A 282,411-nucleotide genomic window follows, 5' to 3' on the forward strand; every position below is an offset into this window, starting at 1 on the left:
GACCAAGAACCCAATAGCTAACAGATCTTCAGACTTTGTCTCCTAATATGGGAGAATTTGCCAGAAGGACAACCATCTCTACAGTACTCCACCAATCAGGCCTATCAATCAGGCCTTCATGTTAGAGCAGCATACTTTTACTGCAGTATCAGTATAAAATAAAAGTTTTAAGGCATTTGGTTCTCTGCTCTGATGAGACCAAATTCTAACTATTAGGCTGGAATGCCAAATGCTATGTCAGTGAAAACAAAGTACTGCTTATTACCTGACTAATACCATCCTTATGATGAAGAATGGTGGCGGCAGGATCATGGTATGGGGATGCTCCACATTGATAGGTATTGGGAGACTGGTCAAGAAGGAAGAAAAGGAAAAAATACAGAGAGGTCCTTGAATAACTTGATCCAGAACGCCTATGACGTTAAACTGTGGTGAAATATATCACAAACCGCAAAGATGCCTTAATGAGCTTATAAACCTGTTACTAACATAATTATAGCAGTAAGTGGTCTCATACACCACGAGCATTCAGTTCAGCACATCCAGTCAGCATTCAGGATTCAAACAATTCGTTTTTATAAGTAAGCAATCACATTTTATGTATACCGCAGGTATGACAAAACATTGCTTTTCACTGTTCTAAAGGCATTGATAACCAATTTTTTTCAAGGCATCTCTGGGGTTTTCAGAATATTTTCAAAATACCATGGCTGAGGAGCCTTACTATAGACTTCCCTTATAGGATTTCATAGGAAATATTAATAGATTCAGTTAAAAAATATAAACGTTTTCTTAATAGACAGTCGGTATGCTATGTCTAACATTATTAAATGTAATATATAAATATTAAGAATTTGATTGTTTCATGAAATGTTAATTTAACTTCAATAATGTTAATTAACATTCAATATTCAGTCAAGTCAATTCCAAATAATATAATTCAAGTTCAATTAATTATTTGAAGTATTATTAGAAATTATTAGAAATTCCGACATTGAAATCAAAAGAAAGTTAAGTTGTTTGGTGGAATGACTGCTTCCCAAGGGTTTCCCTTCGGCTTTTGATGACGTTTGCGGAAGTATACCGTTGATGTGGACAAAATGATCGGGGATCTCTTGATATTCGGGTAATGCCCGCCTGTTTATTATAAAACGTAAAGAACACTGGCTTTAGAAATGTTTTTAAACTAAAAAGCAATGTGTCGTAAAGTAATAATGGTATTTTGTATCAACCTGCTTGAGAGTTATTGTTGTTATTAGCATACATGCTAAGGTTAGCCACAATCCTGCTAACGTTACGCCCCTGTCGACGTTGTAAATAGCTAGTTTAACTTTTTTAGTTTTTAAGGATCTGGAACATTATTTCCATGATGAAATAGTAGAGAAGCAGAGTAGACAGACAGGTGGACAATGAGACATTTGGACGAGCCGTGGCTCCTAACCCATGGCCAGGGGTTGAGTGGTCCAGGTTCGGCAGGCTACCTTCTACTTCTGCCAGCTCACGTTAGTATAGCACTGCGGCCTAGTTTAGACATAACTACCCCAACTATATTTGTCGACTTGCTTAGTTACATATTTGCGGTTGAACTCCATATCATGTGTATATTTATGAGATTATATTCCTTTTCAGGACTCTACTTATGAATGCTTGTGCAGTGTTAAACTTCAAACTGTGAGTATGATACAGTTCTTTATATTGCTAGATGGGCCTGCAAAACACTTAAAAGACAATATTGTGTAATATATTAACCTCCCCTATAATGTATATGTATACTACATACTCATTCATGTTCCATTATCTTATATGCTCACCACCCATTGTTAACAATTGAATGCCAAATTTGTGTGAATTTGGTGTTATCTGTCATCCGTAAGCAGCGCCAAGTAAAGTTATAAGTATGTGTACATTAGGATTAAAGGTGTCTTATTCTGCTGGACCACGTTTTGTTTTGCTAGCTCATTAATACAAGACAAACACTGTCCTCAATTTCAGGAAGAGGAAGGAGTCACAAGGAGGATTTGGAGATGAACCTCGCGGGCCAACTACAGGTGTGTGAATATGATATATTAAAAAAAAAAGTAGTAACTGATTCTATGAAATTAAAAGGATGGACATTCAGGAGGTCTTCTTTGAGATTTCATTGTAAAATAAATTAGATTTACATTAAGTCTCCACCCCCCTGAGTTTATACTTGGTAGAGTCATCGTTGGTTGTAGACTAATCCTAAATGATGGAATAGGGGTCCTACAACTTTGCACACAGATCTGGCAGTAGTTGACAATTCTTATCTACGAGGCTGCTCAAGCAATCCTCAAGTCATAACACGTAGTTTCAGTTGGATCTAGTTTCGGTCTCTGACTCGACTTTCAAGGACATCTCGTTGTATTCCTTGGCCACTTCACTGTAGCTTTGGCTGTGTGCTGTGGGCCATTGTGGAATGCTGGGGACACTGTTGTCACACGCACAACCTTTCCACAGTCTTTTTAGTCTTCATCATACAACATCACTGCCATCGTCAAGGTGGTCTGCAAACAATAGTTTAGTGGTGCATGCCGCCACCTACAGTACAGGTGGTAAACCACATCTGCAATTATGTTACTTTTTTCTCCTTCAACTATTCATTTAGAATTGTTTATGCAGTGGAGACTTGTCCAGTTATATTTCAGCTTTGTATTTTCATACATAATTAATTTCATAATTATATATATTTTTAAATCCCCTTAAAAGTGTGAGGTATGGAGAAAAAAAACTAAATTAAATACATGACTCCTGAAGTTTTTCACATTTTGACACAACAAAACGTGCAAACCTCCAGTGTTTGTAGACTTTCTATAGGCACTGTAGAGCATAATCTTATGATGCAAGAAAGACTCTAAGCAGAGAAACCAATTTAGCATTAGTGAACCATTAAAATATATCTTGAATAAACTGTAGCCAGCTGTGGCGGATGTGGCTGAGCCTTCGAACTGGGTTGATGCATGACTGGTGCACTGCATTTCATGATGAACAGACAAGATTTCCCGATATCTGAAACTGCCATGGTGTATTTTTTTTTTTAGGTGACAACATCAGGGAGTTTCTCTTGAGTCTACGATACTTCCGGATTTTCATTGCCTTATGGAATGTCTTCATGATGTTTTGCATGATTCTGTAAGTATCTGCCATCATGTACGAACTAGAACAGACTACAGACTTACCAGTGCTGTCCCACTGATGTGGTTAATATGTGCCTCAGAAATTACACCACACTGACCCAACTGCAGATCTGTCTTTTCTCTTGCCTTTTGAAATGTTAGAACAAATTAAATGAACACAGCAAGTTCAGAAATGAGGTGGGCTATAAGATGTTCAGATCTGTAGTTTGTGAATAAATTGAGAAATGTTAAGGGAGATTCAGCAAAAGATACCTTCAACAAAGAGGGGGAAGCCAGGAAGGGAACAAGCAGCAGCTAAGAACATATAGAGAGAAAAAACATTCAAGCACAATATGTGATCTGCTTTTGGGAATAAGCTTTGGGATGTTTAGTGCCAGATAATTCTTCTCTAACGGTTAGTGAAAAGGTTACTTCAATGTTTGGTGTATTAAATGCCCGATCTATTACTTTTCACAGATTGTTTGGATCATGATCAATGTCATTGTTGGAGTGGACACCCCTGCGACAAAAAAAACAACATTTACATTTATTTTGAGATTCGGTTGCTGTTGTGTTGGATCCTGCAACCTTTGACCATTCTGTGTATTTACCTTGTATTATACTGTACATGTCAATATCTATAGCCTGGACTTTTTAGTAAAATATACAGAATATGAAAATACTACAACTATTACATGTTAAAATAAATGAGTTCTATTTGGATCACCTTGTTTATTCAACACAACTCTGTGAATATACAAGCACCCAAAGCCGCAACTGATTATTGGCTATTTTAGTCTCATGTTTCAGTTTGTTTTAACCATTTACTATGTATGTATTTAGGTTGCTAATCTGTTATTTATAGTCCCCGTTTCTTATCAAATTTGTGAATACAATGAGAATATATTGAAATCCACCACCATGAACTAATGTTGGTTTAACATGGGTCTTCTAATGTTATTAACAGTTACACATTATCACTACTTTTGTGTACTTTAATTTTATCACATGCCTATGGTGTGGTTTTGTAAAATAAACCTTTACTCTGAAATGCACTCAGTCTTTTCATACATACCATTTTAAAATATTCTCTCATCTGTTTCAGTGGTTCTCGATTAATGTATGCGTTGTTTGACACACACGACGTAAGCATTGAATACTATTTTCAAAACAGTTGCTATTAAGTGTTGATCAAGCAATAACAAAAATAAGGTTGGTTGTTTAACAATTTATAATTTAGGCTTCTCTGTTTGCTAAAGGTTCGATTTTAGAAACCTGCATGTTAAGGCTACTGTACGTGTACGGTGTACACCATGTAATTTGGAAAATGAAAATTCACACAAAGAATATGATAATTTTCAAAGCGCCACAGGCATGGCAGTGTACGTGGTGATGTCAACGTCTGACGTTTCTGTTACAGCATTTGTTTTACCCACCATGCATCAGGAGAGCGTTTCTCAACATCGGTGTTGATAGGAATTCCGAATCTTTTCGGTGAGCAGGCTCGGCTCATTTGGCTCCCGAACGGCTCTTCTTTTAAAATGCTTAAAAATGAATTCAGAACAATGAACAAAGTGCTTATCAATGTAAATGCAACGAAGTAGCCTGGAATTATATTAGAGGGTAAAAATAATCGTTGATGCTAAAAGGACGTCAGGTAATCATTGATCCTATTGAACGGCTCATGTACCAATGCGGTTCCCAACGTGCACCAAAAAGAGCCATTCGTTCGCGTACGACCCATCACTAAGTAGTAGAGAAATCAACCAATGAGAGAACCTGATGTTGAGAGAAAGACCACAGCGTACCGAAAAGGCAGTGGAACACCTGAGTATTGGGGAGATCCTCTATCTGGAGAGCGTTATTCCTTGCGATATACATGAATAAACCTTCATGGACTAACAATAAAGCTCCATAAATTATGGGGCCTTATTTACTCTCACATCTCCCGAAAGGCCTGTGAGTGTCTGCAACTTCAAGTCACCCACCCGTCTCTTCGGAGGATAGCGCTCCCCTGTCTACTGTTCCGCACCACTGCCAGGCAATGACAGCGGCCACCGCAACTCCGCAGCAGATGAGAGACCGGCTGATGCAGGCCATCGATGGCCAAAGCAATGTGAGTTAGCTAGATAACGTAATGTTCCCACTTTTTGCAAGTGTCTGTCTATCTTTCCCCTCTATTGTAGTGGACCCATACTGTATTGTGAAATCGTGTGGCAAACGCCGACAGTAAACATTAGCTACTTATCTGAGCCAGTAAGTGGTAACGTTAGCAATCTAGCCTCGCTAGCTCTCGTTAGCTAGCTCAGTAGCTGAAACAATTAGTTAATTAGCTGTGTAAGGTACTAACTAAACGCTAGTTACTCTGGACTTCGGTCATTGGTCTGTGCTAGTTAACTGAGTAGCTAGCTAGCAAAACTAACGGTACTTAGCGAGCTATGTGCCTGTCATTTAGCCAACTGCTAGGCAAGTTAGATGTAGTTAAGTGTATTGACATTCGAAGCTATGCTGTAAACGTAAGCTAGGTTTCTGTTGCGCACTAGCCTCCGACCTAAGTTAGTTGGGACTTTTCAGTCACAGTGCTTAACGGTGCATTTACTTTAGCTAGGCCCAAGCAGGCGGGCTATTTGGCAAATTAATCTGGTGTTGTTTACTAGACACTATCCGAACAACTAACATGTTAACTATAAATGACATTTTAATGACGATTTGACCCTCTTTACACTGCACGACCGTTATTCGAGTTTTTCAGAAATAAGACACCAAAGCATACACGCCAACAGTCACACTGTCCCAGCTAGTAACTACGTTACTGCTATATAGTTCAGTAAAAGACAATTTGACAAAGGTTTTCAGTAAAAAAAAAAAGCACAAGATATTGCATTCAGACATGCTTGAAGCAGTTTATAGTTTAGGTCTGGTATGGGTGTAATCAGTCACAATGGCCCAAATGCTTTGACCTTAATTATATGTGATTAACGAAGAAAGAAATGACTTCCCTGGAAAGAAATGACTGAGGTCACTGGAGTGTGGTTGGACTCCTGAATGGTCAAGACAGACACTGTCTTTCTAGTATGTTCATCTCTGCCTTACAACATCATTTGTTGATCCAATTATATAAAACGTTCTTCTTGTACCAATCCCCTTATTGTTTACTGTCACATTTGTTGGATAAACATAGTCAAGTTTAGTGGTCTGGGTTTAGCCAAAAAAATTACCGGTATGAGTTGAACAGTTTATATTTGCATGTATGTTTTCAGTTTTGTCATCTCAATCTCAACGGCTATCGGATTAGATGCCTTGTGGATACAACAGGTGCACATCTGAAAGTCCATTCAAATTAAAATGTATGCAGTGACACTCCACACCAGCAAGGGAAATAACAGAGTGCACTAGTCTGAACATCTGTGTTTGTTAATCAGCCAGAACAGTCGATTCCTTATCAATAATATTTGTGTACTACAAAGTTTACTACACTCCAGAGAATTCTGGATAGACAACTGGCTACTGACAGAATACTCATTGCATTGTACAAGTTGTAGCTGTGCCCTGTAGACTAATATTTTTGGGGAAATCTATGCAATGCTAGTAGGCCTAACCATCAACTACTTCTGTTTAGTTTTTTTAGTAGACGATCCTTTGTTAAATTTAGGTTAATTGTCAGGTACAGGGGGAACTACATAGAAGCAATCCAGCATAAGGCTCATTTTATATAACCAAGCTAAAAATATGGTAAGTCGTTCTACTGCCTGCAGACAACATGACTTGTTGGCAAATATTTTATTCATTTGATACAATCGGTACCCACAGGTCAGTGCCTGATTGTAGTCTATTAATCTGGGGAGTGTACATTAATGGTCAGCCACGGTTTTATTAAGGGTGTGAGTTTACACAATAAAGCGTTTAAAAGACTGTAACATCCTTAACGTGAAGGAAAAATACCAAACTTAAAAAATATATATATTTTCTTCCCAAAGTCAAAATAACAGTAATCACCACCTAATGTGTCCATGATTATAAAAAGACTCATCAATGTTGTAATGTCAGGAGGAGAATCAAGTTTTAGTAACCACCGTATGGTAGCTTCTTGATTTGTTAGAGCTACAAAACCAAGTGCAGTCTCCCAGCTTTAATCTGAGGGTATTCACATCCAAATTGGAGGAAGGGTTTAGGAATTACAGCTCTTTAATTAGTAGCCCCCTTTTTTTTCAAGGGACCAAAAGTAATTGGACATTTGACTCAAAAGCTATTTCATGGACAGGTGTGGACTATTCCTTCGTTATTTCTTCGTGAATTAAGAAGTTAAAAGGTCTGGTGTTGATACCAAGTGTGGCATTCACATTTGGGAACTGTTGCTGTGCCCTCACAGCATATCTCTCCAGCATATCATTATCCAGGTCTACCGTGAAGAGAAGACTTCATGATAGCAAATACAGAGGGTTCACTACAAGGTGCAAACCATTCATAAGCCTCAAGAATAGAAAGGACAGATTAGACTTTTCCAAAAAAACATCTTTAAAAAAAGCCAGCCCAGTTCTGGAACAGCATTCTTTGAACAGATGAAACTAAAATTGACCTGTACCAGAATGATGGGAACAAAAAAGTATGGAGAAGGCTTATGATCCGAAGCATATCACGTCTGAAAAAAACGGTGGAGGCAGTTTGATGACTTGGGCATTCATGGCTTCCAGTGGCACTGGGTCACTAGTGTTTATTAAAGATGTGACAAAAGACAGAAGCAGCAGGATAAATTCTGAAGTGTATAGGGATATATTGTCTGCTCAGATTCAGCCAGATTCAGCCAAATTCAGCGAAGTTGATTAGACGTCCCTTCACCTTACAGATGGACAATGACCAAATAACATACCGCGAAAGCAACCCAGGAGATTTTTAAAGCAAATGGTTGCAAATCCTAAACATTTCATATTATATATTTTTTTTCAACCCCTTGAATTAAAGCTGAAAGTCTGCACTTTTGCATCTCAGTTGTTTCATTTCAAATCCACTATGGTGGCGTACAGAGCCAAAATTAGGGAAATTGTGTCAGTGTCCAAATATTTCAGGACCTAACTGTATATGCTATGTTTGCTAATTGAGAATACAAAACTTTTAGCTAACTGCGTTTTCTACCCTCCCAACTCATTATTAGCTGTTTCTTTGTAGTTTTTTTAGCCTGTCCTCATTTAACTGAAATTAAAATTACATCTTCCATTGATTAGCCATTCAGAGGCTACAGCATGAATTTGTCTGTTTGGTGACATCACAACAACCTACACAGGACAAGTCACTAAACCGTTTATAAAAAACAAAACGATTACAAAAAAGCCTGTTTTAACGTTAATTGCATTTCACTATTTTTCACATCCCTAGCTGTCAATGGGAGTTTTTGAATCAAATCGTTCAAGGATTTGAATCTTCCACGTCACAATTAAATGTAATGGAGGTCGGCAGTAATGAGCAAAACTGTCTAATGTTGTTTGCCAAGGATTTTGGTTTTTTTGGGTGGGTGAAAATATACTAATTACCAGGAATTCAGTAAATAATTTGTTAGTTTGGTTTCGGCTCCCAATAATCAGCTGATGACTGAATCCAGATGCCTCCACCACCCATGTCTTAGAACCTTTACGGTAGTTAGGCATTATTAAGCTTAATAACCTACAATCTGACCCCGACTTGATTTGATTGATCTGTGAACTTGCAAATTGTTCTTTTATGCATAGTTTTAACATTGTTAATTGTTTACCTTTCAGCAGATCCGCAACATGGTGGCTGTAATGGAAGTAATTTCCTATTTGGAAAAATATCCCATTACCAAAGAAGCACTTGAGGTAGGTAGTACTGTGGACAAATAAGCACATGCCTCCACTCACTTTGACATATTTCAAAATGGTGGTTAGAGCCTAAAACAAAATTTTTCTTGTTCTTACTTAAAGGAAACACGCCTCGGAAAGCTGATCAACGATGTAAGAAAGAAGACAAAGGATGAGGATCTCGCCAAGCGCGCAAAGAAACTCCTTCGCACTTGGCAGAAGCTGATTGAGCCGGGTCAGGGTGAGGCACTGTCCAAGGGCCACGCGGGGCCAGCAGGCACTACTAACGGTGGTACGCATCCCTGCAGGAACGATGTCCCCCCTCCAGCCACCGTCCTCCCCTCAGGTAAAATGGTCCCCGAGCTCAAGAGTAGAAATGACTTCAACAACTGTTACTCGCCCAAAGCGGAAAAGTCGAGCAACCGGAAGCGCAAAGGGGAGCAAAGGGACGGACAGCAGATACCGGCAAAAATCTCAAAGACGACGGCTTATGAAAGAACACAAAAGTCACGGCCGCCGACCAATGGAATTGGGACCAGTCCAGAGGCTTTTACTGGCACATTTGACGCTCATCCGTATCCACAATCGGACAAGGATGGGGCTGAGAGTCTTGACGACAGGCTCAACAAAATCCCTGTCAACGCTGTTAAACCTCACCCGAGCTCCCCTGGACACGCCAAACCCCCTAGTACGTCTGCATTGCTCAAAACGGCCGTGTTGCAACAGCAGGCCAAAATGGACCTGGCTGCCTCAGGAGGGGGGCCGTATCAGCCCAGAAGTCCCCGCTGCAACTCGTATAGTCCCAGAAGTACCAAACAGGATGCAGTGGTTAAACTGTCTGCGCCTAAAGCAACAACTCTACTGAACCCTGCTCGGAGTCCCAGGGTTACGGGCAGCTCTGGCCTGGTGCCCCCTCCTCTCCCTTCACAACCTTCAACCCCACGTATCCAGGGTTCCCTCGCCATCGGGCCTCCATCTGCAGAGTCCGCCCTTGACCGGGACATACCGGCAGACGTGGACCAACGCCTTCAGCATGGTACCAGGAGACCTGATTTTCAGTGTGACTCTATGCACAACTCTGTGTCGATGTTGGCCCACGGTGAAGAGGTGAACGCGGAGGGTGACGGTGCCATAACTGGCACCGGGAGAAAGAGGAGGAGGAAATACAGGTCCAGAGACTATACTGTGAACTTGGGTGGGCTTCCGACGGACGAGAGCACAAAGCCATGCAGGTTAAAAGACCGCAGACTTACGTTTGACCCTGTAACAGGACAGATCAAACCCTCGACCCACAGAGAGTCTTACCCAGAACGGGATGCTATGGTGGTACCGGTCACCTCCGAGCCCCCTAGGACAGAGCTGCTTAAGCAGAACCAGTGTGCACAGAATCCCCCTGTGACTCCCAGTCCCTTCCAACAGACCAACTGGAAAGAGCTGTCAAGGAACGAAATCATCCAGTCGTACCTTAACCGTCAAAGCAATGTGCTCACGTCGTCCGGAGCGCAAACCTCGGGAGCACACTTCTTCATGTCCGAGTACTTGAAACATGAGGAACATCATATCAAAGAGGCCAGAAAAACACACGTGCTGGCACCAAATATCCCTGGCACAGACTTACCTGGGGTGAGTCGAGAAGTCACTAACAAGGACCTCGACAGAATGCACAAAGAGCACTGGCCTGGGGTGAACGGTTGCTATGACACCAAGGACAACTGGTATGATTGGACAGAGTGCATATCCTTGGACCCTCATGGGGATGAGAGCAATTTGAACATCCTGCCATATGTCTGCTTAGATTGAGAGTTTAACAAGCAGTGTTACTGAATTAAGAGGGGTAGATATTACCTTCTGTTGCTCGCTACTTGGCGGTTAGGTAAGTTTGGTGTGCAAAAGGGCCAGTGTCAGTAGAAGAGCCAAACATGCTCACTCCTTTTCAGAGTCGACATAAGAGGCCTTTCTGTTTGTGCTGCCCAACAAAAAGCAATCACTGATTAGTGTTTGATGGGAGGCAGCTTGGCTGTAGCATCAGTGGTGGTCCATGCATTGTCTGCCAAATGCAGAGTTAAGGAGCCCAGTAACTTAAAGTATGGAGCCTGTTAAGCAGGGACAAGCTGGCATAGAGAATTAAATGTGTGATTTATATAATGTATGCATTTAATTAATGACTAATTCTTATTTGATTAGTTATGTTTTTTTTTTTGTTTTTTAAGTCATTGTTCAGTCAGTTCTGCTTGTCAGATAAGGTAAAACAGAGTTTTGCATATTTTCTCACAGAAATGGTTTGTTAATGCAGTAGCAACATTCCATACCACCACACAACTGGAGTTGTTCTTGACAGAACACCAACTTATATACAGGGAAACAATCTGCAAAATGACACATTATGGAAATGTGCTAGTTAATAGCATTTTCTTTATCTTTGCCTTTTTTCCTCTCATTTCTAGGTTGTAAAATACAACATTGCAATTTTGTACTGTGAGGACAAACTTACAAATAAATTGTTTATATGCTGGAAATCTACTTGTTACCATTCCTTTAGATGTTGTTTGCATTATGGGAACCAATGGTTGTCCCTAAACGGAGCCTTAGTGAATGTACAGAAAGCCTGTGTTCAGTTGAATACAGAAGAGAATATATCTACTTATTTGCTACCTAATTCTCTTAGATGAACACGTTGATACAGAATGTGTTAATAAAAAAAAATGCAAATTGTGAGTGTTTCTCCCTTTTAGTGGAACTGTGCGCCTCGGGACGCCTATTGCAAATATATTCCTATTGAGACCGTATGTCTCAAATTAGCCTGCCTATACCTTACCTGTGCTTTAATATTGTTAAGGCACTGGTGAGGTGAAAAATGCTTAATTTCCCTCGTTTAAATCAAAGAGTCCCCTTTGCGAAATGCTATCTAAATGTTTACTTGAAAGCCTGATGCTACAGTTGCCATACCTCTATACCGGAGTCCAACAACTTCAAGCGTTTAACTGAGACACATTTCATAAATCATTCTGATTCTGATCAACGTTACCCTCGGATAAGCTAGTTGTAAGATCACCATTTTATATGAATGAAATCGTCTCAGATCTCCGCAAGTGCATCGTTTATAGAGCTACGGATCCGATTTGACATGGACCTTTCCAGAAATGCTTAGCTTAGTGGTGTGCCCCCCACGTCACCTTCTGTAACGTCAGCAAGAAAATACCTGGGTTCAAATAAAAGGTTGGTTCCAAGGAATAAACATGACCAGAGGTTGTGTACTTAGAAGTCTCTTGAATAGCCTATTAATTTAAACCTAGACTTATTCTTGCAGGCTGTAGTCATGCTGCGTCACGTGGTGTCTACGGTAATCATCAGTCCAAAAACTAAGGAGTGGAAAGTAAGGAATGTCACGATAAAAAGGGAAGTATTACAAAGAGCAACTTACATATGTTGCATCTTGGAAAATATTGATAATCTATTTCTTGCTAACGTAAGTCGTGGTAATTTGGGGTTTTTGAGCTTGCTCATAATTGTTGGCAATCGCTCATAATTGTTGGCAATCACTCCTTGAAGTAGTACACACTCAAAATGACCCACAATGCAATGCTCCTTCCATTAACAACATGAACACTGTCGTACGGTACGACTTAGTTTCATATCTTCTCAGGATATCTCTGTCAAAACCTAGCAAGAATAAGGCCATGACCTTGATTTCCATTCAAAATTAAAGTCCCCCAACGAACACGGTAAAACATTTGCATAAAAGGTTGAACTAACGTTTCCTCAAGACATTAAATCACTTTCATACCACAAATTAGAATATTATTGATGTTATAGCATTAGGAAAGATGATTACTAGATACATATTATTGTAACAACAATACAAGGAAAAAGATTAGTTATGCTACACATAATATTATTAATTATAATAGTTTTAACAATTATTAAATCAGTTGAAATAATCAACTGCAGAAAACATTTAAATCCATATTTCTTTCAGTTTTACATTAAACATACATATTGTACCCTCTATGTTATGGATCATTAAAGATGGGGCCTAGATTTCATGAACATTTTTTCCTTTCCATATCCATCAAGTATAAGATTGGAAAAGAGTGGCTGCAGTCACTCCTTTGGCATCCTTTAAAGAGTGGACAATTAGCATTGAGGAGGATTGTGATGTTCATCACACTACAAGTATTTCATATGGCAAGAGAAATTGTAAGCAGTGGTTTCAGTTTTCTGTAACCTCTCTGATGAAAGGTGACTGGAAGTGGTTCTAGAAACTGTTTGAATTGGGCAACATCAATCACTTTAATCTGTCTGAAAGCACTGGTCACATTAATGAAAGAAATGAATCTGTGTGAGCATATTTAAAGAAAACACCTGAAATCTACATTATATTTGGTTTGAGAATAGCACTATGCAGCCAACTTGGACAGCATTAGGACTGTACAGAATTCATTGTATGTTGTAAAAGGGGTGTCCGTTGAACTCAGAAGCACTTCTCCATTTCAAATTCACCAGGTACTACATGCATGTTCAACTCAATGGAACACCGTAAATAACAATATAATTCAGAACATTTAGTATGCAATTCAACCAATTTAACACTTTGTTTAAAGGGACTTCCAGTTGGAGATAAGACTGAGGGTGTATACTTAATTGTAAGTAATGCTTATTAACAAACAGTGGATTAGTAATCACTTTGGCACATATAGTATTTATTACATGCAGTTGACCATCTAAACTATCAACTGATAACACTTGTAATGTCCCATACCTAATATTTGAAATCTACGATTTACTGTGGCCTCCATAATTCAGTCAGTCAATCTGTTCGGTCACATCATTTGTTGCAGGCGTAAGAGAGCTGTCAATGTTTAGTCTTGATGCTTTCCATTTGGTCTCTGCTATTGGTGTGTCAATATGAGAACCAAAGATTGGTCAATGAAAATCTAGTAAGCCATTACGAGAGTGATGGCAAGAGGACTGTGTGAGGAGAAGAAAAATTACACAACAAACAGGGAATCGTGTACAGTCCATTACAAACTCAGACTGTAATTAAGCTGATATAAGGGGCACTAAGGGGGCATTGCTGGATCTAGAATGTATAAACGCATTTCAGTTGAATTGACCAACTCTTACTGAGATGTATGGTGAATTGTATAGGGAGTTGCGTACAGTCCACTACTGCTTGTGAGAAAATTAGCCACTCTTAACGGACAGTTAAATAAGTTGCAACGCTCCTCTGTCTGCACACTTGGTGGACTTTTTTAAAGATAGTTTAGAACCAAGAAGCAACAGCACTTGTCTCAAAGAAGAAACCCCAAGCCGCATATTTTGACAATTTTCAGTATGATAAATATTATTACATCATGTTGCAAATGGTGCACATTTTCCAAAACGTACTCCGCAATTACCTATTTATTATGTATAAAGGGACGTCACTCTTATTCTGGAGGCGTCCAAATAATCGGTGACCCGGAAGTAGTTAGCTTTTCTTGAGTGTTTCAGAGGTCTCCACGTCTCATTCACATTGCTTTCCTTAGAGCTAATGTTTCAGGCCTTGTTGCCAGACATACGCCGGTGACTCCAAACTGGGAAGATGGCTGCGGTGGAGCGTCCCCCAGTCAAGGAAGGGGTCCGGATAGCGTTACTCTGTTTCTGTTGGTATACGGTTAGTTCGGGAGGAAACGTCGTTAACAAAATTATTCTTAATGGATTCCCTTATCCTGTCACCGTTTCTCTCTTTCATATATTCTCAATCGTCGTCTTCCTACCACCGTTGTTGCGGGCATGGGGAGTCCCCAAAACAGAAGTACCAACTAAATACTATAAATGGTATATTCTTCCTTTAGCTTTTGGGAAATACTTCGCATCTGTATCGGCCCACTTCAGCATATGGAAGGTACCGGTTTCCTACGCACACACTGGTAAGCATTTCTCTGAATAGGGCTGGCTGGCTCAGATTCAATGCATGGCATTCAAACTATGTATGTTAGCTAGCAACAATCCTCAACGGGTATATTGTGCTAGACAATTCGTATGAACTTCAGGCGTTCTTCACATGGGCCTGTTGATGACATTACACACGGTTACCGAGTGTATTGCGTCTCTCCTTACTGCTAACTTAAACGAAGCAGGTTTGGATACCTTTTTGTTTGGGGGAGGGGCCCATCTAGCCAGTGACTCGATTAGAAACGTGTACTGTACACAGTTGTCTCATTCAGTGGCTGGTTATTGTGGTTGGACCGGAGATCAGTAATTTCATAAATGGTTAGACCTTTGAGCCTGGTATCGTTTTTTTATATTGTGCCCTGAGGAAAAACAAATAAGGATCTGTTCACAAGTTAAACTAAAGAAAACACGAATAATGTACTGTCCAAACATCTGTGTTATAATGGCCATCATACATTATAGGAGCCAATTTAATTAACCATTTCATGCATCAGTGTCTTGAATTTGTCTTCTGGTTTATTAACTATGTGAATATAAAGGTTTAAATGAAGTCCATGTTGACAATAACATTTTGATTGCTGGTTTCAATAGATGGTTGCCTTTTAATAAATCATATTCTTCTAAAATTATTTAGGATTTTTTCCCCAGGGCAACTCCTTTTTCAGTTTATTTATTGCCATCACCACAGAGGATGTTCTGTCAAATCAATGGGCACACAACAGGGCAGTCAAAGTGCAACGTACTTGTGCTCAGCGAGTGAGATGCCCCAGACAACCTTTAGCCAAAACCACTGGAGCTGTGACATGCCACTTGAGGGGTGTCCTTGGGGTTGTACAGCACAGCCAAGCCTACAACAGGGTGTGCGAAACTGAATATGTCCCTGAGTGCAACACATGCCTTGGTGTGCCCAGACCCTCATCTGGTGTGTTGTTGGAAATTTCAGTGTGGCAAGTATGTAGTTATGTCATCACACTTTTGGGGACTGGAAGCATGGGTGGAGGGCCTAGAGCACCATCCTGTCTTATCATCCACGAAAATAAGAATACAATGAGGTATTGCCTCATCCCTGCTTTTTGGGGATCCCCGGAGTGTTTTGTGCGAGTGACGCTGACTTTTGGGTGATTGGAATTTCACCCTAGTCCCTGCATATCATGCAGTTGACATCCACATTGGCTGGCTAAGCAGTAGACACCTCATTATGGGATGTAGCTCGCACGCTCGCGTAGTGTAGCTAACTCGTGTGACGAAAGGTGGGGGCTGATAACGCAGGTTCATTAATACCTGTAATACCTGTAGTGACGCAACGTTCCGGTGCCACGTTTTGTGTTGACATGAGGTGTGTCTGTGACACCAGACAAAATGAAACCTGACCTGTAGGCGTGTGGGCCCTTGCGTCATCAGTCCAGTGTACCTCAGAAGCTATATCCTTCCCCTCTGTGAACAATGGCGGTCCACCTTGGGCCCAGAGTTCTCAGCTCAGTCCCCGGGCAGGATCCTTTCATCCGTCTTCCAGTCTTACCCTCTTTTTGTTTCTTTTCGCCCCACAGTCAAAGCCACAATGCCAATATGGGTTGTGCTGCTGTCCAGGATTATCATGAAGGAGAAACAGACAACAAAAGTGAGTAACACTCCGACTGTGTATGTAGTTGGTTCCGGAAGCTTCGGTCCGAGTTGTGTTGATGTGTCACAACTTGAGTGTGTCTGTTGGCTGGTGTTCCTGTCGTCAGCCTTGTGCCTTTGTCTCCGGGTAGCAGGAAAACAGCCAAGCGTGTCTGTTAATATTTCAGGGGCTGTAGTGTGGCACACTGACCAAGCTGTGTAGCATACGCTGCATGTTGGTTTGCAATCATTTCAGCTATACATTTCTCCGGGATCAGAACACATTTCATTCAGGTTTTTCCCGGTGCCAACTTTCTCCTGGTCTTAGGTGTACATGTCTCTCATCCCCATCATTGGAGGAGTGCTTCTGGCCACCATGACCGAGTTGTCCTTTGACGTGTCTGGGTTAGTCAGCGCCCTGGCTGCCACACTCTGCTTCTCCCTGCAAAACATCTTCTCCAAAAAGGTACGTTCTAACCATCTGCACACGCTCCAAACTGACCGGCAGTCATTTACAGTTCATTTGGTGGATAGATATGCAAAGCAGAAGAGCACGTTTTGAATTTCTGAGGACCTGTGAGTGACCAGGTTGTAGAATGGGTTGTTACTCTGGCTGGTATTCCTTTTAATTGGGGGCTGTATTTTGTTGCCTAGGGTGGTCTGGCAGTCTAATCTTTTTATTTTATTTACCCCACTCACTCACTGTCACTAAAATGACCCCATAAAACATAGTTATAAATTACTGGTTTGCCCTTGTAGGAATGTAATCTGGTTCAGTCAAGACTGCAGTATTACAGTGTTGTTATAGTAGACGTCCATCATAATGCACATAGAATGACAACGCTGTCAAAGTCGAGGCCTGTACAGTGCATTGTGGACGTATTTGCGGCCTGTTCTCAGCGACGGCGTGTCTGAGGAGTGAAATGACCCTTGAGTGACCCTTTGTTTTCAGGTACTCCGGGACACCAGGATCCATCACCTGCGACTCCTCAACATCCTGGGCTTCAACGCCGTGTTCTTCATGGTGCCCACGTGGGTTCTGGTGGACCTCTCCTCCTTCTTGGTCGAGGGGGACTTTGTGAGTTTCCAAGGGCGTGGGTTATTTTTTTTAATGGCGCCGTTAAATCCCCTTCTGTTGGGAGTGAGTGATCGTTCTCTGCCCCCCCCTCAGACGGGCGTGTCGGAGTGGACCAGCACCATCCTCCTCCTGTTGGTCAGCGGCTTCTGTAACTTTGCCCAGAACGTCATCGCCTTCAGCGTCCTCAACCTGGTCAGCCCGCTGAGCTACGCAGTGGCCAACGCCACCAAGAGGATCATGGTCATCAGCATATCGCTCCTGATGTTGCGCAACCCTGTCAGCTCCACCAACATCATGGGCATGATGACCGCCATAGTTGGTGTCTTCCTGTACAACAAGGTGACCACCTCTGACCGCAGGCCGCTTCTGCTCTGCCCTTTTAGCTACTTCGCCGTTTTGCGTGTTCAGCGTGCGGCGCTGTTTGAGACGATTCCTCTTCTAAATCCTGTCCTCGTTAACGAGGTCCCGTTGGCTTAGAGAGGTCGCACGGATTGGGAAACACTTTAAGGCTGTTTGATTCATTTCGCCCTGGTAGAGTAGTCTTTTTCACTGGGTGAGATTTGACTTCATTTGATTGGTTAGTGTTTGGAAAGTCCTGTTTATTGCCGTATCACCATGGAAAAGTTGCTTACTGTTCAGAAGTCAGACATTTTTAAATCACTAGCGAATTCGATTTAGTTTAGCATTTGTATGTATCTGTATGTAGTACTATTTTACTTATTGTATTAAATACTAAACACCAAGCTACAATGCAAAGTTTTCACTTTTGTATACAAATTCTACCAGCTGACAATTTTGCTTCTGAGAGTGTGTTCGGAAGCAGAATGTTCATGTTCTTGTCTTTGACCTGCTACTGCCTGATGGTAGCGAGTCCTGCTAACTTGGATTTTAGCTATTGCTCGGAATTGGTAGTCTGGATTGGTAGTCTGGATTGGTAGTCTGGATTTTTGTGGCCAATGCATGTTTGTCTCATTGTGCTGGCATCAGAACAGGATTTGTAATGGTTGTTGGTTTAGGTCATTTGCCCGTGGCCTTATGGAGGGCTGTTTGGTAGTTCACAGTTGTATTGCATGGTATTTTGTGAATCCTGACATGATCTTCTGTGACATTACTGTATGTGCAGCAGTGGTAGAGATTAGCTTTCTCTCCCATGGGGGTGAACCTTAGCCGCGGAGGCCCCCCCTCCAACCACCCCCTATTGCAAAAGTAACCCTAACCCATGCAACCAGATTTCCCAACTAAAAGATAATGTAAATATTTAATACTATTCTCCCAAAAATGTACGTACGTTTCAGGTGCCAACAAAATGTATGTACATTATTAGGCTACAACAAAGCATACCTGCAGTTATAAAACTTTGCTGCTAGCTGATTTGGGACCTGGATCATAACTGTAATCCGTTTTCGCTATAAACTGTCAGTGTAACATCAGATCTATCAATTTTGCTTCTGTCGCTCCACAATTTTACTAAAGACGTTTCTCAAGGGCACATATCATTATATTTCATTTAAAAAATGTATTGCTTTTCTTTCCTTTGAGTGGCAGACATATCTACGTTCCATTTTTATGTTTTGTTACTTTATTTTATACTGTTCAGGTCCTTAGGAAACAAGCCTACAGAATCCAGCGTTATACCCAGGGATGCCAGATTAGCTGACAATTTAGGCCCAATCACCTTAACATAAAACCACACACTGTCATTAAAAATAGCACAATTAAGGGGGGAACTGTCCCATCTTGCTATGTTGGCTGCACTCCCACGGTCCCAGATTGGTCCATCATACAAATGCATTATGGAATCATACAAAATATTGATGTCAACTAAATAATATCTTAATATAATTATATTTTGCTTGATATAATACTTTCAACCATAAGATTAACTTCTTGGGGGCCACGCACCCATTAAAGCTCTGCGTCTGATGTGCCGATTTAACATGAACCGCTACTCTTCTCACCTAGCGGCTGTAACTGTATTCTAGTCTGGACTCGCTAGGTTTAAAAGACCCCATTTTTTTGCCATACTTTACTTTTAATATATAGCGTACTGCTTCAAGTCTACTGACCATAAACCACTGTCACAAACAGAACAAAATAAATTATGTTTTAATTGCTGTAACAAAGGGCTCAACTACAAAAGACTCTCAGCTTCTCTCTGCATGTAAAAAACATTTAGGGAAATATGTTAAACATTGACAATCACTCTGAAGTGAATGTGAACATAACTTCATCTGTAATGGCACTATCATACCCACTGAGCAAAATGCACACAACAGCAATATTTAACTTTGTGAACTCTGTGTGTAAATAATCTATATCAGCTTTAACTTGTGAGTGTAACGTCTAACTATTGCCTTTTGCCACCAACAGGCAAAATATGATGCCAACAAGGAAGCGAAGAAGAAACTGCTGCCCTCCTCCAAGCAGGACATGGTGTCTTTTGACAATTTGGGACTGGGCAAGGAACAGCCCAATGGCTCGGTGGCTCTCCCCCACGGTTCAGACATTCAGTACGGTCGAAGCAGCGTGCTTACCGACCACTTTCAGTACAGCCGGCAGGCCTACACAATGAACTACAGCTCCTCCGGCCCCCATTATGTGGTTTAGGCCCGGGGATGAGCGGCTCGGACATTTTCTGTCAATTTCCTGTAGCTTTCCTAAACTCCTCCGGCAGAACAGAAAGGCAAGTGCATCGCTAGAAGAGGGAAGTATCAATCATGGGCTGGTCAATGTTTTGTCCTGAACATGTTCTCTAACATTATCTTCGCCTTCTTGTGTTGTATTCCTTTTTTTGTATGAACAATTGAATGGTTTATTTCAGTATGTCTGTATTTGTCAGAGGTTTATGTCCACGTTGACCGTTAGAGGTCCAGCTTTGTGTCTCGGTCCCAAATGAGGGTCAATATCTAATTTCATAACTTGTATTGGTGTCGATCTTTCCAATTATTTGTGACTGCGACATACTATTGGGTCTACACAACGGATGGCTTGGACCGTAGATTTATCTGACAAATGGTGACACTGGACAGAACTGCCTGTGAGTTGTTTTTGTCTGCCTGCTGATGAAGGAATGTTGCTGTATTCCTTTTACTGTGGGAGCTTGCTAATGTGGGAATACTTGTTACTGTAGCTTCAACGGTCCAAATAAATAGAATATACTTTTTAGTGTACATATATCAAAGTACATCTTTTGCATAAATTATCATGCCCTCATGCCTTGTTAATCAGGTTTGTGTTGGTTAAACTGACAGACAGTTTTATCATTGAAGTTTTCAGAAAGTTTTTGTGTTTTGCCAAGTATGGCTGCATTTGACCGTCTACATGTGAAAAAGATTTGCCCAGAAGAGATCCTGGTTTCACTAAGTAGTTGTGGAGGCATGGCATGAACACACGGCTAAAGATACAAAATAGAATCACTCATTCTCTTTCTATATTTACATTTGTCATTTTAATCGATGGAATATCTGATTTTGGGTAGCTGTGTAACATGGGGGATGAGAGATTCTGTTAACTGTGTTGGACCGGGTTTTATGAGTCATAGCTCCTTTGATCAGGCACTGCGAAGAACTCTCCTTTTCTGTTCTCATCTCATTTTCTGTATTCAATCTTAAATCATCTTGTTGTGATCGAGGAACAGCAGTCCCCCCCTGCTTCGGAGTCATGCAGCCACAGGGAGCCTCAGACGTTTTTAAAGACAGATGTGGGGCACTTAAACTGGTTAAAGGAATGTTCCCCGGCGTGTTTTTCTGGACGCAGCGGGTGGTTAGCGGGATTGCGTTAATGGAAGAACATTAGCAAACGAAAAACACTTTGACGGGTGTGTGCGTTGTCTGTTCCCAGCCCCGCTGGTTTGTGCCTACAACAGCTGGTCCCGCCTGTCACAAGCAGCCATTTATCAGCCGTTGGAAAGGCAAAGGGCACCAGCTCTCAACCAATAACAGGACTAGTACACGGCCACAGTGGGCATAACACAGCAAAATGTGAAATTAGGCAGACACGCACACCTTTAGCAGGTGCAGACTAACTGCCTGTCGTGTGTGTCCTCGATCATACAGTGCCGGCTGTACAACACGAGTCACTGAACGTACCGGTCCTCAGTCTGTGTTTGCACTGGACACTTTCCATCTCCCGGGGGGAGGGGGGCGATTGCGTCCACTTGAGCCCCTCCCCAAGAGTTTCTGCCCCATGTGTTTGTTTTTGCTTGTTAATTTGCATCAATTGGAAAAATGGGGACACGTTGAGAAAAGGAAAATAAAAGGTTTGTTTTGTGAAATTAAGTTCTCTTGTGCCAAAACACTGGGAAAGGCCACCGCGGTGTCTTCGGGACTGTGGGGACTTGGTTCTTCCCCTGATATTCACCAGATAACACAACACATGAATCTGCCCTCAATCCGGAGATTCGTGTCCTCATTGTATTGTGTCCTGTTGTGTATGTTGTTTATCGCTGACAGACCCTTGTGAGTGAGTGAGTGAGTGGGGGGGGGGGTTACCTTGACAAATAAAGGTGATTCTGTTTATTCAATTATATTTGATAAGGCTTGTTATCGCTCTGCAGCCAGGGGTCATTGCGGGCGCCCACCATTAAACCCTTATAGGCTGTGGGTTGGAGCGGTAAATGCCCCAGAGCATTTCTGGGGCTGACAGAAATGCTCTTGTTTCATGTAGGAATGCCTACTTTTTAAAATTCCCTGTGCTGGGGTTGGGATGAGCTGAGATCAGGAAATCCACCCGAATGCTCTTTACAGATGTGTTGTTTTTTTAAACTACGGAGGAGTCATGTTTTGGAGGGGAAATAAACAAGCTTTTGAGCTCAACAGAATGCCTGCGGGAGCTGTTTTCACAGTCCTCAATGTTCTGAATGAGATCTGGACTGTGATTCTGAGGAAGAAAATGCTTGGAAGGTTCCTTTTAAGTTGTTCATAAATCAATACAATGTGTGTCAGAGATGGACTCGTGGGTGTGGGAATTTTTGTTACCATATATCCTCCAGCTCTAGACCAGCAATGTTACCCACCCCATTAACCTAAATGTTGTCTTTGTTGAATATAACATTTCTATTTATAGTTTACATTATTTTTGTTCCCCAGCACATTCAAGCATTTTAAAGTTGCTCTCGGGTCCCGATTGATCAGCCAGTTCAGTTTGCCAAGCACCTACCAAAAACGCAGTGTTCTGAAAAAAGTGAGCTCACCCTCTCCAGCACATCACATCCAATCACAAACACTCTTAGGTCCTGGTGGCAGATGGGCTTTTTTATTGGGGGGGGGGGGGTGCACTGCTGTTTCTTACAAATGGTTGTCCCTTCAACTGGCAGGATTGACGGTCATGTGACCAAAGTTGCGGTTGAAGTAAAAACATTTCCATACAGTAGGAAAGTGTGATCTAACTTCATTTAATGCATGTTCAACTCTATTGGACTGTGACAACATGCGAAGATTTGGGATATTATTATTATTTTTTTTTTGCTGATTAACAGAAATACCAATTATATAATTATTTACATTCTGACACAAGGTGCCAAATTAAAGGAGCTATCTAATTCAAGTGCAACACCATTTTTTGGGAGTGGGGGTTGGTCTTAAGTCCTGTTCATTCAGTAGCACAGAGTGGAATCTCGTGGATTATGTATATGTTCAAATGAATGTAAAGCCTAATAGGTGTGTGTACATTAAGCTAATGGGTAGCATTTTGAACATGAGAATTTTAGAGACTCAATTGCAGCATACGCTTGAAGGTCGTAGGTGGAACATGCGTTTGGGTGGCTGGGGGTATTGTTTTGTAAAAGGTTGTGTAAATTAAGTTTTCTTTGTCTACAGGATCTTTAAAAACTGAATTTTTACTGAACCAATGTTTATAGATTTTTATTTATGGTGTCTAGGTACTGAAAAGTGTACATAAATGCAAACGTGCAGTCTTGTCTGCTTACATTTAGAAAATACTATTTTTTAAATGTCAAAAAAATAAATGCATTGTGAAATTTATGTATTATATTTTTTCCTTTACATTGAGGGCAGGTTTCATGGGCACACATCCAGGCTAGTCTAGGATTAAAAAGCAAGCTCAGTGGAGGGATGGGTATTTGAAAATAGCTTGAATTAGGACAATATGACTTTGCAAGTGGAAATAACCACCACTTAGAGTATTTCTACGCCTATCCAATGCTTCCTGCACAATATGGGCAAGGAACATGCAAGTCAGAAGTTCACATGTGGAGATATTACCCTTGCATTCATCTGGCATATACATATGGCCTCCCTACAAGGGTACATTTGTAATACTCAGCATCTATGGAACACGTTGAAATCATGTGGCGCTGCACACTTGGTCCAGTTTGTCCTGATCCTATGTGCAACTGCCCATTTTATTTGCAAAAATGCTTGTTTTTTTTTGGGGGGGGGGGGGGGGGGGGGTGACTGAAATGAAGGAATGTCTTGTTTTAATAATAATGGCATTTTATTATGAGTTGCTATTTGTGCTTTGAGTTACTTTAATGAAATCGGAGCATTAAAAGGATGTTTATGGATTTGGTATAATTTCCTACTTGAACCGTGTCTGATTAATTAATGGATACCATTATTTTGTGTCTCTCTGTGCAGTTTGAAGAAAGTTTACAGGAGAATATGGTTAGCTTAGCACAATTGCTGGAAGTCTTTGTTGGGTACATTTAAGTCTTTGAAGGACTACTAGACCTCTTAAAAGATAAAATGTCAGCTCATGGGGTTAGCCTTGTTTCATGGTTAAGGGTACCACATATTTGGGCTTTTAATATTGTGCCTGTTCAGAAAATTTTACTTTTCTACCGAGGTGGTGAAATGTGTTACTAACGGACCCAGGAGTTGAAATGTAACATGTTAAGAAACAAAGAAAAATGTGGAAGGTTATACTCTGTAGAAATCTCTACAGAAATAATTCCATATATATGGAAAGTCCATTCAGTCTAATTTTACGGTAAATCTGCATGAGGAGTTACCAGTCAACAGAAAACCTACAGGAAACTAGTCACCTCACTGGGTTTGAGTCACATTTTCTCCCATGACCCCAATGACAAAGTTCAGAGGCTGGTTACGTTTTTATAATGTACATCCAGCACATTAAATATAAATTATATAAATATTGTCGATGCTATTATCTACATTTGCGCCATTACCCATGAGGGGTCTACTCTACAGTGTTTCTAAACAGGGGCTTTGTTTAACCAAGTAACGGACCATACGCTAAAGCAAAACCGTTATTCAAACCTCTCAGCTCATGGACACTCCTAACATATGACTTGGAAAGAGTGAATTTGTTAACAATATTTATGGCGCATGGGGTTATATACAATTTAAAAATGCACAACGCAATATTTATTGTTACTGTAGTACTCGTGAATGTCTGAGATTGCAGCAAATTATCAATCGTCAATGAAATCGATCGAACACGCTGGACACTGGGCCTTCCTGCCGGACAGTGAAGAGCTGCTTGGGCTGCTGCCAGCTTGTGAATGCATGGCTGCTTGTAATGTCCCCTTGGTAGCGGCAAGTCCTTGGTGATGATCTGACTGAGAACAAGGCGTCTTGCTTTTTCGACTGCTGTAAACACGTTTGGAGAATTTCCGAACCTTACGGAACAAAGTCCTTCTCAGGAGGATGTAGATCCAAGGGTCAAGGATGGCGTTGACCGCGGCAATCCGAATAGCCGCCAGATCTGCTTGGGAATTCTCTTTCTGTGTTATCTGGTTAGCAAATACGCGTACCTAAAACAAGATAAGAAATGTCAGGCTTAGGCTTACCGCTTCCCTTGCAAACTAAACGAAAATATCAAATAAAGACAAGACGCGTCTTACCACTAGCGGCGCGGAGCAACCTAACACCACAACCGAGGTCACCATGAGCACAGTCATCATTTGCGCTTCTACGTCCGAGGAAAGCGCAGTCCAACGCGCCCGTGTGCTGCCTCGTGTAACGGGATTTTGGACTTTCCTGCGGCGCATTATCAATAGTGTGCCACAAACTGCAAAGTTGAGGATTATCGTCATCAATATCAGCAGAAAACTCACACTGGCATATAAAAACGAATATGCGGCCGGCAAGAGCTCATTAGCCCTCCAGTTGATGAAACACCAGGTTTGGGAGGGTTGACACGTGCTTTCAGACATGCCCATCACCGGTAGACAGCAAAACACAATGTTGCTAAAATAAATACAAAACAAACACTTGCGAGCGAAATACTTGTCAATTCCACACCTTTGGTATGTGTAAGGGCAGCAAATAGCGAGGTAGCGCTCTCCAGACATCGCGAATATAATACTTAGTCCAGCCACTCCAAAGAACAGCAACAAAAAGGAATGGAATTCACAAAGATTACGGTCATCCAGCACATTTCTATCGAGGTAAGTTGCTATAGTGATTGGGCTGGCCAGGCATGTCCCAAGAAGATCCGTGACAGCCAAACCGCAAACTAAGGCGAAGAAGGCAGACGATTTGCGCCCTTGGTTAGATCCAGAAAGAGCTGCTATTGCCGTTATATTTCCTATCACCCCCCCAGCGAACATTAACACAGGTACAGCCATGGCTGCAGCTGACTTTTCAGACACATTGTGTGAAGGGAAATAACTCGTATCGTTCATGGTTTTCGCTAAAAATAAAAAAATAAAAAAAGGCTCTCCAAAGTGCAGAACGATCTTCCTTTTTAATTTTCCGAACTTCAGCAAAGTCTATTCAAATTCAAGTACATATTTCCAAATATGTAATGTTTTATGTTGTAAAATCCATATTGTGTGGTGACGCTCAATAAAATAAATGGCATGCAACCATCCCAACAGCTCGCTTATGGACACCTGAATATGAACTCTTGACGCACAGCAAGTTGGTCCAAATGTATCATACCCAGTAGGGCATCTGTGTTGATATTAACTTCTCTACAGCAAAATCCAGACGGCGGATGGAACGTATCGCAAGAACGAACCCCATCATTTATGCCCTATAAATTGTCGCCAACGTCACCAAGCGTGCGTAATCTCCGCTTGGAGGGGTGTGGGTCGAAAACCGACCCCTGCCAGAATCCTAACTCCCTTCGCGAGGAAGCGCACACTGTTCTACATTGCTGCGACTTAAACTAATATACACTAATATACTAGAAAGAATAAACTGCACACATCACGAATGGGAATGATTCCCCCCGAACAAACATCGATTTTATTCATTAAGAAATGCAGAAACCGTTGTAATTTTCACTGTTGTATTTAAGGTCACCAATAAAGTATTGATGCTACTTACATCAGTGAAAGCGCATTAACAACGGAGTGAAGAGCAACATCACGACAAGCAAGCAAGTCGCAGCAATGAGCAATAAAGTGTGCGCGTTCACGCGCGAGTGGGTACGATTCTCACCTGTTAGTGAGATAGTCGAGTGAAAGAAATCCTTCATACTTAACCGGAAATAGCATCATTAGGCTGTTGATATTTTGTACCCCAAATCAGATTTGGAACAAAACACTGAAAAAGCGTTATATAGGATTTTGTGTGACGGCAATTTAGCTCGTAAAAAAACGTCAGTGGAATTGTTTTCTTGGTTTTAACAATACCCTGTCATCACTTTCACGTTGTATAAATACCTTGAATTATAATAAACTATCCATTACAACCACAAACTCTATGTCACACGCAGCTTAGTTTGTCATGGTCATTCCCAAAGAACACGAACACCGTGTACACAAAGCACAGCTGCGCACCTCTACCAAATATGACTGTAAATGGTTGCGAAGTGACACCTATGATGGAAAGAGAAAACGTAAACGATGCCACTGCACTTAGTGGCGTCTCCCACCCCTCCATTACTGGACGGCTCCTCTTGTTTATAGATGGGGGCCCATGACAAAGGCGGAATGTCTTAAACACTTAGGACAGAACACAACAGCTCTGAGAGGGACAGCTTTCCTGGCGCACAACCGACTTTGTTTAATGACAACAAATCTACTCCTATATACAGTTTATATCAGAAATACACAGAACGAGCTGGCCTAGGCATATCACTCAACTCCTTTAGTACTGCTCACCCTACTGACAGGGCATGTTCAAGGACAAGCGATGGATGTGAATACTGGATGCAATAATGTGGGTCGATCTGAATCGTTCTCAGTCCTGATCTGCGTTAGGGCTGCAAGGCTGTTTGTAATTTTACTAAAGTTACCAATATCTTCAGTAATATCAATACTTCAATCAATCAATTAAAGGAAGGTTTTTAAAGCCCTCTTTACACCAGCAGTTGATGCAAGGTTCCTTTACAGATACCTAGCCTGAAACCCCAAAGAGCAACAATTCACAGTAAATATATGTCCATGTACAAAAACATGAGTAATTTATATGAGACGTTTTAAGTTTTATATAAATTACTCATGTTTTATATTAAAGTTTGCTTATAAACGTCAGTGTCGTATTGTCTAGGGATTTCTAGATAGATTACCGGTATGTGGTTCGATAGAAAATTAGCCAATGAAAAAAACATGATCAATATTAACCTCATTTTAAAATGCTTTTGAAAGAATTGACTTTCTCAACTGCCATCAATTTGAAACCAATACATTGACAATAAACACTAACTGACTGAATGAACATGTTAAAAATAAGTTAATATTGTTAGGGATTGATGAGCCTCTCAGTGAAAAGATTTCATGCTGAGACCCCCATCAAACACTAATTATACTCAACACTAATTCACTTGATAATTGTTTAGGCTATTCAGGATAATATTTTATCGATTTTACAGAAAGAATGTCTGTGTAAAAAACTTAGTTCATTATTTCATATTTTACCTGTAGTATTGGGCAACTTTAATCTATTATTGCTCAGAGAAAGATGTCTTACTGGCAAAGAAATGGTCTGGTCAAGTGAAAGGGAACTCTGGTCTGCTTATTGTCCCCTTCAGATGTCTCCCTCTGGGTCAAAAACCTGACCAAAGTTGCCCCCCCCCCCCCCCCCCCCCCCCCCACACACACACACAACTCCAAGAATTGTTTCAACTGTATCTTGGAGTGGGCTTTTTCTGCGCCTGTAATTTGTCACATCATCACACACAGCGTCTGTACCTGTACACGGGTTTGTTTTACGCTGTCAATGTGCGGTCGACAGGGGATCAAAACAGAAGTGAAGACTGACAACGCTGTCGCAGAAATTAAACCACTTTGCCAGCAAACCACAAGTGAATCACCAGTGTTTCACCAGTGTTTCACCAGTGGGAGCAGATTTCCCCCTATTGCTTCACCTCTTCGCCACTTCGCCACTTCCTCTCTGTAGGCTGGTTTAAGTGCGGTGCTTTGCAGATGGATTGTTTGGTCATTCGTTACCTGGGTGGCTGTGTATGGTATAGCATTGACATTTTTCGGTATTAGAACGTTAAAACAAAATGCCTGTCTGGACTGGATCTTGTAAAGACAACTTTTGACAGTGGTGGTCATCATATGTGTGTGGAAAAATGACGGATGTTAGTCCGGCATTTCCTCGGGTCGGTGAATTCAACACAGCTGAATTAAACACAGCCACGATCCTGACTACTTTCAGCTTGGGTTTCCCTATTTTGGTATTTTTCACATAGGTAATTGCAATTTTCCCAAAATGTTATCAAATTGCTTTATTCGCGGTGGGAGTGGGGGGGGGCTCAATGTCACCCTCTGATGCTGTAGTCACTCTAGCTTGACCCTGCCCCCCCTGAGTGCGAGAGTTGCACGCGTACGAAGAACAATAAATTCAAGACAGCCTTATCATTGATATTTACTCTTGTTCCCCTAATTAGATTACATTAGACTAGATTCAACTTTATTGTCATTGAACAAGTACAAGTACAGTACAACAAAATGCAGTTGGCATACCAGAAGTGTTACCTTATCAGACTATGTGTTACCTTATCAGACTATGTGTTACCTTATCAGACTATGTGTTACCTTATCAGACTATGTGTTACCTTATCAGACTATGTGTTACCTTATCAGACTGTGTTACCTTATCAGACTATGTGGTAACTTATCAGACTATGTGTTACCTTATCAGACTATGTGTTACCTTATCAGACTATGTGTTACCTTATCAGACTATGTGATAACTTATCAGACTATGCAAAGCAGTTTCAGAGTCCAGTAGTACAAGAGAGTAGTGCAACAAGGTCCCAGAGAGGCAGTACTAAGCGGTGGGTGGGTATCGTAAGTGATGGGTCACAGAGTTCAGCAGGTTTGCAGGAAATGGAAAGATACTGTTCCTGAGCCTGCTGGTGCAGTAACGAAGAGACCTGTACCGCCTGCCTGTTGGTAGGAGAACAAACAGTTTGTGGCATGGACGTGAAGGGTCCCTGATGATGCCACGCGCCTTATACAGACACCGCTTGTGCTGGAGGTCTACGATGGCTGGGAGATGCACCAGTGTTATGCTGGGTAGACAATAGTGATGATAGTGTTGGAACTGTTTGGGAACTGTGTTGGAACTGTGTTGGAACTGTGTACAGTAACTCAATTAATTGAGTTGTGCGTTGAGTTGCAAAGTTACATATCATCAGAATTACCAGAATCTTTGTTAAGTGTGGTCTTTAAAATTAATGTCAATCTGTTGATGCATAATTAAAAAATCAAGTAAAAATCAGGTGTAGTAATATTAACCTATTGGATACTAAAGTGATGGTAAAGGGATGCTAAAGTGATGGTAAAGGGATGCTGAAGTGATGGTAAAGGGATGCTGAAGTGATGGTAAAGGGATGCTGAAGTGATGGTAAAGGGATGCTGAAGTGATGGTAAAGGGATGCTGAAGTGATGGTAAAGGGATGCTGAAGTGATGGTAAAGGGATGCTGAAGTGATGGTAAAGGTATTCTAAACGAATTCCTGAGAATAAATCTTTCACCTTTGCAAAAAGCAGCATATGCAGAGTAACACACTATTAATTTTCTGACACATTATGCATTAACCTTGTCACCGGGCTAATAGTGCTGAGCGAGCTTTAAGAGGACAGGTATATAACAGATGAACATGTGAATGCCTTCATTGAGAAACATTCAGTGTTTGCTAGCCTTGCACAAGACTTGGCAGTAATTACCTAGAATCGCTCAGAGAAGCAGAAGTCATGCATTTCCTGAGGCATATTAAACATACCACCACACCCTTTAGAAGGGAAGCTGGTCTCTGAGTCCTAAATTCCAAGTAAAAGTTAGATTTTTACAGTCTTTGGTTTGGTTTGGCTAGGGATAGAAAAGCAGACCTTTCGATCTCATGTAGACACTAACCACAAGCCACCGACCTGGTTATTGAGAAATATTGGGATCGATCATATTAATCATTATGATGTCACATTTTGTGTATTAAAACACCCTTATTTGTGCATTTTGGTAAAATAAGTTGTACAGGTTCCATTTGAAGCCAAATGGGCTAATATTGATCTTATTGGGTTCTTCCCAGATCCAAGGAAATTCTCAGATTCTAAGGAAATTGCATTGTTACTGAATACAAGTGTAAAGCATGTGTATATCCTCTGGTCAACTCATTCACTCTGCCAGATACACTTCACTTTAAATTGGTTTCCAATGTTTGTTTGTTTTTCTCTTTAATTTTGGAGAGTTTTTCAAAAAGCACTAAGTAAACTCCATCTAAGCTTTCTTTAAACTTTAAGATTCAACAAACTGCCATTGCGTAATTAAATTTTTTTTTTTTTTCTTTTATTTTTTAAAATGGTTTTTGTCTTAAGACTTCCTGTACAACAAAAAGAAGATAAAAACTCCTCATGGGGTGACATTAATGATATCACTTGAAATTGCATGGTGTAGTACAGGAAGTGAGATTATTTTTAATACCCCATTTAGGGTTGCTTGGCGAAAATGTCCCTCTTCCATTTGGTAACACAGAATTTTAACTGGTTGCAATAAAATGTGCTTCAAAATGTGTTGAACAGTTCAAGGAAGGACACGTTAACAGATCTTCTTTTTGCTGAGCTGTCGCTATCTTGTTATTGAGGTCGAGGTGCCAAGCCAGAAGTGGAAAATGCTTCTCTGATTAAACATGACAATTCTAACCCTAAAAGAGCAAACTGAAGTTGTTATCAAAACATTCTGGGCCTCTAAATTATATACATCTATTGATTATTGTAGAATATAACTTATAAATGCCTAAAAAGCTGTTTTCTCCAAACAGAACCCAAAACGTCCACTTGTTGTACTCTACTTTTTGTGAATATGGGGTCAACTTCTGATTCCTGCTTTAACCAAACCCCTATTCTGATGTACCACCATAACTTTAGTTAATGCTATATATGCTACACGTCAGTATAATTGTCGCTGAATCTATTCCCCTGGGCTTTCAGCTGGCTACCTGTCAGTTTTAATCTATGTAACATGTGGTAAAATTGTCGCGTTGCTACACCAGTTTAGCATATCTTATCTTTTGGTTGTTTCTTTTTTATTATTGATATCATTATCACCTTGGATGGGAATCAACAGTAGCAACTCTGTCGACGAATTAGCATATTTTTATTTTTTTATGTAAGCTGATGTTAATATATCACTAGAGAGCCATTTCCTGACCTTTGTCTCCAAGACATTTCACGCGGCTCTGAGGCTCGAGATGAGGCAAAGAGCAGACAGGAGTGACATATTCAACAGGTGAGTTGTATGTCTTGCTCAAGGCTCGCACATGAAAGGGATTTGCATTGTTACATTATTCGTTAAAAAATGTGTGTGTAACATTTGTTAACGGCATGTAAAATAAATTTTGAATAAATATTTATTAGCAGAACTATACACTTTCTGCAGTGCAGGTTTTCCTCTGAAAATGCACCAGTGTGACCTATAAGCAGATTGAGCTTACCATGCTAGTGATGTCTCTATTCCCATTAGATTGGTAAACAGTAGCGAGCAGCACATCATTATGGAGACGGACCAAGAGTCTGGCAAGGCAGCTGCAAGCTGTCCAGCAGCGAGCCAAAATCCTCTCAAGACTGGCTGGCAGTCCTCCAGCAAGAGAGGTGAGCCTGGGTCCCATCTACAGTACCGCTGCCCAAATTAATGTATTGTTTACCCTGGAAAGTCATTTACCAGAGGAAATACTCTGTAAGTTGTTTTCTCAAAATAAATAAACTGCTGGTCTTTTGAGGGTCTCTATCTGGGGCACAGATAAAAATTGGCTCCAAACTAAATCCATGAGTTTGAGAAACTGACGCTCAACTTAAAATAAGGGCTGCAAAGTAACTTCAGATTTTTTAGTTCAATAACTGAAAAGTAACCTAGAATTTCCAGATTTTGCAGATATCCTGTTTTTAATACTCTCAGAGTCTGTGGGGAATAAATAACAGATAACCAAGAATCCTCCAATAACATGTATTTTCGGGGGAGGTTATGCTTTTATTGAAACCTTAGAGGAAGTGGGAAAGGCAGTGGAGGGAGTGTGCTGAAGAGAAATTCATTCCCAGCGTTTGTTGCTCATCTTTCCAAAGGGGTGCCAGTTATTCTGGGGGGCCCCATGGAGGCGTGTACTCTGGAGAGATTCTGCATGAATGAATAGATACCTTGCTGTGTTCTGTCTCCTCATCAAACATTATAGGAGAGGATTCAGTGCTGTTATCTTGGCAAGAGTATGGTCAACGGCGTAGGTTTGTACTGTATACTGGGGGGTCAGGGTCTACGCATCCCATGGAGGGTCACACTGACCTGTCTAGGGCATGGGGGGTGGGGGGTCATGAACCTCCGCCCCCCCCCCTAATTCTACACCCCTGTGTACCAGTATACTAAGAATTATATGGCGGGGTGAAACATTTGTGACAAGTTTATGTGAAAGTTTATCTTAGGACAGCTAGACAGGACAATCGTAGTGTGTATTACAGTAGAAGTACGAAATCTTTCCTCAAAGCAGAAGTTTTAAGCACAGTCAGTGCTAGTGAAGACTAAGCTATACTGGGACCCAGGGAATAAGACTGGGATGTCTTCTTTGAGATATTCTTTTAAGATGTATCTTTGATTGATGCTGTTACACATTTCTCTGAGGATTAAATGTTACATTTTCTAAATTACTGCATCATAAAAGATACTGTAAATGTACAATGTATCATCAGCAGTAACAGGGCTTAAATGTCTTACATAATTTCATTGATGCTGTTAAAAATCCAACCTTTGTCCAAAATCCACTCCAGCACCCATAAACAGAACTGCCATTCCAAGAAACATGATAATAAAACACTGATGGTCAGGCCACACGATTCAGCCCGTAACTCTCCGTTTGATGAGCCATGTTCCCTCAGCACCGACCGCAACACCGCGGATGTCTTGCTGGGTTGTCCCTTGACCATGTGGTCAGGTCGCCTCAGTCATGTCTAACATATTCCCAACGTTCTCAGGAACCTCTGTGACCAACCCGCCATGTGATGTGACTTGTCGTTTCCAAGGGGACGGGGTTCGCTACAAGGCCAAGTTGATTGGCATGGACTTCGTCCCAGTGGCCCAGGGAGAAAAGACATGCTTGGACTCCATGATGAAACTCAAGGTAGAGCAGCTTGTGGGAAAGTGTCCCCTCACCAAATTACTTCACTTGTCAAGATGAGGCCCCGTCTTGTAATGTTCGATGTGTCATGTGAATAGAATAACAGGCTGGGACCATATGGGTCAAGTTGTGTCTCAGACGTTTCCTAAAAAAGATTTTCATGTCATCCTTTGGAATGTGTCATGGGAGAACACTGCGAGTTTAGACTTAATAACTCAGATATAGAGAAACTGACTGAAGGAACTACCATGAATGACTCTGTACATGGAACATGCTCAGCTGAGTGTTTGGCTTATTCTCAGTTGTGGCGAGTGTGTGTGTGTGTGTGGGTGTGTGTGTGGGTGTGTGTGTGTGGGTGCGTGTCTGCACGTTGTACGAATTTAGCCTGTCATATAATGGTTAAGATATTAATAAAGTATCCGGTCGAGGCAAGGGAGAGATACATTCAATTATCTATTGAAAATCGCAGCCGTGTTGTCTCTTTAGTTGTTACCAGTATCATCTCAGCTCATCAGATCAATACTCTCACATTAAATACATGATAGGCGTGGCTCCCTAAAACAATGCATTCATTCTACAGCGCAGAGGGCCACTATCATGACAACCCTCGAGCACTGTAGCTGTTCACATGGTCACAAGCCTTGACAGAATGTGACTTCCTAAGATCGGGATTTCCTGACAACGTCCAAACCCAGAAGGAATCTTGTTCTTAACTTTTCTACATGAGATCAATTGTAAGAAAGCCCACATTAGGAGGATATTAATATCACGACACGGTCATGCGTGTGCTCGTGAACAGGGTCAGGAGGTGGCGGCCAGGAACCAGGGACGGCATAAGCAAAGGGTGTGGCTAAAGGTGACTGCTGCCGCGGTGACAATTTTGGACGAGAGGACCGGGGTAAGTCAGGGCTGCTATCGCAAGAACCTGTACGTTGTCATCCAGGCTGCCGTGTGTACAGTGAGGGGGAAAAGTATTTGATCCCCTGCTGATTTTGTAAGTTTGCCCACTGACAAAGAAAAGATCAGTCTATAATTTTAATGGTAGGTTTATTTGACAGAGACAGAACAAAATAAAATAAAAATCCAGAATAACGCATGTAATTTTTTTTTATAAATGTATTAGCATTTTAATGAGTGAAATTATTTGATCCCCTCTCAATCAGAAAGATTTCTGGCTCCCAGGTGTCTTTTATACAGGTAACGAGCTGAGATTAGGAGCACACTCTTAAAGGGAATGTTCCTAATCTCAGCTTGTTACCTGTATAAAAGACACCTGTCCACAGAAGCAATCAATCAATCAGATTCCAAACTCTCCACCATGGCCAAGACCAACTCGCCATGTTTGGAGGACACCATCCCCACCGTCAAACATGGAGGTGGAAACATTATGCTTTGGGGGTGTTTTTCTGCTAAGGGGACAGGACAACTTCACTGCATCAAAGGGACAATGGACAGGGCCATGTACAGTCAAATCTTGGGTGAGAACCTCTTTTCCTCAGCCAGGGCATTGAAAATGGGTCGTGGATGGATATTCCAGCATGCCAATGACCCAAAACATACGGCCAAGGCAACAAAATGTGGCTCAAGAAGACGCATAAGGTCCTAGAGTAGCCTAGCCAGTCTCAAGACCTTAATCCCATAGAAAATCTGTGGAGACGGCTGAAGGTTTGAGTTGCCAAACGTCAGCCTCGAAACCTTAATGACTTGGAAAAGATCTGCAAAGATCAAATGCAAATAAATGTATAACATTTTTGAAATTTTAGAAGTTTTTCTGGATTTTGTTTTTGTTATTCGGTCTGTCACTGTTCAAATAAACCTACCATTGTAATCATAGACTGATCATTTCTTTGTCAGTGGGCAAACGTACAAAATCAGCAGGGGATCAAATACTTTTTTCCCTCACTGTAGTTAAACATGCTTCAGCGTGGACTTTATCAGGTCAGACATCATATTGCAGCCACGGAAAACAAACCTAAATATCTTGCATCTTATGTTAGGTGATGATTCACTTCCTGTGTAAGAGATAAATATTTTAACTAGATAATTGAACATTTTGCTTGCATAAAAAAGCTTTTACAGGTTATGTTTGGTAAGATATTTTGTCGTATTTTAAAATTCAGATATCCGCTGGCCTCAAGATATTACCTCAAACGTGACACAATTCCCTCTCGTGGTTTTCCACTCACCGCAGAACTGTCATGGCTGCCTCACAGGGTCCCACAGATGATAGGATGGCTCTGACAGATGGGAACTTTCTGTCCAGGGCCAAGCCACATCTATCCAGATAAACTGAGAGGATGTAGGGGGACTTAAATGACTCTCTTGGTCAGGCCAATAATAAGCAGACCATAAATACGTATATCCTTTCAGATTATATTATTGAGAAATATGATTGTGGGAAGATATTTATATATATAATATCTGGATTATGGACTTAGTATGTATTACTTTAGCTAACTGGATGATGCTTTGGGCAACTTTATATTATTGAGAATTTTAAGATTGCTTTAAGGATCTTAAAGGAATTGATTATTTTTATTATTTCATACATCATGAAACGAAGGTCACGAGAGAAAACAGACTTTTGCTATTTTGCGGTTTCGGGGACGCTTCGGGAAGCTGTGATCCAGTGGAAACACTGCTGGTCCAGTGGAAACACTCCTGGTCCAGTGGAAATACTCCTGGTCCAGTGAAAACACTCCTGGTCCAGTGAAAAGACTACTGGCTCCATATAAATAATGCAGCTCCCTTTTGGAGACCAGCATTCAGTCTTCTTCCTACTCCCTTTCAACTTTGTCCCCCTTCACCTATCTTCCAGTCCTTCTAGACTGAGTCCTTCTAGACTCTCTGTTGAGGAAAGATGAAAAAACATGTGAGGTGAGTGACTCTTCACACTCCTTCATGAAAATGTAATAAATGCTTTTACTTTTAGGACAGCAGAGGGCGCTATGGGTAGACCAACCTCTGCCTCATTCACCATGTGGCCGCTGTCTGGTTCCCGACTACGTTATGTTTCCATTGCTTTCTGTCCGGTTGCTACATTTACTGTGCTCTCATTGTGTTCACCATACAGCTGGTGATACATTCCCATGAACCTGGGAACATACACTCCCTGACAAAGGACGAGTACGACCCTAGAGCCCTATCCTACATCTATAATGATGAAGGCACCCACGTTCTGTTCTACATCAAGATGGCCAATTTGGTAAGGGATCCAGAGAGGATTTTCTATTTGCAGCCAACGGATATCTTGTTAGTACACCATATCAATGCTAACGAGCACGCCTGCTTTCCATGGAACAGAACAGACCATAATTTAATAGTTTCAGAAGTTACAGATACTTTACGTTCAGAAGTGTATCTGATCTGCATAAACAGTGCCAGCAGTTATTCTTTTTCCGCCCACAACTCTGCGTGTAATCCAGTCTATAACTGACTCCTGTTTTCTTACGGAACAGGCAGACCCTGTTCTTGACGACATCAAAGAAGTCTGCCAAAGCTCAATAACACAAGGAGACCAAGTCACTGAGGTCAATAATTCATTAGCAGTAAGGATGAGACAAACAGTACAGCACTTCTTCACAATATTTTTCTTTGTATTGGCACTTCTGATGTTCAGGTGTATTGGGCATATACGTGGAGAGGTTATTACAGTCATGTGGTCTTTTGATAACAATCCCTTGCTTGTCAATATTCTTTTCTCTTAGAATTCTTCTGCCTTACTGCTATTTGATGAGAAGCTTGCTTCTCCTAAGGTGAGGCTTTTTATTGCAGATTAAAGAAATCCAGCTGCTTGTACATTTTCTCAACTGCCAACATGAGACAGAAATTATTTTCGGACACTGTTAACTTCTCTTTTTAAGGCCCTTGATGATATGGACCAGTTCAGTCCAATTCCTGCCTCTCCATCAGACCAACAACAGCAGGTGATGGACACATCCAAAATGAACTTCACAAGGATTTTTAAACGGAAGGCGTTTGCCAAACCAGCCAGTTGTCGACTTGCTGCCGGGGTCAAACTTTGAGCAACCATGACAGAATGTGTGTCTCCCTGTGCTTTGTGCCCACAGATCTCATCCAAGGATGAGCTGAGGGACATATTCTCCGTCAGCAGTCAAAATCCTTGCATGAATCAACAAGGTGTGCACCATTGAAATAATAAAAGTCCAATATCGTTGACATTGTGACGTAGTCTCATTTAAACTTTTGACTCAGGAATAATTTAGGTCAAGCATTTATCTAGACCGCCTTCACCGATAGCACAACATTAGACTCTAATTCTATTTTTCACATCTGGGAAGTGGTGTTAGCACTGTTAGCACTGTTAGCACTGTTAGCAATGCTAGGAGTCTGTTCTGACACTTCTAACAGACCTGCTGATTTCCTCAAGGACCTCCACTGTTTCCGACAAAGACCTCCACTGTTTCCCACAAGGACCTCCACTGTTTCCCTCAAGGACTTCCACTGTTTCCATCAGCTCCTCAGAAATTCCCCACCCTACCTGGTCTGCCAGTCGCTGTGACACCATTCACCTCACTCGTCTCCGTACCGTGGGTCCAGCAGGGGCCCCGGCCAACCCTCTTGCCCAGTTCCAATGGCCCCTGGGGGGGCCCAGCCGTCTGGCTTTCCCAGCCTGGTATGACGGGATGGACCAGTGGAGCGGGTGGCATGATGCCGAATGGAGTCCCTCCAATGGGAGTAATCTCCCAACCTGGGAGGTTGTGGGGACAGAACACACTGAGCTCTCCCATCTCTTCTGCCCCCACCTACACATCCTATGCTACAGAGCGACACCAGCAGCCAGTCTCTCCAACCAGCTACATGTCCTATGGGACAGAGGGACACCAGCAGCCAGTCTCTCCAACCAGCTACATGTCCTATGGGACAGAGGGACACCAGCAGCCAGTCTCTCCAACCAGCTACATGTCCTATGGGACAGAGGGACACCAGCAGCCAGTCTCTCCAACCAGCTACATGTCCGATGGGACAGAGGGACACCAGCAGCCAGTCTCTCCAACTAGCTACAGCAAGCCAGCCGAAAGATAAACAAGGCTGTGTCAATTAAGTGTTGTTTGTTGTCTTCATGTCTGTATGCTTGACATTGTTTTCCATTACCAGTGCATTTGCCTAATAACGTGTAGGTGAAAATCTTTTAATGAAGTACAGTTTCACATTATGATTAATTATATTGCTGTTAATTTGTGAATTTCAGCGTAAAGCTGTTTTAGTAGTCTTTACTATTGGTTGAGACTGAACCATTTGTCTGAATAAGTAAGTTAAGTTAGTATTTCCAATCAACGGATGTAGTCAGTGAGACATCTTACAGTGTCTGGTTTGTTTTCAAAGTAAAAGAATGAAAAATCTGAAAAACACAACTTGAAATATATTTTGTCTATTTAAGCAAGATTAACTGGTTGTTTTTTTTTGAGTTCCAAAAGGGATTTCCATGCATGCTACAAATCTTACAAATAAGGTTGAGTCTTAAATAATGCTTGTGTAATTAAAAATCCTGTAAAAAAGTGTAATAAACATACACATTTCTCATCATAATTTTGGATCAAATGGGTGTTGTTGATGATCACATTTTCAAATGTTTTGCAAAAAAAAACCTGTAATTGCATAATCTATCACATAATCTGTGGCTGAGTGGCTAAGATTGTGGACCAAAACCAAACTAAAGTGGTTATTATTCATATTTATGTGGATAAAGGTTTGTTGCAGAAATGATTGGTGGCAGTGAGTGTACGTTTTGAAGGGTGAGGGTGTGTAATTAAAATGATTAAATTCCCGCGTATGTCGATTGGTTATCATTGATACACAACTCTTCTAGTAGACTTTCTGTCACCTACCACCCATTTCCTGATTTTACATTGGGGAAATTCATTGAGTAACAGACAGTTCAGAGTTGTGCAGCATCTTTGAATGGCACCCAAAAAACAATTTGAGCATGGACAACATTATCATCTAATTTAAACAGACTTTACATGGAAAGAGATGGTAAGGAATAATTTAATGTTGATTTTACCACACGGACAAACATGAACAGTAGTAAAACATTTGAATAGCATTTAAGGTTATGACAGAGATTTAAGTAATAGAGAGAATTCATTGTATTTCTTTCGTGTATTTTGTCTTTTCCTGTAACTCCGTTTTTCAGTCGTTGGTTTAATTCATCCACTTCTTCAAATAACTGCCTGAAATTTGGTTTCAATGTTTCACTAAACCACAGGTTTAACCTTTAATAAGGTTCTACAGAACATCCTGGGGTGTGACTATATCACTTATAATCTAATTGAATGAGATTGAGTCTTCACTTGATTCATTCTATTTTTCTCTGTTTTACACAGGAATATTAAAACATCTCACAATCAAACAGTTTTTACATTAAATGTTGCAGTGTGTTAAGAGAATTAAGCTAGATCAACAAAATGCTCTATGCTGTGAGGTTACTGTTTGTATGTGAAATGTATAATTTGAGTTTTTAAGATGGTGGTTCAGACAGAGATGATAGGAACCATTGATCATTGTTGTCCTCTGTTAATTATTAGCACACACACACACAACGGATCTATTCATTTTCCCTTCTATTAAATTAGATATTTGGTTAACCTGTTTATGTATTATTCGGTTTCCTTTTGCCTTCAACATTCCTATGCTGTCCACCAACTGGATGTCAGTAATGTGTGAGCTCTACCAGACAAGTTGGAAAATGTTCTATAGGAAATAAGAATTTCAACAGGGCGTGCAATCCTGTTTTGCGCAAGCAGGTGCTCGAGAACAGTGCTTGATTGTCTGTTGTGGTACAGGCATAGGCCTTTCTTATTTCCTCTGCATGTGACAACAAAAAGATGTTTAGCAAGGCATGAACCTCATTGGTCAACTTCAGACTGCGACTTCCATTTCTATGGCAACTACAGCAGAATTATAGAGGAGGTATAGGTGTGTGGTTGGTTACTTCCTCCTACGCACGAGGGTTTAATTTTTTAACCCTTAAATCAGCAGATATCTTGGCTCCTGAAGTCATTATAGAATTTGTTAAATTCCCCCAGGTTCCCCGTGAACAAAACCATTATACCCAAAACTTTTAACAAATCCATCTTTAGATGAGTGAGGAAAGGAGGCGTTCAATTTACCCTTCTGTTCCTTCCTTTTCAACTTTTTTTGTAAAGAAAAGGATGCAGTGGTCTCTCTTAAATTTTTCTGGAGATGTAAATGTGTTTAAAGGGGTAGGAGCAGGAGGGGAAAGGGGGGACAAGTCCCCCCAGGATTAAAAGTGGGTAAATTAATTCTGCCTTAATAATAAGAACACTTGAAAAATACAAAATGTGCCCCTCCATATCAAACTCCTGCGCCCCTGTATTTTAAACAGGTACATGTCCAGCAATGTACTTGGTGTCCTAATTTTTTAAAGGAAAGCAATTTTCCTTCTCATTAAAATAACATCAAATAGATCAGGAATACAGAGTTAGATATTGTTAATGTTGTAAATGACTATTGTAGCTGATTTTCAACGGAATATCTACATCATCAGGAACCATCGCTCCTCTGTTCCAATGGCACGTTGTGTTTGCTAATCCAAGTTAATCATTTTAAAAGGCTAATTGATCATTAGAAAACCCTTTTGATATTATGTTTTCAGCACAGCTGAAAACTGTTGTGCCGATTAAAGAAGCAATAAAACTGTCCTTCTTTAGACTAGTTCAGTATCTTCATTATCAGCGATTGTGGATTTGATAACAAGCTCAAAGAGTTTTTCTGAAACTCGTTAGCCTAATCTTGTTGAGAAATCAAGGCTGTACCATGTGAGATTTTGCCAAGAATCTGAAGATCTGGTACAACAATATGTAGTACTCCCTTCACAAACACAAACTGTCTCTGACCAGAATAGAAAGAGACATGAGATGCCCTGGTGCACAACTGAACAGGAGGACATAATGGGCCTCTGTACGCCCATGTAGATATTCCATTAAAAATCTGCCCTTTCAAGCTACAACTGACACAAGGCAGAACCGTGGACCCAAATGTGGTCACGGAGGCAGAATAGGTTCAGAATAACACATTTATTCACAGGACCAGGGAAAAGCAGTCTCGTAGTGGGTGGGTATGTGAAGGTTGGCAACAGAGCAGACGGGTCAAGGAACACTGGGGCTGACAGGCTCCCTGGTCCGGGTCAAACAGGCAGCTAACCAAACAGGGAAGACAGAAACACGACCCGGGTAACAGGGGATCCACTTGAAACTAAGAACGCTGGAAACGGCTGTACAGGACAAGACGATCTGGCACCTGCTAGGACAGAGAACAGGGGGTTAAATACGCAGAGGGATAATGGATAACCAGGAACACCTGGTGGGGGGGACGGAGACATGACAACAGGTGAAACACATCAGGGTGTGACAACAACAGTCATTTACAAAATGATCAATGTCTACACTGTATTTCTGATCCATTTCATATTATTTTCATGTGCTTTTCTTTTCGAAAAACAAGGATCTTTCTAAGTGACCCCAAACCTTTGAACGGCAGTGTACTCTTTGCGCATTACCCCGTGCGTTTCTCAGATAGGTAATGCAGTATTGTCTGCATTGAAACCTACACTGGATAAGTGGGCCATGCCCTCATTTTCGGAATATCTACATGATCCCTGTCTCTGCGGCAGTTGGGCCCGCTTGTGACAGGGCTGCACCTGACACATTTCTCAGAGGGACGTGTTGAAATGTCTCAGTGTGTCTCAGAGAAAAGAACTAAATAAATAGCTTTCACTTGTGTCCCACGTTACTTCATGTTGTTCCATGCCAGTCCTGTATTGTGTAACTTAGTGGCGGTAATCATGCAAGCATCAGGAACCTCCAGTATTTTGATGTGTGCATCCTCTCATTTGATGTGTGCATTCTCTCACTATATCTCAGTGTGTATGTGGTAAGAAATACATGTGTGTGTGTGTGTTTGTGTGGGTGCCTGGTTTGTTTTTTGCAAGCCTGCTAACTTCCTGTTTGAGCAGCCTGATTCTCACCTTGCTACATCTTTGTCAGGAGGAGAGTGTGGATGTTCGTGCACTGAGGGCCAAGTTTCATGCCAAGGTTGACTTGTCTAGTAGCCGAGACAGCACTTCTCCGATATCTCCACTGCCTGGGTTTGGTGTTACCGTAAATGGAGGGCTCCAACACAAACGGATGCCTATCGCTCCCATGCCACCACTTCCTGGATCAAGCTCTTCCCCGGACCTTCAGAGACTAGCCCAACGACCTGTAAGGGCCGAACTGGAGGGGATGATCGCCAGCCCTAGGCCTCCTCCATTGCACCACCCCTACGGAGCCACCAAGGAGCTGCCCAGACCCCCACACCACCCCTCGGAACCAGAGAGGTCGGGCAAGGCCAGAGTCACGGGAGAGCTCCTGCAGAACATGATGCTGAAGCATAAAGCAGGGCCATCCACCCCTACCAAGCTGACACCTCACCACTTGCCTAGCCAGAGGAGTCTAATGGAGGTGACCCCCCTGAGAAGAGCCCTTCCCCCTGAGGGCCCGCGACCCATAAAGCCCAAACGGCCTCCGCACGTTAACCTGCAGGCCCATAAGAGAAACCCCAGAGCACCACCCCTTACAGAGCGGCCAAAGTTAAGGAAGACTGAAGGTGAGCGGCTGGATTTTCTCGAAAGAAAGCGAGTTCATTTGCTTCCTGTCAATGTCAAATATGCAGAGTTTCCTGTCAGGTGACTAATCACCAAGTTTTTATCTCCATTGCCCAAGAGGAAATATAATCCTATACTCTTATTTTATGTTGATTACAGTGGTTTTACAGTAGTGAGGGCATGGAGTATTATTATTTCTCATATTTGTCCCTATAGAAGAGCCCACATCCCTGGTGCTTCAAGTCCCATGCTCTTCCCAACATCAATTGAAGTAATGGACGCATTGGAGTTTGTTTGAATAAAAATCTCAATATTCTGAAATCAACTCCATATTTGGTTTGATGTAACTTTATGCTCATAGGCCCAGGTTATCTTCCATTGATTTTCAAAAAGCAGTGGCTAAAGTTGAAGTTCAAAATGGCTCCCCATTCACTGAAGCACTGCTAAAGTGCAAAAGCGCATTGCTAAAGGGAGCTGGAGGTTGTCATGGGGACGCCACCGGTAACCTATACTGACAGCGACCTCCGTAAGTTATACCTCCGTATAATTGTATGCATAGTAAACCCACAGGTTGCTATTTCATGCTGTCATAAAATGTACAGTTGTGAACCCGCCACTGAAATGCATCGCGATAGATTTGGGGTTCCCCAGTTATGAATATTCACTATGGCAGAACCTTTATTTTTCCGGTACACTTGAACAATCCCGCAAAGTTTTATCAAGTGCCTTACTGATGCGAGTCCTACAATCTGGCGACGAAGACTTCGCATGTACCCAACAACGCTTCCCCGGGAACTGCACGCTTACAGTCCAACAATAAGGAAAGACACAATTCCATGTTTCGGCGTTATTCTTAAACACGTCGCTCTCGAAAAAGTTAATAATAAAAAAAGTAATATTTTATTAATTTTTTACTTTGCGTTGTATTACACCATCTTTCGAATGTATCGGTGCAGTTCACCTGTAGACAAACCTTGCCTGTTGTTTCTGTACCCAGGTGGCAGTAGTCTGTCTCTCCCCGGACTAACCAGTCACTCAGTCCCTGCAAGACCCCCAGGCAAGCCCAGCAGCCTACCGCGACAGCCTACCCCTGTGTGAGTGGATAAATGGTCAAGGGTTTAGTGTTGGAGGTTGAGTGTTAAAGTGAGAGTGTGAACAAAGACAGGGACATTTACGTGCTACCATTATGCGCATCTTACAGTAATGTGTGCATTCATTTTCACAGTTCTTAGTCTTTTTCAACTTCATTCTTATGTTGTTGTGTTTTTGTACATAATTGAGCAGTCTGTACGTAACTCGATGTACATGAACACTAAAAAAGCTTTTTTTTTCTATTTATTTCTACATTTTACCTATATTTGTCCTTCTGATTCCTTTTCTCTCATTAGACATTTCGAGGAAGACTATGACGACATAGATGTGAAACCACCCCCCCCACCCCCAAAACACCCTGGGAGCTGGGACAAAAGTGGTATGATCCGTGTAACTCCTATTTAATCGTGAATTACGCAAAAGAGATCAGTCCTGGGATTAGTGAACTATTTGAAATGTACGTTGTTAAGCAGCTAGGTAGTGTTTATTGGTAATTACTGTTACCACATAACGGCTAACAACGGCACACTACTATTTTTGCTAAAGGTGAAATGTAATGTTTTCTGGTATTTTTTCCGTCAAATTTGTCAAATTCAAAAAAGAAATGTTTACAAATAAACCTATTTTTCTTTCAACATATGATCTAAACATGATCTTTCTTTGTGATTTTTCTCATATGGTAATTTGCATTGCCATAATTTACAACAAAAAAGTTTAGTATGGTTTACAACTTATTCAAAGTATCATTAGCTGGATTGGAGTACATACGCATACTGTATCTCAGTCTGTCATGCTGTAATGCATGTATTAAACATGTGTATATGTATGTCATCAGTGGTTTCTTTTGCACTATTTGTAATATTTCACCCACAGACAGCCTGAATGATAATAGCTCTTCACAAATAGATGAGGTGAGAACATTACTTTTTCCCCATTCTAGGTTCACCATCAGTGAGCATTTATGCAAAACACAATATTGTTAATTACAAACATGTATTTCATAACATTTACCCTGCATATATTTTCTTATTCCTGGCTGCAGGGAAGCGATGAAAGTGAAATCTATGATATGATCGATGAGTAAGTATAATGAAGAAACATTTTGATTCCCTGCAAACATACATGAAGGTCTGTAAGTGAATTGCATTCATAAATGTTTATGAAAGTGACAACTCAATACCAATAAAATGGTTGCATATCTCTTCAAATATTCTATCTATATAGACAAGATAACTATCCACTCCAAATAATTTTACTGACCACACAACATCTCAGTTTTGTTCTTACATTTCAGAAGCAATGGACAGGAACAAGGAAGGAAAAGTTCAGATAAGAATAAAACAAAAGAGTTGAAGCGGCAACAGGAGCAAGAGAGGAGAGAAGAGAAGGAACGGCAGGAAAAGGAAAACAAATACAGAAAGAAATTTAAGGTGAGGCATTACATTTCCATGTGCTTGTTACTCCAAACCTAGAAATACCCCAAAACAGTTCCATCTATGTGTCGCCGTGCTGAGAGATTTCAGAACACAGTTCAGAATTTTGGAAAGTTCTTGAAGCACACCTCTGTGAACTTTTCCCCCCATACGTTTTAGCTAAATAATGAAATAATGTAGTGAAACATCAACACGCATAACATAATTCTCCTTGACCTCTGAATGTATTTCTGCCCCCCCTCAGCTGGGACCAGGAAAGATAGAGATGCATCACACAGCCAGGGTTCGGCATGACTGGCAAGGGGGAAAGAACGATCTTAGTGTTCGACAGGGTGAAACTGTGGAGATCATCCGGGTCAAGAACAATCCGGGGGGAATGTGGCTAGCCCGCAACGCGTCCGGTCATTGTGAGTTAACCACTGTCCAGTTGGTCACAGAACTACAGTTGTGCATTTGTTCCAGAATGGGTACTAGTTCTATAACTGCATTGTCAATGTGACATTGAAAACCACAATAATGTTTGGTACCTGAAAAAGGACCAAAAGCCAGCACTGAAGTGTACATTTGCAGACGGCTACATCATTAACACATGTGTGGATGTGGACTACGAGGAAGTGAAACGTAAACTAAAACTGACCAGGGCATCTGAACCCATACCACCACCTCTACCGCCTCCGCCTCCACCTCCACCTCCTGAAGACAATGACATCTACTATGATGTGGAATCATCAGATAACATAAACAGGTACTTCGGCTCTCATGGAACTACACAGAAATAAAAAATTGCTTTCACTTGGTTTGTAATTCAAGCCTGAATGCAAGTGATTCAATGACTGATCGATACTGTTTGTATCCGTTTCTATCAGCGGCAGGACTCTGGACGATGGTAAGTGGGGCTGCGAATTACTGTGTCTAATTAAAGGGGTCATGGGTATGAGGTTTTTTTCAGGACTACTAGCATAAATGACCAGAAGACATCTGCACTGAATGCTTTAAGTTAACGTTTTGAAGCATTTCTATGAACCTTTTCAGAGTGCCTAAGATATTCCCCGTCTAAACTACAGCTCTGGAAAAAATGAAGAGATCATTGCACCAAAAAAATTGAAAAGGAAAGTTATGAATGAACAGAAGTGTTCAATTTGCAGTGGTCTCTTAATTTTAACCCTTCTGTTCCTCACTCGAAACCTTCCTTTTCTACTTTTTTGGAAAGGAAAGAAAAAGATGCAGTGGTCTCTTAATTTTAACCCTTCTGTTCCTCACTCGAAACCTTCCTTTTCTACTTTTTTGGAAAGGAAAGAAAAAGATGCAGTGGTCTCTTAATTTTCTCCGGAGCTGTATCTTGCCAGTCCTTCCATCAGTTAGCATTGATGTGTAGTCTCCTCATATTGGCTTTAGACACTCGTATAACTATCCCCTCCACCTTAAACCACCCTGAACTAGCTAATTCTATTCCTTTCTCGTTTGGTAAGAGAAGAGAAGGTGTGTTATTGTTTACATTTAGTCATATAAACATGAAAGGCCGGATTCTACACAGGGCCCCTTAAGTACTTCATGTCGTATGTCTGTGTTCATATTAAATGTACACTGCATCTCATGTTCTTTATCTATCTGTCAATCTGTATATTTCCCTCTCTGCCTCTCTTTATCTACCCCGCCCCCACCTCTCTATCTACCTATCTATTTATCTATATATCTATTTATCTACCTATCTATTTATCTATCTATCTTTTTATCTATCTATCTCTCCAAACACAGATGACTATGATGATGTCCAAGATTTCCCTCCTCCACCTCCTGAAATTAGGTATACATCATGTATCATACCTTTAAATGTAATTTGGTTACAGCTTTTATATTACACAAGATGCCTTTCTGTTCTTTTAATAGTGCCGTGTGGTTTCGATAGGTTGCTAAATGTGGCTAAATGTTGCATTTATAAATGGAAACCTTATTTCTTCTTCTCTTGCATGTAGAATGTATTGCACTAGAGTAGCCGCTTATGAAAATTCATAAGGAAGTGTAAATAAGAAACTTGCCTACTGACAGAGAACAAAAGCAGGTTTGTTTGATCACACAAGAAATGGACTTGTTAATGTTGCAGTCTAGATCCAAAGCTTAAAAAGAAGCTGGAAAAAGATGAACAGGAATTCAGAAAAAAGTTCAAGGTAAATCTTAGTTTTGCTGTTGCTGCATGTATTTATTTTTTTACAATATATCCGAACACGTTTCCACATGTTTCACCCACAAACGACTAAAACATGTAATAACCTGAGTTATGAAAAGAAAGAAAACTTGACTTTTGTTTTGTCAGTTTGAGGGGCCCATCATTGTGTTACACATCATGATGGCTGATGCAACCATCAAGAAGGCCGGGGGAAAGGATCTACCAGTGGATCAAGGAGAGATCTTGGAGGTCATTGAACTCACAAACAACAAGAAAGCCCTGTGTCGAAACAAGCTGGGAAAATGTATGTCATGGCATCGCCCTCTTGTGATAAGACCCTGAACACGTCAGTCTAACATCAGATTAGGCTTCTGGGAAATACAGGGCCGGTTTCGCAGAGACAGATTAAGCCTAGTCTAGGACTCAAAAAATGTGTTCAAAAGAAAACGCCATTGAGCTTGTTGTTTTAGCCCTAAACTAGGCTTAATCTGTGCCTGCGAAACCGGCCCATAGTGAATGTTTATTGGAGTGTGAGCCTGCTGCCTAATTAGTTACAGAAAATGTCCTGTTTTCTTTATCAGCATGAGTGCCATTGTATTAAATACTTTTCTTTCTCATAGATGGATATGTACCCCGGAAGGTTCTTCTTCCTGCGTAGGTTTCTAATTTATTTATTTAACTCAAATATTAGTAAAATATGGATCAATAAGAGCTAATGTTCCTGGTATTCAATCACTGATCTTATATGTTCTTGGCTGCAACTGCCTGTGTCTTAAAGTTCTTGTTCATCTGGTTTTCAATGTGTTTTTTTTTTCAGGGAAGGGGATGACATTTATGACGATATTGATCATAACGGTATGTCATTTTTAATTAATGGTGCAGTAAATATAATGTATCTCTATAAGCTACTGTAACAAATGCATCCTATGAAGTGCGAAGACCTTTTTTGACATTCTCTCTCCTCACAGAAATCAATGACAATGTCTATGATGATACGATCCACTGAAGACCTTTTCCTTTCTGTATCATAGATACTGGGCCGACAATTTAATGCATGTCTTCCATGGAGACACAAACACATTCACATAATTGACAGACAGACACTGGCACACACAAATATCCTAAGAACTTAAAAACGTATTGCACGATTGTTGTTTGCTCCAATTTGCTTGTAGAAACTATTTAATACACTATTATTGGTTCATGACTTGGCTTTTGGAGATTAGTGTAAGAAATAAATACTTTTTTTTTTTTTACATTTGTGTGTGTGTGTGTGTGTGTGTGTGTGTTATTTAAATATGGCGTGGAAGAGCTGGTGAAATTGAGATGTCATTTAAAAAAGAAAGTGCACCACAAATTTGACGCATATGTGAAAACACAAATAATACTTATTATAGCAACACAGCAAGTACAGCAACGAAGAGATGTGGAACTTTACCTCTAAAGTATGGTTTTGTAGCATTTACTGTCATGCCACAAAGTTGCTCACCCATTGGCCCGTTTATTTACTATACTAACAACTGAACAGGTCTCTGTCCCAATGCGTCTCACAGTCATAACGCAACACGACATGACAGAGACCAACTATGAGCGCTTCTATCACATCATGGTTAATATATTTGTGCTCCACAATATACGTCATATATCTTGACAAACAACAGTATAATGTAGGATAATTAACAATAATGTATAAAGATTGAATGCTGATGCGGTTAGTTGAGATCCAATAGCTGAAGGGAAATGCAGGTACCTGTAAAATACTTCCCACATCATCCCCCTTAATGAAGTCAATTTTCAAACTAATTAACCATAAAACCAACTATACGTATGAATAGTTTCTGCCTTGTTTCTAACGAGCCTAGATGCAATCCATCCATATAGTTTTATAAATGTTTTGATTGTAATTGTAATTTTTGCGTATTTATATCACCCTCCTAAATTTTAAACAGATTTAGTCCCTGCCCCGTAACTGTTCCTTACATTAGTCATTAGTATAGTCAAAGTCAACAGTCTCTAGAAAATTCGATATGTTAAATTATCGTGTGATTTATCAATGTGAACATTTTATTTCCTAAAGATATGACTTCGACAAAATAACTTGATCTTTCAATATGGGATCTATTACTACTGCCTGGATAATACAGCAAGCAACACTTCCCGTTCGAAGTACAACCTAACATTTACGTTTTAGTCCATGTCCACAGGTTAAAGATCTCAATTGAACTGTAGACTATAGGACACCGGTATATTTCACCCAACTCCGTGTGTATCGTCATACCGAAAACACCTTAACGCTGAAGAAAATGCCGTCTTGCACGTACACTCACAGATCGTTGTTACTTTGATCCTGCGAGACATCAACCTGCTGGCCAGTCCATTCGTTGGTGAAAGCTGGGCACTCATTACTTGCAGACCCCATCGCTGTGTGCACACAATGCAAAATTCCTTAGAGTCGCTCGTGAACGTGCTGGAGTCCTATAGGGGAAGAGATAAAGTGGTGAGTATTGCAATAACTAAAGTGTTTTAGTGTGATTGAACATGCGTGTAATACTATTGTATGACAATTCCTCCTAAATAATGTCCCTGTCTGCATATTTCTGGTCAGATACGGACGATGTGCTACGGGTCTCAGCTGGTTGGTGGAGTTCTTTCTGAGAAGCTAGCCTCGTCATCCTCCACAGAGCTTGGGAAGAGACTCCTGCTATATTCTGCACAGCTGAGCCACTGCCGAACTGTACTTAGACTCTTCGACGATCTCTCCATGCTGACTTATTCACAGAGCTACGGCCTCGGCGCAGGGGTGAGCGAAGGCCTTTCTCTCATTACTTGAAGTGCAAATTTTCTTTACTTCTATGTCCAGAAATTTGAAGTATCATAACCAACGGCGCCTGTCTTGAGATGTGGCAATAACATCTTGGCTTGTCCATGAAATCACAATTAAAACCAACAAGATGATTTGGGGACAGGTAATTTGTGTAGATAATCATTGTGTATATATTTTTTAAAAGCGCCTAAACCACTGCCTGCATTTGCACACAACATGGTCCTCAGTTAAGTTTACTCAGCCTTACGTGAGTGTGGTTTTTCGCCCTTTTCTCTGACCTTTGCCTCCAACCCTCCCCATCAGGAAGAAGATTCTCCACTGCGTTGGATGTCCGTGCTGAACAACGCGGCTGACCAGCTGTATTACCCCTGTGAACACATAGCGTGGGCTGCCGATGCCCAGATCATCAGCACCAACTCTGACAAGTGGTGGCTACTGAGTGGCGTACTCTGGGGCTTGTCTCTGATTTTAGGTGTTCTAAGGTGAAACAGTACTTCTAAGCTTCAGAACAGTTGACAAATCTGAGGTCCTCTCCAGATAGTGAACTTTTCCGGTGCTGCTTAACTGTTTGTTGGGTATGAAAACTGTTTGCACAATACTTGTTTGCTTGTTCCCGGGCTGTACCCCATCTAGAGTGCATTTTGCGGGAAAGAGAGTTGGCGGATGGATGGGATTACGTTAGATTAATTAATGTGGCCTACATTCACATTTAAACATGGGGCTTTTTTTTATGTGGCCTTATTGCTTTGTTTAGGATTTGAAACACTCTCTGGTAGTAGGAAAGCCTTGAGAATGGCTACAAGCCAGATTCACTGACTATACGCATTGTCTGTTGTAGGTCTCTGAGGGTTATCGTGCTGCTGAGAAAGAAGTTAAGGAAGTTAAGTCAAGGCAGCAGTAGGTGAGTCTGGTCAATACTGTGGCACTGGTCTTGTCATGTCGTAATAAGTGTGTCAGTAGGTACCTTTGTTTTCCTTTGCGTGGTGCCAAGAACGGGCAGGGGTTGCTACTTTCTAGACCATTCCCTTGGTCCTGAAGTGAAATTTGACCCTACTCGTGCTACTCGCCTTGCAAAACAAACACTATTCTGGAATCTTGCTCTTCCAATACACGTTCTTCATATTAATTGGGAGGACCTTTCAGGTAAGGCTACTTGATATGTGTCACTTAAAGCCAATGACTGTACAAATGTATAAGATATTTGTCTCTCTTCAGTGAAGGATCGGTTGCTGGCAGGTCTCAGCTCCAAAGACAGGTGCGAGGGGAGGTCCTCAATATTCTCAGCAGCCTGGCGGACTTAAGTAACGCAGTTCATTGGATGCCCCCTGGTTTTCTCTGGGCAGGACGCTTTCCCAATTGGCTTGTGGGACTCATGGGCACTACGTCCTCCCTGATTGGCTTGATCCAGATGGGTGCCAGTCAAGCCATCAGTGCATAGTCTTATGTCTCTGACAAATGGAATCTTTTGACTAACTTACTTTGATTACCGAATCACCATTAGAGTGGACGGCATGATTTGTTTTATAGATCACCAGGAAAATGGGTAACAAAAACAGTGCCGATCCAGTTTTTGAGTGACAATGTTTTTGCCCAATGTCTTTTCATTAACAAATTAAAACATAGGCATGGCGCATCGCGGAGTGGCATAATGGATTGTATGTAAACCGGTTACCGACGTGATTAAAAAGTTATGTTAATTATAATTTTGATTAGAAACCAGGTGGTTTGAATCCTTAATACTGATTGGCTTACATCTGTGGTACATGAGATCCTATTACACGGGTATAACAAAACCTCTTTGGCTAGGCACTTTGTTCTGACCCGCCACATGGCATTGTGCTGTTAGACATGGTGTATTGGCCGTTATTGCCCTAAGCTTGTGGAGATTCAATGTTGTTCCAGGGCTATGAGTAAAACATGAGATGCTCCGTCAGCCTGTTGTGGCATGTTCAGAAGGCCTATAATTTTTCTTGCTATGCACTCTAATGCTCTCTCATTATTCTCAGAATTTCTGACATAAACCCAAGGAGTGGGTGAAAGTATACACATATAAAAGGTTAAATTCAGGCTATTTCTTTGGATAATTCTACTTGTTTTGTTATTGCCGTATCATTAAATGTTTTGTATTTTGTTACTTGGGATATATAATTTTTTTGTCAAATATAAACATAATTTTGGCTAAGAATAACAAAAACCCTTTCAAAGCATTTATTTAGATTTTTTTGAATTACATTTAATAAACTTGAGCACAAAAGTTATGTGGGTCCTGTTTTAAATGCATATTTCAACTGGTGTTACTGGTGTATACTTACTGAAACAGACTGGAAATACACTGCTCAAAAAATGAAGGGAACAGGTAATCATCACAGTATAACACCAAGTAAATTAAACTTCAGGAATATCAATCTGTCCGGTTAGGAAGCATAAGCGACTGAATCAATGTCACCTGTTTTGTTGCAAATGAAAGTGACAACAGGTGCACTGGAGAGGCAACAGCAAGAAAACCCCCAAACAGGAAATGGTTTTGCAGGTGGTGGCCACAGATAATTGCTCTCTCCTTATCCTTCCTGACTGATTATTCCGTACTCTTGTGTTTTACTAGTGGCCTTGTCACTACTGGAAGCATGAGGCAGTAACTGCAGCCCATTTAGGTTGCACAGGCAGTCCAGCTCCTCCAGGATGGCACATCCATATGTGCCGTCGCAAGAAAGGTTTGCTGTGTCTCCCAGTACAGTCTCAAGAGCATGGAGAAGATACCAGGAGACAGGGCTGTTATACAAGGAGAGCTGGACAGGGCCGTAGAAGGGCATCAACCCAGCAGCAGGACCAATATCTGTTCCTTTGTGCTGGGAGGAAGCACTGTCAGAGCCCTACAAAATGACCTCCAGTGGGCTACTAGTGTGCATGTTTTTCTTTTCAGGAACATACTACATGAGGGCCCGACGCCCTCTAGTGGGACCTGTGCTCAAAGCCCAGCACTGTGCAGCTCCATTGGCATTCACCAGAGTACACAGAATTGGCACCACTGGTGTCTCGTTCTCTTCACAGATGAGAGCGGGTTCACACTGAGCACATTTGACAGATGTAAAAGTGTCTGGAGACACAGTGGTGAACGTTATGCTGCCTGCAACATCATCCAGCATGACCGATTTGGCGGTGGGTCAGTAATGGTCTTGGGAGGCAAATACTTAGAGGGTCCCACAGTCCTCCACGTACTAGCCAACGGTACCCTGACTGCTGTTAGGTACCGGGATGAAATCCTTAGATTTCAGACCTTACACTGGTGCAGTGGGCCCTGGGTTCCTCCTGGTGCAGGACAATGCCTGGCCTCATGTGGCCAGAGTGTAGTCGGTTCCAGGATGAAATTGACTGGCTCTCAAGTTCCCCAGACCTGAGTCCGATTGAGAACCTCTGGGACTTTATGTTATGGTGCATCCAATGCCATCAAGTAGCACCACAGACTGTCCAGGAGCTCACTGATGCCCTGATCCAGGTCTGGGAGGAGATCCCCCAGGACACCATCCACAGTCTCATCAGGTGCATACCCAGACATTGTGGGGAGTGCATACAGGCACGTGGGGGCCATACACACTACTGAGTCTTCTTATGAGTTGAAATTCACACAAGTTGGAACAGCCTGTAATTTCAATTGTTCACTTAGATTTTTGGTGTTAGTTTGAATCCAGCCCTCAATCAGTTGGTGATTTTGGTCTCCATTGACACGTTTTATTCTCAATAAATTACACACTGTACAGTAAAGATGTTGAGCTTTAATGTATTTAGTTCATCTAGATCCAGTGTGTGATTTAAGTGTTCCCTTCATTTTTTTGAGCAGTGTATTTTCATTGAATTCGAAGTGTCAGTGGTCAATGTGTCAAGTATGAATAATTTTTTATTTACTATGCCGTCATTTAACAAGGTATCTCAATTAAGAACAAATTTATTTACAGAACATAACGGGGACGAAGGAGCAATTAGGATTATATTTTGCTCAGAACGACCCTGGTGGTTTAGGGAGTTGAACCAGAGACCATTCAGACACTAGTCAGATGCCCTAACCGCTACACCCCCTCTGATGTTACTTTCATGTTAATGATTTTCCTAGAATAAAACAGGCTAAAGACTTAACGTCCGATATTTTAAAATGTCATATTACAAGCTATTTCTGTTGAATTCAGTTCAGTTTGACAATCGATTGAACATGACTTGAAACCGTCGTACGCATGCGCATTACATGAACATAGTTCACTCCAGGGCAGGGGGGTTAGCAGTAGCAGCAGAGCATAAACAAGACAACCAAAACCGCAAAAGTGACACGGCAACTGTGTAGCAGGGATTGATTATCTAACACGCTTTTATGTATCATACACGATATCAGCGATCAATGAACAGACTCAGCATTTTACTAACAGCTAACGTTACGTTGTTGACTTTTCTGTTTTATAGCAGTGACATTTAAACCACGTCAACTTAAACCGTGGCGGTGAAGTTCCAGCACAGCAGTTGCCGTCGAATGGGTGAGCATCGAAAACATGCAAATACGCTATCAAAGTGCCCTTAAGCCAACCGGATGATAGGCTACTTTAGTTTATTGTCTGTACATTTTGTGAATTGCAGAACTCTGGCTAAGCAAAAACAAGCCAACTAACGTTACAGTACTGCTAACGTGAAATGCTATGGCTCGATACCAACAAGCAAATTAGTTTTGACGATCGAGCCTGGCTACCACAATGAAGAACTGATAGTTGTGATTTCCCTGGCAGCACCATAGGATCATTTGAGAGGTTTTCAGTGCAATTAACCAGAGGGTTGGTGTCTTGTGTGCAAGTGTGGAGTATTACTGTGCTAAAACCCCTGATCATTTCTGTGTGTACACTAATGCTATTGCTAAAACTTTTTTGTATTGTTTATCGTTTTATTTTTATAAGAAAATTGTTCACATACAGTAGCTTACTTCGATTGTACCACAGTTCTATATTGTTAGTCTTATTGCTGAAAAGGGACATGGTGATGAGTGACACATGATCACATGTACTTTGAGGCAATAAACACTGCATTCTTGATGGACATAAGCCCGCAATTAGAGAAAAGAGGGCACTCATTTTCCCTTATGCAGGAGAAGCATGCTGTGAAAGTTATTTTGGTGAATGCAATATACATAAATTATTGCACAGAGAGGTTATTATAGATTAGGCTACCTAATGTCCTTGAATTGTCTACTTTCTCAGTGACAAAGAACCCAAACTTTGGACCTGTATAAACAGTCAACCTTTGGCGAACATCCCCAGATGGCTGTGTGACAGCAGTGTCTATCATTCCTGATTGGTGATGTAGTGCATAAGACCCGTGCTCCAGTCTACAAAATGGAGACTGACAATTGCCCTGCTGTACAAGAGAAACCAACAGTTTCTTCATGTTATGGTCAACAGAAACACACTGCTTGTGTTAAACGTGCTGTAGTTGAGCCAGACTGTCGAAGGGAGACCCAAACGTCTGCCTTCGAGGCCACTGAATCAGAAGACCTGGACTCGTTTCACCTAATAGAGCCCCCACCTCTGGACTGGAGGTCAGACGACTCTAGTGATGTGGGGTCAGTGGAGGAGTTGGATGACTCCATCTCCCACCCCACCCCAGGTCCTGAATACAGTCTCTGTGAGGCTTTACTTTCACGGGAAACCCTGGGTGAGTGCCTGCTTCCCTTGGACACCGGTGACCCTCAAGCTTCTCCTGTCGTAGTCATCCAGGAGGATCTAATTGACCGTCTGGCTACGGCTGGAACGCCACCCGAACAGGTCCTGGGTCCTAGTGAAGATGAAGAAGGGGTGCCGGGGAACGAGGCTGAGGCCTGGAGGCCGGGGAACGAGGCTGAGGCCTGGAGGCCGGGGAACGAGGCTGAGGCCTGGAGGCCGGGGAACGAGGCTGAGGCCTGGAGGCCGGGGAACGAGGCTGAGGCCTGGAGGCCGGGGAACAAGGCTGAGGCCTGGAGGCCGGGGAACGAGGCTGAGGTCTGGAGGCCGGGGAACGAGGCTGAGGCCTGGAGGCCGGGTGACGAAGACCACACTCGGATCCACCACCTGCTGAATCGACTGCAGGTCGTTGAGAAAAGCCCGATCCTGAGCGACTCCACCTCTGACCTTACGCCACCACAGTCGGACGTCTTGGAACCCTCTGATGCTGAAGGCTCGTCTCTTCTGACTGAAAGGAACCCGCTGCTTCCGGAACCGAGCCAGGCATCAGGGCTTCTGTTCTCTGAAAGCCACCAGAGAGACCTGTTAGGTCTGCTGGAGTGCACGGAGATGAGGTCTCCCCGTCCCAGCCCCTCCCTCACCCAGACTCCTCCGTTCAGGAGAGGGGACATGGATGCGGTGGTGTCGGTCTCCTACAACCGGGAGGACGGAGAGCGGTTCTGGGACCACTTTGGGAATGGTGGGCGACCGCAAGACAGGGCAGAGTCCATGGACTCTTTCCTGGAGGACGAGATCCCGGAGCCTGTGTGGATGAAGTTAGGGGAGGACGCCCCAGAGGAGGTGGATGATGCAGAGAACATTGAGCAGGCAGGTTTGGTTAGTTGTTAATTAGTATATATGGTCATTGTTATTCATAGATATTATTTTGCTGATGCTTGGTTTGAAAAATCTGTGTATTTTAGTCAGTTCAATAGTCTTTTACTTCTTTGTTTACAGGGCCCGGATGCCCGCCCAGCCTATAAAGATGGTAAGCTAATCTTAGGCCCGTAAGTATCGGCACAGTGAAGAAGTATTTTCTGTTCTGTTGACTCTATACATCCAAAGTTTGAATTTGAAATCAAATAATATGAGGTTAAAGAATTGATTCTCAGCATTTATTTGTGGGTATCTGTCCACATACTGGTTTCAACAAGGATAAAGTGTTCATTGTCCTGATTACCCGCAGAGGACACTGTGCTAATGTGTTTTAATTGTTGTTTGGTGTCTAAAGAATATTAATATGTTTCTGAGATACTTTGTTTTGCTGTCAGTTCCTGGCCCCTGTGACCCGGAGGACCTTTTGGATGGGGTCATATTTGGAGCTAAGTACCTGGGCTCCACCCAGCTCAAGTCTGACAAGAACCCTTCTACAAATGCCCGCATGAAACAGGCACAAGAGGCTGTGGACAGGATCAAAGTGAGTTCAGACAACTTTGCCAACTGTGGGTGATCTGCTGTAGATGGTGACATCAGAGCTCCAGGCAGAGTTTCATCTGACAGCTGGTCTTCTCTCCCGCCAGGCCCCTGAGGGAGAGTCCCAGCCAATGACAGAGGTGGATCTCTTCATCTCCACTCAGCGTATCAAAGTGCTCAGTGCAGACAACCAGGTGTGCACAGGCTACCGTTCACATGATCAGTTGAGCGTGGCGTGCTTTGAATGGATGCTGAAGTAGTTGAGGGTCGGGCCTTGAATAGCACGCTCTCTAATTCGGAGAGGACTGTACAGTCGACTGGTCGAGGGATACTCAAAGTGGGTCAGTTTGTTAACTGGCCTGCTTTTGCATGGCTGGCTGCCCCATGATATATAAAGTGGGTGATGTTACACTAGCCTGGCCATCTTTGACGTTAGGCATATAGGGAATGGATCTAAAAGTGTGTGTGTGTGTGTGTGTGTGTGTGTGTGTGTGTGTGTGTGTGTGTGTGTGTGTGTGTGTGTGTGTGTGTGTGTGTGTGTGTGTGTGTGTGTGTGTGTGTGTGTGTGTGTGTGTGTGTGTGTGTGTGTGTGTGTGTGTGTGTGTATATGTAATGTGTATGTATGTGTATATATACAATGGGGAGAACAAGTATTTGATACACTGCCGATTTTGCAGGTTTTCCTACTTACAAAGCATGTAGATGTCTGTCATTTTTATCATAGGTACACATCAACTGTGAGAGACGGAATCTAAAACAAAAAGTAAATAATTAATTAGCATTTTATTGCATGACATAAGTATTTGATACATCAGAAAAGCAGAATATTTGGTACAGAAACTTTTGTTTGCAATTATCAAACACTTCTCCCCACTGTGTATATATAATTTAACAGTACACGTTTCTACATATTTATGACTCGGCTCCTCCTTCAGGAGGCCATGATGGACCATCCTCTCCAGATGATCTCCTACATTGCAGACATTGGTAACATCGTGGTGCTGATGGCTCGCCGGAAGCCACCAGGAGGGCGTAAGGGCCAGGAGGGGGACCCCGCCGGAGCCAACTCCCCTGGACCACAGAAGAAGTGCTGCATGATCTGCCATGTCTTCAACTCAGACGACGTGAGTCGGACAAGTGGGAACCAAAACAATGCAGTGACCAACAGTGTTCCGTGTCGATTCTTCAAAACAGACGGCCGCTCAGATTAGACTTGAACTGTGAATTGTTTGGGTTAACGGTACTTGCCGAAGCGACTACATAGCCAAAATTTGTTGAATACAAACACAGCGGCCGGCAGGAGATGCAAATCAACAGGAACCGTTAAGTTCAATATTTTTCTGGTCAGGTGTGCTATTATGATAGAGGTAAACCATCGAAAACAATGTGCCATGTCGTGGTTTGCCTCTGCTTCTTTTGGCTTCTTGAGGAACAGGTATAAACTAAATGACTGGGACTTGCCTGAACACGCCTACTGACTCTCGGTGTCTCTGCATGCAGGCCCAGGTGATCGCCCAGGCTATTGGCCAGGCCTTTGGGGTGGCCTACCAGCAGTTCCTCCATGTCAACGGCATCAAGGCCAGTGAGCTGAGGCCCAGCGAGTACAGTGACTACCTGGGGACACAGGAGCTCTTCAACGGAGACCTGGTGCACTTTTCAGATTCGGATAACATCAGAGAGGTACATGGTACAGTGGATGTAAAAAGTCTACACACCCCTGTTAAAATGCCAGGTTTCTGTGATGTGAAAGAATGAGACAAAGATGAATCGTGTCAGAACTTTTTCCCACTTTTAATATGACCGATAATGTGAACAATTCAATTGAAAAACAAACTGAGGGGGATAAATAAATAAAAAAACTCAGAATAACCTGGTGTGCACACCCTTAAACTAATACTTTTTTGAAGCACCTTTTGATTATATTACTTTTATATCCACTGTAACTCAGAATTTCCACGCTTGTGTCTTTATAACCAGCCAAGAACAGATGTTTCACCTTGTCGGCTTGATGATTTGATGTAGCAACCTTTGGGCCTACCACGCATATTTTAACCACCGAGATATTTTCTGTCCTTTGCCTCTCGGTGGCTCTCGGTGTCCAGGTGTGTATCTCCAAGGCTCCAGGGGAGATTGTGGGTATGGCGGTGGTGGAGTCGGGCTGGGGCTCCATCCTGCCGACCGTGGTTGTGGCCAACCTTCTGCACGGTGGCCCTGCGGAGCGCTGCGGGGCCCTTAGCATTGGTGACCGCGTCATGTCCGTCAATGGCACCAGCCTTGTGGGCCTTCCGATAGCCAGCTGCCAGAGCATCATACGGGTAAGAGAGTCCGGTGTCCTGCTTCTGCGTTTTCCGCCTCAGCGTTGGGTGTGTCACGTGTTCTAGCCAAACGCACACGTACAAACTCTACACCTAACTCAGAGAAGGCGTTTCGTCTTGTAAAAAAAAAAAGTACAGGAATGCAGTTAGATGGGTGAATGAATACTGGCAAAGGCATGCTTGTGAATATTTGCTGGCAGACTCCTCACCAATATTTATTTTCATCTTTTTTTGTTTTTATTGTAGGACTTGAAAAACCAAGCAGAGGTGAAACTCAGCATCGTCCATTGCCCTCCCGTTACCATGGCTATAATCAAGCGGCCAGACCCCAAGTTTCAGTTGGGCTTCAGTGTGGAGGATGGCATTGTAAGGAGTAGTTTGTTTATGATTTTAAAATAACTCTGTATTGATAGAGTATGCCCAAACTGGATAGAACCTCATTTACGTTATTATGCTTTATTTTTGTTAATATTTATTTAGCTCAGGTCCCGTCCGGTCAGTAGTCAGTTGTAAGCTTCATAGGCAAATGTCATATCTCACCACAAACATGGTCTTGAAAGAGGATACAGAAAAAGTCCATGTTAGCCACACTAAAAATTATTAGTTGCTTTCACAGCTTCAGTTTCCAGCTTTCACTCCCTTTTAGGAAAGTGTAATGTTTTTGCAGGTAAGACCAAATCTTCTGTTCTCTTGATTTGCTGTAGAATCACCCTGATCGTCATCAGACGTGTGAGGGTGCCCTTCCTCATTCAGCCATGTGACTTCCTGATTGGAAGAAAAGGGCAGAAAAAAAGCTTCTGTATTTTTTTTTTTTTAGATATCTCGATGAGCCATAACATTATGACCACCTGCCTAATAATGTGTAGGTCCTCTTTTTGCCGCCAAAACAGCACTGATCGGTCGTGGCATGGACTCCATTAGACCTCTGAAGATGTGCTGTGGTATCTGGAACCAAGACATTAGCAGTAGATCCTTTATGTCCTGTAAATTGCGAGGTGGGGCCTCCATGGATCGGACTTGTTTGTCCAGCACATCCCACAGATGCTCGGTTGGATTGAGATCTGGGGAATTTGGAGGCCATGTCTACACCTTGAACTCGTTGTGTTCCTCAAAACATTCTTTGCTTTGTGGCAGGGTGTATTATCCTACTGAAAGAAGCCAATGCCATCAGAGAATACCGTTGCCATGAAAGGGTGCACATGGTCTGCATCAATGCTCATGTAGGTGGTTCATGTCAAACCGGGAACTCCCCACAAGGGCTGCAGTTTTGGAGATGCTTTGACCCAGTCGTCTAGCCATCACAATTTGGTCTAGCCTTGTCAAAGTCGTTCAGATCCTTACGCTTGCCCATTTTTCCTGCTTCTAACACTTAAACTTTGAGGACAAAATGTTCCCTTGCTGCCTAATATATCCCATCCACTGACAGGTGCCATGATAACGAGATCATCAGTGTTATTCAGTTCACCTGTCAGTGGTCATAATGTTATGGCTGATGGGTGTATCAGTGTTATTCACTTCACCTGTCAGTGGTCATAATGTTATGGCTGATGGGTGTATCAGTGTTATTCACTTCACCTGTCAGTGGTCATAATGTTATGGCTGATGGGTGTATCAGTGTTATTCACTTCACCTGGCAGTGGTCATAATGTTATGGCTGATGGGTGTATCAGTGTTATTCACTTCACCTGGCAGTGGTCATAATGTTATGGCTGATGGGTGTATCAGTGTTATTCACTTCACCTGTCAGTGGTCATAATGTTATGGCTGATGGGTGTATCAGTGTTATTCACTTCACCTGTCAGTGGTCATAATGTTATGGCTGATGGGTGTAGCAGTGTTATTCACTACACTTGTCAGTGGTGATAATGTTATGGCTGATCGGTGTATATATTATATTTTCTTCCAACCTGGAAGTCACATTGGTGAATGTGAGGACACCCTCACTCAACCGATCTATATAGTACTGTGCAAAAGTCTTAGGCACGTGAAAGTTGAACTAAAACCATTTGTTCGGGTAGCAGTATATTTTTCTAAGCACTTACTACCCTAATAAATGGCTTTAGATCTCCAGGTATCTAAGACGCAACACTCTCCAACTATAATGAGCATGAATGTGCATGGAAACTGGCCAAAACAACCCTATTTAAATGTTGAATATATTAAAACGTGCTCTCCTGATCTGGACATAATAGCCCATGAATAGCCCATGAGAACCTGAGATATGTGTGGAGTTTCTTGTCAGGATGTATTAAAGCACATGGATGTGGGTGTTGTGGTCCATCCACCACCACTAATGTGGCACATGCAAGCAACTAAGATGCCAGACAGGCCCAGGAATGGACCCTTGGATCAAAGTGGGTGGTTTGGACCGACGTCCCTTTTTGCCCTGAGCAGATCTGCAGTCTGATGCGTGGAGGCATTGCGGAGCGAGGAGGCATCCGGGTTGGGCACCGCATCATTGAAATCAACGGGCAGAGTGTGGTGGCCACTCCCCACGAGAAGATCATCCACATTTTGACTAACGCAGTTGGAGAGGTAGGAGAGGAGTTCAGCCTCGTCTCAGAAGCACTAAGATTTCACCCTGACTTTTGATTGCATGTGTCCCACTTTGTTTCAAGGAAATTACCTGACTAGTAGGGATTGGCAAAAGGAACATCCGCAATGTCCAACGTGTCTTTTTTGTCTTTCCGAACAGATTCACCTGAAGACCATGCCAGCCTCTACATATCGCCTCCTAACGGGACAAGAAGCGCCAGTATTTCTCTGAGAACGGGATGTAATTATGCTGCTGCTTCGGCAAGCGAGGAAGAATACAGTTGTGAATCTGTGTGCATGCAAACTCACAGCCTCAAATTGGACTTTTTATATATGCAATTGTACTGTACCATAAGGCCTTTGATACGTCTCTGAACAAGTTGGGGATGGTCCGCCTAAAGAAAAATTTTCAACGTATGTCGGAATAATACAGCATATTTTAAGAAAGTTATATTGTTAATGAAACAGCTTATATATTTATGTTTTAAATGAAATGGTATATGCTGTAGGAAAAGTGAGGATATTTCATGACTAAACTAATTATTTCTGAACAAGAAAAGGCATGAGCTATTAAGTCTTCCGCTCTATTTAGTTGCCGACGTGGGTCAGGTGAACTTGGGTACGGTCGGTAGTGAAGCCCCCCTTCTGTGCTTCCTGTCTCTGAACGATGTAATTTAGTAACATGCCCACCATCAGGCGACTACTACATCAGTGTTATTTTGGTATCATCCATACGGTTTACTAAAATTCTGACATATTCTGTTGTGCCATTCTCTTGTACTCATTTCAGTGCCTGTACGAATTCTGAAACTTAGTTATTTGCACAATCTAAGGTTGCTGCCGACGTTCGAGGCATATTTTTAATGAATGCCGTTTCGGATGTTTATTAAATTGATCAAACTTCAGGAGCTGCCTTTGTTTTGGATCGTTTTTTATTACCTAATCACATGTGCCTAATACATTGTGTTGTGGATTATGTTGCCGAACGTATTACGTTTTTCTCGTAGTCAACCTTGTGCAACACTGTCATAAGTCTGCTCCTGGCCAATTGCCTCCTTTGTGTGCCAAGATATAGGTAGAATTGCGGGTGTTATAACCAATGAAATTGGAAACCGGTCTTTGTGACCGCTTTCATAATCTTCTATTAGCCAATCAACATCGTGCAGTGGGCGGGTAGTTGTAGATGTAGTCTCCGATTACAAACACTTGTATAGGAGAGTTTATGCCGATGAATGACGGAAGAGACTTCTCTGGGACGTCTACACTGAAGAAAAGGAATATTGTCATTCATGCAGAATGTAAGTAAACCAATAAGGAATTTTCAGGCCTGTACGGTTATTCCTCCAAGATACAAAATTAACATTTATCTGTAATGCTGCGTATGATGATTACTGTGATGTTAAACACTTTAGCATGCGCATCACTGGGTCATGAATGGTCCATGTTCATCTCAAATACACTTGAGGAGCTGTTACAACCTGTGCAACCTTCTATTATTTAGTTGTATTATTATGCCTCTGCTTTTATGGTTTGGTTTAATAAGATATTTACATATATTTAGCTCCATAGTTGTATGGCTTGTGTAACAATTTTAACGACTTGTTTGAAGGCATTGTACGGGTATAAACGTTTTTTTAAGCATTAAATTCTGATTTGATAAAGACAGTGTTTTATTTGTGTACATTAATTTTAAGAATTAATAATGTGTTATGATTTGTTTCTAGAGTCTTATAGCTTGCTTCCTGTTTTGACATGCTGTTATACATATTCTTTCTCCGCTGTTGACCCGACATTGTCTGAATTGTTATGACTGCTGTCAACTCTTGGCTATAAACATGGTCATTAAAATCAAAAGATTGTATTATTTATTTTAGGCGTCATTGTTAATATACTCTGTGGGTGTTATACCAGGTTAGGTTTGGGTAGATATGTTGGTCTTTACCCACCTGGATCTTCAACTCAATTGTGTTCCATTGAGTCATTGCATAACTGACTCTAGCCTCACCTTGTGATCTGGTGCGTGTAAAGAGAGGTTTAGAGAAAAAGAAAATCCTTATACATGCAATGTGATGTCGTATTTATTCATTTGCTCGTCATGGTAACGAGCATGTTATAGCGATTTACTACAGATTAATATATTGTTGTAAAAAATTTTATACTCGTAGAAATACACAAGTGTATGACTCAAGTGCTGTTTATAGACAATATTGGACGTGGAAATATTCAAAAGACACTTGCTGAGCAAAAGTTGATATGGAAATCACAAAATCTTGTGAACCAGTTAAGGTAATGAGGATTGCAGGATGATCCCCTGAGCGTATCAACGTTGTCTTCTCCGTGACAATGGTGTTTATGCGATTCTTTACGTTTAGATGTTGCGTTTTGGATAACATCAAAATACGACATTTCCAACCCTATCTGGACTGCAAATGTGTTTTAAAAGAGCTTCTCTGGATTAAGCTGGCCTGTCGTGATCCATCAGGCTCTTTAGACTCCCTGTGAAGTAGGACTTATGGACGGTGTGCTCCCATTTGCACCTGATTTAGCCATGCAGTGTGTAAATACGAAATCAATTGACATCACAAATGTTCCTGTTTTTCTGCCTGTTAGAAATCTGTTGATGACACCACAGCTGTCTAGTTCATTATCTTCTGACTCTTTTCTCCGTCATGTTTTGTTCCTATAGTGCTGAACTATGGCTTAATAGCACCTTGCAGCGCAACATGGGGATTGGGACTCAGCTCTTGCTTCTTCTCTGGAAGAACATCACTTACCGCAGGAGGAACAAGGTTAATAATGAGCACTCCTGAGACAGATCCCTGATTCAGTAATTTAGTTTCAACAGACTTCAGCCGGCTATCAATCAATCCAATGTATTTTATGAAGCCCGATGTACATCAGCAATTGTCTCAAAGTGACAGCCAGTCTAAAACCCCAAAGCGCAAGCAACAACAGGGTTGATGCACAGTGATTAGGAAGAACTGGAAGTGCCAAAACTTAGGAAGGAACCTAGAGAGGAACCAGACTCTGAGGGGTGACCAGTCCTCTTCTGGCTCTGAACATTTTGAGAGTAAAAATTGTAGTAATTAATAAATGCATGTGGGCTGTGTCCAGAGTCTGTAAAACATAATCCAGGATAGAAGCATGACCAGATGGACAAGGACCGGGACAGCAATGGGTCTTTGGGCCTGGTAGTCCTGAAGTGTGGTCCAAAGGCTTATGTCCTCCTAAAATAAAGCCAGAGCAGGACACCAGGGAAATTAAGTGAATGTGTACCTTAGATTTAAAAAGGAGAACTGACCCTACTCCCCCGGCACAATAATATAGCAGCGTAAAAACCTTGGTGCCGAGACAGGGGGGTCCAGTGACCCTATGGCCCTATCCAAGGGTAACCCAGGACAGGGACCAACAGGCAGGAAAGTCACTCCACCCACTTTGGCATCATTGGGCCATGTTCAGGGGTGTAACAGTAGATGGCCGGCGTCACAAAATCATAACGTATGCTTCTGAGGTCCTTACTGAACATATTCTCTCATCAGAAATGATATTGATATGGAAACTGCAGCCTAATGAGTGAATCGAGCCATTATGAACCAAAACGTCAAAGTCAGATTGGAAAGGCAGTGGTAGCTACTAGCCACTGTTACCCTAACATGTTTGGTGATGAAGGTGTGTTCTCAATCCTATCTCCTCCAGATCCAGTTGATTATTGAACTGGTCTGGCCTCTGTTTCTGTTCCTCATCCTCATCGCAGTTCGTCGCTCTCATCCTCCTTACAAGCAGAGCCAATGTGAGTCCCCATCAGTCAGTCTACTCTCGCATAAAGTGCTTCTTGAGTTTAAGTTGCCTACTAGCTTTGCTGTAACTGGTTAAATGCTGCTGCTTCAATGAAGTGTGTTCATTAGGTGAGATTGATTCTGACTGCCACGCAGGATTTGATGAACTTGTTATGGTCTGGATTGTCCATATCTGAAGTTCCCTTGCATATGTTTTTTTTATCGTTCTTTAAGTCACTAAATTCACTTTGTGTGTATTTCATTAAACAAAATGTTTGTGTGTGTGTGTCATTCCAGGTCATTTCCCCAACAAGGCACTTCCCTCAGCAGGCACTGTACCTTGGGTTCAGGGGATTATCTGCAATATCAACAACCCCTGCTTCCAAGGCCCCACTCCGGGGGAAACCCCAGGGCGGGTGGGCAACTTTGACAACTCCATGTGGGTATACTGCAGAAGGAGGGAGTGGGTGTGGCCGAATAACCTAATTGACTGATGGTGAACATCAGGGCTTTGAGCCAGGTTTGTTTCAGTGTGTTTCCAACAAAGTGTTACAAGTACATGATTTTATATACTTCACCCTTGTAGACTCTCTCGACTCCTAGTGGACGCCCAGTCAATCCTGTCCTACAGTGGCAACCAGACTGCCTTCTCCGGCTTCCAGGACCTTCTTGATACAATACAGAGACTTGGAGAGAGACCAGGCGCATGGCCAAGTATGTGGTTGTCTATTCAGCATGTCCCTATATAGCAGGGGGTTGGGACAGTTAGGTTTGGTAGGTCAGTTACCTGTTTATTTAGCATATTTAATCTAGATGAAAGGAGAACGTCTCATCAAAAAACTGACTTGGCATGCACTTCCTTTGGGATGATAATGTATGCCGCGTTTATGTGAGATGGTGAACAATGGACCAGAGTGTTGCAGTCTGATGATCTTCTTTTGTGGTTTGTCTCATGTCAATGTAAATAGCGTCAGGAATGTCTGTTGGTTAGCCTGTCTCTCTGTTATCAGTTGCTGTCCTGATTTGTCTTTTTCTTGTGTGTTATATCGCAGATCTTCCTGTGATTGAATACCTCAGGGCCAATCAGACATTCTCCAACTTCCTCTTGACCAATGGCAGCCTGTCTCCCTCTGCGCTAGACCAGCTGTTGAGGGCCCGTCTGAACTTTCAGGTGGTAAGCACCGCGACAAGCCCCTTTATGCCACCGCCATCAACCACCAACACACAGATTCACAGTCGGACTAAAAGCACCCGAAGTTAGTGGGAAAGCTGGGTACACGTCCTGGTTTAACTGTGTGTTTTTGCACATTGAAATCCCCAATTGAATCAGCTGTGCACTTGAACATCACCTGGCAGCAGACATCATTACAGCCGTGAACCTAAAGTACATAATCTTCTGTGTCTTTGGGGATGTTCTTGACCCCGTGGGACCCTAGGTTTCTCTGGCAGGCACTGGGAGTATGCTGAAGGACATTGTGTGCAATGCCACTGTGCTGAGCCGGTTCCTCACCGTGGAACGAGGCGACTCTATGGAGGATCTACAGAACCAGCTCTGTGCCATCCCGGCCGGCACCCTGCTCCAAGCAGAGCAGCTCTTCCTCTCCCAGCTGGACTTCAGCAAGTTCTTCACGGTCAGTTTTTCAGTGGCTTTTCATGTTATTGTGTATCCTTACGAAATGCTGTGGGCAGGGACTTGATGCATGCAAGAAAGCCCTTGAACATGACACTGTTGAAGCGGTACTGTAACATAGAGCAGGCAAATATTCCTCCCAGTCAATGTAAAATACAGATATAGTTATAAGAAATGTCTACATTAAGTTACATTTGTGCTCATAAGTTTGCAAACCTGGCAGAAATTGTAAAATATTGGCACTGATTTTGAAAATATGACTGATCATGCAATAAATATTTTATTCAAGGAAAGTGATAATATGAAGCCATTTATTATCACGTAGTTGTTTGGCTCCTTTTTAATTCATAATGATAACAGACATTTTACATACCCTTGAATGTTTGGCCTTGTTACGCACAAGGTGACACACACAGGTGAAAATGGCAATTAAGTGTGAATTTCCCACACTTGAGGCTTTAAATTGTAATTGGTGTCTGTGTATAAATAGTAAATGAGTTTGTTGGCTCTCACGTGGATGCAGCAGGCTAGATACTGAGCCATGGGGAGCAGAAAAGAACTGTCAAAAGACCTGCATAACAAGGTAATGGAACTTTAGATGGAAAAGGATATGAAAAAATATACCCTAAGCCTTGCAAATGCCAGTCAGTACTGTTCAATCACTTATTACGAAGTGGAAAATTCGGGGATCTCGTGATACCAAGCCAAGGGGAGATAGACCAAGAAAGATTTCAGCCAAAACTGCCAGAAGAATTGTTGGGGATACAAAGAAAAACCCACATGTAACCTCAGGAGAAATACAAGCTGCTCTGGTAAAAGAACGTGTGGTTGTTTCAAGGAGCACGATACGACCTTGAACAAAGATGAGCTGCGTGGTCGATTTGCCAGAAAGAAGCCTTTAATGGGCCAGTGCCACAAAAAAGCCCAGTTCCAAAATGCCCGACAACACCTTGACACGCCTCACAGCTTCTGGCACACTGTAATTTGGAGTGACGAGACCAAAATAGAGCTTTATTCTACATTCCTCCCTCAGAGAGAAAGACTCCTGGCCAACGCCGGTGACCTCCGAGTCATCAGTCAGTCGGTCACCTCCGTGTCCAAAGAGTTGGCCGTGCTCATGGATGATGTAAGTTGGCTGTTTCCATGTTGTTTTTGTGTCATTTTTCCCCCTTTATGATGCTCACACGCTGTTAGCAGCAAGTTACAAGACGCTGTGGCAGTACACAATTCAATGCAATGCATGTTATCGTTATTACTCAATTATTACTTGATGATCTTCTCTGACATTGCTTTCACACAAACAAGGAATCCCATAATTTCAATGTCCATGGCGCAGGAAAGTCTTAGAATCTTTCTCGGACTTAGTGATTAGCTTCTTCTATCGTTAGATGGTTTAAGCATGAATAAGTACTTTCATTGCTTTCCTCTCTCCTTTCCTCTCTCCTTTTCCTCCCTCTCTGCTACGTTCTCTCTCTATTCCTCCTCTTTCTCCTTTCTCATCGTCTTTCTCATCCTTCTCACTTCCCTCTCTCTTTTTCCTTCTAGCTGTCGTCTCTCTCCAGCTTCGCAGAGCTGAACGCTGAGCTGCGGCTGCTCTCACCGGAGAACCGCTCGGCGCCGCCTCAGGAGAGCTTCAGGGCCTTCTCACGGATCATGTGTGGGCACCCTGAGGTGGGCGGGGAGAGGATCCCATCGTTGAACTGGTACGAGGACAACGACCTTAAATCCTTCCTGGGCAAGAACGGGACGGAGGACACCGACATGGACAAGGACAACGTCACCAGTGAGTTCAGAGTTCACCATTCTACATTTACTTGGGTCAGTGTTTGTGCTAGCATTAGCCAATACGAATTGCTCGCTAGACAAGCTACAGCGGCTATAGATCATTAAACTGGTGTTGGTTTACCTCTTTTGCGGAATGTGGAAACGGTGTATTGTGTTGTCTTTAAAACATGTTATGAGCCTATTTATTAGAATGTCTTGTGGCCGGGTTTCTCCCAGGCCCGTACTGTAAATCCTTGGTCCGGAGCCTGGAGTCCAACCCCCTGTCACGCATCGTGTGGCGAGGGATCAAGCCCCTGTTCACGGGCAAGCTGCTCTACACCCCTGACACCCCCGCCGTACGCGACGTCATGAAGGAGGTACACCAGGCCCCGTTGTTTTTTAAGGCACACTGCTTTATTAGGCCCCTCATCAGGCTGCAGAGCCTCCTCTTCGACACCTCAGGCATGTTTTACCTTCTGTCCTACCAAACACAAAGCACTGCCAAGGTCAGTAAATGCAGCCTTTCCCTGTACTGTCCACAACCCCCTGGCGCCACTTGTAGGTGAACAAGACCTTCCAGGACCTGCAGATCTTAGAGGACCTGAACGGTGCCTGGGCGGAGCTGGGACCTCGTGTCAAGACCTACATGGAGAGCAGTGTGGAGATACAGCTGCTGCAGGTGCTGAAGGGGTTATTAATATACATTACCAAAGAAATCTGAGAACCTTCCCCATGAGCACACAGATACTAGCTATGACATGGCGTGTGTTGGTATACGTGACATGTTATATGTTGTGTTTGTGTGCTGTCTGCCGTGTACTGTACATGTGATTAAGTGCCAAGTAGTCCATCCCACATGATCTCACCAGGACTTCTAGGAATTACAGCCTCCCCAGGGAGAGTGTTACTATTTCTGGTTGGCTTTTGCCATTCCAGTCCTCTTCAGTTGGCACCGTTGGCCAACCGTGTCTCTTCCTCTGTGGAACAGGATCTGCTTAGGCGTCCAGAGGTGGCTGTGTTGGTCAACCTGCAGCTGGAGAACACTTCCTGGACGGCCAAGCGCATTGCCCACTTCCTGTCCACGCCCAACGGACCTAGGAAAGAAGGAGCACCCCCGACCTGGCTGGATGTGTACAGCGACTTCAACAACAGCATCACAACCCTGGCCCAAGTCACCCAGGTATGGACCTGTCCTCCAACACACAGTTTTTTTGTTTTAACCCCCTGGAAGTAATGTTCTGATTATGTGGACCTCCCTGTTTGATTAGCGATCACAAAAGAACTCCGGGCACCCAAATGTTTGAGGAAAAACAGTGTAATAAGTTGCTGTACCACAGATTTAGTCGGGTTTGGTATTGTGTGTGTGTGTGTTAGATTCACTAGTCTCTTGTGCTGTAAACACACTACTCATGGCCTTGTATCGTCTCAGTGCTTCTCCTTGAACAAGCTGGAGGGAGTCGCCACTGAGGGACAGATGATTGACCGGGCTTTGGAGCTGCTGGAGCAGAGGGAGTTCTGGGCTGGGATCGTCTTCCTCCTGCCCAACACCTCCTCGTCTAGCCTGCCTCCGCACGTCACCTACAAGATACGCATGGACATTGACGATGTGGCTCGCACCAACAAGATCAAGGACAGGTACGCTCACCTGAGGTGTTCCGCATGGCCAGTGATATGGTTTGGACTCTGAGTCGAGGCTCGAATTAGCCAGTACTTTGGGTCCGGATTATGATTGATCCAAGTCTAGGGGGATTTTAGTGGTTTTTACCGTACTTACAGACCACTTTTTAAAAAGCTCTGTTGCCCTCTGCCTGAAAGTTGTCGTTTATCTTAACACATTTTTCGGGCAAATTTTTTTTTTTTTACATTAAATGTCAGGACACCTGCATGGGGTTTTCGAAAGGACAGCAAATGCAGTTTCTGATGGGAATGTTTTTCCCTTCAGGTTCTGGGACCCGGGCCCGGCAGCGGACCCCTTCAGTGACATGCGCTACATCCGGGGCGGCTTCGTATACGTCCAGGACCTGGTGGAGCGGGCCGTAGCCCGTGTGCTGAGCGGCGTCCAGCCGACCACCGGCGTCTACATACAGCAGATGCCCTACCCCTGCTATGTGGATGACGTGTGAGTACCAGCGGGACGTGGCGTGTTGACGCCTGGCCTGGATGTTCACGCGGATCACATCCAAAAGAGCGGTCATGTACCACGTCATCTAAGGCCATGTCACCTCACACATCTCGACTGTCCCGCCTCCAGGTTCCTGCGTGTGCTGAATCGCTCGCTGCCCCTGTTCATGACGCTGGCGTGGATCTATTCGGTGGCCATGATCATCAAAGGCATGGTGTACGAGAAGGAGGCCCGGCTCAAGGAGACCATGAGGATCATGGGTCTGGGCACGGGCCAGCTGTGGTTCAGCTGGTTCCTCAGCAGTCTGGTGCCCTTCCTCATCAGCGCCTGGCTCCTCATCGCTCTGCTCAAGGTAGATGTTTGTGATGGCAACTCCATCTACAGAGACAGAATTCTCTTGGCACAATTAGCCGTTTATCTACGTAACTTGAGAGTCATCAGTATTTATTAAGAGTCTGCATATTCATGCTAGGAAACAACATGTTCCTTTATCCCTTCCTGCCCCCTGTTGTGTGTCCTCTATCCTGTCCTAAAACTCATCGATCTGCACCTACCCCCGTCCTGAAAAAAGGTTTACGTTTACCTCATTCTTCCTTTCCCACATTTACAGCACAACCCACATTCTTCCTTTTGTTACTCACAGGGACTCAGTACCATTTCATGAACTCGATATTTAAAGCAGTAATTCTTTTTACACATTTATAGAATCCAAAAATAAAACAGTTCAGGAAATTTGGCCAGGCTTATAGTGCTAACTGCTTCGTAGCCTTGGATGAATGACTGGTGTCGTGGCCCTACATGGCACTGCACTGTTTCAGCTGTTGCAGTATGGACCCATTTGAATGTAACACGCACCTTAAGAGTCTTATTCGGTGAGACATTCTGGAGGTGGATCCCTGTGGTCTCACCATTTTGCTCTTCCTGTGTGGTCTTGGCGTCCGGTTTCATCAGTGGGGGGACATCCTGCCCTACAGCAACCCAGCGGTGGTCTTCTTTTTCCTTACGGCCTTCGCAACAGCCACCATCATGCAGTGTTTCCTCATCAGCACCTTCTTCTCCCGGGCTAACCTGGCGGCCGCCTGCGGAGGCCTCATCTACTTTGCCCTCTACCTGCCCTATGTGTTGTGTGTGGCCTGGAGAGACCACCTCACTACCAGTCACCGCGTCTTAGCCGTGAGTCCTCATAACACACATTCTTCTCTCCACACACTGGATCATAGCCGTGAGTCCTCATAACACACATTCTTCTCTCCACACACTGGATCATAGCCGTGAGTCCTCATAACGCACATTCTTCTCTCCACACACTGGATCATAGCAGTGAGTCCTCATAACACACATTCTTCTCTCCACACACTGGATCATAGCCGTGAGTCCTCATAACGCACATTCTTCTCTCCACACACTGGATCATAGCCGTGAGTCCTCATAACGCACATTCTTCTCTCCACACACTGGATCATTGCCGTGAGTCCTCATAACGCACATTCTTCTCTCCACACACTGGATCATAGCCGTGAGTCCTCATAACGCACATTCTTCTCTCCACACACTGGATCATAGCTGTGAGTCCTCATAACGCACATTCTTCTCTCCACACACTGGATCATAGCCGTGAGTCCTCATAACGCACATTCTTCTCTCCACACACTGGATCATAGCTGTGAGTCCTCATAACACACATTCTTCTCTCCACACACTGCATCCTCAATTACACCACTGTCTGATATTACTACAGTACTACAGTTAGTTCTCATCTCTGTCCCCACAGAGCCTGTTCTCTCCTGTGGCCTTTGGCTTTGGCTGTGAGTATTTCTCCCAGTTTGAGGAGCAAGGAGTTGGTATCCAGTGGTTCAACCTGCGCTCCAGTCCCAGGGAGGGAGACACCTACAGTTTCACCACGTCTATAGTTATGCTGTACGTCGATGCTTTTGTCTATGCTGTGGCCGCCTGGTACATTGAAGCCGTATTCCCAGGTGAGAAAATCCCCTGTGGCAGACTGACGAGTTAAAACCGCACTCCTACTGCTATGACTAAACACACGTTGTGTGGATCTTCTGTCCAGGGCAGTATGGGGTACCCAGGCCGTGGAATTTTGTGTTCTCTTTAAACTTCTGGGGAGGAATCCCTCTAGAAGCCGGCATGCCCATTCCTCCTGCTCCCACAGGACAGGAAGATGGTAACCCACGCTACAAATAACATAAAACATTTGAATTTGAACACTGGTTTTTGGAGATTCATTTCTCCCGAACCTCTGTCCTGTCTCAGATCGTATTGAAGCCGAACCCACTCATCTCGTACTGGGCGTGGCCATCCGCAACCTCGTCAAAATCTACAAGAAAGGCGCAAAGCTGGCAGTCAACCACCTCAACCTAAAGTTCTACGAAGGCCAGATCACTTCTTTTCTGGGACACAACGGAGCTGGCAAAACCACTACCTTGTAAGGGCTGCGCTTGAACAAAACATTAAATCACATTTAACTTAGTGTTACAAATGGCAACATCCGCTAACACCACCATGTCAACCTGAACCTACTCTCCAGAAAAATACGGTGCAGTCCAAAATGTTAGCTGTTTTGGCTCTGTTATCCAGGACTTTGAAATGAAACGTTGATAATGGGATTTCCGCACAGACTATCAGCTAAACCCTTTAGAAATAAAAGCATGTACATGTCCATGTTGAATGACCAAAAAATGCTCACCACAATGAAAACACCCCATAAAGAACTGTCAGCCACATCAGGAGCGTGAACCTGACTAATGGAAATAGGAACGTTTGGAGAAAATAATGTAACTGGTTTATCAACTGATCTGTGAAACATGGTGTAGGGGGTGTTGTGTTTTGGCCATGTACAGTATAGCTTAAATCTGGCTCTGGAACAGCAGTGGTGTGACCGCTGATGGCAGACAAAATCTGAAGTTCCCCAACACCTTGTCTGCTCAGATCCAGTCAAATACCTCAAAACTCATTGGACTGAACTTCAATTGACAGCAGGACAATGATCTAAACTGTACTGCTAAATCTAACAAGGATCCCAGTTTTTGGGCCCAAAACTGGGATTTTCTTGACTGAATAACCTGTCTGAAGGCAGAAATGCCCAAAACACTCTGGAACTGTAAATTATTTCAGGCCTGGCAAAGCATCACCGGGGAAGACTTTGTAGCTTCTGTCTGGAGATGTCTACAGGTCACTGACCTCAGGATGTCTTTGAATGCAAAAGATTTCCAACCAAGTACTAAATATGATGACTATGTTAATGATCATTCTGTCCTCTAATATGGGGGGTCTATATATAAAAATGGCCATAATTCCTACACAGTTTATGTTAGGAACTGTCCTGAAATTAAAGTTGAAAGCCTGCGCTTTAACATCTTAGTCATACATTCTTTGCAAATCCTGTGGGCTGGAGGCTCTTGTGCTTATTGATGACTGTTTCAGGAAAAGGAGTGAGCCTATTTCATGTGTTTACCCCACTGATCTCAGGGCTTCATGCACAGCTCTGTTGTTTCCATTGCCAGGTCTATCCTGACGGGTCTGTTCCCCCCCACGGCTGGAACCGTGTACATTAAGGGCATGGACATCCGCTATGACATGGACACCATCAGGAAGACTCTGGGAGTGTGTCCTCAGCACAATGTGCTCTTTGACATGTGAGCCTTTTTCCTCTGATCTCCGTCTGTCTCTTCAATGTATGCCGTGATGTCTCCTGCATTTCATGTGTTTTAGTGCATGGGATTAATAACATTGTGATAATGACATATGAGGCACCTGTTTTGGATGTTTTCAAATTAATAAATGTATTAGTTGATGGTGAAGGGAATGACTAAATCACGCCGTCAAAAAGCGGACGGACTAACGTGGACCAAGATGAATAATATCTTGTGGAATCAAGATACCAAAAGGCCTCCTTCACCAAATCTCGTGCCCATCAGGCTCCATCTTAAAATCGGGACCCAGACGTCCTTCTGAAGTAGCCTGATGTCAGTCACCTCTCTGACTCTGACCTCCTTCTGAAGTAGTCTGATGTCAGTCACCTCTCTGACTCTGACCTCCTTCTGAAGTAGCCTGATGTCAGTCACCTCTCTGACTCTGACCTCCTTCTGAAGTAGCCTGATGTCACCTCTCTGACTCTGACCTCGTTCTGAAGTAGCCTGATGTCAGTCACCTCTCTGACTCTGACCTCGTTCTGAAGTAGCCTGATGTCAGTCACCTCTCTGACTCTGACCTCGTTCTGAAGTAGCCTGATGTCAGTCACCTCTCTGACTCTGACCTCCTTCTGAAGTAGCCTGATGTCAGTCACCTCTCTGACTCTGACCTCCTTCTGAAGTAGCCTGATGTCAGTCACCTCTCTGACTCTGACCTCCTTCTGAAGTAGCCTGATGTCAGTCACCTCTCTGACTCTGACCTCCTTCTGAAGTAGCCTGATGTCAGTCACCTCTCTGACTCTGACCTCCTTCTGAAGTAGCCTGATGTCAGTCACCTCTCTGACTCTGACCTCCTTCTGAAGTAGCCTGATGTCAGTCACCTCTCTGACTCTGACCTCCTTCTGAAGTAGCCTGATGTCAGTCACCTCTCTGACTCTGACCTCCTTCTGAAGTAGCCTGATGTCAGTCACCTCTCTGACTCTGACCTCCTTCTGAAGTAGCCTGATGTCAGTCACCTCTCTGACTCTGACCTCCTTCTGAAGTAGCCTGATGTCAGTCACCTCTCTGACTCTGACCTCCTTCTGAAGTAGCCTGATGTCAGTCACCTCTCTGACTCTGACCTCCTTCTGAAGTAGCCTGATGTCAGTCACCTCTCTGACTCTGACCTCGTTCTGAAGTAGCCTGATGTCAGTCACCTCTCTGACTCTGACCTCCTTCTGAAGTAGCCTGATGTCAGTCACCTCTCTGACTCTGACCTCCTTCTGAAGTAGCCTGATGTCAGTCACCTCTCTGACTCTGACCTCATTCTCTGTTCAGTTTGACCGTGGAGGAACACGTGTGGTTCTATGGTCGTCTGAAGGGCCTGTCGAGCGAGGAGGTGAAGAAGGAGCTGGACGTGCTCCTCCAGGATGTCGGTCTGCTGCACAAACGACATGAGCAGACCAAGAACCTGTCTGGTACGTTTCTTTGACGGATGACGGTCGGCTGTTTATCTCACAACAACATTCAACAGCAGCTACATGTGGAGTAACACGAACCTTTATTCCGGGAGCTCTCATCTCTCTCTCATTTCTCTCTCATCTCTGTCTCTTTCCATCCCCCCTCCCTCTTTCTCTCGGTCTCCTTTGACAGGTGGCATGCAGAGGAAGTTGTCCGTGGCCATAGCGTTTGTGGGCGGTTCTAAGGTGGTGATCCTGGACGAGCCCACAGCCGGGGTGGACCCCTACTCCCGTCGGGGCATCTGGGACCTGCTGCTCAAGTACCGCAAAGGTCCCCGCTGAGCTCCGTGGTGGCGACGTCATCCGTAAACGCGTCAGGTCGGATGTGGTTGAATATAATGGTTCTCTGTGTCCCTCCATCAGATCGCACCATCATCCTCTCCACCCACTACATGGGTGAGGCTGACCTCCTGGGAGATCGCATCGCCATCATCTCCCAGGGGAAGCTGTGCTGCTGTGGCTCGCCCCTCTTCCTCAAGGCCCGGCTGGGGACGGGATACTACCTCACCGTGGTCAAGAAGGAGGGTCTGGAGGGTCGGACCCCCGCTAGTGCCAGCGCCACCAAGCTCCCCGCTGTCGCCAAGGTGATTCTACAGAGATGTGTCTCTGATCAGAGGGGGGAATGTGGGCCCCATTGACTATTTTGACTATCGCGATAGGGCGGGGTATGCTGGAGGTACCCATTTGCTGATTGGTTCTCCTTCTGCATTGCAGGACAGTGACTCCTCCATGAGTGACGACACAGGACTGGGCAGTGACATCAGCGGCCCAGGTGGGGTCACTGCGAGGCATTCTGTTAGCGGACTCCGCGTCGTCATGGCAGACGGCTAACAGTTCCTCCCCGTTCCTCCTCAGACCTGGCCGCTTTGTTGGCCCTGGCGCAGCGCCATGTTCCCGGGGCGCGGCTGGTGGAGGATGTTGGGCGCGAGGCAGTCATCAACCTGCCCCACAAGTCGGCAGAGGACAGCAGCCTGGCCGTCTTCCTCAACGAGCTGGACCACAGGAAGGCTGATCTGGGCATCACCAGCTACGGCTTGTCAGACACCACACTGGAGGAGGTGAGGAGCGGACACACACACACACGCACACACCTTAAGTAAGGGATACCAAGTGTATTAAATGCAGGTGCTTCCACATTGGTGTGGTTTCTGAGGTAATTTAGCTTTCAACATCCCATCATGCTTAGGGTGTTGTATAATATTCCTGGGCAGGACCAGGTGCCCAATATTTTGGCCATGATGACTAGAAGATGAGATCTTGGATCTTGGCGCTTCAGTGACAGAGATATCTGAATGAACAGTGGCTAATAATGTTGACATGGAAGTCTGGGGAAAAGACACCAGCCAGGGGCAAGTGTAGCTAAAAGCGACCACGATTCCCTTGCATTGGTATTGAAGGTGTGAGTGGGACATTTCACCGACAAAACACACCATTAGTAAATTCACGGAGGAGGATACGATGCCCATTGGTTCAGCGCACAATGTCACCTACGGCTTCAACCTCAAAGTTTAACAGAAGTTTTAATTTCAACTGTTCCACCAAGGGGGTTCCACATTTGACTTGATGCACGTGTTCGATTAATTTAATCGAATATTTGTATGAACATCTGTATGAACACACAAACACAGTACAAAGGCCAGGGAAAAGGGTGGACATCGAAACAGACATGCTATCAAACAGATTAACGGAGCAACGCGCGCCTTGGCATTCACACACTCGCACACAATTACACACTCTTACCCACATTTAGGGCTTAAAAATAGGCTTCACCTTGGAAGTTGCTCTTAAGCCACAGGTGTGAAACGGCCAATCCATCTGCTGGATAAATTAAATTGACTTGGGATTTTGTGTCACTAATCCACACCAAGTATTGTTATATTATGATACTTAACAACACTTAACGAACTATTAACATCCCCCAGATGGTTGTTTCCAGTCTCATTTTATTTAGATAATAAGACAAAACCACAACTCTGCCGGACACAGGAACAACCACTGCTGAGCGACCATGCAGGGAGGTCGTAGGTCAGAGAAGCCACCTAGAGGCAGAGGCTAACCATGAATGAGCCAAGGAGTACCACAGATCGGATGGAACAAACAGTCTGTATGTTAGCTGTTGTCTGGGTACTCCACAAAGCAGGGCTGTTATTTGGAAGAGTGGTGTGGAAAAGGTTCTGGCTGAAAATCGGTCACTTTAAATTAGAGAAAACGGAAGACAAAGGCAATCGGTTCTCTGAATGCTTTACCGTGGACATCACCGTCCCGTCTGTAAAGAATGGTGGTGTCAGCATCCTGGTTTAGGACCTGATTTTCACCGGGGGGAGCTGGAAAACGTTTGTTCCATAAACATTGTTTCATATCCAATTGAATCTGTGGCAAGACTTTGTTAAGAAGAATGGGCCAAAATAGCAGGAAACAGATGTGCAAAGCTAGTAGCAACTGCACTTGCTGCCGAAGGTGGTCCTATCAAGTATTGAGTCAGAGGGGATGAATAATTATCCATAAATTTAAATGTTAGTGTTTTTATGTCAAATAATCTGTTTCACATTAAATCATGGTGCACCTTCAGAGTATTGAATTTTTGCAGCTTCTACTCTTAAATCGTTAGATTTTGTAAAGTATCTAGCCAAACATTTAGCCAAATGTTAGATCTTTTACACCACTTTTCATGTACAGGCACGATCCTTCATAAAAAGTTTCAGGTCAAAGATGAATAAAATGTACAAATAAAATAGATAAATCACTCGTTCTAAACCGTAATAATGTCAACACTTAACTGACCTGTACTTCAAAGTTGTCCATTAAACCTCTGGTTGTACGTTGAACCCCAGCTTTAACAAGATCAACTCGGTTTTACCCAAAATAGTATATTTGCAGAGTAAGTGTCCCAGTAATGTGCTTTAGTCAGACAGCTTACCTTGATTAAAAGAACTTAACCCAGTAGGTCAGCACATGGCAGATCCTTTCTCTCCCCTGAACTCTGCACGCATTGTTATTTTCATGTTTTATTCCAGACTAAGCTATTTAAAGCTGGGATCCTTCAATGTTTTGGTAAATAACTGAGGCATGGGTTAGCAGAAATGTCCCTTATCTCAAATTCATAGACAAAAGCCATGAAAGCAAACAAGGCCTCACAGTACAACATGTAAACATTGGATTTAAAGCAATGTCTGTTTTTCATTTGAGTTCAACAAGGTGAAATTTGGGGGTTCAGATTGGGTACGACAAAAAAAAATAATAATACGACATTATAAACAGTACACAATGACATGGTGTTGATGTTCTCTATTAGTTAAAGGAAACGGACATGTATTTCCTTGACACAAACATACAAGTCTGGAAATACAAAGGTTGTTGAACCTGTTGTTGTTCCTGTAGATCTTTCTGAGAGTGGCTGAGGAGACAGGGGTAGACATGGACTCAGAGGGGAGCCTGGGACAGCCTCACAATCCCCAGCATCAGGGTGAAGGACCGAGAACACCTGGAGAGCCACCTGAGCATCCAGGTAAATACACAGACATACAGTGGGGAGAACAAGTATTTGATACACTGCCGATTTTGCAGGTTTTCCCACTTACAAAGCATGTAGAGGTCTGTAATTTTTATCATAGGTACACATCAACTGTGAGAGACGGAATCTAAAAATCCAGAAAATCATTAATTTGCATTTTATTGCATGACATAAGTATTTGATCACCTACCAACCAGTAAGAATTCCAGCTCTCACTGACCTGTTAGTTTTTCTTTAAGAAGCCCTCCTGTTCTCCACTCATTACCTGTATTAACTGCACCTGTTTTAACTCATTACCTGTATAAAAGACACCTGTCCACACACTCAATCAAACACTCCAACCTCTCCACAAAAGACCAGAGAGTTGTGTAAGGATATCAGGGATAAAATTGTAGACCTGCACAAGGCTGGGGTGGGCTACAGGACAATAGGCAATCAGCTTGGTGAGAAGGCAACAACTGTTGGCGCAATTATTAGAAAATGGAAGAAGTTCAAGATGACTGTCAATCTCCCTCGGTCTGGGACTCCATGCAATATCTCACCTCGTGGGGCATCAATGATCATGAGGAAGGTGAGGGATCAGCCCAGAACTACACGGCAGGACCTGGTCAATAACCTGAAGAGAGCTGGGACCACAGTCTCAAAGAAAACCATTAGTAACACAGTACGCCGTCTTGGATTCAAATCCTGCAGCGCACGCAATGTCCCCTTGCTCAAGCCAGCGCATGTCCAGGCCCGTCTGAAGTTTGCCAGTGACCATCTGGATGATCCAGAGAAGGAATGGGAGAAGGTCATGTGGTCTGATGAGACAAAAATAGAGTTTTTTGGTCTAAACTCCACTCGCCGTGTTTGGAAGAAGAAGAAGGATGAGTACAACCCCAAGAACACCATCCCAAACGTGAAGCATGGAGGTGGAAACATCATTCTTTGGGGATGCTTTTCTGCAAAGGGGACAGGATGACTGCACCGTATTGAGGGGAGGATGGATGGGGCCATGTATCGTGAGATCTTGGCCAACAACCTCCTTCCTTCAGTAAGAACATTGAAGATGGGTCATGGCTGGGTCTTCCAGCATGACAACGACCCGAAACACACAGCCAGGGCAACTAAGAAGTGGCTCCGTAAGAAGCATCTCAAGGACCTGGAGTGGCCTAGCCAGTCTCCAGACCTGAACCCAATTGAAAATCTTTGGAGGGAGCCGAAAGTCCGTATTGCCCAGCGACAGCCCCGAAACCTGAAGGATCTGGAGAAGGTCTGTATGGAGGAGTGGGCCAAAATCCCTGCTGCAGTGTGTGCAAACCTGGTCAAGAACTACAGGAAACGTATGATCTCTGTAATTGCAAACAAAGGTTTCTGTACCAAATATTAAGTTCTGCTTTTCTGATGTATCAAATACTTATGTCATGCAATTAAATGCAAATGAATTACTTAAAAATCATACAATGTGATTTTCTGGATTTTTGTTTTAGATTCCATCACTCACAGTTGAAGAGTACCTAAGATAAAAATTACGGAAAAACTGCAAAATCGGCAGTGTATCAAATACTTGTTCTCCCCACTGTACACACTCAGGTTTCATCTTCAGTCCTTCTGGGGACCAGAAAATAATCCCCTATCTTCTAAACCTTAATTGTAAAACTTTAATTAACCTAGCCTTAAACCAAACCCTGCAATCTCAATTCTAACACTAACCACCATTGTCAGTTTTACCCTAGACCTAACTGCCAAGACGATTATAGTGTTTTCCCTATTGGGGATAAAATTCCTTGTGGCGACCAATTTGTCAGGTTCCAAATGTTACTATATTTGTGGGGTCCCTACATGTGTAGGAAAACACAACACACATTTCTGACTGTCTCTTTGTTTGCACTGCTGCCAGGAAGGAAACACAAGACAGGTAGCTGGTCGGCTTTGTGTGCCTTTAAGTACTCTTTCAAAAGCACTGCTCTCTACCCTAACACTATCTATCCTAACACTATCTACCCTAACACTATCTACCCTAACACTATCTATCCTAACACTATCTACCCTAACACTATCTATCCTAACACTATCTATCCTAACACTATCTACCCTAACACTATCTATCCTAACACTATCTATCCTAACACTATCTACCCTAACACTATCTATCCTAACACTATTTACCTTAACACTATGTACCTTAACACTCTACCCTAACACTATTTACCCTAACACTATTTACCTTAAAACTCTATCCTAACACTATCTACCCTACACTCTATCCTAACACTATCTACCCTAAAATTATCTACCCTAACATTATCTATCCTAACACTATTTACCTTAACACTCTACCCTAACATTATCTACCCTAACATTATCCATGCTAACACTATCTACATTAACGCTATCTATGGTAACACCTACCCATAACAAAAACTGCAGTTGCTGCACAGTGAACAACACGTTTCTCTCTCCCGCCTCCTGGATTGTTCCTACGTGCAGAACCTCAGGAGACAGACCTGCTGAGTGGGGAAGGCCATGGTGGAGTCCCTCTGACTGGATGGGGCCTGACCTGGCAACAGCTCCGGGCACTCTTCATCAAGAGGTGGCTGTACGCCATCCGCAGTCGCAGGGGCTTATTCGCCCAGGTACAGGCTCACTAAAGTGACTGTATTCTCAAGCAGTCGACTTCACTGAATTACCGGCCTGATATGAATAGGTATTCAAGCAAGTGAAGAGAACTAGAGATACGGGTGACGGGACAGGTGACATGGACTCATTGTGTTTCAGATTGTGCTGCCTGCCGTGTTTGTGTTGATCGCTCTGCTCTTCAGCCTCATTGTCCCTCCGTTTGGGAAGTACCCCTCCCTCCAGCTGCAGCCCTGGATGTACGGCGAACAGTACACCTTCTTCAGGTAGGACCTACAGATCTTGACACGCCTTGAGCAAACAGTAAACCTTCTTCAGGTAGGACCTACAGATCTTGACACGCCTTGAGAAAACAGTACACCTTCTTCAGGTAGGACCTATAGATCTTGACACACCTTGAGCGAACAGTAAACCTTCTTCAGGTAGGACCTACAGATCTCGACACGTCTTGAGCGAACAGTAAACCTTCGTCTAGAACAGCAATTACCAGATGATCGTTCTGGTAAATATTTGGACTGAGATTTACCTTGTCGCGGCTGTTCATCGTTAGACCGACCTGTCACACTATGCTCCGCCTTTGTCTTGGTTGGTCTTCCTGTGTTGAACTGGTCTGTTCTGTCCCCAGTAATGACGCGCCTGAGGACCAAGTCATCCAGAATCTACTGGAGGCGCTTCTCCAGCGGCCTGGCTTTGGGACAAAATGCATGGAGAACAGCACGTAAGCCGCTTCCTTTAGTCTGTTCGCCTGTAGCAACGCTGATCAAATGCTGCATTATCTGGCATGACCAGCTGTAACCCAGAAAATTAGATTGAACATAATGGTAATAATATAGGCCTGTTAACTGTGTCTTTTATCTGAACTGTTTTGGGGGGGTGGGGGGGGCTTGTGGCCAGCTAAATACCAACCTGCCACCTTTGTGCCCTGCAGGGATCCCCAGTGTTTGCAAGAGGAACAAGGCACTTTCATGAGGCCCCAAGTTCCCCACTCTGAGTGGAAGATCTTCAACCAGGGGAACTGGACTGCGGACCGGCCTTCTCTTGATTGTGCGTGCAGCTCTGAGGAGGTCCGCAGGATGCTCCCAGAATGCCCTGCAGGGGCTGGTGGCATCCCCCCTCCACAGGTCAGTACCAGAGAAAATACTGCTACTTCTCAGTAGTTCAGTATTATATATTAGAATTAGTGCAATGCACTGTTGTGATACTGTGTGCATACTAGTTATAGCTAAGATGACAGACCTTACGTTTTTGTTTTTTGTTCTCCGTTACTTAATGGGTTAAATAAATGTCAAATACATGAATCTCCACGTGCTGGAGAAATGGCCATCATTTATAAAGATTAGAAAACATAACAGTAAAGCACTCAGGTAAATGTGAAAGTCACCCAGTAAAATACCCCTGAGTCAAAAGTCTAAAAGTATCTATCTTTTGGAAGTATACTTAAATGCTATAAATAAAATATTGACAGCCAGGGTCACCCTGCAACACTCAGACATCACAAAGAAACTATTTGTGAGTCGCCTTCTCTGTCTCAGTCAGGCATATGTAGTGTCTCAACACGTACTTTTTAGTCTATTGGAAAATATAAAAATGGTATAATATAACTACTGAAGTACAGATAGGTCCCACAAAATATGTAAGTAATATATCAAAGTACAAGTTCTTTACACTATTTACACAACTGTTGCTTTGCATACAGTAGCCAATTATTATGTTCCACAGATCAAGAGATCGACAGGAGATATCTTGCAGAATCTGACTGGTCGCAATATCTCAGACTACCTGGTGAAGACCTACCCTCAGACCATGAAGAAAAGGTCACTTATACCACTCACTTAATCATCTGTGATGACGTCTTTGATTTAATCTGGGGGTTTTTACCTCACAAACCTCTCACTCATCTTTACACCTCGATTACAATTTCAGCCTAACGTCCGCCACCAAGAAGTGGATCAACGAATTCAGGTTGGTGGAGTGTGATGGTCATTACATCATTTACTTAAAGCCCTAATTCCGTTTAGCCCAAAACTAAGATCTTGCATAATTTGGTCATCTTGCATTATTGCTACATCCTTAATACACCACTGTCTCCTCTAATGTAAATGTGATCATGTTTTCCCTTGTAGATATGGGGGCTTCTCCCTTGGAGCCAGAGGCTCTCAGAGTGTTCCACAGACCAGCCGAATGGAGGACGTCGTCATGACAATACGGTCACGATACAACGTGGCACAGGTAGTAGTTACCACGTCTTTCACACCCCCGAGGCCAGTTTTCCTCTGCGCGTTATGTGGTCTTTAATGTCCGGCATTTGTGTCACACAGAACAGCTCATTGGATCAGCTCCTGGGTCGGCTTCCGGAGTTTCTGAGTGGATTGAACAGTAAGAACAATGTTAAGGTAAGGCGTGAATGAGCTTGTGTGTGTGTGTGTGGGGGCGTTGGACCGCGGTGTGACGTTTTACAGTGACCAAGTTCTCTCTGTGCCCTGCCAGGTATGGTACAACAACAAAGGCTGGCACGCCATGGCATCGTTTGTGAATGTCATGAACAACGGCCTTCTACGTGCCAGCCTGCCCCCAGGGACGGAGAGATTGAGACACGGGATAACCGCCTACAACCACCCCCTCAACCTCACCAAGGAACAGCTCACCGAAATGGCCATGTGAGCTCTGTTCCTATCCAACCAGGGCGCTCTTTTATCAGTATTGTGTAGGAACGATACTGAATGCGTGCTCACAAACGGAATATAGAAAGGTTGTACATATAGAAAATGTGATTTATCAAACAAGGATATCACTGTTGATTAATGCTAATTGTTTTAGCCTCAGTGCTTGTGCTACTTGGATATTTGTATTTTTCATTATCCCCTAACTACCTGTATATGGTCAAAACTATCCCTTTAAGCTGGTGGGAAACATACAGTGCTGAAGCATGAAATTCAACGATAAGAAAATTATTTCTCATGGAAGTATGCTGTAGGTGCCATGGAGTAACATGTTGAATGCATAATTATTAATTTAATAGCATTTATACTAATAGAAATTAAAGGATCACTATTGTGGAATGAATTAAGGCAAGACAGGTGCTTGTTGGAAAAACTAAACAAGTGAAGCCGTAACACAGTAAAACGTTCAGAACTTCAAAGAATCCAAGGCACTTTCTCATGTGACACTCTAAACAATTTCATAATGTTTTACTCTGGTATGACTTTATTTGATTAGCTTGAATTTCACCATCATGCTATGCAGAATTTGGTCTGTTGCTGTCTTAATGTCGTCCTTGCCGGTCTGTTTTCAGGATGACAACTTCGGTGGATGTACTGGTGTCCATCTGTGTGATGTTTGCCATGTCCTTTGTTCCGGCCAGCTTCGTGCTGTTTCTGATAGAGGAGAGGGTCAGCAAGGCCAAGCACCTTCAGTTTGTCAGCGGCGTCAGGCCCATCCTCTACTGGCTGGCTAACTTCACCTGGGACATGGTCAGTCGCCCACCAGCCCGACAGGCTTCACTGACTCCTGGTGCTGAACAAACCAGAGTCACTGGTTACCTGGAGTTTTAGCTCAAATAGAAACACTCCGTTATCCAGGACTGACTATCAAGCCACAAAGGGAGGGAGATGATTCACTGCAACATGTTCATTCCCCTACCCTGATAGTGAAAAGTGTTGTTCCCATTCTTGATTCTAGAGTAATTTCATGTTTTAGCGGACACTCTTATCCAGGGTGACTTAAAAGAACGATTTTGGCTAATTATCTGGCTTCCTGTTTCCTCCCAGCTGAACTACACAGTCCCAGCCGTCATGGTGGTCCTCATCTTCATTGGCTTCCAGCAGCAGTCCTATGTGTCCGAATCCAACCTCCCCGCTCTGGTTCTGCTGCTCCTGCTTTATGGGTGAGGGCCACGGACTCGGGTGGTTCCTCTCATATGTTGTGTGCGCTTTATTACATGTCATTAGGTAGATAAGCGATTAGCGAAATAGTCCTGAACGATCTCACCTGTGAACAATCCGCTCAACGACAGTATGTTCGCCTGCAGGGTCATGTCAGTGTTTTCATTTTGTCGATGTGTGGCATTACAACCCAAACCCTGTGTAACTGACTTTAGAATTCCCCTTTTGTCCATTTCAGTTGGTCTGTCACGCCTCTGATGTACCCAGCCTCCTTCCTGTTCAGCGTACCCAGTACCGCTTACGTGGTCCTCACATCAGTCAACCTCTTCATCGGGATTAATGGCAGCATCGCCACTTTTGTCTTGGAGCTGTTTGTGGATCCGGTGGGTCATGTGGCGTTACATCAGGGCCTCTGATTAGTCTCGGCACTGTTAGTCTCGGCTCATCTTTTTCAATGGGATAACCGTACACATCTTTGAGTGTATTTTTGTTGAGTTGGGTAATGGATACAGTGCTGTAAGAAAGTAAGTAAATTAGAAGATGTGATGCTGTGAGGAAGTAAATGCAGGCCCTGAAAAGGTTTGTCTTTGACACACACTGCCAGGAGGGAGTATTCAGACAGCTTCACTTCCTCTAAAGTTGTGAAGTGACAAAGCAAATACTTGTTTTTAGAAATATGTGCCAATTTATTGAGCTCGGGTGCATCCTGTGTTCTTCGATGTCCCTGGACATTGACTGGAGTCTACCTGTGGCAAATTCAATTGATTGATTGGACAGGATTTCTAAACCTAATTGTTTATCAAGCTATTATTATATAACCGGATGGCAGACAGACATTCTGCTGTCATTGGGATATTGGCCTACCTAATAGCATAGTATCGATATTTCAAGGTTGGTTGTTTTCACAACATTGTTATTTCTTGCCTATTATGACCCGATGCTGGTGAAGTGCTGCTGAAGTGGTGTTGGAGGCCACTCTTCCCTCTGGTCCAATGACCAGATCCAAAGCCCCATGGCAGTTATGAGGACATCGTCTTTCATTGGGTTCCGTCTTTTGGATGATTATACCTGCGTTGTATTATTTTCTAAAGCTATAGTGGGGGTAGAGGGCTCTCTAGGAATTAACTTAAATATGAGGATAGGGCTGTAGTAGTCTGACCCGATGCCCTACCACACAACTACGGCAAAGGGTTTTCCTTTAGTGCCTTTTTGAATGAGGTGACCTTACAAATCAGTTGAACAAACCATAGAGATTGGAGAGTGAATTTGTTTGTTCTAACTACAGTATCCTCTCTGCTTTTCAGCACTTGAACGGCATCAACAAGATCCTGAAGAAAGTCTTCCTGATCTTTCCCCACTTCTGTCTGGGCCGAGGTCTTATCGACATGGCCAAGAACCAGGCTATGTCGGACGCTTTTCAGAGACTGGGTATGACACAACTTTTTGTACGTTTGGCACAAAATCAGTGGCAGGAAAGTCATTATCTTTTGATTTATACTCACGCTTATTGACCCACACAAACCAAATCTGAGTTTCTTTGACCTTCGTAAGTGCAGACGCCGCAGCTTGTAGTCAGTTTGAGCCCCTCGTGGCGACATGTCATGGCCTTCGTGTTGGTGTCCTTGTCCTCAGGCGCCAAGCAGACCCTGGACCCCCTGAAATGGGACTTTGTGGGGAAGAACCTGTTTGCCATGGCAGTGGAGGGCGTTGTGTTCTTTCTCTTCACCATACTGCTACAGTACAAGTTCTTCATTAATTGCAGGTAGGTGCTGTACTCTCTTCTCTAACAACGTCGTGGATGTCATATCCTGGCTTTCCATTCATACGTCCCTGGGATAGGGGTACAATATTGGCACCATCATATTTTGGCAGAGCTTTCTCTCCCGTATGTCACCATATACACACCATGTGCCGACTTGTTACATCTTGCAGTTCAAATTTAAGCTACACTGTGCACACAGTCTCTATCCAGAAATTGGCTTGGCTTTGGCAATGTGAAAGGGGCAGTATGTACAATTTATTTGACTGTGCTACTCACATAAATAGAAGCGAAAATGACCAGTAGACACATGGAGTCAATTGTAATGATTCACATTATATTTTTCTGCAGATTTGATCCAAGTGCCTGAGATATTCCCCATTTAAACTCTCTCGCTGGTCTATATATTAGTTTGCACTTGACTTGTGATGGTACTATACCAGTCAGTACTACCCTGGACTAGCTGGTACTATACCAGTCTCGTTCAGTGCCCCTTTAACATGCTGTATCTGTATGTTCCTCCAGCACAAAAAAGCCAAAAAGCCAGAATAGGATTTCAAATAGAATGTCATTTTGTTTTTAGGGGCTCGTTTTATCATGTTGTTCTGCTCATGTGTTGGTTCTTTCAGGCCCTGCTCTGAGCCTGGGCTGCTGCCTCTTGGTCCAGAGGACGAGGACATCGCTAAGGAGAGAGAGAGGCTAAAGAGCGGGCGAGCCCAAGCTGATATACTCACCATGATTGACCTGAGCAAGGCAAGTAAGACGCCCTTTGGACTTGGCCACCTCTGGTATACTGTAGGTGTAAATGTATGAGGTTTCATCTTTAAGGGGTCTTTGTGTAGGTGTAAATGTATGAGGTTTCATCTTTAAGGGGTCTTTGTGTAGGTGTAAATGAATGGGATTTCATCTTTAAGGGGACTTTGTGTAGGTGTAAATTAATGGGATTTCATCTTTAAGCGGTCTTTGTGTAGGTGTAAATTAATGGGATTTAATCTTTAAGCGGTCTTTGTGTAGGTGTAAATTAATGGGATTTCATCTTTAAGCGGTCTTTGTGTAGGTTTAAATGAATGGGATTTCATCTTTAAGGGGACTTTGTGTAGGTTTAAATGAATGGGATTTCATCTTTAAGGGGACTTTGTGTAGGTTTAAATGAATGGGATTTCATCTTTAAGGGGACTTTGTGTAGGTGTAAATTAATGGGATTTCATCTTTAAGCGGTCTTTGTGTAGGTGTAAATGAATGGGATTTCATCTTTAAGCGGTCTTTGTGTAGGTTTAAATGAATGGGATTTCATCTTTAAGGGGACTTTGTGTAGGTTTAAATGAATGGGATTTCATCTTTAAGGGGACTTTGTGTAGGTGTAAATTAATGGGGTTTCATCTTTAAGCGGTCTTTGTGTAGGTGTAAATGAATGGAGTTTCATCTTTAAGCGGTCTTTGTGCAGGTGTACAAAGCGGGCAAGAAGCCAGCAGTGGATCGTCTGTGTTTGGGAATCCCACGTGGAGAGGTGAGAAACTGTTTCTGTCAGACACAAATCTACCACAGAGTGTTTACAGGACATAGTCAGGACATAGTCAGGACATAGTCAGAGCACTGTTATTATTACCATGGGGGTAACTCAGTGTGACCGGGTGGTTTCCTGTGCCTCAGTGTTTTGGGCTGCTGGGTGTGAACGGGGCCGGCAAAACCTCCACGTTTCGCATGCTGACTGGAGACACCACTGTCAGCTATGGAGAAGCCTTCCTTAGTCATCACAGGTAAGACCAGTCAGGAGCTCACCATCAAGTCAAAGTACAGAAACATAACTTGATGTACACAAAGTATAGAAATCATTTTCTCACATTTATTTTATCCTTAAAAATGCAGTCTGTGACTCTGAGAAAAACACTAATACAAAACCTTATATATCGGGCTGGTGGTTAAATATGTTGTTTGTAAGTGCCTGATCACTATAACGTCGTTCATTATGCCCGTACTCCGATGTGATCCGTAGTGTTCTGACGGAGATGGACCAGGTCCACCAGCTGATGGGCTACTGCCCTCAATTCGATGCCATCTGTGACCTGCTGACGGGCAGGGAGCATCTGGAGTTCTACGCCAGGCTCCGAGGGGTGCCGGAGGAGTCTGTGTCCAAGGTGCACAACCACACGTGCGCACGTATAAAACAAGCAGTCACGCGCGCACACGTGACACGACCTGACCACACACTAGGTGTGAATAAGGTGTCTGTAAACCCATTTTGCCTCGTGTGTCAGGTGGCTCGGTGGGGGGTGAGGACGCTCGGGCTGACCCAGTACGCAGAGCGAGAGGCCGGGGCCTACAGTGGTGGCAACAAACGCAAACTCTCCACCGCCATTGCGCTTATCGGAGCGCCGCCTGTTATATTCCTGGTATTTGAGTGAAAAAAAAGGAGTGGAGTGGATTTTTGATGTACCGTTTGAGACAGCTCCGTTCTTAGCCCTCACCTTAACGCATACGTTCACAGGATGAGCCCACCACTGGCATGGACCCCAAGGCCAAGAGATTTCTGTGGAACTGTATCCTGACTGTAATCAAAGATGGACGGGCTGTTGTTCTCACATCCCACAGGTAGAGGGCCAGCTACTCACACTCTCAAACCAAATTCAAATGTTAATTCAGATTCCACCTTGGATTGGAGTTTTTAAATGGAACTGATCCCAACCCTGCATCTGATGTATTCTTTGTCTATTGCAGACGACGTGACGATATCAATGCCTAATTTGATGAAATGGAATTGTTGTCAAAGGTCAAATAAAATGACCTAAGACTGTATTTGTGGTGCTACTGATCCGAACACTTTCTGCTGTGTGTATGAACAGTATGGAGGAATGTGAAGCTCTCTGCACCCGATTGGCCATCATGGTGAACGGCAGGTTCCAGTGTCTGGGCTCTGTTCAGCACATCAAAAACAGGTGAACGTTTGCTGCTGATTTCACTAATAATAATGTATTAGTGCAAACATTTTTTTATTCATTTTATTTTCAATGGTGCCCTGTATTACAAACGTTCCAATAAAATGTACAAAACAACAACACAGAATAGCAAAAACAATTCACTTTAAAATGTTCACCCGACAACTGTTTAAAATGTGAAATGGATTACAGTGGTCTTCAACCTCAGATCATCCTGAATAGAATTCCAAGCCAGGGAGGTGTGGCAGGTAAACGATACCTCCGGTACAAGCCAGTACTGTGACGGTGTCTGGTAGTTGCTATGTCTCAATCTAATTGTCACTGTGAGATAGACAGGAGGTTTCTGGAGGTCAACGAATCCCACCAGCAGTAGTGTATAAATTACAGTGGTGTGTGCAAAAACTTTCAAACGCAGCGCTCCATGGTAGACTGAATTATGACTTTTTAAGACAGAAGCTGAAGCGTGCATATACACTGGATATAAAAAGTCTACACACCCCTTTGCAAATGCCAGGTTCTTGTGATGTAAAAAGAATGAGACAAAGATAAATCATGTCAGAATTTTTCCACCTTTAATGTGACCTATAACATGAATAATTGAATTGAAAAACAGACTGAAATCTTTGAAGGGGAAACATTTAAAATCAAAAGCTCACAATAACCTGGTTGCATAAGTGTACACACCCTTAAACTAATACTTTGTTGAAGCATCTTTTGATTTTATTACAGCACTCAGTCTTTTTGGGTAGGAGTCTATTAGCATGGCACATCTTGACGTGGCAATATTTGCCCACTGTTCTTTACAAAAGCGCTCCAAATCTGTCAGATTGCGAGGACATCTCCTGTGCACAGCCCTCTTCAGATCACCCCACAGATGTTCAATTGGATTCAGGTCTGGGCTCTGGCTGGGCCATTCCAAAACGTTAATCTTCTTCTGGTGAAGACATGCTTTTGTGGATTTGGATGTGTGCTTTGGGTCGTTGTCGTGCTGGAAGGTGAACGTCCTCTTTATCTTCAGCTTTCTAATGGAAGCCTGAAGGTTTTGTGCCAAAATTAAATGGTATTTGGAACTGTTCATAATTCCCTCCACCCTGACTAAGGCCCTGGTTCCAGCTGAAGAAAAACAGCCCCAAAGCTTTATGCTGCCACCACCAGGCTTCACTGTGGGTATGGTGTTCATTGAGTGATGTGCAGTGTTGTTTTTGCACCAAACATACCTTTTGGAATTTTGGCCAAAAAGTTCAACCTTAATTTCATCAGACCATAACACATTTTCCCATGTGCTTTTGGGGGACTTGATGTTTGTTTTTGCAAACTTCAGCCGGGCTTGGATGTTTTTCTTTGTAAGAAAAGCCTTCCGTCTTGCCACTCTACCCCATAGCCCATTCATATGAAGAATACGGGAGATTGTTGTCACATGTAGCACACAGCCAGTAATTCCTGCAGTTCCTGTAATGCTGCTGTAGACTTCTTGGAAGCCTCCCTGGTCAGTTTTCTTCTCGTCTTTTCATCACTTTTCAAGGGATGTCCAGTTCTTGTTAATGTCTCTATTGTGCCAAGTGTTATCCACTTGATGATGACTATCTTCATTGTGTTCCATGGTATATCTAATGCTTTGGAAATTATTTTGTACCCTTCTCCTGACTAATATCTTTCAACAACGAGATCCCTCTGATGCTTTGGAAGCTCTCTGCGGACCATAGCTTTTGCTCTGAGATGCAACTAAGAAAATCCTACTAGAACAGCTGAACTTTATTTGTGATTATTCAGAGACACTTTAAATGATAGCAGGTGTGTAATGTCTTCTATTTAACATGGGTTTTAATGTGATTGGTTAATTCTGAACACAGCCACATCCCCAGTTATAAGAGGGTGTGCACACTTATGCAACCAGGTTATGGTAAGGTTTTCATTTTTCCCCCTCAAAGATTTCTGTTTGTTTTTCAATTGAATTGTTCACATTATAGGTCACATTAAAAGTGGAAAAAGTTCTGACATGATTTATCAGACAAGCTTTGTTTCAGTAGCGAAAACCAATTCTGATTTGTTACCAACTCATTGATATGGGTGTTATCGTCTGACCAAATTCCAAGGTGTTTGTACGAGGGTACGCTTTCCAAAACCATATCACTGTCTAGGTTTGTAATTTTAAAATGATTCAAGCCTATGCTTCTAACTCTGGAAAAAAACTTGTACTTCCTTTTTTTTGCAGTTAAAACTAAACAAAAATCTATAAGTAAAAGTCGTAAGTCACAGAGCAAGTGTAAAAATGCTTGTGCAAGAGATGACGCAGCTGTATACAAAACTGTGTCATCAGCATAAAACAGCAAATTACAGTTTCTGATAGAGTTACAAACATCATATATTTATTGTTTACCATATATGGTAAACAATAAAGGTCCCAAAGTCGAACCCTGGGGAACTCTTTATTGGACTGCAGTGAATGCAGATTCACACCCATCTGTGACAATTGCTTAAGTTCTGTCACTGTGGTAGTTTTTAAACCACCATCTTTTTTCCTGGGTTTCCATTTACTCCTCAGGTTTGGGGACGGCTACACCATCGTCCTCCGTCTGGCGGGGTCCAATCCACCCAACACCCCTGAGAACCCGTGCCCAGTAGACTCCTATATTAAGAGCTCCTTCCCCGGCATTGAACTGATGGAGAGGCACCAGAACGTTCTGCAGTACCAGCTGCCCACCGGTGCCTGCTCTTTGGCGCGGGTCTTTGACGTGCTGTCCAGCAACCATGAGGAGCTGGGCATCACTGACTACTCTGTGTCACAGACTACCCTGGACCAGGTAGAGGCTTGGTTATTTGGTCATAAGGGAAGGTCATGGGGACTAGTAAAGACACCTAACGCGATGTGATTTAGCACAGGGACTAGTAAAGACACCTAACGTGATGTGATTTAGCACAGGGACTAGTAAAGACTAAATGTGATGTGATTAACTGCAGGTGTTTGTCAACATTACCCCCTCAGTCTGCTGCAGGTGTTTGTTAAAATTGCCCCCTCAGTTACCTGCAGGTGTTTTTCAACATTACCCCCTCAGTCCGCTGCAGGTGTTTGTCAACATTACCCCTTCTACCCCCTGCAGGTGTTTGTCAACATTACCCCTTCTACCCCCTGCAGGTGTTTGTCAACATTACCCCTTCTACCCCCTGCAGGTGTTTGTCAACATTACCCCTTCTACCCCCTGCAGGTGTTTGTAAACATTACCCCTTCTACCCCCTGCAGGTGTTTGTCAACATTACCCCTTCTGTCCCTTGCAGGTGTTTGTGAACTTTGCAAAGGAGCAGAGCGACGATGACCATCTGAGAGAAGTAACAATCAATGGTGAGACACCACCAGCTCAGGCCAGCAGTGCCGCCCAAACACCCAGGTCTCCTCGGTCTGGCCAGTCCTCAGACAGAAAACCAAAAGGGACCAAACCAAATGGAGTCATGGACAGTGGCATGGCGATGACAAGCAGGCCACAGCAAAAGGAAGAAAAACCACAGCTAAGCCAGAAGCCCCAGTCGAGCAGAGGATCGAGTCGCGGAGAAGGCAGAGTGGAGTCGAGTATCAGGGAGACAGGAAAAGGAGCGTCGATAAGCAGTAGTAGTTTAAGTAGGGAATCTGAAGCCAAAAAATCCAAGGGATCAGGGGACACCTCAGCCAATAAGGATCTGACCCAACTGTTCCTAGTGGGTGGAAATGCACAACGCAGCAATGTGTGACGTTATGGAGGCACAGGTGGACAGGCTGGCACCTCTGTGTGGTCCAGGGGTATCTATCCACTGACGCTTACTCTGAAGTCTAGGTTTTGTGCCTTGTTCATTCTCCCTCACACCTATACTGTAGTGATCCAGTACCTCCAATTGTATTTATGTCTAATTACTTACGGGCACTTTAAGGGTCAGGTCTATCACTCGTTATTTGCTTTTTGTTTGGCATTTCAATATGCAAGTGTTGAAGTATTTATTGTTATTCTCTGAGAATGTTAAGTGTTTCGCAAGCGAACAACTGAAGCGCATTACCATCAGGGGTCAAACAAATGTTTAGTATCTTAGCATTTGTGTTCTGCCTGAAGTACTTTAACTGAAATGCTGCACACCACATGTCCAACGATTGTTACATTATTTCTGAATATGATTGGACAACACAATCATCAGTCATCACAATCTTTCCACATTCTCATGTTTTGCGCCAGGACGAAACAACACTCAGTTGTCTAGTCTCTTATATTTTGTTTTACACTCAAAACATGGTATATTTACACTGGCAGAATGTTGAGTACATTTAACAGACTGTGTACTAGACTGGAAACACTGCCTTGATAAGATCAACTGCTATTTTTGTATATTGTTTTTGTTCTGTTTTTACTTCTTTTCATCAAATACTGTATGTAACTTGGAGCAAAAAGATTTAGCTTTATACCCAAAGCAGTTTTCTGCTGTACAGTACTGTACTGCACTTGGAAGTATTGGAGAGATTGTTACTGATAGGAATGTGTACAATATATCTATACAACTGAATGTATGGTCTAATGATGCTATTATGCTTGAATATTAATACTTAAAAATGTGTATGGTTATTTATGTGTACATACAACTGGATGTATATACAAAACAAATATATAATAAACATTTAAATCGGAATACATTAATAGTATTGTGTTTCCTGCTCACTGTCATAACTCCTGTGAAAGGGCAAACCTTGGATTACTGCTATAACTTTTTTTCCCCTTGTGAGCAAAGTGTCACCAACATTAATGACCGAAGGGGAACACTTCCTATGTGAAAACAGAATCGTACTCATTCCAACACATACATAATTACTTCACATCGCCGTCTTCGCTGTGGGGTTAGAACCGCACCCGACTCACGGTTTTCAAAGTGAGAAGGGTCCTAAATTGTGCATGTTGCTTGTAATAACCTAACTACATCAGTTTGTTTGGCGATAAAGGGAGTTATTTAACCTGTCCCGGTGATTGGGTAGACCTTGTTCCCTATTCTAGCAGACGGGCAAAGTCTGCCATAATTCGTAGGATTCAGAATTTTTACATGGAAAATGTATTGATTTTGATAGAAATGCTTTATCTGCATTCAAAAATATAAACTTCTCTGAAAATTCACAAATATATTTGATGTAAAGTAGATACAGTCTAGGTCAATGGAAGATCCACCGCTTATTTGTTTTAAGACCGGCACTCCTCTCTCTAGCTACGGCCAGATGACGTGACCGCCGTGGTTTTAACAATAGAACTGTCTCAGTGGCAGGCTAGCAAGTGCTAGCTGAACGTATTCGTTTATCGTACCAGAGACCTTTTCGTTTTTGTGTTAACCCCCGAAACTATCCGTTTGTTTTGCTGGCGTAAGATGGTTGTTTTGTCAAATGATAATGAGGAGCAGGATGTTATGTGAGTGGAAATCGCTTAAAAATGCAATGATCTCAATGGGAACGCTCGAGAGCCGAATTACAGTAGCTTGCTAGTTTGGTTTTCAATCATATTACACATTTTATAAATTACTACAGTGTACGATTGTCGTAAATAAAAAGCTATTAACCATGATACATTTGGCCTGTTAATTTACGGATGTATTTGTTTACATTTATGCTATCAACGTGCTAACAAAATGGCTTGTAACTAACTAGCTAGCTACTGTTCTGTTACCTTACTTGCAAGCTGGTAGAGTTAACACACCTGTCCTGTATAGTTAACTAGATATTACCGTACATTGACTAAATATAAATGGCTGCTATTCGTTAACTACTGTCGCTAGGAATTTGCAATACTGGTTTGGTTGCCAGCTAGATTTGTATACAGTAGTACAGCAGTACTGTACCCCTCTATGGCTCTGCCTTAATACCTACTGTAGCTTTTTGTAGCGATTGTGTTCTCTAACTCTGACAATACCTCTTAATTCAGACTGTACACCTATGGATAATTTTCCTTATGTAAACGACAGGTAATGTGTTATCACAAATCTACTGAGTTTCAATGATCAGTTCTGTATATTCGTTTATGTGCTTTTTTGTCATTAGATCTGCGGTCACTGCATTTAATAGGGTTCGGAACGTTTAGACGGCATCGGAAAATGCTGTGTAGAAAAACATGCCTCCTACATGTAGCTTAATATATATTTATTAGGAGTCAGATGTCTTCAACACTTGAACATGTTTTACTCAGTCTCCGGCAAACACAATCATTGCCACTCCTTGTTTTTAGCAAGACATCTAGAGTGGAATGTAACCTGAAGAGACTTACTCAGGTTAACTGAATCTGAACGTGGCCCTAGTCTAAAAGAAGCAACCGTGTACATGGACTATTCAGTGTCTCAGAAATCTGAACCGACTGACCCATTTCTTATGCTGATGAGTCACCTAGAGCTGGCCTATTATTGGTTGATCAGTTTAGTTACAGGGAAGGCCTATTTTACAGCCATTCAACCCTTGCTTGCTACCAATTAAAAATTCCATAATATCAGAGGTAAAATCTGAATGCATCAGTCAACACAAATGGAACTGTCACAATTCCTGCTTTCTATGTCTCCCAGCCTGATAGAGGAGCGCAAATGCACCTCTCTGCCTAACTCCCCAGCAAAACGTGCTTCTCCAACCAAGAAGAAGCATTTCTTTATCAACCAGGCCATACGTAACTCTGACATCACACCCAGAGCCAAAGGCAAGAAAAGCCAAAGACGTCAGGAGAACAGTAAGTTGTCATTTCTTTTTTTTTTGTCTGCTGCATGTTAAGTTGCCACAGATTGGCGATGCATGTTCAGCAAAGATTCTCAATAGCCACGATAACTTTATTGCAGTTGGTCTGAACGCATGCATCGTTTATAGCCATAAGCCAAGTCATGCAGCATTTTATCAAAATTTTTCCTGTCTGAAAAAGCACGCTACCTTGCCAATCTTCTTGAAAAAGATGAGTGTTCCAAAAATGAGGCAGAGGTATACAGCGATCCTGCCCTCCCTTCAGTCTTCACAGAGGCCTGCACTAATGGCCACTATGTGGAGGTACGCCTGTACTGGTTTCAACATCTTCACAAGACTTGATTGCTTTTTACAACTGCTAAACCTAGTTACATTTGACCACTACTAAACCTAGTTACATTTGACCACTACTAAACCTAGTTACATGTCACCACTACTTAACCTAATTACATTTGACCGCTGCTACACTTAATTACATTTGACAAGTACTGCACCTAACAAAATGTTCTCTTCAAATGTGTCTCTTCCAGCAATGGAATGACTTCATGAACCGCTCTGGAGAGGAGCAGGAGAAGCTGCTTGCCCTTCTGGAAGAGGAGGCCAAGAGGACCAGCTCCAATAAGCTCTCCAAAGACCAGAGAGAGGGTGAGAGCCATGGTGCCCGCCACACGCCCAGACACACTGCCCTTCAAGCGAAGTAGCGTAGTGTTCTGCTGTTGAAGGTTCACTTCCAGTTGTAGGTTTGGTTTGATTTGTTTCATCCCTGCAGATTAGTAAACAACGTTGTTTTTCATTACATGGCAGAAAGGCGTGAACACACTTACTATCAGCAGTTTTAGGATTTGCAAAATGGAACTGAACAAATTTTTCTGCTCTTCAGTGAATCCAGCCTTCACTGCCCAAGACTGCTTCCAGAGAATTGATCGAAGACTGCGCGCCACGCTCAAGCGCAAACAAGTTCCCATTGTTGAGTGTTCATTTTTCACTGATGTTTTTTAGCTCGTTTAACGCATCATGGTTTAGTTTGATATCTGCACGTTGTTAGCTGTGCCGGCAGACCATGTCGTCATTGACCTTTACTGTTCCTGGTCCATCTCCCCTTCATTTGTTTAGGGGACACTTGAGGTGCTTGAAGGGAACCTTCTCAGTTTCTTTGGTGCTCAGCCTCACTCTGTCTACACCACCAACCTCGCAAGCAGGTGCTTTTAGTTCTTTATTATTTTAGAGGTGTTCCTAAAACATTTCAGAAGCCCATTTGGCCTGATAGACTATGTGAAATAATCTATATCCAATTTACAGATTTTCAGATTAATTAACTGGATGTTACTGATTTGTGTTTCCTAATTAGCTTTGAGAGGCTATTGCTTCATGCGGTCTGCCAGTACATGGACCTCATTTCAGCAAGTGAGTAGTAGAATGACCATGAAACATACCTTCTTTTGTTGTTCTTTATGACTGTTAAAGTGACACTCACACTTTAGCGGTGCTCATTGTCAAGACATTCATACTTAGCATATTTCCCCAATATTCTGAATAACAGCGACAAAATCAGGGACGTACAACCAAGGTAAGTATTGAGGGGGAAACAATGTTTTCTGTCAACTGTGTTACAGGCTCTGACTGTAATGGTGCTCGCCAGACTGCAGTGGTGAACAAACAGGAGGGCTTGTTCCACCCTCCAAACCCCATGCTCTCTGTCTACCTGGAGCAAATGAGCTAAGAGATGGTTACGCTGCCCACTCTTTCATGCAGAGCAGCTTTGACTTACTTATGTGGGTTTATCAATTATGAAATGCTCATGTGAACCTGCCAGAACATCTCAATTGGGTTAAGGTATATTCATTTACTTTGCCAGTCCTATATGTAATTTATTTTTGCCATTCAGTTTTGGATTTGCTTGTGTATTTATGCTATGTATCTATTGCTGCATGACCTAGATGCTTATCTCACGGATGGATGTGCTATATATCTATACATCTTTTTTTTCATCTAGTTCCCTTTTTGCTGTCCAGTCCCTCCATATTTATGCGTACTAAATGAATGGGCACAAGGGTGACGGGGCAGGAATCAGAATGGAATTAGGCCAGAAAGAGGATGTGCAGCTCAATCTGAACTGATTAAACTGCAAGATGAAAAGAAGCTGCCTCAGGGCTTAGACCAGGTTTAAAACCCAGGACAAAACTGTGGGGCACAGAACACAACTATGATCATTTGTCAATGTAAATGGCTTCAAATATAAATGGTGGAAAAAAAAACATTTGTGCACAATACATTGTTGCAAAACAAAAAAAAATGGGAATGTATCCATAAAGAAATTGGATTTCACATTTTTTATTTAGATTGAGCTTTTCAATTGTTTTGTCAAAGTTTACCATTTGGCAGCGTTTAAATGCACAGTTTGTGTGATTAATTTTCCACATTTTATTTTTAAGAATTGTCCTTGAGGTCTACATTTGTATTCACCGGTTGTTTACATTGTTTACCAAATTATGTCGGTTTGCCTTCTGACAATGAAACATGGGTCAGCTTAAAAAAAAAATTCAGCCTGTTGACTTCATACATTAACTGCCATTTGTTTATAAATGTCTATTCAAATAGTACTGTTATTTACAGCACTTGTGATTTACTATAACATTACCTTATTACATGACTGCAGTCCTCCTTTGTGCTGTCTCAGGCACACTTTTTATTAGCATAGCCCACCCCCTCCCTCTTTTGTGCTGTCTCAGGCACACTTTTTATTATCATAACCCACCCCCTCCCTCCTTTCTGCTGTCTCAGGCACACTTTTTATTAGCATAACCCACCCCCTCCCTCCTTTGACTAGCAGTTATGCCTTAAACATGCAGGTAATAGGTCATCACAAATTTGAGTATGTATTTATACTAATTAATTTTTTATTACATTTCCAGGTTATTTATCCATAACTTTATTTCTACGATGGAAAAAAAATGGTATGAAGTGATTTGACATACAAGTGCGTGTCTGTGGATTACCAAAGTTTGTTACGTGTGTGAGTTGACATTGGTTTCTCAGGCTTTCATCCTCTCACTATGAATGTGTTTTTTTAAATTAGTTCCACAGTGTAATGTATGGACACTCAAACATGCAGTAGTTTAAACATTATACAACCAACAGCGGTCTAACATAGGTGGTGCTGCCATTTCTACTTCACTTTGTCACGTCTTGGTTATGTAGGATTTCTGTAAATTTGAAGCTACAACATGTAACTCAACTCATGTTTGTGTGTCGACAATACAGGGAAACGTCTGTTGGAATATAATTATTTCAAAGCTTTATACATTGACTTCATTGGATGTTTCCTTCAATACATTTTTCATGCAAGAATGTATATTTTAGGTAATGTCAATACATAATATTTATATAATTAACCTAGTCAACAATGGTAATAAAATGTAGTTTCACTTGTGAATGTGCACATTTTGTCTGTTTCCAGGCAATTGTTTGTTATCCTTACAGAAAGTGCCACAAGCCATGTCTGAAGAGACTCATTTTAATAAATGTTAATTGAAGTGTTCAATGATGATGTGACTCCCTGACTTTAAAACAAATTGACATTTTTATCAGTAATTGCCTAATGAAATGGCTATCTGTGTAATCTTCAGATCCCTTTAAGGTAAGAACTGTTTTGGCACACAGAGTAGCCAGATATAAACTCACCTAAAGGATTATTAGGAACACCATACTAATACTGTGTTTGACCCCCTTTCGCCTTCAGAACTGCCTTAATTCTACGTGGCATCAATTCAACAAAATGCTGAAAGCATTCTTTAGAAATGTTGGCCCATATTGAGAGGATAGCATCTTGCAATTGATGGAGATTTGTGGGATGCACATTGCTTTTTTTTTTTGTTGGGAGTATCCTTTTGCTTGAAACTGAGGGATTCTTCTTCATGGAAGAAATTTCAAAGGGTATTGGAAATTAGGCCGGTGAGTTGAGACAATTTTCTATTGACTAACTGATTAGAGCCACAGGTGCAAATTCATTGTTTAAAAACACCTCTGCCTTCGCTTCCCTAGTCGACTAAATGCACTGGTTTCCAGTTAGTCTAGAGTAACCAGTCTGTCAGAGGAGTTTAGGAGGGTATTGCTATACAATAGTGTTTTAGAATCTACTGTATATATCTCACAATCAAATAAGACATTCATGATTGCAGAATGTAATAAAGCATCAAATGTGGGGAAATATCCAGATCATCACATAACAATGAAAAGGGCTGTCAATCTCTTTCCTAATTTTAGTTTAAAAAAGTGTATATATACATATATATAAGAACAGATAACAGGCATATAGGGCAAACATTTTTGTTAACTTTTTTAACCAATTATAAACTTGAAATTAGTCAATAAATAGATGGATACAACTAAAATTCTGCTGCAACAACCATCTTAAAAGTAGGCTTTCAGTGTGTAACGTATTTTACGGGCAGAAAGAAACAAACATAAGAATTATTTTTTTTTATTACAACGTATGTTTTAGACTGGAAACACAGTAACAAATGGACGGAAGTTTAACATGGTAAATGTCACTAGATAATATGATTTCATTTGTTTTGCAAGATTTTCAACAGGTTCCGCTTCAGTACTTCGGTTTTCAGTCAATAGCATGCACTAAGAAGAGGTTTCTTGGAGGGACATTTAGGGATTCTTAATAACTTTGAAACTCTGGGGGTACCCCTGTAAGTTCTTTCAAGAACCCTTTATAAGAGTTCCTTAAAGAACCCCTTTCTAGGTCAGATTTTTTAGCTGGTATATGTATGCCTCCTTTGACATTTGTATGGAAGAACGCGAAGGGATTACCCCGCAGTTTCCAAGTAAAGGATTCCCCCGCAGTTTCCAAGTGAAAGATTCTGCAATAACCTTTTCCTCTTACGTATAAGTGGAGATTATTCAGTCTGTCCACTAGATGGAACCCTGGTGTTAGTAATGCGTCAATGTGCGCTAACAAACTGTAGCTTTCAGTAAACTTTAATTTCAGTTAGTTTTCTGTGACTTTTTTTTGCAAAATAGGCTATTTTTCATGTTGGTTAGAATAAAATTAGTTTTCAATTAAAATACTACAAACGTTGCCAGATTTTGTTTTTATCAACGTCAGTAGTGAGGTAAAAAAGCATGTGACATGATAAAAAATAAAAGAAGTTATCAAAACCTAATGCAACTTAAAGCACAAAAAAAAATTCTAGCTGCATCAATACTGACCTTTGCTGCGTAACTGTAATTCAAATATTACGTACTTGGACAAATAACACATATTTTGCTTGTAATTGCTGTGCATTATTATTAATCATCCTTATAAGTTGTAAATTATTAAATAATGGCAACAAAAATTTTAGAGGCAGTTCCAAATTGACTGTTGGTTGGAGCGGTTACCTGCTGGTCTAAAGTAGGTAAGAGCTGTCTTAACTTCTCTGCATTTGGAGAGTTGTTTTAAAAAAAAATCTTGTTTACATTTGCTTTACAATATAATTATTTTTCTTACAATATAATTTACATCACAAAGCTTTCACAATATATATATTTTTTGTTTAGCTTAAAATGTTGATTAACAATTATGTACACATGTATCGCAGCAATGCGCACACGGCAATATAGGCTACTCGCAAGTGTTCCAAAATGCAACAGGTGGGGTAGTATACTGTTTTCACAGTACACTGCACATGAGCGGTTTCATGTGACTGAGATGAACATAACTGTTAGAAATGTAGAATAAGGGCTTGATGATCTAATGATAAAACTACCATGAGAAGGAAAACAAAGTAGACATTACCCATAAAATTTGATAAAACAATCCTGAGTGTGTGTGTGTGTGTGTTTTATACAGTCATTGCAATTTAGGACTGCTTCTGTTTTCGACAGTTGAAATGCACTTTGGGACAATTCTGGGACGTTGATTAGAAAAGGTCTCAATCCCAAGAGTTAGCGTATTGTCTGGAAAATAACTTCGTTATCCGCAGTGTGAAACGTTATTTGCGGTAGTGTGCACAAAACACATGAAAACCCTACTGGTTATAAAAACTAATACCAAAAGTACAAATCATGGTTGTCAATTGACATTTTTATTGGGGTGCTGATAAAACCAACCGGGATATTGAAATGTGTCATCGGTATGCAACACGTTGATAGTTGGGTTTGTTGACAAAGAAACCAGAATGTGTTCCATATATAAGACACAAATGCATAAAACATTTTAAAGGTAAAATTGACTGCGGCCAGCTCTGATCGCAGTGTAATGAGTCAAATAGTGTTTGTAAATTCAAATCATGCGAAAGAAGGGTGTGCAATGTTTTTCCCAGTAAGATGGGAGGGTCAAGTTAAAATATATTTAACGTTGGGGGGGGGGGGGTGCCCCCATATATCTGGCCTTTAAATAACTGCCGACATTTGATGAAGGGAAATGTATATGTGATAATTAGGAAGTGTGCCTTGTCAATTCTTTCAGTTTACGTTGAGTGCTATGCATTAAGTCTACAGTACCGCAGACTACTGGCTCCCATCAACCAACAGAAGGGTTGAAAGAGATCGTTGCCGGCTGGGGAACGTCGCCAAAAGCTTAACATGGGGTAGGTAGTCTTCATTATAATGTCAAGGGATAATCTGCAACCATGACTACGTCGAGGCATGCTTACACAATTGTCAACTATAGAACACACTCACCCGTTTGAACATCTCTTACAAATGTACAACATGAGACGTATAAACCCTGTTCACAAATGCCATTAATTTTCCCCACATCGACTGTAAATAATATTTACATTTTACGACATACCCTTTGTATTGGGGTAGGTTGGCCCCCTCTGATTCAGAGGTTTGGAATTTGCATCTGATTGCTGTTTGTCAACCAATGATTTGACTCTACGACCGTGCGCACGCCTTAGATTAGGCAAATATACAACGTAACCTCTGAATCAAGCCATACCTTGTAATCGAAAAAGATGTATGCGACGGAATAGAAACATCACAATCAAGGGATATCTGTATGCTACTATATATATCATATAATACACAGAATCGATAACCACTAGAACGCTTTGGATTCAGGGGAAATCAGGAATGTTTCTTCCGGTTCACAAGAGTGCAAAAACAGAACGGAAGCTGATTTGGTAAGTTTAAAAAAATCTTATTGTGGTTCACACATTAGATTTGATTAAGAAATATACACATAAGCTTCGGTCTTATTCTGCCTAATGTTATTTTATATGTTCCTTTGATAAGATGACGTTTATGATTTAACTTGTCTAATCGGATATAGCCCAATATAGACCCATACGGCCATGTGTGCTGTACTGGCGATATGCCACGTAATTATATCGTTATCATATATAAGCTTTAATTAGGCTTTGTGGAACCAAACAGTGGCCAATATGTTTCTGTAAAGAATTTTATCCCACGAGTTAGTTTTGTAGCATTTATATATTGGATTATAAATTTCATATATAATATTCCTTCCAACAAAAAAGTTTTGTTATCGCAGCTTAAGGTGCTTTGTTATCTGTTGGGCACATTTGCTGTGCGAATGGGGAAGTTGCGAACAGCTGTATTTAGATTTGACTAAAGCCATGTAAAATAAAATCCTAACAGTCATTTAATTTATCTTGCTTGTTGTGTTGATGGTCGACTTTTAAGACAATAGCGTTTATTTTTTACAATAGCCTATATTTAAGTTAGGAACGCTATCCGGTAGCCACAACTCGGCAGAATTTCTTCTTTAGGACGCTTATATTGATCATTTATACACTAATGTATTTGTTTGCTTAAAAAACTTTAAAGTTATGAATAGAAACAATAGAAGTGTTATAAAATTGCTTGATAAAATCAACTGGTCCATTTTCAACAATGTTTTTCTTAGCCTTTGAATTTACTTTTTGTAAGTATATGAATAAGTTGCAACGTTGACAATGTAGTCTAACATTTAAATAATGAAAACACGTCTTGTGGAATTTTAATAAAGGCATAGCCTAAATACAATGTCTGTCAATCATAATGCATAATTCTTTATTTATTAATCAGTGTAGTATATCCACATATATAGTATGTCTATATTCGTTTGGACTGCCCAACCCAGCCCAATTTGAATTTGTGGAGTTTGGGAATAGGAGGAGCTTCTTAAGTGAGATGTGCTCAAAAAGAAGGGTTGGGTCAGACCATTCAGAGGGGATTGAAGTCTGGAATTTAACGTCATGCTGGTGGCTTGTGTCTACGGTTCCAATTTGGTAATACGTAGATTTTTTGACCGTAAAGATTTTAAGAATGCTTCTACGCAAATCTCTTTTCAGTGTTGGACAATGTCCCCGGGGTGAACTTTAAGCGTGGCATTTGTGATTTAATTGGAGATGACATACCAGGGTTGTACTAAGGAAGAAATTCACTCTTAGAAAACAAGTTTCATGTGGGTTTGGAATGTCACCATATGAGAGAATTTTTGGTTTGGTTCTTGTTAGAATCATTTTGGATTCCATCCAGAACCCTCTGTGGAAATGGATTATAGATGAACCTAATCCTAACTTTAAATCTAACAATTAACTCCTATTTTTAACCCAAAACCTGGTGTTAACCCTGAACTTAACCACAAGCTAAAATGACTGTTTTCGCAAGTGAGGTCTGGCAAAATGTTTTTGACAGATTTGCCTGGGGTTTCTATACTTTGGAGAAATAAGTGCGTTAATATAGTTACACACACACACACACACACACACAATGTTGATGTTTATTTCAATAATTTCCTATTATTTTTGATGTCATATTAACCTGGCAAATAACAATATATATATATATTTTTTTTTCTACTTGTTTTCTCTGCACTTATTACTTGCTCTCTGTCGACCACATGTGAAATCACTAAACCATAGTGGGTCACTTTGTCCGGTCCGTGTCTATGTGTCACAGCACACACATCATTGTTCCAAAGGAGGTCCGTTCTCTCCATTTGCCTGCCATTCGGCCTCTTTAAGAAAACGGGATTTGCTCAGTGATTGGACCTTTGTGGCTTAGAAACGTATGGTAGGCGATCAAGTCCAGGTTATAAAGGCCGGATGTCCTTGCATAGTGGAGTGTAATGAATAACATGGCCTGTTGAGGCAAAGTTGAACTTACTGCTGTCTACTGTTGTCAAGTTGATGTTAAATTATGTTTGTAATTCGCACACATTTGCTTTTGTAACTCCATCAAAGTATGAACTGAAATAGTGAGTTGGAAACAGATGTAGTGACAATGAAATGCACCTAATGATTTGTGCATAGTCTCTACAGAGGGTGGCTTTTTCTAGGAAGTCCGCTGATCATGGAAAATATTCCTTGTCCCTTCCTTAATTTCTCTATTTTTTTGTTTGGAAAATAATATTGGATACCTTGACTCTGGAGTAAAGATTTCATTCCTTTCAAGCAGGCTCAACGGACCTGATGAGAGATTGCTGTTTGACAAGAGAGCTTGAGAAGAATTTTCTCAGGGATTCCTATACAAGACCAGTTGCATAACAGTGCAATTCATCACACTTCACCCTTTTTTTTTTTTTAAAGACATTACGTTTTCGTAATTTTAATGATTTGTTGGGGGGGGGCAATTTGTGCCCCCTCAGTTATGTTTCTCCATATACCTAGCCGATCGTATGAGTTTGACCCAGTCAAGCGTATATACGTTTCTAAATGTATTTGTTGGGGGGGGGTGTGTGCTCACAGTGATTGGACATGCATGGGGCGTGTACAAAATGTCGTCCTGGCGCCGTCCCTGAGTAAAATAGAGGAGAGCAATCTGAAATAACATTAAATGGAATTGAATCCATGCTACAGTGGTACATGTGCATCGGATTTAGCAACCTGGACCACAGGACCAGCTTATGCCACCTCATTCACTGTTTCCACGGAAATTATGTGTGTACCTTATTCAGAATTTGTCTTCAGAGGTTTCATGAAAAAGTAGTGAAACAGGGGGAATTTGTAGAACACTGACATCTTTTTCCATGTCATTACAATACCAAAACACATTTTTAACTGAACGGTTCATCCAATAGGCCTAGTTCTCTGCGATAGTGTTCTGCAGCATCACCTGGATTTTCCCATCAAAGGTTTGTGTTTCAGTAAGAATTTAAATTTCTGAATATGGATCAGTTCATGTGTGTTTAAGCTATTGTGACAATGATTAGTATGAGAATGATATAAAAAATGTTTTTTGTGAGGGTCTCCTTCTCCGTGTCCAGTGTAACTACACCGTCACTGGTTTGCATTGACTTCATGTCTTACATCACAAAGTATGGCAGTACTTTAACTTAGTCATTTTTGCTGATTATATAAGTGAGTGAAATGCTCGTAACAGGCCACTGGCCTGGGGTACTTGTTAGAAAATCAGAATAATAAGGATAAAGGTTCTTCCTTCAGATGCTGGAGGTTTGAACTCTTGAATGCATTATTTGTAGTGATCATAGTAAATGTGTTACTATGACCTTTCAATTATGCTGACACCTGTTGTTTACTACTATGGCTTGCTCAGTGACCACACAAACCAGTGTGGGACTTATTCCTGCGACTTCACCACAGTCCTGTAGTTTCCCTGCCATTTAAACGGGGTGTGCACTGTGGTGAGTTGGCTCGATATTAGCTGTTCCTTTGCCAAAACCCACATTTCTCAGTGCCTTGCTGGTACACTGCCAGTTTGTGGTTCTCCTGCCAAAAAAAGGAGAGAAGTAAAATCAGCACCTAATCATTTGGAGACGAGCCATGGGGGGAATCCTGTCTGTTTGATAATGACGTACTGTATGTGTAATCGAGCTTTAGTAAGGTAGAAAGATCCCTGTCGTCTGTCCACCACTAAGACCAAGCCTAACTTTATTAACAAATGTAAGGGGGAAAAAAACAAGTATGAAGTGAAATGTGAACAAATCACCTTTACATGGCCTAGCATTAACAATATATTGCGTTGACAACTGCCGTTTTGTCGGTCATCAGGTCTATACTTGCGTATGTCTGCCTGGATACCAACACGAAGAGACCTTCACATAGGCACGTGCCCGGCAGTGGGTTTATTTGTGTTTGATATTTACAGCCCTTGGCACATATGTCTGCTGAATGAGGAAGTTGGCAGCTTAAGGCTAATGAAATCAAGACAGCCATACTGTAGCACTCCATTGGTCTGACTAGGCTCCTGTGTTTGTGGCGTGTTCTACATACACAGGCACACCAGCAGCCCACATATGTGTCACTTCTTTCACCACACTAGATCAGTGCCAAGAGCTGTTCTCTTTCTATCTGCGTCTTTGTTATCCGCACAATAGATGTGCTGTACCAGATTACAATACAAAGGCATGGCCTGACTGCAAGTTTATGAACCAACAAGTTAATCCAGTTTGGGGCATGTACTGGATGTGTTTCAATGAAGATGTACCTCAGATACCTAAGTCTCGCCTGCCCATCACAGTGAGACAATTGTGCGGGTGAATTAGCTGGAAACTTAAATGGCCATTTAAAGGAAATGATGACATTAAACGTGATCGATGTTAACCGTGCAAATGGGGACCTTTGATCAATGGATGATGGGCATTGACAGTGAAAGGCAGATATCCGCCAGAGACAGCAAACAAAAGAATTGAATCGACCGGCAGAATTTAATTTAAGCGGTCATATAATGTCCATGCGTTTTGTTCAGCCCTGTAGCTGAGTAGACTCAGAGTTGCAACCGCGCTGCAAGGTTCTGCCGTTTGTTACCAGGGAAATATTCTGAGGCCACTATTGATCAAGAAGCCAGAGTGGTGGTATCAGAACCTTGATGTGCACACTAATAAAGCTGGAACTGATGCTGCTGCAGTAGAGACAACCTATCAAACTGAATTAGTTACCTCTGCTTTTATCACATTGATGGCTTTCCACTTGCATCAGCCATAATCTCTGATTATCATTCTGAGTGGAATTACGTGTTTGGCTTTCTCCTCTGCATGTTCAACATGATCTGTCTGTGTTATGTAGTCTCCATTAACATTCTGAATGCACCAATCATAGTTGGACATGCAACACGTCCCATGGCTAATGGAAGGGAACAATGCTGCTCTTTATGGCAGTGCTGGAGGCGGAGATCCTTGTTGCTAGCCTAGCGTTAGCCTGTGACGACAGTCATTTTCAGTTGAACCTTTGATTTACTGTGCTTTTACTGTGAAACTGAAAATAAAAACACAACCTTGCTGTCTCATTCCATTGCTATGTTGAAGCAGTCACACAGTGACACTGAAACTCAGATGTTTCACTTGAAAATGTCGACATAGCCTATGTTAGCACTGTTCTTCAAGTAAATGTGATTTAAAAAAAAATGTCAGTACACATTGTTACAGTTACTGTTTTATGGTATGTTTAAATTTGCCGTCATTGGCTTTGTTTGACATACAATGTAAAGTGAAACCTTTGTGTCACTCTGTAACCATGGAATTGCCCAATAGTCAGTAGGTAACTCACTGTGTCAGAAGGTTCTGAATGGCTGAATATGGGTGTGTCATTGAAAATGACCTAAAATTCCTCAGAACTTATAATAATAAGATCATTGGATTATGATTATTGTGAAATTGCACGAACGTAATTTATGTCTGGCTTTGCTAATCAGGTTGGAGGCTTGGGCCTCATTCTGAATGGATTTTGGGAGAGGCCGGCGTAAGGTTTTTGTGACACTTTAAAATAAAAAGTTTTTCTTGTTGTTAGTGTTATGGGTTCACCACAAGTCCAGAGGTAATACCTTAAGAGATTTACAGCATACCACATATTCCAGACTAGTGCCATCGACCAGCTTCTATTAAAGGCCTGTTACACCATATTCTACAAACCCTTATGTCAAAAAAGGGACTGTAGATTTCTTCCCCCTTACATGGCAATGCAACCTACTTCAAATAAAAATTATAGCGTTTTCACGATTACAAAGAATGACAAAATGAGGCTCTGTCAACTCAATCTGTTTTAGGATCCTATTATTAATATTTGGTTGAAGCACCTTTGAAAAGGTCCAATGTAGCTCACTTCCCATGTTGGGCATGGTGCTTGTAATGCCATGGTTGTAGGTTTGAATCCCGTTGGGGTTCAGTATGAAATCATATCAAATAATTCTGGATGAGTGTCTGCTTGAAGGACTGAAAGATTTTTTATGTATTACTAGCATAAAAACAAGCTAAATGACCAGCAGACAACTGCAGTTGCTGTTTTAAGTAAATGTTCCAAATAATATTTTTCTACAAAATTAATCAGATTGACTTATGTATTCCCCATTTAAACTCTCATTGGTTCGTCTGTCAGTTTGTATTAACTTGTAACCTCCTCAATTCTTCATATCCTAAACAACCCAATGTGGATTCTACACATGTTGGTCTTATGATCCAAGATTCCAAACCACGAATGAAACAATTTGAAGTTGTCTACTTTTAATTAAATGGTCACTGGCCTCAATTGCAATGTCTGTACTAAAACCTGTTACAATCTTGTGAAAAGGTAAGCACAGCCCCTGGAAAATGATTTTGTACATATTTGGACATTGAGATGTGTAAACCTCACGTAAACATTATTGACTGATAAAGGTAACTTAAAAGACATGGATAGGTTATAATTTTTAATAATTTGTTTGTGTGGTTTTGAGCACTGTCCTGTTGCTAGATCTATGTTCTGTTCAGCTTTTTGACAGATGACCTCACATTCTCAAGAATTCTCTGGAATTCATGGTGGACTCAATGATGCCAAGTTGGCCATGGAGTAGCAACGTGCCCCATACCAAAACTCAAACACCTCCATGCTTTATGGTTGGTATGAGAGGTTTTGGTTCAAACGTGTTTCATTTTCGCCAAACATGGTGTATGATATTGCACTCAAACAACATCAACTTTTGATATCTGTCCAGAGCACAATATTTCAGGTGTTTTGGTCTTTACCTGGAGTTAGGTCTTGCAAATGGTCGTAATTTGATATTCTGTTTTGAAAGCAGAAGCTTCTTCCTTCTTGACCTCCCATGTAGGCATAGGCTTTTGTTGACAGTTGACTTTTGCACTTCAACATTAATTGTTGCAAGGGAGTCCTGTAGATCCCTTGATGTGACCCTGGGGTTCTCTGAGACTTCTATGTGGATCTTACGGTCAGCTTGAGCTAAATTTGGTGGGATGACATTTTCTCCATTTATAGTTAATCCTTCAAACATTGGAATTATGTACCTCAACTCATGGGCATCCATGTTCTTACTTCTGAGATCCTCGGATAGGTCTTTTGATCTTGGAATGATGACTTACCACACCCATATAGATCGTACCAGACCATGTTTCTAATCTTTATGGAAGGCTGGACCCTCCCAATTTAGGGCTTGTTTTCATTATGAGGAAGAGAACAAAACTCTAGATAGACTTATCTTGGTTTGCATAACCATTTCCATTGGACTTGAATTTACACCAACATATTTAAGATGTCTTCTAATGTTAGCTATTTTATGTGATGATGAAGTTAGATCAGTAATCAGTTTCTCTAATTACTGGCCACCTGTCACCACCTGCCACATATTACAGTGTTAGCATGTTTTGGAGATAGTGTAGGTCAGTATTTTGTAATGTTTTTGCTCGTTTGTGTCAAGGATCCCAGTAAATTTCACTTACTATTTTCCTTTCATTTTTGTCTTGCTGGTTAAATCTACACTGTAAAAGTAACATTTTACAAATGCACAATTTCAGTTCTCTGAAGTGGACTGGCCTTTCTGTAGTTCTGTAGTACTCTGAAGCTGAATGTTGAGGTTCACTTCTAAGGCAGCGTAGACCCTTTATCACTTTGGAATTAGACCCCTTTGCATTTTCCTTATCTCTTAGCGAGGTCTGAACAAACAGGACAATCTTCCACCCTCAGCCCTCCCTCAGTCTGTGCCACTAGGTAAAAGAAATAACCCATTAACTCTCGTTCATCCGTACCATTCATTTAAACAGACTGTCCACAGGGTCGACTTTATGGCATCTTCTACCCACAAGCCATAAGGCTGTTTAACATGACTGCAGAACAATTTGTCATTGGCTACCTAGGCTATTCGATTAGTCGCTTTTATTTTTGCAGTTAACATTTAGTACTGACTTTAAACACACACACACACTAGCCTCTACATACAAACCTACCTACAGTCATTTAGACAAGACATAGCCACATACACTGCTGCTACTGTTTATTGTCTTTCCTGTTGCATAATCACATTACCCCACACATTATGTACATAAACCTCAACTACCTTGTACGCCTTTAAGTCCACTAGACGGTTGTACACACTGTTCTCTGTTTTTACTTTAGTTTAATGGAGTAACTTTTTCGACAGCTGCATAGCGAATTTACTCTCTTCACCCTGGTCAGTTACCTTTGGTTACATGTACCTGGTTCACACCGGAACGCTCACCTCACGTATGTTCCGCAAAACACCGTTCCACAATCAAAGACAAAAAACAAGTATTTGATACACTGCCGATTTTGCAGGTTTTCCTACTTACAAAGCATGTAGAGGGCTGTAATTTTTATGTCATAGGTACACTTCAACTGTGAGAGACAGAATCTAAAACAAAAATCCAGAAAATCACACAGTATGGTTTTTAAATAATTAATTTGCATTTTATTGCATGACATAAGTATTTGATCACCTACCAACCAGTTAGAATTCCGGCTCTCACAGACCTGTTGGTTTTTCTTTAAGAAGCCCTCCTGTTCTCCGCTCATTACCTGTATTAACTGCACCTGTTTGAACCCGTTACCTGTATAAAAGACACCTGTCCACACACTCAATCAAGATGACGGTCATTCTCCCTCGGTCTGGGGCTCCATGCAATATCTCACCTTGTGGGGCATCAATGATCATGAGGAAGGTGAGGGATCAGCCCAGAACTACACGGCAGGACCTGGTCAATGTCCTGAAGAGAGCTTGGACCACAGTCTCAATGAAAACCATCAGTAACACACAGATTAAAATCCTGCAGCGCACGCAAGGTCCCCCTGCTCAAGCCAGCGCATGTCTAGGCCCATCTGAAGTTTGCCAATGACCTTCTGGATGATCCAGAGGAGGAATGGGAGAAGGTCATGTGGTCTGATGAGACAAAAATAGAGTTTTTTGGTCTAAACTCCACTCGCCGTGTTTGGAAGAAGAAGAAGGATGAGTACAACCCCAAGAACACCATCCCAAACGTGAAGCATGGAGGTGGAAACATCATTCTTTGGGGATGCTTTTCTGCAAAGGGGACAGGATGACTGCACCGTATTGAGGGGAGGATGGATGGGGCCATGTATCATGAGATCTTGGCCAACAACCTCCTTCCCTCAGTAAGAGAATTGAAGATGGGTCGTGGCTGGGTCTTCCAGCATGACAACGACCCGAAACACACAGCCAGGTCAACTAAGGAGTGGCTCCGTGAGAAGCATCTCAAGGACCTGGAGTGTCATGGCCAGTCTCCAGACCTGAACCCAATAGAAAATATTTGGAGGGAGCTGAAATTCTGTATTGCCCAGCGACAGCCCCGAAACCTGAATGATCTGGAGAAGGTCTGTATATGTGTGCAAACCTGGTCAAGAACTACAGGAAACGTATGATCTCTGTAATTGCAAACAAAGGTTTCTGTACCAAATATTAAGTTCTGCTTTTCTGATGTATCAAATACTTATGTCATGCAATAAAAGGCAAATTAATTACTTAAAAATCATACAATGTGATTTTCTGGATTTTTATTTTAGATTCTGTCACTCATAGTTGAAGTGTACCTATGATAAAAATTACAGACCTCTACATGCTTTGTAAGTGGGAAAACCTGCAAAATCGTCAGTGTATCAAATACTTGTTCTCCCTACTGTAGTTCCAAAGTTGTTAATAGGACTGTGATTTAGTGTGTGGCAACCGGGAATTAATGGTCTAACATTTATACAGCCTCATTCTTTGCTCAATCCTACCATGTTTGTGGGAAATCACAGGTGTCGCCGACAAGGTGTTTTGAGGAGCCACTAACCCTCCCCAACCCAGGGTATTTTGTTCAGGCAAAGCAAAGACCTTGAAATACATTTGCTGTTCTGCCGTGGTGTGTCTACGAAAAGTCTTATTTACAAATACAGGGAAGGACATTTGATGCAGACATGATGCAAAGTCACTTTTGAATTTGGTTTCATCAATGCCTTATGGACTGTGTGAGATGAAAACATTGGGTGTGAGATGAAAACATTATGGTTCAGTGCCTCAGGCCTTTGACAAATCAACATGTCTGTTTAACTTGGTGTTTTTTCGAGACTTGTTTCCGTAGTGCCAAAAAAGCTCATACATTATTATATGCGGTCCAATTGTTACTATCTTGGACCCAAGTACTGAAATTATTTTGTGTGAATTAATGTTGAATGTCTCTCATTTCTACTAACAGTTAATCTGGTGGTTATTTCTTACAGTGGTGCTCAAAAGTTTGCATACCCTTGGAGAATTGGTAATATATGTACCATTTGTAAAGAAAACATGAATGAGCAAGCAAAACACGTCTCTTATTTTTTTAATGGGATTCACATTCAACTGTAGGTCATAACAGAACGGTACAATCCTAAAACAAAACATGGCAACAAAGAAAAAAATTAACTGACCCCTGTTCAAAAGTCTGCATACCCAGAGTAATACTGTGTATTGCCCCCTTTAGCATCAGGAGACTGGGATGGCCACTCCAGAACCTTCAACTTTTTCTGCTGTAACCACTGGAGGTTCAACTTGGCCTTGTGCTTAGGTTCATTGTTGTGCTGGAAAGTCCAAGAGCGTCCCATGTTCAGCTTTCGTGCAGAAGAATGCAAATTGTCTGCCAGTATTTTCTGATAAGTATTTCCCCAAAACAACAGTGAGCCACCACCATGCTTCACAGTGGGGATGGTATTCTGTTCACTATAGGCCTTGTTGACCCCTCTCCAAACATACCACTTATGCTTTTGACCATAAAGCTCTATTTTGGTCTCGTCACTCGTCACTGCAATCTGGCACAAATTGCAGTGTGCCAGAAGCTGTGAGGTGTGTCAAGGTCAGGCATACTGTAACCAGGCTTTTTTGTGGCATTGGTGCAGTAAAGGCTTCTTTCTGGCAACTCGACCATGCAGCAAATTTTTGTTCAAATATCGTCGTATTGTGCTCCTTGAAACAACCACAGCGGTTTTTCCCAGAGCAACCTGTATTTCTCCTGAGGTTACTTGTGTGTTTTTCTTTGTATCACCAACAATTCTTCTGGCAAAAGTTTTGGCTGAAATCTTTCTTGGTCTACCTGACCTCGGCTTGGTATCAAGAGATCCCAGACTTTCCACTTCTTAATAAGTGATTGAACAGTACTGACTGGCATTTGCAAGGCTTTGGATATCTTTTTACATCCTTTTCCATCTTTATAAAGTTCCATGTTACGCAGGTCTTTTGAAAGTTATTTCTTCTCCCCTTGGCTCAGTATCTAGCCTGCTTAATGCATCCATCTGAGAGCTAACACACTCCCTGACTATTTATACACAGACACTAATTGCAATTTAAAAACTCACAGGTGTGGGAAATTCTACTTTAATTGCCATTTTCAACTGTGTGTGTCACCTTGTGTGTCTGTAACAAGGCCAAACATTCAAGGGTATGTAAACTTTTGATCAGGGCCATTTGGGTGATTTCTGTTATCATTATGATTTAAAAAGGAGCCAAACAACTATGTAGTAATAAATGGCTTCGTATGATCACTATCCTTAAATAATAGACAGTTTTTTTTTTTCAATGCCAAAATTTCACAATTTCTGCTAGGGTATGCAAACTAATGAGCACAACTGTACATGCATCCTGATCCACACAGTGACGAAAGACCTGGCAAAGGTTTTGCCAGTGCCGTTTTCATCTCTTCATTTTCTTTTCCTTTTATTTCTATATCACTCTTTTTCTCTCTCTCTCTCTCTTGTAAAAAGCACAGTCATTGTGAACTCTATCCTGTCATATGGCGAATGTGTCATTTCAGCGGCTGCCTAGGCTCTTCTAAACACTCGTGTCTTCATAGCCCTGTCAATGTGTACTATTGATTCTAGAACACTGCATGTAAAGCTTATCTTTGCTGTGAGCTAGATGCGACCCAAGCGTTGTCCAATCACAATGAAGACCATTCCTCTTATAGCTTGTGCCAGGTATAGATATGTTCATTTAGGCCAAGTTTGCTCAAATATACCTATATTGTGTTTAATCTAGAACATCCATAATATTGGATGTAATATTTAATGTTAAAAAAATATAACTTTCTAAAAATTCCTGTATTTTCTGGAAAACCTTGTTCTGGTTTCCTGGAATCTGGATTAAATAAACAGAAAATCACAGCATTTCAGGTTACACAGAACATTTTGGGAAATAGACTGGATTTTTGCAACTATAGTAACATCTTAAATTGTGATTATTCAAACCATGCTGTTCAGTCATGTTTCTCTCTTGGATTACCACCTTGAATTTTTATTTTTGACTAAAAAGAATGTCTGGCATATGGTTGGTTCATTGAACTTTCAATGTATGTCCTTGAGAGATGCTGTATGTAAATTATGGTTAACATTTGCATAGTCAAAATGACCATCTGTAGATATGCTAGAGATGTTCATACTATTAACAAACTATCAAAATCAAAGTAAATGCTTGGTAATGTTAAGGTTATGTTTAGAATAAGTGTTAGTTTATGGGTTAGGGAAAATGTTAAGGTTATAGGGAGAATGAGGTTTAAGGTTAGTGTTATTCGATAATTAATAGAAATGTTATGGATACTCTGTAGATGGTCTGTAAAGCATCTACAGATTAATTATCCAAATAAAGTTTTACCAAAATTTGAATCACATACATCTAAGCTCTTAAGCCAAGTACAGCCTAGTGTCACAGTCTTCTACATAACATGACTAAATGTTACTGTGTAGCGTAACGCTACTGTACGACAAGCAACCCCATCACATTAAATTGTGAATGATTATTCATTTTTGCCAGTGAGACATTCATTAAATTCACCCTCTGATCTCTACTTGTGATCATTGTGGGATCTTCCAGATATTGATTCTACTTTAATAAACTAGTGTCATTTGCCAGGATGGTCTGTTAAGGCTGTGGAACACTGCAGTGATTGTTGCCCTAGAGACGCCTGGGTGCTCGTCATACCTCCGATAGCACGCTCACCTCATTGACGACCACCCATGGCATCTAACGCTTAGCGTTTTGTCTTGTTGACTCTCTAGTTGCTAGACGCAAGCTCTGAGCCAATCAGAAAATGGGAGAAGAAATGGCTAGTGATGAACATTGTCAGGACATGCACAGAAGGTTTGGGATGATCTGGATCTTTTGGATCGGAAAACAAAACATCCTGAAGAAACTGCAGCAGTGGTTCTTATTAGACATTTTCAACCATCCGTAACAGTTCACTTCTCTGGTGCAGAAAAGGCTGGTTTAGCTTAACTAGATTTCCTAGTTTAATCATGTGTTAATTTCCTTCAAAACAGCTAGAGCAGTAAACGTACCCTTGAGGGGATAATAGAATACTTTTTTTTTTTATGTTTTCACTTTCTCTCTGAGCTGTTTGAATTTGCAGCCAGCTGACCATATATGCTAACCAACATGTGAAGCAACATTGAGGAAGTGACAACGTTAAGGCAGCGACAAGTGCTTTGTCTCACATGTTTTTCCTCCCACAGGCCCTGCTGAAGCCCTTCCGGTGTTGTCCGCACAAATACATTTGCAGCAGTTTAGCCGCGAGCGTCTCAAGTGCCACACTCACAGAGACTGCGTAGCGGGGAGTCCTCATCAGTCGCCTCTTCTCCGCGCAGAGAAACGGCACAGCAGACCTCGGTCTCGGGAGCAGAGGGGGCAGTGTCCCGGGTGCATGTCTCATCGCCTTGAAATACAAAACCTCAGACCCGTCCAGGACCTGACTGCCCTGCCCGTCGAGAGAGCAAGCCCGCTCTAGCGAGTCACTGGTCAGGCTTTATATCCGGCAGCTGAGCACCGTGACCTGGAGAGGCGACAGCCCCCCCCCCCTGTGACGGGAGCTGTTGACGGAGGGCAGGGCGGGGGGAGAGAACACTTTCCCGGGCCATGAAGCTCCAAGCTGTGATGGAGAACCTGCACCGACAGCAGAGGGCCAAGTTACTGATGGAGCTGGAGCAACAGCAGAGCGGGGCTTTGCAGGGTCACTGCCGCACCCCGACCGGCGCCGGCAACGAGCGGATTGGCAGCCCCGCCGCCGAGTCGGAGCACGCCCAGATGACGGCGCTGGCGGCCATGAGGGCCGTGGCGGCCGGGCTGCAGAGGGCCTCGGACAGCTCCGTGTCGGAGCGCAGCAGCGTGGGTGAGGACGATGAGGAAGAGGAGGATGACGATGACGATGACGAGGAAGAAGGCGGCGAGGAGCAGTACAAGGATATGATGGGCTCGGAGGAGGAGGAGCAGATGTAAGTGGGACTGCCTCCCGATATATCTTTGTGTTCTTTGGGAGTTTCTTTGTGAGTTTACTTCAGGCCAGGGCATTTCATTTACATTTCCCCGGTCTTCACCATTCGGCCCAGCCTATGTAGCCTTTTTAGATTTCAGTCATGCATTTAACTGGCTTTGAATCTGAACTATCATTGGTCTTGGGTGATTTCACATTAGGACTTGCACAAGTCCTGCAGTCCGATGCATGTTTATTACCATATGTGTACACTGAGTGTTGTAACGTTGCCCCTGCTTCCTGGCTGCAGAAAGCAGAAGTGGCATGAGGAGGACTTCGAGGGTGAGATTGAGGAGGACTACGCGGAGGACCTGGTCGACGAGGGGCTGCCCACTGGCCGAGAGGCGGTGGCCCCGGGAAAAGGCATCCTGCTGCTGCCCCACCGCCATCTGCACCCCCACTCCCAACTCCTGAAGCCACCACGCCCCAGCACCGGGATCGACCCTGACCGGGAGCCCCGAGTGGCTGTCCTCCCCCCACACGGACCCCACAGCCAGCAGGTTGGCCAGGACCATGGAGACTGGACCTATGAAGAGCAGTTCAGACAGGTAGGAGCAAGGGGCGTGGAGGACAACGGGATGACTTCCTGTTTGCAGATTTCACGAGTGGCGGAATTCAGTACAATTGGCCAAGAATGCAACTTTTAGCTTTTAATTTGGCGCTCTAATCTGCACCTACCCGGAAGCTTACATCAGAAGTGGTCTTCGCAAATGGGTGTTCTGTTTACGTAAACAGGAAGTTCCCTCACTGTGCATAATGATGTCATATTGCTGAGTCTATCTTCAACCATCTTCAGCAGTCTTGTGTTTAGTGCAAACACTTTGTTGTTTTTGATATAGTTTAGTGACTCATTTGAATTGATGTCATGTGAAGGATCTCAGTTGTAAGCAGCTCTGGTTGAGAGTGTGGTTGGAGCTATCTTGAGGTGGACCAGGAAAAACAAGAAAATTCACTGGGGACATTTGGTTGTGCTCAAAAACAAACCTCAGCCATTTATTTTAAATCTGTCTATGCATTTCTTTCCATTGTAGATAATGCTAAAATGCTAAAGATTAGTTGTGGAAAGGGTATTGGTTAAGCTTGAGACTGTATTGTGTTTTCAGCCAATGATAAAACATATGAAAGGTTACACTAAAACTCATTGCTAGCTGCAATTTTTAGATTTACATGTAAAAGGCACTTTAGGTATTTTAGTTTTTCGTTTTAAATGCAAGGTAGATGTTTGTTACACAGCTGTGTGACACAAACAGTGCTTCAGGTTAGTTGGGTGTCACATATTCTTACTAAATGCAGTATGATATGTGAATGTTATTTTTCTTAGGGCTTTTTAATAGAAATTCCAAAAGCAAGAGTTGAAAACACACAACGCCACAGGAACGCTTACTAAAGCTATGCAGAATAAACCTGTGATGGCCGTGACTGCCTGTTAATGTGTACACATTTTCCTTTTTAGCCAGAATTTATGTTCAACAAAACGTTTCAGTTGTGTGGTATAAAACGTTACAACTTAAGTATTTCCCCAGGTCATTGCTATACAGACTGAGGCCGTCATGTAATGGCTATACTACAGCATAACCAGATAAAAAGAAACTCATGTAAGAAGCACACTTATCTAAGGGAGTGTGCTCCTTCAACTCTGTGTGAATTACCGGTTATTACATGGGTCGATGTAAGTCTCTGGGCATGGTATGTGGAATTTGGCGTGTTCTAGTGCATTTTGTCATGCCATGCCAGTGTTTCTGGAATGATCCCTGTCAGTATATTGTGGTCACCCCAGAATACATGGGTAGGATTGGCAGTTGTATAATCAATAGTACCAGTATGTACCATGTCAGGTAAGATAATGAGCCAATGCTAATGCTGATTGCGGAATTGAGTTTTGCCTCTACACATCTGTCTCCCCCGTAAACCACTCCAAACCATGAAGAAAAACATATAACTAGAACCTTATGCCTTCAAAATACCTCTCAACTGTCAACTGCTATATAAGCATTTGAAGTGTTTTCTTCCTTGATTGTAGATGATTATTAGTGCTGGAGTGTCTAGCATGTGCTTCTCCCTTGAGAGGAAGGTGTTTTTAAGACTACACCACAGTTTATTTTGGGCAGGTGGGTGGAGGCTGTTGGAATGTGCCTGAGGCAGACTGATAATCTGGCCATTCTGGACCCAGTCCTTCATAGAAATGCTGCCTGTCTCTATCAGTCTGTGTCAGTTGGAACCATTCCAAACGGAAATGTCGGCCACGCGAACCAACTCGACGTTCAGGTTGGTGCTAGACGACAGCCGGTAATTCGCCGAGTCAGGCCGCTCAGCCCCGTCTGCTGTCCCCTTAGCTATGGAAAGGTCAGACCAAATCAGCCTCCATGTGGTCTGATAAGAAAATAAATGTGGTCATTAATTAATCAAATCTCCGAGGTGCGTTGCCTTGCGGCGTTCGATAGGAGATATCTTCTGCCGGCAGACGCAGGCAGCTGAATCAAAAGCGGGTTCAATAGGTGCATATCAAATTATAGCAGCAGTGGATAATATTTTGCCAACGAAACTGATTTGCCCCTGGTCGAGTGCCATTTGAGCTGTGGTATTTCTGTGACACAAATCTCCACCCCTGACGCCCGCATCTACACCTGCCCCCTGATATTTTGATATGGCAGCACTTCTTTTATTACCAGCCCTCTTTTTCCATTCAGTGTTGTTTGCTCCCTTTTAAAGCTGAGAGAATATTTTTCTCCCTCCAAACCCGGCAGGCCCTTGCGTATCTGTTACCGGTCGACATCTGAGAAGGCAGAGGTCGTCATACTCACTCATTATTACAGTCACGTGACAGAGGAATCCAGTGCTTTCTGGGCCACTTCAACCGATTGGCGCAGTGAGAACGAACCTCTAACGAACTGCTGCAAATACTTTCTCACAGGCACGAGAGAGAACGACAAGGACGTGTTCAGTAAATGCACGGAATTGCACTTCCTTGTTTTCTTTAACCCTCTACCATAGTGAGTCCGTATTCTCTAGGGCACCTCAGAAACGAGTTCACTATGTAGGAAATGGGCTGGCTCTGAGATGGTACGCTACATGCTAATTCACCTGACGGTCAATACCGTGTTTTACCCCCAATGTTTGGTGTTACTGCCTCTAACCCTTCAGCTCATTACACCTTCAGCTAATGTGCTGATATGCCTAACCACATTTTCTGCTGCTTCCAACACCTTTAAACGTTCTCTTCGGGGGGCTTCGCTGCAGGATGCAGTGCAGCAAGCATATCCGCCTTACTCCAGAAATGCAAGAAAACAACATTCGATAGAGAGGAATACACCAGGGGATTTAAGATGCGATTTTCTTGTTTTTTTGATGAAATAATGCTCTGAAATTGTGAAAATTATTGTTATTATTGTTTGGTTTTTTCAAGTCTTTTGAAGAAAATTGTACTGGAATTTCTGTATTTTCTAATGTGATAGAACCTTTGCCATAGATTATAGTGTCACAGTTAACCAATTAATTAACCAATTAACCAGTGACTGTTCATCCAAGTAATAGTTGGGTTTTAGCTGTTTTTTTCGCTGTGTCTGATTTTAGATGTTGACAACGAAAACCTGAAGTGTTATTGGCCCTTCAGGACCAGTGTTTCCTACCGACAATTTTGCTTGACTAACAACAACGCTAGTTTTGCCTGAAGGGAATGTCTTCCGCTCATCCACGGACGAAGCAGAGAGTGTCTCGGAAATCGTCGTTTTGACCTTCCCACTAGGGATGCCCAGCCCCTCTCCCGTTACACTCTCATCCCCCGCCTAGAAAACTCCAAAAGCAGAAAAGTCCTTTGACATGCCCCATCGAGTCTCTGTCCTTCTGTACTTTAAATGCAAACAGCAGGGCAGATGGACCCCAGATGGATCGTAAAGAGGGTATCTCTTTAAAAATTCATTGCGTTCACTATTATCAGGGAGTTGTTGGCATTAAAGATTGATTTGCAAGCGGGGGGTGGGGGCGAGGGGTGCAGTGACCACAGGAAATGAACGGTGAATTGGAGTCGATGTTCCAGAGTGACACACTTATTGGAATTGCTTTTCCAGCTTGATTCTGCTGCTATGTTGAGGACGTTCCTTGATGTTTGCCCGGGAGAGTCTGTCAGCGGTTCCTTTTTTACAGCTCTCATATTACTAATACGTGTATCCTTGGCATAACCAGTTTACACATTGTCGTCATAAGCAACTGCCGCGCAGATTTGAGTGTCAAATTGTCACTATTTGTTTGACAGTTATTACTTTCAAATAGCTGGCTGCTGTCAGTTCATAGTTTTTTTTTGTCCAGTTCTCTCTGCATTTCTGTGTTTCAGCCATTTGTGCAGTTCAACGGACTTCTGGATCATATGCTGACAACCCATTGAAAGATTCTGTTGTCAAATTATCAGCCGTGAACTGCCCCGGGGAACCTTTGGGTGGGGCCTAGCAGTTAGAGCGTTGGACCAATAACCTAAAGGTCACAGTTCACATTTATTCATGACTCTAACGACTAGATGTGGAGTCATGTGAGAGAAGCAATATTTCACTTTATCTGGAACGGCAAACCAGACAAAGTCAAATGTGATCTTCTATGTATATATATATCTATCTATCTATGTGTGTGTGTGTGTGTGTGTGTGTGTGTGTGTGTGTGTGTGTGTGTGTGTGTGTGTGTGTGTGTGTGTGTGTGTGTGTGTGTGTGTGTGTGTGTGTGTGTGTGTGTGTGTGTGTGTGTGTATATATATTACACACAAACACACACACAGCAAACAGGAATCTGGATGGTTCCAACTCTTGAGTATTAACAAATTAAAACTTCTCACTTAAAGCCTTCATCCTAACAAGAATAAAAAAGTACCAACATTTTTAGGTATAATACAGATACAGCCGTTATCAACTATAGAGGGCTGTGAGTATTGTGGCCCTTTGAGCTCCTCCAGCATAGGCATATATAATAGATAAACACTGGTGCTAATTCTTCTATAAATATTGTTTTATATATAAATGGATGGGGACAAAACCTTTTTATGTGATCTGATATATTTGATGTGTTATCAAAACTAATCTCACTGCTTTGCGAGACCCAAAAACACAGGTTAAAGGAACTAGCCCTCCCATTAAAACCAAAGCAGAAGGAACAATATTGGAAGACCTATTCAAGTCTTTGTGTTCAATCTAGGTGCAATGGAGCAAGGTAACTGTGTGTGAGGGAGGGAGAGAGGTAACTGTGTGTGTGTGAGGGAGAGGGGTAACTGTGTGAGGGAGGGAGAGAGGTAACTGTGTGTGAGGGAGGGAGAGGGGTAACTGTGTGTGGGAGGGAGGTAATTGTGTGGGTGTGTGTGTGTGTGTGTGTGTGTGTGTGGAAGGGAGGGAGGTAACTGTGTGTGGGAGGGAGGTAATTGTGTGTGTGTGTGTGTGTGTGTGTGTGTGTGTAAGTGAGGGAGGGACGGAGGAAGGGAGTAACTGGGTGTGGGTCAGGGGGGCGGGGGGGAGGGAGTAACTGGGTGTGGGTCAGGGGGGCGGGGGGGAGGGAGCACAGAGGCGTTGCAGGTTTAACAGAAGCCAAATAACACAACTGTAGTGAATACTGTCTTTTGGCTGTGAAGTAGTGTGTTTAGAAGGGCCCAGCTACTTCTTGCGGTGCAGCTGATGTCAGAACTGTGCAGCCAGGGGGGTTCCAGGAATTGGCAGGCGGTCAACACGGCGTTGAAGAGGGATAGCTTGTAGCAGGAATGTAAACAAAGATTGCATAAAGACCAGTGCCTTTTCTGGGTTCCAGTTTCAGAGTTTGGAGTTTAAACGTACCTAGAATTGTCTTCTGAAAAAAATGTGCCTTGTATTTTCTCTTAACTTGGTTTCATTTGACTTTGAACTAACTTCTAATATGTTATCAGTGACTACATTTAGTCATTGTGGTTTTGTTTTATTGGCTAAAGAAAAGTAGTGATCATTGCTAGACTGACTGTCAAGTCTTAAGCCATATATCAGCCTCTGTGGATGGCCAGGGTCTTTTGTGTTATCTAATCTATACATTTCCAAACAAGACTTGTGCCTCTCGTTATTTCTCCACACCTTATGCCATGAAAGCCTACAATCTGACCTTGTACCATAACACTATAGTAGAAGCGAAGCGAGGCGAGTAGAGTTGAGCCATTACCATGCAGTGGAAAAGAGCCATGTGACAAAAATGCAATCACTGATAGCTGTATGTCAAGAAACAAAGGTATGAAACTAACGAAATGGAAACGTGCATTTCCCCATAAATACCACGTTTATGTTCTGTCACGTCGACATGCCTTGGAACGGTTCTCCATTAACTCATGACTCATTTGCATTTTTAAGGAAATCAACAGGAAATACAAATGACACAGATATTTGTTACATTACCTCACGTTTCTGAATCCAGCAAAAATGTCAATTCATTGGTGAAAGAAAAATCTTAGTAAGAGGAAATAGACTTTATAGGCACGACCTAATTTCTAGGCATGATGTGAGATTGACCAACCTAAACCTTATGTGACCGAGGTGGCAGGTCTTCTTGTCAACCGTTTGGTCTTGGTAGGAGGTGAGCTTGCGTAGGCCAGGCCCAAGATGCGCCTTTTCCACCTCCTCCATGCTTCTCTTTGTCCCTTAACTCACTTTCCAACATAGGGGAGGACAGCACGAGCAAAGCACAAATCAAGGGTCACCCGAGGTTAAACGTTCGCCCATCCAACCTATTGATCTGTATGGTCCAGCCACGCGCCCAGGACATCTCTCTTCCTGAAGAGCCCCATGGAAAGGGCTGCTTGGGGGGGGTGGGGGCTGGGGGGGGGGGGGCGTTGTCAACCATTACCCTCAAAACCCTGGCCATCAATCATTGTGATTGACACATGAGGCACCTAAACCCGGGCCCTTTGCTACACAAGCTCCTGGAGCCGTACTCAACAGACACCGGCCGTGTCTTCTATATGCTTCACTTGAGTTGTCTGCCAGACCTGCTTGGTGGTGCGTGTTTGGGAGTTTCTGTTTGACCCTTCTTTCCTATCTCCGTCTCCATCTCCTCACTGTTAGAGACAGCGTTATCATGTCATCTCCACTGGCGCTGAATAAATACTTTCAGTTTTACGCATTAATAGTCATTAGATGTCTCTCACTGCTAGTCTGATATTTTGAGCCTCTATTGGTTTAATGTGGCTTATCAGCCCCCGAGGCGACAATGTAGGGTAAAAAAAAAAAAAAAAGGTCCCGTCTTTTTAAAAATACAAGTTTGTTTGGTTTAGTGATGTTATCTTTCATAGAACCAGTTCTTGTTCGTGCCAATAAAACAATTCTGTGCTCATGACGTTGACGTTGCTCACATGTGAATCTGCACCTCTTTCATTGTTGCGCCCAACCTTCTTAGGCCTTCCTAAACATGATACTGTTCATTAGACTGTGTAGTCTCACCAGGCCTCCAGTCACCTTTTCACCCTCCATTATCACATGATTTCCAAAACTAAAGGAACATCTCAGTAGATAGTCCAGGTGTCTCGTGACATGGGGGCGGTTCTGTTTAGTTCTCTTTTGCTCCTCTATTGTTCCTCAAGCAAGCAGGGAAGCCGATGGCATCATAAAGCCCACTCCGACTCCATGAATGGCCTTTTTCATTGCGCTTGCAGATGTTTACTCCTTTGTACTTTCATACTTTGGCTATCGCTTTTCGGCAGTAAGGAAGTTTAAAAGAAAACAGCTTGAGCCTGTCTTTAACCTTCTACACTGTCATTGGCCTGAGTGGTTGAGGCTAAATTGAAATGAACAAATATCAAAAGCGTATGTGCATACTAGCAATTGAAACAGAACAATTTGGATGTAACAGGGACGTGATTAAGCCAAAAGTGAGGGGACTGAAGTTCACCAAACGCTACTTTTCAATAAAGAGCTCCAGAAATTCTGTGGAGGAAAAATTTAGTAACATGATAAGTCGTTTTTCAGGGCTAGTTTGTGACATGAGAAAAAAATATGTCCATAGTTTGAGTGAAAGGATATTATCTGGGTCAGGTGGGCTTCATCTGAAAACGTATTGGAAATAACATAATGAGTATCTATGTTTAAACATATAGAGTTACACTATAACTTTAACAAGGCACTTGAGACCAACCAAATGCACTACTGGTGTCATGAGCGCAACAAATGCTCTTCACAATAAGACAAGGAAAGTCATTGTTTTCACGACAACCCGGCATGGGACTCCTCCTCCTTGTAAGTGTATGTAAATGTTGGTACGGTAAATAAGATGAGTTTTCAAATAAGGAAATGGGAAATGCACATTTCAACTTACGAGTGTTTGGTTTGCTTGTGTGACATTAGTTCATTATTTATTGTAATCCTCATCTCTCAGAACAGATTGGCCACTGTCAATGTACAGCATCAGTAGCAAAGTAGCAGTTGGAATGGGGTATCTTTTTGATTGGTACACATTTCGAAAAGCTGTGAAGGGTGAGACATAACCTCAGACCAAGATAAGCATAATAACTGGAAGTTAAAGGAATAACTGCAAAAAAAAAAATATATCTACCTTTTTCTGATAAACTTAACCGGAAGTAGAAATGTTAGGTTAAAAAAAAGAAACTAAAATTTTCAGATTTCGTCTTTTGTACATCTGAAATGGGAGAGATCTGAGATGGTACTAAATGAGATTGATTCCTGTGTTCTGGTTTTCTCAGGGACCTCTTGGGATCGCTATTGTTGTTGAATTGTGAGTTTATTGCAGGACAAAAACTGAAATGACGTTATACGAAATTGTAGGGGACTATTATTATTTTTTTATTCAAACTGGCTAAAATGGTTTGGACACTAACAGAAATGCATCTGAATTCAAAGATTTTTTTTCTCGTTTTTTTCCCCAAACGAATCTAAAAAATACACAAATGTAAAACTGCAATAACACATGCTCCGACGCCATATTGTGTTACTGCACACGTATGGAGACGCTCCCACAGGCTGTCAGCTAGTCCACATTCCTACGGGGGGTCTAGAAAGGCAGTATGTGGGAACAGCTGGGTCCCAGTGGCAACGAGATACGCATAATTGAATAGTGTTCATTCTATTTCCATGTCATGTATTGTCAAATGCTGTTCACTCTATTTTTAATGTCAACTGTAAATGTATTGGATGAAACACATGACTGTAACTTGGACGTTCGGCCCTGTCCTGGATTCCTCCAACCGTCGGTTGTGGCAAATCAATTAAATGTAGCATTTGTTTTGAGCACATTTGCTGACACGATTTAAAAACTGTGAAATGTGTGTTATCCTTCACTATATAGTATAGTAGCACAACGGCATAATACTGTAAATCCACACAATTATTACTTTGTTAATGGTCATCATCGATCTCTGCTGCTGTACTAAGAATGAAGCAAATGCAGCTACAATGTGTTTGTTTTGTATTTGCAAGCGTCTGAAGATAGTGCCCCAACTCTTGTCCATTACGTGAATCTTGGATTGAAAGGTCAGGAATTCATTCGGCATGAAGATGTGTTGGGGCATGTTTGGTGTAGTTCTGCCTCCGTCAGAATAGTGATCGAAAAAGCTGAAAGTTAAGACATGTCTGCTCATTCAGAGGTTTGTGTATTTGTTTAGATAAAATCTCAGTAAGGTGTGCTGAAGGGTTACATAGCTAACTGGGGGTTTGTTTCTTTGAAGGCCAGTCATGTTCTGTGGTGTGAAGGCTAGTAATGAAAAGACTGACTGGAAAATCTTTTTCATAACCAGCCACACTTTCTTTTTTTATGTAACTAGTTTCAGCTCATTCAAATATAGAGTGGAACAGCATTTACTATTCATTTATTGACCATCCACAGGTGTGGAACACATTTTGTCTTCTCATTGCAGAAAACAGTTTGGGGTTTGGGAATACGTTAATCTGTATTTACATACTGCACTGTTCTTTGATAGATTCTGCAAGTCTTTTTACCCCAGATATGATCTCCTTATTTTCACTTCCAAAACCTACTACTATCTCTGCTTCACTGGTTCCCCTGCAATTTTTCAGTATATCATGAGGTCTTCATTTTCAGTTCCTAGATGCCAATAAAAATATATTATTTCTACAAATTATTTTCCTCTTGAGAAATCTTGATAATATAGACCTAATTAGCTTCATTTGCATTTTACTGAGAATAAAATGTTGTTTATTTGTGGAGTGTTACCTGACAGCTCAACTAAAACATTTATAACAGTTGTAATTGTTAAAATAACTAATTAATAAGAGTGTAAACTAAGCTAGGTTGGCACCAGCTTGTTAGATTATTCTCACTGCAGTGCCTACACATTACTTGTGGTTTTTTAGGTGGAGCTGTGGTTTTATATCTTCTGGGTTGGAAATCAAAGTGTGGCTGTGATAATGAGTCAATTGGAACTGTCAGCTCCCCTTTTTGTTGTTAAAATGTCATGGGTAAACGTGAAATACGTATAAAAACAGAAGTAGTAGGATAGGCACTGGTAGCTACAACACTGGCAGGGACGACACTGGCAGGGACCACCCTGGCAGGGACGACACTGGCAGGGACGACACTGGCAGGGACGACACAGTATTTGAATTAAAGGGATCATGTCCCTGATTTCAAAAACCCTATTCAGAACCACCCCCTCACAGTGGGGAAGTCGAGCTGCATGTTCTCTCCCTCCCCTCCCCCACTTCCATCCTGTGTGTGTGTGTGTGTGTGTGTGTGTGTGTGATTGGCAGGTGCGAACGGAAGGGCGAGTGTTTCATAGACAAAAGCATGTGTGACACACCAGCTCAACGTTGTCCTTCTCATTGTCCACAAGGAGCTAGGGTTCAGACGCTAGGCCCAATTATGTGCTATGTGACACTTGTTGCAAGGATCCTGAATGATTTGCATAGAACTCGGATTGCTGTCGTTTCTAACTCTGAACTAACCGTGGTTCCTTTTGCTGGAATTTATTCATGATTTTTGTCAAGAAATTGATTGTTTTGTGTGTATTTACCCTTCACCTACAGTTAAAGCAATCAGAAATATTGTTACCTATCTTTTATCAGTAATCAATGAGTCAAAAAAAAAAGTAAGCATGAAACAGCAACATAAACATGAAATCCTCATCCATTTTATACACCTTTCACAGGCAATTCATTAAAGTTCTGCTCTGTTGGCTAATTCATGGGCATTTAAATGTAAAATGTAACTTTCTGGGTGGATCTGAGGGAATCTGAGCAGGCAAAAAAAAAAACAGCTCACACTGAAACTGAGCGGTTGAGGCACGTGTAAAACGTCTCAGTGGGGGTATGAAGGGCTACAACTCACCACAGTCGTTGTGCTCAGTGACACCCCTTTGCGACGCACAGAGATCGCCAATGGCCAATTCGCTTGTGCCGGATAGATTTGGGTTGATGTGAAAACCTGTAGTCCCCAATCCCCACCCAACCCAGATAAACAGATGTGTGTGTGTGGGGGTGGGGGTGGGGGGGTAAGTTAAAGAGTTTCCTGGGAAAGGGATGCAGCTGTATCCAGTAATACCAGAGAGAAGGGGCCAACTAAAGAGATCAGTGGTTAATGGGTGGATGGGGAACGAAACCTGATTGGTTGGTTCCACTTGTACCTTGTATCAGGAGCGTTAACCATTTAAAGAGATGAGCTAGCTCTCTGCCTTTGCCTAAGTAGATTGATGCTCTTTGTCAGGGAGGGTGTTGGTTATCTTGTTCAGAGTGGTTACTGCTGACCTTTAACCTTCCCAACTGACATGTTTACTCTGCTGCCAGTTATCCAAATACCTTGTTTCAGGTTTTCCCAGCTATTAAACTCTACTTTGACATGAATCTCATGCTAGTCTTCTATCTAAACCGGGGGTCTTATTTCGTCTTTAGTGGAAGATGCTTCTTTTGGAGTGAAGTACTGGAAGGAGAATTTATTCTTATATTCGCATGCCATGAAAATGACCAGTCTGTCCTTCTGGTGTTAAGTTACATACCACTGATTTATTAGTACAGAGCCAAAACAATCACTGATTTAAGAATCTACATCTACATATATATCTATATATGCATATATATTTATATATATATATGTCTATATCTGCATATATATTATGTCTATATCTACATCTACATATATATCTATATATATGTCTATATCTACATCTATATCTACACATATATCTATTTATGCATATATATCTATATCTACAAATATATCTACATCTACATATATATCTATATCTATGTCTATATCTACATCTACATATGCATATATATCTATGTCTATACCTACATCTATATATATATATATATTTATGCATATATATATATATGTAGCACATTCCATAAATATGGCAAAATCAGCAGGTCATTTCCTTTATTCTAGATTTTTGATATGCAGATCAGGGCAAGATGTTCTAACATGGTCTCATCAGTTTATAACAATATGTTCCACATGGTTTTGGAAGATTGAAAGTGTTCTTTTTGCAAAATGTGTGCAGATTTTGATGTTCATTTTAGGGAGAAATGGCTTCCACCTTGCCACCCTACCCCACAGCACAGACATGGAGAACATGCACCATGGTTTTAATGGAGAGTGCCTAGATTCCTGCAGCTCTTTTAAGGTTTGCCATTGGCCTCTTGTTAGACTCCATGGCAAGCTTTCTCCTCGCCTTGAGCTTGAGTTTATGAGTCTGCCCCCCATTAGCCAACGTTTGGACATTAAATATTGTTTGACTGGCTGTCTATTTACTTGTTTGTTTGATGCTGGAGGTTTGTGTATTAGACGCAGCATGTTAGCAAATCCCCCGCTGAAAAAGTAAACATTCAGTTGATGTGTCGTGCTTATGTTTTCAATAGATCAATTTTACAACAGACAGTGAGCAACATTTGCGTTGACTCGGTCTGCCTTTCCAAGTACAAGTGGTTGCCGAGTCACGAAGTGACACTAAAGCAGCAGCCACAAGGCTCTGTGGGGGAAGTAGCTGCTAGTGGATTTTACATGTGAAAATATCTCTGCATCAGTAGCTACAAAAATGTGGATTCCAGAAAACCTGCAACCCGCTTTGTAGATGAAAAGGCTGGGTGCATTCAGGCCCCTTAGCCCTCTGGTTGAGCTGTGAAGGGTTGTCTATACTAGTTGGAGAGAATGAAAAATCCCTCTACTGGTTACATAAATGTTCTGTGGCATCAAACAGATACACCCTCTCGTTTTTCTAATTTTGTCTGGACAGTTCTATTGTCAAGGAGATTATCTGTACCAGACAGGGTAGGCCTGTCTCAGGAGCCTGGAGTTGGGATGCAGTCGGAGCAGGATTGGTCAGGAAGGCAGGACAAGATGGTTGTGTTGCAGAGGAAGAGGAGGAGAAAGGGCGGTCAGGGAGGAAGAGGGGAGATCCATTTGGAACGTGTGTTTGTGAGAGCGGTAGACAGAGACTGAGAGACAGAGGGGAGCCATTTTGAAGATTTATGGCACGGCACTCCTCGAAATGCATGCATCCTGTAATTAAGACTTGCCTTGCCTCCAGCCCTACATTACCGCCCCATCCCCCACCTAGTCATCTAGCCCACTATTCGTCTGATAATCAGGTCTTACGGCAGCTTGGCGTCACTAATGAGCGATAAACTCTACAAAGAGAATGGCCTGTTTGTGGTAACATGGCAAGACCTGGAAAAAATACTAGAGTGGAGTTGGTCAAATGCTAGAGTGGGTCAGGAAGTAGAGTGGAATTTGTCAAGAATGAGAAATTTGCATTGTGTCCTCTTGTCCAACTGTTTGAAATGATAAAGAACTTGTAGCAGGTATTTAAATTACTCTGGTCCAATTGTCTGTAATGACAAGGAACCCTGTTTAGCAGAATATACTGTATATATTTTGTTCCGGGAAATCAACCACTAAGGATGAAAATGTTTTGTACACCTTTCTCTGTGAGAATATTATTGGTTTGTAAGCCACAAATTGGTTTTGACACGCTGGTCAGTGAAAAGTAAGTGTGACTTGGACATTTGTGAGCAATCTGTAGACTGTAAGTTGCTTGTGCTTCACTTTTACTATTAACTTTCACTGAACCTTCCAGAGCTTTCTGCAATGCAGCTGGGACACATCAGGTTTTCATCAGTCCGAGCCTCCTCTTGACTTGATGGCATTCTAAAGTTGAGGCTCCATTCTCCATTTTGGGGCAATAATGCCTTTGAACACCCCCCCCCACCCCTTGTTAATCTGCTCCCAGCTGTAACCTGGTTCATCTCTCCCCCCTCCCCTCTTCTGTTCTCCCCCAGCTCTACGAGCTCGACGGGGACCCAAAGAGAAAAGAGTTTCTGGATGACCTGTTCAGCTTCATGCAAAAGAGAGGTGAGTGTGCGATCTGCCAAATAGTACCGTAACTTTCCATACCCTGTATTTCACTCGGTAGAGTCCGACAGAGGCCATGGCTGGTTGGGGTTTGAAGTGTTTGTCTTGGTGGGTTAGTACTGGGAGGCCCGTTCTGTTCTCCAGCTCCTGGCCCCTCCCCACTTCGCCGACGTGGGTGGATCTGTATTTATTTGGAGATGATGGCTTTATGGTCGGCCAAGCTCTCGCTGTTCCCAGCATGTCTGTAACTAGTGTACACGAGGGGGAGTGTATTTGCACTGTATGTTTAGGCTCCAGAGTTACTTCGTTGCTTCAGTCATTTATGGTGTTGGGTTTAGTTTAGCATTCCCAGTGTGAATTGCTGCATCCAAACATTGCCAATCCATACAAGCATATTTTACTAAGATAGGGTTTCTTCAAACCGAGGAGAAGTCATGGACAGCAGCCAGCAGCGAGTTCAAATAGTCAAGCTACTGAAATAGCACCGCACATTGTATTTGTATACACAAATGTCGGAGGTTTTTGGCCAACATGTTGAATGTAATAGCACTAAATATAAAATAAACATCATGGTAGTCAGTGTGGAAAGTCCAGTATTGGATGTTTACAGTACAACTGACCGTTAACAAATGTGCCTAGTTTTTCAAAGAACACGATACTGCCCTCTAGAGACAGTATGGGGAATTGATAACATATTTACAATTGTATTTTATAGCCTGCTATTTTAATTGTTAGAGAACCTATGATGTTTTCTGAAGGGGAAATAAGATCTGTTGGTGTAGATAACAAGCACAAACGTCGTGGCACTGATTGTGTTTTCGCGTAGTGTCTCGCTTTTCGTGACACCATTTCCTCCTGTCACCAAGGTCACTTCCCGTTGAATCTGGTTTGGTCCTCCCCACAAGGCTGTCCATTACTCCTTACTCATCCAAACAATTCCTGAGCACTCAGTTTATCCAGAGGTGCCCAAAGCAACTGAATCGGAAGAGATTTCAACGAGAAACGGAGAGGTGTGTGACGTAAGCCTCATGCAAATCGTTATCTTTCTCCCGTCCCCAGGGACCCCTGTTAACAGGATCCCCATCATGGCCAAGCAGGTCCTGGACCTGTACACGCTCTACCAGCTGGTGACCGAGAAGGGTGGCCTGGTGGAGGTCATCAACAAGAAGCTGTGGAGAGAGATAACCAAAGGACTCAACCTGCCTACCTCAATTACTAGTGCTGCCTTTACCCTCAGGACGCAGTGAGTTCAACCCCCCCCCCCCCCCCATGTCATTGGCAAACCTGTTTCAAGGTGTAGTTATCAATTGTGATTAGTGTTTTCATTGACTCATTACTACTAAAATGTTATGCAGATACATGAAGTATTTGTACCCATACGAATGTGACAAGAGGAGCCTTAGCAACCCCAATGAGCTCCAGGCAGCTATCGACAGTAACCGGCGGGAGGGCCGTCGGCAGAGCTTTGGCAGCTCCCTGTTCACCTACTCCCCCAACGGAACGCCCACCATGTTGTCCTCCCCCAAGATGTCCATGCAGAACATGGGGATGAGTGTGGCCACCAACGGAGGCCATTCTCTCACTCCCATACCTAGAATCAAGAAAGGTACGTGTGATTGGAAGGTTTTGGGGGTTTTCCAGTTTGCGCGCGCCAACCTGTACGATGATGCCGATCAGACTGTTGTCGGAGAGGAAGGTGTTTTGCTACAATCGTGTTTAGTGAATAATTATTTGTGTTTTAGGTAAAGAAGGTTATTTATTGGTTTTCACCAAAATAGAGGTTTCGGTAAATTCGTCAGACGTAACTAAACCTCTGCCTTCCCTCGCCTCTGCAGAAGAGGAGGCCGGTCAACCGGCGTCCGTCATGGGCCACGTGCCCGGTCACTCCTTGGCCGGCCACTCCGCAGCGGCTGTGCAGGCGGCAATGGTGGCCCAGGTGGCGGCGCTGGAGCAGCTGCGGGACAAGCTGGAGGCGGGCGAGCCCCCGGAGAAGAAGATGGCCCTGCCTGCCGAGGAGCACCAGCGGCTGCTGCAGAGGGCACTGCAGCACAACCTGCTGGCCATGACCGCCCAGGTGCCCATGAACATCCGCATCAACAGCCAAGGTGAAGCCGGCGGCCATTTTGTAATGCACTTCAGATTAGTTCATTTGAGGGCCCCTTTCTCGTTAAAGCCGTGTTTTCTAGCCCGGGTTCGTGACCAGGCTGTGTCACTCACAGGACTGGTTTCCGAACCTTTTGCATTGTAACCTAGCCAAAGGGATTTCATTAGACAAAACGTGTTTCCGAGCCAAAACCCAAGTCTTTAGTGACGACACAAGGACTGGCCGCTACTCACGTGTGGTTCTCAATCCATTGTCTGGCAACACATTGGCCTACAGTACATTTCTAAAAGGGGATTGATGTTATGAAGATCCAGCTTGCTGTCGAGACACAACATTATCACTCTGGAAATGGGCAAGTAGCAACGCTGCATCTATTGATCTTGCAGATAAATCTTGGCCCAGCAACACACAGGATATACACTCACCTAAAGGATTATTAGGAACATCTGTTCAATTTCTCATTAATGCAATTATCTAATCAACCAATCACATGGCAGTTGCTTCAATGCATTTAGGGGTGTGGTCCTGGTCAAGACAATCTCCTGAACTCCAAACTGAATGTCAGAATGGGAAAGAAAGGTGATTTAAGCAATTTTGAGCGTGGCATGGTTGTTGGTGCCAGACGGGCCGGTCTGAGTATTTCACAATCTGCTCAGTTACTGGGATTTTCACGCACAACCATTTCTAGGGTTTACAAAGAATGGTGTGAAAAGGGAAAAACATCCAGTATGCGGCAGTCCTGTGGGCGAAAATGCCTTGTTGATGCTAGAAGTCAGAGGAGAATGGGCCGACTGATTCAAGCTGATAGAAGAGCAACTTTGACTGAAATAACCACTCGTTACAACCGAGGTATGCAGCAAAGCATTTGTGAAGCCACAACACGCACAACCTTGAGGCGGATGGGCTACAACAGCAGAAGACCCCACCGGGTACCACTCATCTCCACTACAAATAGGAAAAAGAGGCTATAATTTGCACAAGCTCACCAAAATTGGACAGTAGATGACTGGAAGAATGTTGCCTGGTCTGATGAGATTTCTGTTGAGACATTCAGATGGTAGAGTCAGAATTTGGCGTAAAGAGAATGAGAACATGGATCCATCATGCCTTGTTACCACTGTGCAGGCTGGTGGTGGTGGTGTAATGGTGTGGGTGATGTTTTCTTGGCACACTTTAGGCCCCTTAGTGCCAATTGGGCATCGTTTAAATGCCACGACCTACCTTAGCATTGTTTCTGACCATGTCCATCCCTTTATGACCACCATGTACCCATCTTCTGATGGCTACTTCCAGCAGGATAATGCACCATGTCACGAAGCTTGAATCATTTCAAATTGGTTTCTTGAACATGACGATGATTTCACTGTACTGAAATGGCCCCCACAGTCACCAGATCTCAACCCAATAGAGCATCTTTTGGATGTGGTGGAACGGGAGCTTTCTGCCCTGGATGTGCATCCCACAAATCTCCATCAACTGCAAGATGCTATCCTATCAATATGGGCCAACATTTCTAAAGAATGTTTTCAGCACCTTTTTGAATCAATGCCACGTAGAATTAAGGCAGTTCTGAAGGCGAAAGGGGGTCAAACACCTAGTATGGTGTTCCTAATAATCCTTTAGGTGAGTGTAGATAGAGATACGACAAGTCAACAACAGCCCTTTGTAATCCTCTCAGCAGTGGAAAAATACATAATGCTGGGGATTTGCATTGACAATGTTGTTTTTATGGAAATGAAAGAAAACGATTGCTCTGGCTGCACACAGCATTTCCCACAACTCCTCTTATACATTGTGTTTTCTGTCTTACTGACGGTAGTTTGGAAAACATGTATGACAAACAATTAGACTTGTTTGTGAAGTTGCCCAGCAAGGCAGCGCACATAAAAGGTTGCATGGTTAATATGTACCGTAAATGTTAGATTCTCCAGTGAGTTAGTTGATATGTTAGGTTTCCATTTGTAAGATTGTTGTACAGTGGCGGGGGGGGGGGGGGGGGGTTGGGGGTGTTGGTGTTCACGGTTAAGTGCCTTGCTCAAGCGCATCACAGAAGTTCATATTGACACCAGCAACCTCGGTTTTTGCCTTCCCTCAGATGGCCGACAGGACTCAGCTCTTAATCTCACCACTAACGGCGTGAGCAGCATCAGTATGTCAGTGGAGCTCAATGGAGTCATGTATGCTGGTGAGTCCCCAGCACTGCCTTGTGTTAGAACACGTCTCACAGCTACCGACATCTGAGACGTCCGGGACGTTTGTGGGTCGGGAAAACAGCATTCGATTCACCTTTACTCTGGCTGTATTGCTGTGCCTGTATAGATTCTGTTCTGCTGTGAGAGGCGCGTCTCTGGGAGCCTTACATTGGTGCGTTTTCTTTAAATATAATTATGAATATTATAATTTTTTTTGTCCCCATGCAGGTGTGCTTTTTGCTCAGGCAGCGGGGTCAACCTCGTCAGGCACCTCAGGATCATCATTTAGCAACAAAGCCCCTGGTGCGCGTAGTGGACCCCAGGCCCCCCCACACACACCTACCTCAGTCACCTCAACCAACCCGTTGTCTTAACAACCCCGGACCCTTCCCCTTCTGATGCTAACTAAAGCCAAAAACCAACCTCATTTTCTATATAGCATATGCCAAAAAACAAAACAAAAAAACAACCACAGTAAGACTCAAACTCAGACCACTTGAAGGACACCATCTCAGGTTCTCGCATATATTGTCCCCTCTTTTTTTTGTTCTTTAGCCAAAATGATTTTGAGTACCCGGAAAAAAAAGAGCCAGTATATGATAACGATGAGTGCACAGCCTGTGAATAATTTATTTCTGCATAAATGTACAGATTATCTGAGAACAAAGGAAAAAGGACATGTTGGAAGGGTATGCACTGTTTACACATTTAATACAGCTACTGACTGACAATGAAGCTTCTTCAAGAGGATTTTTTAAGTAACATTATTATTATTGTTATCATATTATCATTTTTATTGTCGTCAAAATTATTCTCATCCTCATCTTCATCACTAACAGTATAGTCATTGCAAAATAATATTATATTTAGGATTTATTAAGCAGAAATTGTATATATCTTCTATTTTAAGTAGAAAAGCTTTAAAGTATATGTTATTTCTTGAGGCTGTAACAAACTACCATTGTGACCTTATGTTATTGAAAAGCTATTTTACGTTTGCATGACAGTTGAAAATGTATCTTTGCTGAGATTTTCAAATAATTGTACCATGTTTTCTCTTCTGGTGGAAGTCAACAGGAATGTTGAATGCTCATTGGGACTTAGGATATGTTTTTTTTTTTCTCTCTCTCAGGTGTCTGTCAGCTTGCTGTGAGAAACATGTTTATGTCACACCATACTGTGTATTTGCAACTCTGTTTTCTTGTAGACTTTAGTTTTCGGTCTGGCTGTCTTATCGATTACCTCAGGTACTGTTTTCCTTTCATACAGTGGCCAGTGAAAGTCCAGACACATTCCACAGTCTTCACATTTTGCTGCCTTACAGTTTGATCTAAAAAATGGATGGCATTATTGAAACATGTTCCGGAAATAACTGTCTTCACTGTTTATGTCTTCTCAATCTAGAGTTTTTTTATTTTTTATTGGTGGAAGTATATTTGACAGTTGTTACAGCTTTCAATAATTTGAATCCAGTTCGCACAATTCTTAAGAAAGGACATCTATCGTTTGTGTCAATATGGCTCCAAGTTGGTAAACTTAGTTATCTTTGATCAACAGAAATATTCAAGCCTTGTCTCTGATATTCAAGCAATCATATCAGGACAAAGACTGGACCACCTGGGAATATTCAAAACCTCTTGGAGAAGGTTTGTTGTTTGGTTTTATGTAACTGTCTCTGGAAAATTCAACTACAGGTTAGGTTTTTCTGAAGACAAAGACAGGTTTTCCTTGTTACTTGGACTTGGCTTTTTTTAATCCTGACATACTCCCTGTACCTACAGGTGACAAGGATACCCATACTTTGATGCTGCTACCACAATACTTGAATTTACAAATGTACTGAACTTGTGCATTTTTAACTAAAACAATAGATAAGTGGCCCAAAGACCTGTGCAAAATCATTACAGTCTTATTTAAATGGGTTCATAGCTCTAGTAGCTGCCAAAGTTGCTTCCACTAAACATTAACTCTGGTGGAAAGACACAATCAATTGCTACGCCCTTCATAATTTCTGTGATCTGATGTGGAATGTGGAGTAGGTCATGTTGGTTGGTTGGGGAAAAATAAAGTGTAATCCCTCTTTAGATATCATTTTAAAATGTGAAGACAGTGCAAGTGGTGTGTTGACTCTCAGGCGACTTTATGTAAGGGGATCATCTTCACTTAACTGAAGTTGGCTGCTGTTTTGGGTGACTTCACTTACAGCTTTTATAGTTTTAATGGTTGATGACTCTGAGACGACTCAGACTAAAGGATTGATAGATGCAGGGCATTCTTAGACCTGCAAATTTGTGCCTTTTATGCTGAGCGTTTGGGGGGTTAAAGTAAATATATTTTGTGGCTTGTCATCATAATGTCTCACTAGTGTCCCCACCTGGATAAGTAACATCTTTCACACAAAGCATTAATGATTTTGACTACATGCTTGCATTATGTCATGCTGCTTGTATCTGAGTGCTTTTTATTTACAGCTATACTTTCAGCTTCAGCCTGTTGATGGTTTAGTGGCTGTCACCAGCCAGTTGACAATGGAAGATGTTACAGAGAATACCGGGAGACCCTTTACTTGCCTTGTCCTCGGCTGTTGGCCAACTGTTGTTGACAGATATCTGTTTCATGAGCTGGCATAGTGCAGCTCAGGTCAGTTGAATCTTAATGTTTGCAACACATCCTGTCGGGATTTAGAAACATATAGATACAACATCAACTCAGTTTAGTACTTTTTCATGTATGACATTTTTTAGGGTTATTTTTAACATTGTGTATCTCTTACGGAAATGCATCTTGTGTGCATAGTCTCCTCAAGGTGCCCAATCTCCTTTTCATTTGTAAATATGCTATCTGCATCGGTTTTTACCAAAACATATGCTTGAAAATTGAAAAACTGTGGTTTTATTCTCTAGAAAACAAAGTAAAGTGTCTTAATAGGAGGACAAGCCACCAGATTGAATCCTGGCATAGAATTGACAAGTGTCCGGAACTGTTGACGCGACACAAAATCATTGTTTCATAGCAAATTCCATAATTTGGTGTATTGTTTTTGATGGTGGTGGAAAATGCTCTCTCAAGCAGTGCTACAGAATATTCCATACGTTGTGTTCAGTTCAATTGGTATTTGGTGACATGACACAACGTCTTGACCTGGCCAGAATTTTACATAACCCTAAACAGTATGGGAAAAGCACCCTGCTCTGCATATACTGTCTGTCATGACATTTTTTTAGTAAGTTAACTTTTTTAGGCAGTTTTGCAGGATGGCTTGGACTAGACACTTGTAATTTATGCAAGAAATCAAACAAAGCCACTTCCCTTCAACAGCTGGACATTTTTGTGCTCTCATTAAGCGCTGTCAATCTAATGGCAAATCAATTTAATCTAATTTTGTCCAAGACAAAGAACCCGTTTTCCCCACTGCTGTATTTTTCATGCATGTGAATTGAGCATCATTTGTTACCAACAGTAAAAAAAAAAAAAAATCCTCTTGGCTTGGGAGTACCAGTGAGGCTGGAGGTAACACGGACAAATGCATACTAATCATGCTACCGCATTGACACAACTGTAAGAGTGGTATCATACGATTTGTCCTGGAACATATCAAGGAGTCTGGCCTTGCCAGATAGACCCAGGGGGGAAAGCTGTCTCACAGAATGGCAAATGTGATAGCCAATTATAATCGCAATAAATGGATGACAATAACATAGAGATGTGTTGTGAATGAAAGGATGGGGGTGGAAATATCCAATCAATTCCTGTCTTTGGGTCAGCACTGACCTTTGAATAGACCTTTTGACCTCCTTGTCCCCAAGGAAACATCCGAGCATCTGCTCATTTAAAAGTAGATCTATTTTTATCAGATATCCATGGGTTTGCAGCTCTCCAAGATATTAACATTTTAACTGCTGAGGTAACTCGGCACTCTCCATTTTCAAGAAACCCGATATATTCCTCATGTAAGAACTCTGTCCTTTCTGCATTCTTAATCCTCAGGGAAGATTAACTTTGACTTCATTGTAGTGACAATCAGATGTTACAACATTATATACTGTACTTCATGGTCTTTTCTCCTGTAAATCCATTTGAGTTCAACTGAGCCCCGCTAACTCAAACAATATATTGTGACTAAATATCTTTAAGACTATTAAAAAGAACATAATGAAGTACATTACTGTTATTCTCAAATGTATAATATATTGCAGAGAGTTTCAAGACAAAGGGTTATACTGTGTGCATTAGCAGATATAATAGCAATTGCAGCAGGAAGGTCTTTGGTAAATAATCCAGACATGTTGGAAGGATAGATTATTGCAGACAATCGTATCACACCTTTCATATTTTACTCACCATAGCTAATGATAATCATTTTTAATGGTTTTGACAAAATGTAATGTAGAGAGTCCCAGGGCACCATGTCAGGAATACTGACATCATATCTCGATGATGCTGCCCTCTACTGGATTTGTGTTTTCTTACAGCATTGTTTAATTGCTTGCTTTTCCACAGTCTATATTTAATAACAAGGGCCACGGTGTACATCTCTATAATTCTGTAATATCTTTATCTCAACAAAAGGTATGTATCAGGAAAGAGGCAACCTTTGGTTTTAAATTACTTCCATGGCATTCAGAGAGATTTTTAACCCCATTTAAAAAAAGAAAATCCTTAAGACATGATGTGAGAATTTACACTTGCTTTCGTTATCTGCTTGGTAGATTGTAGCTATTTGTTTGGTAGATTGTATTTTGCAGAAACAACCAAAACGTGATGATGTAAAATGCTGTGTTATGATGAAAGGAAATGTCTACTACGATGACCAGATATCTTATGCTTTGAAACATATTCTGTGATTTACCTGTATATAGAACTAGTGTTTACTGCCAAAAGAAAGGAAACTCTGTCATAAAGTGTTTTAATGCGGTGTTGGTGTGTGGACAGACCAGGTCCAAGATACGAGGGATACAACACCATTCTTCTTCAGGAAATTCCATTGTTGGGTCAGGGTGTTGTCAATGGTGGTGGAAAATGCTGTCCCAGGTTTCGCTTCATAATTTCCAAAACCAAGTGTTCATATTGGATCTTGAAACATTGGTACATTAACCAGTCTTTGCCATTGAAGCTTCAGCCAAATGTTCCCAACAATCACCCTTTTTTCAGTGTCCCTGAGATCTGTTCTGTTGCATGGTAGCGAAAATAATGGGCAATGCCCGCTTAGCATTTTTACATTAGCCAGTAGCATGATGGGATCCTAATTCCACATCTGTCTGGAGGCACCAGCCTCTGTGTTCAACATCCTTTTGTATCCCTCATTAACTCAAGTGTTTCCTTTATTTTGGCGGTTACCTAGCTACAATGCTTCTATAAAGGCTTTGGATGGCTTTAGAAAACTGCTTACTTTGTTTTCATATGGAAGTTTTTTTTTTCTTCGCAAATAATAACATGGCAACATAGAGACTACATTTTGAGCTGCACGCTAAGCAACGTCTTTTCAGCCAGAAAGACTTTCTTTTCAACTGATTGTACTTATAGCGCGATGAAATGATCATCCTGATAAGGATAACATTAATGACTATAATACTAATAATAGGATCAGTCATGATTTCAGGAGGTACTCGGTTGACCCACCAGCCTTGGTTACCGACATATTGGCCTTGTTAACTGTTTTGTTTTGTACTTGACTTGGAAATTCGGAGTATAAATGAAGCGTTGGTCTTCTACTTCTCAGGAATAGACTTCTACCTCCAGTTGTACGGATGTAGCCCTGCTGGGGGCAAAGGTTACAGTTCAGTGTGCAGAAGGTGTTGCGCTCGCTCTCTCATTCTTTATTGGTGTCACCCAGAAGATTGTTTTGTATGTAGCACTTTTGCATTTGGTTGGTGTTCCCCTAGGCAGCAAACCTACAGCATACAGCTACTTCTAAATACAGGCACTGGAGTCTTTTTCAGTACTTTCTGTACATGTGTGCTTTTTACCATTATTTTCTATGATTAACATTTATTCCGCTGAAGGGGAAACTGGTGACATTGAGCTGGTCTGGCATGTTGCCCCTCTTCAACGACCCAGTTACAAGCAAGGTGCAGTTCCCAAATACACAGATCAATAATATGCTTTTTAGAATGCGTGATCTCTTTCTTATGATTGTAACAGTTTCATGAGGGGCGAAGAACTATCATTGCCTATTTAATCGATGTGTTTGTGTGAATACTTTTATTTTGAATTTAAATAAATCTAACGTTTTACTAGAATGTTAGCTGAAGTTGTATGTGCTGTTCTTGTCACCACAATTGCTTTGATGACGCCTACTGCAGCATAGCTGAGCATATTAGACATGTTCACACCTGACCTCATGTTGTGTAGTGATCAGTGTTAGCAGGATTTGTGAGTCATCATTGAGTCATCAACATTCGTCACCAGAAAACGTTGAATTCTGAAAATTCTCCCCTGTACTTTTTGTTCTTTACAACCACTGTCCTTTGGGGGTCCTGCAATTCATTTTTTAAATTGTATTTATTATATACAACCAGGACTTTTCTTATGTCATTACCCTACTAAGTCTTTCTAAGGGTGATAACCTCTGCAATTTGATTGGTCAACACAATGTTGCTGTAGATGTTTTAAATTCCATTGGACAATGGAACATGATTTTAGCTGATATTCTACTGAGGAAAAAGTAATCCGTAATTTTTTTTTTACATTCAAATTGTTAATTGGAAGTGCGTATGTACAGGACAAACACAGGACAAACAAACCCAAATCACTACTCCGTTATTATCATTTCCCCCCAATCCCACCTCCTACCCAAATATACACCATTATGTCCAATTTGCAACAAACCCACAGCTGGTGAAGAAGTGTCAGTCATCAAGACACGCCTTTCTGCTTCTTACAATGCTGCAAGCAAAACCAGGACGTTTGCCAAAACTCTGGCTCAGGCTCGCCTGGTGGGCAAATTAGTCCATTCAGATCAGCATGGCTTTATTCCTAACAAAAACATGTTTTTCCAATTCCAGTCTTCTCTCTAATATATGAATTGATATTACCTAACATGGGTCTGGCAGTTATACCTCTTGATGGGGAGAAGGCCTTTAACCAGGTTGAATGGTCCTACGTACCTGTGTTCCTGCAGAAATGTATAGTCGGAGGCTGTTCATTGAATGGATTTGAATGCCAGGATGCAATGTCACCACTGCACTGCACTGCACTGCACTGTATTTGCTTAGAGCACTGTAACAGTCGCGAGCTATCCCAGCTCAACTGGAAATCAAACCTATACTCCACTGATTAACACAAAAGGCGGACAGTTCATGTTTCAATTAGTTTCTTGAGAAAAGACTGTCGAATCTCACATTGAATCGAAGTAACAACTGAGTGGCATGGTTCAACTAAGAAAGATGCCATTCAATACTGGAAAATGTCAACCTTTCCTCTGGAAAAGCTTTTTAAGACATAGTTTGTCTGATGTCGTCTTCTATATCACTGAAAACAGTCAGTCCAACCTTAATTGAAAAGGGGTGTTTTTTTGTTGAGTCTGGTCATTACTAACTGTATTACAGCATATCATTAATTCAAATTATTTGACTAAGTTTTAAGCATTTCAGTGGTATGTCACTAAACAACGATGTAAAAACTGTCATGCACCTTGTATTAGTCCACCTAGCAACATTGGGAGTTTCAACTGAAAACAAATACTTGTACTCATTTTACAGTCTCTGTCAGAATTTAAAACAAAATAAAGGCCTATGACGTCAATGGTTGAATGAACTATTATTGTTATTATTATGATTCTTTTTTTTTATAAAAAATTATTTTAATGGAATATTGAAAGGTGTTCTGAATCACTTTACCCACTTAAATATGCCTGCCTCCACAACAGATTTCATTACAATTCACCACAGCGCTGAAAGACAAAAACCACCTATGTTAGAATGTGACAATGACATTTTGCATTCAACACTATTGCTCCTGACAATTTTGTCACCAGTCACTGAGCACTGGGTCTAGACACCTTCCTGTGCACTTGGATGAGGGACATTCTGATAGAAAGACCTTAAAGTGAGGACTGGCAACAACCCATCCTTCTAGCTGACTCTAAACATTGGGGCCTTAGTTAAGACTCAGTGACTGAGGGACGTGTCCTATTCCCTCTGTTTTATTTCCTGTTCACTGACAAATGCACTCTGCATAACATAACTTCCATCAGGTTTGGCAACACGACGGCTGCAGGCCTGATAACCAACCACAATGGGAGTGGGCCTACAGAGAGCAGATAAGCAGCTAGCATTATGGTGCCAGGACAACTACCACTCCCTCAATTTCACTACAACAAAGGAAATTATTGTTGACTTCAGGAAGCAGAGGAGGGAACAGGACCCCAATCAATGTCCACAAAGCTGTAGTAAGTAACAATGCTGGGATGAGCCGTTTTTAGTTCCTCTTCATTATCATAGCCAAGGACATGGGCCATCAATGTTGCCAAGATGGCTAAACAGCGGCTTTAATCTGTAAGTCGACCAAAGAAATTTGGCAAGCCAATCAGGGTCCCCTGAAAATATTACTAATGCACTATTATGAGGCAACCGGACCAGCTGCTTAATGGCCTGGTATTGGAACTGCCCCTCCAAAAAAAAAAGCCAGGCCTTACGGCGAAAAGGTGATGTCCTGCATTGGGTTGCAGTTTGGTGTCCTGGGGATCTCATCACTGCTTTTTGCGGATGATGTGGTCCTGATGGTATCATCGGTCTGTGACCTTCAGCACTCACTGGACCGGTTCGCAGCCGAGTGCGAACTCTGAGTAGAGCCGCTGCTCCTTTGCGTCGAAAGGAGCCAGTTGAGGTGGTTCGGGCATCTGGTAAGGATGCCCCCAGGACATCTCCCTAGGGAGGTGTTCCAGGCACGTCCAGCTGGGAGGAGACCTCGGGGTAGGCCCAGGACTAGGTGGAGAGATTTATATTTCGACACTGGCCAGGGAACACCTCGGGATCCGCCAGTCAGAGCTGGCAAATGTGGCTCGGGAAAGGGAAGTTTGGGGTCCCCTGCTGGAGCTGCTGCCCCCGCGACCCGATACGGATAAGCGGATGAAGAGGAAATGAGATCTTGATATTTTAAAATACTAAATGTTTAAAAGGCACAATGATTCTGCACACTATGCAGCTCTTATTTTTTCAGTTTTCTATAACTGAAAATTACATCTCTGTATTTGAAAAGGGTAGATCTTTGTTTGATGGGTGCTATCAAAATGTGTGCCACCTCAAGTAAAGGTATACCTTGTCTGACACATTTCAATCTGTCAATCCTCCCTCAACAGATGCCATTAAGGCAAAATGGCAGTCAGAACAAGGCACTGGAATGTCTGCGACCTACTGGGAGGATAGTTGGAAGGAAGGACGTCACTAGGCCTATTTTAGGGGGGCTTTAGCTAATAGGGGGTTGTAATTTTTAGGTATAACATTTGTATGTCACTAATAATAATCACAAACACTGATGACTAGATAAAATTATTTAGTACAAGATGTATTTAAAAATTGCTGTTGCATATGCCGATAACAGGGGGTTCTACAAGATTAGTTATGTTAAATTCTTTGGTTTCAATGGAACACAGTTGCATTTGTTTGGGTTTGAAGTCAATGTATTTTAACATATTCTGTTCAGGGGAAGGGAGATCCAGTTATTAAATGTTATTAAAATGTAACATTTTAAGTATAATATATATTTTAAATGACTTCATTTTGAGAATATAATTACTAAATCTGTTTTGAAAATGTTCAGAGAAATTGCAATATGTATGTAGATGTTCATTTACTATAAACTATAGTTGGCAAAAGTATTTTGGCTACAAAGTACAGCCATTGGTGTACCTTTTTTTGATGTTGGATGGATGAGGACAGAGTGGACTTTAAATCTTATCCAAATAAAGATATTAAGTAAGTCATACTAGATCGGTGTTTAACACAAACTATGAGACAGGTAGACTTTAAGCCAACCTTAACCAAAAATAACTTTATTTTGATAGATTTTACACCTGTTGTTACTCTGAAAATACATGATGAAATTATGTTTTGGGGATTATGCCCAGACCCCCCTAAAATAAACTTAGCCCTCCTGTCCATGAATCTCTGGTGACGTCCCTGGTTGGAAGTACATTTATACTTGTTCAAACTAAACCAAAAATGTATCAAGGACTTAGCCAAATGACACTATTAAAACATTACATCGGATTACACAATCTCCGAATTGTATGTGGAAATGTAAACTTCAGAGGGTAAACAAACTTTCGTTCTTTTTTTAGAAAACATTAATGTAATATTTTTGTGGAGAAACCTCGACCGGTGGGTCAGAGAAGACCAAGGGCCGACTGTAGTTGAACAAAAAAAAAAATATTCGTAACTTGCAATAACCATAACATGACAAAACGGTGCATTCCTGTGCGATTTAGAAGGGCGCTCCTCCCTCGTCGCTTTTGCTTTTCCCGTAACCTCCCCTGGGGTTATCTTAATCGAACTCCCGCATTGTCTCCCACCACCAGGCTACCCATCTGCAACGTGACTTTAGGTATCACGTTGAGTCTGGTTGTTTCTGAAGCACCGCCCATACACAGCTGCAGCAGTAAACCTTCCCGGTAGATTTAAATGAACTGAAACTAGACCGTGCGAGAACGAATGGAAGGCGACAAAATGTTTTTAACAGGAACAGTTTTTTTCCTTTCACCTATTTGAGTATGGTGACCGGATATACAACGTTTTTGCTTGTATAGCTCCACGGCAAAATAATTTTTTGGAAGATGAGACTTCGGTCTCGAAGTATTGCTGTGCCTTCACCAGCACAGTTTAACGGTCGGCGGACCTCAAAGGAAGCGGCGGAGAGCGTAACACAAGAAAGGGTAGGCTGAAATAAAGAACCGTCTTTTCCCAAAATTGCTTAGAATAATACACTTTAAATATACTTAACACACTTTCGACATTTGCTGACAATCTGGCTTTTTCCAAACCAAAACGAAATTGCTAAATTAGCTACTTAGCTAGCCAAGTAAGAAGCGGACGTAAACAATGTTGCGCATGCGTACATGTGGCTAATCGAATGTTGCCTAGCAAAATGCTGTTTGACTCTCTGACAAAATGTTACAGTACAACTACCTAAAAGTACATCGAAATCGTAATTAAAGTAAGCTGTATATTAAAATACTATTTAATACATTTACAATAGTTGTTTGCTTCAAGTCAAACTGCAGCAGATTCTTATTAGCATTTCGCTTGAAATACTGAACATCGACTGATTTGTCTGACATCAGAATATAAGTAGGTCGCGGGGAGGGTATTTTGGTGGTGTATCTAGGTCACTGCCAATGTTTCTATGTAGTATCCCCATTCTGTATACAGTACACCCAGATTTTGAACTAAACTTCTTGTTCACATTTGCTACACCTAGATTGATGCAAAGCCAGCTGAATCCTCCCGGTCAGCCAATGTTCCTAAAATCCTCTGTCAGGTAAGTTAGTCAAGAACAAAAACCACCTGAACAGTGTCTTTTCAGTCCTCGATCAGCTATGTGCCCCACAGAGACTAACACTAGAGCACATTAAGCCTCCTAGATGTTACGATCTAATTAAACAGCTACACCTTGCCATTCCCAAACTGTGTCCCTACATCTAGGAGGATACATATAAAGTGTAGGTGAAGTTTATGAAATCAGAAAATGTGCACTGAAACTGTAATTGAATGTCTCTGAAGTAATCTTACCGCACATTATCATTCCCTCGGCTCACAGGGATCAACGTTAGTTGCTCTTCTCGCTGGCCCTGTGTTGAAGCAGTGTTTGTAAACACAGAAAGGGGTCTGTGAGTGGCAAATTAATGACTGCTACTACTACACTGTGTGGCTTAGCGGTTAGCACTGCCTACTACCATGACAGAGTGAAGCCAGACAGTGTTCCAGTTAGTATTCCAGCAATTACACCATGTGATTATTACATCATAATCATATAAGCAAGGGAGCATTGTGGGGCTGTTCTTGGTGGGTTTGCGTGTCGACCGGTGGGTGGGGTGTCTTGGTTTGGGTGAGGTTTCTGGGCTGTTTTTTGGTCCCGCTCGGCCCGTCCCCCCCGTTGCATTGAACAGAAATTGGTTGGCTTGTGTATGTAAGTACATTTAATGTATTCCGTCCCAACACATTGTCTGGGTATGAATGTAATTGGCAAATTAAGCTCCAAAATAGTGTTCCTCAGTTTGTAAGTGACTTTGAGACACAGCTAAGGAGCTCAACTCTGTTCTTTGTTTTAATATCATATACTGTAATAGAGTTGACATAAAATTAGTGGTTTCACAATGTGTTCACAAAAACGTGTCTTGACTTATCAGTCAATGCTAAAAGTGCTTCGGTTTATGTTACTTCCCTAGGGCTGTTATAGAGTTACTTGCAATTAGTGCATTTAATCTAAAGATGACTAGAATGGTCAACCACAACCTTGTTTTAGGAAGTGCTTTTTTAAATTGATTTCATCATAGATGAGTTGAGCAACACAGGAAAAGGTTGGTCGTTTTAACTAAAAGTTTTTTTTTTATATATATAGTATGAAGGACATCATCTTGCACGGGACAGACCTATATTTGGATCACCTTGTTTGCGAGGAACATTGTCAGTTTCTATACTTGTTCCTCCCTAATCTCTGCTGACATACATTTGGTGGGTTATATTGGTTAATTCTCAGCATTCTTATGTGTGATATTTAACATCTTCATATTGTGTCACAATCATGTTTTCTCTGAGTAGAAGGATGTACAAAAGGCAGATGACCAGCCACTCTACTTGTCTGATGATGACATCCCCACCGCTAACAAGCGCCCTCTTGTGAAAGGGCGTGGAAGGAAAAGAGTAGCGGCCCCTGACTATGAAGGAAGAGAAGGTACCTTGTTATTTCGGTGAATGCAATTGTGATGTAAATGTCAAAGACACGGACTGAACCATTGTCTTTCTTTCTAGATGCGGGCTTTAAGACCCCCATTAATGTGCGCCACCACCGGGTACTTTCGGAGCTGAACCCCTCCTCTCCGCTCAACTCCGCTGTACGGAATATTTACTCGCCTATTGTCCACTTCCTCACTCCTACCAAGGAAAGTACGTACACCAGAGGCTGTGTTGGATGTGTTAAGTCTCAGGTCGCACCCGATTTCACGCTATTTGGTTAGCTTTTGTATGCAGGTTGTTCTGATTGAAAGACCACAGGCTATTTAATGAGCATTGTTTCAGTGTTCGGTTTGAAGTGTTTTGTTTGGAACAGAACTGACATTCTTCTTGGTCTTGGAGAATGCGCTATCGTGGTTTGGCACTTGTTGGATTGTTGGATTGTTTACAGAGAAACTGTCACTTGTCTGTGTCAAATCAACAAAACTACTGTATAGGCTAGCAAAGTTGGTATTGTCTGTCAAACATGCGTGTCATTCCATTTCTCTAGGCAGCGGGAGGATGAGGTCAGTGCAGCTCAACAGTTCCACTGGTATTCCAGGGTGAATAGATGCCATTCATCTTAATCAGTTTGTTTTTATTTTTTTTAGATTCGAGAACTCCCAGCAGTGATGTGATGAGCCCAGAACAATGTGTTTTTGGCTATGGTTCCATCAGCCTTCTCACTGGCGATGAAGACAACGAGGATGTTTTTAGTCCGTGGGTGTTGTCATTTTTTGTTGTTGTTTGTTCTTTGGAAATTTTGGCAAAACACCATAACATTTTATCAAATCCAATGTGTGTACTTAATTTGAGTGATCCCCTGGTGGCATTATCATAATGTATGTTGAGAATTACTGGCAGAAGATCACCAGTTAGGTATGCTGACCTACTGAAATGATCCACAGCCCAGACATGCTTCGCTATTGTCTGTGGTTTGTGAGGACACTCACTTTCCTTGGAGTAACCTGAATCCATTCCTTTGTTCCCTTTAGCTTTACCTTCATCAAGAACATTCCATCCAGGTCCCTGCAATCCAAACCCTGCATAAGAGACATCCCACCAAAGACTAGGAGTACACCCCAAGCCACTCTAGTTTTAGATCTGGTAAGGGTTGGCATTACAGTTAGATAAAAAATAATATTCAGACTAAACAAAGCAGTTACTTGTGCAGTACTTGAAACTCAGTTGAAGAGTATAAGAGAAATGTGAAGTGAGGTCTGGTTTACAGTCCGATATTTACCTGGTGTATGTTCAGTTGTGCTGTAGTTTCATGAGGCTCGCCTAATTGTATCCATCCAATCAATCGCCCTGTCTTTGTGTGTTCTAGGATGAAACGCTCATGTACAGCTCCCTGAACATGATAGAGGATGCGGAGTACACGTTCCGTACCTGTTTCCAGGATCATCAGTACAAGGTGAGGGAATCAACCCAGAGAGTAAGAATCCAAGCACAATTATTTTGTCAAGCAAGTGGTGTTTTTTCATATACAGCTCCGGAGAAAATTGAGACCCCTGCACCTTTTTCTTTCCTTTCCAAAAAAGTTGGAAAGGAAAGTTTTGAGTGAGGAACAGACTCGTTCAATTTGCAGTGGTCTCTAAATTTTAACCCTTCTGTTCCTCACTCAGAAAATGCTGCAGTGGTCTCTTGATTTTTTTCCAGGGCTGTATTTATATTTTTGCCCACTAAGTGAGGAGATATACGGATATAGTTGAATTTGGTCAACATAAAGTTGAAGGGGTTATTTGCTGGTTGAGACTTAATTCACTCAATAGAAGTTTCATAATTAGCTTTTTATGTGTCTACTGAAATAAGGAGGACACTAGGAGCTTTGAGGAAAAAATCCTTTGTTAAAGTTCAGGTTTTAGAGTTCTGTTTAAATTCTATGTACAATGAAATCCACATATTTGGACAGGGACAAATGTTTTTGCTCTGTAACAGCATATTGGATTTGAAATGAAACAAGGACTAAGAGGTGCAGACTCAGCTTTAATTTGAGTATGTTTACATAATTCCTACACTGTTCATGGTTTATAACCCTTTTTATGCTTATTCTTCCCCATTTTAGACCAGAAGTAATAGGATAATTGGCTTCTTAGCAGATTCTTGGTCAGGTGGTTCATTGTGTTGTTAGTTCATGTATCAGCGTTTAAAGGTAATACTAGGTGAGAAATGTGCAGTCTGTTGCGGTTGTCTCTCAACATGAGACGTGTAAAGCTGGCCATCATTAGGTGGAGAAATCACAAGGTATGTCAACGAACTACATTATACTTTTTAAGAATCAAGAACGGATCGGTGAGCTCAGCAATAGCAAACAGGCTGGTAGACCACAAAATAACACCAGTGGATGGTTTAAGAATGCTGTCTGTTGTGAAGGAGGAAAAACTATTTCAAATGTCAAACCGATAAAGTAAACTCTACAGGATGTATGCACAGATGTGTCAAAGGGACCTTGACCCGCGTAACCTCAGAAGGCTTACCACAAGATGCACACCAGTCGGTAAGCCTCAAGAACAAGACACGAAATGGTTATTTTGGTGAAATGTTCTTCAGGTACTTAAAAAAAAAAAAATTATATATATATATATATATATAATACATTAACGTATACCAGAGTGATGGGAAGAGGAAAGTGTGAGGAAAAGAACTGACCGGGATCCAAAGTCCACCATTTTGTCTGTGAAACATGGTTGGGCATGTATGCCTTCCACTGGAACTGGCTCACTCTTCTTTTTACTGATGATGGTACAGCATTACAAGGGAAGATAGAATTGCATCTGGTGACGTCAATGTATTGCCCAAGTCTAATGCAAAGGATTTGTAAACCGTTACTAAATATAAGTAATTTAAGATTTAATCAATTTTTCCAATTACTTTGTCCCTCCATTTTAAGGAATAGTGTATAAAAAGAGCTGTAATTCCAATTTCACAGGATTTAAATACCCTCAATTTAAAGCAGAGTCTGGTTAGCATAACATCTCCCACTCCATTCAGCACAACCATTTGATGTTGATACTCCTTGTTCTATATTTGTGTGTTGAAACAAACATTCAAATATGTCTTTGTGGCCTCCCTTCAGCTGTGGAGTCTGACTTTGTGGAACAAAGGAACCCCATTTCTCCTTTCAACAGCTTCCTCTATTAGAGCTTTTACATAAGGACAGTTATAGAACATTTTATAATGTCTTAATTCTCTTACCTCAATAGGTCTACATGATTCTACGACCATATGTGAAAGAATTTCTGGAAGCCATGACAAAACATTTTGAGGTATGTTTCTAGGTTTAACTGCACATATCGTATTTTGTGTGCAGTACCGTATGCCAAACTTTTTCTGATGTTTTTTGTTAAATGTATCATATTTGGGTTTTCAGATGTTTATTTATACATCTGCAAAGAAGGACTATGCAGAGAAAATACTGGACATTTTGGACCCGAAGAGAAGGCTTTTTCGGTATAAGAAATTAATTTTGAAACTCTCTGTTGAACTAGTTTGCTGTGTAGTTAGTTAGTTTTGGAGATTTTGTATACTAGGCTACAGTGCTTTTGCTTAGTCATTATGGAAATATATATATTTAATTATAAATTAAGTCTGTAATACAACAAGATGTGGGGAAAGTGTCTGAATACTTTCTGAAGGCATTGTACTCAGGGAGTTTGTGGATGCATCTTTGTTGTTGTATAAGATTTTATAGATTTTTTTCCTTTTCTAGACACCGTTTATATCAACAGGACTGTACCTGTGTTCTGGGACACTATGTCAAGGACTTGGGTGTACTGGAGAGGGACCTTGCCAAGACAGTGGTTTTGGACAATGCTCCACACACCTATCCCTATCACGTGTGTTTGCCTAGATTTCATTTCTACTTCATTCAATATATGCCGTTTATTTTATTTTTTCAAACAGAAGTGACATTTTAATTACTTCTTACTGTATTTTTGTCTACAGCTGATGAACATGCTGCCCATCAAGAGCTGGTCTGGGGATGAGGGGGACAGGGAACTTCAGAAACTCATCCCGTACCTTGAAAGACTCTCTGGAGCAGTAAGTTCAGTTCCTTGGTATCCCACCTTTAAAGAAACCAATTTACACTTCCATAACTACTCGAGTGTTTTCTAGGCATTAAATCAAGCTTGACTTAACATGTCACATGCTACTGAGGTCTAATTTGGGAGGTGGGTGTAAAACATATCCTTGGGTTTGGAAAGAGTTGAAGAGCTAACCCTGTCCAATTTTAAGCACTTTGTTAGTATTCTAGAAAATAAAGTGAACTTGTGTTGTGGAAATTAATTTCAAAGAAAACGGGCCATTACATGTATTTCACACAATTGTTAATGTGTTTTTTGTAGGATGATTTCCGGGAAGTACTGAAGCGAAGAACGGACCACTTTCACAGACTGCTTTCTGAGGATTGAGAAAAATCACCCTTTTCTTTTGACATTTTTACTGCGATCTGGGTCTTTTAAAAATAAGATCCTGATATATTGTCAGTTTAAACAGTTTGTACATTTTGTTCCTAATACTCAATGCATGCTTCATATGTGAAGAGTCAACACTGTTATTTATAATCTTAGTTCAATGACAATCATGTACATATTCTTTTATTTTAAGTTGATTCTTCACCAAGCAAGTTTAACTATAGATAATAAAACAATATGTACTATGAGAGTCATTCTCAGCCTTGAGGGTTTGTCATATTTGTGTGAATAAAGTATTTTGGGGTCAAGGCAGGCCTAATTCGATTCGAGTGTTTGTGGTACACTTTGACCCATACTGCCCATAGCAAAATATAACTGACGACTTTGTAATCTACACCTGACTTCAGCATTTGTGTGTGGTCTAATTTGTGACGTGACTATCATGACCCAATAATGAATATTCAAAATTAAAACTATCCCTTCCCCCTTAGCCTCCAAACCTGCAGTGACATTGTTACCCGTACATTTCTTCTATTGTCGCTTTCCCTATTCGCTTACCTTAAGTCTCAACCGTTTCCATATGCTTCACAAATATAGCTCACTCAGGGGTTGAGTTGGCACCACCTAGGCATTTTTAAATTGGCTCAAGTCGTGGTGAGTCCGTTTCAGACCGCTTTAGGAATTGTGAAGAGCTTGCAAATCTGCGTGCAGATGTGAACATTTTGTTATATATTTTTTATTCGGATTGTTTTATTTTTGTATTCAGATTGGACCAAAACAACGGATATTTTGATGATGACCTTCATCTGACTTCACAGGCTGATTTATTTTCGAAATATTTGGAACCACCAGCTGAAACCCCCAACCCCCAGTATAGCCTTCGCTATGGATTTATTTGCTCCATATGGCCTGTGTGACTTGGTACCCAGAAAGTGTGGGCGGGGGCTAAAGCGTAGTATTTTGTCCGTCTTGAAATTTGATTCAGAAGTTCAGTATAGTCTACTAGAAGAAAAGTTGGGGGTAGGAAGCTACAAAAAACGAACGGACGAAAGACTTTTCCTAAACATCAACTGTAATTCTGCATCCATTTGAAAAGTAAGTAGCATTTTTCTTTTTGGCATCCTTGAGCAATACGAATAATTGCACTCTTGTATGGACATATCTTGTCCGGCGGTGCCATATGGATTATTGGTTTTATTGGATAAACGAATCTATTGACTTAGTCCGACATAAATGATGAGGCTATTTTTACTCCATGTTCAAGTTGTAGCCTAATTTGATATATTTATAAGTATCGTACAATATCACTTAAACCTTAAGGTAATCCATCCCAATAGAGAAAATACTGGGTCCTGTTACGATTTAGTAAATGCAATTGTCATGAATTAATCTGCAAGTAGCTATAGGCTAAACAGCAAATGCCAGTTTTTATCTTGCATGCACGTTCTGTAGTTTCCAGTCACATTTTTTTTTTGTTAATTTGATGCCTCGGCAAAGTCGGTGTTACCCCTTTTGTTAAAGCGATAGAAATATTATAGACTACATAGCAAATCCGTCTTTTGTTTGGAGAATCTCCCTTACTCGTGACGGGTTTCGTTTAGTTGCGTGTCTTAAAATCAGACGACCATCCGACCCGCACGATTGGCGCTGCCCCAAGGCCGATTCCAAATGAATTCCCAGATGTTCATGATGCTGGCGCGAATGGGGCAGACCCTTTTAACTTATGCGTGCGTATATAAAACCAATATTAAAACTATCGAATTTTCGTTTCTTTTTATGTTTAGTTATTGAGATGTGAAAATATAAACCTGCTGTTTGTTCTGTAGGCTGTGTGACTATGACGGGGCGTCAAGCCACCAACCCAGAAGATGGGAAGGAGATTGACAGTGTTAAAGAGTCCATCAGTGACATCATCAATCAACTACAGGATATTGACCCTGCCAGGCTGTCATTTTCTCCATTCCTCGACCTAGACACTCAGATCTCCTTGGCACCAGTCTCAGACAGTCCTGAATCTTCAGTGGAAGAGCTCAACTCCTCTTCTCACTCAGTCACTGCCTCTCACCACTCTCTGGAAGTCCTGCCAACCGATGAACTCGTTCGTAAGTGATAATCAAACCAGTGATTTTCCTGAATTAAACACCTGCCAATTAGGTGAGATTGCAGCCATTTGACAGACAGATTTATTAGTGTGGCATTCATTTTTCACACCACTCACTTCATATTGTGACAGGATGATGCATGCTTTGTTTTGTACAGCGCTTGATTCCTGCCACCAGCAACCCGACGAGGGCTTCACAGAAGGAAAAAGACCGCACAAGGGGGAAGAGGGAGTTCAGGATGGAACTATTTCCAGTCCGATTGCTACAGTGCTCAGTCTGGAAGACCCAATGGAAAACCTCATCAGCACTCCAAATCCAGACTCCCTGAGAGACATTCCCAATGGCAAAGGCACAGAGAGACAGAGTCCAGAATACAACAACCTGGAGTCCACCAGTGAAGAAGGCCAACCGTTGCTTGGCCTGCCGCCAGAGAGCATAGAGTTGACTATGTGGAGTTCACAAGATCAAGAGACTTGTGGGGGTGTCCCTGGGGGGGCAGACGGGGAACGACCCTGCTGCTACAAGTGTTGCCAAAGTGGCCGTGTTCCTGCCATGTGCTCAGTCCTGGCCTCCCTGGTGTTCTCCACCGGGATCCTCTATGCCCTCTATTGGTATGCTCCCATAGATGCCCCAAACTGTCCTGACACGGGCTGCCGACTCACGTTCACACTTTGCTGCTGTGCCATAGCTGCTGTCCCTGTTTTACTGGGTACGTCTGGCTCACTGCTTCATGTTAGAGTCAAACAACTGTGCCTGTATACAGAGCTCTAAAAACATACTTGTTAAGTGGAATGAATCAATCTTGAGAAAGAGAAAAAAAAGATTTTAGGTTGTCCACATCTCTTGTAGTCCTTCTAAATCTAAGGCTTAGTATTTAATTGTACACTCATTCAACCTCAAGGCAAGTCTTTCTAGAACACTGGCAATTTCCTCCCCTTTCTTATAAATAGCTTTTAAGCATGGAAACTAGAATAGAAGAGGGTAACTAGTTCTCCAGTCTCCTGGGCTGTGTCCTAATAGTTTCCCATTACTTTCCTCAGCTCATTTCCTCATCTTTAAAGCAAGATGCTGTAAAAATGAATTATTTCACCTAATCGCTGGTTAAGCTGGAAAGAAGGGTATTGTCAAAAATGTCAGTTCAAAAGCAGATACTTTCCAATCTAGGATGCTTAAGAAACATAATGCTAGATATAATCAAACTCATCATTAAGTGTTTTGTGTGTGGTTTCCAAATGTGTACACTAAACATACCTATTGCTCCACCTCTAGCTATGCTGATTGCTGCTATGTGCCAGTTCTGCTCTGGCTCTTTGAATCCAGCTGAGGCACTTCCCAGAAGACCAGTCTTACAGCAGCTGTTTGTCTCTGCGTCTGCCGAGCAGTTGTCTCTCTATGTTCTCAATCTGTTGGTTCTGGCTACACTCCTGCCTCAAGACCAGCTGAGGGTGGTGCCCATTTTGACAGGCATTTTCGTTGGAGGGAGGTGAGTTGTTTCAAAGCCATTAATTACCTACTGAATAAGAACTCTGAGGTGTCACCATGTACATTGTGAAGCTGGACGTGATTTAAGTCCCCCCCACCTATTTTGTTCTCGCAGGCTCATCTACTGGTTCTGCCTCCACATGTGTAGCCCCTGGAGAGGCTTTGGATCGGGGCTTACTGTTTTCCCACTTCTTGTCATGGTGGCTTTCAATCTGTACTGCCTGTATGACTTGAGCCTCAGACAACTGCTTTTTGGCTCCGACGACGCACTCTATAACCTGACAACCCCTTCGTCATTGAGTTCCAGTGTCACATCTGATAGTGTCATGCCCACATACGTCCTGGAAAATCAGTGAGGAGGACAGCACTGTCCTTTTTAACTTCAAGACAAAAAGCTTATTCCAGAAATATCTCATTCCTGTGGTTGAGCTGAGTTACACAGAATGCCACGAACATCTGAGTCTCTAAAGGCATAAGTTGTATTTTGCTACTCTTATACAGGACCTTTTTATGTGGATTCATGCTTATTATCTGAAATGCAAGAGCCGTTCTTCCGCCTAGCTGTGGAGGAAATCTTTGAACAGTGTTCAACTTTTAAATGTGTGTCCTTTTAAGCTATTCCAGTGCCTATATTTAATGTTCTGTAAAGTACTTTGACTTACAAGTTATATTCGCAAATGGATGGATATTCTCATAAAAACCACTAAATACAACTTGGGTCCAAAAAAGAAATGTATATTCTGTTCAAACGTTTGTAACAATAAAAGCCATTTGCAAAGTGCTTTCTTCTGTTTTTGTTTGTCAGCATCAAAGTAGGCAATATTGGATGTCACCTTACTTTTCAAGTATTGGGAATGTCGGTGGATGCAGATGTTATCACGGCGTTCTCTGCTGGACGTTCTGTCACATCGAAGACGAACATCTCGACATCCCCAGCCTCCTGATCGTTGCCTCGACCGGGGCTGCCGGCTGTGTGGTTTCTGGCAGAAACACATAGCGAAAGCACCATGCTCACCATCCATACCATCGCCCAGAAGGCGAACAAAACCACCAAGGGCCCCCCCACCAGGACACACAGAACCACAGCCGTCCGGTCCATGCCGACTGTCACTCTGTGGTCCCAGGGGTGCACCAGGGGACTGCAGGTGCTGAGACTGGAATCCAAGGTGGAATACGGAGGGCAGTCCAGACAGTCGGTTTCCTGTTTGCCGGAACAAGTGTGACAGCTGCGATGGCAGGGCAGGCACCGCCGATGAAAACGAGTGCCGTCTCCATCTGACTCGTAGTAGCGAGGTGGACAAGACGTCAGGCAGATGCTCCCAAATACATACAGGGGGTGGACACAACCTGGGGGGACGGGACGGGAGGGACACACTTAACCGGAAAGACGTATTACAACGTGCAGCGTTTGTTTTAAAATATTTAGAGACTTTTCATGTTATCGGACAGGAACGCGGTGAAAGATAGAGGCGACAGGAGTTGGACCAGCCTAGGACACTGTTTTTTTTGGTAAACTAAATTCAGGGTACGGTTAATGTTGCGGTCTACATTCACAGCTGCCGTCGGACATCCTCACTGCACACTGCTGCGCTGCCGACCTCTGCATGCGGCGACGAGACATGCGTTCATCAGTCCCACGCAACTCCAGTTTCAATTTAAACAGGGTTCCTACAAGCGGAAAGAAAGAAGAAAATAGGAATTGGTGTTTAGATGGCTTTTAGAAAGTGTTTATTTCGCACATTGTAAACATATGAATCCTATTGTAGACTTTAAGTGTTGTAAGAATAGAGCTGAAAAAACAATGTTTGTGTCTACATTGATTATCATTTTTTTAATGAGTTGGGAAAGTGTGTTTGAACAGGATGAGCTAGTCAAGAATTACTAAGAGTTTTCTGGTTCACATATTTTTGTCCGCGATCGAAAGCTGAAGTCAGGGTACCTCGGTCAGTTGAATCTCCGTTGTTTTCCATCTGTATAACCCAAAACCCAGAGGGACCCTCACCCCAGCAGTGTGTACTCATAAAGGCCCAGTCTGACAATCCGGCAGAGGTTTCATCGTAAGGCCTGGGACGCAACATTAGAGGTTTTTATTACACGAAAGACATATTACACTTTGACCTCTTGTTGCATATTGTCAACCAGGGTGTCAAATGTTGCCCCCTTGGTAACTTTCCCTCTTCAAATACAGATCTGTGTGAAAATTGGCACTGGCAAGTTTTCCATCCATAGTTCTTGTCAAAGAATTCTCACTGTGTGGCTTTTATTTAGGTCATATTTACATTTTATTTTTTAGCAATATGGGCACGGAAAGAAAATGCCTGTAGGTCAATTAGCATTTCTACAGTTTTACTTTGTTCTTAAACATTTGAGTATGTTGAATTAATTTCTCAGATTCGGGCCATATGTTTGACAACGCTGTTGGAACCCTTGATTCTTTCCAAATACGAAATGTATCCTACTTGACAACTACAGTAAGTACACGTTTTTCTACATCTGTTGCTCACATAGCACATAAAGATGTGGGAAAAGGTCATCACCATTCTGTGTCTCACCTTTTTCTGAGTAAACTAGAGATGGTCTTTGGACTAACGAGGGTGATGGAGAGATCTCGCCCGCTACAGGTCAGTGTGAGATCAGCCTGGATGTGCTCCAAAGACCGAATCCAGCTCCTGTTGCCGTAACAAGCTGTCACATTCCCCTTCAATGTTAGTTTCCTGCAGAGTTTACTATTGGACAAGCTCCTAAAGTATAACAAATCCAACCAGCCAAGTTATGAGTTGGTTGACTGCCTGTTTATTGTCAAACAGCACTGATAACCATTTGTATGTGTACTATAAACAGCTGAACACAATGGTAAGTGGCTGTATCCCTACTGACTATGTACAGTATGTGGGGGCAAGGATATTTCCTTTACAAAGCTCTGGTAAGGATGTCACTTTTACACTTCTTTTGCGGTTTGACTGCTTTCCATTTACTGGCCAAGTCGCCCAGTTTCCCTGCATCCAGCAGCCCATATCCATAGTAATGGCTGACTACAATTAAGAAAATCAGCATGTGATTCCAATTAACACATTTGAACGGAATTTCAGTTTGTTTATGGCTATTTTAGTATTGTGAATCACTCCCTAGTTTCTTAGAATGGTAAGCTAACAATAAAAGTACAGCTTTATGTCTTACCGGGTCTACCAACACCATTGATCCGCCAATCGTACATTTGAAGACCTGCCGCACACAGCCCATTGTTTGCAACCACCACGCTGGCACATCGAGTTCCACGCCTATACAACCATCGGGGTTTAACCACACAGAACGTCGTAGCTTGGTGCACTTCATACATGATATATGATGTCATGTATTAAACTTACCTTTTGGTTCTGATCAGAGAGTATTTAGTGTCTGTGTTGGGAACATTATCTTTCATGTCATAGCTTGCCAGCGGATCCTGAAGGTACAACACAATACACGTTCTTGAGGTAACAAATGGCAATCATATGCTTACAACAATATTCATCTTCATAACTATCATAATGTTCAGCAAGGTCTGTGTGGCTTGTCTTTAGGCATCAGTCTAAGAAGGACACCACAACTCCTTGTCCTGTGTAGCCTCAAGCTCATGCGGCTACCACATTCTGATCGAAGGCCTACAGTTTGGCCAAAATCCTTTTCCAATTTCAAATCAGGGATAACCATACACTCACCAGCCTCATTATTAAGCACACCTGCTTGTTAGCACAAACAACCAAATGGCAAATCATGTAAAGACGAGAGGTAATGTTAGCCTCTGTTCTGTGTGTAAAAAACAACTGGGTAATGAGAGGTCAGAGGAGAATTGCCAGACTCCCTGAAGCTGACAGAAAGGCCATAAATATTCAAATAAACAATCTTTACAAGAGTGGTGTGAAGAAGGGCGTCTTTAAATGCTCAAAGCATCAGCTCTTGACGTGGATGGAGACAAAGGTGTGTCCTACCCGATTCTAGATATGTACCTAATAAAATGTCCCAGTGAATGTATGGTTTCACTAAAGACAAAAGTGATTTTTTTGGTGCATTTCTTTGCTCCATAGAGTAAAAGCTGTCATCTGAAAATATCTACAAATACACCGATCAGCCATAATATTCTGACCACATGCCTAATATTGTGTAGGTCCCCTTTTTGCTTCTGTCGAGGCATGGACTCCACTAGACCTCTGAAGGTGTGCTGTGGTATCCGGCACCAAGACATTAGAAGCACATCTTTTTAGTCCTGTAAGTTACGAGGTGGGGCCTCCATGGATCGGACCTGTTTGTCCAGCACATCCCACAGATGCTCGATTGGATTGAGATCTGGGATATTTGGAGGCCAAGTCAACACCTTGAACTCGTTGCTGTGTTCCTCAAACCATTCCTGAATTATTTTTGCTTTGTGGCAGGGCACATTATCCTGCTGAAAGAAGCCAATGCCATCAGGGAATTCTGTTGCAATTAAAGGGTGCACATGGTCTGCACCAAAGCTTAGGTTGGTGGTACGTGTCACAGTAACATCCACATGAATGGCAGGACCCAAGGTTTCCCAGCAGAACATTGCCCAAAGCATCACACTGCCTCCACCGGCTTGCCTTCTTCCCATAGTGCATCCTGGTGCCCTTGATCCTGTCGCCGGTTCACCACTTTTCCTTCCTTGGACCACTTTGATAAGTACTGACCACTGCAGACCAGGAACCCCCCACAAGGGCTGCAGTTCTATAGATGTTCTGATCCAGTTGTCCAGCTATTATAATTTGTCCCTTGTCAAAGTCGCTCAAATTCTTATGCTTTCCCATTTTTCCTGCTTCTAATGCATCAACTTTGAGGACAGAATTTTCACTTGCTGCCTAAAATATCCCACCCACTGACAGGTGCCATGATAACGAGATTATCAGTGTTATTCACTTCACACCGGTCATAATGTTATGGCTAATCGGTGTATTATAATTTTAGTAGTCATAGTATGTTAAATGTCTTTAAATACAAATGCAAATCATGATAATGAACAAAAAATACGTGTTTTACCCTTTCCAAATAACGGAAACCATGCTTCTTAGCAATCTTGATTAGTTCAGCAGTGCAGTTCAAATGTAGAGCCCAACTGTCCTGAGCATAAATTGTACACGCATACACCATACATAAAAACCAACTCATATATCTCATGCTGGCTCCTGTTTTAACTCCGGAGCTCAGTGGACTCATTCCTAGTCATAGAGAAGCCATAACACCCATTTCGCTGTCTCTAGTGTGCATTTATAACAGTTGCTAAGCTTCATTGCTAACGGTTACAGTTTTACATTCGAATAGGCCCACCCGAGTATATATGAACTAATATTCGCGCCACTGAAAATAAATTCTAGCCAGTGACCTGGTCGATTTTTTAAATTAAAATAAATTTGTAACCATTTCCATTTTGGACATTCAAAAAATAAGGCAGGTGGTATAATAAACTGCAGGACCAACAGTAGGTCGTGGGTTCGTTAAGAAGATTAGTAAAGTAAATCCGTACCAGGCAAACTGATTTATTTTAAGGACGAGAGCGCCCCAAATGGCTGTTATGTAACTAATCAACGGAAGTCTTATAACAAGTTAAAGATGGCGGCGTTGGTAGGTGAGTGGTGTTTTTGGCTATAACTAATAGCTGGTGACTGTTATAATTATATAACTGCAAAATGTCCGACTCCTACTAACGTTGTGATATTTTCCATACGCCTGCATGGATGTGGTATTGTACCTACACTGTGGTTGTGTCATTTTATGCTTTCATGATCGGCTGAAATCCCTGACCTTGCTAGCTAGCTGCTAGCCTTAACTTGAACCTAAACAGAATGAAACCGCGCTGGCTGGGCTATTAGCAAATGGTGTGTGTTTGTTACTAGTATGTTGATTTTTATTTATTTTTTTGTCAAAAGACGCGCAGCTTGATCGACCTCCTAACTAATGGCACCGTTGTGGCACATACAAGCAATGATTTGAGATAGTAAATTGGCCACAGTTACCTGATTCTAGCCGTGTCACAAACGTCAGATCGATGCTATGTCTCTAAATCCGTGCGTACGGGCTTCTCCTAGTCCTGTGCGGTGTCCTTGGTAAATTATCTTAAATTAATATGAACTACAGATACCGTCTGTGTACATGCATGCATTGACATCGACTATAACGATAATTATTTTTTGTCTTTGCAGTTCCTCGCCTCGCCGCGTTTGGTACATTTTCATCAAAGTAAGCATACTTAAAAGTTCATTTTATTTACGAAAGCTTTCTGCTGTCACTGGTAATCGGGCTTAATTAATTAATCAAATGTGTTAATTATCCATGACAGCAGAAAATTATCAATTTGCTATAGTTACATTAGTTTTTTTTATCACATGTATTCTACATGGTTGATTGTAGAATTTCGTGAACTTTCAATACAGGGAAAGTTTCTGATTTTGGATATCTTCCAACTGCATAACAATGGAGTTATTGAAGGTTCATGAAATTTTGCAGCCCTAATTGAAGGCTTTTCTGTCAGTTCCAATCCAATATTCTTATTTTCTCCAGGCCGATTTCAGTATTTGTGATAAACCAACGGTTGCTGCACTACACTGCTAAAAGCGACAATGCTACAAGGTAAAATAAATATACAGTGAACATCTGAGCTTGTCACTATCTGGACTACTGAATAAAGGCTTGCCTAAGTACGTAATACTCACTCTCCTCTAGCGTGGTGTCAGTCAGAGAGAAAAGCACAGCAGTGGCTGCAGCCAAGCCGGCGGCAGTAGCAAGCAGCAAAGGAGAGTATGTGATCACTAAACTGGATGATCTGGTGAACTGGGCCCGCAGGGTAAGTGGGGTCTCGAATACAGTGGCACATGGACTGTGTTTTTCTTTTTGTTGTTAATATAAAAAGTGCTCTCTGTTCTGATTCACTCCACTTCTTGAATTGGCTAACTGTCAAAATGATTCAACAAACCAGAGGGAGATATGGTCTCTTTGTTTTCATGTTCTCTCTTTTGCTATGCAGGTGCAAAGATAGTTCTGACTGACCAAATGCCATTTCATTAGACATGAAATCAAAAAGGGGTCTCCCGGATTATTCCCTGACCCCTTTCCTTTTTATCTTTTCGAAGACGGACTGAGGATTGTTAGAAAGAGATTGATGGACTGAGGATTGTTTTGTTGACCTGCCGGTGAAATCCGTCTGTGTGTTTTAGAGCTCCCTGTGGCCCATGACATTTGGCCTGGCGTGTTGTGCAGTGGAAATGATGCACATGGCTGCTCCACGTTATGACATGGACCGGTTCGGAGTCGTGTTCAGAGCCAGCCCCAGGCAGGCCGACGTTATGATTGTGGCAGGCACCCTGACCAACAAGATGGCCCCTGCTCTTCGCAAGGTCTTTGGGGAATAGTTTTATGCATTTGCATCCTATTCACTCTTGTCAGTTATTCAGTTTGAATGATATTGCTGCTCCTCGCCCCCTGCCCCCCAGGTTTACGACCAAATGCCCGAGCCGAGATACGTCATTTCCATGGGAAGGTAAAACATTTTTTTTTTTTTTGTTATTTCCTAATATGATAATGTACTGTTGATGACTGTTGTTTGAAATGGCTCTCATGACGGCCCCTTAACGATTTAATTAGAAATGGCAGGTGCAACTCCATTATGTAACCGTATATAACTGTTAGTTAAGCCACGCTCTCGTGTGTCTCGTATCTTTCAGCTGTGCCAATGGGGGGGGCTACTACCACTACTCCTATGCCGTAGTCAGAGGGTGTGACCGAATCGTCCCAGTGGACATATACGTTCCAGGTTTGTGTCACTGAGTATTTAAAACTTTTATTAGTTCTGGCCCAGATATACGTGGCAATGTGGAAAATTTATAAAAATAGCTCTGTGAGGATCGGATCTTATTTAAGTTTATTGGGGAACAAAATAATCTGAAAGTGGTTGTTTACTTCCAGGCTGCCCGCCCACAGCAGAGGCCCTCCTCTACGGGACGCTACAGCTGCAGAAGAAAATCAAGAGGGAAAAGAAACTACGAATTTGGTATCGCAAGTGAAATGATGTATGTCCATGGCAGTTTGTAAATGTTGTATTTATGGGTGGTCTGGCCACTCTGTAAACCAGGTTGGCAGTAATCTCAGGAGTCTCTGGTTTGAGCTCAGGCTCCTCTTCTCTGTAGAAAAAAAATAAAGGAATTTCTTGTCTTTAGTATTGTTTCTTTTCTTGGCCCTCCATGGAATGACCAGTATGAAACTGGCAGGGATTTGAATAAGCACACTGTGTGTGTAAGGATTGTTTCAATGTCTTATTTTGGTTAGAGATGTTATTTGAAGATGTGTGCAGTGTTTATCCAGCAGAGGGTGTGGTTTGAACACAATTGTTCTGCTGAGTGCTTTTGTCTTCTACTAAATTACCTGTTAGAATACTTCTTATATGGTTCCTTCCTTGAAGTAATCACTGATCTAACATTGGTGCAAGCTTTACTTTTGATTTCATTCACCAATGCATGTTAGAAGTGTTCAGCAAGGAAATGTAAACCAACTCATTGGGTCTGATCAAACTCGCAATTTCAAATTCAACCTGTTTACACATGTATATAAACATCTTAAAGGATTTTAAGGTAAAAAAATAAATAAACAATAGGTAGAACTGTAGTCCTGTCCAATGCATATTAATAGGTATAGCTAAACAATTGAATATTTAGTTCCCACAGAACCTACACTGTTTTGGCACTGCAGGAAATGTCCAATCTGCTTAAAATGTAGTAGAGGTAATTCTAGGGTGGAAAAGTAGCATGTACCTTAGGTTATGAATGATCAAGCTGTCTTGTTTTCAATAACGCATCACTCACCTGGCTCTGAGATCTGTGACCCCATGTGTTTGAATTCAGTTACCCTGAATGCAGGCCAATATGAGGAGGACCATGTTCTATTGTTGAGTGTTCTATTGAAAATACTGAATGATTTTGCGTGTAATGTATTAAAACAGCGCTTCTCTTTCAGCTGCATGGAGTTCTCCGCTGCCACGACTTCTAAATGATTAACAAGTCCTCACCAGATTTTTTTCCATACAGACATTCTGCAACTTGTTCCACCCCAGCAAATGAATTCACTTTTAAATTAAGCATACAAATATAAAAGCAGTTTGGCTGTATTTACATTTAGCTTAATTTGAATTTCTCATTATTGGGGAGTGATTTGTTTAGTCACAATACCAATAATTTTACAATAGATCTTAAATGGGTTGCTGGTGTATAGGCAGGTTTATATGTAAAGTATGATTATTAACATTAGTTGAAATCTAATGCATTCTATTGGCCAGAAGTCCCTTGTGACACAAAGTAATTTTAACAGAATTAAAAATTGTTTATTGAAAATTTGATATCCCTGAGGGCATATGGAATATATATTTTTAAATAAACTAATGTGGGTTTTTAAATGAAGGCACGTGAGAAAAAACATTTCAGTGGCATCAAGACACTTCAATCTTTCAGAATCGTGGGTGTAATCATCTTGCGGAAGGCATAGTATTTGCATTCGGTTGGAGGGACAATATCCATGGTTGTGGTGCTAATCTTGTCTTTCTTGAAGCCAGCCTCGATCAGGTGAGGCATCTGGGTCTCCTGAAAATTATTAACAAAAAGCTCTGGTCACTATTGAATCATATCGTGGGGTCCTTGAAGTAGTTGCAGTTCAGGTTCAATGCATTAGTAACCTATACTAAGACACGATTTCTAACTGTGCCATAACCCAGTGCCGTGCAATAAGAAGGACAGCGGATGGCACACGCTGCTGGTGGTATGTCAGTAGGGTTTAGGTACAGTATTGAAGGGAGTCAAATAAATAGGCAGGCTGATCACGATCACCTTGTAAACTTGACTGACACAATTGGTGGGGTGCAAATTAGTACTCTAATTTGTAAAGATGAAATAGGCAGTCGAGTTGGCCATAATAGAAGCGGCTGTGTATTTATACTGGTGTGCCACCCGTGCCAGAGAGCACGTGCAAAGAAATTAAGCGCTCGGTGCCTGACCGGGCACACGTGTCCCCAAGCACCTTGTAGACAGATCACTTGTTGATCATTGACTGGCTGAGAGCCGACTCACCTGGAACATGTTGTCAATATTGTCATATTTGGACTTGAGAAATTCTCCCCAAGAGGTCAGGTTACAGTAGGTGAGAACACCGCCGGGCTTCAGTAGCCTGTGGGCATGGCCCTGTGGAGACAGGCTGTGTTGTAAGTGACAGGCACAAGATTCTACGAAGAACTTCCACTCAAACGTCTAGCACAGGAGGAATCCGCGCTTTCTCTGTCGGTATCGTCTTGGACATGACGCGCTTACCTTGATGAAGTCAAACTGGTGAGTGTGCCAGGTGTCTTCTGACAGGGGGTATGTGTCATACAGAATGCCTTTGGAAGACAAAGCGTTGTTATGATCAAAGGTTTCTGAGGCATCTCACCCATTGAAGAATACAAACATGCATTGACTTTGAAACTCACCATCAAAGTGGTTGTCTGGTAGGCCGCTTACTACGTCTTCCCACAGTCCTTTGAGGGGCACAATCTACGAGTGAAGAACTTTGGTTTATTCACAGCGCCGGTCAAAAATGCGGACACACTTGACTAGTGCCGTACATATAAATGAGAAGTCTAAATAGAACCTAATGTAGGTTGAAGATTCTCACTTTGTGTGGCTGAGACTTGGCCCACTCCTGCAATCTAGCAAACACTCCGTCATTGCACTCAATGATCCAATGCTCTTCGATGGGGAAGGACTCAACTTTAGTCGCAGCGATGGCCATGCCAAACCCAATTTCCAGAACCCGCCCACCTGTAAAAGAAAGTATAATGTTTAGTTAATAATTTGGATGGAATTATTTTGAAAACTGTTTGAAGAGGGACATCTAGGCCAAGAACCTAGTCATAACAATGTTAGGAATGTTTCAGCAAAGGCAAGAGATGGAAGCATATGACAAATAGGTCAAAGGCCATTTGAAGGAATTCTACAGAGTAGTCTTTCAGCCAAGTCTAAAAATAGATAAGACTAATAAATACCCTATCTTTTTGCCTTGACCTATTGATGTCTACTGTTCTTATCAGGCTACTGCTCTGATATTATACTCAGTAGTCAAAATGCCATCAGATAACACGTCCCATCCAAGCATAAAGAAACCTTACTCTGCCAAACTGGTCAAAAATTATATTAAGAACCTGGATTTAATTAAAGAGTTCTCTGCAATTATCATGAGCAATGAAAATCCAAAGCAATGATAGCGAGCTCTACTTTATAAACTCCTTGTATTGTATGCCATGATTACTGGCACTGACAAGTTCTCACTTGACTTGACTCCATGAGCTGTGTAACACCTGTTACAACTACAAACATATGGCCAACATATGTCAAACTCCACCCGCACGTGGGAAGAAACCATATATGAAGGCAACATATTGGTAGAATATTATTATTATTTTTAATTGCTGATTGATAATCGGTTGTGACAATCCTACACCTGAATTAATTGCAAGCCGATGAGAAAATTGTTATTGCGTTCTATTTTTCACATTTGCAAGAAAAACATTACGTTCACGTAAGAGTATGGCACTACAAGTTACCCACGGTAAATATACGGTCAAGTGGACTTATGCCGTGTATTAGTTGGGACCACCAGCTTGGATGTAGGATGTGTTGTACCTTTTGAGGCGGCTACAGTAGCCAGCGAGTGCATGTATGGAGTCTCCCAACGTTCCATAACCGGCTTGCCCAAAATCTCGAGATGAGTGTCGGTCTCATTGTAACCAGCACTAGCGTCGTGCCAACCAGCTTTGCAGTCTTCTCCCTTGGAAAATATAGGTTGTTCAGTGGTCATTTTGATGTTTGTTTCTTTTCAAACGCTGAGGAATGGACGGTTACTGTTCCCACGTTAGGGCAGAGGAAGGAGAGGTTTTTGCGGCGGTGGGAATTTATATGGGTCATGTGCTGACTCGGCAAGACGTGTTGGCAGCGTCTACGACGCGTACTTCTGCTGTTGGTCAGTAGGTGGCATTCCATTGGGTAGCAGCGGCTAGGGCCACTGACGTGGTGACTGAGAATCAAAGCAATACTTTCAATCAAAGGCACAGATCCTTACAACATGTATAATTATATTCATTTTATATTAACGGGGAAAAACTATGTATGGTATAAGTCATACTTTGTAGTTGGCTAGTCTATTTTAAACAACATTATTGACCCGAATAGCAGACAGAGGTCTAGCACTCCGCCGTTATCAAATTGCATTCCGGCAGTTTTCAACGCCTTATCGGCTGACATTTTTTTTCCCCCCCAACTTTTAAAAATTACTGCTGGTCTTGAGGCTTCCATGGATTAGGATTAAAACAGTTCAACTGTGCTGTACAACCAATCAGGGCGGTGTCCAATAAACGCTGTTTGAATTTTCTCTCTTGGTTTCATAAGACTTTACGATCCTACGGATTCCCTCCTTATTGCACTTTTCTAGTCATCATTGTCAATGTATGACCTCCAGCTGTCTTTTCCATTTCGGATCAAAGTTGAAATCCATTAATGTGTGTCAAAGTGCAACCACTGTCATATGCTAGAGGTATTATCAGTCACCCGTGTAGCAATGATGTAACTAGGAGTGAAGTCTTTGATTATGTTCATGGTGTCTGTGATTACACCGTAAACCAGAGCAAGGACAAATTAAATGATAGAACAATTGTGCCGATGGTCATTTGAGAGTCAAGTCTAGAATCACTGAGTAGATTTAACTCGTTCTGCATTTGATCTCCAATTGTGTAGGCTTGAGACATGAGTCTCGCATATTGGTCAGGCGATCAATTAAGTCGTGGGTCCTGTGTAATTCTGTGTTAAGAGATGAGAGTAGAACAAGTAGTCCCACTTCCATCATTTTCAAATTTACCAGCATGCTGGGTTGGATAGATATCTATTGTCGTCATGAAGGTCAGATTGGAAATGTGTCCATGACACTGGCTTTAACACCCCTACGCTCAAAATCAGAGCTTCGGGAACAACATTTGACACACCATCTGAAAGGGGATACCCTTGTCCAAACCACGGTTTTCTTCACTAACTTGGGACATAGGGATTTTATTGTATAGTAGTCTAGAGGGAAGAGCCTCCTATTAGCCCTAAAACACAACCCTCCCACACACGGATCAACCCTACTCAATGTGAATACATGGTTAATCGCACAGATCCAAAAAAATATATATTCTGAAATCATATTCACGTTTATCCAGTCTCAGCGTAAAATGTAACATGTAAACATAAACCCGATTCTAAAAAAGATGGGACACTGTACAAATTGTGAGTAAAAAAGGAATGGAATAATTTACAAATCTCATAAACTTATATTTAATTCACAATAGAATATAGATAACATATCGAATGTTGAAAGTGAGACATTTTGTAATGTCATGTCAAATATTGGCTCACTTTGGATTTCATGAGAGCTACACATTCCAAAAAAGTTGGGACAGGTAGCAATAAGAGGCTGGAAAAGTTAAATGTACAGATAAGGAACAGCTGGAGGACCAATTTGCAACTTATTATGTCAATTGGCAACATGATTGGGTATAAAAAGAGCCTCTCAGAGTGGCAACGTCTCTCAGAAGTCAAGATGGGCAGAGGATCACCAATTCCCCAAATGCTGCAGCGAAAAATAGTGGAGCAATATCAGAAAGGAGTTTCTCCGAGAACAATTGCAAAGAGTTTGAAGTTATCATCATCTACAGTGCATAATATCATCCAAAGATTCAGAGAATCTGGAACAATCTCTGTGTGTAAGGGTCAAGGCCGGAAAACCATACTGGATGCCCGTGATCTTCGGGCCCTCAGACGGCACTGCATCACATACAGGAATGATACTGTAATGTAAATCACAACATGGGCTCAGGAATACTTCCAGAAAACATTGTCGGTGAACACAATCCACCGTGCCATTCACCGTTGCCGGCTAAAACTCTATAGATCAAAAAAGAAGCCGTATCTAAACAGGATCCAGAAGCGCAGGCGTTTTCTCTGGGCCAAGGATCATGAAAAATTAACTGTGGCAAAGTGGAAAAGTGTTCTGTGGTCAGACGAATCAAAATTTGAAGTTCATTTTGGAAAACTGGGACGCCATGTCATCCGGACTAAAGAGGACAAGGACAACCCAAGTTGTTATCAGCGCTCAGTTCAGAAGCCTGCATCTCTGATGGTATGGGGTTGCATGAGTGGATGTGGCATGGGCAGCCTACACATCTGGAAAGGCACCATCAATGCTGACAGTTATATCCAAGTTCTAGAACAACATATGCTCCCATCCAGATGTCGTCTGTTTCAGGGAAGACCTTGCATTTTCCAACATGACAATGCCAGACTACATACTGCATCAGTAACAATGTCATGGCTGCATAGAAGAAGGATCCGGGTACTGAAATGGCCAGCCTGCAGTCCAGATCTTTCACCCATAGAAAACATTTGGCGCATCATAAAGAGGAAGGTGCGACAAAGAAGACCTAAGACAGTTGAACAACTAGAAGCCTGTATTAGACAAGATTGGTACAATATTCCTGTTCATAAACTTGAACAACTTGTCTCCTCAGTCCCCAGATGTTTGCAGTCTGTTATAAAAAGAAGAGGGGATGCCACACAGTGGCCTTGTCCCAACTTTTTTTTAGATGTGTTGATGCCATGACATTTAAAATCAACTAATTTTCCCCTTAAAGTGATCAATTTTCTCAGTTTAAACATTTGATATGTCATTAATGTTGTATTCTGAATAAAATATAGAAATTTGGAACTTCCACATCATTGCATTCTGTTTTTATTCAAAATTGTACAGTTTCCCAACTTTTTTGGAATCGGGTTTGTATGAGACCGATGAATTCATAGTTATGTTTCAATACGGTCCATTTCAGTACGCTATGAAATATTTTACGCATTTACTAAATCATGTCATCAACATTAATATACTTAAATGCACCATATATTACGAATTTACAAAAACATACGATATGTTTCAAATTAAAGCCTATGCATCACAGTGGTTAAGGTTAGGGTCTGGGCTAGGTTGTAGAAAACAGAAAAGGTTAATTAGCGATTACAGTGTACTGTGGTCAAGGTTTGGGTTATGGTTACAAAAAAAAAACACCTCTAGGTGGGCTTGAACTTGCATTTAATGCTGTTAGAGTTAAATTGAGTGGATTTTTTTGGGAGGTGTTGTGGTTGGGGATTTTTCTATGGAGCTAAATCAGGGGCAAATGTTTTGATAATATATATAGTTGAAAAAAATAAAGCTTGAAATTGAAAATGTAAGTTTTGGTCTAAAACTTGAAAAATAAAACCGTTTATTCAAACTAAAAATAAGTACCAATTTTTCATTCAGTTTGAATGAAATGTAGATTCAATTCTGGAATTATTTTGAATAAATTATTCATTTTCATTTATCACTTTTATATTTGTTTTCAGTTCCACATTTCATGTTTTCAGATTCAATTTTTTTTTTCTTTTCAGTTACAGATCGTTTTTTCAGTTTCAGACTTTTGGCCCTGATTTTGCAGAGGGTGTGTGGCTTCAATTCAGAGGGGCGTGGAATTATGAGTGACAGCCTAACAAAGAAGGCAGAAGACTCTCCTCAGTCATGTTGCCTTCAGGAAATGGTGTTACTGCGAGAACTATGACTGAATGCTTTCTATCCATCATATACATGGGATTTTTACTAAACTGATGCCAGTGACTAGGTTACATTTAAAAAACTGTTTTGGACAACACATGGTACCAATTACACTATAAGAGCAGTAAACTGTGCCAGATTGTGCAGTTCAGCAGGAACAATGACTTCTCCCACCTCCACGTACGACTTTGAATGTATGCACCATTCTGAGTTGAAGCCACGCCCCCACGCAAAATTGGTGCCAAAAGTCTCAAACTGAAAAAAACAGATCTGAAACTGAAAAAAAGATTTGAAGACGTAAAAAAAATATGTTTTGAATCTGAAAACATGAAATGTGGAACTGAAAACAAATATAAAAGTGAAAAATGAAAATGAATAATTTATTCAAAATAATTCCAGAATTTAATCAAAATGTTATTCAAACTGAAAGAAAACATTTTTAGTTTGAATACATGGTTTTATTTTTCAGGTTTTAGACCAAAACTAAAATTTTCTATTTCAAGCTTTAGTTTTCAACTATATATATATATTTTTTTTTCAAATTAACAAAACATGTGGCCCTGATTAAGCTCCATGTTTCCGCCTGTACACCAATCCCGACCCTGACGCATATACAAAATGTCACACTTTAACTCGAACGTCACTCACTACTGCCCCTAGCTGCGGATCTGTACCTCAACGTCCGATGAGACCAGGCCGGAGAGGACTGTTTTTTAAATATTTTTTTTTATATAGTACAACGGCTTTACTTTAGGGATGTCCTGCAATTCAGACTTTCAATAATAATGACAAACATTTATTGAAGATAACCATACAAAGCCTATTTTCCCTTGTGAGTAGATGTCTGTTGCGGTAATCAATACATGTTTTTAATAAAATAATTGGAGTACGGTCCGACTGCGGTTGTACACTTCTTCAGAATTTACATGTATCCGCTTTTGGCAACAACAATGTTGTTTCTAGCAAATCCGTAGAACACATTGACGTGATCACCTCAAAATAAAACAACAGTAGGCAGTATACTACATTGGACTACAGGTTTATTTACCTATAATTATTTAGTCATTTTTGCAGACGCTCTTAAGTTTGAGCACCTTTGGGAATCGAACCAAAAACCATATCTTTGCAAGCGCCATGAACAGCATCATCTGCACGGAACATGTCTGGACCTGTCTGTAGCCTACTTCCGCAACCGACGCAGTGTTTTATTTCCAGATCTCATTTGAAAAGATGTACTAGCTATATCTTCAATTTTGACTACATATCCCACAACTGGCTGCTTCTTTATTTATTTATTACCTCTTTCTGGTGCGTGTCAAACAAGTCGTCATTGCGCAGATTCAGTTTGAACCAAAAGCGGAGTGACCTTCCTCTAATATCTGGAACGTTAGCTACTAGGGGCAGTACTGAAGCAATAAACCGGTGACAGCACAACAGTTCCCTGCGCCAGCCTTAGAAATGAACAGCAACTTAGCCGGAGATGAAGTTGGGTAAGATGTGATCTAAATAACGACGATGAACTAAATTAATATATAATTCTTCGCATTTCAACTTTAGTCAAGTAATTACTGGACTGTGGTAGATGTTACCCAAATTATATTATTACCACTTTTACTCCGCTAGCTTATGTTAGCCAGCATTAGCATTTTGAAAAGTATTGGAGCTACAGTCCGTAGGTTGCTAGCAAACGCTAGTGGGCTTTAACCTATCTACTAACAAAGGGGAAACTTTCATGACATTGGTTTAGTTAACTAGTCAAAGTAATGTGAAATAGTGTATTTGAAAAATTCATATGAAGCTAGTAGTAGTACCGTACCTAGCTACGTACTGTAGCTAAATAGAAACTAAAACTAACGTCGTTAGCTAACGTTATGCATAAGTGGACGAAGTATTACGCGCCGCATCATCGACTGGAGTTGAAGCGTTGCTGTCTTCGTGTTAGTTGTAATTTAATTTATTTTGTGACTATAAAAGTTTGGTTGAAGTTGACGGCACACAGCACATACTACCAGTGCATTTTTTACCAGAGACAACTTGCTAACGTTACATTAGCTAAATTACTTAGTCTCAGCGGCTGGTTGCTGGCGCGGGCTTGAATACTCTAGTCTTGAACTTGATAGAGGACTCTCCAGGACGTTTAGCGGGCATTAGATTAAGACCAATGGGATATTATTGATTTGATCCATCTAAATGGTCTATATCAAATTATATATGAGGGAACACTATAATCTGGACTAATTTTGGTTGTTGGCATATTTACGTCTTATTAAAGTACAGTAACTACAGTAGCTAACGTCGGATGTGTAGCAAGCTAACGTTAGCTAGCTACTCTAGCGCTGCTGTTACAGTACTAGTAGCTATCTTAACGCTTTCAAGCTCTCCAGGGATCTTGTCTTTCTCTCGTCAGCTAACGTCTTTATGATCTAATTTGACATATGTATTGTTCCACTTTTATTTTTGGATACGTTGGCAGGGGGATTCAAAACAAGACCCGAAGTGTTGTCGCGTTTAACAACTCACCTAATTTCCACTTAGGACTACTAGCTACTGACCCAACACATTCGCTTGGCTATCTAACTGGATAATCAACAGTACTTTTGGTCTTGGTATTTATTGTCTGCATTTACAGAAACACAAATGCAGTAAAAAAATAAATAACTACAAATATTTTATGTTTACAATTAACATCTAGGTATATTGCATAATTGATCACATTGGTCATCAAAACAAATTTAAATGAGGTTTTGCTTAAAGTTTGATATTTTTTATTTTAGGAAACTGTTTGTTGGCGGCTTGGACTGGAGTACAACACAGGGTGAGTTGGCTGGCTATCCACCAACCTATCAATACTAGGTGTATTGCAATTTACATACTGTCGTACTGGAAGTGTCTGCATGGATGTGTTGTTCTGAAGTTCCAAAGAGTGAAATGTTACTGTGTTTTGTAGTTAAATCACACATGCAGGCTCCTTCTAATATTTGCTGAGATCTTGCCATACCCAAGTTTGTATGTAACCGCGGGCATTCAGAGCCCTTCTCTGTATCATGCTTGATTTGGCAGTGTGTCTTTGCACCCCTCTCGTCATTCTGACAGTGTTTTCTGTAGTCATGTGTAGTAGCCACAGTCCTCCACAGATCCCCTGGGGCTTTTAATGACCAGAAAAATAATGATACTATTCAGTATGATTGGCTAATATGAGTATTTGTTTATCTCTGAGCCCTGTGCGTGTAGCGATGCATTCTCTTCATTCATGCTTTGCATCTGCTGAACCCATAATGTCATCACACAAGGCTATGTATGTATCCCGAAAGGATTTTAGAACAGGATTGTCCCACTTATCTCAGTGTCCTCTTTTCTGTCAGAAACGTTAAGAAACTATTTCTCGCAGTACGGGGAAGTCGTTGATTGTGTCATCATGAAGGATAAAACCACAAATCAGTCACGGGGCTTTGGCTTTGTCAAATTCAAAGACCCCAACTGTGTCCGGACTGTACTGGAGACCAAACCCCATAATCTGGATGGCAGAAATGTGAGTACACGCGTTCAATTAGAAAAGGGTAATATCTTTCAAATTAGGCCTTTTCTAAGTCTGAGATAAGTGTAAGAATTTTTCAGGAAAGGATTAGAAAAAGATGCTGATCAAATCTGTGCAAAAGCTATGAACAAGTGAATTTTTTATGCGCACTGACTTCTTCAGAAAACAAAATACTCTCTCTTTTAAGGATATCCCTAGACATGCCTTTTCTGATGAGCAATATGTAAAGAAGGCGGATTGTATGCCAACAAGTGTTGCTTGTTTATATTGCTATTAGTTGAACTGCCATAAAAGATAACGTTAGTTGGCTGGTGTTGGCATGCTTGGTTTGTTGGCAGTGTATTTTGCTACTAATTGCTCTATGAACTGATCAATTTTTGCTCTAGTCAAGGTGATTTTAGCTATTTAACTGGAACGGATACTGTATTGAACGTTCTTTATACAATTTCTTGAAGGCATTATTGAATTGTCTTTTTCCAGCAGTTAAATTGGAGAGAACATTTAATGTCGTATACGTTTTTCCCCCCAGTGGATGTTCAATTTCACTCTTTCCCTTCAGATTGACCCCAAGCCGTGTACTCCCAGAGGAATGCAACCTGAAAAAGTACGAACTAAGGATGGCTGGGTAAGGAGTGTTTCATTTTGTGGAGGCTGTGTGTCCTCTATGGAAGGTCTTGGTAGAATAGGGGGAATTGTATTCTTTTTTTTCTTCTTCTTGTCTTCTTTCAACCTTGGTCTTATCTGCCTCTAGAAATCTAATCTGTCACATTTGGGAGTACTGTGCAACATGACTTTTGCTAATGAGTTTAATACTTAGAAAAAAACAATTATTTCCAAAGAGATTGTTAGACGAGGTAATTTTCTTAAAACCAATTGCTCTGCCATCCTGGCATGGCTTGTCACAGTAACGCTGAAATGTACGCCCTAGTGTGACCTGATCTGTGGGGGCATGTCAAGAATTATACCCCAGGGCAGAAGGAGAGAACCTAATTCCTTCTCCACTGTCTGACTAGATAATGGTGAATTGTCTTGTCCTCTGTGTTATGGTCGATCTGGCTTTGAGATCCCGTTCTTAATGTTTCAGAAGGGCAGCAAAGCTGACAGCAATAAATCAAAGAAGATATTTGTTGGCGGGATCCCCCATAACTGCGGCGAACCTGAACTCAGGGACTATTTCAATAGATTTGGAGTGGTGAGTTCTTTGAGGGTTTGGTGCGTGCTGCAGGGCTCCACGCTGATGATTAACATGGAAACATTTAGACAAAAAGACCAATATTTTCACTATTAAAGCTAGAATCTTAAAACATTTTAAATTTAAAGTCGACCCTCCAAATATTGGTGTATGATAAGGTGCATGTGGGAGGGAAAGTGGTGCATTGTCTGACCCGGTATGTTATGGTGTATAATATGTAAAATGGTTAGGAGTTGATCAGAATCCAATATAGCAACTGCTGATTGGAAAATCACAAGAGAACTAGTGTTTTTTAATTTTTTTTATTGTAATTTAATTTCTTTGCTCAAAATGCAATATGTTGACAAATTCTACATGCCTTGTGTTAAACCCCCAACTGAGAGAAGCATGCTGTCTGTACTAGTGTCTCTAATTACTCCTAATGCAGCCTGTATTTTCCTTTCTTTAATCCAAGGTCACCGAGGTGGTAATGATCTATGACGCGGAGAAACAGAGGCCCCGAGGTAAAAGCTGATCCCGTTTGTTTCTTCCATACCTCCCATCTCTAAATCTCATGACAAACTATTCTGACCCAAAGAGGATGTGCACATTCAATTCCCCACTCCCCCACACTCAATTATATCTACCCCCCCTGTGTTGTCCAGTGGAACATCTTGTTCATCGTTCATTCATTCAGACGCTTTGTAATGGATGCCACCTCACCTAACTACTGGTCACTTTCCCCATGCCGTGCTATTGACATGGTGAGAAAGTTGGATGACATTGGCATGAATTTCAAACATTTCTTTTTTTTTTTTTCTTTTAACAGCCTCTGAGGCTCTAGGCACTCTAGTTTTGTTAGAAACATGCTTACATTCTATTGCAATTAATGTGTAGTTTAAAATATATTGGCGCCAACAACTGGCGAATATACTTAAGGCTGAACACCTACCTCAAAACACTATATTTTAGGGGTATTTTCCAAGTTTCCCCTTTTCTCTAACTTAAGCTTAACCAGCTTAGCTCTAGAATAGGGACACAATTGGCATTAGCCATTTGTGATTACATTTGTCACTGTTTAAAGGTACACTATATAGAATCCTGCCTCTTATGTTAACAAGGCTTAAACAATGAAATAGTTTGTCTCCTCTCCTTCCCTTATGAACAAGACCGTAGTAGCATTACTCCATATTAATCCCCATGGTAAATGAGTGGGTTTATTTAGTCGGGGCGTGTCCTTCAAGTGCCCGTCTGATGCAAGTATGAGGAGACCAAAAGTCAATGCAAACTGATAGACAAATCGGCAGCAGATTCTCTGGGGAATATCTCCGGCACTGAGAGCAATTTTGTGGAAGGAAACATGCTGGTAGTAGTGTAAAAATCGTACAAATGGCCCATTTAATCATAAGTCCTCTGTAAATTAGCTCTGGTTAGACGAGTTGACTGACATCACAAGCTTGGGTGGGTGACAGAACGTCTATGGGGTGGATGTTGTTCTGTTTTCCCGAATGGTTCTGACTTCCGTTTGGCCGGCTGTTTGCTCAGAGCGGTTTCTTCTGCCCGTGTCCCCACACAGCACTGATGCAGTGGTCGGTGACGCTCATCGTTTAATACGCCTCGTCTCCAGTATCCATTGAGCTCTTTGGGGAGACTCAGTAGAATAGTTTGTCATCTGAATTTACACGATGATACACCAAAGCACCCTTAACATGATCAAGGATGATATCCAGGCTTTTCTTTCACTAAAACACTTGTAAACATTCAGCATTATGAACTAAGTTTTCTTTAGTTTCATTTAGACATAGCTGACCTTTTATATTAAGTGTTTTCCTGTATGTAGAAATTAAGTATTTCTGTAAGTAAGCCCTTTTCTATTTTCTTTCTCTGTGCTCCTTCTCCTTGTTGAATGGTTTGAATGTGATTAACGGTGTCTTTAAGATTTGTCTTTTCTCCTTTAGGTTATTGTGTACTGAGCGGTATCACAGAGGTACAGGCCAGATGTAAAATCCCAAAATGGAATGTGCAGGCTGTCAATTTGGGGTGTATACAAAGTTTAGATTCATCATGGTCAGGAACCATCTAATTGTGCCCGAGCTGGACCGTGGTTGTCTAGGGATATTTGTCTTTCCATTCGCAGCAAATGATCAACTTGAACTTTCGCTATATGTCATTCTTTCACATGCTTGCAAATGCTTAAACTAAGCTCTGACTCTGAATTAGGACAGGTCATCAATGAATAGTATTTATATTTGTAGATCCGCCAGCTTGGGGAGTGCTTGACATAATATTAGAGGTTTCAGAATATCGGTTGTCTCGCAGGACATTTAATTGGAATCAGGTTAGGTCCCAGAGTGGAGATGTTCTCACAACCCAGTTCTGTCACTGGTGAAAGTTTAACTTAATGAAACTGGTTTAGTAGGCTGCCACTGCATAACTTCAGTTCTTCTTTAGAGCAGGGCTGTGAAATCGCCTCAGAGTTTATAAGAACCAGGACCTTTGCAAATATTTCATGTGTGAACGGACCGTTGAATCAGTGCTGAATTACTCAGCCCTTTAGTCACATTCTGCCTGGGCAACTTGTGACATAATGCCTCAACTGTAGTCATTTGGGCTTATGACTGCTATCTGGACTTACTTAGGTTAGGCATTTTGCACTTCAGTGGACAGCTGCCGGTGGCTTCATAGTCAGCCTCTTATCAAAGCTTTTGTTGATTTGCAACTTCATATCAGTGTATCTTTTTTTTAATTAAGTAACTGTCGAATCACATTGCTCAGTTTTTCTCCATGTTTGAAGGGAACTTTGTTTATCCCCCATGCAAAGTCTTGACGGCATTATTAGTTATTACTTACACATTCGGAAGACAAAAATGGCCTATATCTTTGTGTTGCTGTTTTAAGCAATATTGTAATTTTCCATTTAGGCTTATCCTGGCTGACTCAAAACACAATACCATATTTGGGAAAGCTTGGAGAAAGCTTTAGACATTGCACAGTTTCTGTTTCTCCATTTTTCTGTTATGCATTAACAATGGATGCTGCCAGTTTGTACTGCACCGCAGTATACCAAGGGGCAGATCAAGGTGGGGTTTGGATGAAACAGCGTGAAGGAACAACAGTCCCCCCCCCCCCCCGTCCAATTGGCACCCTTTATATAGAGTAGGCTCTGAGACCACAAACATGTATATGTCTTGAAATTAATCGTTTTAATATTCGTCAGTAGTTCCTCTGACTGCACTTGATATAAATATTTTACAGTTGTATATTAATTACATCTTCAAGCCACAATTAAAATGTAAGAACACAGTACAAGTGTTAAAAAAAAAGAGAGCTAATATGTAGGATGGACAGGATTGGTGCAGAGTTTATCTAGAGTTCATACAGATGCTTCAGCCAGCTCCTAATCTTCGGCTTGTGTATCACTGGAAGTCTGCAACGTCATCCGAACCCCAGGAGCCCCCAGCTCAGTCTTGATGGATCCCTGTCTTGCTGACCCCAATACTGTTCTTCATCTTGTGTTGTCACAACACCCTGCTACCTTGATTCACTCTTGGTCGTTGGCTAGGTTTTGGATTTATTACTTTCGAGGCCGAACAATCAGTGGACCAGGCTGTCAACATGCATTTTCACGACATCATGGGCAAAAAAGTGTGTAGTTGTAGTTTTATTTTACCCTCAAGATCAAACGGAGGCTTGGGCGACGTGAAGCATTGTTTTTGCGCTGTTACCTTTTGAGTTACAGCTTATATTTCCAGGGGCCACCAATGAGGTTGTTCCATCTTTCATGACGTCCTTTTTAAACGTAATGTTTGAATATCACTGCTGAAGTGCCCTAACATGTGGCACTCGAAAGAGTAAAGAAAAAGAACTACCACACATTTCAGTGACCTACTTGTACATATTACAAAAAATTACTTGGTCGCCCCTATGAAATATTAGGGACAACTTTTTTTAGTCGCCCAAGGCTTTGTTTATTTTGACCTCTCCTTTAGGTTGTGTAAAAGGTATTCAGTATCTTACTTAAAACCATAGTTGCTTTGGCTTGTTGAAGGTAAGGGCCGAGAAAGGCTCTAGAGATTTTGAAAGAATTATCCAGTTTGAATGATATAATGTAAGATAAAAGCCCGAAATCCACAGAGAAATCACCTAAAGGATGGGTCTTGTTCTGTTATTTTCTTTTTCTTTTTTGATGATTTTGTTGGCAGGTCACTTTTGAGTTATTTGATATTTCTTTGTCAACTTGTTTCAATGATCGACAAAAACCTCAATTAAGTGACCTCAGTTTAAGAATCTCCATACTGTGTTGATCAGTTCTGAGAACCAAAATGGGTGGATCTTTTTCAAGAGCTTTTTGGGACCTATCTAGGCACACCATCTGTGAAGGCCAGATGAAGCTACTCCCGAACGGGGAGTTCTAGCTAATTGGGTGCCTGACACAATATTTCTGTGATACCAGCAGTTTATTTTTATCGCTAGCCTTTAATGAATTGTAGTATATTAAATAAATATATTATATACTTCTGAGACCATAGCTGTAATAGTTTTACCGACATTTATTTGAAATGGTTAAGTAGTTTGATTTACCCTAAGAAAGGCCCCATAATGTTTTTTATTTATATATCTCTCAAACGATGAAATGTCCAGATAGACCTTGACATATAGTATGTATCCATTTGTAGGGAATGTACAAGACCCTACCCATATTTTTGCCATTCTTTTGGCGATTCATTGACTTTGTCCTGATTTCCAGCTGGAAACGGGTCTTGACTTGAGCGATTGTTCTTGGGTTGACATTACCTTAGGCTGGGACTTGAGGGGCGGTAAGGGAATGTAACTTCCAAATTTAGAAAGTGGAGCACGTGAAACTGTGGGACAAATCCCAGCTTTGCTGTCGGGGAGTGTACAGTAGTCATGGGACTCATCACTTCCAGCTGCGACGCCTGCAGGACGAGGCCCAGGTAGCCGTGCTGGTGACGGCGGGCCACTCGTGAAAACGTGCTCGGAATTAGGTCGACAGAGAAGGAAGAGGGCCGGCGTGGAAAGTGGCACCGCCTTAAAGAAGAGGATAAATTGCCATTTATTCTCCTCATGCAAGGTGACCCCAACAGCCCAACCTCTATGGAGTGTAGTCTATTTCTGTCTCGTCCCCCACTAGTTTTAAACCCATTTTTTGCTCTGATAAACTGCTGGTATCTCTGTGGATGGCTAGCTAGAGGAAGTGATGCTACACATTTATAGGGCAAATAATGGCTGGTAGCCTCCAAGCCATCTGGTCTGTTGAAAAGGATTGTCTTTCCGTCCTCGTTGAATGTAAGACCAGAACCTGCCTAGTGCTTATGTTTTGACTGTAAGATTGGCAAATCTGATGTGTTTTAAATACATGGACCGCAGCAATTTTCTCTTATCTGACACAGTATGAAGATTCATTTGTAAATTGTCTTATAACTGTTCCTTTGTATTATCTGCACGTTTTACCTCTTATTCTGATAGATAATAAGATAAAAATGTCATCCTACATCCAATCCAATTCTACACCAAGTCAAATATAGTTGAGGTTCTTTAAGCGTTAGCCGGGGAAAGGTAAGTCTTGACCTTACATTAGATGTTTTTATTAAAATTAAAGGGCACCAACTTGACAGGAATTTTGTTTCTCAGGTAGATAAACTAGTACATTTAATGAAATTGTAACTGTAACGTTTACCAAAAAAAGGACAATCTATTTATGAATATTCACAAAACAATTACTCTAACTTATTTTGTCTGAAATACCTGAGAAACATGTTCTTAAGCACTTCTATTTGAAAAATCTATCTGCCTTAGGCATCAGTGTTTTGGCCCAGATCAGATGTATAAGTGAAACCCTCTCAAGCTGATATGTTAAAGAGAAATATAAGTAATGGCAGAGGTCTGGGAAGGAAGGGGCTTTCTTGATAAATTACTGGTCTTGCAAATTGTGCCCTCCTTGTCCTTTGTCCAGGTGGAAGTGAAAAAGGCTGAACCTCGGGACAGCAAGGCTCCTGGCCAGCTTGGACCCAACCAATGGGGGCCCAGAGGAATCTTGAGTGCAGCCAATGGCTGGGCACCTCAGCCTGCCCAGGGCTGGCAGCAGAGTTATGGGCCTCAGGGTGAGTGGGATGGCAGCCCAGAGCAGAGAGCCTGGCTCGTTCTTTCGGACCGTGAAACATTATATTATGCCTAGGGTAAGATGGTATTGGGAACTGTTAGAAAACCGGATGGGTTTGTTAAAAACATTTGCTTTGTTGAATTTTTTCTGCACGCACTTTAGCTTTGCTGTGAGGAACGGTCAACTGCGTTACTGCAGTTAAAAATGTCATGTGTTTTGTTCCATCAGAAATAAACGGTCAACTATTTTCTCTTTTTAAGGAGTTTGGGTGTCTACAGGCCAGCCCTTGGGTACGTTTTTGTCCTTGAACCACACTGTTTCCGACAACTCTTGCATGCTTGCTTTCTTTAGTGAATTGTCTTATCAAAAAAAGATTTGTGTCGTGGATGTCGCCTTGAACTTTGTATCATCCATATTGCCAAGTTAACGTATGTTAAGCAAGTGTTATTACTGTGCAAATTTAATGGCTGAGGGCACTGATAGACACTTTGGACTAGGAGTTATGCTTCCATTTACATAAGAGTAATTTAGCAGATACTGTTACCCAGAGGGACTTGCAGGAGCTAGTGTAGACATTTTCATAATGGCCCTCCGTGGGAATCCTCACTTACCAACTGAGCTCTCTGGCTTTCATCATTCTCCTCCTGCATTGTTCCGCTTTCATAGTTCAAGACTGTTGCCTTTGGAAAAAGTGACACTGCTATCCTCATTTTGAACCCGTTCACTAATACGCTGTGTCTTCTGTCAGCCGGCTTTCAACCCGGGTTTATGTCCCAGGACTTAAAATGGCACCTGTTAATGGTATTCCGGTACTTCTGTCTCCTGTTAGTCACAGGTGGGTACGGACCCCCTTTATCCGCAGCGCGTGGAGCTCCAAACCAGCCCCCCTCACCGTTCAACGCATTCCTGGTCACAACGGCTCCGGCGGGGGGCTTCGGGGCGCCCCAGGCTTACACTCAGCAGGGATACAGCACACCGCCTCAGTTTGGTCAGTAGCTGCACCAGATGGTTGGAATGGAAACGCCTGGCGTTGTCCGGCGCACGGTTGTGCTTTCCCCACCAACCTCTCCTGAGTGAATGAAATAGTGTGTTCTAATGCTGTCTTCACCACAGTGCAGACTCCGTTCAGGGCAAATGTGGAACGTTTAGAGGCATTTTTACTGGAGTTGCAAATAGATTTCTATTTTGTTTGTTCTTGTGGTGGATGTTACCCAATCAACTGGTTTTTGAAATGGACCAAGATATGTATGTGGGAGGTTAAATGGTATGATAAGTGTATTATTACATCGCCCCCAAAACCTTACTATTGTTGCAATAATTGTTTCAGAATAATTTTCCTCATAATGTCAGCGTTTCATGAAAGGTTGTCTATTCTCGTTCATAATGTGCCGCGTGATCACCTGTCTTTTGTCTGGCTCTGGTTTAGGGTACAGTTTTGGCACGCCTCAGGGGGACCAGTACGCCCCACAAGGAGTGCCGCCTCCACCCACCACTCCGGGAACCGGGCCGCTGGGGTTTGCCCCGGCCACCACACCTACTCAGGACATGAGCAAAGCACCTACCGGACAGCCGGACTTCTCCTACAGTCAGTACGGTAAGCGGAGCCCCGCCCTCCTGCGTTAGTGTTATTACAGCCAGTATGGGAAATGGAATGAGGTAAACGGCCGAAGCTCATGACTACGTACAAGCGAGAGCTTGACGTTGGTAGCATGTAGCTTTACTGGCAGCACACGCATGCACACGCTTGCACACGCAACCTCCCGGCTTGGTCATGGAGAGGCCGTGAACACCCCATCCAGGACTTCTCAGGATGTTCCGGGAGCGGCTGCAGAATCGAAGGGTTGTGCATGGGCAGTCGACGGTTGAATTAGATCATCCTGCATCGCAATGTTTGTTTTATGTTTTTTGACAGAGGAGTTGGGAGTGCCCGCCAAGCTGCAGATAGATTACGGTAGATGTTTTACTGGGCGCAGGTCAAAGACATGTTTTTAGCTTTTGATACTAGCTAGACTGGCTTCTCTTTTGCAATGAGCTCTGTGGTGTCTAAACTTTTTTAATTTTTTTGTCTGAGCCTAGTTGTATTATTTCCAGTCTTTACCTACAAGTGACTGACAGATGTTACAAGAAGCCTCCAGGCACAAGGCTTGCATCAGGGTTTTCTGACGTTACTCTCCGTTAAGTTGAGTACAGATTATTCCAGCGATGTCATCGTCTGAGGTGCTCGTGTGTGAGGTCACTTCCTTAAAGTGACTTTCTTTATCCTTGGCTTTCGCACGGTTAACTTATGTAGCGTAGTTTTATTCGGTCAGCACCCCTCTTTCCCCCACACTCTTCCTGGTGAATAAAAAGCACTGGGGGGACAGACCTCCGTAACCGATTTTAAGCTTTATTTCATTTTTGTATATCTCATCAAGACAGCATAGCTACAATTTATCTTCATTTATATTTAACTACACTACCGTTCATAATTTTGGTTTCGCTTAGAAATTTCCTTGTTTTCGAAACAAAAGCTAATTTTTTTGTGCTTTTAAAATATCGTCACATTGATCAGAAATACAGTGTAGACACTGTTCATGTCCTAAATGACTTGTAGATGGAAACGGCTGATTTTAAATGGAATATCTACATAGGTGTGCAGAGGCCCATTATCAGCGACCATCAGTCCTGTGTTCCAATGGCACGTTGTGTTTTCGAATCCAAGTTCATCATTTGAAAGGGCTAACTGATCATTCGAAAACCCTTTTGCAATTGTTAGCACAGCTGGAAATTGTTGTGCTGATTAAAGAAGAAAGAAGGCGAGGTTTATTGTGACTAGTTTCTGGTGCCTCAGCAATTGTGGGTTTGATTGCAGGCTCAAAATGTCCAGAAACAGAATCTTATTCTGAAACCCCTCACTCTATTCTTGTTCTGAGAAATGAAAGCTATTCCATGTGAGAAATTGCCAAGAAACAGAAGATCTTGTACAACGCTGTGTACTACTCCCTTTACAGAACAGCGCAAACTTACTCTAACCAGAATAGAAAGGGGGGGGGGGGGGTGCACAACTGAGCAAGAGGTCAAATACATTAGTCTAGTTTGAGAATCGGATGCCTCACAGTTCCCCAACTGGTGGCTTCATTAAATAGTACCTGCAAAATGTCAACAGTGAAGAGGCGACTCCGGGAAACTGTTGCAAAGAAAATGCCATATCTCAGACTGGCCAACAAAAAGAAAAGATTAAGATGGGCAAAATAACAGACGCTGGACAGATGAAGACTGGGGAAAAAGTGTTATGGCCTTATTTCAATAAAATATAATTTCTAACCTTGTCAATGACTATATTTCCTCTTCATTTAAGCTACTATATTTCCAATTCAAATTAACTTAATGTATGTTTTCATAGAAGTTAAGGACATTTCTTAGTGAGGCCAAACTTTTGAACGGTAGTGTTATATACACTGCTTCCCAACAACTTTCAGGTGTGAGCTAATCCGCTTTAAGTTCTGTGTTTCATGCTTCTGCTTTGCCCTTCCATCCTGCACTCTACCATTAGCTGCCTGTTTTAAAACCACTCAGTGCAGAAAACGTAGGCAGCCGAAGGCACTAGCGAGTCGCCTCGCACCCACTTCCCCGTGTTTCCAACTCCAGGCGGATGTGTGCAGCTAGCAGAGTTCTCAGGGCAGTCAGAGGGAGAGTGTGGCGACGTGTTGAGTCTCAGGTGGCCTGGGTGAGAAGGGGGACAATGTTAAAGTTGACTCTGTCTGGGTCCGGTCAACCTGGTCTCCTCGTTTCCCTGGTAGGCCTTGGTAACTACCTTCAGGACCCCTCTTCCTACGGCCCAGCGCGTCCTTCTCACAGTAATGGTCAGGATGTGCAGGGAGGAAATAGTGCAGGTAGGTTGTCTTCTCCAACCACAGTACAGTTCAGTGTGGTCATTTAACTGCCACGTCAGTGTCTCCTGTTTCTTGTTTTCCTGCATGTACTTTTGCATCTCCGTGCATACAAAGTACATGGGTTTTTTTGAGTGACGTATACTAAAATACAGCTACGGTGTTTATGGATTCAAGGTGTTGAGATGATTGGTTTCGGATGGAAAGTCCACTTCAGATTTAAGAAAAATGGCACAGGGTTTAGATTCCAGAGTGTTGAAACCATCATTTCCTGAAGTAGCTGTAGTTTATTATAACACCTGTTCATACTTGTGTTCATTCGACTTCTACATTGCTTTGCCGTTAAAAAGGATGATCTAATTGGCAAAACTTTAGGGTGTGCTATTTTCAGCATTATTTTATTTTGCTTTTTGTTTTTATTCTGTTATTCTGTGTGGTGGCAGTCAATTCACTTTTTGTTTTTCCCCATATGCTATGTCATTATGACCACTAAATGAATGGTAACACAATGAAAGTTTATATGAGGGAAATAAAGACTGTCAATACCCAGTTTTAGATTTTGTTTCTGCCCCTATTAGCTTTTTTTAGATTTTGTTTCTGCCCCTGTTCCTAGCTTTTCCTTCTTTTTTCCAGCCCTGGAGCACTTTAAAAGCACCTCGTGGGGAAGTTTGCTTGTATTCCAACATTTCTGTTTTATTTCTATACTGTTGGGAACAGTTCAGGCTTTTCCTCACTGAATGTCAACGCAGTTCATTGCTACTCCGACTCCAGTGGATTGCAGAGAAAGAGCCACCCAATCTCATGAACAAACCCCAGATAACTGATTAAGTATCTGTTATATTGTGTTCCTTTTGTTTATGCCTCACAGTAGTTCAGATGACATAAGATACTCAGTCAACCAATTGATTTGCTCTCCAAGCTCTTATTACTAATTGGGTCATCTAAACGGAATGCATTCGCGGAGGCTAATGATGTAAGGAAGACGATATTTAATGTTGTCATTAACATATTAACAAGCCTTAATAAAATAAAATGTAACAAGCCTTACATTTTTAGCTACATTTTCAGAATAATGTTGTTAATGTGCACCATCTCTGTTCTCTTTTCTCTCCACCTTCGAAGGTTATGGTCAGGATCTTAGTGGGTTTGGCCATACCTTCGCTGACCCCAACCAGCAGCCGGCCTCGTATGGGGCACCAGCAGCACAACCGGCGGCGGGGCCCCAGCCTACAGCGGTCGCTTTTGCTCGAGGACAGAATCACAATGTAGCAGGCTTCCATCCATACCGACGCTGAGTCTCTCTGATCTCCTCGGCGCTCAGTTCTTAAGTCAGGGAAATGTGTTCTGGTCGTAAGCAAAACTGGATTTCTGAATTGATGTTTTGGAACACGCAAAGTACAATTCAAGAAAAAGTGAACTCTCATAAAACCAGGGATTCCAATTCTGTTACTTGATGTAAAAGTTGATGTAAGACTTTTGCATAACCTTCCTTTGAAATGTTGAAATAACCCCCCCCCCCCCCCCCCCCCCCCATGTTTTATAGTAGGACTTAACTACTTTGCAATAGGTTTTGTCTGGTCAAACACTAGCACAGAGAATATATATATATATATAGAGACTTGTGTATATTTGTGCCGGATACAGAAATGAAACAGGGTCTCCAGTTTCCTCAGCTTTAAATTCTAGGGAATACATTTTTATTTTTCATTTGGTGGATTTTACTTTCTGAGCCTTTATTTTAAAGTTTATTTAAAATGGAAAATATGAATATATATTATACACAAACTGTGCAATTTTTTAAAAGAGAATTTTGTACTAAAAATGTACACTTTGCTTGTTTTTTATTTAAAGATGTAGACTTCCCTCAGGTGGCTGTTTGAGTGCATTTTGCACTTTTGCAAAAAGAAAGGAAAAACTTCAAATAAATGTTTTAAAGATATCCTGCCTCTCCAGTCTTGTGTCAATGTGGATGTCACAGGTAGACATTGTTTGGCTTTGCTGTTCTTTACCCCACAGTGCAACTAATGTCATGTTTTATATGAAGACCGGGAATTGTTTCTAAAGCTGTACATATTAATTAGGCTGGGTAATTTGCAGATCATGTGATATAGTACATCAAACAGCCAAGGAATTTGGCAGTTTATGTAGACCAGACTAGGGGTCTTGACCCCATGTGGGGTTACCTGATATGAAAATGGGTCGGGAGAGAATGTTTTAAAACTGACTCTCATAGCCTCTAATAAAAAAAGAACGATTATATAATTTTTCTTCACATGGTTGGGGTCGCGAGAATTTTTAGATATCGAAATGGGGTCATCGGACAAAAACGTTTGGGAACCCCTGATGTAGAGTAATCATTAAATGCTAAACATGTTTGTTCACATGTACCAGTGTATTGATTTCATGCTATTAGCTGAGTAAATCTCACTCTATTAGCTGAGAGTAAACCTCAAAATATTTTAGGTGGTTGGGCCTCCAAAAGCTGCCAGAATAGTTCACTTTGCCTTGGCATAGAGACTACAGAGTAGTGGGTGTCCCAAGCAGTTCCACGTAGGGGCGGAGTGTCTGCAGGTTTTCACTCTGACCTTGTATTTGATTGACTAATTAGGTCACTAACAGGTTAGTTTCTACCCCCACCTGGTTGTTTAGTTGTGAACTGGGAACTAATTTATAGGAAAAACCGTGGACACTCGGGCCTCCGTGGAACTGTTTGGACACCCCTGCAGTAGAAGGTTCAGAGAAGCTGGCGACATGGGAGTACTTGGGAGGTTTATACCTCAGGTGGGCTGCTGTGTGCTGGACAAGATGCAAGGGTTTGTAGGCCCTACTGACAAGTTGCAGTGGTCACTCCAGGAGAAGAGAAGTGCCCAGACTAGGACCTGCACTGGTTCCTATGTCCTGCATGGTTCTGTTGGACTGGTGTACAGCTTTAACCTGCAGAGAAGTTGTAAACTGTGATTAAGAGGTCTTGGAGCAGACAGACTGTGAGCACGTCTTCGGTTGCTTTTGAGCTGTTCATGTCTATCGGTTTTGAATGTTGAACAATTCGGCAAAATGTCTATTCTCTATTTGGAGCAATACCAGAATTGTTTAAAATGTTTTTTTGTTTTTGTTTGAATGTTGAACAATTCGGCAAAATGTCTATTCTCTATTTGGAGCAATACCAGAATTGTTTAAAATGTTTTTTTGTTTTTGTTTAGTTTTTTCACATAAAGCTAAAAACCCCGTAATGAACACAACCAAACAAAAAAGGCTTTGCCACAGAAGTTCTGTACTGTAATGACTGGGTTGCCTCCCTGTGTCTGCTGGTACAGTAACGTCTTGTTACAGTAACACCCCCCCCCCCCCCCCCCCCCCCATTACAGTAACGTCTGTCGCCACCCTGTGTGCATCTCTACACGCTGACAGATGCAGAGAGCAATGTTGGTGTTGTTTTGGCACGGGGCGGCAACATCAATCGTGCCTCCCCCAGTTACTGCCACAAGATCAGCAACATCAACAGTATATTCCTTTGACCTCTAGGGATTTTAATTTATATAGGTGTTGTTGTTTTTCAGGGCCCCCGGGAGATTACGTCTCACCAGAGCGCTTTCATTTCCCTGGGGGTCTGGACGCCAGCTGTATAGCGTGCTGTACCAACCCCTCCTTGCAAGACTCAGTGTTTATGGAGGACCTGCATGTTTGATCAAGAGAAATTATTTCATCATGCCACATGCAGTCATGGACAAAAGTATGGGAGTCTGTGCACTTTCTTTAAATAATGTCTCTAAAAATAAGTTGAAACTGAAGCTGTTGGGTCTGCACAATTGTTTGTCACTTTTATTAAATCTTCAATCTGAAAAATAAATAGACAGCTTTGACACATTTGGAGTTGAATGGCACTGGGCTACAACGTTGTATAAGGTATTGAAACTAAGTCTGATTTCTACCTTGACAGTTTGTGGTTGGTCTGACCAGGCTTGTGTTCCGAATGTAGATTTACTAAGATAGAATGCCCCAGTTTCAAAAAAGTTTTCTCCTCTTTCATGTTTTTAATGGCGCTCCTGACATCTTTTCTCCTACTCTTGTGTGTCTCAGGACCAGGAAGTGGCTCCAGTAAATGGACAAGAAGCTTTGTGGAACTGAGTCATGTGGTTGCCCGCGGCTGATCCAATACATAGAACTCCAGGGTTTGGAGACAGGCTCTGCAAGTAGAATCTGCCTGGCGGGTGAGTCATCATCATCATCATCACTCACGGTTCACTGTCAATCTCTGGGTGCTTCCCAGGCAATACTGAGGAGCTGCAGTAAGCAGTCTCCCCTGTGGTGTTTTGCAACGCTGTCCAGTAGCACCGGTTACCACTCTGATTGTGCTGTAAAGGTCAGTATGTGCTCCGGCTTTAGTCTTTCAATTCATTGTTTGTTTAACGTTTCATTTCATTCCACCCGGGCCTAACCGGTTGCTTATGTTACCCGGATTCCTTGAGGACACAGCGACTTCCTGGTTTCTCAACTGATCTGTTTGTGGAAGTCGTTAGAAGAGTTCATTGGGTTTAGATGTTCACTCCACACACCTGGTGGTGTTTTGTCATGTTTGAGATGTGTCTTCGGGGTGTAAAGTGGAAAGTATGATCACAGAGTTAAATATGTAGGGAGGGACCTGTATTCCAGGCTTTAACATTATTAGGAGGAACAGAGTCTATCGTTGCTCAAAGGCAGATTTCCAGCGCACGCAAAATAATTTGAATGAGTAAGATGGTTGCTTTCTTGCCAAGGCTTTCTCTTCCCTCTGTAATCCTTTCTTCTTCAGGTCCACCCCAACAAGACACCGCATCAGCTGGCCAGAGTCAGGAGAGCACTGAGAGGCCGCACTGCTTAATTTTTGTGGAATTATCTTATGAATGTTGGTTTACAACAGAACATCCATATGTATTCGTTCACAGGAAGTTGTGTTCTGTGAATGCTTGCGACTGTAATTGGCTTATAGTACTAGAATTCTGGGAGGCCACGCCCCTGTATAAGCGAGTGTGTATTGCCATTCCCTCACTGACATTAATTTGAACACTAACGAGACTACACGTACTGTGATAATAAACAGTTGTAATCGTCACCCTTGACTCCCGGGTACCTTCCTAATAAAGTATGTGTAAAGGCTAATATCAGACAGAGCCCACAACCCCCCCACCCCCGCAGCTGAGTAATGTTACCCCGCCCCTTCACATCCACATGCTTCACCCACCAACAATCAACAACATGCCCCCAAGCTGAGGAGGTGGGTGTAACCTGACTTGTTTTTTCTGTTTTTACATGGACAACAATTGAAGAATAGGAAGGATGTTAAAAAAGAATAAACACTGGGTATTTTGAAGAATGAAAAACATGCAATCCTGTGCCTTTATAAAGGTATCTGTAGTTTATGCAGATGAAACAGAATAACACTAGCCTTTCATTTTTAAATTGTGTTGAACTAACAGCTGTTGAGGTTTTTTTAGTGACACAATTGTGCATCATCAGCTGTTCCACTAGGGGGAGCTGTATGTTTCATGATGACACTGCATTTGGCCTCTTCAGGTAAAACCCAGAAAGATCGAAAATACTTCTCATCTGTGCGTCTATCCTAGTATGGGAAGCAATCACCCTTACGGAAATCTCCATGTTAAAGTAGTACATGTTTTTATAATCGGTTGACTGATCCCTTATTCTGTGGGAGTTGTTTTTGCTGGTGGACGCTGATATGTGTTGGCACCCACACAGTGATTGACTGCTTTAAAATAAGAGCAGGAACTGCCAAATCGCGCATTAGACAATGTTCATCAAAATGTGTGTGTTAATAAGGCTTGTTCCAGTAAGGCTTGCTCTTTTGCTTAGAGAAGGAACAGGAACGCTGTTTGTCTAAATTTAGAAGCACCGGAACACTGATCCAGCCTAAGTCAAGAACACAGGAAGTCCTTCAACAACCTCTCACAACCAAGTGCCACTGTCTAAACCTGCAGGAGCAAGCTACACAAAATAATTAGACATTTCAACCCAAAAACTCTCACACTTTTTTTTTTTTATTAGGTATTTAGTTTGATGTAGTTACATTCAAAACATTTAGAAAATGTACCTGTTTACAGTATATTACAGTTAGTTTAGAAATAAAAGTCTGATAAGATATTTTTAAAAAGGCACACCAGTTGGACCCTTTGAAAGGGCTTGAGGACTGCAGTGCATCAGTCACTGTGACTGATATAGTACCCACTGAGACAGTGGAAAATGACATGAGTCCTGCCTAAAAGGAATCTTCATGCTGGATTGCTACCCGGAGGTTTTGGTTGGTTATCGTGAGATGGGATCTTCATGCTGGATTGCTACCCGGAGGTTTTGGTTGGTTATCGTGAGATGGGCTCTTCATGCTGGATTGCTACCCGGAGGTTTTGGTTGGTTATCGTGAGATGGGATCTTCATGCTGGATTGCTACCCGGAGGTTTTGGTTGGTTATCGTGAGATGGGCTCTTCATGCTGGATTGCTACCCGGAGGTTTTGGTTGGTTATCGTGAGATGGGATCTTCATGCTGGATTGCTACCCGGAGGTTTTGGTTGGTTATCGTGAGATGGGATCTTCATGCTGGATTGCTACCCGGAGGTTTTGGTTGGTTATCGTGAGATGGGCTCTTCATGCTGGATTGCTACCCGGAGGTTTTGGTTGGTTACCATGAGTAACACTATTCATGATAATTTGCTAACATGTTATTGGGTTTGGCTAATTAAGTTAGCTTAAGGGTACCAGCTCAATATTGCTTGTACAACAAACTTTTATATACACTGTTCTTACAATACTGAACCACCTAGGACTTAATTGCTGCAGGGGCGACCTTCAGCATGGTAGTCCTCAGAGCATGGTTGGTCTTCCAAAATATCAACTGCCTTCTTGAATGTCGCCTTTGCAGTAGGTGGGTCTTTCTAGCGTACCTGCCATTAAGGTTGGATTGGCCACAGTTGCTGAACCACCAGCCACCTGTGGGGAAACAAAAAAAACCTGCTATAGGACATTGTCTCAGATTCACAATGTTCAGGAAACATACAAACGCTGATTAAAACGTCCAGAAAAACCATACCTGAGAGTTGCTTGGCACAGTTGACGTTGTCGCTCAGATCATTGTCTCTGTCAGTCGTGGAGAAGGGCGCGGTGGTGAGGCCACTTTCTAGGCCAGCAGGTGAACTCACGGGCATGTACAAGGTGTAGTTACTCTCTTCTGCACCCAATCGGAATGGGTATTGCACGGACTGAGTCTCTCCCGTCCAGTCAGACAGCTCCAGCGCCAGCGTGTACTCTTCCTGTTTGGTTAGAGTGTGGATGTTCTCCAGTCCCAGCCAGAACTCACCTAAATAGTGTTAAATTAGGAACCTTAATGTTTACAGTGTTTAGACATTTATTTGGGCTGTATTTACAGGGAGTACATATACGAGTCTTGAGGAAAATAAAAAAGAACACACCGGAAAGGCTGCCAAAGCCGTTTTTGTAGGCCTCCCATGATTGGTCGAAATTCTGGGATCCATCTTGCCGTCTCTGGATAACCGTCCATCCAGTATCTATGAAAAGAAAATAATTAAGCATTTAGCCAATGAACGTTCCATTGGGTTTTCCCAGTTCCAAGCGGTGGTTCTTGGTAAGGCCCGTATCCATGGGCTCAAATTCCAACCGGTTGTGATAAAAACATGTTTTACAACAGAGAACAAGGAGATGAGTTTCTCTTCACCTACCCACAGTCATTTCACAGAAGACGTCAAAGGGCTGAATGTGGAGAGGCTGGATCGTATACACTCCACTCTGTGTCTTCCCCTTCAGAAACCACTCGTGGCAGTCCTGGGCTGACTCTGAAACCACAGCTTTTAATCAGTGACCATTTGTCAAATGGGACGGGTGTCGTTATTTTCCCTCGCCTTTGACATTGAGTAAACATTCAGTGGTAACTTACATAATGACCGAGGTCAGGAGTAGGCAACTAGGTTTCGTGGGAGGCCTATTTTAGTCAAGTCAGGGGGCCCAGGAAAATATAATCTGCAAACTGATCACAGTTTAGGCCAATAAGTGGTTGTGTTCGAAGGTCACATTTTCATGCCTTGATTATATAAAAGATCCCAATGAGTCTTTCCTGTCCTAGTTGACTCCTGCCTGGTGATTGAACTGTGTATTGATTCTTAAAGAAAAAAGCAGTCTGGTTGTCTACCGTTGCCTGAGGGCAATGCCAACTGCTTGTCAGAGAGTGTGTGGGAAAGGATGAATGAGGAACAGCTATGGCATGTGTTGGAAAAAGACTCCCAGCAGTGGTTGTTAAAAAAAACTAAAAACATTTGTTTCATTCCCCTCCTTACCCACAGCTGTGACAGATTGTATGAGTTTATACAGAACAGATTTGAGAGTTTATCTGGCCTTTGGAGGACTGAAGGAAAGGTTGTGTTTTTGAATACAAGGCACTGTGAGGTTACTGGACATTCAACAATATGTGCTGGTAATGTAAATATTCTATTTTGGATTTGTATAGCTTACCAATTACAAAAGCATCTACTTTAGTGTCGTCCTTGAGTGCAATTTCCTGATGTCTCTGCCTGACGATTAACTTCAGGCTACTCTCTTTAACCTGAAGGAAAAGACATACATGACCCATCAGATACTGTACACACACACACAGACACAAACATGCACTCAGTCAGGGATGTTCTACAGGACACACCTCACTCTGGAGGGCCTGTAGATGTAGGCTTTGTGTCTGCAGTTCCTCTTGCTGTTCACTTATTCTCTTCACCATGGCAGCTATCTGTTTATTCTGCATCTCCAGTATACACTGAGGACAAAGGTGACACAAATGACCTGTTTTATACTCTATACCGTAACTATTATTTATTATTAGGTTTATTTCGTATTTTTTTATGTCTTTTTTCATAGAAAAGAGACGGGGGTAAAGATGTAGTTTTTTTCTGAAATAGCAGTGGGAGGGATTCAAACCCATGTGGTGATGGTATGTGTATACAGGACACAGCTGCTTAGATTGCTAAACGTATCTAGGCAATGTGTTCACAATATTTAAGTCTGACGATAATGATTCTGAAGAAGGAACAGGGGTGGACTCTATAATACTATAGAAAACTCCCCCGTGTATTGTTGAAGCTGGCCCTTTATATGAATACAGGACCTGACTTTTCACTGTCCATCAGCATTAGAAAAGAATGGTGTTGAAATACTTATTGTGCTATTTCAATTACTTTCAAGTTACTTTCAAAAACATTGGGAAATATTTTTATATATATTATAAAGCTAGAAATTAATATTGTACTTGGAACAGCACTTGCAAATGATTTGCATGTGTAGCATTTTAGAAAAATCTAAGATGTTTTTACAAATATTCAAAGACTCCCATGTATTTGAAACAGGCCTCCCATGTATTTTATACACAGGATTTGGAAAAATAGATATTTCAAAATACATTCAGATAGTAAATAAATAATAAAATAAAAAACTCAATAAGTAGATGACTTGAATACACAGAGTTCACAGATAGTTCTCTTACCTGGATGAAGATGTTACCACGGTGATCGTTACTGCAATTGTTCGGCTCCATCTCCGGTACCTGCAACATTCCGTTCATTCTCTCCTCCGGTCCCTGCAACATTCCGTTCACTCTCTCCTCCCGTCCCTGCAACATTCCGTTCACTCTTTCCATCTCCCGTCCCTGCAACATTCCGTTCACTCTTTCCTCCCGTCCCTGCAACATTCCGTTCACTCTTTCCATCTCCCGTCCCTGCAACATTCCGTTCCCTCTCTCCTCCCGTCCCTTTAACATTCCGTTCACTCTCTCCTCCCGTCCCTGCAACATTCCGTTCACTCTCTCCTCCCGTCCCTGCAGCATTCCATTCACTCTCTCCTCCAGCTGGTCCATTCTGCTGTGGATCCTCTGATGCTCCGCTATCAGCTCCTGGGTTCTTGCCTGCACCTCGGCAGACATGTTTACCACCCAATTCTCCCTCTCCACCATCTCCTGAGTCCTGGTCTTCAGCGCGTCCTCACCCTTCTGCAGGTTCCCAATCCGCCTGACCAGGTTCGTAATGGTGTTGTTGAAGGCGTTCAGCTTAGCCGAGACGTCGCTCATCTGGCTCTTGGCTTTTTCTGCATGTTCTCTGAGGCCCTGGCCCAGCTGAAGTAGACCGTGTGCAATCAGATTCATCTCATCCCAGGTGACGTACTGAGCCCGGTCACCCCCAAATGTGAAACTGGTCCCCACATGGAACAACACTGTCCCAAGCAATAGCAGGAATGCCAGTGTTGGCTTCATCTTTTTATCTTGGCTGCTGTCTTTGGTCTTCTCAATGTTAAGGAACCATCGCTGCACTTTCATGCTGCTGAATACACTCTGTGGTGTTTTATATATCCTGCCTGTCCCATGCTTCTGATCCTGGGTTGTTCTGATTGGCTGCTCCTCAGGTAGTTGGGGGTATGGCAAGCAAAGTCCTTTCTAATTTTAGTCACAATCTTCATGAGGACTTGGACCTTGGTGGGCAAGTTGTCTCTGTTCAACTTTGAAACAAACAAAAAAATTGTATAGTAAACAGACAACCTTTACTAATATCCCTCTATTAAATATGCACCAGTATGTAGTCTGTGAACTTTGACTGCTAAAAACATTTTTTTAATATAAATATGAAAGCATATTCCTTACTGCCAAGAAGTGACGTATTACATCCACTTTTTAAGCCTTTGGTATGACACATAATCCTGCTTGGATTATCCATTTGATGGAGAGTGAACTTGCCATTAAGGGGTGCACCTGGTTAGCAACAATGTTCACAAACACTGTGCTGTTCAAACAGTGCTCAATTGGTATCAAAGAATGTAACACATCTCACAAAAACCATCTCCACCAGCTGGTGAAGTTTACACCAGATCACCATCTCCACCAGCTGGTAAAGTTCACAGCAGATCACCATATCCCCCAGCTGCTAAAGTTTACACCAGATCACCATCTCCCCTAGCTGCTAAACTTTTCAAAAGTCAGTATTGGTTTGGGGGCTCATGCTGCGTATGCCAAATCCTGCAATCACGTGACACAACAAAAAACGGGATTTGTCAAACAAGAAAATATTTTTCAGTTTAACAGTCCAGTGTTGGTGATCACACTCGCACTGGAGACCCTTCTCGTTCTTAGCTGTTTGAAGTGGAACCTGTTATGGTCATCTGGTACAATAGTATGCTGTTCCACTCACCACTGCTATTCTGCACACTGGACAGACGAGTTGTGTGTTCTGATATGCTGTTCCACACACCACTGTGGTTCTGCACACTGGACAGACGAGTTGTGTGTTCTGAGATGCTGTTCCACATACCACTGTGGTTCTCCACACTGGACAGACGAGTTGTGTGTTCTGAGATGCTGTTCCACACACCACTGCGGTTCTCCACACTGGTTATTATTACTTTTGCCTGTTTGTGGCTCATCTGTTAACTGGCACAGATACTTCCTGTTGTCCTTGGATCTCTGTCAACAATATGTTTTCGCCCACAGAACTGCTGATGACCGGATGTTTTGTTTGTGGCATCAGTCTCTGTGAATCCTAGACACTTGCGCAGGAAAATCTTAGGTGGGCAGTTGTTTTTGAGAGTGGAATAGCAGCCCCTGGCACCAAAAATCATACCAGGTTTAGTACCACGCTAAGTCGCTAAAGTCAATCTTTCAGCCCCTCTAACATTCAGTCAGAGAGTTACCAAGTGCCTTGATGGCTGCCTGCCTAGTTTACATTGTAATCCACAGCTGTTTGTTTTTCGGCTGGGGCAAACCATTGTAATGCAAGGGACAGTGTGTCCAATAAACTGCTCACTTAGTGTATATTGACCTTCACTCAAAGCAGGCTAGTTTTCGCCTAAAGAATCCAGCACTGCCTCTCTTCCCTAAAGAAAGTTGTAATTGTTATGGGCTATTGTGACATGTTATCACCGTTACCATTTACCCCCCCCCCCCCCCCGGAATAAAACGTATGATATAGCCTACGCATGTGAAGCCGATCCTCCGTCTGATTGTGAAAACACAATGCATGCAACCGCTCCTCCTGCACCCCCGATAGTAACAGTAACAGTTACAGTAAACACTACAAGGCATTGGAGGGGAAAGGGAAAGCGTATAGGTGCCACACTGTGAGAAGCTGAAGCCAGAAGGCTTTCTGGGAGGAAAAAGCCCCAGACGTGTTTCTACAACAAAACATTTCTCCCCGACTCAGTCGAAGGAGACTAATAAGACGCATCCTGGAGTGGGACTCCCATCCTACACGTCATCCGGTACTGCTGAGGGACTGTTGATCAGGATATGGTGATTGTGGAACTCTATGGTCTTCCTGCCTCCTGTCTGGTCTAGGAAAGGTCAAGGGAAATGCACACTCAACTATATCTGGAAACAATGGCTGACTTTGGGATGTTGGAACGTGTGGAACTACGCTTTTCCGGACGCACTACAGACCAATGCTTGATGCACGAAAAAATAAGATTTAAGAAAGGCTACCCCAAATAGGTATTTATCACTGAAGATGTTTGCTGGGAATTTGATGGATCTTAATTCTTGAAAGTCATGTACATTTTCCCCCCAGAAAAATGTATCTAAAATTTAAATAGTTTGAAGTTTAATGTATATTTATTGAGCAAAGTGTCAGCTATTATAATGTATGAATAGACAACCTTGTTTACTATATTTATATATAAACCAATCAAAGGTTTGGACACACCTACTCATTCAAGGGTATTTCTTAAGTTGTATTCATTTCTACATTGTAGACTTATTGTAAACTATAAAATAACACATAAAGAATCATATAGTAACCAAAACAGTGTAAAATAAATCCAAGTACATTTATATTTTAGATTCTTCAATCAAACATTTGCCTTGATGACAGCTTTGCACACTGTTGGCATTCTCTTGACAACCGCCATGAGGAATGTTTTTCCAACAGTCTTGAAAGAGTTCCAGCATATGCCCGAGCACTTGTTGCTGCTTTTCCATCACTCTGTGGTCCAACTCATCCCAAACCATCTCTATTTGGTTGAGGTTGGGTGATAGTGGAGGCCAGATCAACTGATGCAGCACCATCACTCTCCTTCATGGTCAAATAGCCATTAAACAGCCCAGAGGTATGTTTGAGGTCATTGTAATTTTGAAAAAAATATGATAGTCCCACTAAGCGCAAACCAGATGGGATGGTTTATTGCTGATGAAAGCTGTGGTAGCCATGCTGGTTGAATGTGCCTTGACTTGTAAATAAATCACAGACAATGTCACCAGCAAAGCACCCCCACAACATCACACCTCCTCCTCCATGTTTCACAGTGGGAACCACACTTGCAGAAATCATCTGTTCACCCACTGTGCGTCTTTCTGGACTCATCAGACCAAAGGACAGACTTCCACTGGTCTAATACACATTTTTCATGTTTCTTGGCCCAAACAAGTCTCTTCTTATCAGTGTCCTTCAGTAATTGTTTCTTTGGAGCAATTTGACCATGAAGGCCAATTTACAGCTCCAGAAATTGTTTTGCCCACTGCACCTTTTTCTTTCCTTTCCAAAAAAGTAGAAAAAGAAGGTTTTGAGTGAGGAACAGAAGGGTTAAAGTTAAGAAACAACTGCAAATTGAACACTTCTGTTCCTCACTCAAAACCTCCCTTTTCTGGAGCTATATGCAGTCTCCTCTGAACAGTTGATGTTGAAATGTGTCTGTTACGTGAAGCAGTTAATTGCCGATTTCTGAGGCTGGTAGCTCTAATGAACGTATCCTCTGCAGCAGAGGAAACTCTGGGTCTTCCTTTCCTGTGGCGGTCCTCATGTGAGCCTGTTTCATCATAGTGCTTGATGGTTTTTGCAAATGCACTTTTTCCGGATCGACAGACCCTAATATCTTAAAGTAATGGTGGACTCTCGCTTTTCTTAGCTTATTTGAGTTGTTCTTGGCATAATATGGACTTAAAAGTCTGATTTTATTGTTTTAATTTCAGACAATAAGGCAACAAAAGATTAACATTTTGAAACTGGTTGGGGACTTTCTATACCCACAATATATATATATATATATTTTCTCACAAGGTAACCTGCAATATCTTTAGATAGACAGTATAATAATAAAAATAAAAATGGTATCCTTTCTGTGATGTGACCAAATGCAAACAATGCCACTGTACACAATACCAGGACACAAATGAATGTACACCCAGTGGAATGTAGATGTGATAAGAAATACCTCAGTATGACTTTACTGCATTAAACTGCATTATCACCCGAACAACAAACATGTTTAAGTTTCCATTTTGGACTTTAGCATTTTTCTTATCTCTCAGTAGGTATGATGTGACAAAACGTACCTTGCATTACAGTACAGAACACTGACATGGTTTTATGACTTATTATAACTGGTAGTTAAGCAGATTAAATTATAACATGGTTCCCTGACATTATAGAATCATTTGCATATATTTTCATCAAAGGTCACATGTTAAATATGTTTTCCAAAGTAGGTAGGGCCTGCTGTCAGTTGTAGTTCAGAGCCTGGAGTTGAATTGCCAGTTGTTCTGCATGTAATGAAACATTACATTCATTACACACAGTTTTAGTGTTACATAGTAGAGAAGCGTTTTTGGAAAATCTGAGTCAGCTAGGAAACAACACAACTATTCCCAATTGGGAATGCTTTCTAATGTCACGCCTTGACTGCTGCAATGTAGTCCTATTTGGGGTGTCTGACAAAGCCCTGGGTGGGCTCCAGTATTTCCAGAAATCTGCTGACAGGGTCCTCACATGCATCCAGCCCTGTGAACACATCACCCCTAAACTGAACCACATTCACTGTGAACACATCACCCCTAAACTGAACCACATTCGCTGTGAACACATCACCCCTAAACTGAACCACATTCACTGTGAACACATCACCCCTAAACTGAACCACATTCGCTGTGAACACATCACCCCTAAACTGAACCACATTCGCTGTGAACACATCACCCCTAAACTGAACCACATTCACTGTGAACACATCACCCCTAAACTGAACCACATTCACTGTGAACACCACCCCTAAACTGAACCACATTCACTGTGAACACCACCCCTAAACTGAACCACATTCACTGTGAACACCACCCCTAAACTGAACCACATTCACTGTGAACACATCACCCCTACACTGAACCACATTCGCTGTGAACACATCACCCCTAAACTGAACCACATTCGCTGTGAACACATCACTCCTACACTGAACCACATTCGCTGTGAACACATCACCCCTAAACTGAACCACATTCACTGTGAACACATCACCCCTAAACTGAACCACATTCGCTGTGAACACATCACCCCTAAACTGAACCACATTCGCTGTGAACACATCACCCCTAAACTGAACCACATTCACTGTGAACACATCACCCCTAAACTGAACCACATTCACTGTGAACACCACCCCTACACTGAACCACATTCACTGTGAACACATCACCCCTAAACTGAACCACATTCACTGTGAACACCACCCCTAAACTGAACCACATTCACTGTGAACACATCACCCCTACACTGAACCACATTCACTGTGAACACCACCCCTACACTGAACCACATTCACTGTGAACACATCACCCCTACACTGAACCACATTCACTGTGAACACATCACCCCTACATTGAACCACATTCGCTGTGAACACATCACCCCTAAACTGAACCACATTCACTGTGAACACATCACTCCTACACTGAACCACATTAACTGTCATGTTCCACATTAATTGTAACATCCTGCTCCTTATCTACGAAAACCTCATGAACCTTCCCTCTCATACCTCCTCTACATACCCCGTAATCTCTGCTCCTCTGAGCAAAAAAACAAAACAAATACCAGACTCTGCACCATGAGAAACCATGCAGACTCCAAACTCCAGAACTGCCTCCAGCCACCCACACCACCTTCACAGACAGAATCGAAACTGACCTGTTTAGCCTGGTCTTCCCCTCAGTGGAACTTGGTCCTCAGTTAAATGTAGCAAAGCTACATAGTTTTGTTTGATTGCATAACTACTTCTTGTTGTTTTCTATTGCTGTCTTTATGGGTTTCTTGAAAGGTGCTTTAGATCCCATGTTTTGTTGTTGTCCAAGTTTGTCTGTCCTCTAACCACTGCAGACAAATGGACAAGTTAATCCATATCTAAATTTGCTTGGGTCTGCCTGCCATGAGACATGGCAAGACTCCATTCTCACAGGACAAGGGGTTTCCTAGGGAAGGAAAAATAAATAAACGAGTAACTGATAAGATTTTTGACTACTTATTGATGTTTTAATCTAGCTTCTCAGAGAACTGTAGAATGTTTTCTATCTAGGGTGTCATCATGGGCCGCTGAAAGGTGATTAGTCAAAGGTTGACCTCCAGTAAATGTCTGACATTAACCCCAAGGTCTGAACGCATCTGCTAGTAGTTCTCTATCTTGCTGGGGTTTTCTCAGCTGGGGACAACCTCCGACCTGGTGGAAAAGCTGCAACACACTTCCTGGCTCTGTTCCAAGCATCCTCCAATCCACCACAGAGATCAATCTGTCCAGCTGTATTTTTACACTTTTTGTTTTCATTCAGGGCATAGACACAGAACCTAAGAATGCAGACACAGATTATCTACTACAAACCCGATTCCAAAAAGGTTGGGACACTGTACAAATTGTGAGTAAAAAAGGAATGGAATAATTTACAAATCTCATAAACTTATATTTAATTCACAATAGAATATAGATAACATATCGAATGTTGAAAGTGAGACATTTTATAATGTCATGCCAAATATTGGCTCATTTTGGATTTCATGAGAGCTACACATTCCAAAAAGGTTGGGACAGGCAGCAATAAGAGGCCGGAAAAGTTAAATGTACAGATAAGGAACAGCTGGAGGACCAATTTGCTACTTATTATGTCAATTGGCAACATGATTGGGTATAAAAAGAGCCTCTCAGAATGGCAGCGTCTCTCAGAAGTCAAGATGGGCAGAGGATCACCAATTCCCCCAATGCTGCAGCGGAAAATAGTGGAGCAATATCAGAAAGGAGTTTCTCAGAGAAAGATTGCAAAGAGTTTAAAGTTATCATCATCTACAGTGCATAATATCATCCAAAGATTCAGAGAATCTGGAACAATCTCTGTGCGTAAGGGTCAAGGCCGGAAAACCATACTGGATGCCCGTGATCTTCGGGCCCTCAGACGGCACTGCATCACATACAAGAATGATACTGTAATGGAAATCACAACATGGGCTCAGGAATACTTCCAGAAAACATTGTCGGTGAACACAATCCAACGTGCCATTCGCCGTTGCCAGCTAAAATTCTATAGGTCAAAAAAGAAGCTGTATCTAAACAGGATCCAGAAGCGCAGCCGTTTTATCTGGGCCAAGGATCATTTAAAATGGACTGTGGCAAAGTGGAAAAGTGTTCTGTGGTCAGATAATTTTGGAAAACTTGGACGCCATGTCATCCAGACTAAAGAGGACAAGGACAACCCAAGTTGTTATCAGCGCTCAGTTCAGAAGCCTGCATCTCTGATGGTATGGGGTTGCATGAGTGTGTGTGGCATGGGCAGCCTACACATCTGGAAAGGCACCATCAATGCTGACAGTTATATCCAAGTTCTAGAACAACATATGCTCCCATCCAGATGTTGTCTCTTTCAGGGAAGACCTTGCATTTTCCAACATGACAATGCCAGACCACATACTGCATCAGTAACAATGTCATGGCTGCATAGAAGAAGGATCCGGGTACTGAAATGGCCAGCCTGCAGTCCAGATCTTTCACCCATAGAAAACATTTGGCGCATCATAAAGAGGAAGGTGTGACAAAGAAGACCTCAGACAGTTGAGCAACTAGAAGCCTGTATTAGACAAGAATGGGACAACATTCCTATTCATAAACTTGAGCAACTTGTCTCCTCAGTCCCCAGACGTTTGCAGTCTGTTATAAAAAGAAGAGGGGATGTAAACATGACCTTGTTCCAACTTTTTTGAGATGTGTTGATGCCATGAAATTTAAAATCAACTTATTTTCCCCTTAAAGTGATACATTTTCTCAGTTTAAACATTTTATATGTCATCTATGTTGTATTCTGAATAAAATATTGAAATTTGAAACTTCCCCATCATTGCATTCTGTTTTTATTCACAATTGTACAGTGTCCCAACCTTTTTGGAATCGGGTTTGTAGATATTAATCATATTTACTTAACAGAAGAAATCCCTGGAAACAGAAATCCCTGGGGCTCTTAGTCAGAGTGGCCTCCTGTGACACCTAGCCTACATGCATTGTATTACTTAACTGAGAGACATGAACTGCAATTTGCAAGGTACATTTTAAAGTGAGATGTGGCAAAATGTCGAAACTACTTGGACTACTGCCAAGTGATCCATCGCAGACAATCTGCCAGTGGATGTTGTTGTGGTTGACTTTGCGCCAACGTCACGCTGTGCTCGACACTTTCCCCTGGTTCCTTACCAAGGGTCACACTGACCTAACACTCCCTCCTCGTCTTCCTCCCCAGGAGGTGAACACAACAGGACATCACCAGGGGAATCTGATATGCTTTATTATTAGTTATTGTTATTATTAGTCCGTGTTTGTATGCCTGACAGTCCTCTGCAGTGCGACTAACGAATCGTCACTGGCGAACTTTGCAGAAGGTCACCCGGTCGCTTCTCACCCACAGAAACCGACGAGGAAAAACCTCGAAAGTCAAGTACACTAATCATTATGACGATACCTGACAATGTTGCACATACTCAGAGGAACATGGAACCCAACAGTGTTGATGCGACAATAAATGTCAACGTGCAAACTTGGGAGCAACAGTGGGTGATTTCTTTTAACGTTTATTAATCTCTCCCTTAACTGTCTCTGGCTCTATTTATTCCCAATAAGAGGAGAGCTATCTGTGTGCTCAGCCTGAGATCTCCTTTCTCCCACTTTAAGCCGAGGCCTTGCGTGCGCCAAAGCATTATTTGGGCACCTCTGGTCTATTTCCAGAGTGGTCGTGGTCGGTTGACTATAAATCCCTCTACTCGCTGTTACGTGTGGATGGGTCAGTCTGACCAGCCATTGATCAGCGACTGAGTAGAATTTATGCCCTCGACGTGATCAATGTCTGGCAGCACACTGCTGGTTCATCCAAGCTAGGCTATTTTCTATGTGCATTACCCGAGCAAGGAAGCCATTAGAGCTATATCTGTGGCTTAGTCATAGACAATTCCCACTGTCATGCTCCTTTAAAATGGGACAATATTTTCAATTGTGACCACATTTGTACCATACCGGTTTTACAGGTCAGTCGGTAGTGAACGGTAAAACCAATTATTAAGTCTGTGAAATGCACTAACTGCAATGCAACTGTGCCCTCTATTGTTAGGCCATATGGTTACAGCAATGTCCACAGGGAAAACTGGATGACTTGTTGACATGAAACCCTCTCATTTTGCAAAGCCTACACTGTGTTCGTTCTTTAGATTATAGTGCAGCGCACATTTCTTTGAGTAAATCCCTCATTCTCAAGTGACTATGTTTTTGTAACCAGCGCCTAACAGTAAAAGAAAGTGTTGTTTGAAAAACAAAATAACATATGCAGCATCTGTTTCTTTAAATAATAAAAAAAGAAATGTTGGTCAGCAGAAAAGGAAAGCTACAAGCTCAAATAAGATGCTAATTAGAAAGCGAACCCTTTTTCTTGTGTCCTGGTGGTTGCTGCTGCTGTACGTAAACACAAGCACGCACGCACGCACACACACACACAAACACATTTTAAATGTTTGAACTTTATTTTACTGGTGAATGTCCAGTGAGCATTCTACTCAATGCGTCCTCTTTGGGAGCTGATTTGTTCACCATCCACAACATCAAGCGTCTGCTGGAGTGAGTTTAAAGCTTGCCATCTTGGACTCTGGAGCGGTGAAAACGCGTCCTCTGGATAGACAAATCATACAACGCCATCTATCAGTCGGACGGATGAATCTGGGTTTTGCGGATGCTGAGAGAGCGCTACATGGCCGACTGCATAGTTCAAACCATGAAGTTTGGCTGATGAGGATTGATGGTCTGGGGCTGTTTATCGTGGTAAGGGCTGGGCCCATTAGCTCCAGGGAAGGGATTTGTTTAATTCGACAGTGCACAATGACATTCGAGACGATTCTGTGCTTCCAACTTTGTGGCGAGAGTTTGAGCAAAGGCCCTTTTCCTGTTTATGCGATGACCAAGGCCCTGGCCCAAAGTAACTGGCCTGCACTGAACCCTGACCTCAACCCCATCAAACACCTTTGGGATGAAAGCCATTTGCACCAATGCCAGTGTCTGAACTCACCAACGCTTTCGTGGCTGAATGGAGTCAAATGCCTGCCGCAATGCTGCAAGTGGAAAGCCTTCCCAGAAGGGTGGAGACAGTTATAGCAGCAGAAGGGACACCAACTCCATGATGGAAGGAGGTATTCAGCAAGCTGGGCTCCACATACTATATAGGTAGTATGCAGTGCATGTAATTGCCGGAGTCTTGTGATTAATGCAAAGCGGAAAATATCTTTCTGCTAGATAACGTTGGTTCTGTGCTCGCCTACACACTAAGGTGAATTCCTAATGAAATCTGCTACATCACAGTAAAATGTTGGTAATTTGATTCTGTGCCCTATTAGTGTGACCTCAATGTAGCTTGTAATGGGAATACATAAAATGAATTCTCTGTCTTTTTAAACTCAACCCAAAATGACTTGCAATAGGGAAAACAATGTATGAATGCTTTGAAGTTAAAGCCACTCAATCACATGCAATAAAAACATTATGCAACACAGAACTGTTAATATCAAAGCCTTACTGTTCAATGCATTGTCCTTCGTTATGGAGACATGATTGTTAGAAATAGATAGGATTTAACAGAACCTATACTGTACATACAACACTCCAAGAACATCCTTTTCATGTAAATCAAGACTATAATTTCCTGTGCAGATGATACAATTTGTTCTGATTAGTATTGGACAAGCTAATTTCCACAATATTTTTGTTAGCAGAAGCTTTCTTCTGCCTAAAATTCGCTATGCACTAAACTGCTTGAGAGGAAAACATAAGCATTAGACATTTGGTACAAACCCGATTGCAAAAAAGTTGGGACACTGTGAGTAAAAAAAGAATGGAATAATTTACAAATCTCATGAACTTATAATTAATTCACAATAGAATATAGATAACATATCGAATGTTGAAAGTGAGACATTTTGTAATGTCATGCCAAATATTGGCTCATTTTGGATTTCATGCGAGCTACACATTCCAAAAAAGTTGGGACAGGTAGCAATAAGAGGCTGGAAAAGTAAAATGTACAGATAAGGAACAGCTGGAGGATCAATTTGCAACTTATTATGTCAATTGGCAACATGATTGGGTATAAAAAGAGCCTCTCAGAGTGGTAGGGTCTCTCAGAAGTCAAGATGGGCAGAGGATCACCAATTCCCCCAATGCTGCGGCGAAAAATAGTGGAGCAATATCAGAAAGGAGTTTCTCTGAGAAAAAGTTATCATCATCTACAGTGCATAATATCATCCAAAGATTCAGAGAATCTGGAACAATCTCTGTGCGTAAGGGTCAAGGCCGGAAAACCATGATGGATGCCCGTGATTTCGGGCCCTCAGATGGCACTGCATCACATACAGGAATGATACTGTAATGGAAATCACAACATGGGCTCAGGAATACTTCCAGAAAACATTGTCGGTGAACACAATCCAACGTGCCATTCGCCGTTGCCAGCTAAAATTCTATAGGTCAAAAAAGAAGCTGTATCTAAACAGGAAAAAATAAACTGGGACGCCATGTCATCCGGACTAAAGAGGACAAGGACAACCCAAGTTGTTATCAGCGCTCAGTTCAGAAGCCTGCATCTCTGATGGTATGGGGTTGCATGAGTGCGTGTGGCATGGCCAGCCTACACATCTGGAAAGGCACCATCAATGCTGACAGTTATATCCAAGTTCTAGAACAACATATGCTCCCATCCAGATGTTGTCTCTTTCAGGGAAGACCTTGCATTTTCCAACATGACAATGCCAGACCACATACTGCATCAGTAACAATGTCATGGCTGCATAGAAGAAGGATCCGGGTACTGAAATGGCCAGCCTGCAGTCCAGATCTTTCACCCATAGAAAACATTTGGCGCATCATAAAGAGGAAGGTGCGACAAAGAAGACCTAAGACAGTTGAGCAGCTAGAAGCCTGTATTAGACAAGAATGGGACAACATTCCTATTCATAAACTTGAGCAACTTGTCTCCTCAGTCCCCAGACGTTTGCAGTCTGTTATAAAAAGAAGAGAGGATGCCACACAGTGGTAAACATGGCCCAACTTTTTTGAGATGTGTTTATGCCATGAAATTTAAAATCAACGTATTTACCCTTAAAGTGATATATTTTCTCAGTTTAAACATTTGATATGTCATCTATGTTGTATTCTGAATAAAATTTGAAAATTGAAAATTTGAAACTTCCCCATCATTGCATTCTGTTTTTATTCACAATTGTACAGTGTCCCAACTTTTTTGGAATCGGGTTTGTACAAGAATCGGCCAATTACAGATTAACATTAACTTTTTTTAATAATGATGCAAGTAATATGTCTAAAAACGCTTATATATATATATATATATATACACTATTTAGAAACGTCATATTTTATGTCCATGAAAAGTACAAGCATCACTGCCGATCACCACCCTTTCTGTATCCTACTGCTTCTATTGGCTATATATCCTATTCCTCCGATTGGATGATTCCCTTGTCTATCAATGACTCATAAACCGTTTGAAGAGTTGGATAGCGCAAGGGGTGGCATGTTTTTCCTTCCTCCCTAACTTTATTACTTTATCCCAAGAATGCGCGCAGAAGTTGGAGTGAAAGTTAAAAGAAAGCTATAGAAAGTCTGAAAGGTAAGACGAACTCCATTGTTACATTATTGAATGCAATAATTTTAACGGTATTCTATCTAGATTTACTCAACATTTGTGTGAAAGGAAACGGGTACAGGTAATTTTGCCGCTTAACTGTATGGAACCATGCCTTATATATTTTTTCTATTACTTAGGTGTTGTACATAAACTTATTGTGTGAGCTTTTGATTAAGAGCGCTGAAGCGAATGCTTAGATTGTTCTGGGTGTTCCCTTTCATTATGAAACCCGTCATATCTCTACGAAAAAAAAGAAATCTGTTGAGTTCTGGTCTGAAAAAGCTGTTGTCGAACCATCTGTCAGTGTTAAAATATCTGCTACATGTCCCCCCCATATCATGTTGTGCTTTTACTTTCCTTATATACTGTTCAGTTAGCACAATGCATAGCCTACACATAAGTGCAATTATATGTGGAAAAATAAAGGATATTAAAATGTCCACCAATACCCTCCGAAAAGCCCAAAACTGGGCTTAGCGCATCAACGATTGTTTGAACAGATAACTTGTACAGTTTTTTGGAGTTATTTTAGTCCTTAGCTGAGAATTGTCACACCCGATGCAACAATCATAGTTAAACTATTAGTAGATTCATAGGCTACTGCGTAGAATTACGTTAAAATTGGTTGTAAATCTGTAATGAAGGTGTTACATGAGGTTGAATATCTAATAATTAGTAATGTTATATTTAGACCTGAGAGTGAAACAAAAAATACATTATTTAGACAGGAAATTAGATAAAAATTTTCAAGAGGAAATTCTTTGGAGTTTTAACTAAACAAATTCACTATCTAATAATAGGTCATGATCTGGTATGAAAATACCCCTTGTCAGTGGACAAGTCCCAAATTGTCATCACCCTCTGGGGCACCAGACTATGGTGCTGTCAAATTGTCTTCACTCTATGGAGGACAAGAAGGTAATGTCCTGCCTCACACAAACACACAGTCACATTGCGGTATGGGAATAAATGAATGAATGAATGAATGAATCACGGCTTTGTGGAATCAACTTGTTATGATCACAATTGATTCTCATCGGGTGGGTTGAGACATGGCCAGTCCTGCACGGTAATTGTTAACCATCTACATGTTGTCCGTCATGTGACCCTATTCTTTAAGGTGGCTTACTGCCAGTTTGACTCCCTGGTCCGTGTTGTTTAGGATGACTCAGCCACCGAATTATTATTGAATCAGGAATAAGAGTTCACCCGCTGAGAACCATAATACATTTTAAGGTACTGTAGATTGTAAGATTAAAATAATGTTCTGGGGATCTACTAGAACATTCAGTGTCATGAAAATAACACTAAAGTCATTTAAAAAATGTACATATTTTTTCAGAACATAAATGTGATCTACGCAGCCACCACTGTAATTCAGTCTGGACAAGTGTAAATTGAATTTACTTAAACATAAATGAAATGTAAATAAACCTTTGAAATAGAGTACATAATGTTTACAACAAATTACAAATGGCACAGACATATCATGGGACATAAATGGTCCAAGTTAAGCTTGGATGTAAAACTTGGATGTTACACAGAATAAATTATGTTTGAGTAGTAAATACTTTTCCAAACAAGGAGCCTCAACTATAATAGAAAGTAGCATCCCTTAGAAAGTAGCTTCTGAGGTAAAATGTTTTTTTTTCAATTTGTTTCTTCCTTTTTTGATAAGTATGTTGACAGCTCTATATGATATGTGTATTTCTGTTTAAGCATGTGTAGACATGATATCACTGCCTCTGCATTTTTCCTACATAAATCTATTATCAATGCAGTGCTTTTCAAACCTTTCATGAAAGCAATTTTACCTGACGAGATCCATTTGAAACCCCCCAACATTTTAGAAAAACACATATGGTACTTGCTTTTGTAGACAACCCTATAAACAGCTTTATAGCAACAGAAACATCCTCCTATCCAAGACCATGTTGCTGTTGAATATAAAATAAGAGTCATTCACTTAGATGTCTGACTGAAACGCAATGTGGATGAAAAACAGAAAGGTTAAAGGCTTCAGTAGGAGAATAATTAGCCCTTCTCAGATTGACAGTTCTTGCTCATGGCTGTTTTCAGCCTATCCAAGGAGTAGTGTTTGATGTCTTGTTCTGCTGTATGTATATATATATGTATATATATATGTGTGTTCAGATTCGTTGTAGCAAATCACAACAGTTGTGGATGTTGCACTGTAGTGTGTGAAGCGTTCAACAATATTGATGAGCTCACAGGGGATATGGTGGGTCCCTGCAACGATACACTTTGGTATGGCTTACAGGGTCTTCAAAAATAGAACCACCATAAATGTAGTGAAGCGTGTTGTGGGGTCGTTGACACTGCCTGACGCTGTCTGACTGTCTGGGCGTCTCAGAAAATATCAACATCAAGACTGAGGGCCAAGTGGATTCTGTAATTTATTGAGGTGGAGTTCTGCTTTCAACTGATAATCTGTTCTCACTCACGAGGTTGGTTGAAGATAAAACATTTGTAAAAAAAAAGAAATGTTGTCATGGTAACACTTTTGGTTTCTTTTCCCTTGTGTTCCCATTGCTTTCCATGCACCGTTAAAATGCAATCCACAGAGAAATATCGTAATTGTTTGTTTGAGTTGGACTTTCAGCTCAGTCTCTGAGAATACTGGATGTTTGACCGTTGAGTGAACAGTAGCATAACAATCAGCCTTGATCAAGGCCTTGCATGACTTTGATATCTGCATCCCTGTGGTTAAGTTAAGCTCCATCTCAAATAAGGTTTCTTATGTTGCGTCATTCCCTTGGGCCGACATATATATTGTGGTTGATTATGCAAATGCCACTGATGGTTCCCTGTGGTTCATTTAACAGCATCTGGGTTTGATTCCAATGGGGGCCCAGTATAAATATATGGATCAGCAAGAAAATATATTCACTTGCTACTACTCTGGATGAGAATGTCTGCTAAAATACTTGTATGTAAATATTCTAGGGATAAAGGCATCCTCTGACATCTTGGTGAACTGTTCTTGAAAAAATATTATTTTTAAGTTACAGGAACAAGTTTTGCAAGGTACAAATTATGTTAACATCTCTTAGAAAGTTCAAGCATTTTACAGGCAGCAATTAACAATAAGTGTTAAGGGGGTAACCTAATTGTCAAGGCCTTTAATTAACCAAGTTTCACAAAAACAGTCTACAGAACTAGACTGTTTTTGTGAAAACAAACATTCTCTGGCTGCATGTGGCCAACTCAGGGATTGTCAGGGATCTCTCCAGGTGAGATTTGATAAGCATGAAAAGGAACACTGCTCAATGGATTGCACTGCAACCCTGAGTTAATAACATTTGGTTGGCTATTAAAGTCTTTGTTACACTATGAACAGTGTGAGAAATGCTAAATGAAAAATTTGCTACAAATAGCTATGTCTACTCTAACCTGGTTCTGGAGGACAAAGGCTTATTGAATGCTTAGCACAATCAGCTGCTTCTCACAGAAAAAACACTATTTACCCCAGGCTAATTTAGGAAACATTTGATGCACGTCCTAAAGCCGTAGTCACCGAAATCCTCTGCCGTATTCATTTTAGTTATTCCCAGTGGAAGACCTGTTTGACATCAAGATGTTAGCTAATCGTCAGTATTTCTTTTATACAGACTAAAATGCCCTGTAGCTTTCTTTTGGTTATGGTGACAGATCCTACATTTGTGGGTTATTTCAGCATGGCGGAGCAACATATCCGGAGTGTCTGTGTGTGTCCCAGGTCACATTATGCCCACGTGTTTATTCTTTAGGACACACAATCTCTGTTCTACTCATAGATGATAGGCTGCTCTGGAGTATTTTATAGTTAGGGCAAGGGTACATTAATGTCTGAATTATGAAATGGTTTGGTATCTACCGTGGGATGATTTGGCATCTACTGTGGGATGATTTAGTATCTACCCATGGGATGATTTGGTATCTACTGTGGGATGATTTGGTATCAACTGTGGGGTGATTTGGTATCAACCGTGGGATGGTTTGGTATCTACCATGGGATGATTTGGTATCTATTGTGGGATGGTTTGGTATCTGCTGTCGGATGGACTAATGAATGCCATTTTGTGTCTCGGTTTGGCAGAAGTTGCTAATTAGCATTACCACAATTTCTAATAGAGTATGTGCAATGACTGGACATCTAAAGGAATTCCTATTCACATCCTGTCTCTGTTTTAGCACTCACTCTAAAATAATGGTGGAAACAGACACATAAAAATGGCTTCCACTAAATTATTTTACTCTGGGAAAGTAGATAAAGGGCTTCCTTGCCAAAATCTCAAAATATGTCTTTAACTGGGTTGAAGAATATGGTGCCTGGGTATACAAACCTGAATTATCTCTTTAAGTAGGTTAAGGGGTTTGGTGCCTGGATATACAAACCTGAATTATCTCTTTAAGTAGGTTAAGGGGTTTGGTATCTGATATACAAACCAGAATTATCTCTTTAAGTAGGTTATGGGGTTTTGTCCCTGGATATATATAACTGAATTCTCTCTTAAAGTAGGTTAAGAGGTTTGGTGCCTGGGTGTATATAATTTTATATTTTCGTTTTATATATATTTTTTTTAGTCTTTTAGCTGTAGAAAATAAGTTTTTCCAATGACAACTTTTGAAGCCACAGATTCTCCAGCTGTTTGTACCATACTCCTATAACTTGAGTCAAAGAAATGTTGGTGAATAAGTGTAATTTTCACCAGTAAAGAAAATAACAGCCATCTGGTCTTTTAACTCGAGGTACAGTGTGATAATCAAACATCAGAAGGCTTCAATTGCTACTTTTGTGGAGGATACAAATGACTTGTCTCACCCGGGCCTCTGTAAAATAGTGCCTTTTCAGTTGGGAAGTTACAGACATTTACAGAATATGCTGATCTGTTGTTGCACAGCAAAAACAACAACTATAAATGTATTCTTGGACTGTGGATTGTCAGACAACTGTATTTTGTCTCTGAAGGGTTGATTTGTTTATTTCTAAGAATTGCTTTGTTTCTGGGTGGGGCTGCTTTTGGTGGTATAGGTGTTCCATTGTGGGCTGTGACTGTTTCAAACCTCGAGGACGTGGAGGCTGTGGAGGCTGTGTTGGATGGGAAAAGACAGCAATGCCAAATGGCCCAAGATCTTTGTTTCCAGAAACCTAGACATAAACTATGCTGCTATTACACATTATTTAACGTGACCCCTCCAAGGCCAGCCACATAATTCTCACAATCCTCATGACAGTGTAACAGTCTGAAAATATTATAGTTTAAAAAGTAAAGTAGTTTATACCGTAACTAAGTTTGAAGCCGAAAAATCACCACCACCATGACATCAAAGTGTCACAGGGGTGGTGAGGCTGGTGAGGCTGGTGAGGCTGGTCCTCTCAAAGAACAGCACAGAAAACAACAAATGGCACATCGCCAGCCAAGAATTGTGCATAACACCTAACACAAACAATGAACCACAACTCAAATGACCAAAGGGGCAACTTAAATAGGAGCCCCAATTAGAGACAACGCAGGGTAACTGCCTCTAATTGGGGACCAACAAAACTGAAGAGCAGAGATGCCTAGAGGCACCTCTGCTGTCAGGCCCTGACTCTAACCCCCAGGCATACTGAGATGCCTAGAGGCCCCCTGCGGTCAGGAACTGACACAAAGTAAATCCATCCCATTTCAAAACATTTTAGGTATTGCCAGATAGGCAGCATTGATGTAGACCAGTGTTTATGAACCCTGCCCTGTATCACACCTGATTCAAATGATCAGCTCATTGTCAAGTCCTTGAAGATCAGGTGTGTTAGGGCAGGGAGAGATCTAAAACAGTCAGGGCAGGGTGCCTCCAGGAGCAGGGTTGAGAAACACTGATGTAGACAGTTATTCTAGCAGTTTTCCAAGAATAGTTTTTGTTGTTAATGTTACCTAGATTTTATCTTGTCCCAGTATATCACCTTTCATATGTACCTCTGTGATTTTTGACTTTTACATAATCCTGTTTTGAATTGTTTGGACTCCCACCATTGTATCACGTGTTCTGCGAAGATGTTCTCCATGTTGGATGGAACGTTGAGCAAAAACGGTAGTTAATTGGGAGCTTATACAATGCGACCTCTCATCTCCATTTGGCAGGACTATGGCACTCATTCTGATCCACTCTTTCCCCCGGTGACAGTACATCCAGTGTATGACGGAATATCTCACAATTTCCGTTTTCCACGAGGCCTAAACGTCAAACCATTTTAAGAAGAGAGCGAGCAGCACATTGAGATCATTGTGAAAACGTCTTGCAAATATCTCTGCTATGACTCTCTGGAGGCCAGCATGGTGTCTGGATGGAAGAGTGGGTCTAGTCAGAATGGGTTTTGTACTTCCCAAACACCCACTGAAGCCATGCACTTCCCCAATGCCTGACTGAACCCGACTTTGTGACATTTTGAACCCTGTGGGGACAGAAAGGGAGAGTGAGGGGGTAGGGGAATGGGAGGTTGGACAAGGAACAAGGAGTGCTCAGAAAACGGGTGCAAACGGCTTCACCACCAAGGTGGCATATAATGCCTTATTGTGGGGCTTGAATGTGGCTGATTGTGTTGGGATGTGACCCGGGGGGGGGGGGGGGGGGGGGGGCATGTGATGTTTCAGACCCAAGTTGATATTTAAAAGATTGGATTCTAGTTCCGATGCATGTCTCAGGTTGACTAATGAATCTCCTCTGTGAGGGCTGAAGCCTGACTCGGAACTGCGCTTTTCGCGAAATGCCCCATCCGACATCAAAGCAGGATCCACCAGACGTAGTTACGGGTGAAATGCTGCCCCGTAGTACAGTACCTGAGGAAACATCTGCGTAGGCCCGGGTGTAGGGGTTATTTCCGTGAAACTTCCCAGGCAGTTCATGCTGTGTGCGCACGTTGTATTCCTGAGTTGAACGCCTCTCCGCCTGTTGTGCAAGTCCTGCGTGATGTGTCATGTGACGGGGCGCTTGGATCCCAGGAGGACTGGAGCTCCAGTAGATAAGAGTCACTGTGCGCTCGCATACCCCTGTGGCCTGCGGCGTGTTGGACCTCTTCCTTGTTGATGCATTGATGCGCTGTGTTTGTTCAGCCCCTCGCTTTTGCTCGTCTTGTCCCCCTTTTCCCTCGCAGGAAGCAGCTTTTTGGCCTCAGAGATGGGTTTCCTGGCAGGAGTGGAGCAGCCCCGAGTTCCCACTTTGAGACAATAGGAGGTCCCCCCTGGAGTCCGGGGACGGCTCTCAGACCTGCTTCCCTTCAGGAAACTGCAGATTTATCCCACCAGCTCAGCTTAGACACACAGACTCATACAAGGGGCTCCACACTATGCCTGGGTGTCTTTTTTCTAAATGGTACTTCTCTTACGTTAAGCGGTCCGGTGGGGGAGGTCAACTTGTCGGGTGGGGCGGGCTGGCATGATGGAATATCGTTGACCTTGCCCGAGAAGCCCGGCGTCCAGGCTAATAGTACCTAGCTGCAGTGACTGTCGTTCATCCACAGAGCTACTGACCTTGCTTTTCTCTAGCCAACCAGACCTGCTGTAGACCCCCGGCTTCCGTTGGAGGGGGGAAAGGGAGGTGGTCGGGATGAGGTCACTTTACCAAAACACGGCTCATGTTGTGTAGCCAACAGCTTTTGACCGGGACATTTCCTGTTTAGAAGCAGTGCTGAAACAGTCAGCCTCAGCATTAGATCTTCAGAGAATGCTTGGAAACCTCCACCACTGTAATGATGGTAATGGTAAATAATCACTGTATAAAACAGGCTAACACATCTTAAAAGAAGCCCTCGCCCGCTATTGAATGGCCTATGTGCACTCAATTGTAATTGCTTATTTTGTAGAAGCTTGGCCTCAAATGGTGAAGTAATCCAGTTTGAAGTGAAACCCAAAGAGGGCTTTAGGAAGCTCAGCCCTGGTCCTTCTAGTGGCCGTAGACACTTACTCACAGACATTGGCATTGCTTATCAGTCATTTATGGTATTATAGTTCATGATCTGCAAGATCTCGACAACTTCATAGATATTGTATTCATGACTGTCTGACAGTCAAAATTTTTTTTTGGTGTGTGTGTTTGTGAGAGACATGACTCTGGCTTCCTACTAGTGAGCATGAGGGGTGCAGAAGAATGTTGACCCCCCAACCCCCCCCCCCCGAACCAGGGAGTGTGTGTTGCCCTGTAATTTGGTGCCTGTCATCAGGACCTGGAAAAAACATCTTGAACATCTTGAGTGAAGAGAGGGAGGGTGGGAGTTACAGGGGCTTGGCTACGTGTCTGTGTTACACTCCTCTAATCTGAAGAGCAAACATCTAGGGCAAATCTGAGGCACTTGGAATTTGGTGGTTCCTAAACCAGACTTGTGGATTGTTTATTTCAAAACAAGCCTGATCATAGAGGCAGTGAATCTCTGAAACCTTATTAACAAATATCTCTATGGGCCCCTATCACAAGACGTTATTAAACCACTAACTTGTTTTTCAGATAGACCATTCGTTTTTAAAGGAATGTGCCTCTTAAAAGCCCTTTATACTTTGTGAATCAAAGTGTTTTTGATCCTGGCTTGTTAACCCTTGCTTGTTACCATGGTTTCTTCTGAGCTAGTGGCACTGCTGATTTCCTAATCCTTCAAACATGAGGACCTATTCATGCCCAGTTGTTTGGAAGTTGAGATGCAGCGCCTTGACTAATTACACAGATTTTTTTCCATCCACTGTGCTATGGCTAGGCCTTTCAGTTTTTCCCCGACCTGCAGATACAATCCTGGACATAAGACATTTATAGGCGAAAATTATTGTAGGCTTCCCGGTCAGTTATTTTTTTTAAATGGAGTTTAGTAGGCATTCATCTACTTACGGTGTGTTTACATTTTGTTACTTTACAGAGTGGGACTGAAATTGATTTAGTTGTTCATTTCCAAAATACACTTCTATAATACACTTAAAAAATATTCTATAATGTCTGAATGCCTGTTTACCCTGGAATTTATTATAAATATAGTATAGTTGTTACAGTGGTTGGTCTAGGCAAGATAGAAATGACTTTGTTCAGGAATAAACTAGCTTAAGTAATCACCTTGTAGAGTAAATGTAATATCATAACATTTTAAACATGTTTACCCGGTATGTTGACTCGTTTACACCCACAACCCGGGGAATAGTTTCAGGGGGAGGACAGGGGATGAAGGAGCCAGTTGGAAGCTGAGTATCATTGGGAGGCAATCTATGGCAAGACTTGACAAAACTGCTGTCTGTCCATGATCCAGCACTTTGACAGAGCCTGAATAGTTCGTGATATTATCCACTCCGGCGTTACAGAGTATTTTGCAGAACACAGTTGACAAACAACGGTTCACTCTTTCTCACACAACTATAGGTTCAACAGATGTTAGGGGCTGTGAACGCTGTTATTCATATATGGCTCTAGGGCCCCATGAAAATCCCTGTCTAGGGCAACTAAACAGTGACTGGCGGCATGTCTGACTGGCTGAAGCTATCCAGAGGCCCTCAGACCAATCTCCACTTGACTTTACAGGCCAATGGCCAGTGTCTGTGGATGACATTCTCTTGTGATAAGCTCGGGTTTGGTGAGACGGGGAGTGGAGCTGGCTGGAAATACTGGCAATACATTTTAGAATTTTTTTATTTGCTGCCTTACTTAGTATTAGTATAGACTGCACTGCACATATCTTTAATTTGTGTTATGATTTTTCACCTTCATTTTACCATGTAAGCCGGTCGCGACTGAACTCTCTTTTGCATTGACGACCTGCCCAAAGGCATAACAGTACAACACAAAGTAACAGAGTGCTCTGTCACAGTATCAACATTTATTTGCATTGCTTCCCTCGAAATGGTAACGAGATATGTATTTTTAGGTGTTCATTTGTCATATTTGTTATTACAGCTACCTTTAGGGCTACGTGTCCCAGCCTGGTCCATGCTAGCAGGATGTTAAAAGTGTTGCGGTGGAATGTGCCCGAGGCGATAGGGTAGCACATCTGTGTTTGTGGGTTTTTATGTGTGTGTTTGTTTTTAGGGAGTTTTGACCCTGTGTCTTCTATTTCTTAGCCGAGCTGTTTCGAGGGGAGCTCTGAACTCGGTAGATGTCTGCTAGTGCACGTCTGCTGGTGCACGTCTGCTGGTGCACGTGGGCTGGTGCACGTGGGCTGGTGCAAGTGTGATTGAGCATGTGGGCTAGGGCATGCACGCGTGTAGCTGCTCTAAACCTGATGTCTCTCCGTCTCTCTCAGGACTAGACTGCCAGCCAGGGAGGCAAACCCAAACTCCCTGCCGCGGGGTCAAGTCTCCCGCCTGACTCCTCAGACTGTATGACCGGGGTAACCTCAATACATCGGCCAACACCTTCGTCGATTAAAAATAGTAAACACTGTAACGGAACTGAATCCGTTTGGGAACGTGAGGACAGCTGACAATATGGATGTTTATTACAGAGTCAGATCATTTTGAATAACAACAATAATTCTGTGGTTTGGAGAAATAGTTTGGGTTTCTGATCCAGTTGTAATATCTGGCTTGCCTGTATTGGCATCGGTTTCTTGTTGCTTTTGTTGTTTTGTTTCTTGTTCTTTTGTCCTGCATTTATCTGTAGTCTGTGTAAGAATTTCAGACAAACTGCTTGGAGCTATACTGTAGCTGATGTCATGGTTAATCCCCTTCTTGACTTCAACACATCCGAAAGAGAAACCATAGAATTAACCCCTTGTTACCTCTAAAACCTCTTTATTTCCAGTGGAACATCAGGCACCGGGTTTCACAAAGTAAATACATTGCAGAAGCTAAAGCTGTTTCTCTTCACAGGCCCAGACACACAGTAACAGACCTCAGTAACAGAGTAACAATTATAAAATCAATGTTTGTTGTTCTTATTTTTTTAATGAGCATAATTTGTAAAATAAATAATGAAGCACTGCTGCTGTTCTAGAAAAGGTCCGATTCTGGGTTATGAAAGAAATACCATTATACTGTAGTTGTGAAAGCTTTGAAAACCCCACCCCAGACCACTTCAGGGAACTGCTTTCCAACAAGGGGTGGATTCAGAAATGTTGCTAACTCCAGTCTCTCTTTATTTAATTTGCCTAGCAGAGTTTTTAAGCCTTGTGAAAACAAACAGTATGAAGTACTTGAGATCCAATTATAGTAAGAGCTAATTTACCATCAATCGAAAAGCATCAACATGCAACACCCTGAACTATATTATATACATTTGTAAAATCCTTCCATCTATAATGCCTTTGGTTTCTTCACCTCTGGTGAACATTGAAAAATACATACCTGCACTTGTCTCAGTTGTCAGCCATGAGGGCCCCTTCTGTACCCTGAGTCCCTGGGTCCCTTCTGTACCCTGAGTCCCTGGGTCCCTTCTCTACCCAGGTTGCAAGGAGTTTCTTTGGGGGATTCTGCTGAAAGGGACGGTCTGTAACCATGACTCAGTCGCTGCCAGTCAACCCAAAACTGCCTGGTAAGCACATCGCACTAAATTACACTTTCAGTTCCAGCTGGAATTTACCAAGGAATTGTGGGAACAATGAACACTGTCGAGGAAACCAATAGAACGAATAACTGGTATTGAAATTTTTAACGGCCTGCAGATCTGGGCGCACCCTTTCTATACTCCGGCCAGGGGGAGGCAGATCAGCAGGGATCTTATTCGGTCCAGACTCCGTACGGCTTCCAGCTTGACCTGGACTTCCTCAAGTATGTGGAAGAGATAGAGAGCGGCCACCATGTCCGCCGGGCTCCCGCCAGCTCCCGCAGGTCCTCTCGGGGGGTCAAAGCCTCCCAGCGAAGCCCGAGTGTCGGAGGGCGCACCAGTGGCTGGACCTCCACCGAGTCCCTCTCTTCGCCCGCCAGTGAAGATGGTCGCGTGCCCCCACCCCCGCCCCCCCGGAACCGCATCGGCTCCGCTCCCAGCGAGATCCAGTCCCTGTCCCCACTCGCCGTCCTCAACCCCCCGCTCTCTGCCGGCGCCAAAGTGCCACCGCAGCCTCCACTACGTAACCCCAGGGTGGAGAGGACCCTGCTGGAGACCAGCCTGAGACTGCAGCAGGAGCAGAGCCACCAGCTCAGAAATGGCACCCGCTTCCAGCTCTCCGACCCACCGAAGCAAACCCCCAGGGCCGTCCCTGCTCACGCCAGCCAAGCTAGTGGAGCAGCCCCGCTGGAGGGCCAGTCTGGGCACCTGTCCTCCGTCTCCCCCAGTCCGCCTCAGAGCAGCCTAACCAGACCCAGCCCACACACTTCTGGTATCAGCACTCCGGCCTCCAGCGCCGGACTGGCCCCTCTGCCACCCAGCCAGCTGCAGACGGTGAGAGAGCAGATGGCCACTGCCCTGAGGCAACTGAAGGAGATGGAGGAGCGAATGAAGGGCGTCCCAGTGCTGGAGAGAGAGGTGGCCAAGCTGCGGGCTGAGAAGGACATGCTCCTGCTGGCTCTGCAGGAGAAGACGTCAGCGATGGACGCAGGAACCCAGAGCCAGGAAAGGCCTCCCCTGTCCCCCAAGAGTCTCAGAGGTCCTATGAGTCCAGTCAAAGTCGGGGAGCTCAAGAAGCTGACGGAAAAGTTCGAAGGCAAGGCGGGGAAAGACGGCGCACATTCTGAGAAGGTTCTGGCGAAGGCTGTGGAGAGGTCTGTGGCGGTCGGGGACGACGTGCCGCTGGACTCCGGGGTCTTCTACTACAGCCTGGGCACCAAGGATGCCTCGGAGGGCACGGACCGGCTGGACGTCTGTGAGAAAGGCGTGGCCACGGAGGTGAGGACCGTACGGGAGGAGGGGGCGCAGGCAGAGGTGGAAACGGAGGAGGCTTCGGTTTGGGTGATGGAGTCCATGCTGGGGCTGAGCAATGACGCCCAGAAAGAGATCGACACCCTACAGGACACCATCAAGTTCCAGCAGGAATCCATCTCGGCACTGGAGAGGCGAATTGGCCAGGCAGACAGGGACCTGGCCGTGTTTGAAGCCCAAGAGGATGAGAGGAAGTCCAAGACAATGGCCGAGAAGGGGGTTCTTGCCAAACCCGACGTGGCTCATGCCCGGGTGGGCACGGACATGTCTACGACGTCCGTGCCAGCTGTACAGCACGTCGCTGTCTCCTGTTACCCTGAGGTGGTCGACACATGCGTTGGTGCGGATTTAAGAGCTGTATGTTCCAACCAGTCCACTCAGACTGACGCGGCGGAGAAGCCTGCAGAAGAGGAGGCGACTCCGGTAGCTCTGGTCAGCACTGGAAGTCAATGGGAGAACATGCATGTGGAGGAGGCTACAGAGCAGAAAGTTCCAGGCACTGCGCTGAAAAGGAGACAGATGACCGTTTCGGAGTACGAGGTCAACCCGGGAGAGGAGACGGTCAGTTTAGCCAGAGGAAAGGGTGGGAATGAGGACCCCAGCGACCTTACAACTTCAACGTCGATTGGAGGTGAGTGCCAATCGAAATGAACAAATCCACAACACCAATACAGCAGGAAAATAAAAACACTGTAGAATTCACAAGAGTAGTATTGGTCGGGTAATTCAGTGTGTCTCTATTGCGGGCCACAGGTTTGTTGAAATCTATCATGAAGAAGAAGGATGGAAGCGGCTTGGGCGAATCACACACCAGTGGCAAGAAGAGCTTGCAGTTTGTCGGCATTCTCAATGGGGGGTAGGTGTCACCATGTCACCAAAGCACGTCCAGCTTAATGTCACGGGGACACCACAAAGGGGCATTTGAAGGAAAGGATGACCAATGTGAAAGATGACTGGGCATTTGCTTCGGTCCAGGTACGAGTCGACGTCCAGTGAAGAGGAGGATGAGGAGGAAGAAGAGGCGAGTTCCTCTGGTGGCAGTGAAGCGGGGAATTGCTCGGACAGTAGTGATGTTGAAGACGCAGAGGCGGCTTTGGAGGAGACATCAGACGAGGAAAGAAACATGAATGTGGAGGACAGTGACAGTGACAACATGGCTGAGGACAGTTCTGATGGAGTGAAAGAGAAGTATGCTTGACTACGAGCGTTTGTCATACACCTCTGTCATTGGTGGCAGGTGCCCTATAGCATGTTTAAAGGGAAGGTGTTATCTCTTAAAGGGCTCAGTGGTTGGTACCACTTTAAGATTGTAGCCAACATGTATTCTAGAAGAAATGGGAATGGGAATTATCGGCAAGATGCTTACGAGAATTACTCAAATGCGTTATACAATAGGAGTCTTATCATATATTAATAGCTTCCCTAACTAATTGTAGTAATCCCTTGTTCCAGGTTTGAGTTGAGTGCAAAAATGCGTGAGGCTTGTCTCATTCTCAAGAACAACTTGAATGATGAGGGAAAAACACTGAAGACTAAAGAAGTGGTGGGTTTCAGCATGTCCCTTTAATTTCTCTATTTCATTATATATTTTAAATGTTGTTATACAAGCAGCTCCTATTGTGTATCTTTGAATACTGGTTAATTTTGTACTTGGCAGTTATTTTTCTAATATTCACTTGCAATTGCTTTTCCTGAAACAGCCCTCTTCAGATCACCCTCACGGTCCAGCTTTCAACAGGAACGTTTTTATTCAACCAATTTTATAATATCAACCTATTAACTGTTGTTATGTTAAAAACAGAATGCCTGTTTTTCTTTTAACTTGGTTGAAAGTTAACGTACCATCCTGGTTTAATGGGAAGAACACCTCTAGTGTGCATGTAAGTTCTGGAGAAATATTCCGCTTCCGCGCTGAGCATTTTTCGTGACTGTAAACCTATTTAGAAGGCCTATTTAAAACAAGTTGTTGTTTCATTATGTTTCAAATTAGATCTACCCAGACGCTTTTCGGCATTATCAATTGTAAATTAAATCTTGTTTATTGAAAACGTTTGGCATGTCCATAGCTCAGACCTAATTAAATTAGACCTAGCCCCGTATCACAGTGAATGCTGTTCTGAACAACATGTTCTTAGCTAGGCTAAGACTGTTTACATACAATGTTTATATCAAACCTACTGCAGGAAAATGAAGACTTGCCTGAATTGGAAGCCTTTTATTTTTTTAAAAGGAGCAAATCAAAAAGATAACTCTGCACACTTCTTTTATTACTCCCTTTTTGTGATTTTATTATGCGAACAATGTTAGGCCCTCAGGTGTTCAACAGGCATTCATATCCACAGAGAGGGTTAAAGGTATCAAATAGGCAGTTCTCAGTGCCATCACTTTCTGTAAGATTAGGTAATAAAACATACATTGTTGTCATACAAAAAAGGATTTCAGTAAGCTTAATTCAATAATTCAGTAAGCTTAATAACAGTAGCTCAGACACAGTTTATAGTAAAGGCAGAGCCTGTGGATCCAGAACGAGTCTGTCTTGAGAATCTTCTCTCAACATCTCATCCTGTGCGACGTCTACTGCCCTGTAGTTGTCTAGCATCCACACCGTCCAGCTGGAATGGTTTCGCGTCTCCAGCGCCAAGATGGCCCAGCCGTCCCGCGTCTCCAACTACCTGATGGCCTTCACAGAAATCTCCTCAGCCCTGCTGGCCCACGTGGTCAACATGACTGACGGCAATGGCAACACAGCCCTGCACTACAGTGTGTCCCACTCCAATTTCGCCGTGGTCAAACTGCTGCTGGACACGGGTGAGCGAAAGGGCCAATTGCCGTCTTGAAGTTTGTTCAACCGTGAATCTCACCAGTTATGACATTTATTTGCCAGGATGTTTCTATTCCCCCAGGTTTCCTCACAGTCTGTGTGTGTGTGTGTGTGTGTGTGTGTGTATTCTGGGCAGGCATGTGTCGTGTAGATAAGCAGAACAAGGCGGGCTACACCGCTATCATGCTGGCGGCTCTCTCGGCCGTGAAAGTGGAGGAGGACATGGTCGTGGTCAGGAAGCTCTTCGGTCGAGGCAACGTGAATGCCAAGGCCAGCCAGGCAAGTCCTCCTCAATCCCTCCCAAATGTGCCCCCCCCCACCCCCCCCACCCCCCCCCCCCCCCCCCCCCCCCCCCGTCAGTACTGCCGCACCGTTCTAACCGGGGCTCCGTTGTGTCCAGGCCGGCCAGACTGCGTTGATGCTAGCCGTCAGCCACGGGCGCCAGGAGATGGTGCGGGCGCTGCTGGACTGCGGCGCAGACGTCAACGTGCAGGATGACGAGGGATCCACGGCGCTCATGTGTGCCAGCGAGCACGGCCGCGCCGAGATCGTCTCGCTGCTCCTGGAGCAGCCGGGCTGCGACATCTCCATCGTGGACAACGTGAGTTACCTAGCCGGCAATCACATGGTGTCCTGATAAGCCCGGCCCACTTCCTGTTTCCATGCTACTTCCTCATCCTCTTTGTCACACTGATCGACAGGAACTATGCAGGTGAAAGCAGGTCCTTTACACAGGCTTTTACCTGATTGTTTTATATAGTTTTATCGACAATTATGCAAATCAAGCATTAGAGCACGGGAGAAGCCACCCTAGACTATTGAAATGCACCCAAAAAGTGAACACATTCAATTCAATATTTCATTTATTTTTGGACACATTAGCACACATGACCTTATTATTTTACACCCTTGTTCACTAGTGTTTTTCTATAGTGTCTTTACAGTGGATTTCTCAGGCTAGTTTAAAGCTCCAGTCCAGATGGATATTTAAGCAAGTTACTGGAGCACAATGAGTTAGCCATGCAGCACATGGATTGGGTTTCAGTAGGACACAGCTGGACTGCAAAGGTATTTGGAAACTATTTCTCTTGTTGCCTGGTGACAATTGGTCACAGCTAATTACAGAGGACTGTAAGAAAGGGAAGTGGATTAAACCATTTCCGGGTTGAAGACCATGACTACTTCCTTACCATTGGGAAACTGCGGGTGCAGGGTTTTGTTCCAGTTAGGTAATCCAATAAAAATGTTGACAGGCACGGTGCTGCCAATTAGGTAAGCTGTCTAAAAACACAGCATTGCAATGCAGTGGCATCATCAGGACCTGTGTTATTATCCTGGTCATGGCAAACCGACCGGGAGTCCGGAAAAGGGTGGTGCAGATTTGCTCGGCACTGTCTCGGGGGACAGATGGCGCGACTGGGTTGCCTCGCCACATCACACTCCAGTGACTCCTCGGGCTTAAGCACAATTGTGGTAGTTATCTAGCGGAGTGCTTTCACCCCGCCCACTTTCTGTTTGAGTGTGCGGTGGGATGAGAAGACTGACGGCATGATGGGTGGTGGCGGGACGACGACGACACACGTTCTGATCTTCAACTCCCCCGGGCCTCACAATCACAAATCTGGTCACCACCAAAAAATACAAATGATAAATAACCAATGCTTAGTTGGTGTGTCTCTTGGCTCCTTGGAAGATAAATCCTGTACATTCACACTCTGCAGTGAAAGATTGCCCACTCCTAGACTGTGTGCAGTGAAGAGATACTGCATATACCATGCCACATACTGTCTTATTGTTTCTAAACTGTGATGAGGCTGTGAATGAGTGGGGAGGAGTCTTATGATTGTCCTGCCTCGGAGGGGTTTATAGCTAAGCCTTCTCTCCCCCCCCCCCCGTGTTCCTTCCTCTCTAGGACGGCAGTAACGCTCTCTCCATCGCCCTGGAGGCCTCTCATAATGACACAGCTGTGCTGCTCTACGCCCACATGAACTACGCCAAGGCCCAGGCCGCTGTGAGTTACCCAGGCCGCTCTGGGGGCAGAGGGGCCTGTCTGGTTTTTATATAACAAACAGCCAGTTAGTCCTTGAATCCAGTACAGGTCAAACTCGCAATCTATCCGTATCGTGTGCGCTATCACTTCTATTTGAACTGTGAAATGTTACCGCCTCGGCCACACTCCAGTGTTTAGTTTGGGTGTGGTATTTGGGCCGCGAGTTGCAATGTCCTGTCTTGACATGTGTAACAGTACTGACCCCTAGAGCATATACAGCTCTATGTACTGTATTAAGTATTTCCAGTGCCCTTCATAAGAACTGGTACAGTACGCATTAAAGAAACGTTTTATTTAACCCCATAGTTGAAAGCTGTGATGGAGACCTGGGTCTCAGTCTCACTGCCCGTTCGATGAAAAAGTAAACAAGAAATATAAAATCACTCCCAGTTCCTATGGAGTTTATTCGTTTATTATCACTAGTTGTTTAGTATGATTTCTGCCTTGGTTTTACTCCGTGTCAGAATGAAAACGGTGTTGCATTTCCTTCAGGGGACGACCAAGACCCGAAGCCCCACTAGTCCTCAAAAGACGTGGCCAGCAGCGGAGTGAAGGGTCACCAAGACGGACAAACAGAACTGGACATGAGCCTTAAATGCGCTCCACTGGAATAACTCGGATATCTGCAGAAATATATATATTTATGTCATGACATATGGCATTCATTTATTTTTTATTGTTAATATTGTTGTTTTCCGTGAATGCTTTAAAACTGTTATTATATACACTACTAATCTGCGTTCACAACACGTCTGACCAGGTCAAAATCGTCAGCATCTATTTTTCTATGATACAATAAAGCAGACCACACATTTATTTGCACTTGTTTGCTGTGTTTAGTTTTAGTCCCCCCAGTCCAGAGTCTAACTGCCTTCTCAAACTTCATGCCAAAATGGTTCAAGTCTGCACTAACTGTCTATGTATTGTATATTCATGTATCTATTTTCATGTAAAACAAAAATAAACATATATTTACATAACATGTTAAGCTTTTTTATACTATTATGCGTTTACAGCAGAAGAGGTCCAGGGGACAAATGCTATTTTAATATTTGTATTATATATTTTTCTGTCAAACACAATGAAGCTGTAAAGGTGAACTTGTTTGAATAGTATTTCAAGAAAATAACCATTCAAACGTTGCTTTCATCAATCAATCAATCAATCAATAGTTACCATGTGTTAAAGTATAATAACAAGATATTCAGTTGTATAGACAATGTATAACCTGACTCCACCACCAGGCCGCCACTGTTGAACAGCCATCACTAACTACAGGTAACCTCCCTTACCCAGCAATGAAATCTGTCCTTGAGGATCTGGCCATGGCAGATTAACCTGTGTGGTACAGATGGTATTTTCTCCACACACATGTAATTGTATCTTTGTTTTTGCTGGGACACAAAAACATTGGCATTCTATCTTCCTTAACTGTAATCCCCAAAAAGCAACCTTAACCACACCCCTACTTCTAATACAGATGAAAATGTATACCCTAAACCAACACAAGTACACAAGCAGTTTGAAAAGAGTACTGTGAACTAGCAGCAATATTGGTAGTTGTATTGAAATGATAGATATGGCAAGTCTGGCAATAATATACATAACACTGTAAACTAGTAGCAGATTTTGAAAGAGTAGGATGGGGAGTATGAATATTACAGATACATAAGAGTGTAATAAGCTTATGAATGATACATGGCATGCAATGAATATTCTAATGCCCATTAAATGTACCCGAAAAGACATCAGAGCATCTGTAATGTGTGTGAACAGTATGATCACAGAACAGTGTTGCTGGTTGAGAAGCCTTATGGCCTGACAGAAAATACTGTTTCTGAGTCTGGAAGTGTTTGCCCTAATACTCCGGTAGCGTCTATCAGGCATACTAATAATTGGGCGCATGATGAGGTAATAAATCCCATATATTGATTTCTGAATGACATGATAGACACAGCTTTATATGACCTACACACAGCCTTTGCTGAAAATACTCGTGAACGAATGAGTGACTCAATTTCACTTTGTTTTATGGTTGACGCAGCTTGGCGATCCAAATGAGTTCATAGGAAATAAAATAAATGCATCCAACTTGTATTTATATTAGTTTACATTAGTGCATATCTATTTTCACATTGGGAAATAAACTATGTTATTGGCTTGCCTTTGTGAAAAAAGTAAACAAAACCGGACACCATATCTGGACAGAAACGTCGTTATTCATCTTAATTGGTAGGAATACGCAAGTATGTGGAGAAAAACTGGCTTAAGGCAAATATCATGTTTGCTTATGTAACTATTATAACTTTTCTTTCATTGCATACTACAACCCAGACATTAAACAGATGAGGGCGCCATTTAATCACGCAAACAGTCGGCTCACTTACCTGCCCGTGGAAATCTAACGACCAAACGCAGAACATAGAACATTAAAACCCTTTATGATTTTTTCCAATTGATAGCCTAAATATTGCCGTAAAATGCCCACTCTTGTCACTGGAGTAGATCCCAGAATCAGAGTTATGTAGGACAGATAATGCATAACAAACGTTTGTTTGTGCTTTTTTATTTGTGACGCAACTGACGTAATAAAACGTTGGTAGACTAAATGAAAAAAAAATGTTCGAAGCTGAGTGCTTGCGTGTGTGAAAGTTAATTGTAATTATATTATTATGATTAGAATTCCGTTTCCATTGAGGTTTTCTTTAATAACATTATCTGAAAGCCTTTGAAAATAAATATCAAAAAGCATAAAAACGAAATTATGTAATTACATAAGAATATCCTAGGTCCGAAATACAAAGTAGCACTGTAGCAGTCCATACCAAAAAAGCCAAGTTTACACAAGCCGACCAATTCTCTTTTTGAAAGTGCTCTTTTTGAAAAAATGTGTTTACCAAAGAGCTAAGCTTGAACGCTTCAACTACCTTTCAGTGAGTATTTCAGCCTTACCATATGACATGATTGAGAAAAACTGGGCCGTCGTTCAGCCATTGCCAGATTTTGTCTGCAAAAAAAACCGATCTATTAAAATAATACCTTGCAAAACTGGAAACATGGGGATTTTATTTTGATAGCTTCAGAATGAAGGCAAGTGATTGACAAATAGGTAACCATAGCAAAAAAGGTGGTAAACGTGTCACCCCGCAAATGCTGCACACCCTGCAAGGTCGTATATAGTCCATTCCATAAGTATTTAGACAGTGACACAAGAGTTGTTGTTTTCGACTCTGTACTCCAGCACATTAGATTTAAAATGAAACAACTACTAAGCCATCAAAGTGCAGACTGTCATCAAACACTGGGTGTCCTCCCTGGTGACGCTCTGCCAGGCACGCAGCCATTTTCAGTTTACTGTTTGTCTTGGGGCATTTTTACCTTCAATCTTGTCAACAAGTGAAATGCTCCTTTGGCTTCAGGGCGGGTCATTGAGTTGGCCATTCCAAAACGTTTCACTTTTTGGCCCTGAAAAAAACGTGTTGTTTGCTTTAGCAGTATTTCTGGGGTCATTGTCCTTTTTACACACTTCTACACTTTCCTGTTGATAGCACTCTGGTACATGTAACAGCCGGTCACAGCCGGTGCCATGCCGGTTGTCATGTTTCTATGTTCTCTGTGTTTCTGTTGTAGTTTCTTCATTTCTGTGTTTGGTTTGGAGTCCTTGTGTTTAATGGTTTCACCATTTTAGTCCTGTCACCTGTGACTTATTTGCCCCCTCGTTAAGTCCCAGTTCAAGCTCCTCCTCCCGTAGTGTTTCTTGTCTGTCATTACTTGCTGTAAGTTGTTTCACTTAAGGTCAGTCTGTATTGTTCATCTATCCAATGTTAACCAAACGTTTTCAGTTACTGTACCACAGACAGAATTTTGCTCTGCTTGGAGCACCCCTGAAGTACCCCCTCATGTTAATTTCACTAGTAAGCCTACGGTGTCATGACTGTTTTCAAGTACCCCCGGTGGAGAGGCCATGTACCCTCAGAGGTCCTAGTACCCCTGGTTGGGAACCACTGGTCTATGCCAAGTCTTTTTTAATTGAAGTACAGTTTGTTCCATCACATCTGCACCTGTCTCCTGCAACCTCCATGTTATGGTGCATGTTAATATTTGTCTTTCCACCATGCTGTTTTTTCAGAGAAAATTGCTGTTCTAAATTGTTTATCTAATTTGGATTTCAAATCTAAGTTGACAGCCTGCAATTTAACCCCATTTAAATTGTATGATTTCAAATCCAAACTGCTAAGGAATTGAGTCGAAACAACAACAAAAATTGTGCCGCTGCCCAAATACTTAAGTGAATGCTCTGAACATGTTGAATTCCTTATGGAATGCCTTGAACATGTTGAATTCCTTATGGAATGCCCTGAACATGTTGAATTCCTTATGGAATGCCTTGAACATGTTGAATTCCTTATGGAATGCCTTGAACATGTTGAATTCCTTATGGAATCTTAAAGTTGTCCTTTTGATCTTAATCATAATGTTTCATGCAAAATTCTAAATCATGATCTAAATCATGTAAAACAAGTAATACATAAAAAAACATTCCCTCAGTCATTCATTGTCATGATATCTGTATAGGAGAAACCATTCCATCTCACTGGACCAATGTAATCTCATTGGCGCAGGGTGGCACAGATCTCATAGGAAACAGGTGACAGGGTGACACCAAAGTTGTAGTCCATCGCATGCTTCACACCAGGTGGCATGGAGAACGAGAATCTCTGCATGAAGGAAGTGAAGAAGAGGAAGAGCTCCATCCTGGCCAGGTTTTCCCCCAGGCAGACTCGTTTACCTGGGGGAGAAAGGGCAAGGGGTCGAAAATTCATCACTATATACGATACGATCATGATATGATTGAAGGCAGTGACTTATGCATGTAGGAAATGTACACAAACTTTAAAAAGCCTCATAAATCGCCTTATGAATCCGCAAATAAACAACAGATTAAGCCTTACAGTTCTACAAGAGAACAACCCAATTCTTACCTGCAGAAAAAGGGATAAAACTGGCTCGTTTGTCAAAGTTTCCCTTTTCATTTAGGAAGTGTCCAGGGTTAAAGGTGTAGGGAGTCTTCCACTCGCTCTTGTCAAACATCACAGAGGTCAGATTGGTGATGATGGTGACACCCTGGAGATAGTGTCTAACATTAGCAATTTCTTCTACGGCATTACGGCAGTCCACATTTAGGTAGTACGCCACCAACTTTAGATCAGGATATTTTTTACAAAACACAGTAGCGTGGCAGTTTTTACACTACAAAGTAAGTCTACACACACAAGATCAGTTGCTTTTCTCCAGGTTGATCTCTCAGCTTTTCGTCCAAACCAGAGGTGGTGTGATCGATTTGTTTCCAAGGAATGACTCTAGCATTTAACGGTTATGTCACATTATAGCGTGAACTCATTCAGGACTTAACCATAGTGCCAGAAGTAGCTCAGTTGATTTGTTCAGGGCTTACTTTTGGGATGACGTAGCCCCCCAGCCGGACGTCCTTGCTGGTCATGCGAGGCACGCTTAGAGGCACGATGTTGCCCATCCTCTGTACCTCGTGGATGACGGCTTCGGTGTAGGGCATGCTGGTTCTGTCCGCCATGGTTGGCTGACGAGACCGGCCTACCACTCGGTCAATCTCAGCCTGGACCTTCTCTAGAGGTCAGAGGACAAATGGGAATTCATCACATTGTGCATTGGTGGTTCCAGTAGCGCTTAAGAGGTCCACCCACAATTAATGAGGGATACAATCTTTAATCAGTCAATTAAGTGAGTGTAGCTCACTTGGAAAAGACACCATGCTTGGAATGTGAGGATTGTGGTTTCAATTCCCAGGAAGGGTCAGAAAATGTGTGTACGTCCTGTAATACTATGTTGCTCCAGATAAAATTGTCAGCTAAATGTGCTGACCTCTAACATTTCAGGATCAGTTACAAAGCTGATAAATCCTATAATGGCCATGAACCACAGGGATAGACTTGATCCATGTGCCCACCTTGGATCTCAGGGTATTTGGACATATAGAGGAAGCCCCAGCGAAGCGTGGTGGATGTGGTCTCAGATCCAGCAACAAACAGGTCCAGGGTACAAATAGCCAAGTTCTCCTCATCAAATGTACTGGATACATTGTCCTTAGTCTGGGGGGTCCACAGTGAACACATTAGATTATACATTATGGATTTTGATGGGTTTATGGCGGCATTGTCAGATTGCATTACATCAAGGTAGTCTTTAATCACCATCTTCACCAGTCAGCTCTAGTAAAACCCAATAATGGTGGGGTTGGTGTCATAGACTAATCATGAGATAGAACTGGTTAGCAAGTCACAAACAAAGCTACATTTGACCTACCAACAGTAAATGATCCCCACTGTAAATGGAAGAATAAACAGTGTGCGATGTGTTATCGCTTTGGATCCAGAGATTAGGCTAGCTTCACCTTATGTCAATACATTCCAAAGTTATTGAGAAATATTATTGTATTCAAACAGTATCTTGTCACGATGTATAGATTGTTATACTGCAGTTTATTATTCTAGATTTCGGATCACCTTCTCAATCTCACTCAGGTAGCAGTCAATATAATCCTTAGGGTCAGAGGGGTTCCAGTTCTTCCTGTGTTCCTTGAACTCTGTCCTCAGGAAGGCCTTCACTTCATTCCAGATGTTCTGCACTGACTGGTGTGGGCCTGGGAGTCGCCTCATTATCACAGGGAATGAGTTGTACAGCTACAGTACACCAATTCAGTCGGACAGAGGAAAGAAAAGCAGTTACACACATTATGGTATCTATGGATGAAATAAGCTGTACAGCTACTCAAGACAATGTAGCACATGTCAGCCATTAGGACATTGTCGATCTACAAGTGTTTCACTACTTTCTTTCCACGTGTCATTAGTCAAAGCTGCCATGTAGCCAATGTAGCTTACAGACTAATACTGTGACCTACAATTTACTTACAAGTGTGATACTGTAACATTCAGAAATGATTCATATAGCAAAGTTAAGTTCAGCTTATAGACTGTTTTAATGTGTGAATGCTGCAGTGTTATACCTGTGCAAATACATGCAAAAAGTAGCTATTTCGAGGTACCTGTGCCCAAATGGAACCTTGAATCTGCAGGGCCTGGTCAAACATGCTCATTACTTTTTGGAACCTGGCATTGCTGTACTCAAAACGGTGTCCAAAGACCAGAGAGCAGATTATGTTGGAGACAGCGTTGTTGATTATCAGGTGAGGATTGAAGGGCTTACCTTACAGGAGTTGAGATTACAGAGAAATATCAAAAACATTCATCCATTATCATGCGTTCTCTTGTGTTTCTGATAATGTTCTGAGGGTGTATAAGAATTTGGATATTAGTTGATTTACTCAATCATAATATTATTACAATCCTCACTAATGAACCAAGGTACAATGTCCACCAAGCACACTGAGCACAATGCATAGGGAGACAGTATGATGTTCAACAACTGTCGTACTTGTGAGGTGAATCCATCATTAAATTCAGCTTGGAACTCAGCAAATATGGTGCTTTTTTTATATCCAGGAGTTGACCCTTATATTCAGCAGTTGACCCTTATATTCAGCAGTTGACCCTTATATTCAGCAGTTGACCCTTATATTCAGCAGTTGACCCTTATATTCAGCAGTTGACCCTTATATTCAGCAGTTTACCCTTATATTCAGCAGTTGACCCTTATATTCAGCAGTTGACCCTTATATTCAGCAGTTGACCCTTATATTCAGCAGTTTACCCTTATATTCAGCAATATACGTTGACAAATATTTAAACTCGTCCAGTATGGCAGATTCCAGGGACTTCTTGCCGACTCCAAAATATTTCAGAGTTGAAAGGGCAAATTGCCTCTGCTGCTTCCATCGATGACCATTCGAAGATATAACACCTAGTGGCGATTTAAATAGAGCAGGTTACACTTTATTAGGCAATGCTGTAAAACAATTACACAGTTGTCCCCATGAACCCTTAGACAGAGATCTAAAAACAGATGAAATGCTAATTAGATGTCTAATTATTAAGTAGAGCACCAACTCAAAATCATCCCTGCAAATCTACTTATTGAATAATGGTAAATAAAGATGATTCTGAATAACATTACATAGACAGAGGGGACCTGATCCTACATTGGCGCTTGATGCCTAGCTTTCTCAGCTTGAGAATAAAGCCTTATAGCGTCTTACCCAAATTGAGGTTTACGTCCTCGAGGATAGGTTGTATGGGTCTGTCGGCCATGCTTGCTCCCTGGGCCACCAGGGCTTCCTTTATGGTCTGGTAACCATTCAACACAACCATCCATGTCTGACCCATCCTCAGACTGTACACATCCCCGTACTTCTCAGAAAGCTGGAAGGATGAAAACATGAACATGAATAATTATAAGAAGAACCATTCAGGACAGGACACATTTTTCAAACGTTAAGGGATTATTTCACAAACATAGATGAAGCCTGGTCTAGGACCATCAAGCTAGAACTCCAAAATGTTGAACTCAATTGAGCTTGACTTTTTATTCCAGGAAACCTGGAATATTTTTCATTTTTTTAAACTACAACTTTTCTGAGAAAGCTTACCTGAGTACAATTTTCGTGGAGCTTTTTGAAGTCAACAGTGAACAAGTTCCCTATGAAAGGCAAAGCCCTGGGTCCAGGGGGGAAGTTAGCAGGCTGGATGTTCTTAGCATAATCAGTTAACAGCAAGAAGACAGCAGAGAAGAAGAGAAACACTTGGATGTCCGTCCACTGCCATCCCCAGAACTCAGACACAAAAGAGAAAAAGGCCATTTGTACTGTACCAGCAAAAGTGCTTGTCTATATGCCTTCACAGTTTGTTTGTGTAGCCTGTCAAATGCTGTTTCTCAGACCCTCCCATTATTTGAATACAGGCAGTAAAGGGCCAATCAAATTCTCACCTTAGTCTGGACTTATGGTCTTGCAAATTTCACCTTGTGCACACTGATATCAACTGTGCTGCTCTCATCACAGCCATACACTTTTTTTGTTATCATATCCATTTCTTCTAGGGTGAAGGAATACAATCTGTGACAGTGGGACTGCAGATATTACAGACTCAGATTCCATTTTGAACTTCACCCAACACTGTAAACCCAACTGAGTCTGCTTGTGTAGTCTTGGATGATCCTCTCCGACCTGATTGACGGTGGCTTGTGTGGTAGCTGATAGAGGGCGTGTTTCAAAGAACATTAATGATTTGCCTGAACATTTTAAAGGAACAACTCACATGCTGATACGAGGCTGTGAGAAAGGAGGGCCACAATTTCCACTCTGTGCAATGACAGACTAGTCCTACAGGAAGTGTTTGGTTGCATTCATTGCGATTTTTGTTTCATACATGGTGTGGAATAACTTTCTTTAATGAATAAAATATGTATTAACATATTTTATTTGTGTGTTGTTTGTTCACTCTGGTTCCCTTTTCTCTAATATTAGGTCTTGGCTAAAGATCCAATAAGGTTCAATTCAGTACAAAAATGCAAGAAATCGAGGGTGCTGTCTAGTGGTCTAGACAGATTGAAGTAATCTTCTTGCTTTACCCATAGTTCCCTGTGTGTTTGTGCTAGAAGTTTTGCTTTATGAAACGCACAAACCTTTCTATCAACTGTAGGGTAAACTGAGCACCAGTCGGTTAAAGAGGATCTGAGTGGTTATTTGCACTAAATCAAATAATTCCTTAAAAATGTACAGTTAATAAAAATAAAATATGGCCACATGTCGATCTACAAAAAGAAGGAATTAATGTTTTTTGGGTATCCAAAATATGCAATGCAATACCTAATTCAAAAGATTTTTGCCCATCTTTTGGAAAACTTTGTAGAATCTGCTTTTATGCATAATAGCACTAAAGGCACTTTCATTGTAATTGCTGTGCCCTAGAAAATGGACCTAGATCGCGAGTACAAGCGGCCGAAATGGGTTTTCTCAGAAGGGTGGCTGGCTTCTCCCTTAGGGATAGGGTGAGAAGCTCGGCCATCCGTGAGGAACTCGGAGTAAAGCCCCTGCTCCTTTGCATCAAAAGGAGCCAGTTGAGGTGGTTCGGGCATCTGGTAAGGATGCCCCCAGGACGTCTCCCTAGGGAGGTGTTCCAGGCACGTCCAGCTGGGAGGAGACCTGGGGGTAGGCCCAGAACTAGGTGGAGAGATTATATTTCAACACTGGCCTGGGAACGCCTCGGGATCCCCCAGGCAGAGCTGGCAAATGTGGCTTGGAAAAGGGAAGTTTGGGTTCCCCTGCTGGAGCTGCTGCCCCCGCGACCCGATACCGGATAAGCGGATGAAGATGAGATGAGATTATTTTTTTGTTAATTTCTAGAACTTGATTAAAGTCCACCTGTCCTATTTCAATATATTGGCAATTAATTAATTGTGTAGAGTTGACAACAGTTGAAAAAATAGACTGTATAATTAGTATATTACAGAAGTAGGGAAGTTGTCAAAATGTATGATATAGGTTTTTCCTGAAAAAACACTCAAACATTGGATGGGAGAATTGCTTTAGCTACATTTGGTAGATCAGTAGCACTACTAATTGTTTATGTACTGTACAGGTGCAACTCAAAATATTTGACTATCGTGGAAAAGTAAATGTTTTCCCGTAATTCAAATCACAATGTGACACCTTCATATAGTCTAGATTCATTACACATAAATTGAAATATTTTAAGCTTTTTTTTTTTTTATCTTGATGATTACGGCTTACAGCTCAAGGGAATCGAAATTCAGTACCTCAGAATATTAGAATAAAAAATGTACAATGCAGAAATGTTGACCTGAGAAGAGCTCTAATCAGCTGATTAACTCCCTGAGTCTTCAATCTCTAATTCTGGTTCAGTACACACAACCACAATCATAGGGAAGACTGCTGACTTGACAGACTTGACAAGAGGAGGGTAAGCCACAGAAGGTCATTGCTGAAAGGACTGGCTGTTCACAGAGTGCTGTATCAAAGCACATTCATTTGAAAGTTGACTGGAAGGGAAAAGTTCAGTAGGAAAAGGTGCACAAGTAACAGGGATGATCACAGCCTTGGGAGGATTGTCAAGCAAAGACGATTCAAGAACTTGGGGGAGCTTCACAAGGAGTGGACTGAGGCTGGAGTCAGTGCCTCAAGAGCCACCAAGCACAGACGTGTCCAGGAAATGGGCTACAAGTGTTGCATTCCTAGTGTCAAGCCACTCCTGAACCAGAGACAATGTCAGAAGCGTCTGACCTGGGCGAAGGAGAAAATGTTAGAACACTTCATGCTTCCATCTGCTGCCAAACTTTATGGATATGCTGATTTCCTTTTCCAGAAGGACTTGGCACCTGTTCACAGTGCCAAAATGACTGGTAACTGGTTTGCTGCCCATGGTATTACTCGCCTGACCTGAACCCCAAAAAGGAAAAAGGAAGAGGAAAAATCGGATACATCAGACCCAACAACACAGAAGGCCATTATCAAAGCAACCTGGGCTTCCATAACACCTCAGCAGTGCCACAGGCTGATTGCCTCCATGCCACACTTTGATGCAGTAATTTGTGCAAAATTAGATCCTCTCAGGTCGACATTTCTGTATTGTAAATGTTTTATTATTATGTTTTGAGATACTGGATTTTTGATTTCCATGAGCTGTAAGTCATAATCATCACGATTGAAACAAAAAATGCTTGAAATGTTTAACTTTATGTGTAATGAATCTAGAATACATGAAGGGTGTAACTTTTTGATTTAAATTGCAGAAGAAAATAATATTTTCCACGGTATTCAAATTTTTGAAATGCACCTGTATATTGTTACAATGTTTGCTATATCTTCTTACCTTTCTTTAATTTCTGTCCTCCAGGTGGCACACCAAGCCTTCCATAACGTCCCTCCAGCTCTGCACTGCATACAGATGGTCCAGTCCGACATAACATATAACATTAAGACCTTGTTATTAAGGATTCCTCAATAGATCGACGCTGCTACGGCAAAAACCTGTTTATGTGAATAAATTGCAAATTGATTGTTGAGTCTGTGTTTTGACGCTTAAATATCGTAGGATAACTGTAATCGTGGTTATCGTGCTCTCACGTCATCCTTGCAGTTGTGCACCCTTGATAAAGATGAGCAAAAGTGTAAAAAAAAAAATAGTTAAAAAAGAAAAGTTATGAGGAATTTTATAATTTCCCAAAATGTGGAGTGTGTTGTTTTATGATTTAAGGGAATAAACCTCAATCAAATGATAGATTTAGGTCTACAATTAGAAGTGTCAATTATTGGCACACTTTTGAATAATTACACCGATTTCCAAGCATGGTTTAGGATATTTTTAACTGTAATTAAAACATAGGCACATGTGATTGCACGTCATATGTCTCTAACCTCAAGGTCTCGTTAAATGTTGCAAAACTTCAACTAATTCTCAGTAGCTACATACAGTCATAGACATTTACTACACAACCACGCAGATCATATTCCAGGTTGAATGCCAAGTTCTACATAGCTAATTAGCTAGATATAAGGGTGAAACTTACAGAATTGCTAAAACATTTTTACTGCTTACAATTGATACATTTATCACTCGTACATATCATTAACAATACTTCGTATGCATTCAATAATTTATAACTGGCCTGTAATGAAAACAATAGCACATGCCATAACCGCACGTGACATCTAAATGTTGCGACACCTGCTCATTGAATCCAAGAACCTCTACTGGGGTGACCAGACGTCCCGGTTTGCGCAAGCTGTTTCAAGCTGAGTGTCCCGGGTCTCGATAAATATCTGTAAAAAACTAAAATGTCCCGGTTTCCGACATTCACTACCAAATTGTTGAAATAAAGAAGTTCCGTAAAATTTTGAAACTTTTGAAAAAGGTGTGCATTGTTCCTCGCCCTTTCATGATCAAGAATATGCACCTTATATACTCATGTCATATCTACTGTTGGAGCTATTGAAATGAAGAAGTTCCGTCAAATTTTGAAACTTCAGATTTTGAAAAATGAAAAGGTGTGCATTGTTTCTCACCCTCCCCTGATTAAGAAAACATACTTTTCATAGGTATTGTATACGTTTTGCAAGAGCTATTCAAACTTTAAGTTTGAAGAAGATGGCTGCATTCGTATACAATTTGAACGCTCCCACAACCAGCACCTGCCCTGAGATCGCTTTTCAGTTTCGGCTCCGATACACAGCGGTTAGTTCTCCGTGGCTCGTTAACTTCATGCTCGGTCAAAATATAGGTAAATAAGGGCTGTGCAACATTGTATACACTTTTGTAATCACAATGAGACCAATATTGGATTACATGAACACTTGGTTAAAGAGCTAGGCTATTGAGATTTGAAGAGCCCAATGTGTGTCTAATGTCCAACCAAAAACTAACTTCACGTCAGTTGTAGCAAAGCAACAATTCTTATCAAAGCTCAAAGCGCCCCCGCTGCAAATATCAACATGCGTGCGTGCATAAGCGCATACATGTGCGCGTTACACAAGGGTCCCGGTTTAGGGGGTTGAAAATGTGGTCACCCTACTCTAAGCTGACCCCAAATTGCTTGAGAAACATAGTCATCTATTCTACACCGATCCATACCTGCATATTTGTGCTTTTGGGCTGGCACAAAACAGACTCTGTAATTGCTGACTCGCAAAAGATGCTCAAGTTCAGTGTATCCGTCAATTGTTTTGTCATTAAACCACTTGTGGTCATTGCTTAATATGTTATAGCCTAATCCTCTTTAGTAAGTGGAAATGTGTGCATTTTGTTTGTCGTTGGATTTTCAAGTTTAGACTCAGATGATTCATCCTTTGAGCATTTGTCAGAGCACTGATAACCTTTGTCTTTTAAAATAAAAGTACGTGTTTTTTCATTGTTTATTTTCATATGATACCAAGTAAAACGCAGCTTCAAGAATTATGGGACCTTCACTTGTTGATAAGCAGTCAATATATCAGAGCTTGCAATGGAGTATTTACCACGGAAGAAATAAACTATATAGACACCATAGATCTCTTGACACCATACAGAGCGTTTGTCTCACTAAGCCGATATAGGCTAGTTTAAAAAAACGAATTAGAAACGGTCTGCACATTTTATTCAAATATTGTAGAAATATTATTTTATTATAATTTTTAAAAACATATTCGTAACATTTGTATTTTTCTTCAATAACCACTTTGCATAGTTACAATTCGCTTACTTTATAATTAATTATAGACATTTTAATGCATTGAAATTCGGGCTTTTATTTTGAATTATAACATTTTAACTCAGTGGTCACAGGATTCTCTGTTACGAAAGGGGGTTCACAAGGCATAGCGTAATAGTACTGGACAGTAGACATGGACAGTATTGGCCACTACAAAGATTTTTTTTTTGGACCACATTCAAACTGGACATGGATTCTAACAGCCACGGCATGTATAGCAAGTGGATTGGTACTTTTCCTGAAATGGTTCGGACACCAACAGCCGTGGAAGAGAATTCAGAGAGCAAAGGATCGACGAGATAAGTCGCTGCAACGAGCAGAACATGCAGTCATTCAGTACCAAAACTCTGTAAGTTTGACTACACATCAAATTCCAACCCACTCTCTTCCATTTGCGTAAATAGCACAGTCTACGGATAACAGAAGTTAAAAGGAGTATTCAGTAGCCTATACAGAGGACCCCTGATCTACCGGAAGATATAGGGGCGAAAATTTTATATCAACTTTGGAGGGGACAATTACATTACATTTTCTCAAGAGCAATTCTTGAGGGGGCACCAAAAGTAGTGCTGTAATACTGTTTTAGTTTGCGCCATCGGTATGCTCGCTATTGTAGCCCTGTAAATTCAGAAATTGTGTGTGAACCCTATCAACATAAAACACACTTACTGCATTAACTTCACGTCAGGTCCCTGTCAGACAGTAGACACGAATACTGTCACCTTGTCGCAATCTTTTCAAACTTAAAAACGCGCTATTATTAATCATAGTCCCCCCCCCCCCCCGGGATTTACGCTTATGGGCACATAATAAAAAGATACATCTTTGACTTTTAATTTTGAGAAAGGGTCCGTGTTGCCCCTAATGATGTTTATTTTTTTCAGCACCCTGAAACAGACACCGACCTCATCCTTTCTCTGTCTCTGGCTGAGCTGAGCAAACGGCTGAAGGATGGGACACTAACTCCACAAGCTGTCTTCCACTCATATTTGGGCAAGGTATAGTCACCCTTCATATCAAAGTTCCCAGCAACCATGTCTTTTATTTATGAAGTTAATACCAAGTATTGCCAATGTTCATGATAATAATTCTGTAGTGTAGACAGACACACTTGTTATTGTTGTTGGGCTTTGTTTTTACTATAAGCAAAACTAGTAGGACTGCTATAGCTTAACTTTGTCCTGCAATGTTTTTATATTAAAATAACTAGCTTGACGAAATGCTAAATCAAGTTGAATTCTGCTGGGGTTTGAGGGGAAAACCTCGGGAACGGGATGTGGCAGCTCCGCTGCATTGTTCACTACAAACTAGGGGTGGAGCCGAACCCGAATACGGTATTCGGAAAGGCACAAATAACGTGGTTTTTACAAATAGGCTACTTATTTCAAACAAATACTTATTTGTAAACAAATAAATATTTGTATTCGGGAACAAGAAAAGCGTTATATCAAAAAGCTGCGTTTTATCATGAGACCGCAGTACATGCTCGGATGAGTGAGTGAGTGACGTTCAGTCGGGGGAGGGGAAAAGAATAAAAGCGTTAACTGACACAGGCTGCTCCACACATCTCCATTCTCCAGCAACAGAGAGCGCTCGGCTGAGCGAAAAAACTTAACTGCGTTACAATTTTGTTTAATAGATTTTTGCACCTTAACTGGGTTCCAAAGGCAATTTATAACTTTCAGGAAGCGGAGTTTGATCGGGATATTGTTTCATTACGCTGCAATCGGGGGCTCTGTGTACATAGCTCTGTGTTAGCTTGGTTTTTTATAGCTTGGTTATTTATAGGCTGTTGACAGAGTAACGTTAACGTTTGGTTAAAAAACGAATACAAATACTTTTCCCCCCTTAACAAATACAAATACAGATACAAATACTGGCTGCTTTGCACACTCCTACTACATTCGATTTATCAAGATGAACGAGACTTGTGGTCAGTTGTGCGTATGATACGTTTTTGTAATGTGTAAACAGGGGAAATCGTAATTGTGGCATTCTACCTTTCAGAGGTTTAGTCCGGTCAGAAGAAAAAGTCTGCTCAATGTTGCCGAAAAACGTCTGCCCAGTACTCTTTGCAAACAGCGACAACTTCAGTGCAAATAAGACACAACTGCTTTGCATTCATGAAACTAGGTAGGATGAAGGTAGTTGTCTTTCCATTCATCTTTGATTGTCCTATTTTCACTGTCAACTTTCCTCTTTAGACTCTTTGAAAGTGCCATTTTGTGTATACAACTAGCTTGTCAAATAATTATTACAATAAGTTAGGCTCCGATGTGTAACAAAGAAGCAAATAAAAATGATACAATAAAACAAAACAGGTCGTTAAAAGCATGACTCAAACAAGGCATTAATGGATTTATTCAGGTCCTCTTTTACTTCTTGAGTTATTTTTATCCATTACGCATTTCCCACATATGTGTGTCTTTAAAAGGCGGTCTGTGTTGAAGTTGGTGAATGAAGACTCTTGCTGGATTAGGCTCACGTGTCAGTAGTACTGTATTAATAGGCTCACGGGTCAGTAGTACTGTAATAATAGGCCCACGTGTCAGTAGTACTGTATTAATAGGCTCATGTGTCAGTAGTACTGTATTAATAGGCCCACGTGTCAGTAGTACTGTATTAATAGGCCTACGTGTCAGTAGTACTGTATTAATAGGCTCACGTGTCAGTAGTACTGTATTAATAGGCCCACGTGTCAGTAGTACTGTATTAATAGGCCTACGTGTCAGTAGTACTGTATTAATAGGCTCACGTGTCAGTAGTACTGTATTAATAGGCCCACGTGTCAGTAGTACTATATTAATAGGCCTACGTGTCAGTAGTACTGTATTAATAGGCCCGCATGTCAGTAGTACTGTATTAATAGGCCCAAGTGTCAGTAGTACTGTATTAATTTGGCTCACGTGTCAGTAGTACTGTATTAATAGGCCCACTGTGTCAGTAGTACTATATTAATAGGCCTACGTGTCAGTAGTACTATATTAATAGGCCTACGTGTCAGTAGTACTGCATTAATAGGCCTGCGTGTCAGTAGTACTGTATTAATAGGCCCACGTGTCAGTAGTACTGTATTAACAGGCTCACGTGTCAGTAGTACTGTATTAATAGGCCCACGTGTCAGTAGTACTGTATTAATAGGCCCACGTGTCAGTAGTACTGTATTAATAGGCTCACGTGTCAGTCGTACTGTATTAATAGGCTCACGTGTCAGTAGTACTGTATTAATAGGCCCACGTGTCAGTAGTACTGTATTAATAGGCCTACGTGTCAGTAGTACTGTATTAATAGGCTCACGTGTCAGTAGTACTGTATTAATAGGCCCACGTGTCAGTAGTACTGTATTAATAGGCTCACGTGTCAGTAGTACTGTATTAATAGGCCCACGTGTCAGTAGTACTATATTAATAGGCCTACGTGTCAGTAGTACTATATTAATAGGCCTACGTGTCAGTAGTACTGCATTAATAGGCCTGCGTGTCAGTAGTACTGTATTAATAGGCCCACGTGTCAGTAGTACTGTATTAACAGGCTCACGTGTCAGTAGTACTGTATTAATAGGCCCACGTGTCAGTAGTACTGTATTAATAGGCCCACGTGTCAGTAGTACTGTATTAATAGGCTCACGTGTCAGTCGTACTGTATTAATAGGCTCACGTGTCAGTAGTACTGTATTAATAGGCCCACGTGTCAGTAGTACTGTATTAATAGGCCTACGTGTCAGTAGTACTGTATTAATAGGCTCACGTGTCAGTAGTACTGTATTAATAGGCCCACGTGTCAGTAGTACTATATTAATAGGCCTACGTGTCAGTAGTACTGTATTAATAGGCCCACATGTCAGTAGTACTGTATTAATAGGCCCACGTGTCAGTAGTACTGTATTAATAGGCTCACGTGTCAGTAGTACTGTATTAATAGGCCCACGTGTCAGTAGTACTATATTAATAGGCCTACGTGTCAGTAGTACTATATTAATAGGCCTACGTGTCAGTAGTACTGCATTAATAGGCCTGCGTGTCAGTAGTACTGTATTAATAGGCCCACGTGTCAGTAGTACTGTATTAACAGGCTCACGTGTCAGTAGTACTGTATTAATAGGCCCACGTGTCAGTAGTACTGTATTAATAGGCCCACGTGTCAGTAGTACTGTATTAATAGGCTCACGTGTCAGTCGTACTGTATTAATAGGCCTTCGTGTCAGTAGTACTGTTTCAATAGGCCCACGTGTCAGTAGTACTGTAATAATAGGCCTACGTGTCAGTAGTACTGTATTAATAGGCCCACGTGTCAGTAGTACTGTATTAATAGGCCCATGTATCAGTAGTACTGTATTAATAGGCCAACGTGTCAGTAGTACTGTATTTATAGGCCCACGTGTCAGTAGTAATGTATTTATAGGCCCACGTGTCAGTAGTACTGTATTAATAGGCCCACGTGTCAGTAAGGACTGTATTAATAGGCCCACGTGTCAGTAGTACTGTATTAATAGGCTCACGTGTCAGTAGTACTGTATTAATAGGCCCACGTGTCAGTAGTACTATATTAATAGGCCTACGTGTCAGTAGTACTGTATTAATAGGCCCACATGTCAGTAGTACTGTATTAATAGGCCCACGTGTCAGTAGTACTGTAATAATAGGCCTACGTGTCAGTAGTACTGTATTAATACGCCCATGTGTCAGTAGTACTGTATTAATAGGCTCACGTGTCAGTAGTACTGTAATAATAGGCCTACGTGTCAGTAGTACTGTATTAATACGCCCATGTGTCAGTAGTACTGTATTAATAGGCCCACGTGTCAGTAGTACTGTATTAATAGGCTCACGTGTCAGTAGTACTGTATTAATAGGCTCACGTGTCAGTAGTACTGTATTAATAGGCCTATGTGTCAGTAGTACTGTATTAATAGGCCCACGTGTCAGTTCTACTGTATTAATAGGCCTGTGTCAGTAGTACTGTATTAATAGGCCCACGTGTCAGTAGTACTGTATTAATAGGCCTATGTGTCAGTAGTACTATATCAATAGGCCTACGTGTCAGTAGTACTGTATTAATAGGCCTACGTGTCAGTAGTACTGTATTAATAGGCCCACATGTCAGTTGTACTGTATTAATTGGCCCACATGTCAGTAGTACTGTATTAATTAATCCAGCACAAAACCCGGACACTGTCACACAACTGTGGCTTTTTGTTTCTGACTGTCCTACAGGATTTAACCACAGCTGACCAAGCAGTTACAAAAGACACTGTAACATTCTGTAACAGGCAATTCAGGTTGCATTTTTCATCAATTAATTTCTTAAATTATCCTTAGACAATGTTCTGTCCCACCATCTAGTGGCTTAAAAACATTTTGCCCGATGCCAAACTTCCTTGCGCCCCCTGTTGTGTAGCCTATTGTCAATGGAATCTGGCAACCCTGTTCAGTATGTCTTGAGGTGGAATGAGAAGTGACATATGAGGTCCAGTCCTGCTCCATGCAGCCTATAAACAGAATCAGAAAAAATAATGATTTTGTTGTTGGGAAATAGCTTAAAGTGAATTTCACCAGCAACAGCACTTGCTCAATACTGAGCGCCATGTTCGTTACCTTGAAAACAAAATAGTCAACGAGTTCAATCAATCAATCAAACAAATGTATTTATAAAGCCCATTTCACAACAGCAGTTGTCACGAAGTGCTTTAAAGAGACACCCGGCCTTTAAACCCCAAGGAGCAAACAACAGTAGTGTTGAATTTCAGTGGCTAGGAGAAACTCCCTAAGAAGGCAGAATTTTAGGAAGAAACCTAGAGAGGACCCAGGCTCAGATGGGTAACCAGTCCTCTTCTGGCTGTGCCGGGTGAGATATTAAGAGTCCAACTGGAATAATTAATACATTTCAAAAGTATGACCATATGGACAAGGACAGGGACAGCAACGGGCCCCCCAAACCAGGTACTCCGCAGGTGTGGACCAGGACCTCATGTCCTCCTAAAGTTTAAAACTGGAGGAGACTGGGAAAAGTCAGAAAGTGCAATCCTCATATCAACAACGATTTGTAGTGGAGAAGGAGAACTTAGTGGGGAAGGAGAACTGACCCAATCCTCCAGCACAATAGTATAGCAGCGTAAGACCTTGGAACTGAGACGGGGGGGTCCGGCGACACTGTGGCCCTGAATGACGGCTGAGTATTGCCAGCAGAGTACAGCCCAATTGCACAAGTGCGCAACAGAGAGACAACAACAAGCCAGTGATATGCCTTCCAGGACAGGAGGCCAAAGGGCTGTGTGCACATATGCTGAGCCTTACTGCATACCTTTGTCCCAACTAGAGTTTATCATAATATAATGTTTGTATAAGATGACCAGAGAGAGAGGGAGAAAGAATAACCATCTTTTCTTGCAGTTGACATGGGTCGATGTCTTCAGTTCTGAAATACAAGGCTCCATTTTGTGCCATTTTATTAACGTGCACTGTTGTTATGCAAATTATCGATATTTGTATTATATGTACTTAGATTTCACTTCTCAAACAGTACTTTTGAGTGTAAGTACTCAAACAGTACTTACACTTATTAAGTCATATAGGCTTAATCTGGGAAGCCCAGCAGCTGCAGTGAAACGTCTTTATATTTCTAGTTATCCTCTTGACATATTTATTTGTTCCTTATTGTTTTATCCAAAAGTGGCTTAAAGCGTCAAACAACGTGATTTTATTGAAACACAAAGTGTTTGTTTTATTTATGGAGAATTTTTGGCTACTTTTCTTTTTTATCCAGAATGTATAAGGTTTCACCAATACTTTGATGTGTATGCAAATTATCTGTCCTAAATTAAAAAACTGAAAATTCTTCGAGCAAATTCTTGAGTTTACATTTTCGAATCAACTGAATTGGCAATCATGGTTTGTTGCCCTGCATATCTTTAGAAAAAGGGGTGGGCATTTGTCTGCTCAAACGGTCAGTATGATATTTTACACATACTACTGTTTTCCCACAGACCTTGGAGGTAAATGGCAGACTGAATTGTTGTACTGAGATCCTTCTGGAGAGTTTGGATCAGCTGGAGAATATTGACTCTTGCAAGGATGGTCTCCTCTATGGAATTCCTGTCAGCATCAAGGACAATATGGCATACAAGGTAGGTCTTTGATCGTCTCTTTACATGTACGTACAGGGGTGGTTTCCAGACACAGATTAAACCCAGCTTTCAATCGGGATTCTCCATTGTGGATAGACCAGGACAAGGCTTAAAGGTGTGTTCAGCAAACAACTCCCCCTCACCCCTCGTAGGCCTGAGACTGTAACATCTAATTACGAGGGTGGGTGTCATCCTGAATACAATTTGTTTTAGGTGAAAACAAACAAAGTAACTTCTTCCTTTTGGTTTAATGTCTTCTTCATGATGTGAGTCTGTCTTTGTCACAAAAACATTACCACCCTGTTGGGGTATGTTCATACAAAAAATGAATAACATTTCATAAATCTAAGATATGTTTGATAGAGAAGTTCCAATCCTGGTCAAGTGTTCATCATTCTAACTCAATGTTGATCATTTACAGAGCTAAGTTTAATTTAGGCTCCAAATGTCCTCAGTGTCCTCCTTGTTAGTTCCACCCTGTTAGGAATACGCACTAACAGGTTGGACAGGGTACACAGTATGTTAAATAAGTCACTAATGTCAGTATGTATTGCTTGTTATTGATGAAATATTTGGACACTGGCACCGTTTTCATAATTTTGGCTGTGTACGCCACCACAATGGATTTGAAATGAAACAACTGAGATGCAATTGAAGTGCAGACTTTCAGCTTTATTTCAAGGGGTTGAACAAAACTATCTTATGAAATGTTTGGGAATTGCAACCATTTTCATACACAGTCCCCTTATTAGCTTAAATAAATGCTAGTTTTAATAGTTTGCGAGAATCCTTTGCAGGCACAGACTGCTTGAAGTCTGGAACGCATGGACATCAACAAATGCTGGTTTCCTCCTTTGTGATGCTTTGCCAGGCAGCTGTCTTCAGTTGCTGTTTGTTTGTGAGTCTTTCTGCCTTCGGTTTTTTATTCAGCAAGTGAAATGCATACTCGATCGGGTTCAGATCAGGTGATTGACTCGCCCTTTACAAAATATTCCACTTCTTTGCCCAAAAAAAACCCTAGGTTGCTTTCGCAGTATGTTTTGGATCATTGTCCATCTATAAAGTGAAGCACCGTCAGAGGCCATGCATGTTCATGCCATCACATTGCCTGCACCGTGATTTACAGATGATGTGGTATGCTGCAGATCATGAGCCGTTCCAAGACTTCTCCATACTTTCTTCCCATCATTCTTGTACAGGTTGATCTTAATTTTGTCTGTCCAAAGAATGCTGTTCCAGAACTGGGCTGGCTTTTTAAGATGTTTTTTGTCTAATCTGGCCTTTCTTATGAATGGTTTTTACCTTCTGGTGAACCCTCTGTATTTGCTATTGTGAAATCTTCTCTTTATGGTCGACTTGGATAATGATATGCCTACCTCCTGGAGAGTGTTCTTTACTGGGCTGGATGTTGTGAGTTTTTTTCTTTACCAAGGATCACATGATAATTTCACCACTGACATCCAGGCCTTTTTGTGATGCAGAGCTCACTAGTGTGTTCTTTTTTTTCTCAGAATGTAGCAAACTGTTGATATTGCTTTCCACCCTGTTAGGTGTCATTGCACCCTGTTGGGTTGGTATTTTCAAATCATAATTTAACCCTAATCCAATACCATCAGATGTAATGCACATGTTTTAGGAGTGAAAATGGAAGTCTAACTCACAGTACGAACTACGCTTTGAGGATCAGTGTAGTGCAGAAATCTACTGTCAAAAGTATCAGATTTGAGTATCTTGATCTTCCAGTCATCCACACTGTGAAACATGCCTGCCAGTGTGTCAGGTGCAGCGTTTCAGGTTTCTCTCCTAAAGGGAAAAAAGACTTACCTTGAGTTGTTCTTGAATGCCCATGGTGTCATTTTTCACAAAAAAGTCTGTCCCAGTCTGGAATGAGCATTATTAGCATCGTCCAAATTCATGAATTCAAACTGTGTGTTCCGAGCAACAAAATCTGCATTGCAAGCAGAAGCCTGCTCTAAAACACAACTGAGACTAGTGGTGTGGTTTACCTCAAAGAACCTGTCATTGTAGTTTTTCTCAAAAATGTGTTTTAATTGTTGCTATATAAATAAAATGTTCAACTTATCTGATATTTCTTATGTTTACCGGATAGTTTTGTTCACAATGGTATCAATTAGCGTTTTTTCAAGTTTTGACATCTGGAACAACAACTTAGCATTTGCCAGCTAGTGATGACATCATTGCCGAATAACAGAGTGTGGTGGCTATAGAAAATTGTTTTGCACTGTATTCAAATTCTGCCAGCTGTTTCGCAAGTATGCAGTCAAGAATATTGATGGTAGAGTGACCGATTACTAAATATAGTTTGAAGAATTTTTTTTGTTTGTTTCTGCTTGCAATGCAGCTTTTGTTTCTCAGGACACACAGATTCAATTAATTAATTGGACGATGCTTACAGCGCTACTTCTAGGCTTGTAGTGAAAAATGACACAATGGGCCTTTAGGAACCACACAAGGTTATTGTTACTTCACCCTTAATTCATTTTATCTCTCTGGTTTAGGGCCACGACTCTACGTGTGGTGTGCTCAGTAAATTGGACCTGCCTGCTCCAGATGACAGTGTTCTGGTTAAAGTGCTAAAGAGACAAGGCGCCATCCCATTTGTCAAGACCAACGTCTCCCAAGGCATGTTAAAGTAAATACAACAAGCTATTCAGAATCTAATTTGCATATCATAAATTGTCACCTGAGTTTATTAGGTTCACCACATCACAAGCTCAGAATCTATCATTTAAATGTTTGAATTGTCCCAGAAATGATGGCGGACGCTGTATTTCCCATCTCTTGTCTCTGGTTTGCATGTTTAGCTTCGACTGTGGGAACCCTATCTATGGCCACACGCTGAACCCCCACAACCCCCAGAAGACGCCTGGAGGCTCATCGGGTGGGGAAGGGGCGCTGATTGGAGGTGGGGGTTCAGTCCTGGGCTTGGGATCTGACATCGGGGGCAGCATTCGCATCCCAGCATCCTTCTGTGGGATCTGTGGCTTCAAGCCCACGGTCAACAGGCTGAGGTGTGTTCATAGCCCAACCATGACTCTTCAACATAACCTATAGCGCAGTTCAATGGAGATTATAGTACCATCCGTTTATGCTGCTGTGTTCATTGACCTGCTTGGCCTTGTTAGATATTAACTCTGCTCTTTCTCTTAAGTTTGCAAGGTATTGCCGACCTTATGGACTTGGTTGAATATTGACTTTTTGTTTACATTTATTTTTGCAACATATTGCTGCCTTATTGACTTTTTGTTACATTTAGTTTGAAAGGTGCTAGCTCCTGCAACCGAGGCCAAAAGTCAGGTATGGCTCAAACTACATATTATTTTAAAGGCATCCCTTCCATCCTTCATAAGGCCAATAATCAATATAATATTCAAGACTAGGGGCTGCTGCTTGGTTTTTGATTTCATGTATGTAAAGTACATGCAGTATGTCTTGTAACAACAATGTAATATATGGTATTTAGCTTTTAGCCATCGTGACGATGAAGGAAGATTTGTGTTGTGCTCGTTCCAGTGCTGTCGTCCCTTGGTCCCTTGGCAAAAGATGTGGACAGCCTGGCTGTCTTCATGCAGGCTCTGCTCTGTGACTACATGTTTACCCTGGACCCCACAGTGCCCCCCATCCCTTTCAACCAACAGGTACCAATAAAGGGATTTCAGAAGCAACCCGATGGGTTTGTCTGTCAGGACCAATTTATTTATCTAAGGAATTCATATTAAAAATAGAATGGGACAGTTGGTCTCCAGAGAATCTCAAGATGGTTTTAATGTGATCATGTAAACATTTATTTGAACTCTTATTTGACCATCAACTGTATCATTGCCTATAAGCTTCCAGCAGGATATACCCTTCCTATATTTTAGGTGTGTTTGTTCAGTAGAAATACATGTGGAATAATTGTTCTTCCGTTATATTGCCAAAATATCTTAATAAATACTGGGAAACCAAACCCTTCTCAATGGACCAATTCTCAGTTCTTCCTTTGCTCTCCAGGTGTACCAGAGTGGCAAACCCTTGAGGATTGGTTACTATGAGAATGACGGCTATGCCATGCCCTCTCCCAGCATGTCCCGAGCCCTGAGGGAGACCAAGGTGTTGTTGGAGAGAGCTGGGCACACGGTAAGCACCCCTCCAGCTACTGTGTGACCAGAATTAATTCACACCTCTGTATATCAGGGACAGTGTGTACTTGGACAGCTGAATGACAGAAACACATTGTGAATGTTAATTAATGGTTGACCCATAACTCCGACATCAATGGTAGTGTGTTTCTCTCTAGTTGGTTCCTTTCAGTCCTCCCAAGGTGGCCTATGCCATACATGAGCTGGTTGTCAAGGGTCTCCTAGGTGACGGATGTGCGACCATGCTCAGCCACATGTGAGTCAGTCCTATTAGACTAGGTGGTGTTCAGTAGGACACAACGTAGTCAAACATTTTTAGACCGAAGCTGAAAGGAGCGCTTCCACTTGGACCATGCAATATGTTTTCATCATTTGCTGCATAATGAACATGACCCTGCTTTTACCAACCAGCTAAACAAGTTAAGCAATGTACCGCAGTAACTTTAGACTCCAAGAAAATGTTAACTTTTCGCACTTAACTATGTTGAGAATAATAACTTGTGTTTGTGCTTTAGAAAAGGTGGGCCTGTTCAACCATGTCTGCAGACTCAGATAAAGATCTACAGTCTGCCTCAAAGTCTGAAGAAAATTCTCTCCGTTCTTTTCAAACCAATAGTGAGTGCCGGACAGTTAAATACCGTACAGAATGGTCTCTTATTGGTTTTCAAAAGTAATCACCCTCCTCGGTCTTCTCCACATTTCAGTAGAGGGTTTTGCCTCTGATTAACACCAAATTCCATGATGTCAAAATGTACAAATTGTTGTAAATTAATTACAAATACAAAACAGTCAGTAATTGACTGAATAACTATTCACCCCCTTTAAGGGGCCTGCCAACATAGTTGGAACCAGACTGGAACCTGTGGAGTTGCATCTTGACGTTTTTTCGTCACAAAAGGGACCTGCTCCATAATTCTTTGCATAGTTTTGTGGACACGTATGTTTGGTGTTTTCTGAAATGAGTAGTGATTTTCTCTGCGTTGTCATGGAGTTTGCTAGATGACCTCTCCATTTCAGGATTGTGTTCTGACTTGCGAAACATCGTCAGAAACCCCAATATTTCAGATGCGTTATGTACTCTCCTCACGCAGTCGTTTTGTAGCAGACCTAGCTAGTTATGTCAAATCTGCAGCTTTCTATGTGATAGAAATTGTAAGGGGAATGTTCTGTTATTGTGATAATTAGCATGGCTAGTTTGAACGCCACTCTTATTTGCATTGCAGTACGAGTGTCTGATTAACTTCTGGTCACATCACGTTTTCTTCCAAAGTTAATGCCTCATTTATCATTCACTTCAATTTGCCTTGAATGGTCCATTGATGTCGTTTTTGTTAGGTTTTGTAACAATGGGACCTCCCAGGGACAGGTGTATTTGACCTCATTTTATGTGAAACACCTTGATTGCATAGAGGTGAACTTCCCTCAACTAAGTACAGTTGTTTGCACCACAGCTCATTTAGGTGTCGTGGAAAGGGGTGTGAATACTTATTCAATCAATTATTTTATACATGTAATTAATTTAAAACAATTTGCAGATTTTATTTCTCACTTTCACATTATGGAATTTTTGTGCTGATCAGTAGCCATTTTGATATAATCTTTTAACACAATAAAATGTGGAAGAGGCCACAGGGATGAACACTTTTGAGAGCCACTGTATATCAAGGCAAATGTAATATTTATCTGACTGTTACCTCCATGTTATAGTTTCCTCGTCTCAGCGCCGTGTTTAATAGCCTGCGTGGAGTTGGGTGAGAATAACCTACATCTATTCTGTTGGGACAGCCTAGCTCTCCACGAAGTTCCTTTATTGACATTTGATGTAGTGAATTAAATGTAGAAGTGAACTTAAAGTCCACTAATTCTCTTTTTCTCACCAGCTCTGTGCAAAACCTGTGGAGACAGCACGCAGATGTGGAGGTAGTTGGACAGTAGTGTTTAACATGTGCCATAGTGTGATAAACATGATGTTTCTGCAGCCAGAAGGCTCTGTAGGAATAAATGCTCTGTGGGAAATGTAGTTCTGTCTGTGTCATAAGGACTACAACAATGAGGTGATGGCGGAGTGGAGGAGGTGTGAGCTGGACGTGTTACTTTGTCCCATGATGGGACCAGCCTACAACCACAACTACCCTGCCAAGCTCTCCAGTACGTCTCCCTCATTCTTTGTCTCCGTCAATCTGTCTCTCATTCTCGGTCTGGCATAATGACACCTTATCACGTATAAGGTTAATCTCTGTAGTAAAACCATAGAAAGGTAACTGTTTTACCTTGGAATTGATATTTTTTCATCAGTTGACCTGTGTTCATGGATCTTAGAGCCCTGCTTGGTTTATATTCTTCAAACATATCAGAAATGTATTTGGGTCCTAAACCATTCAGAGATTTTAAACTAAAAGCACCACTTTAAAATCTGTACTGTAACTGACTGGAAGCCAATGCAAATATTTAAGAACCGGAGTGATGTGCTCTGTTCTCTTGGTCCTGGTTAACATTCTAGAAGCAGCATTCTGAATGAGCTGCAGTTGTTTTACGGTCTCTTTCGGAAGTCCAGTTAAGAGGCCATTACAGTATTCAACCCTACCAGAGATAAAGCATGGATGTGCCTCTCTTGGTCTTTTTGGGACAGCAAGCCTTTGATTCTGGCTATATTTTTTAGGTGATAGAATGCTGTTTTGGTGACCGCTAAATGCTGTTTTGGTGACCGATATGACTGTTAAATGTGAGGTCAGAACACCAAGATTACGCACTTGATACCTGGTTTTAAGGGCCCGAGAATCCAGCTCTTTACTTATACTAGTTCTTTTATTTTTGTTGCCAAACACAATAATCTCACAATAATCAAACACAATTTATCTTGGTTTAATTGCAGACAATTTTGGTTCCACCAGGTATTTATGTGCTCAATACAGTGACACAGTGAGACTATTGAGCTATAGTCATACGGTTCGAGAACCAAATATATTTGAGTATCATCGGCATGGCTGTGGTAGTAAATGTTGTGTTCTGTAGAATGTGGCCCAGCGGTTGCATATAGAGATTGAACAGAAGCGGTCCGAGAACTGATCCCTATGGAATTCCGCATGTCATAGCCTCCCTATCAGATTCATGATTACCAATGGTGATAAAATAACTCCGGCCATCTAGATAAGATCTGAACCAATCAAGGACTGTCCCGGAGAGTCCTTCCCAATCTATAAGTGTTCTATGATCTACAGTGTCAAATGCTGCACTGAGCTCTAATAGAACCAGAACTGTTATTTTATCAGAATCAGTATTCAGTCGTATATAATTTAAAACTATAATCAGGGCCGTTTCAGTACTGTGGTGAGGTCAGATACTTGACTGAGTTGATTGAGGTCACAAAATTGATAAGTTGATTGAAGACAACCTTCTCAATGATCTTGGCTATAAAAGTGAGATTTGATACAGGTCTATAGTTGTTCATTATAGATGCATCCAGTGTTCTCTTTTTTAATAGGGGCTTAATGGCAGCTGTTTTTAGAGATGTTGGGAAAATGTCTGATTACAGAGAGCTATTAACTATTTGCTGTAGGTCCATTGTTATAGAGTTAAAAAATAAATATAAGTCTGATGGCAGTGTGTCAATACAGCAAGTGGAAGCTTTAAGATGTCGAACTGTTTCTTCTAGGGATTTTTGATCAGTTGTATTAAAATGTGACATAATAACCAAGTTATGTCTTGGTGGTCGTGGTGACGGAACAGAGTCCTAGTTAGACTGTGTAGTTCTGATGTTCTGTCTAATACTTATAATTTTTTCACTAAAGAAACATGCAAATCCATTACATTTCACAGTGGACATGAATTCTGATCTGCTTTATTGGGTTTGTAAGCTTGTCGACCATGAAAAATAGAGTGTGGGTATTGTTGATGTTCCTGTTGATCATTCCTGATAAATGTTGCTGTCTGGCCCTGCATAACTCATAGTTGAAGCTACCAAGGCTTTGTTTATTGATGTCATAGTGAATTTGAAGTTTAGTTTTCCTCCACTTATGTTCCACTTTCCTACATTCTCTTTTCAGGGTGTTTACCATCATGGTGGTTCTCCATGGTGTTTTCTGTTTGCTCATAGTTTTCTTTACCTTTACCAGTGAAACACGATCCATGAGATATTTTGGCATTCAAATGATCCAGGAGTACATCAACTAACTAAGCACTTATTGTTGGAAAGATAGCTATGGCTTCAATAAACGGAGCATTTGTACTCTTGTTAATGTACCTTTTCTTAACAGAAACAGAGTTTACTGGAACATTTGTGGTGATAAGTGAATCAAAAGACACAGAATTATCAGACAGGGCCAAGTCTTTAACCAAGACAGAGGAAATATCGAGACCTTTAGAGATAACCAGATCTAGAATGTGGCCTTGAGTGTGTGTACGCTCTTTCACATGTTGAGTGAGATCAAAAGTGTCAAGTAGTGTAAAAAGTTATTTGGCATTATTGTCTGTACTATTATCATTATTATAATCAACTGATATAACAGAGTAGTTCAGCAAAATCATCAATAAAATTTGCAGAATATTGTGGAGGTCTGTAAATGGTTAAAACAATTTTTTTTATCTAGGTTGTAAGATATTATAATGTCATTTACCAAGACTGATTTGTTGGCGAGAGATCTGATATTAAGTAAAGCTCAATAGATATATTAAGGGTTCCTAGACTAGTAGGTTGACAAGTTTAGACAAGTTTACTTTATGGTTTGCATGGTTCCTTCTATTTCTAATCAACACAGGAATAGAGATACAGGGTCCTAGCTTGTACTCAAAACAGTTGGCATTGCTGTTTTCACAATAGCAGGGACCCGAAGCACATCACCATGAATATTCTGTGTATATAGTTTGCTCTCTCTCTCTGTCCCTCCAGGTACACTTAGCTACACTGTTCTCTACAGTCTCCTCAACTTCCCAGCTGGGGTCGTTCCGGTCACCACGGTAACAGCAGAGGATGAGGAGGAACTCAGACACTACGTGGGCAACTATGAGGACCTTTGGGACAAGCTCTACAAAAAGGTCTGTGGCAAAAGACCCACTTCACTGCAGCTTGGGGCTTGTTTCTGTTGCACTGGATAACTGATAATGTCCTGAAATCTGGAAGATCTTTTAACATTTCTAATCAGGTTTGGTTTTTGTTTTCCATTGTCAAACCATTGTCTTACACAGTCTGCCTTTTGCTTTATGACGTAATCTGGTGCTTGTCTCTTTATAGTCTGTGCACTGCTTTCTAAACAGAGAAATATTACTTTCTGCCAAATGTGAGCAAATTACAATTAGGAATGTTGATTTATCACTTAATTTTCAGCCCTTGTGTTTCCACTGGCCTTGAAGTGGTCATACTAACCATGTCAGATTTGACAACCTGTGGCCTGAGAACATAATCCAAGGCAGTGCTCTCATTTTTTTTCTGATGCAAAATATAGTAAAACCTTGTTTTTCGTAGAGCTACTGACCAATGAATCTAGTCCGTAGTTCAACTTGTCTCCAGTAGATGGAGGCGCAGGCCTTCTGTGGTTGCCTGCGTGTGGTCATTTTAGTTGGTTTTTAAGCCCTTATTTTACAAGGCATGTTGTCTGGAAACACATTTTCATTTGCAGCAACAATCAGGACCAATTAAGGACAGAAGAACAGATTTCTCTCAGGGATTTGATCTTGCAACCAATCAGTTTCCGGTTGGATGCTTTAACCAATCGGCTACCAGGCCGTGTTGGCCATATTAAGGATGTCTGATTACTTTACTGACATGCAGGAGAGGAGGGGACTTTTCCTTGAGCATCCTTGAATGTTTTATTAATGTCTGAATCTCCTTTCTGTTTCTGTCTGTGTGTGTGTGTGTGGGTGTGTGTGTGTGTGTGTTTCTCCAGGCTGTGTTTGATGGAGAGGGGCTTCCTGTGGCCGTTCAGTGTGTTTCCCTTCCCTGGCAGGATGAGCTTTGTCTGCGCTTCATGAGAGAGGTGGAGAGGCTGGTCCGAGAGGAAGAGAGACGGAGGAGCGAAGGCTTGGAATGACTGAGCTACGTCAAAAGGGACCTATTTAATCAAAATCAGATTTAGAAAATAGAGAAAGATATTGAGTTAACAAAGTAGTGAATTCTTAATTCTAGGGCCCTCAAACTGTTCACCAAATCGCAAATAGGAATAGGTTAAAAAAATTTAACTGAACAAAAATAACCACAACATGTTTCTCTGAAAGAAGAGATCCCAGAAAAGTGCACAAATATGTTAACGTCCCATTCATTATAACTAAATCAGGACAATCTTTGTAATTAGTTGCATATATAATGTTGCATTTATATTTTTTGTGGGGGTATATAGGGAGTAACCGTAGTCACTTAAAAAAACATTAAAATCACTTAACATGTTCATGGTTTAGGACTAAGCAGGTGCATCATCTTCTCCCAACAAGGTCAAGTGTCTGCCAAAGGGGACATCCAAAGGTCTTACACTGCAGTGTGTGGATTTATATGAATGTAACAGAAACATCTGTGTTTCGTAGGTCACTCTCTGCCAACGTCAGGGATGTGGAATGTTTACATTGACCATTTAGCATGGGGGTTCTTGTGGAAATGTGACCTATATTGAACATGTAAAATCAGACAACTCTTCTGCAGTGCTTTCAATAAAGCTTCTTTCTCCCTTGATTTTCAACCGAACATGTTCTTACTACTGACCACTTTACAAACGATATATTCCAACAAGTGCATGGAAGTCTTTGCATGTCCGGTTTTCCTCTGTATTATAATTTTTTACTAAACTAACAGATATTGAGTTGAAATGATAACTAAAACAAATATTAGGTAAAATTAAGATAAACATTTGTGATACTCCCAGGTTATTGACACTGATATTTCTGTGTAGGGTCTGTTACTGGACATATACACTGTATGTGTTTAAATCAGTGTGTTGCTGTTTGAAGCACCATCCAGAGGGGTTGGATGTGTTTGTTTGTACTTCAGCAGACAAGATGTTCCTTCAGAATGAATTGTGCCACAGTGGTCAGCAGTCACATCGTTCATGAATATTTACTTAATGAGTACTTGTTTTTTTCTCCACAAAAAAAGCCTTGTCATTTCTAAATGGTGAAAACAGTTTGTGCACTTACAAAATATAAGAAAAAATGCTTTCACTTTCATCATTAATGTTTGTTGCTTTAAAATACAACCTTGCCAATTGTTTCCCAGATTAATCCTAGTCTTGGACTAAAAATCAAGCTCAACGGGAATGTATTGTTTCTGACCCATAGATTAAGAGGTTATTAAAGGAAGACTGGTATTGCCCTGAGTGGCTATGTACATATCAATGCCATCGTGATGCAGTACTTTATAGCACAGGTGTCGAACCGGTTCCACAAAGGGCAGAGTGTCTGCAGGTTTTTGGTTTTTCCTATAAATTGGTTCCTAGTTCATACCTACACAACCAGGTGAGGGTAGAAACTAACCAATCAGTGACCTAATTAACCAATCAAGTACAAGGAGAGAGTGAAAACCTGCAGACACTCGGCCCTCCGTGGAACCGGTTTGACACCTCTGCTTTATAGCATGCAGTTGCACACAATCTGCACAGGTTTCCACTAATACAGGGACCATCACAAAGACCATTTACTTTCTGCATCTGTGTTATTTCAGTGAATTTCTTGGCTTTGACAACTGGCCAGCAGACTAATGTTTTTCTAGACCCATTTTGATTCACTTGGCAACCACATCCTGATCCTCTCAGAACATTATTTGAGAAGTGCCCTGAATAGTTGAGGCAGAGGGCTCCTGGTGAACAACTTGCTACTCAGAACTGTGTGGTGGCTCGTCTGGCTACTACTCAGAACTGTGTGGTGGGTTGTGTGGGCCTTCTCTCTGAGTGAAACCCTGCACTGAATCCTTGAGGGCAGTCGTTGCACCAGAGTTCGCTGTGAATTCAGTAAATACCAAAGAAATGACTATAAAGAGACTCTACACACCCTGCTGAGAATGTGACTAAAACATTTCACACAGGTCTGTTTTCTCACTATTACTAATCCTATGTATTTTGTCCAATAGTGCACTTTGCTTAAAAACACAATGAAAATTGCCTTTAGTCACAATTCACTATCTTTAGGATTAATTACTAACATTTCAATGCATTGAAATTAGGGCTTTTATTTTGAATGTTTCCTCGGCCCGCAATTAAAATGAAGAAATATTGTTGTCTTCACTGGTATTTCGAAAATCCAGCAGAAACAGTCGCCGTAAAGAGGATACTGCAGGTTACAGCCGGCAAAGTTTCTGTCTGTCAAGAACAAAGCCTATTGCCTACATGAATGTGAGGAGGTTCGAACGCGGGACTTACAGTTAGCAATTCCGTTAATCTAACCACTACGCTATGTAATTAGTCTTAGTCAGCCAATCACTGACTCACTCAATCAGTCAGTCACTTAGTAAGAGACATTAGCTCTTCTTGGGTGGCTCCGCTTACGCGGTCCGGCAAAAACATTTTCTACACTTTATTCTTCTCTCTGTTTTAGGGCCACGACTCTACGTGTGGTGTGCTCTGTAAATTGGACCTGCCTGCTCCAGATGACAGTGTTCTGGTTAAAGTGCTAAAGAGACAAGGCGCCATTCCATTTGTCAAGACCAACGTACCCCAAAGCATGCTAAAGTAAATACAGCCAACTATTCTGAGTCTAATTCATAAATCATACATGCAACGGTACAGCGTGCCCACCGTTTGTTATGTTTCACGGTTCGTGGATCACGGAAACGGTACGGTTTCGGTATCTTTATATTTAAGACAAAAATAAAAACAACCTACATGAGGTGACGAAACCCAGAGCAAGTAACCACCGAATTGAGGTGCACATTTCTGGCTATAAATATATCCAGTGCGTGCATTGAAGGTGGAAAAATTCTGACGTGATTTATCTTTGTCAAATTTTTTAGCATCACAAAAACCTGGCATTTTAACAGTGGTGTGTAGACTTTTCATATCCACTGTATTAAGAAAGCCTTGGTAGCTTCAACAATGAGTTACGCAGGGCCAGACAGCAACATTTATTGGGAATGATCAACAAAAATATCAACAATACCCACACTCTATTTGCCATGGTGGACAAGCTTACAAACCCCTAAAGCAGATAGCATCAGAACTCATGTCCAGTGTGAAATGTAATGAATTTTAGTGTTTCTTTAGTGAAACATTTTAAATTATTAGATGGACCATCAGAACTACACAGTCAAACAAGGCCACTGTACAGTCACTATGACCACCAAGACATAACTTGGTTATTATGTCACAATTTAATACAATTGATCAAAAATCCTTAGAAGAAACAGTTCGATATCTTAAAGCTTCCACATGTTGTCTCAACACACTGCCATCAGACTTAAAAAATAAATAATTAACTCTATAACAATGGACCTACAGCAAATAGTTTATAGCTCTCTGCAATCAGGCATTTTCCCAACGCTTCTAAAGACAGCTGCCATTAAGCCCCTATTAAAAAGAGAACACTGGATATTTTGAACAACTATAGATCTGTATCAAATCTCGCTTTTATAGCCAAGATCATTGAGAAGGTTGTCTTCAATCAACTCAGCAATTTTGTGAACTCAAGTGGTCTCTTAGACAAATTTCAGTCATGCTTTCGACCTCACCACAGTACGGAAACGGCCCTGATAAATGTTTTAAATGATATACAGCTGAATAATGATTCCAATAAAATAACAGTTCAGTTTCTATTAGATCTCAGTGCAGCATTTGACAATGTAGATAGATTGGAAAATTGGGTACGATTCTCCGGGACAGTCCTTAATTGGTTCAAATCTTATCTAGATGGCCGGAGTTACTTTGTCACCATTGGTAATCATGAATCTGATAGGGTGGCTATGACGTGTTTGCGCTGCTAACATAATATTCTGCTGCTGGAAGAACAGTAATGAAGCCTCGTATGGCCATCACTATCTAGAGTTATACGAATTGTCCAAATGACCTGTCCAAACATCACCAGTGGACAATTTAATCACAATAAAAACGCTTCTATGGGGAAAGTCTATCTTGCATTTGGACCTCTAAAACCACTTGCCCCTTAGATTAGCCATTTTCCATTTCAGTGAATTAAAAGGAATGTATCTTTCTAAGCGAAAAATGTTTAATAGTTCACTATCGATATGAGTTAAAGATCTACAAACAAGTGTGTTGTGTTCCTTTAACACTTCTGTAAGGTACACCTCTACTTTTTTTGGAAATTCATTGTGTATTTCATAAAAAAATTACATGCATTATTACATGCAGCTGGAGCTGCTGTCCCCGCGATCCGATACCGGATAAGCGGATGAAGATGAGATGAAGATGAGATGAAGATGCATTATTACAACTCTATTACCTAATTCAAATGAACTATTTTAATAGCTTCAAATCCAGATGACATGGACCTCTAAAACAACTTGCGTTTTGTTCACTGACCTTCCTTGTCAAGGGTACGCCCCTTAGATTTGTCATTTTCAATTTCAATGATTTTACAGAACTGTATCTCTCTTTCATAACATCTATTTTTTAACAGCTCACTATTCATATGAGCTAGAGATCTACAAACCAGTGTGGTGTGTTCTTTTCCCTATAATCTCAATGATACAGCTTTTACATTTTATTATTTAATGTGTGCAATGTTTACACAACAGAACTTAATTTTTAATTTTGAACTGTGACCAGTTTAGAATAAGAAATGAAAGCAGAAGGAAAAACAGCTTAAATAATGATTTAGCTTATTTGTGTTCATATTTTTTTTAGTATAAACAAATAATAACACCGTTTTTAATTAAAAATGTGGAGAAAAAAATGGAAGTTGGCACAAGAAAGAAAATGTTGAAATAATGATTTCTGCCGAATGCACTTTTAACACGGTCTCTTAGTCTTATCCGCGTAATATCCCTCCATAGAAAGTAACGTAAAATACTTTTTTTTTTAAACGGAACGAAACAGACAAACCTTAGGGTGTACCTTGCTCTCTACCTTTATATATATATATATTGCTTTTGTCATTGTAGGGCGTTTTTTTGGAGCGCTATTGACACGTAAACTCTGAATATCGAACATAAAACCAAATTTACCCCGGTCCCAATTTGACATTCGGCTCTGCAGCTCTCCTTTAGCTCTTCCTACAGTGTTCATTGTTCTCTTGCATTAGGTTGATTGTTCATCTGCGACACTGTAAGTTTTTGAACATGAATGAAGGACATGGCCTAAGGCTAGTAGGGAAATGAGGCAGCAGAACATTTTACCGTGTTGCCCTGTTTGTTGCTCACTAGACTGGGAGACCGGGGCGGCGAGAGTCAAGATCAAATATAGCGCACCGTTGTTTTTGACATTGCGATGTCGTCGCCATTTATAATGTCTCTCCAACATCATCAATAGTCTGTCATCTTATCTTATTATTTTTGTTTACAATTATTTTTGCAACGTATTGCTACCTTACTGATTTGGTTAAATATAGATTTTTGTCAACATTTAGTTTGAAAGGTGCTAACTCCTGCAACCGAGTCCAAATGTCAGGTAAACATATTATTTTCAACTACACCCCTTCCATCGTTCATAAGGACAATAATTAATATTATAATATAGTAGTATATTCCTTGTGACTCTTCAGGGCAAAATGTGTTTGATTTATTGCTTTTTCCTTTGACCTTTGAGCCCTTTGAGGACTCTATATACAGGTGCTGGTCATAAAATTAGAATATCATCAAAAAGTTGATTTATTTCTGTTCCATTCAAAAAGGGAAATTTGTATAATTTATACATTCATTCCACACAGTCTGATATATTTCAAGTGTTTATTTAGATGATTATAACTGACAACTAATGAAAACCCCAATTCAGTATCTCAGAAAATTAGAATATTGTGAATAGGTTCAATATTGAAGACACCTGGTGCCACACTCTAATCAGCTAATTAACCCAAAACACCTGCAAAGGACTTTAAATGGTCTCTCAGTCTAGTTCTAGGCAACACAATCATGGGGAAGACTGCTGACTTGACAGCTGTCCAAAAGACGACCATTTACACCTTGCACAAGGAGGGCAAGACACAAATGGTCATAGCTAAAGAGGCTGGCTGTTCACAGAGCTCTGTGTCCAAGCACATTAATAGAGAGGCGAAGGGAAGGAAAAGATGTGGTAGAAAAAAGTGTACAAGCAATAGGGATAACTGCACCCTGGAGAGGATTGTGAAACAAAACCCATTCAAAAATGGAGATTCAGAGAGTGGGCTGCAGCTGGAGTCAGTGCTTCAAGAACCACCACACACAGATGTATGCAAGACATGGGTTTCAGCTGTCACATTCCTTGTGTCAAGCCACTCTTGAACAAGACACAGCCTCAGAAGCGTCTCACCTGGGCTAAAGACAAAAAGGACTGGACTGCTGCTGAAAGATCCAAAGTTATGTTCTCTCACCACCACCACCACCATCTTCTTCCGCTTATCCGGGGCCGGGTCGCGGGGGCAGCAGTCTAAGCAGGGATGCCCAGACTTCCCTCTCCCCAGACACTTCCTCCAGCTCTTCCGGGGGGACACCGAGGCGTTCCCAGGCCAGCCGGGAGACATAGTCCCTCCAGCGTGTCCTAGGTCTTCCCCGGGGTCTCCTCCCGGTGGGACGGGACCGGAACACCTTCCCAGGAAGGCGTTCCGGAGGCATCCGAAACAGTTATGTTCTCTGATGAAAGTAAATTTTGCAGTTCCTTTGGAAATCAAGGTCCCAGAGTCTGGAGGAAGAGAGGAGAGGCACAGAATCCACGTTGCTTGAAGTCCAGTGTAAAGTTTCCACAGTCAGTGATGGTTTGGGGTGCCATGTCATCTGCTGGTGTTGGTCCACTGTGTTTTCTGCGGTCCAAGGTCAACGCAGCGGTCTACCAGGAAGTTTTAGAGCACTGCTGCTGACCAACTTTATGGAGATGCAGATTTCATTTTCCAACAGGATTTGGCACCTGCACACAGTGCCAAAGCTACCAGTACCTGGTTTAAGGACCATGGTATGCCTGTTCTTAATTGGCCAGCAAACTCGCCTGACCTTAACCCTATAGAAAACCTATGGGGTATTGTGAAGAGGAAGATTCGATACGCAAGACCCAACAATGCAGAAGAGCTGAAGGCCACTATCAGAGCAACCTGGGCTCTCATAAAACCTGAGCAGTGCCACAGACTGATCGACTCCATGCCACGCCGCATTGCTGCAGTAATTCAGGCAAAATGAGCCCCAACTAAGTATTGAGTGCTGTACATGCTCATACTTTTCATGTTCATACTTTTCAGTTTGCCAACATTTCTAAAAATCATTGTTTTGTATTGGTCTTAAGTAATATTCTAATTTCCTGAGATACTAAATTTGGAATTTTCATTAGTTGTCATTTATAATCATCACAATTATAATAAATAAATAAATAAATAAATAAACATTTGAAATATATCAGTCTGTGTGCAATGAATGAATATAATATACAAGTTTCCCTTTTTTGAATGGAATTACTGAAATAAATCAACTTTTTGATATTCTAATGATATGACCAGCACCTGTCCATTAATGTGACTGTATCAGTGAGGTAACGGACAGCTCCGTCATCCCCCTCTTTCCCCGGTTTCCTTTCATCCTGGAACACATCCAGGACTTTTTTTGTGTCTTTTTTTGTGTCCAATCATCACTCACACCAGAGCCCAGTTCAGTCATTAGTATGTGTTTAAATTTTTCTCCTCTGCTCCTTTGACTTGTTGGTCATTGTTGCTTGTCGCTGTATGTTGCACGTCAGTGGTGAGTGTCGTTTTGTTTAAGCCTTGGTTTTCTTTCAGTTTGTTTACAGTTTATTTCTATTAAGTATTACATTGAATGTGCTGTGCCAGCGCCTGGTTCCTCCTCTTCCCCACTGCACTACTGTGACAGAAACCTTAGAACCCCAGGGCTTGGTTAAATATAGATATGACACTAGTTTTTATGACACTAGTTCTATTTAGAACAGGTAATTCAGGGTTTCATGCCCTTAGGGATTCACTGACTTTAAAAACCCTATTTCATACAGATCCATACAGGACACAGATCTTGAGACATATCATAGGAGGAACTGAAAAGCTAATTATTAAACTAAAAAACACCCTATTACACTGGTGAGCGTTCAGTAGGACACAACGTAGTCAAACATTTTAAAACCGAAGCTGAAAGGAGCGCTTCCACTTGGACCATGCAATACCTGCTTGTTTTCATGATTTGCTATGAAAATGACCCTGCTATTCCCAACCAGTTAAGCAATGTACCGCAGTCACTTTAGACTCCAAAAAAATATAAACCTTTCACACACTTTTAACTCTTGTTTGTGCTGATGGAAAGGGGGGCCAGTTTACCCATGTCTGCAGGGTCCGATAAAGACCTGCAGTCTGCCTCAAGGTCTGAAGAAAATCATCTCAATTATTTTCAAACCAATAGTGGGTGCTGGACAGTTAAATACCGTACAGAACGGTCTTTCTAAAGTAATCACCTCCTTGGATTTCTTCACATTTTGTGTTACAACATGAAATCAAAATTGATTTTACTAGACGGTTTTGCATCTGATTAACACCAATGTAAAATGTACAAATTGTGGTAAACTAATTAGAAATACAAAACAACCAATAATTGATTGCATAACTATTCACCCCCTTTAAGGGGCCTGCCAACATAGTTGGAGCCAGACTGGAACCTGTGGAGTTGCATCTTGACGTTTTTCGTCACAAAAGGGACCGGCTCCATAATTCTTTGCGTAGTTTTGTGGACACGTGTGTTTGGCGTTTTCTGAAATGAGTTGTGATATTCTCTGCGTTGTCATGGAGTTCGCTAGATGACCTCTCCATTTCAGGATTGTGTTCTGACTTGCAAAACATCGTCAGAAACCCCAATATTTCAGATACGTTATGTACTCTCCTCACGCAGTCGTTTTGTAGCAGACCTAGCTAGTTATGTCAAATCTGTAGCTTTCTATGTGATAGAAATTGTAAGGGGAATGTTCTGTTATTGTGATAATTAGCATGGCTAGTTTGAACTTCACTATTATTTGCATTGCAGTACGAGTGTCTGATTAACCTGTAAGACTGGTCACATCACGTTTTCTTCCAAAGTGAATGCCTCTTCCAAAGTGAAATGCATATAGACCCATTTTGTTTTACAAACAATAACTAAACCCCATGACCATGTCTGCCTGCTTTACAATTTGAGTGGCAGCCATATAAGGATTTGATTGGTGTAATATAGTCAAACTTCAGCCTTGGATCAGAGGGCAAGAAGGAGCTATTATCATATTGCGGACCCCTGTGAAATCCTCTCTAATGGATGATTGCACAAACTGTTGAGTCCTGGCTTTGTGCTAGCTTTCCTGCTTTCTGCAGCGCTATGTTATTGTGCTAGTTGAGGGAGTAATGTCCTGAAGCAAGTCTATACATCTTACAGCTAACATCTGAAAAAGCAGTATACTCCAAAGCACATAACATACATGTTTGCTTCTGCTTGACTTTTGTACTGTATCTAACTACACCATAAACACTGATCAAAGGTTTACAGGTCATCAATAGCTACAGTCAAAGAGTGCTTAAAAACCCTCTTGACTAGCCTAGTGTAATTTATATTACACAAGACAGGCTTTCTCTTTGGATGGAATGGGGACTGCTTTTTCCCCAAATATAGCTGAGATTTATACTGTTTCCCCCAACTAGAGGTGCTGGTCATATCCTTAGAATATCATCAAAAAGTTGATTTATTTCAGTAATTCCATTCAAAAAGTGAAACTTGTATATTATATTCATTCATTGCACACAGACTGATATATTTCAAATGTTTATTTCTTTAAATTGTGATGATTATAACTGACAACTAATGAAAATCCCAAATTCAGTATCTCAGAATTTGAATATTACTTAAGACCAATACAGAAAAAGCATAGCATAGCATAGCATAGCATCATCTTCCGCTTATCCGGGGCCGGGTCGCGGGGGCAGCAGTCTAAGCAGGGATGCCCAGACTTCCCTCTCCCCAGACACTTCCTCCAGCTCTTCCGGGGGGACACTGAGGCGTTCCCAGGCCAGCCGGGAGACATAGTCCCTCCAGCGTGTCCTAGGTCTTCCCCGGGGTCTCTTCCCGGTGGGACGGGACCGGAACACCTTCCCAGGAAGGCGTTCCGGAGGCATCCGAAACAGATGCCCAAGCCACCTCAGCTGACCCCTCTCGATGTTTCTCAATACAGAAAAAGGATTTTTAGAAATGTTGGCCAACTGAAAAGTATGAACATGGAAAAGTATGAGCATGTATAGCACTCAATACTTAGTTGGGGCTCCTTTTGCCTGAATTACTGCAGCAATGCGGCGTGGCATGGAGTCGATCAGTCTGTGGCACTGCTCAGGTGTTATGAGAGCCCAGGTTGCTTTGATAGTGGCCTTCAGCTCTTCTGCATTGTTGGGTCTGGCGTATCACATCTTCCTCTTCACAATACCCCATAGATTTTCTATAGGGTTAAGGTCAGGCGAGTTTGCTGGCCAATTAAGAACAGGCATACCATGGTCCTTAAACCAGGTACTGGTAGCTTTGGCACTGTGTGCAGGTGCCAAGTCCTGTTGGAAAATGAAATCTGTATCTCCATAAAGTTGGTCAGCAGCAGGAAGCATCAAGTGCTCTAAAACCTCCTGGTAGACGGCTGCATTGACCTTGGACCTCAGAAAACACAATGGACCAACACCAGCAGATGACATGGCACCCCAAACAATCACTGACTGTGAAACTTTACACTGGACTTCAAGCAACGTGGATTCTGTGCCTCTCCTCTCTTCCTCCAGACTCTGGGACCTTGATTTCCAAAGGAAATGCTAAATTTACTTTCATCAGAGAACATAACTTTGGATCTTTCAGCAGCAGTCCAGTCCTTTGTGTCTTTAGCCCAGGTGAGATGCTTCTGACGCTGTGTCTTGTTCAAGAGTGGCTTGACACAAGGAATGCAACAGCTGAAACCCATGTCTTGCATACGTCTGTGCGTGGTGGTTCTTGAAGCACTGACTCCAGCTGCATTGCAGACAAAAACAAAAATGTTTAAATGTAAACATTTCTTGACAGCAGTGTTAAGAGCTTCATTATTTGAAGACCAGTAATTTCTGCACTGCCCTTTTTTTGATTTTCAAATAAGTGCTGAATTAAAATGAAGGAAGGTCAGCAAATCGACACGTTCACGTGACAAGCAAATGTTTCCTGCAGCTGAGAAGATCCGTTCTGCTGGAGTGGATGTGGCAGGATTGCAAAGAAATTATCTTGCCAGCTTTGATAGGATAGGGAAGCGTCCCTCATTTTCCTTCCACCAACCTAAAGGATCTTCTTGTTTCGCTATTTGCGGTTCTGACTAATACATTTGTACTTCCTTTCTCACCATCTGAATCTTTTGTTCCTGATGTGACTCCTCCTCTTCAGCTCCCAAAGCTTTGCTAATGCTGGTCTCTTTGAGGGAATGGTTCACGACAAGCTGAAGTGTGTGTCCAGTACAGCGGACAGAGACCCAATTATGTTTCTCAGCAAGCAATTTCAGTGCAGCCACAACATTTGATCCATTGTCATGAACAACCGCTTTAATGCTGTCTAGGGAGATGTTGAATTTTGTGACAACCTCTTCCAGCCATGTGGCTATGTTGACACCAGAATGTTGTTCCTCAAGAGGCATGGTTGCAAGAGTGAGACTCTTCATGTTCCAGTCTTCAGTTATTAAGTGGCATTTGACACCAAGGTATGCTTCTGTTGCGAGGCTAGTCCAGATGTCAGTGCATTGAAGCTTCTTCCTTCCTGAATAGTTTCCTTAACCTTTAAAAAAACATCAGAATATTTTAGTTGAACATTTTATTTTTAACTCTCTTAGTGGTTAAGCTGTTGTTTAGTCATCATCTTTACTGGATGTTTAGTTTGAAATCTAAAAGCAATTCACACTTCACAAGGATCTAAAAGCAATTCACAAGGTAACGGTTTAATTTGTAAACATTAATGTATTTACTAACATGAACTAATATTAGCAGCACATTTATAACATTATTCATTTTTGTTAACGTAAATAAAAATACAGCTGTTCATTTTTGTTCATGTTATTTCATTGTATTGATATTAATGTATTAGTAAATGTTGAAGTTATCATTAACAAACATTAAATGTGTAAATACATTTATTTCGGCCGCCTGTATCCGGGATCTTGTCCCAAAGCTCATGACCATAGGTGAGAGTAGGAACGTAGATTGACCGGTAAATCGAGAGCTTCGCCTTGCGGCTCAGCTCTTTCTTCACCACGACAGACTGATACATCGACCGCATTACTGCAGAAGCTGCACCGATCCGTCTGTCAATCTCCCGTTCCATCCTCCCTCACTCGTGAACAAGACCCCTAGATACTTAAACTCCTCCACTTGAGGCACTCACCACCAACCTGAAGTGGGCAAGCCACCCTTTTCCGACTGAGGACCATGGCCTCGGATTTGGAGCTACTGATTCTCATCCCCACCGCTTCACACTCGGCTGGAAACCGTCCCAGTGCATGCTGAAGGTCCTGGTTTGAAGGGGCCAACACGACAACATCATCCGCAAAGAGCAGAGACGAAATCGTGTGGTCCCCAAACCTGACACCCTCCGGCCCCTGGCTGCGCCTAGAAATTCTGTCCATAAAAATTACGAACAGAACCGACAAAGGGCATCCCTGCCGGAGTCCAACATGCACTGGGAACAAGTCTGACTTACTGCCGGCAATGCGGACCAAGCTCCTGCTTCGGTCGTACAGGGACCTGACAGCCCTTAGCAAAGGACCCAGGACCCCATATTCCCGAAGCACCCTCCACAGGATGCCGCGAGGGACACAGTCGAATGCCTTCTCCAAAACCACAAAACACATGTGGATTGGTTGGGCAAACTCCCATGAACCCTCCAGCACCCCGTAGAGGGTATAGAGCTGGTCCAGTGTTCCACGGCCCGGACGAAAACCACACTGTTCCTCCTGAATCCGAGGATCTACTATCGGCCGTATTCTCCTCTCCAGTACCCTGGCATAGACTTTCCCGGGGAGGCTGAGAAGTGTGATCCCCCTGTAGTTGGAACACACCCTCCGGTCCCCCTTCTTAAAAAGAGGGACCACCACCCCGGTCTGCCATCCCAGAGGCACTGTCCCCGACCGCCACGCGATGTTGCACAGGCGTGTCAACCAAGACAGCCCCACAACATCCAGAGACTTGAGGTACGCAGGGCGGATCTCATCCACCCCTGGTGCTTTGCCTCCGAGGAGTTTCTTGACCACCTCTGTGACGTCAGGCCGGGTGATGGATGAGTCCACCTCTGAGCCCTCATCCTCTGCTTCCTCAATGGAAGACGTGACGGCGGGATTGAGGAGATCCTCAAAGTACTCCTTCCACCGCCCGACAACATCCCCAGTTGAGGTGAACAGCTGCCCACCTCTACTGTAAACAGCGTTGGTAGGGCACTGTCTCCCTCTCCTGAGGCGCCGGACGGTTTGCCAGAATCTCTTCGAGGCCAGCCGATAGTCCTTCTCCATGGCCTCACCGAACTCCTCCCAGGCCCGAGTTTTGCCTCCACAACCACCCGGGCTGCAGTCCGCTTGGCCTGCCGGTACCCGTCAGCTGCCTCAGGAGTCCTACAAGCCTCAACCTCTCAACCTCACGCACGATCTCAGGCTCCTTCCCCGCCAGCGAGGGGACATTCCACGTCCCTAGAGGTTTTGAACCGCTCTTAGTCTGACCCGTCGCCTAGGTCTGTTTGCCTTGGGAGACCCTACCAGGGGCATATAGCCCCAGACAACATAGCTCCTAGGGTCACTCGGGTACTCAAACCCCTCCACCACGTTAAGGTGGCAGTTCATGGAAGGGAAAATCTCCTGATTTAAATCCATTTAGATTTTATCTTAACTTAATAACATTAGGAAAAGACCAAGGATGAATACTTTTGAGAGCCACTGTATATCAAGGCAAATGTAATATTTATCTGACTGTTACCTCCATGTTATAGTTTCCTCGTATCAGCGCCGTGTTTGATAGCCTGTGTGGAGTTGGGTGAGAAAAACCTACATCTGTACTGTCTGGATAGTCTAGCTCTCCAGGAAGTTACTTTATTTACCTAGATGTGGTGTATTTAAGGCAGAAGTGACTGTAAATTAAAGTCCACAAATTATTTTTTCCCCACCAGCTCTGTGCAAAACCTGTGGCGACAGCACGCAGATGTGGAGGTAGTTGGACAGTAGTGTTTAACAACCTGTGCCATAATAGGATAAACATGATGTTTCTGCAGCCAGAAGGCTCTGTAGGAATAAATGCTCTGTGGGAAATGTTGTTCTGTGTCCTAAGGACTACAGCAATGAGGTGATGGTGGAGTGGAAGAGGTGTGAGCTGGACGTGTTACTTTGTCCAATGATGGGACCAGCCTACAACCACAACTACCCTGCCAAGCTCTCCCTCATTCTTTGTCTCCGTCATTGTGTCCCTCATTCTCGGTCTGGCAAAAGGATACCTTATGTAGAACAGAGGTCTCAAACCGGTTCCACGGAGGGCCGAGTGTCTGCAGGTTCTCTCTCACCTTGTACTTAATTGACTAATTAGGTCACTAATTGGTTCGTTTCTACCCCCACCTGGTTGTTCAGGTCTGAACTGGGAACCAATTTAAAGGAAAACCCAAAAACCTGCAGACACATGGCCCTCCGTGGAACCGGTTTGAGACCTCTGATGTAGGTTAATCTCCATTATTTTGTTACCAAATATAAGAGAAAATATTTTCACTTTCATCATTAATGTTTGCTGCTTTAAAATACAACTTTGCCAATTGTTTCCCAGATTAATCCTAATTTTGGACTAAAAATCAAGCTCAATGGGAGTGTATTGTTTCTGACCCATATATTGACTAAGAGGTTATTAAAGGAAGACTGGTATTGCCCTGAGTGGCTATGTATATATCAATGTCGTCTTGATGCAGTACTTTATAGCAGTGGTTCTCATCCAGGGGTACTAGGACCCCTGGGGGTACTTGGCCTTTCCACAGGGGGTACTTGAAAACACTCATGACACCATAGACTTACTAGTGAAATGAACATGAGGGGGTACTTCAGGGGTACTCCAAGCAGTGCAAATTATTTTTGGGGTTACAGTAACTGAAAAAGGTTGGGAGCCACTGCTTTATAGCATGCAGTTGCACACAATCGGCACAGGTTTCCATTAATACAGGGACCATCACAAAGGGATGTTGTGCATTGCGGTTCAATGCTCTTATTCCTTGTGAACATTGATCCGTTAGGCGATTTACTTTCTGCATCTGTTATTTCAGTGAATGTCTTGGCTTTGACAGCTGGCCAGCAGACTGTTTATCTACCCATTTTGTTTCACTTGGCAACCACATCCTGATCCTCTCAGAACATTATTTGAGAAGTGCCCCAGTTGAGGCAGAGGGCTCCTGGTGAACAACTTGCTACTCAGAACTGTGTGGTGGGTCGTCTGGCTACTACTCAGAACTGTGTGGTGGCTCGTCTGGCTACTACTCAGAACTGTGTGTTGGGTCGCCTGGCTACTACTCAGAACTGTGTGGTGGGTCGTCTGGCTACTACTCAGAACTGTATGATGGGTCGTCTGGCTACTACTCAGAACTTTATGGTGGTTCGCCTGGCTACTACTCAGAACTTTATGGTGGTTCATCTTGCTACTACTCAGAACTGTATGGTGGGTTGTGTGGGCCTTCTCTCTGAGTGAAACCCTGCACTGAATCCTTGAGGGCAGTTGTTGTACCAGAGTTCGCTGTGAATTCAGTAAATACCAAAGAAATGACTATAAAGAGACTCTACACACCCTGCTGAGAATGTGACTAAAACATTTCACTTCACATATGACTGTTTTCTCACCATTATTAAGCCTAGGTATTTTGTCCAATAGTGCACATGAAAATGGCCTTTAGTTACAATTCACTCTCTTTAGGATTAATTATTAACATTTCACTGCATTGAAATGAGGGCTTTTATTTTGAATGTTTCCTCATTAACATACGAACGTCACGGCATGGTTGTCACTGGTAGCCAAATTATGTCACCAGCATTCAGGCATTCAACTACGAAGGAAATTACACTCCATCCCAGTTAATGCAACCATTGAACGAATCTATTATCCTTCGTTTCAAAACCGTTGTACAGCATTAAGGGGTACGCAAAGCATAATAATGGACAGGATTGACCATTACAAAGAACTTATTTATGCTGCAAATTTGAACTGGACAGTTTTAACAGCCACGGCATGCACGGCAAGTGGGTTGGTAATTTTTATGAAATGGTTCGGACATCAACAATCGCGGAAGAAAATTCAGAGAGCAAAGGCTCGACGAGAAACGTCACTGCAACGAGCAGAACATGCTGTCCTTCAGTTCCAGAACTCGGTATGTTTGATATTAGCAATACTGAATAGCCTTTACGATGTGGTTTTGGGTTGTAGCTTTACGTGAGCAGTGCTCTGCGACGCGAACTATACCGGTTCCACCTGAAGTCTACGGATACCAGACCTGTCGGTGCTTTAGGATAGACGCTCGAACCGTTGATTGCGCATTTCTAACGCAATTGTCCAAATGCGGATCATTACAGTACCTAGTTAATAACTGTACTTTGCATTTTTCACGACGTGACAGCAAGTTTCGTAAGTATATCAACTGGCCATGTAAGTTAAAGTGGAATGTATACAGAGGATCCCTGATCTACCGACATATAAAAATAAAAAAATAACTATTTTACGTTTCGTTTAGAGAAAGGGTTGATGTGCTCTTTACTCAGTGTTCATACTTCCTCGTTTTGCCAGCACCCTGAAACAGACCCCGATCTCATCCTTTCTCTGTCTCTGGCTGACCTGAGCAAACGGTTGAAGGATGGGACACTAACTCCACAAGCTGTCTTCCACTCATATTTGGGCAAGGTATAGTCACCCTTCATGATAATAATTCTGTAGACACACGAGTCACATGTTGAAGATGGCATGTGGTTGAAAGAGGCTGAACGGCCAATGTTTTCCCCCCATTACTATTGTTTTCCCACAGACCTTGGAGGTAAATGGCAGACTGAATTGTTGTACTGAGATCCTTCTGGAGAGTTTGGATCAGCTGGAGAATATTGACACTTGCAAGGATGGTCTCCTCTATGGGATTCCTGTCAGCATCAAGGACAATATGGCATACAAGGTAGGTCTTTGATCGTCTCTTTACATGTACATACAGGGGTGGTTTCCAGACACAGATTAAACCCAGGCCAAGAGCTTTCAATCGGGATTCTCCATTGTGGATAGACCAGGACAAGGCTTAAAGGTGTGTTCAGCAAACAACTCCCCCTCACCCCTCGTAGGCCTGAGACTGTAACATCTAATTATGAGGGGGGGTGCACTTGCCAGTAAATGTAAAAAAAAATAGGAGGGGAAAATAACAGCATGAAGCTAAGTAATTACTTCCTCTTGGTTTAATCTATTTTTCAGTGTTTCATGATGTTTGTCTGTAGGTCGCACTTATAAATTACCACCCTGTTATCGTATATTATATAGATGAATGAATAACGTTTCATAAATCTAAAATATGTTTGATGGAGAAGTTCAAATCCTGGTCAAGTGTTCACCATTCTAACTCAATATTGATCACTCACAGAGCTAAGTTTAACTTGAAATGTCCTCATTGTCCACCCTGTTAGGAATACGCACTAACAGGTTGGACATCTAAAAGGTACACAATATGTAAAATAGGTGACTAATGTCAGAATGTATTGCTATCTATTGATAATATATTGATGTTTTACGTATGACTAGAGACATTTAATGTTAAAACAGTTGGTATTGCATTCCACCCGGTTTCATTGTATCCTATTAGTTTGGAATTTCCCAATCATTCAACCCTAATCCTATACCATAACATGTAATGCATATTTTTCTTGGGATACAGTGGTAGGTGTAACCCACTGTTTGAATTGCAATTTGAGGTTCATTGTTCATTACTGTGCAAACATCTTTTGTCAGCAGAAGGGAACATCATATATTAATATCTTGGTCTTCCAGTTAACTCCAGCATGACACAGGCCTGCCAGTATGCCCAGTGCAGGGTTTCAGGTTTTAAAAAACAGAAAAGGCACTAAATGAAGAAATATTGTTGCCCTATTTCGAAAATCCAGCAGAAACAGTTGCAATATAACCGTAAAGAGGATACTGCCGGTTAAAGCCGGCAAAGTTTCTGTCTGTCAAGAACAAAGCCTATTGCCTAATTGAATGTGAGGAGGTTCGAACGCGGGACTTACAGTTAGCAAGTCCGTTACTCTAACCACTACGCTATGTAATAAGTCTTAGTCAGCCAATCACTGACTCACTCAATCAGTCAGTCACTTAGTAAGAGACATTAGCTCTTCTTGGGTGGCTCCGCTTACGCGGTCCGGCAAAAACATTTTCTACATTTTATTCTTCTTTCTGTTTTAGGGCCACGACTCTACGTGTGGTGTGCTCTGTAAATTGGACCTGCCTGCTCCAGATGACAGTGTTCTGGTTAAAGTGCTAAAGAGACAAGGCGCCATTCCATTTGTCAAGACCAACGTACCTCAAAGCATGCTAAAGTAAATACAGCTAACTATTCTGAGTCTAATTTATAAATCATACATGCAACGGTACAGCGTGCCCACCGTTTGGTATGTTTCACGGTTCGTGGATCACGGAAACGGTACGGTTTTGGTTATTCTTATATTTAAGACAAAAATAAAAACACAACCTACATGAGGTGACGAAACACAGAGCAAGTAACCACTGAATTGGGGTGCACATTTCTGGCTATAAATATATCCAGTGCGTGCGTTATTTTTAATGCTTTTCTAGATTTGTCGCAAATGTTTCTTGGAAGGCAGCATTCTTGTGTTTTCATTAACGAGTGGGCTCTCCTTGCTCCAGCTCCTCCTACAAGAGTTACGACTGGATGATGGCGACGTAAAAGACTCTTGTTAGAAGTTTTTCCACTCGAGCAGTCGAGAGTGGCAAAGCAATGCTTGCAGACTGTACTTTGTTCACGGCCTTTTTACCCTCGTCATTGTTTTGAACGCTGAATCCAACATTTTCCCACACAGCGGATTTGAAAGATGGCGTTGCCTCTTCCTAATTGCTTCTCCCTGTCTCGCTAGCGTATGCCATTGTCATGTTGGAGCTGAGAGAATAGATGTTTTTAGTTTTCACCCCTCTTCACCTGTAGGGAGGTTTTCTTACTGAGATGTCATTGCAAATCATCCATGGTTGTTTTAAAGGGGAAGGGGTTGTGGTCACTGCCATGGCCACATTTTGAGACATTGCTGGGGAGTACATTTTGTCAGCCATCAGGAGACCCCTAACGGCCTGGGGCCCCATGCAGTTCCCTGCCTTACCTGTTCACAAGCTAAGTGTCTGGTTCTATAGATCTGAATTTACAACATGCGTGTAGTCTGCAGCGCAGTAAGCACGTTTTGGAGATCATAGGAAAATGACTGGCATATCGTAACTCTGTGGTTAACCTGTGGCTATTGAACTGTAGGGGGTGTACCGAATAGTTCGACAACATACTGGTAACCTTTGCATCCCTTTTGTTAACGGAGTATTACTATATTTACTCAGCAGACTTCACCAACACTACAGACAGTTTTTGTTATATAAGCTGAGAATCTATAATTTAAACCCAATCACTGTTTGATATGAAATGTATGCTTTTGGAGTAAAAATAATAATATAAAAACATTGAATTGTCCCATCTATTGTCTCTGGTTTGCATGTTTAGCTTCGACTGTGGGAACCCTATCTATGGCCACACGCTGAACCCCCACAACCACCAGAAGACGCCTGGAGGCTCATCGGGTGGGGAAGGGGCGCTGATTGGAGGTGGGGGTTCAATCCTGGGCTTGGGATCTGACATCGGGGGCAGCATTCGCATCCCAGCATCCTTCTGTGG

At 42.0% G+C, this 282,411-nt stretch overlaps 22 protein-coding genes across 51 annotated transcripts in view; 17 read left to right on the forward strand and 5 right to left on the reverse strand.

Moving 5' to 3' along the window:
• The first annotated feature begins 1,021 nt into the window (after window positions 1–1,021).
• smim7 (small integral membrane protein 7) lies at window positions 1,022–4,189 on the forward strand. The gene is made up of 5 exons (XM_010902563.3): window positions 1,022–1,126; window positions 1,630–1,671; window positions 1,993–2,048; window positions 3,060–3,150; window positions 3,612–4,189. The coding sequence occupies exons 1-5, from the start codon at window positions 1,101–1,103 to the stop codon at window positions 3,625–3,627; spliced, it is 231 nt and encodes a 76-aa protein (XP_010900865.1). The 5' UTR covers window positions 1,022–1,100; the 3' UTR covers window positions 3,628–4,189.
• Window positions 4,190–4,606: 417 nt separating this feature from the next.
• LOC105029287 (mediator of RNA polymerase II transcription subunit 26) lies at window positions 4,607–11,460 on the forward strand. Of its 2 annotated transcripts, none has more exons than XM_010902564.3 (3): window positions 4,607–5,250; window positions 8,885–8,962; window positions 9,068–11,460. In XM_010902564.3, the coding sequence occupies exons 1-3, from the start codon at window positions 5,179–5,181 to the stop codon at window positions 10,742–10,744; spliced, it is 1,827 nt and encodes a 608-aa protein (XP_010900866.2). In that variant the 5' UTR covers window positions 4,607–5,178; the 3' UTR covers window positions 10,745–11,460. The 2 variants fall into 2 exon arrangements, with proteins under 2 accessions (XP_010900866.2, XP_010900867.2); XM_010902565.3 differs by having other exon boundaries at window positions 8,888–8,962.
• A 2,957-nt stretch (window positions 11,461–14,417) lies between these two features.
• Window positions 14,418–23,539, forward strand: slc35e1 (solute carrier family 35 member E1). Of its 2 annotated transcripts, XM_010902567.5 has the most exons (7): window positions 14,430–14,600; window positions 14,782–14,856; window positions 16,429–16,499; window positions 16,809–16,946; window positions 17,433–17,558; window positions 17,652–17,897; window positions 19,929–23,539. In XM_010902567.5, the coding sequence occupies exons 3-7, from the start codon at window positions 16,440–16,442 to the stop codon at window positions 20,163–20,165; spliced, it is 807 nt and encodes a 268-aa protein (XP_010900869.1). In that variant the 5' UTR covers window positions 14,430–14,600; window positions 14,782–14,856; window positions 16,429–16,439; the 3' UTR covers window positions 20,166–23,539. The 2 variants fall into 2 exon arrangements, with proteins under 2 accessions (XP_010900868.1, XP_010900869.1); XM_010902566.5 differs by having other exon boundaries at window positions 14,418–14,856.
• Window positions 23,540–24,681: 1,142 nt separating this feature from the next.
• Window positions 24,682–26,442, reverse strand: LOC105029289 (prostaglandin E2 receptor EP4 subtype-like). The gene is made up of 2 exons (XM_010902568.4): window positions 25,384–26,442; window positions 24,682–25,293 (listed from the first exon to the last, which is right to left on the reverse strand). Exons 1-2 carry the CDS (start codon window positions 26,164–26,166, stop codon window positions 24,952–24,954), a joined length of 1,125 nt encoding a protein of 374 aa, XP_010900870.4. The 5' UTR covers window positions 26,167–26,442; the 3' UTR covers window positions 24,682–24,951.
• Window positions 26,443–32,113: 5,671 nt separating this feature from the next.
• Window positions 32,114–39,875, forward strand: LOC105029307 (disabled homolog 2). 6 transcript variants are annotated; one of them, XM_034293871.1, is made up of 11 exons: window positions 32,114–32,166; window positions 32,401–32,528; window positions 33,894–34,039; window positions 34,836–34,934; window positions 37,110–37,241; window positions 37,495–37,584; window positions 37,744–37,791; window positions 37,900–37,962; window positions 38,107–38,176; window positions 38,427–38,959; window positions 39,011–39,875. In XM_034293871.1, exons 1-11 carry the CDS (start codon window positions 32,129–32,131, stop codon window positions 39,080–39,082), a joined length of 1,419 nt encoding a protein of 472 aa, XP_034149762.1. In that variant the 5' UTR covers window positions 32,114–32,128; the 3' UTR covers window positions 39,083–39,875. The 6 variants fall into 6 exon arrangements, with proteins under 6 accessions (XP_034149762.1, XP_034149763.1, XP_019904859.3 ...); XM_034293872.1 differs by having other exon boundaries at window positions 38,450–38,959; XM_020049300.3 differs by having other exon boundaries at window positions 38,427–39,875.
• A 26-nt stretch (window positions 39,876–39,901) lies between these two features.
• On the forward strand, window positions 39,902–49,603 carry si:ch73-40i7.2 (FYN-binding protein 1). Of its 4 annotated transcripts, none has more exons than XM_010902572.3 (16): window positions 39,903–40,033; window positions 43,066–43,666; window positions 44,662–44,758; window positions 45,053–45,135; window positions 45,630–45,667; window positions 45,799–45,836; window positions 46,054–46,186; window positions 46,434–46,596; window positions 46,760–46,934; window positions 47,056–47,075; window positions 47,945–47,993; window positions 48,291–48,354; window positions 48,501–48,657; window positions 48,974–49,007; window positions 49,171–49,208; window positions 49,322–49,603. In XM_010902572.3, the coding sequence occupies exons 1-16, from the start codon at window positions 40,031–40,033 to the stop codon at window positions 49,357–49,359; spliced, it is 1,731 nt and encodes a 576-aa protein (XP_010900874.2). In that variant the 5' UTR covers window positions 39,903–40,030; the 3' UTR covers window positions 49,360–49,603. The 4 variants fall into 4 exon arrangements, with proteins under 4 accessions (XP_010900875.2, XP_010900874.2, XP_019904858.2 ...); XM_010902570.4 differs by having other exon boundaries at window positions 39,904–40,033; window positions 46,051–46,186; XM_010902573.4 differs by lacking the exon at window positions 43,066–43,666 and having other exon boundaries at window positions 39,902–40,033; window positions 46,051–46,186.
• Window positions 49,604–49,628: 25 nt separating this feature from the next.
• On the forward strand, window positions 49,629–53,439 carry pex11g (peroxisomal biogenesis factor 11 gamma). Its single transcript, XM_010902569.5, has 5 exons — window positions 49,629–50,850; window positions 50,959–51,153; window positions 51,481–51,659; window positions 52,016–52,078; window positions 52,393–53,439. The coding sequence occupies exons 1-5, from the start codon at window positions 50,788–50,790 to the stop codon at window positions 52,613–52,615; spliced, it is 723 nt and encodes a 240-aa protein (XP_010900871.1). The 5' UTR covers window positions 49,629–50,787; the 3' UTR covers window positions 52,616–53,439.
• Window positions 53,440–55,078: 1,639 nt separating this feature from the next.
• si:ch73-40i7.5 (amyloid-beta A4 precursor protein-binding family A member 3) lies at window positions 55,079–64,071 on the forward strand. Its single transcript, XM_034293836.1, has 11 exons — window positions 55,079–55,096; window positions 56,481–57,740; window positions 57,861–57,891; window positions 58,175–58,320; window positions 58,424–58,510; window positions 59,252–59,440; window positions 59,817–59,996; window positions 60,419–60,631; window positions 60,878–60,997; window positions 63,026–63,166; window positions 63,327–64,071. The coding sequence occupies exons 1-11, from the start codon at window positions 55,079–55,081 to the stop codon at window positions 63,396–63,398; spliced, it is 2,457 nt and encodes an 818-aa protein (XP_034149727.1). The 3' UTR covers window positions 63,399–64,071.
• Window positions 64,072–64,167: 96 nt separating this feature from the next.
• On the forward strand, window positions 64,168–96,936 carry zgc:172302 (phospholipid-transporting ATPase ABCA1). 3 transcript variants are annotated; one of them, XM_034293704.1, is made up of 50 exons: window positions 64,168–64,464; window positions 65,853–65,955; window positions 66,863–66,956; window positions 67,240–67,381; window positions 67,529–67,656; window positions 67,995–68,116; window positions 68,379–68,573; window positions 69,606–69,698; window positions 70,118–70,355; window positions 70,574–70,713; window positions 70,899–71,015; window positions 71,325–71,516; window positions 71,766–71,971; window positions 72,279–72,455; window positions 72,588–72,810; window positions 73,410–73,631; window positions 74,230–74,434; window positions 74,524–74,637; window positions 74,727–74,898; window positions 75,977–76,108; window positions 77,420–77,559; window positions 77,735–77,872; window positions 77,965–78,185; window positions 78,316–78,373; window positions 78,457–78,659; window positions 80,980–81,106; window positions 82,992–83,009; window positions 83,582–83,727; window positions 83,870–83,994; window positions 84,354–84,446; window positions 84,657–84,849; window positions 85,448–85,542; window positions 85,652–85,690; window positions 85,852–85,957; window positions 86,047–86,121; window positions 86,216–86,385; window positions 87,021–87,198; window positions 87,496–87,611; window positions 87,848–87,992; window positions 88,914–89,037; window positions 89,242–89,371; window positions 89,998–90,121; window positions 90,813–90,875; window positions 91,019–91,125; window positions 91,362–91,503; window positions 91,624–91,758; window positions 91,854–91,957; window positions 92,209–92,301; window positions 94,844–95,102; window positions 95,575–96,936. In XM_034293704.1, exons 2-50 carry the CDS (start codon window positions 65,890–65,892, stop codon window positions 96,019–96,021), a joined length of 7,092 nt encoding a protein of 2,363 aa, XP_034149595.1. In that variant the 5' UTR covers window positions 64,168–64,464; window positions 65,853–65,889; the 3' UTR covers window positions 96,022–96,936. The 3 variants fall into 3 exon arrangements, with proteins under 3 accessions (XP_034149595.1, XP_034149596.1, XP_034149597.1); XM_034293705.1 differs by lacking the exon at window positions 82,992–83,009; XM_034293706.1 differs by lacking the exon at window positions 69,606–69,698.
• A 350-nt stretch (window positions 96,937–97,286) lies between these two features.
• r3hdm4 (R3H domain containing 4) lies at window positions 97,287–100,883 on the forward strand. The gene is made up of 8 exons (XM_010902576.3): window positions 97,287–97,703; window positions 98,842–98,999; window positions 99,186–99,307; window positions 99,535–99,649; window positions 99,885–99,970; window positions 100,118–100,203; window positions 100,353–100,408; window positions 100,618–100,883. The coding sequence occupies exons 1-8, from the start codon at window positions 97,663–97,665 to the stop codon at window positions 100,722–100,724; spliced, it is 771 nt and encodes a 256-aa protein (XP_010900878.1). The 5' UTR covers window positions 97,287–97,662; the 3' UTR covers window positions 100,725–100,883.
• A 4,619-nt stretch (window positions 100,884–105,502) lies between these two features.
• arid3a (AT rich interactive domain 3A (BRIGHT-like)) lies at window positions 105,503–146,794 on the forward strand. 2 transcript variants are annotated; one of them, XM_020049277.2, is made up of 9 exons: window positions 105,503–105,585; window positions 119,659–120,414; window positions 120,703–121,000; window positions 134,678–134,750; window positions 135,810–135,993; window positions 136,106–136,356; window positions 136,586–136,855; window positions 138,950–139,039; window positions 139,275–146,794. In XM_020049277.2, exons 2-9 carry the CDS (start codon window positions 120,059–120,061, stop codon window positions 139,418–139,420), a joined length of 1,668 nt encoding a protein of 555 aa, XP_019904836.2. In that variant the 5' UTR covers window positions 105,503–105,585; window positions 119,659–120,058; the 3' UTR covers window positions 139,421–146,794. The 2 variants fall into 2 exon arrangements, with proteins under 2 accessions (XP_019904836.2, XP_010900879.2); XM_010902577.4 differs by lacking the exon at window positions 105,503–105,585 and adding an exon at window positions 105,882–106,125.
• A 2,786-nt stretch (window positions 146,795–149,580) lies between these two features.
• ctdspl3 (CTD (carboxy-terminal domain, RNA polymerase II, polypeptide A) small phosphatase like 3) lies at window positions 149,581–156,714 on the forward strand. Of its 4 annotated transcripts, none has more exons than XM_010902578.4 (12): window positions 149,582–149,916; window positions 150,462–150,521; window positions 151,802–151,934; window positions 152,012–152,146; window positions 152,584–152,692; window positions 152,968–153,079; window positions 153,303–153,410; window positions 155,179–155,241; window positions 155,346–155,425; window positions 155,685–155,811; window positions 155,921–156,016; window positions 156,322–156,714. In XM_010902578.4, the coding sequence occupies exons 1-12, from the start codon at window positions 149,818–149,820 to the stop codon at window positions 156,385–156,387; spliced, it is 1,188 nt and encodes a 395-aa protein (XP_010900880.1). In that variant the 5' UTR covers window positions 149,582–149,817; the 3' UTR covers window positions 156,388–156,714. The 4 variants fall into 4 exon arrangements, with proteins under 4 accessions (XP_019904815.1, XP_010900880.1, XP_019904816.1 ...); XM_020049255.2 differs by having other exon boundaries at window positions 149,583–149,916; window positions 153,303–153,389; XM_020049256.2 differs by lacking the exon at window positions 150,462–150,521 and having other exon boundaries at window positions 149,581–149,916.
• A 100-nt stretch (window positions 156,715–156,814) lies between these two features.
• On the forward strand, window positions 156,815–160,706 carry LOC105029296 (transmembrane protein 79). Its single transcript, XM_020049254.2, has 5 exons — window positions 156,815–157,485; window positions 158,217–158,492; window positions 158,650–159,201; window positions 159,762–159,975; window positions 160,090–160,706. Exons 2-5 carry the CDS (start codon window positions 158,228–158,230, stop codon window positions 160,328–160,330), a joined length of 1,272 nt encoding a protein of 423 aa, XP_019904813.2. The 5' UTR covers window positions 156,815–157,485; window positions 158,217–158,227; the 3' UTR covers window positions 160,331–160,706.
• Window positions 160,694–166,156, reverse strand: LOC105029299 (proprotein convertase subtilisin/kexin type 4). 4 transcript variants are annotated; one of them, XM_020049253.2, is made up of 8 exons: window positions 165,977–166,156; window positions 163,340–163,416; window positions 163,152–163,252; window positions 162,917–163,006; window positions 162,527–162,659; window positions 161,914–162,038; window positions 161,523–161,642; window positions 160,694–161,321 (listed from the first exon to the last, which is right to left on the reverse strand). In XM_020049253.2, exons 2-8 carry the CDS (start codon window positions 163,393–163,395, stop codon window positions 160,816–160,818), a joined length of 1,131 nt encoding a protein of 376 aa, XP_019904812.2. In that variant the 5' UTR covers window positions 163,396–163,416; window positions 165,977–166,156; the 3' UTR covers window positions 160,694–160,815. The 4 variants fall into 4 exon arrangements, with proteins under 4 accessions (XP_019904812.2, XP_019904810.2, XP_019904811.2 ...); XM_020049251.2 differs by lacking the exon at window positions 165,977–166,156 and adding an exon at window positions 165,003–165,310; XM_020049252.2 differs by lacking the exon at window positions 165,977–166,156 and adding an exon at window positions 163,673–163,773.
• ndufs7 (NADH:ubiquinone oxidoreductase core subunit S7) lies at window positions 163,877–168,171 on the forward strand. Of its 2 annotated transcripts, none has more exons than XM_010902582.4 (8): window positions 163,877–163,931; window positions 166,163–166,199; window positions 166,521–166,589; window positions 166,683–166,803; window positions 167,174–167,353; window positions 167,450–167,496; window positions 167,681–167,769; window positions 167,922–168,171. In XM_010902582.4, the coding sequence occupies exons 1-8, from the start codon at window positions 163,892–163,894 to the stop codon at window positions 168,017–168,019; spliced, it is 681 nt and encodes a 226-aa protein (XP_010900884.1). In that variant the 5' UTR covers window positions 163,877–163,891; the 3' UTR covers window positions 168,020–168,171. The 2 variants fall into 2 exon arrangements, with proteins under 2 accessions (XP_010900884.1, XP_010900885.1); XM_010902583.2 differs by lacking the exon at window positions 163,877–163,931 and adding an exon at window positions 165,497–165,588.
• Window positions 168,172–169,312: 1,141 nt separating this feature from the next.
• Window positions 169,313–171,900, reverse strand: gamt (guanidinoacetate N-methyltransferase). The gene is given in 6 exon segments (NM_001304086.1): window positions 169,313–169,585; window positions 170,069–170,179; window positions 170,306–170,373; window positions 170,464–170,527; window positions 170,649–170,794; window positions 171,656–171,900. Coding segments are annotated over 6 exon segments (705 nt in total). The 5' UTR covers window positions 171,831–171,900; the 3' UTR covers window positions 169,313–169,444.
• A 4,905-nt stretch (window positions 171,901–176,805) lies between these two features.
• Window positions 176,806–191,748, forward strand: dazap1 (DAZ associated protein 1). Of its 6 annotated transcripts, none has more exons than XM_010902590.3 (13): window positions 176,809–177,130; window positions 178,415–178,455; window positions 179,003–179,169; window positions 179,735–179,800; window positions 180,263–180,367; window positions 180,822–180,870; window positions 183,909–183,991; window positions 186,321–186,468; window positions 186,728–186,757; window positions 187,297–187,455; window positions 187,894–188,061; window positions 190,247–190,339; window positions 191,459–191,748. In XM_010902590.3, exons 1-13 carry the CDS (start codon window positions 177,099–177,101, stop codon window positions 191,629–191,631), a joined length of 1,314 nt encoding a protein of 437 aa, XP_010900892.1. In that variant the 5' UTR covers window positions 176,809–177,098; the 3' UTR covers window positions 191,632–191,748. The 6 variants fall into 6 exon arrangements, with proteins under 6 accessions (XP_019904793.1, XP_019904792.1, XP_010900892.1 ...); XM_010902589.4 differs by having other exon boundaries at window positions 176,811–177,130; window positions 180,260–180,367; XM_020049232.2 differs by lacking the exon at window positions 176,809–177,130 and adding an exon at window positions 178,106–178,246 and having other exon boundaries at window positions 180,260–180,367.
• A 4,609-nt stretch (window positions 191,749–196,357) lies between these two features.
• Window positions 196,358–202,117, reverse strand: LOC105029303 (angiopoietin-related protein 4). Its single transcript, XM_010902593.5, has 8 exons — window positions 201,554–202,117; window positions 199,864–200,867; window positions 199,030–199,140; window positions 198,846–198,936; window positions 198,059–198,172; window positions 197,792–197,887; window positions 197,413–197,679; window positions 196,358–197,312 (listed from the first exon to the last, which is right to left on the reverse strand). The coding sequence occupies exons 2-8, from the start codon at window positions 200,686–200,688 to the stop codon at window positions 197,143–197,145; spliced, it is 1,674 nt and encodes a 557-aa protein (XP_010900895.3). The 5' UTR covers window positions 200,689–200,867; window positions 201,554–202,117; the 3' UTR covers window positions 196,358–197,142.
• Window positions 202,118–213,187: 11,070 nt separating this feature from the next.
• Window positions 213,188–231,979, forward strand: kank3 (KN motif and ankyrin repeat domains 3). Of its 5 annotated transcripts, none has more exons than XM_029121438.2 (12): window positions 213,188–213,309; window positions 223,577–223,663; window positions 224,634–224,805; window positions 224,936–226,759; window positions 226,882–226,984; window positions 227,104–227,316; window positions 227,581–227,671; window positions 228,717–228,936; window positions 229,086–229,228; window positions 229,350–229,550; window positions 230,862–230,960; window positions 231,492–231,979. In XM_029121438.2, the coding sequence occupies exons 3-12, from the start codon at window positions 224,769–224,771 to the stop codon at window positions 231,549–231,551; spliced, it is 2,991 nt and encodes a 996-aa protein (XP_028977271.2). In that variant the 5' UTR covers window positions 213,188–213,309; window positions 223,577–223,663; window positions 224,634–224,768; the 3' UTR covers window positions 231,552–231,979. The 5 variants fall into 5 exon arrangements, with proteins under 5 accessions (XP_028977271.2, XP_028977273.2, XP_028977270.2 ...); XM_029121440.2 differs by having other exon boundaries at window positions 224,718–224,805; XM_029121437.2 differs by having other exon boundaries at window positions 223,577–224,805.
• A 2,066-nt stretch (window positions 231,980–234,045) lies between these two features.
• Window positions 234,046–239,831, reverse strand: LOC105029305 (cytochrome P450 2J6). Its single transcript, XM_029121442.2, has 9 exons — window positions 239,581–239,831; window positions 239,191–239,353; window positions 238,746–238,895; window positions 238,081–238,241; window positions 237,539–237,715; window positions 236,983–237,124; window positions 236,455–236,642; window positions 235,982–236,123; window positions 234,046–235,788 (listed from the first exon to the last, which is right to left on the reverse strand). The coding sequence occupies exons 1-9, from the start codon at window positions 239,788–239,790 to the stop codon at window positions 235,610–235,612; spliced, it is 1,512 nt and encodes a 503-aa protein (XP_028977275.2). The 5' UTR covers window positions 239,791–239,831; the 3' UTR covers window positions 234,046–235,609.
• A 5,468-nt stretch (window positions 239,832–245,299) lies between these two features.
• LOC105029308 (fatty-acid amide hydrolase 1) lies at window positions 245,300–263,265 on the forward strand. The gene is made up of 15 exons (XM_013134823.4): window positions 245,300–245,544; window positions 246,080–246,193; window positions 252,178–252,318; window positions 254,838–254,971; window positions 255,144–255,350; window positions 255,596–255,636; window positions 255,853–255,977; window positions 256,333–256,458; window positions 256,619–256,716; window positions 256,976–257,075; window positions 258,168–258,211; window positions 258,341–258,380; window positions 258,500–258,608; window positions 261,346–261,491; window positions 262,340–263,265. The coding sequence occupies exons 1-15, from the start codon at window positions 245,329–245,331 to the stop codon at window positions 262,481–262,483; spliced, it is 1,785 nt and encodes a 594-aa protein (XP_012990277.3). The 5' UTR covers window positions 245,300–245,328; the 3' UTR covers window positions 262,484–263,265.
• A 15,252-nt stretch (window positions 263,266–278,517) lies between these two features.
• The window catches only part of LOC105009842 (fatty-acid amide hydrolase 1), a 9,850-nt gene continuing 5,956 nt past the window's right edge, over window positions 278,518–282,411 (forward strand). The window contains exons 1-5 of the mRNA XM_029121777.2: window positions 278,518–278,871; window positions 279,285–279,398; window positions 279,520–279,660; window positions 280,929–281,062; window positions 282,241–282,411. The exon at window positions 282,241–282,411 is cut by the window's right edge and continues 36 nt beyond it. Coding sequence (XP_028977610.2) covers window positions 278,659–278,871; window positions 279,285–279,398; window positions 279,520–279,660; window positions 280,929–281,062; window positions 282,241–282,411 — 773 coding nt within the window. The 5' untranslated portion in view covers window positions 278,518–278,658. The remainder of the gene's footprint in view (window positions 278,872–279,284; window positions 279,399–279,519; window positions 279,661–280,928; window positions 281,063–282,240) is intronic.

This window comes from Esox lucius, chromosome 8 (genome assembly GCF_011004845.1).
Source record: "Esox lucius isolate fEsoLuc1 chromosome 8, fEsoLuc1.pri, whole genome shotgun sequence".
Lineage (NCBI taxonomy): Eukaryota > Metazoa > Chordata > Actinopteri > Esociformes > Esocidae > Esox > Esox lucius.

Coding starts and splice junctions, on each gene's coding strand:
- kank3 (XM_029121437.2), top strand. CDS start 224,769: ATGACTCAGTCGCTGCCAGTCAACCCAAAACTGCCTG. Junction 226,760..226,881: donor AACTTCAACGTCGATTGGAG/GTGAGTGCCAAT, acceptor TGCGGGCCACAG/GTTTGTTGAAATCTATCATG. Junction 229,229..229,349: donor TGAATGCCAAGGCCAGCCAG/GCAAGTCCTCCT, acceptor CGTTGTGTCCAG/GCCGGCCAGACTGCGTTGAT.
- ndufs7 (XM_010902582.4), top strand. CDS start 163,892: ATGCTCAAAGCATCAGCTCTTGACGTGGATGGAGACAAAG. Junction 163,932..166,162: donor TGACGTGGATGGAGACAAAG/GTGTGTCCTACC, acceptor TTGTCTTTGCAG/TTCCTCGCCTCGCCGCGTTT. Junction 166,590..166,682: donor AAAAGCGACAATGCTACAAG/GTAAAATAAATA, acceptor ACTCTCCTCTAG/CGTGGTGTCAGTCAGAGAGA.
- slc35e1 (XM_010902566.5), top strand. CDS start 14,529: ATGGCTGCGGTGGAGCGTCCCCCAGTCAAGGAAGGGGTCCGGATAGCG. Junction 16,947..17,432: donor AAAACATCTTCTCCAAAAAG/GTACGTTCTAAC, acceptor CTTTGTTTTCAG/GTACTCCGGGACACCAGGAT. Junction 17,898..19,928: donor GTGTCTTCCTGTACAACAAG/GTGACCACCTCT, acceptor TGCCACCAACAG/GCAAAATATGATGCCAACAA.
- LOC105029287 (XM_010902564.3), top strand. CDS start 5,179: ATGACAGCGGCCACCGCAACTCCGCAGCAGATGAGAGACCGGCTGATG. Junction 5,251..8,884: donor CCATCGATGGCCAAAGCAAT/GTGAGTTAGCTA, acceptor TTTACCTTTCAG/CAGATCCGCAACATGGTGGC. Junction 8,963..9,067: donor TTACCAAAGAAGCACTTGAG/GTAGGTAGTACT, acceptor TCTTACTTAAAG/GAAACACGCCTCGGAAAGCT.
- LOC105029308 (XM_013134823.4), top strand. CDS start 245,329: ATGGACAGTATTGGCCACTACAAAGATTTTTTTTTTGGACCACATTCA. Junction 245,545..246,079: donor TCATTCAGTACCAAAACTCT/GTAAGTTTGACT, acceptor TATTTTTTTCAG/CACCCTGAAACAGACACCGA. Junction 256,717..256,975: donor GCGACCATGCTCAGCCACAT/GTGAGTCAGTCC, acceptor TTTGTGCTTTAG/AAAAGGTGGGCCTGTTCAAC.
- LOC105029303 (XM_010902593.5), bottom strand. CDS start 200,688: ATGAAAGTGCAGCGATGGTTCCTTAACATTGAGAAGACCAAAGACAGC. Junction 199,141..199,863: donor GTGGTAACATCTTCATCCAG/GTAAGAGAACTA, acceptor CTTTGTCCTCAG/TGTATACTGGAGATGCAGAA. Junction 197,680..197,791: donor CGGCTTTGGCAGCCTTTCCG/GTGTGTTCTTTT, acceptor AACACTATTTAG/GTGAGTTCTGGCTGGGACTG.
- ctdspl3 (XM_010902578.4), top strand. CDS start 149,818: ATGAGACTTCGGTCTCGAAGTATTGCTGTGCCTTCACCAGCACAGTTT. Junction 153,411..155,178: donor TGAGGGAATCAACCCAGAGA/GTAAGAATCCAA, acceptor TTACCTCAATAG/GTCTACATGATTCTACGACC. Junction 155,812..155,920: donor CACACACCTATCCCTATCAC/GTGTGTTTGCCT, acceptor TTTTGTCTACAG/CTGATGAACATGCTGCCCAT.
- zgc:172302 (XM_034293704.1), top strand. CDS start 65,890: ATGGGGATTGGGACTCAGCTCTTGCTTCTTCTCTGGAAGAACATCACT. Junction 90,122..90,812: donor CCATGATTGACCTGAGCAAG/GCAAGTAAGACG, acceptor GTCTTTGTGCAG/GTGTACAAAGCGGGCAAGAA. Junction 90,876..91,018: donor TGGGAATCCCACGTGGAGAG/GTGAGAAACTGT, acceptor CCTGTGCCTCAG/TGTTTTGGGCTGCTGGGTGT.
- LOC105029289 (XM_010902568.4), bottom strand. CDS start 26,166: ATGAACGATACGAGTTATTTCCCTTCACACAATGTGTCTGAAAAGTCA. Junction 25,294..25,383: donor GTTGCTCCGCGCCGCTAGTG/GTAAGACGCGTC, acceptor ATCTTGTTTTAG/GTACGCGTATTTGCTAACCA.
- dazap1 (XM_010902589.4), top strand. CDS start 177,099: ATGAACAGCAACTTAGCCGGAGATGAAGTTGG. Junction 177,131..178,414: donor TTAGCCGGAGATGAAGTTGG/GTAAGATGTGAT, acceptor TTTTTATTTTAG/GAAACTGTTTGTTGGCGGCT. Junction 179,170..179,734: donor ATAATCTGGATGGCAGAAAT/GTGAGTACACGC, acceptor CTTTCCCTTCAG/ATTGACCCCAAGCCGTGTAC.
- LOC105029305 (XM_029121442.2), bottom strand. CDS start 239,790: ATGGCCTTTTTCTCTTTTGTGTCTGAGTTCTGGGGATGGCAGTGGACG. Junction 239,354..239,580: donor TCCACGAAAATTGTACTCAG/GTAAGCTTTCTC, acceptor TCATCCTTCCAG/CTTTCTGAGAAGTACGGGGA. Junction 236,643..236,982: donor CAAATACCCTGAGATCCAAG/GTGGGCACATGG, acceptor TCTGACCTCTAG/AGAAGGTCCAGGCTGAGATT.
- r3hdm4 (XM_010902576.3), top strand. CDS start 97,663: ATGGTTGTTTTGTCAAATGATAATGAGGAGCAGGATGTTAT. Junction 99,308..99,534: donor CTAATGGCCACTATGTGGAG/GTACGCCTGTAC, acceptor TGTCTCTTCCAG/CAATGGAATGACTTCATGAA. Junction 100,409..100,617: donor CATGGACCTCATTTCAGCAA/GTGAGTAGTAGA, acceptor ACTGTGTTACAG/GCTCTGACTGTAATGGTGCT.
- LOC105029299 (XM_020049251.2), bottom strand. CDS start 165,179: ATGAGTCCACTGAGCTCCGGAGTTAAAACAGGAGCCAGCATGAGATAT. Junction 163,007..163,151: donor CAATGGTGTTGGTAGACCCG/GTAAGACATAAA, acceptor TCTTAATTGTAG/TCAGCCATTACTATGGATAT. Junction 161,322..161,522: donor GTCCGACGGCAGCTGTGAAT/GTAGACCGCAAC, acceptor CCGTCCCCCCAG/GTTGTGTCCACCCCCTGTAT.
- si:ch73-40i7.2 (XM_010902570.4), top strand. Junction 45,136..45,629: donor TGGGAGCTGGGACAAAAGTG/GTATGATCCGTG, acceptor TTTCACCCACAG/ACAGCCTGAATGATAATAGC. Junction 49,008..49,170: donor CGGAAGGTTCTTCTTCCTGC/GTAGGTTTCTAA, acceptor TTTTTTTTTCAG/GGAAGGGGATGACATTTATG.
- pex11g (XM_010902569.5), top strand. CDS start 50,788: ATGCAAAATTCCTTAGAGTCGCTCGTGAACGTGCTGGAGTCCTATAGG. Junction 51,154..51,480: donor GCTACGGCCTCGGCGCAGGG/GTGAGCGAAGGC, acceptor CCTCCCCATCAG/GAAGAAGATTCTCCACTGCG. Junction 52,079..52,392: donor TTAAGTCAAGGCAGCAGTAG/GTGAGTCTGGTC, acceptor GTCTCTCTTCAG/TGAAGGATCGGTTGCTGGCA.
- LOC105029307 (XM_020049300.3), top strand. CDS start 32,129: ATGAGGCAAAGAGCAGACAGGAGTGACATATTCAACAG. Junction 34,040..34,835: donor ACTCCATGATGAAACTCAAG/GTAGAGCAGCTT, acceptor GCTCGTGAACAG/GGTCAGGAGGTGGCGGCCAG. Junction 37,963..38,106: donor CATCAGACCAACAACAGCAG/GTGATGGACACA, acceptor TTGTGCCCACAG/ATCTCATCCAAGGATGAGCT.
- smim7 (XM_010902563.3), top strand. CDS start 1,101: ATGATCGGGGATCTCTTGATATTCGG. Junction 1,672..1,992: donor GCAGTGTTAAACTTCAAACT/GTGAGTATGATA, acceptor CCTCAATTTCAG/GAAGAGGAAGGAGTCACAAG. Junction 2,049..3,059: donor ACCTCGCGGGCCAACTACAG/GTGTGTGAATAT, acceptor TTTTTTTTTTAG/GTGACAACATCAGGGAGTTT.
- arid3a (XM_020049277.2), top strand. CDS start 120,059: ATGAAGCTCCAAGCTGTGATGGAGAACCTGCACCGACAGCAGAGGGCC. Junction 136,357..136,585: donor CATACCTAGAATCAAGAAAG/GTACGTGTGATT, acceptor TCGCCTCTGCAG/AAGAGGAGGCCGGTCAACCG. Junction 136,856..138,949: donor CATCCGCATCAACAGCCAAG/GTGAAGCCGGCG, acceptor GCCTTCCCTCAG/ATGGCCGACAGGACTCAGCT.
- si:ch73-40i7.5 (XM_034293836.1), top strand. Junction 57,741..57,860: donor ACATTGAGCAGGCAGGTTTG/GTTAGTTGTTAA, acceptor CTTTGTTTACAG/GGCCCGGATGCCCGCCCAGC. Junction 57,892..58,174: donor CCGCCCAGCCTATAAAGATG/GTAAGCTAATCT, acceptor TTTTGCTGTCAG/TTCCTGGCCCCTGTGACCCG.
- LOC105029296 (XM_020049254.2), top strand. CDS start 158,228: ATGACGGGGCGTCAAGCCACCAACCCAGAAGATGGGAAGGAGATTGAC. Junction 158,493..158,649: donor GCCAACCGATGAACTCGTTC/GTAAGTGATAAT, acceptor TGTTTTGTACAG/CGCTTGATTCCTGCCACCAG. Junction 159,202..159,761: donor TGCTGTCCCTGTTTTACTGG/GTACGTCTGGCT, acceptor CTCCACCTCTAG/CTATGCTGATTGCTGCTATG.